This window comes from Balaenoptera musculus, chromosome 2, assembly GCF_009873245.2.
Source record: "Balaenoptera musculus isolate JJ_BM4_2016_0621 chromosome 2, mBalMus1.pri.v3, whole genome shotgun sequence".
Taxonomy (NCBI): domain Eukaryota; kingdom Metazoa; phylum Chordata; class Mammalia; order Artiodactyla; family Balaenopteridae; genus Balaenoptera; species Balaenoptera musculus.
The window spans coordinates 7,308,536-7,556,302 of NC_045786.1; the positions used below are offsets into that span (position 1 = coordinate 7,308,536).

Below are 247,767 nucleotides of genomic sequence, written 5' to 3' on the forward strand. Positions count from 1 at the left end.
CCACTGACAGCATCAAGGAAGGAAGAGCGTGAAATCGCCGGGGATGGATGCTTCCGAAGGGGGGTTGGCTGCCGAGTGACTCTCAGGGAGGGTGGCCTGGCCATCTCCTAATCTTCTATTTGGGGACAGCCACTAAAAGTCCTTCTCTTCAGGCAAGGAAACAGTCACCTACTATGGAGGTGATCAGAATCCCTGGAAAATTTTCTTTCCCGCTTTGAACTTTGCAATGTTTCGCTGCAGGTCATGTCCAGGTGGAAGGCAAGGCTGGCTGAAAGACTGAAATCTCCATCTGGAAGGATGCATCCATTCCCGTGCTCAGCTCTGCTTGCTTGTTTTGGGAACACAAGGGAGACTGCTCCCTTCGATCAGCCCAGCGCAGCTGATACCCCTTCCACCGTCTTTGTTCAGCCCAAGGCCAAAGCGGGCCGACACCCAAGTCACCCACGAAGGGAAGAAGGAACTCCAGAGAAAAGGCGAGATTCCGGCACCCATTCAGAGAGAAATGGCAGTGCGAACCGGAATTCAAGTAACCACAGTGCTGTCCAGCCCGCGGAGACCCCTGAGGAGGATCTGCCCAGGTCTCTAGATGGGGCATCGGACTGTGAAGCAGTTACTTTTCAGACTTCTATTCCCAGACCATCAATTATTGAAACGCCAGCGGTGAGTGTTCCCAGTGTTACTGTAGAAGGAGTGGTGTTGGGGGAGAGTCCTGTGTTTGGTGAATGCCTTCAGGAAACAAGCTTGTTTAGCGTTATGAGTGAGACATTGGGGGAGCTCTTACTAGTGACAGGAAGTGTGTAAAGCCTTTTAAATTCTCATAAGGTTCTCAAAGGATGCGGAGGGAGGCCATGACAATAAGCACCAGGGCCTTGGCAATGGCCAACATTGACCTTTACCTGCCCATGGTGCTCCAGAGCCAGCAGTGTCTCAACACAAGATGAGGAGAAATAGAGACTGGAAAAGCATTTAAAAATTTTTACTGGTTTGTGAATTTATCTATATGAAGATCCACAATACGAAAGGTTTGATTATAGAATTTAAGAAGTTGCCTCTACTTAAAATGAATCACATGATATTTGGGAAAATTTGGAAAGGACGATCACTGTACGCATAGCAGTAAAGAAAGGAACTGGCCTATAAACCTATTCATAATGGGGATGTTTCTGTGATCGTTTTCTGAGACTTAAAGGCAGGAGAGGGAGTTATTTATATATCTACTTTCCTGTTTCTGGAATTACTGAATTTTAACTGTTTTTTTTTGGTTTGTTTGTTTGTTTTAACATCTTTATTGGAGCATAATTGCTTTACAATGGTGTGTTAGTTTCTGCTTTATAACAAAGTGAATCAGTTGTACATATACATATGTCCCCATATCTCTTCCCTCTTGTGTCTCCCTCCCTCCCACCCTCCCTATCCCACCCCTCTAGGTGGTCACAAAGCACCGAGCTGATCTCCCTGTGCTATGCGGCTGCTTCCCACTAGCTATCTATTTTATGTTTGGTAGTGTATATATGCCCATGCCACTCTCTCACTTTGTCCCAGCTTACCCTTCCCCCTCTCCGTATCCTCAAGTCGAATATTCTGATTGGATTGAGCTACAAAATCATTTCAAAGTTCCTGGTAATCTCAATTTGGGAGGCAGTGTAGAGGCGGGGTTTCTTGAATGATGTTTTCCAAAGACACCCCTTGAGCATTCTGGGGTTGTATTCCTGGCCATGTAGCTTAGGACCAGATTGAAGAAACCGAGAAGGCTTTGGGGATCCATTACTAAGATATTCTGATTTTTTAAGATTATTTTTTCTATCTAGTTTAACAAATCGCTTTTCGTCTGACTTGCTGATTTGAATGCAAGAAGTCTCATTAAGCAATGAAAACTGCCAAACAGTGAAGATAGCATTAAAACAGGATTTTTAAAATAGTTTCACTTGACATTCTACAGGCTTATATTAAATGATTGAAGCTCAGCCCTACTGTCTACATCCTTCTATTCTGAGACTGGACCGAGGATTTCACCAAGCCCTCTGTTATAGCAAGAACTGTAATTTTTTTTTCTAAATCAAAATCCAAAACAAACAGAACCCCAAATATTTCTTGTTCAATTTTCAGTTTATACCCACATCCAGAATAAGACATTTTTAGTAGTACCGTAGTTAGCTTAGTGGATGGCATGGCTAAGATTATATCTGCTGCATTAGTTAAAGGAACAAATGATGCACTATTTTAATGGGCTGGAAGAGTTTCTTTTGGGTAGAGATTCCAGCAACCCAGGACCCACCCTATGTTGCTAAACATAGCAGCAAGTACAAGGGTTGATTTGATTTTATCCTTCTGTGTTAGTGGCATATGTGACACAGGGGTTCAAGGTAAATAAGTGTATTCAAATATAACCAATTAAACGCAGCAGGGAAACATCCATATCTGTTGTCCACTTGGTATGAACAAAGCCAAGGATAGACCACAGAGGTGAGGCAGGCCTTAGGATGGAACCAGTCCTAATGCAAATCTGAATATAAGTGTCTCAAAGAGAAATACACATAAGACGTTTCAAAGGAGGTTGGAAGGTCTAGAAAGGAACATTGCAGGGGAGGTGGAATTTGAGGTTGGTCTAGAAGGAGGGTTAGGATTTTTATAGGCAGAGATGAAGGGGAGGACCTTGCAATAAAAGGAAACTGTATGAACAAAAGCTTGAATGTAGGGGAATGCAGCATAGGGATAGGCAGGTACGTCTGATTGGCTAAGTTGGAGCGACATCTGGAAAGGTAAGTTGAGGCCAAAAGTGGTTTGAAAGCTGTGGTGAGAAGGCAGTGGGGAAGCTTTGAGAATTCTGAGCAGAGGAATGTCACGCTTGGGATTTCATTGTGGGAAGATAAATAGGTGGAGCCACGTAGGATGGATTTGGTTTGGGAAGACTGGAGCTGAGAGGCCATTGTAATCATCCCAGCCTGAGGATGGTCACAGAAGGAACAGCAGGAAGGTGGGGTGGGGGGAGGCAAAGAAGAGAGGACCCCACGGGGTAGCAAACGCAGCAGTGGACTCTGGGTCCCAAACTGAGCAGGGAAGAGAACGAGACCAAACTGGGAGTGATGAAATGGAAACACTGCAAAATTAAGTGCCAGGGTGTGCAGTCCTGTGGGCGTAGTAAATGGGCATCTGTTTTGGTTCAGATTTGAGGAGCTGATATTCACGGAGCACTTGCTGTATGCCAGCCATTCTCCTGAGCGCTTTACATAGAGTATCCTATTGTTACATGGTTACAGTGAGGTGCCTATTCTTACAAGTCCCATTGTACAGATGAGGACACTGACCCTCAGAGAGGGTAAGACACTTGCCCAAGGTCACAGAGGGAGGAAGTAGTAGACCCAGGATTGGAGCCCAGTTCTGTTTGATGCCAAAGTCTATCCTCTGAAGTACAACATGCTTCTACTGCTTATTATTATTATTTGTATGATGTTTGAGGATTTACAGTCAAGTATTCATACCTGAATTCATACCTTTTATTTATTTATTTTTTAAATTTTATTTATTTATTTATTTATTTATTTATTTATTTATGGCTGTGTTGGGTCTTCGTTTCTACGCGAGGGCTTTCTCTAGTTGCGGCAAGTGGGGGCCACTGTTCATTGCGGTGCGCGGGCCTCTCACTATCGTGGCCTCTCTTGTTGCAGAGCACAAGCTCCAGACGCGCAGGCTCAGTAGTTGTGGCTCATGGGCCTAGTTGCTCCGCGGCATGTGGGATCCTCCCAGACCAGGGCTCGAACCCGTGTCCCCTGCATTGGCAGGCAGATTCTCAACCACTGCGCCACCAGGGAAGCCCCATACCTTTTATTTTTATTAATTTGCTTAACATTGTTTTATCTTAGTTTCATGGTGTATAACACTACGGAAAGAGACGCTTTCTACTTTGCCTCTTGCTGATGACAAGTCTTTGTGAATGACAGTGTGGGATTGCTGTGAGATCTTCCTATTAAAAGAGCCATAGGACTGCCCAGATTTTTCATTACCTGGTAATTTTGTCGTGATATGTTTCCTCTCAGAAGATGATGAATGAGCTTCTTTATTACAATCTTGCCTGGAGGCAAAATATTTTTCTTTTGGATGCACTGATCCTCATGGTTTAAGCTGTCTTAGAAGAGGCAACAAATAATACTTTTTTTTTTAAGAGCTCAGCCTCGGCACATAATCGTAGCTGAGAAATGAGTCCCTCTATCTGTCTTTAGTTTCCTGGGGTTCAGACAGGAGGGTGAGTCATTTAAATGTGAAACAACATCTGGTCTGAGCAGGAAAGCTCAAGATAGGGAGGCCAAGTGAACTAATTAAAGAGGAAAGGTTTTCGTTTGTGTAAATAGACGTGCGCACATCTGTGTTTCTGAAGTGATGCCAATTAGTCTTCAACCTTTTTGTGGTCGTCTCTTCCCTGATCCAGGACTAAAATCAAAGTGATAACAACCCTAAAAGTGGAATGTGTCTTATAATTGCTGCTATCTTCTGATTATAATTATTTTCTTTCTTAGTGGTCTTACAATGGAAAAGTCTTATAATGGGTGGGATTGTGGAGTCAATGAAATACAGCAGTAGGCTGTTTACTCTTTTTTTTTCAGCCAAGAAGTACTGTGTTCTTAATCTGTTCCAGGACTGCGCTAGTCCTGGAGAAACAAAGATAGTTTAAGACAGAGTCTGTGAAGCTGCTTACGTTCTGGTAGGAGATACGGTTGGGTAACTGGGCAGTGTCAGTGCAGTACGAGAAGGCTTATGGGTCAGCCCTGGACACCATAGGAGCACATGGAAGAGACTCCCATCTTAGCCTTGGGAAGACAAGGGGGGCTGAATATATGGAGAAGGATTTCTACTTTATTCTTTTACCATTGCACGTCAGACCCAACACTGCCTTCTTCTTAGCTGAATGGTGCCATTTTTCTCCTCTCTCCCTCTCCCTTGACAAATCTGGCAGTGTAAGAAAGGCACAGCTCCCACAAGAAGCAACTAAGGGCTTCAGAGTCAGTTTGGAAGTTTCAGAAAGTCTTTCTATAGCAGTGGTAAGTTTTCATCTAATTCTTTTTTTTTTTTTTAATATTTATTTATTTATTTATTTTTGGCTGTGCCGGGTCTTAGCTGCAGCAGGCGGGATCTTCACTGCAGCGTGAGGGCTTCTCTCTCTCTAGTTGAGGCGCGCGGGCTTAGCTGTGCCGCGGCATGTGGGATCTTCAGGGACGGAACCCGCGTCCCCGGCGTTGGCAGGCGATGCTTTGCCACTGGACCACCGGGGCAGTCCCTTCATCTAGTTCTTATGCCAACAAAGTAGCCAGCCTAACACAGGAAGAGAAAGTAACTGTGGTTCGGGAAATCATTCCTGGGTATTTTAACTAAAAGTCTACTTTACAAAAAGGAAGGGAAACAGAGCCCGTAGTGCAGTTGCTAACTGCACTGCTTTTTGTAACAGGCTGGCTTTGCTACTAGACAGAGAAGTGGTAACCAAGACATCCCCAGAACGCAAATCGTGGTCTGGACCCAGCATCACAGGCTCAGGTGTTCACTCCTTTCACACTGTTGTGCAATCATCATTACCATCCATCTCCAGAACCTTTTTCACCTTTTCCAGCTCAAACTCTGTATCCGTAAAACACTGACTCCCCATTGGCCCCTCTTCCCACTCCCTGGCAACTACCATTCTACCTCCTGTCCCTATGAATTTAACTACTCTAAGTACCTCACATAAGTGGAATCACACAGGTTCATCAAGGTTCATCCATGTTGAAATGTGTCAGAATGTCCTTCCTTTTTAAGGCAGAATAATATTCCATTGTGTTTTTATACCACATTTTGTTTACATATTCATCCACCAATGAACACTTGGGTCGTTTCCACCTTCTGGCAATTGAGGTTATTGCTTTTATGAACATGGGTATACAAATAACTCTTCAAAACCTTGTCTTCAATTCTTTTGAGTATATACCCAGAAGGAGAATTGCTGAATCATATGGTAATTCTATCTTTGCTTTTTTGAGGAGCTGACATACTGTTTTCTACAGTGCTTGTACCACTTTATATTCCCACCAACAATGCAAGAGTGTTCCAATTTCTCCACATCCATGCCGCCACTTGTTGCTTTTTGAAGTTTTGTTTGTTTTGATAATAGCCATTCTATTGGGTATGCAGTGGTGTCTCACTGTGGTTTTGATCTGCATTTCCCTAATGATTAGTGATATTGAGCATCTTTTCATGTGCATATTGGCCATTTGTTATATTCTTTGGAAAAATGTCTATTCAAGGCCTTTGCCCATTTTAAAATTGAGTTGCTTATTTTATGTTGTTGAATTATAGGAGTTCCTTATATATTCTGGTTATTAATCCCTTGTCAGATAAATGATTTGTAAATGTTTCCTCCCATTCTGCGGGTTGCCTTTTCATTCTGTTCATAGTGTCCTTTGATGTACAAAAATTTTAATTTTGATGAAGTCTAATTTATCTATTTATTCTTTTGTTGCCTGTGCTTTTTGTGTCATATTTAAGAAATCATTGCCAAATCTAATATCATGAAGTTTTCTCTATGTATTCTTCTTAGACTTTTATAGTCTTAGCTCTTACATTTAGGTCTTTTGAGTTAATTTTTGTATCTGGTATAAGTTAAGGATCCAAATGCATTCTTTTGCACGTGGATATCCAATTTTCCCAACACTGTATGTTGAAAAGACTATCCTTTCCCCGTTGAATGCTCATGGCATCCCTGTGAAAAATCATTTGACCATGTATATGAGGGTTTATTTCTGGGTCCTTTATTCTATTCCACTGGTCTATATGTCTGTCTTTATGCTAGTACCACACTGTTTTGATTACTGTAGTTTGTAGTAAGTTTTGAAGTCAGGACATGTGAGACCTCCAACTTTGTTCTTTTTCAAGACTGTTTTGGCTATTTGAGGTCCCTTGAGATTCCATATGAATTTTAGGATGGAGTTTTCTATTTCTTCAAAAAAATTATTGGGATTTTGATAAGGATTGCATTGAATCTATAGATCGCTTGGATAGTATTGACATCTTAAAAACATTAGGTCTTCTAATCCGTGAATATAGTTTGTCTTTCCATTTATTTGTGCCTTTTAAAATTTCTTTCAGCAATGTTTTGTAGTTTTCAGTATACAAGTCTTTTGTCTCCTAGGTTATGTTTATCCCTAGGTATTTTATTCTTTTTGATGCTATTGAAAATGAAATTGTTTTCTTAATTTCCTTTTCTGATCCTTCGTTGTTGGTGTGTAGAAATGCAATTGGTTTTTTTGTACATAGGTTTTTCATCCTGTGATTTTGCTGAATACATTTATTAGTTTGAATAGTTGTGTGTGTGTATATCTGTGGAATTTTTATATTTTATATATATGAGATCATTATAATCTGTGAACAGAGATAATTTTACTTCTTCCTTTCCAATTTGGATGCCTTTTATTTCTTTTTCTTGTCTAAATGATCTGACTGGAACTTTCAATACTATTCAGCAATACTGTGTTCAACAGAAGTGGCAAAAGCGAACATCCTTGTCTTGTTCCTGATCTTAGAGGATAAGCTTTCAGTCTTTCACCATTTAGTATGATCCTACCATTGAGTACAATGTGGGTTTTTCATATATGTCCTTTATTATATGAAGTAATTTCCTTCTATTCCTAGTTTGTTGAGTATTTTTATCATGAAAGGGTATTAAATTTTCTCAGTGCTTTTTCTGCATCAATTGATATGATCATATTTTCCCCCTTCATACTGTTAATATGTTGTTGTATTGATTGATTTTTTTTATATGTTGAACCATCTTTGTATTCCAGGATTAAATGGTATAATCCCACTTGGTCATGGTATAATCCTTTTAATATGTTATGGAATTATGTTTGCTAGTATTTTGTTGAGGATTGTTGCATCAATAGTTATAAGGGATATTGATCTCTAGTTTTCTTTTCTTGTAGTGTCTTTGTCTGACTTGGACATCAGGGTAATGCTTGCCTCATAGAATGAGTTAGGAAGTGTTCCGCTCTCTTCAATTTTTTGGAAGCTTTTGAGAAGGGTTGGTGTTAATTCTTTTTTGTTTTTTTGGTGTTAATTCTTCACATGTTTGGTAAAATTCACCAGTGAATCTGGCCCAAGGCTTTTCTTTGTTAGGAGGTTTTTGGTTTCTGATTCAATCTCCTTACTAGTAATAGGTCTGTTCAGATTTTCTATTTCTTCATGATTCAGTCTTGGTGAAGAGGAGCCACTTTGATAGCACCACTTAAGTATGTTAATCACAATCCTGATTACCACTTGTTGAGCACTATTAATAGTTTAGGCGTGGTGCTAAATGCTTTACATGGATTAGCTCATTTGATCCTTCTAATCCTTCTACAATGTTAGGTCCTGATAATCCCAATCAATTCTCAGCTCAAAACCCTCCAACGGCTCTCTCATTCACTCAGCATAAAAATCAAATCTTCACAGTAGCCCATAGGTTCTTTACAAAGTTTGTCCCATTACCTCTCTGAACTCACCTCCTACTGATGGGGAAATTAAGACTCAGTAGAGTTAGGCATCTGATCCATTTCCACTCTAAGGGTAACCTTTGCAGCAGGCTGGGAAACTCAGTTCAACCAGTCAAAGCATGACTTTCTTGGGCTGTACAGAACTCATGTTGTCAATAACTGAATAGCTGTTAATTCTGTTCTCCTTGTCTAGGCTCCACGCCCATCCTTCCTCTTCTCTTGGCACAGTCTCTGTTAAGACCTAGGATAGTTAATTAAGTGGGTTTCAGCTTCCTTGGTTAGAATCAGATTCTAGCTATGCTCTCTTGGCCACGTTAATTGGAATTTGGTGTTGGAGAGGCTCCTGGATACCTATTAACAGAAAAACTCTTGGAGATATTCACCTCCATAGGCAACTGATCTCATTCAACAAATTAATTTTATTTTCAATGTCTTAAAGTTGCCTTGAAGTCAAGCCTTGGGAATACCATCTGTAGAGGGCAGTGCTGCTTAGAAGCATATTGTAAACTTGTATGTAAACATCTATCACTCCCTCATCCCACCCTAACTCTGCATCCCCTTTATTTAGGCATCATTAGGGGCAACTGTGCTAGGCTGCATTTCTACTTTCTAGTACAAACTAGTGTTCCTGCATTTCTTTAGAATGAAATCTTCCCTTCTTTTCCCTATGGACCCTAATAGAAGAGAACAGAATTCTAGGCTACTTATTAAAAAAAATACCCTATTAAGAAAGCTTTCTGCTAGATAGATGATTTGACATAAAAGCAATTCTAATAGAAAGCAACTTACAGACCCATGCAATCAAATGTTAGTTTTCTAGTTCCTTTTCATACTCTTAGCAAAATCACAAACTGCCCCCCTCGACACACACACACCAACACCAACAAGGAGGGTATCTTAACAAGCTGGTGGGAATACCATACCATTCATTTTAAGCCCTGATAATTTCTTACACTAGGTTTCTACTTTCAAAAGATGTTAAACATAGTGGCATGATAGTGCATGATATACCCAGTGTACTCAGACAGGAATTTTCCAATCCAGATATTCAGTTGCATCCCAACTGGAAAAGAGAGAGACAGCTTCTTGGATTCTCTTAGAATGAAATAAAATAAATAGTCCTCATAAAACCATGCAAATTTTACATCAAACCACTTTGACTATTGGAGACCCTCCATAAAAGACAACATGATGGCAAAAATGCAAAATTTTCAGACAATTTAGAGCTGAGGGGCATATATGTTCCAAGATAAGAAATAAAAGTTGAGTGCATAATTTTAGCAAATTTTAAACCATTGTTCTCAAGTGAGGTTACTCCTGAGTTCACAATTCAGAGAAGAATTATATATATTTTCTAAGGTGGTGGTGATATGTTGGAGGGAGAGGTACAAAAGGAAGAGGTCAGCCCATTTCTGAGCCGCACCTATTTCTAGCTCATCAGAGAGAACCTGGCAATCTGCCCATGACCTAGTTGATCCTTTGCCCTCCTTTTCACCGGTGGTTAATAAAAGAGCAGGGTTTACTTTGTTCATAGGCAATGGCCTGGGAGTGTCTAACCAAAGAGTCACCAAGGAGATTCCAAGACCCATTTTCCCAAAATAACTGCTTCTGTAGAGTTGGGATTTCCATCCTTTTGATTATATAATATGTAGTTGTCCTTTAGTCAAAAAAATCTGCTATTTCACTTGCTGAGTATACTGGAAACTTTAAAATTTCAGATGCTCCAGAAACCATAGAGACTAGTTGAATGAATGTGCTATATCAATCATGGGAAGTTAAAGGCTTTTTTCTAGCCAAGGACATGTGTTAGCCTGATCTGAGCTGCCTTTAGTTTTGCACTCACAGTTCCTCCTTTCCAGAGAAAATAGATCTCATCACGTTAACACTTTTTCCAATATGAGGTTGACACACTCGCTTTTGTAATTCTGCACCAGCGGAGGTGAGAGTTTGGAAATTTGAGGCAATTAGAGGAAGAGGGAGTCTCCACAATGGGCACAGGACCTGCTATGGGAAGTGTTTATGATTTTGTTGTGGGAAGCTGGTTTGTGGGTATCCCACGTTCAGTTAAATGGAAAATGACAGCCCTGGCAACTGTTATATTTTTATATAAAACAACATAGTCTTATAAAAAGTTCAAATGTGATATATGTATACCTATAATTGGAGCCAATTTAAAGTTATCTCTTTTAAAAAATCACTTATATATGGCCAAGTAATCTTCACCAAAGCCACCAAGGATACACAATGGGGAAAAGACAGTCTCTCCAATAAATGGTGCTGGAAAAACTGGATATCTACATGCAAAAGAATGAAATTGGACCCTTATCTTACACCAAACACAAAGATCAACCCCAAATGAATTAAAGACTTAAATGTAAGACCTGATACCTTAAATCTCCTAGAAGAAAACAGGGGAAAAAACACTTGACATGGGCCTTGGCAATGAGTTTTTGGATTTGACGTCAAAAGCACAGGCAACAAAAGCAAAAGTAAACAATTGGGGCTATATCAAACCAAAAAGCATATGCACAGCAAAGGAAACAATCAACAAAATTAAAAGGCAGCCTACAGATTGGGAGAAAATATTTGCAAATCATATATATGGTAAGGGGCTAATAAAATATATAAGGAACTCATACAATTCAATAGCAAAAATACCCCAAATAACCCAATTAAAAGATGGATAAAGGCCCTGTATAGACACTTCAACAAAGAAGACACACAAATGTCCAATACGTACATGAAAGGAGGTTTAATATCACTAATAATCAAGGAAATGCAAACCACAATGAGATATCACTTCATACCTGTTAGGATGGCTATTATCAAGAAGCCAAAAGATAAATATTGGCAAGGATGTGGAGAAAAGAGAACCCTTATGCACTGTTGATGGGAGTGTAAATTGGTAAGCCATTATGGAAAAGAGTATGGTGGTTCCTCAAAAAATTAAAAATAGAACTACCATATGATTCAGCAATTCCACTTCTGGGTATATATCCAAAGGAAATAAAATCACTACCTTGAAGAGATATCTGCACACCCATGATCACAGTGGGGTTATTCACAGTAGCCAAGACATGGAAACAACCCAAGTAACTGTCAACGAATGAATGGTTAAAGATAATGTGATACACACACACACACACACACACACACACACACACACACACACAGGAATATTATTCAGCCTTAAAAAAATGGAAACCCTGTCGTCTGTGACAACATGGATAAACCTAAAGAACATTATGCTAAGTGAAATAAGCCAGACACAGAAAGACAAATACTGCATGATCTCACTTATGTGTGGAGTTCAACTAAAAAAGTTGAACTCATAGTAACAGAGTGATTGTTGCCAGGGGTTGTGGGTAGTGGGGGAAAGGGGAGATGTTGATCAAAGGTACAAACTCTCAGTTTTAAGATGAGTAAGTTCTGGAGACCTAATGGACAGCATGGTGACCATGGTTAATAATAACATATTATATCCTTGAAATTCACTAGGAGAGTAGATCTCAAGTGTTCTTACCACACACACAAAAAGAGGTAACTATGTGAGATGATGCCTATGTTAGCTAATTGTGGTAATCATTTCGCAATGTATACAGATACCAACACATTACGTTGTATACCTGAAATACATACAATTTTTGTTTGTCAATCATTCTTCAGTAAAGCTGGAAAAAATCACTCTCCCTCATCTACCTTCTGATGTACTGACTCAAGGGGGAAGGAAGGAGGCACTAGACCTGGGGAGTTGCTGGTCATCAGGAAGTGCTGGCCACCCCCTGCTTGTGAAAGATGGTTGTGAGAAAAATCATGTATGTAGAGGCCGAATAAATGGTGAGATCTTGGGACTTCCCTGGTGGTGCAGTGGTTAAGAATCCACCTGCCAACACAGGGAACACGGGTTCGATCCCTGGTCCAGGAAGATCCCACGTGCTGCAGAGCAACTAAGCCCGTGCACCACAACTACTGAGCCTGAGCTCTAGAGCCCATGAGCCACAACTACTGAAGCCGGCACGCCTGGAGCCTGTGTTCTGCAAAAAGAGAAGCGACCGCAATGAGAAGCCCGCACATGGCAACGAAGAGAAGCCCGCACTCGCCGCAACTAGAGAAAGCCCGCACACAGCAACGAAGACCCAACGCAGCCAAAAATAAATAAATTAAATATAAATAAATTTTTTTTAAAAAGGGTGAGATCTTGTGTAAGGAAGCTCTTGAACAGGAACATCAAGGCACATGCCCTTAACCAGTAATATCTGCTTTCTTATCCTCTTTGACTGAGCTGGATGTTTTAGGAGACACACACACAGGAAGCAGGAAGGAAGGAAGAAAAGCAACTGAATAGACTTTGCTACATAGTCAGGTGATGGCTCTCCTAGCTGGCTCTCCATCCCAGGGCTTTTCGTAGGATTCCAGGAAGCCTGTCTCTGGATTGAGTCTCTGCCAGGACCCACCTAACCTGGATGTATAATACTTGAGTCTCTGAAGGGAGAGGTATCTTGGTGTAGTGGTGTTGCAAGTTGACCTGAGTTATTTTGACCATTCAGAATTGTCCAGTAAACAGTGGTAGCCTCCAACAAGTAGAGGCGCCTGGGGGCTCCATGTCTACCCGCCCACAACTTGCTCCCCAGTGGTGTGCTTCACTAAAGAAAGCCTCACGTGAGTCCTGCCACGGGTACAAACATCTGTTGGCGAGAGGGCACAAAAAGAAGCATCTTCCCTGACCCTGAATGCTGGAAGATGTTCCCTAGCTCTTGTCCTTTTACGTAGTAGCCCTTGGCATGAATAGAATGATACATAGGAAGGTGACAGTATTCTAAAGGCAAAACCAGCAAGCCACGCGAGTCAAATGCGGTGAAGAGCCCTCTGTTGGATGTGGGTCCAGGACCAACTGGAGTTTAAGATCCAGGATGCGATAAAGGAGTTGGACTTCTGAACTGGCCACCTTCTCATACTTCATTTTACAAAGGCAAAAACTCTGGTCAGTCAAGGACCTTGAATACCATTCATTTCACAAGGGGAAAATAATTTCCAAAATCTCTTAGGCTAATAACAAACCCTCTAGTTGAGATTTAGCTAGCCTCATGTGGAACATTTGCTGTGGTCATCTCTGGATGTAGATACCTGAATAGGGTGCTTCAAATACTAACTAAGCACCTCTGAGTGTAGCCTCCAAAACTTTCTTTGCTCTCAAGAAGGAACACAAGGAAAAATGTTCTGGCCTTTGGCCTTTGGACGTTGTTGGGTGAGGATGGGATGCTTGGCGCTGCTGTAGCCATCCTGTAAGTGGGAGAGGACGCACGTGTAGATAAAAGCAAATGACCTTGAGATGGTGGAGTAGGAAGAAAGAACCTGGGTTCCCGAAGATGCCACGGAAGCACTTCAAGTGCAACTCACTGCCCAGGGGATACAGATACTCAAAAGTGTTTACGCCGAAGTATTAAAAAATAATTACAGATGTTTTAACAAGGGTGATCCAGACTGACTCACCTATCCCCGGGAATTTCCAGGTGGTCTCACGGTCATCTCGAATTCAATGTGTGCAGAAATGAACTACCCTTCCCCCTAAACCTCCTCTTCCATGGATCACTTAGGATGCTTTTAGCTGTAAGAAACAGAAAAACTTAAATTTAGACACTATGTAAATGTATTATGTCGCTTAAAAACAAGCCCCAAGGGCGGGTGGCTTTGGAATGGGTTGATTCAGCAGTTCAATGAAGCCATGGAGCATCTAGCATCTTCCATCTTTCTGCTTAGCCATCCATGGCCTTGGCTTCACCAACGTGTGTTTCCCTTGGTGGTGATGAAATGGCTCCCAGTAGCAGCTGGGTCACGTGACTTTTCCCTCCCCCTCTAACCTCCCACACACTTTGGACAATCCCTCCTCATAATGTTATTGTTCTGTCCCCTTCTCTGTCACCATCCCCAGTACCTAGTTCCAGGTTGGTGCCTTCTCCGGGGCTGGCCAAGTACTTGGTGTTTACCTCAATTAAAGCACTTATTAACCTGCACCATATTTCTTCATATGTCTGGCTGTCCTACTACACTAGGCTGTGAGGCGCTTGAGGGCAGGGGCTGTATCTTTTTTCCTTTTTACCTATGATGGGCAGTGCCTAGAACAATGCTGGACATGTAGAAGATACTTAACAAATATTTATTGAATAAATTAAAGGATGAATCAGCAAAAATCAAAATCAGGGGAGAGGTTTATTGTACATGAGCCTTCACAGAGCCTTATCATTTCACCTTTGTTTAGTGTTGCCAATATCTTTGTGATCCATTCCTTGTTTTAGAAATGGATGGAAATAATTTAAGACCACACCAGACAATAGGGGTCAAGATATTTTCCCTTTGAAGGATGAACTGTTTATTACTCAGGTTTAATACAAATGAGCCAGAAAAACTTATTTTCAAGTGAACTCAGCTAGAGGAAGCAGTTTTCTTTCAACTGTCCTTCTAGACTATTTTCTGGAGCCCTCAGTGAATTTCCCACATGGCAAAGAACTAACCTCTTTATGCTTCTGTTTACCTATTTGCAAAATGAGAATAATGAGAGTTTTTATTATTCTAGTGCCGTATTGGAAAAAATGACTATTTATACAGAAATTTAAGAAATACAGGAGAAAATAGAGAATATTAATAACACAAATGATGACACCATTAAAACGGGAGCTGAAGAAAACAAAGAGATGCATTCACCTCATTACTCTCTGTGACTTTAATAGCATGTGGAGAAGTATATAGATAATCTTGTTCACATTATTAAGACCCTGAGCTGTATTAAAGACACTGCAATAATGGCTTAAACTTTTTTTCACAATTCTGACTTTACAACGTTTTTGGCTGAAAGAAAAAAAATTTTTTTCTGATTTGCAAAGAACTCAGTATCTAAAAGATATTTTTAGTTAATCTGATTAAAGCATAAAGCATATGATTTTGCACTTAATGGGTTACTTTCTAAACCTGAGATAAAAGTCAATGATGTACATATTACTGTCAAGTTAGAGGGTGTTAATGGAGAAAAAAAGTAATTTGATGGAACAAGGAACAAATCATTTCATTCAGCAGGTTATTTCTTCTGTGCTTTCAGTAGTTGGTGTGAAGTCTAACTTGGGAGCTTTAAAGTTTTCAGTCATTCCTTGGTTCAACAAACGTTAATGGGGGCCTAACTCATGCTGGGGTAGCTGCTGAGTTTGCCACAAAGAACCAAGCACTCATTTTGCCTTGGAGCTGCTTCCCATTAGTTAGGACAGGAGTCAGGCAAAGAAAACAACAAAAAACAAAAAACAAAGAAAAGCAGCTGCAAAATGAGGTCATCAATGCCAAAATGGCATTAACATTGATCTCATTTCTACGCCTTATTGTTCAAAGCATTATACAGTTATACACACTCTTTTCTTTCCCATCCAATGAAACTGCCATAAACCCAAATGATCACATATCAGTTTCTCATAATTACAGTCTCAAACTTTTCCCATTTTGCTGTCTCCTGTCTCCCCATTTCCATTGTGTCCTTTATCGTTCTTGTCTCCTTTCCTCCTGACTCATGCTTCGGCATTTCTGCTGTCACAGGGGGTCTCTATCTCTAAGATCATTGATTCACTTAGTCATTGATTCATTCATTCATTGATTCATTCACCTTTCAATTGTGAAAGGGACTCTGTCAGTTCTGGAAAAACAAAAGGAAGAAGACATACTTCTTTCTCTTAAGGAGCTTACCGTCTGAACGACAGAGACAGAAACTTCAGTAACAACGTTGGTGCCATGGTAGATGTGTGGGGTACTAAGCAGGTGGGCAGTGAATCAACGCTGCACGAGAGCAGGGTCTCAAAGCTAGAAGGTGTTCACCAGGTAAGCAAGGCAGAGAAAGGCAGTAGGTGGCCAAGAACCTGACTCCAATTGGCTTAAACAGGAAGGACATTTCTTATCTCACATAACAGATGTCCAGAGGTTGGCTGCCTTTGGAGTTGCCGAAAGAAGCAAAGGGACGGAATCGTGAAAAGACAGCGTCCTCTGGTGGTACTTTCAGGCTCTGGGGCAGACCCTCTCATGTCACAAGCCCATTTAGCCCCCTGGGGGGGTACTCATCTATCTCAAAGTGGATGACTAGATTTTTTCAATGAAACTTTTATTAAGAAGTTAAGGAAATGGAACAAATATAGAGTGGGTTGAAATGAATGTTTACAGAGCACAGAGATTCTCTTTTTAAATCCACTTGCAGGCCGTCTGTGTTCTGCTTTTCTTTCAACTAACCTGGGAATGCATGTCAGCAGTCCCAGCAGCCCAGCCCAGACTTTGAACTTCAGGTGAAAGTTTTGCATTCCTCTGCTTCTCAGGGACCAGCTTGTTGGCACCTCCTGCAGACGGGAACCCCAGGCTGGGCATCTAGGGCATCCCTCCCCTCCTACCCCCTGCAGACATGCTCTGCTCTCTTGGAAGAAGACACGTTCCCTGCTGGCCCGTAAGGTATTTTCCTGGGCATGGAAGCACGAGCTCAGGCCTGTCTCCTAAATACCTCTTTGACTTCAGGTCTTTGAAACGATATTCTTATCCCAGGCTAGTTTTAAAATCCATGTTTGCTTCAGGTATTCACTAGCCAATTGTTACGGCCAATTCTTCACTTTAGATTTTCTGTACTTCCCGTGCTTGCGTGTGGCACCATCTTTCCTGAGTGACCATTTGGATTATAATTCATTGTCCCCAGAGGCCATAAGCGAAACCCCTCTTTGAGTTCCAAAGGCTCACTGTTGAATGACCTACTGGATTGTTTATTCCTGTCTGAGGGAGCTGCCAATGAGTGGCTCATTTGCAGGACACAAATGACAAGTCCCCAGCCAAGGTTGACCAGCTCTCCCATTGTCTTTTTGGATCATGGTGGAGTTCAGTGAGGAGCAATCCTTCAGAAACTAATTGCTAAGTTTTACAGCAGCAGAATTGCTTCACAAGGACAGTATCGAAATCAGACTGGATTCCCATGGATTCATTCCTTTATCCAACAAGTATTTAGCAAGAACATGAAATGTGACCAGGCACCGTTCTAGGAACTAGATAGCCAACCGGTTGTGAAGAAAACAGCCCTTGTGGAGACGCCAGCCTACCGAGGGAGGCACACAATAAATAAGATAAATTTATATAAGTTATATAATATGTTACAGATAGTAATAACTGCAGGAGAGAAATGAAGCAAGGGAAAGGATGTAAAATGTTGGGGGTGAGTGGGTGCAGAAATTCTGGAGAGGGTGGCCAGAAAGGATCTTGTTCTTATTTTGGGTTGATGCCTTAGTCTGTTGGGGTTACTATAACAAAAGACTACAGACTACATGGTTTATAAACAACAGAAATTTATTTCTCCTAGTTCCAGATACTGGAGTTCTGAGAGCAGGGTGCCAGTATGGTCAGGTGAGGGCCCTCTTCCCAGTTAAGACTTCTTGCTGTGTCCTCACATGGCGGAAGGGGCAAGGGAACTCTCTGGGGTCTCTTTTATAAGGGCATTAATCCCTTTCATGAGGGCTCCACCCTCATGACCTAATCACCTCCCAAAGGCACCACCCCCTAATACCATCAGCTTGGGCATTAGGTTTTCAAATATGAATCTGGGGGTGGGGACACAAACATTCAATACACATTGTTCACGCTGCTGTTTAACTGATGAACTGTTGCATCCTATTCTTTTTTTTTTTTTTTTTTAAACTTTGGGTTTATTTATTTATTTATTTATTTTATTTATGGCTGTGTTGGGTCTTCGTTTCTGTGCGAGGGCTTTCTCCAGTTGTGGCAAGTGGGGGCCACTCCTCATCGCGGTGCGCGGGCCTCTCACCATCGTGGCCTCTCCCGTTGCGGAGCATAAGCTCCAGACACGCAGGCTCAGTAGTTGTGGCTCACGGGCCCAGCCGCTCCGCGGCATGTGGGATCCTCCCAGACCAGGGCCCGAACCCGTGTCCCCTGCATTGGCAGGCAGACTCTCAACCACTGCGCCACCAGGGAAGCCCTCCATCCCATTCTTTATCCCAGTTGTTCTCAACCCTGGCTGCATCTAGAATCATTCGGGGGAGTTTTTTTTTTTTTTTTAATTGCTAATACTAATACTGACTAATAATTCTAGCACTCTCAGAATTTGTATTTAATGCATCAGAGCTGGGACTATTGCATCAGTATTTTAAAAGCTTTCCCCAGAGAGATGCAACATGTAACAGCTTCTTTATTGTTCTTTTACCCTCACATTTTTTGAGATCCTTAAGGAAAACAATGCCCAGTACCAGATGTGAAGGATTCCTGATAATTCCTTTGTAAAGTGAATGGTGAAGCACAGTAAGAAGGGAAAAGGAAGTTTCTGTGATTTAGTTTGTTTTTTAAGTGACTATTTCCTACTCAGTAAGTCATGCCTTTTCAAATCTCCTTTGAAGCTTAAAACAAAAATCGCCCTGCCTATCAGCACTATATGTAGATGTATTTTCCCTCCTACCATGCAAATAGAATCAATGGCATCCTTCAAATATTAGGCTCAAAAGCATAGTTATATACTTGGCAACGAACTGGCAATCTTTCAAAATTCACCTTCAAGTTCCATGACTTGCCTCTCTAAGAAAGAAGGACCTAGATGGCTTTATAAAGAGAATAAGAACGAGAATGGCTTTATCCTTCCTTCTTTGGAACCAGTTCCAACCAAATTATTTCCACCCTAACTGAGAGCTTGTTGTTTTTCCTTTACTATGACATTATCGGGAGAAGACTCTGCCTGCTTTAAGAAACCCTCAGTGCTACCACCCTTTCTTCGGCTGCTGGAGATTCTTTCCCCATAGTTTCCACTACATGACATAGCAGTTTTGAGGTCTTAGTCACACATTGCCATCTCCCTGCCGAAATCATTAGGCAGTTGTTTCTTACATCCTGAGGAGCTCCCTCTTAATCTCTTGATCTTCATCAGGGGAATTTTGGATTTGCCTTATCTGGTTCATTGAATAGTGTATCTGTCAGAGTTCTCAAGAAAAACAGAACCAATATGGTCTGTGTGTATCAATATCTACCTGTTAACATCTATCTATCTATCCATGTATTGAGAGAGATTTTAAGGAATTGGCTCATGAAATTAAAGGGACCTACAAGCCCTAAATCCACAGGACAGGACAGCAGGCTGGAAGTTCAGGCAGGACTTGATGCTGCAGTCTTGAGGTAGAATTCCTTTTTCTTCAGGAAACCTCAGTCTTTACTCTTAAGGCCTCTAATTGATTGGATGAGGCCCACTCATGTTATTGAGGGTCAGCTCCTTTCCTTAAAGTCATCTGTAGATGTTGACCACATCTACAAAATACCTTCCAGCAACACCTACATTCGTGTTTGATTAAATGCCTGGGTACCATAGCCTTGCCAGGTTGACAAGTAAAACGACCACAAGGAGTTTGATGAAGAGAAAAGCATCATGGAATTTGGAGTCAGAAAACCTGGGATCTAGTCCCAACTCTCCATTCAACTTGCTAAATGGATCTTGAGCTTGATTTTGCTCTTCTGGAAATTTGGGGATGGGGCATCGACAAGAATTTTCTAATGCAGTGAAATCCCATTTGGCTCTAGAATTCTCAGAGCCTTTCAAGATCATTCACTATCTGGAATGTTTCCCCTCCTTATCTTAAAGTAGGTCTGCTCCTGGGTTATGGATTTTACCACAAGGGATTTGCAGTGAGTGAAAAGGTGTTCTCTGAGGAAGAGTGGATGAAAAAGAAATGGATGGAATGATTCCTGGAGAGACCGGTTATGACGGAATTGATTGGAAGGATTTAAACTGAGTATGATGCTGCAGCATTGTGACTACAGAGTCTTTGCTTTGGGGACCTCTGAGTTCCTTTCGATTCTATGGGGGGTAGCATTACTCTCCTGGACTCAACCCTGGCCTGATACCAAGTGTGACTTGTTCTTGCTCAAGAGAGATTTCTCTCGGACGACTGAATCATTTTAGGCTTATTTTAGACCATGGTTGGTATTAAATACTCCATGCAAGGGCTTCCCTGGTGGCGCAGTGGTTGAGAATCTGCCTGCCAACGCAGGGGACATGGGTTCGGGCCCTGGTCTGGGAAGATCCCACATGCCGCAGAGCAACTAGGCCCGTGAGCCACAACTACTGAGCCTGCGCGTCTGGAACCTGTGCTGTGCAACAAGAGAGGCCGCGATAGTGAGAGGCCCGCGCACCGCGATGAAGAGTGGCCCCCGCTTGCCGCAACTAGAGAAAGCCCTCGCACAGAAACGAGGACCCAACACAGCCAAAAAGAAAAAAATAAAATAAATACTCCATGCAAGTGTCAAGTCACAAAATCTATAGAGATGCCCCCCCCTTATCTATGGGGGGTACATTCCAAGGCCCCCAGTGGATGCCTAAAGCCGGAGATAGTACCGAACCCTTTATATACCATGCTTTTTCCTATACTAATGGGTGGGTAGCATATACAGTGTGCATACTCTGAACACAGGAATGATTTTGCATCCCAGGCAGGATGGAGAGGGCTGGCGGGAGAGTTCATCATGCTACTCATAATGGTGCACAATTTAAAACTTAGGAATTGTTTATTTCTGGAATTTTCCATTTAATACTTTTGGACCTCAGTGGACCGTGGGTAACTGAAACCGAGGAAAGCGAAACCGTGGATGAGAGGGGACTACTGTACATTTGTTGACTTGGTGCAAATGGTCAGTTCCCAAGCTTCTCTTCCTCTAAAATATGCTTTCCCCCAACAGTGAAAATGTTGGCAGATAAATTCATTTAACTGTCACTAAGAGAGCTCTTAACTCCAGCCCTGGCCTTGGACAGCAGCAGTGACCTCAGCCCTGTTTACTCACTACATCCTGTTGCTGGGAATCAAACCCGAGCTTTGGTGTTAAGAAGCATTTTTCATTTTTTCCCAGATCTGTATTTCATCTGTGACTGAATCACTTTAAAAGGAAAGAAGTTCATAATTTTCAACATATTACAGATTTCCATAAAAAAATGAAATTATCCATGTGGCTGCAGACACACAGACGTGCTGTACCAGGCAAGGGGCCTGTGTGTCTTAGGGGAAGAAACCCCAATTCAGACGACTGAGGCAAGTACAGCTTTTATACGGAAAAGTCCAGAGTCGGGCAGGCTTTGCAGTGCCTGCTACAGTGACTCAGAGATGGGACCAGAGACCAGCTCTTTCCACGTGGCCTCACTGCTTTTTCAGTGTCACTTTGTTTTTTTTAAGGTTGCCTCTGCTCATGGTCACCTCAGGCTACCAGTAGTAGTTCTTAGGGCTTCGGGAGTTCACATCCTCCTTCAGCTGCAGAGTTGTTCTTTTCCAACCATAGACCGAGTCTTGGACTTTCTTTTCTTGTGCTGATGTCCAAGGAGATGGAAGTTGTCTGCTAGACAAGTCAGATCCTACCTCTGGCGCTGGGCTCGAGGTCAGCCTACCCGTCTCGTGCGGCTGTTCATCAGAGGAGGGCACAGTGGATTCAGGAGAGGCTCGGTGACAAGTACAAATACATTTCAGAAATGACTTGGAGTCATTCTTCCTTTAAACATTTTGATGTGAAAATTTTTTAGTTGAATTCCAGGTAATTTTTGTTTTCAGTCATCATACATTACATTTTATATGTGGGAGGACAATGCTGATGATTTGGAAAACCACTCACAAAAGACTTTCTTTGGTTGTCAAAATGGAAAAGTTGAGCGTACTTTTCTTCTTTCTTTGAAAAGCAGTAAAAGTTCTCTGTGTCACTGAAGAGCAGATGTGAAGTAAAAAATCTGAATAACAAAAAGTCAGTCCTATAAATATTCATGCTCACCATTTCGTTGGGCTCTATTGCTCTCATTTCCCTTCCACCAGTCACACACAGTAAAGATAACATGGATGTGAGGAGAATGCTAGTTTACTATTAGTTTGAGTAGGTATTAAATAATCACAATAGGCCTCGACAGTAAATCTAGAAGTTCCTTCTAGACTTTGTGAATCTTGACCAAGCATCATTGACCAGGCTGAGGAAGACCTGCCCACGATTGTATAATGGGGCTTCATACTCCCATTCCTAACCTCTACTTTCTGTTGCCATCCTGACTGAGAGCAAATAGTAGAGCTTGGTTTGTCAGGAACAGCGTAGCCATAAAAACTTTGTATACGTGTGTCACTGTGGCGCTTGTGTGTGTATGTGCACGCGCACGTGTGCTCTAAAATCTATTACCACTCTTTTTATTACTATCCTTTTGATAATATCATAAATAGCTTTTGAACTAGAAACTTTGTGCTTCGGGAGCACTTACACGTTATTAAAATTATACTTGGGTTGATAAAAATTGCCCATTCTTACATTTTCTTTTATATGATATGCTGTTTGAATGGCTAAGTTTGCGTGAGCCTTATCCGCCCCATCTTAAGATCAGAGACTGTCACACACACAGAGGTCCCCAGACACAGGATAGGCTTACACACCATGGCACACGTTTAGCTCCATTGGCACTGGCTGTTCATATCCTATACCAAAGGGTTACTAGAAGCCACATGCCTTTGCACCTGGATTGGGCCTGGAGGGGAAGTAGAACTCTTATCTGAACATTTTGCAAGTGAAATGGGAAAGGGAAACCTTTGAGTGTGAAGCTGGGTCCCTTCCAGACACTCTGTCCCTTCCAGAGTGTTCTCTTTGCGGAGATGAGTGAGGAGCAAAAGGGAAGAGACTCTGACGTCATGAAGATTTGATGGGCCATAGGTTGAGTCCCTTTTTCCAGGCATCACTTTCCAGGCTGCAGTAAAATGGCCTGAGCAAATGGGTCAGAGTCTCTGCAGAAGTCAGCTGCACCAGCAGACGGGGTATTGGGAAACCTGCAGGCTGGGAATGACATCAGCCTGAGATGGAAAAATGCGCCCTGGCCCAGTAAATATGAAAACAGGGAGACGGGTATTTCAAAAACCATTTGCAACCCAGAGCAAGAGAGGCTGTGGATTACACCTCTTTTCTGATTCCTTTCCTTCTTTCTGCAACCTCCTTGTCTTCACAGCCACTGGGGAAGGCTTTCTGGTCCTGTTCACAACCTACACCTTCTTTGGAGGGGGAGGTGGGAGCTCGGGCAGGTAGACTGCAGTCTAGATACGTTACAACCTCTTCTCAAGAACCTGACACTTCCTTGCCTGCCTGTCCCTGCAGCTCTCAGAGCCACAGACCAGCGAGAGGGACACCCAGGGACAACTCTGGGGGCATCTGGGGGAACTACAGACATCCCAGGACTTTCCACACTTTTTCAAAGGATTAGCATATCAGGTCACTCTACTCAACCTGCCTCCCTCAGGGCTCTGCTCAATGCTTGTCATCCCAGACTCATTCAGACGCCCCACTTTGGTGGCCGTCCCCCAGCCTGAACTGGTAAGCTCAAAAACAGTTGCAGAGGACCAGCTGTGCTATCAAACATGCTCGGCCCCTTGCAGGACAAGGACCATGTATGGGAAATTATATAAAAACCAAATGGTTTCCCAAAACATCCTCTAGTTTTCATGGCAAAGAGAGTTTCTTTAAAAGCCCACATGTGTGGGTTTGCTTTGGAACATTCTCTTGCTTGGGAAGGCTGGGGGTTGGGTCTCTGTGCTTGGATTCAACTTCTCTCTAGGGATCATAGTAAGGAAGGAAGGGAGCAGATGTGCACACCCCATTTGCCCAGCTGGGGCCCACTGTCCTCCTCCTCCTCATGACCTAGCAGATGTCCACTAGCATATGGGGCCAGCCCCTTAACAGATGAGCTAACACAGAAATGTGTTAGGCAGACCTGCTTCTAACATTTGCAGGATTGGAGCCAGAGTAAAAAAGTCTGAGGTCAAGCTCCCTTTTTTGTGCCATCCCTGGTTCCTTCTTGTACCTTGACGGAGCCTCTAGCACATGCCTCTGGACCCCTCTGCCTGCAGATTCCAGTGCTATCCCATCCCTCCCCAAAGAGCCACCCTTTGAACCCTCTTTCTCAGCAGAGGTGCACAAACTTGCCATGTGGTCCCTCGGGAGTCCAGACCTGAGAAAGAAGGCTCCACCTGGGTGTAATTCCTGGGTCCAGAGTCCCAATGGTCTACAAGGGGGAATGGGTGCTGGGTGGGCACATCATCTGGCCCAGAACTCCTTGAGTGGAATTCTCTAGAGCAAAGTGCTGCAGGCAGAGGCACTGCCTGTCTGGGTCCAAGGGCTTGATTCTGTGTCCTGAAGTTTCATGACATCCCTGGGACAATATCAGTAAAAGTTGTGTGCTGTGTTTGTACTTTTCATAGACTGGAATGTTCTCATCTTTGATAGCTTTACAGTGCTTTAAAAATGCTTTTCCAAAAAGAACAAAGCAGGAGGCATAACCCTCCCAGACTTCAGACAATACTACAAAGCTACAGTAATCAAAACAACGTGGTATTGGCACAAAAACAGACATATGGATCAATGGAACAAAATAGAGAGCCCAGAAATAAACCCACACGCCTCTGGACTATTCGTCGACAAAGGAGGCAAGAATATACACTGGGAAAAAGATAGTCTCTTCAGCAAATGGTGTTAGAAAAGTTGGACAGCCACATGTAAATCAGTGAAGTAAGAACACTCCCTCACACCATACACAAAAATAAACTCAAAATGGCTTAAAGACTTAAATACAAGACATGACACCATAAAACTCCTAGAAGAGAACATAGGCAAAACATTCTCTAACATAAATAGTACCAATGTTTCCTTAGGTCTGTCTCCCAAAGCAATAGAAATGAAAGCAAAAATAAACAAATAGGACCTAATCAAACTTACAAGCTTTTGCACAGCAAAGGAAACCATAAATGAAAGGACAATCTGCAGACTAGGAGAAAAATATTTGCAAATGATGCGACCGACAAGGGCTTACTTTCCAAAATACACAAACAGCTCATACAACTCAATAACAAAAAACAAACAACCCAATCAAAAAATGGGCAGAAGACCCAAATAGATATTTCTCCAAAGAAGACATACAGATAGTCAATAGGCACATGAAAAGATACTCATCATCGCTAATTATTAGAGAAATGCAAATCAAAACTACAATGAGGTACCACCTCACACTGGTCAGAATGGCCATCATTAAAAAGTCTACAAATAATAAATGCTGGAGAGGGTGTCAAGAAAAGGGAGCCTCCTTACACTGCTGGGGGAATGTAAATTGGTGCAGCCATTATGGAAAACAGTATGAAGGTTCCTCAAAAAACTAAAAATAGAGTTGCCATATGATCCAGCAATTCCAGTCCTGGGCATATACCCAGACAAAATTATAATTTGAAAAGATACATGTATCCCTATGTTTATAGCAGTAATATTTACAATAGCCAAGACATGAAAGCAACCTAAGTGTCCTTAACAGATGAATGGCTAAAGAAGATGTGGTATAGATATACACTAGAATATTATTCAATAATAAAAAAGAATGAAATAATGTCATTTGCAGCAATGTGGATGGACCTAGAGATTATTACACTAAGTGAAGTAAGACAAAGACAAAGACAAATATCATATGATATCACATATATGTGGAAGCTAAAATACGCCACAAATGAACGTATCTTTGAAACAGAAACAGACTCACAGACTTAGAGAACAGACTTGCAGTTGCCAAGGGGGAGGGGAGGGAAGGATTGGGAGTTTGGGATTAGCAGATGCAAACTAGTATATATAGAATGGATAAACAATGAGGTCCTACTGTATAGCACAGGGAACTATATTCAATATCCTGTGATAAAGCATAATGGAAAAGAATATGAAAAAGAATATATATATGTATGTATAACTGAAGTCACTTTGCTGTACAGCAGAAATTAACATTGTAAATCAACTATACCTCAGTAAAATTTTTAAAAAATGCTTTTCCAGGGAATTGGTGTTGGTCTTTCCATTATGATACAGCTCCCTTGGTTTCCACTGATGTCCTAAGTCCCAAGAGACAGGCCACAGGTGACAGTCAGTAGTTATCCCAGGGAGGATGCATTTAGAAGACTTTCATGAATGAGTGCAATTTGTCTCCATAAGAAAGGTCTTGGAGATGGTACCAATGGATTTTCATACTAGCCTTGCCTCCAATTGTTCTCCTGGCTCCAGGTGGTCTTTTCCTAGGTGTTCCCCTTATATGAGCTGTTTACTTGCATCTTTCCATGTTCCCAAGTGCCCTGGCTCTTCAGGACAACCACCAAGGTGCCTCATCCATGACTGGCTTCCATGATGGGGTTAGACCTTTCTTTTCTTCCCTCTTTCCTATCTGAGGTTTCATTCCCTCAAGGTCTACTGTTTGTGGATGTGTTAGTGGCCGTTAAGAATAATCCCTCCCATAACACATTTGCATTGTCATATGTGGTTCTGGAACGATGCCTTATCACAAAGACATTACTGCTGGTGATTCTAGGCACCCCAGTAGGGAGGATGTTGTTGGGAGGGGGCAGGCTCTTGGTGCCTCTGCTCCCTGGGATAGAAGAAGCCAATGGTGAGAAATCATCCAGCGAGAATGATGCTGGCAGAGAGCAACTGCTGTCCTTCTGACTCATTTCACATCGCTGGGAAGACCTCACTATGACTGGGACATGAACTGTGGTCATGCCTCAATTCTGAGAAGGCCACTACATTATTTATTTGGCCAGAGAGGAAGAGTGCTGGCACCAGGGGAAACCATTATATGATGAAGTGTTTTTTACTTAACAGATGAACTCATAGTCTAGCCTTGATCTACAGAGTAGATATTGATGAGGGACTAGTATCTCAGAAGCCAGGTTGATTGAGAGGGGAAGGGGCTGTCAGGGCAATGCCAAAAGGCAAGGATCTCACTGAGGGCTGCTAAGCCAACAGCGCATGGGATCACGTGAGCCGGGGAAGACTTCTTGCTCACCAGCCACCCCTTGGAGTGTCACTCAGGTTCCAAGGCCTCAGCCAAGCTGGCTTCCAAGAGGCTGGCAGATCACATGGTCTGGGCTTTTGTTTCCCCTTAATGGCATTGTTCCCTGGCTTACAAACACAGCCATTCCACCTCCGTGACTCCTTCCCAGAGAGGCTGGCTGGAACCAAACCCCAGCTCCCTCGCGAACTTTAATAGGTCTCATCTGGTGCTAAACTCTAAGCACACTGCAGAACAGGAAGGATTTGCCTTCAAGACAAGCACTCGGATTTTTTTTTCTTTTTTTTTTTAAAGGCAAGTTACTCTGGATCCCAATGGTATAATCAGATCTATTCTTACCCCTTGATTTGAAGAAGGACGGGGTAAAATCCAGGCCAGCTGGCACTTGAGCAAGTAGCTCACACAGGGCCGCTTGGGACTGCTGAGGCTTTGATGCCCCTGCAGTTTCACCTAGTTTCCTTTGTGCTGCATCTCCGTTAGATGCTGTACCTTTGAAACCTCTGGGTACCAGTCAGAGTTTGTAGTTGCAAGCGACAGAAATTAACTCTGGTCGACTGAAACAAAATTGATCAAAGGATAGCTGGGTAGCTTATAGAGGAGCTGGAATTAGGCTCTGGCCTACACAGCCTGGAACGACACTCCAAACTGGGCCGTAGAACTGGTCCTGTGAAGACCACCACTAGATAGATGTTGTGGCCACCGCTAGCATAGGTGCTGCAGCCTGTTCCTCTGGTTCTGCTGGCTCTGGACACCGCCTGCTGCTTCTAGCACCACTGCTGTTGCTGGCAAGGGATGCAAATTTGCCTGATGGCCCCTCTTTCCAGTTCCATCTGTCTTAAGCTGCTAGCTTCCCATTCAAAGTCTTTGGGGAGGGGGCGGGCATATGATTGCAGGAAGTCAGGGTAGAGTCTCTGCCATAGCTACAGGTAAGACTGGGATAATGAGCTACTGCATCAACAGCGGCAGACAGACTCTACTCCCACTGAGACTCAAAGTGAGGAAGACCCTAGATGTGGGAGGAAGGTTCAGATACTGGGTGGCCAGAAAGAATGACAGACGTCCGCTACCCTCTGTTGGATCTACCCTTGACCCTCACGTACTCACTCCCAGCTTAAAGACATTCATTCACTTAACGTACATTTGCTGAACACTTGTTAAGAGCCAGGCATTGGGATAACTTTGTGTGTTGGGGGGGTGGATTATAGAGATAATAGAGAATGACCTTCTTCTCAATAGCCACCGATCTAGTTGGAAAGGTAGACAAAACAGAATAAGAAAGGTGTAGTAGGTGCTTTGACAGAGTAAGCACTGGGGCACCTAATCAGAGGAGATAACACAGAAATTAAATCTTGAGGAATAAGTGGGAATTGCCAGGGCACAGGCAGGTGAGGGTGCTTCAGGAAGAGGAACTTCATTGCAGCTGTGGATGGTTGCAGGGAGGGGCCAGGTTGGGACTGAGGGTGGAATGACAGACAGATCATAAAAGCTTTGCACGCCTCACTGAGGAGTTTGGATCTTACATTGAAGATTGTGGGGAATCACTGGGGAATTTTAAGGAAAATCAATTTAGAAACACCACTTTATCATGGCAATTGCAGGGAACAAGACTAAAGGTAAAGACTTTCACTTTAGGAAGTTACAGGAATCTAGGGACGAAATAGCGACAGAGAGATCCAAGAATAAAATAATTTAGGAAATGTTTCGGAGGTAGGATTGACAGGATTTGGTAACTGATTAAATGTGGGATTTATTGATATAAGAGGAAGAGAAGTTACAGATGACTTCCAGCTTAATGGGCTGGGCAATTATGGGGAAAGTGATGTCATAAATTTGGAGGAGAGAGGATGTGTTTGATTTTGGAAATGTTGAGATCGAGGTGCCTATAAGGCATCGGAGTAGAAAGACCTGGGAGGCAGAGGAGCATGCAGATCTGAATTTCAGGAAAGAGGGCTAAGCTGGAGATGGAGGTTGGAGACTGTCACCATCGTGGTCATTGTCAAAGTCATAGCGATACTGGTATCACTCAGGGAGAATCGAGAGTGAGCAGAGGCGGGAAGGAGGTCCAAGGATACTATGTGGGTGTGGATCATCAGCGATTCAAGAAGACAGTAAAGAGAGTCTGTGAAGCAACAGAGAAGGGTCAAACTGACAGAGGCAGGAAGAAGACCTGAAGAGTGTGAAAGCCGAAGGAAGAAAGATTTTTAAGGAGGAGGAAGTAGAAAAGGTCAAGAGACACAAGGACTAAAATGTGCATGTGGTTTTGGTGGGAAGACACCGTTGGTGACCTTTTTGAGAACTGTTTCGACGGGTGGCAGCTGTCAGTATTATCGTGAGTCTAGGAGGGAAGGAAGGTGAGACCGTGGAGATGAGGAGTACAGAGTATTTTCCTGGAAGTTTGGTTATGGAAGAGGAGGGATGAGACAGGGCAGGAGCTAAGGGGTAATATAGGATCCAGGGAGGAATTGCTAAACTCTGGCCATTACTCCCTTTCCAGCATTTTATTACCAGGCCAGATACTGATCTTTGAATGTATGCAATCTACTGTCCCTCCTCCCTTTCCCTCCCATCAAGAGTGAACAGAGAACTCACCCAGTATTTAATAAATACTTAGTGAACACCTCTCACAGTCCAAGTACCGCTTTAGGTTCACTGGTAAACAAAATAGACAGTGATTGCTGCCCCTCATTAAGCCCAGATTTCCCCAGGGAGAGCATAATAAAGAAATAAATTATACAGTCTGTAAGTGATAAAATGCTAGGGAATAAGAGAAAAAGTAGGCAAGGTAAGGGGGAATGGGAGTGCCTCCTGGGTGACATGCAACTGACACGTTCAGTGGTCTGGTCAGAGAAGGCATCACTGCTCTTGATGCCTGGCTTGTGCCTTGCTCCCCGGGCATGACTGTCCTGACAATCTGTTCAGTACTTCAGCTCCCACCTGGCTCTTGCCATTCCCCATCCGCTAGTCTGGAGTCCTGCCCCTGAGCCCTCACCCGGTGCCCCGATTGTGGCTGGCATACTCCCCACCACTGCTCCAATCACCAGAGCCGCGGCAGCTCCACCCTGGTGCCACCTGCCCATTGGAAACCCCTAACATCCCTTGCTGATGGCTGTCGGGCCTCAGCCGGGTCCTGTCATCATCTTGCATGTCGTTTCTTGACCGCCAAGCTGGATTTCCACCCAAAACGTATCAGGACTTTTTATGATTACAAGTGACAGAAAATGAACCCAAGCTTGCTCAGGCTGAAAAGAGAATGTATTGACTTGTGGCTGTAGAGTCGAGGGGCTAGGGTAATTTGGGGCATAGCTATATGTCATCAAGACTCTCTCTAGCTTTAAAAATAGACCTTCTTTTTTGGAGCAATTTTAGGTTTATAAGAAATTGAGCGAAAGTACAGAGTCTCCACATACCCCCTCTTCCCACCCTTCCGCCCCCACTCCCCTCCACCTCAGCTTCCCCTATTATTAACATCTTACATTAGCATGGTACATTGGTAACAACTGATGGACCAATATTGATATATTATTATTTTAAAATTATTATTTTTTTTGATGTGGACCATTTTTAAAGTCTTTATTGAATTTGTTACAATATTGCTTCTGTTTTATGTTTTGGTTTTTTGGCCACAAGACATGTGGGATCTTAGCTCTCCGACCAGGGATCGAACCCGCACCCCCTGCATTGGAAGGCGAAGTCTTAACCACTGGACACCAGGGAAGTCCCTGATATATTATTATTAACTAAGTCTATTGTTTCATTAAGGTTTACTCTTTGTTTTGTACATTCTATGGGTTTTGAAACATGTATAATGATATGTATCCACCAGTATAATATCACATAGACTAGTTTCACTGCCCTAAAAATGCCCTGCGCTCCACCTATTCATCCCTCCTGCCCTCCTTCTACCTGAAGCCCTCTATAGTCTTGCCTTTTCCAGAAAGTCATATAGTTGGAATTCCGTCATACGTAGCCTTTAGCCTTTTCATACTGGTTTCTTTCACTTGGCAATAAGCATTTAAGTCTCCTCCAAGTCTTATTGTACCTTGATAGCTCATTTCTTTTCATACCCGAGTAGTAGAGTCCATTGTATGCACATACCTCAGTTTCTTTTTTCATTCACCTATTGAAGGAAATCTTGGTTGTTTCTAATTCAGGGCAATTGAGAATAAAGCTGCCAAAGACATTCGTGTGCAGGTTTTTGTGTGAACATAAGTTTCTAACTCACTAGGGGCACAACTGTTGGAGCACATTGTAAGAGTATGTTTAGCTGTGTAAGAAACTACCAAGCTGTATGCCAAAGTGGCTGTAATTTTGCAGTCCCACCAGTAATGAATGAGTTCTTATGCCTCCGCATCCTTGCCAGCATTTGGTGGTGTCGGTGTTTGGGTTTTAGGCATTTAGCTGAATAGTCCAGGGGATGGACTAACTTTCGGCACAGCTGGATGTCGAATTAGGTCATCAAGACTCTGACTTGCTCTTTCATCTCCGCTTTCCTTTCCCCCAGGGCAGCTCCATTCTCTTGCAGGGATCTACCTTGTGGTAACTCTCGATGGCTCTAGGATTAATGCCCATACTCGAGTCCGGTATAAGGAGGATACCTCTTTCCCAGTCATTCGAGAACTTGAATCACATATCTAGCCTTGAAACAATTCTTGGGGCCAAACAACTGACATCTTTTCCTTTCATTCATTCATCCTGAGCAGCTCCTACGTGCCAGGCACATTCTAGGCACTGAGGATCACTGGTTGGTCCCAAGCCACATGTTCCAGGGGTAAAGTCTATCCTCTACCTGAACCACATGAACTGAGAGCTGAGGATGTAAGGTGCCCCCAGGGTGCTGCTGCCAGAAGACAGCTGGTGGGATCGTGGACGCTGGGCTGGAAAAACCACTGCTGATTGTGCCCCCGGAGCTTGCCCGACCCAGCGGGTGGCGGCAGTTCTGTGGCCTGCGTCATTCCAGTCTCTCCAAATCCACCAAATGCCTGGGCCCTTTCTGGCCAGACCCTGAGGCAGGACATGTGGCAGTGTGATGTTCCCGCCACGGAGAGGTAGAGGCTGTTCGCCCCCACCCCTCTGAAACCGGACCGCTCTGTGACTGCTTTGACTAACAGCAGGATGGAAGGGGCACTCTTCTTCTTCTGGGAGGACCGGCAGCTTTTGTCTTGGTCTTTGGAAGCCACTCACCATGTTAGAAGGATGAAGACCCTGAGACCACCATGCTGGGAGAATTCTAAGCCACGAGAAGGGGCCCAGGTGGATGAGAAGCCACTTGGAGAGGGGCTCCCAATGTGTGGGTGAGGAAGCCACCTGGGAAGGGGGTCCTCCAGCCCCAGCTACCCCAGCTGATGCATGTGGATCAGAGCTCAACAGCCCAGCTGAGTCCTTTCCAAACTCCTGACCCACAAAATTGTGAGCGCAATAAAATAGTTGCTTTAAGCCACTAGTTTTGGGGTTGTTTGTTACGTAGCGATAATACCCAGGACAGACAGCAACTAGTATAACATGGTAATCAACTGAAACTGAGCACACCAACCCACTCGGCCCAGGTCATTTGCCAGCCTTCATGTCTGGACACCTCGCCTTTACTAGCCCTGCGGGCAGCCCTGCAGGTGCTGTCGACCTCATTCTGTATTGACTCACCTAACCTCCTTTCTCAGGAGGTATGTGACACGCTTCAGGCTACCCAGAAACAGGCTACGGCTGGGAATCTGAAGGGAATGTTTTGGAGCTAAAAGGGCCCTGGGAGACCATCTCATTTTACAGAGGAGATTTAAAGAGACCTATAAAAAAGTTAGGGGTATGGCTGTGGTCAGGAAGAAGAGCCTGGCTTGGAGCCCAAGATGATAGCCAGTTACACCCCTTTCCAGTCAACACTCACTTATCTGTACAAATAGTGGGCTCAGTTGGTGGTGTGGATAATTCCAACTTTGCTCTGAAACACACTTTATCTCTTCCCTAACTCCCATCCCCAACAAGCTCACTAATCTGATTGCTCTATCTCATCTAATTTAAGATTATTTTAAGACAACCCAGGCTCTGGAGTTGACTGTGGATTCAGGTCCCAATTCAGACATTTATTACCTTTGTAATAAGATACTTAGATTTCCTGTGTTTCAGCTTCCTTAGCTGTAGAATGGGGAAATCTTCTTCCCTGGGTTTTTGTACATTTGTAGGTATAGCTATTGCGAAGTTCCAGTGAGGGCCTGCACGTAGACTGTTTCTCCCAATGCCGGCACAGGGTAAATGCTCCACATGGAGGTACCAGCTACTGCCGAGTGTCATGGGAATCAAATGCCTAGAAACAGAGCTTTTGCCTGTGAACAGGTTCAGTCCCAAGGTGGTCAGCATGTCTGACGACATCGCCATCGGTCAGTGGGGTAAATGGCATTTTCCGATGAGGAAAAAAGATGAACTGAGGCATGGGGCTGGTGCCTGGTCCCAGTAAAGCCAACGGGCTGGTTGGGGAAAGAGCGGTGCCCCATGGGGATGGGCTGGCCCATGGGCCTGGGGAGCATTTTCAGAGGGGCCTCTTGGTTGGGGAAGATAAATTTATCTTAGACCATTTCCCTGTGGAAATAAAATGCTTCTCCTGACGAAAGGAAGTGCTTTTCTTCATTCTTCTCCCCTCTCTTCTCCTAGTTCCTTTTTCTCCCCATGGCATCCCAACCCCAATTCTGTGATAGATGAATAAACGAGAAACCATATGAGCAAAACAAAAGGGCCTCCTGTCAAGCAGAGATGAACGGCCCGTCTCGGCTGCTTCCTCACAGCCCTGACAAGATTTCTGGCTCCCTTGTGCTCTGGGGTTTACTCTGGCTCACTTGCTTCTTTGCCTGCTTTATGACTCCCTCCCTTATGCCTTGTCCTTCTGCGGGTTCACAGAACTTCCCACTCCTCACGCTTTCTCAGGCAGGGAGGTCTTTCCCCAGGCTGTCCACACAGCCACCTGGTGCTGGCTTCCGAATGGAGCGCCCGGGGTCACATCATCAAGACGCCAGTGGATCCCTCTGCAGCTTTAAGCCACCACATTCACTCCCTATTTTACTGGCAATGTTTCCCATGGTATTCATTTAAAATCTATTTTTAGCTGACCCTTTCAGAATTACAGCATTGACTGTCCTGAAATAATGCTGCATGCTTGTGTGGGGCCATAAATCCCAGTAATAGTAAACCCTGGCCAAAGTTAAAATAAAGTGTCGGAGGTGAATAGTTACTGATTTATGATGTTTGTACTTAGTAAAGGATTTTAGTGTTTCTTGGACTTAGAAAAGAGTACTGACTGATAGAGCCAGTGAGGAGAACTGAGTGATAATGGGGTTTGAGTTTCTTAGTAGCAGACTTACTGTGCTTATATAAAGTATTGTTCAATTTAGCACAACAGGATGTTGAAGGATATACAAATGGATAGAGATTTAATTGTGGGTCCGTAAGAAAGCTGTCCCAAACAGTTTGGGTTGTCCCTTAGACAGGGGGTGGGAGGTGGGAGCGGAGCAAAGGAGAGACGGATTACTCTTCATCAGAGACCTGCTGAAAGTAGGTTGACGAATTTACATCAAGATACCATTTCTTTTAACCTCCAGCAGCAACATAGTGGAGCACGAGTTTGGGAGTCATCATCTGTTTATTTAGTTATTACTATCTCTTTGTTGTTTTCTTCATTCTTCCATTAATTTGTCTACTCACTCATTCAACAGATATTTACAGACTAGTGCCAAGCACTGAGCTATATAAAATACAGGCAGACCTCATTTTATCGTACTTCCCTTTATTGTGCTTCACAGATACTGTGTTTTTTACAGGCTTCTGGTAACTCTAAGCAGGCCTATCAGAGCCATTTTTCCAACAGCATTAGCTAGCTCACTTCATGTCTCTGTGTCACATTTTGGTAATTCTTGCAATATTCCAAACCTTTTCACTATTATTATATTTCTTATGATGATCTGTGATCAGTGATCTTTGATGCTATTATTGTAATTGTTTGGGCATCATGAACCGTGTGCATATAAGACAACAAACTTAACCGATGAAAGTTGTGTGTGTTCTGACAGCTCCACCAACTGGGTGTCCCCCCATCTCTCTCCCTCTCCTCAGGCCTCCCTATTCCCTGAGACACAGCAATATTGAAATTAATCCAGTTAATAACCCTACAATGGCCTCTAAGTGTTCAAGCGAAAAGAAGAGTTACACATCTCTCACTTTAAGTCAAAGGCTAGGACTGCTTAAGCTTAGTGAGGAAGGCAGGCCAAAAGTTGAGATAGGCCAAAAGCTAGGCCTCCTGCCCTGGTTAGCCAAGTTCTGAATGTAAAGTAAAAGTTCATGAAGGGAATTAAAAGTGCTACTCCAGTGAATATGCATGAATGGTAAGAAAGCAAAATAGCCTTATTGCTGATGTGGAGAAAGTCTCAGTGGTCTGGATAGAAGATTAAACCAGCCACAACATTCCCTTAAGCCAAAGCCTAATCCAGAGCTAGGCCCTCACTCTTCAACTCTATGAAGGCTGACAGAGGTCAGGAAGCTGCAGAAGAAATGTTTGAAGCTAGCAGAGGTTGGTTCATGAAGGAAAGAAGCCGTCTCCATAACATAAAAGAGCAAAGTGAAGCAGCAAGTGCTGACGTAGAGGCGAGTTATCCAGAAGATCTAGCTAAGATAATTAATGAAGGGAACTTCATTAGAGTAGAGTGGCTACTCTAAACAACAGATTTTCAGTGTAGATGAAACAGCCTTATATTAGAAGAAGATGACATCTTCATCTAGGTCTTTCATAGCTAGAGAGGAGAAGTCAGTGCCTGGCTTCAAAGCTTCAAAGGATAGGCTGACTCTCTTGTTGGGGTCTAACGCAGCTGGTGACCTTAACTTGAAGCCAATGCTCATTTACTATTCTGAAAATCCCAGGGCCCTTAAGAATTATGCTAAGTCTACTCTGCCTGTGCTCTGTAAATGGAACAACAAAGCCTGGATGACAGCACACCTGTTTACAACATGGTTTACTGAACATGTTAAGCCCACTGTTGAGAACAACAGCTCAGAAAAAAAGATTCCTTTCAAAATATTAGTGCTCACCTGGTCACCCAAGAGCTCTGATGGAGGTGTACAAAGAGACCAATGTTGCTTTCATGTCTGCTAACACAGCATCCATTCTGCAGCCCATGGATCAAGGAGAAATCTTGACTTTCAGGTTTTGTTATTTAAGAAGCACTTGTCAGAAGGTCATAGACAGTGATCTCCTCTGACGGATCTGGGCAAAGTCAATCGAAAACCTTCTGGGAAGGATTCGTCATTTTAGATGCCATTAAGAACATTCTTGATTCATGGGAAGAGGTCAAAATAACAACATGAACAGGGGTTTGAAAGAAGTTGATTCCAACCCTCATGGATGACGTTGAGGGGTTCAAGATTTCAGTGGAGGAAGTAACTGCAGAAGTGGTGGAAACAGCAAGAGAACTAGATTTAGAAGTGGAGCCTGAAGATGACTGAATTGCTGCCATCTCATCATAAAACTTCAGTGGATGAGGAGTTGCTTCTTATGGATGAGCAAAGAAAGAGGTTTCTTGAGATGGAATCTACTCCTGGTGAAGGTGCTGTGGAGGTTGTTGAAATGACAACAAAGGATTTAGAATATGACGTAAACTTAGTTGATAAAGCATCGCCAGGGTTTGAGAGGACTGACTCCAATTTTGAAAGAAGTTCTACTCTGGGTAAAATGCTGTCAAGCAGCTTTCTATGCTACAGAGAAATCGTTCATGAAAGGAAGAGTCAATCAATGCGGCAAACTTCACTGTTGTCTTATTTTAAGATATTGCCAGGAATTCCCTGGCGGTCCAGTGCTTAGGACTCCGTGCTCTCACTGCTGAGGGCGCGGGTTCGATCCCTGGTCGGGGGACTAAAATCTCACAAGCCACACAGCATGCCACCCCGCCAAAAAACAAACAAACAAAAAAGAAATTGCCACCCTGATCAACCAGCAGCCACCAACACTGAGGCAAGACCTTCCACCACCAAAAAGGTTACAACTGGCTAAAGGCTCAGATGATGGTTAGTAGTGTTAGCAATAAAGGATTTCTTAATTAAGGTGTGTATATTGGTTTTTTTTTAGACATAATGCTATTGCACACTTAATAGACTACAGTAGAGTATAAACGTAACTTTTATATGCACCGGGAAACCAAAAAAATTGTGTGACTCTCTTTATTGAGATATTCCCTTTATCACAGTGGTCTGGAACCAAACCTGCAATACCTCTGAGGTGATACAGGAAGATTCAATCACACCTGCTGAACCACTGGCAGAGCAACTGTTAAGTCCAAATAACTCTTCAGTTATTCTGGCCTCACTCTCTAGGTTGTCAACATAATCTTCTGGATATAAATGTTCTTCCACGGTGTCAAGACCGCTAGTCTCCTCCCCAACCATATTTTCTCCCCACATAGCTTCTTCCCTTTGCTATCCAGGGTGTATCACTTCTAGTGTTCTTTTGCCAATGCCTTCAACATCCTTGCCTCCTGAACAAAGTCCACAGCAGCAGCTGGCAGACCCATAAGTTGGATTCTTCCAGCCATCCACTTTCTCCAGTTCTGCCTGTGAGTATCTGAGAATTGCTGGGGGAAGTTACAATCAACCATGGCTGTCACTAAAGCCATCCAGCCACATGTTGTGTGTGCCAGGCACAGTTTAAGCACTGGTGTAGCAGTTGGCAAGACAGCTGAGTTCCTGTGCCCGTGGAGCTTATGTTCTTGTGGGGAGACAAACGAGAAAGAAGGAATCAATAAAAATGTGATAGTCATCATTTCCCTGCAGAGAATTAAACTACCTTGTTGTGAAAGCCAATGACCAAATGGCCATCCTAAATTATGTATCCTACGTGTCCTAAGTTAGGTGTTGAGAGAAGGCCTGTCAGATGTGGTGACTTTCGGGGTGAGATCTGAGTGAACAGGAGGAGCTGGGCATGCAAAGATCAGGGGAACAAGCTTCCCAGTGAGGAACAGGGCTGGCAGCAGTGCCCTGGGAACGAGCTGGGTAGACCCAAGAAGGAGGCCCAGAGGCAGCCAGAGCTCTGTGCACAAGAGAGGAAGTTCAGAGGCAGGCAGTGACCAGATAAGAGACAGGGCTTTGTGATACGCGCACCCCAGCGTTCGGAGCTTGCATTACTTGCAACTGCGAAGATATGCGAGCAACCTAAGTGCCCATCAGCAGACGAATGGATAAAGAAGATGTGGTGCACATATACAATGAACTACTACTCAGCCATAGAAGAGGACGAAATTTTGCCATTTGCAGCAACATGGATGGACCTGGAGGGCGTTATGCTAAGTGAAATAAGTCAGACAGAGAAAGACAAATACTGTATGATATCACTTATATATGGAATCTAAAAAATACAACAAACTAGTGAATATGACAAAAAAGAAGCAGACGCACAGATATAGAGAACAAACTAGTGGTTACCAGTGGGGAGAGGGAAGCGGGGAGGGGCAAGATAGGGGTAGGGGATTAAGAGATACAAACTACTATGTATAAAATAAGCCACAGGATACATTGGATACATTGTACAACACAAGGAATATAGCCAATATTTTACAATAACTATAAGTGTAGTATAACCTTTAAAAATTGTGAATCACTATACTGTACACCTGTAACTTATATAATATTGTAAAGCAACTATACTTCAATAAAAACAGAAACAAACAAAAAAAAACCCCAGGGTTTTATAAGCCAGAAAAGGAGTTTGGACTTGAATGGAAATTTGAAGGAAGTTTTAAGCAAGCAGATGATATGGTCTGATTTTCACTTCTAAAACTTTGGCTGCAATGTAGAGAAAGAATTGAGGAGGACAAAAGTGGAGGCAAGGAGACATTTAGGTCATGTCAGTAGCCCTGAGATAGGGTGATATGACTTAAAGAAGAAGCTAATAGGGGGACTCCGGAGAAGTGGACAGATTCAGATTAGATTTTGGAATCAAAAGGACTCACAGAGGGGCTTCCCTGGTGGCGCAGTGGTTAAGAATCTGCCTGCCAATGCAGGGGACATGGGTTCGAGCCCTGGTCTGGGAAGATCCCACATGCCTTGGAGCAGCTGCGCCCGTGAGCCACAACTACTGAGCCTGCGCGTCTGGAGCCTGTGCTCCGCAACAAGAGAGGCCGCGATAGCGAGAGGCCCGCGCACCGCGATGAAGAGTGGCCCCCACTTGCCACAACTAGAGAAAGCCCTCGCACAGAAACGAAGACCCAATACAGCCATAAATAAATAAATAAAAATTAAAAAAGAAAAAAAAAGGACTCACAGACGAGTGAGTGGTGAGGGGGTAGAAGGTGAGATAACACTTAGATGTGGAGATTGAACAATTAGGTGGGTGGTGGTGGTATTTACGTATGTGGGGAAATTCAAGGAAGATAAGGTTGGAAGGAAATACCAAGGATCTCCCAATTCTACTTCTAAGAATATACTCAATAGGAATGAGTGCTTATAGCCACCAAAAGACATGTGTGGGAATGTTCACAGCAGCTTTCTTCATAATAACCCAAACTGTAAGTAACCTAAATGCCCATCAACAGGGGAATGGATAAATACATTGTGATATATTCACACACAGCAATGAGAAAGATCAAACAATGGATACACACAATGACCTGAAAGAATCTCACATCCTCTTGAGTGAGAGAAGCCAGACTCAATTTATATGAAGTTCAAGAACAGGCAAAACTAATCAACAGTGTTAGAAATCAGAAGAGTGATTCCTTCTGGAGGGGCAAAGCATTGACTGGAAAAGGCATGAGGGAATTTTCTGGTCTGGTGGAAACATCTGAATCTAGGTGGTGCTTCTACAGGGGTGTAATTCATGGAGCTATTGATTAGTGTTAACTATGTAAATTATGCCTCAACTTAAAACATATACTTTTTTTTTTTTGCCATATTAAGTTTAAGATACTTATTAGACCTCCAAAGATGTCAAGTAATCAATTGGATGTAGAAGTCTGCAGTTCCAGTAAGACGTCAGATTGGAAAAAGATTTTTTTTTCAAGTTAACTATATTGAGGTATAATTTATATATCATAAGATTTATCCATTTTAAGTGGACAATCAATGATTTTTAGTAAGTAACCTGAGTTGCATAACCACAATCCAGTTTTAGAACATTTTTAGCACCACAATCAGATCCCTCATGCCCACTTACACTTAATCTCTGTTCCCACTCTCAGCCCTTGGCAACCACTAATCTTTCTGTATTCATAGATTTGTCTTTTCTGGACATTTCATATAAATAAAATCATATAATATTTGATCTTTTGTGCCTGGTTTCTTTCACTTAGCATAATGTTTTTGAAGTTCATCTGTGTTTTAACATATATCAGTACTTCATTCTTTTTTTATTGCTGAATAATATTTTACTGCATTGTAATGCCACATTTGGTGTATCCATTCACCAGTTCATAGACATTTGAGTTGTTTCTACTTTGGGGCTGTTATAAGTAATGTTGTTATGAACATTCACATGCAAGTCTTCGTATGAATGTATGTTTTCATTTCTTTTGGGTTGATACCTAGGAGTCGAATTGCTGGGTCATATAAACTTACATATAACGTTGTAAGAAACTGCCAAACTGTTTTCAAAATGGCTGCAACATTTTTCATCCACACCAGCAATGCCCGAGCACTCTGATTTTTCCACATGCTCACTAACACTTGTTATTGTATGTCTTCTTGATTATAGCCATCCTTCGTGTGAAGGGTGTGAAGTGTCATCTCATTATGGTTTTAATTTGCACCGCCGTAGTGACCAATGATATTGAGCGCGTCTTCACAGGAAATAAAGATCAGAAGATCATGGGCATAGAATTATTATTAAATATAAAAAGTATTTAAATATTGGACTTCCCCGGCAGTCCAGTGGCTAAGACTCCGCGCTTCCAATGCAGGGGGCATGGGTTCGATTCCCGGTCGGGGAACTAAGATCCCACATGCTGCGTGGCATGGCTCCCCCCACAAAAAAAGATCTATATATCTATATATTTAAATATGATTAAAAATCATAGGGCTGGATGAGATCACCTAGGTAGCGTGTTGCTAGAGAAGAGAAAGTGGCCAAGGGCAGAGCAATGAATTCTCCAACATGTCAAGGTCAGATGGAGGAGGAGCTGGCAGAAGTCGCTGGAAAGGAGTGGCCAAAGCATCAGGAGGACGATTCCCTTAGCCCTCCAGGAGATCCGTCCTTCAGCGCATTCTCCCCACACCACCATGTTATTCCTTGTGAAATATAAATCTGACCATTTCAGTCCCTCTTTAAAATTCAACATCAAATCTCTTGGTGTGGCCCTAGAGGGTTTTCCACTATCTGGTCCCACTTACATCTGCAGCCCTATCTCTTGCTACCCTTACGTAAACATTCTACACAACACTAACACTAAACCACACTCGAGAGTGTTTTGCTCCTTTATATTTCTGTAGTTTTGCACATATACTTCCCTCTGGTGGGACCTGTCTTGTTCATCGTCATCTTGTCCGATCCCTCACATCTAACACAGTTGTTGGCAAATGCTTTGCGCTCAGGGATATTTACTGACTAGCTGAATAATTTAATCAATGAATAAAAATAGTGAATGTAGGTGTGTGATTTGCCTTCTAACTTAAAAAGCTCCTTGGCTTTTTAAAAAATTTTACTATCAGTCAGTCTTACAATTGGTTGCCATTTTTTCTACTTATTTGTTCTTTCAAACTAGTACTTAAAAGTTAAAATGCTGGGGCTTCCCTGGTGGCGCAGTGGTTGAGAATCTGCCTGCCAATGCAGGGGACACAGGTTCGAGCCCTGGTCTGGGAAGACCCCACATGCCGCGGAGCAACTGGGCCCGTGATCCACAACTACTGAGCCTGCGCGTCTGGAGCCTGTGCTCCGCAACGAGAGGCCGCGACAGTGAGAGGCCCGCGCACTGCGATGAAGAGTGGCCCCCGCTTGCTGCAAATAGAGAAAGCCCTCGCACAGAAACGAAGACCCAACACAGCCATAAATAAATAAATAAATTAATTAAAAAAAAAAAAAAGTTAAAATGCTCTTTACTGTGCTTTTCATGTAGGCAGTAAGTTAAAATTATTTCTTGATCACTTACAATCAGTTTTCAACCCAGGTTTCCGGTAAGGATGAGGTACGATACTGAAAGGCGTGAGAACGGTAAGGGAGACACCAGGGACAAATGTAAACAGCACAGGGTTGGGTGTTAAGAGACCTGTGTTTTTGTTCAGTTCTGTCTCTCTCCCGACCTGTGAACTCGGCCTGATCACTTCCTTTCTGTGGGCCCATTTCTTCACTGGAAAGCTAGAGAATACACTTGATCTCTGAGGTCCCTTTCAGCATGTCCATTTTGAGGCTGGCTATCTGAGTATATTCTAGAGGCACGCACTAATGCTTTGCCAGAGAGAGGAATTTTTTTTTTTGAGACTCTCCATCTTTGCTCTCTGTTCCCTCTACCCACGGCTCACCCTCTGGGCACCATAACTAAAACCCACTGTAGCATTTTATCGCATTTAACCTATAATCACACCCTACCTTCCTCATAGGTTTCCTGTAACAATGAAATATAATAATATATGTAATAGCACTTTGGAAAATGACAGAGTAATATGCAAATATTAAATGCTAACATTACTACATTTCCCAGGAAGGAAGGGACTCCAGAATTCTAGTACAGCCAGACAATTATAGGCCCCTAGAAGCTGACTATGGACGGCATTCCAGTCTATGCCCTGGTTCAGAGAAGCTTGGCAATGTATCAGCTACCCTTTTGCTTTAAACGCTTTGGAAAGGAGTCTACCTGGTCTCCCTGAATGCACACCAATGTCTGATCCCCTGGCAGTTGGGGAATTCTTCCTAGAATCATTCTGAAGCAGGCTGTCTTTTGCCCCCAGTTTTCTTGCTCATCGTTTAATGATACATTTCCTCCAAATGGATCTGGAATTCAAGCTCTTTTTCCTTTACTGAGGTGTCATCTAACCAGCTGTCACCCTGCTTTTCATCAAGGCCACCCTTAAATAGCTCCAATAGATGTATATCTTTCCCATCACAAAAGGCCATCGGATTGGGGGGGCAGTGGATAAATTCCACTTATTTTTCCCAGTGGCATGCACAGGACTACAGAATGACTGAACCCTGAAATACAACCCAATTTTGCAGTACAAGCCTCAAGACAGCAGGTGGGTGACATCTTGCAGGACGCCAGTCTGCAGCCAACACTGGCTGGCTCAGGACTGAGCTGACTTGGCAGGTTGGGGCCGGGACAGATGGGCTTCCATGTGCCACGGGGGAGGTGGGGGGGATGACGTCTATTAATTTGTTTTCTTTAAGGGATTCGTAAAACTGTACCCACTGTATTTCACTACCAAAGTACCAGACAGATGAACTATTTAAGAGCACAGAGCTGTAGGGAAACGCCAAGACCAGTGCTAAATCTCTAGACCCAAGTTGTCACTCCATTTGAGCAATGAAGATGTGTCCTGACCTTTGGGGCACAGGTCCTACTAATTCCTGACGATCACTTTTACAATCATTTAGAAGATGCTTCTAATTCCCTATCCATCCGGAGAGGCCAATGTAAGAAAAGTATAATTGGGCTCTACCTTGTGTCTGACAATGTTGGTGTCTACGAGCTCCATTCATTACTATTCACTCTCCCCCCATGGCTTACTAATCAATGATACAAAGGATCTTTAATTCTATATGTGGCAGGACATTTATTCTCCTTATCTTAACATTTTAATCTTATTATAAATTGATTAGTGTTATTTTCAGTGAAGAAGACTCCACTGAAGTAAGATTAAGTGTGTGTATGTGAACAAATCTAGTCTCCAATTTATGTAGGCGTGGCTGTCAGTCCATTTATGTAATTCAGTGGCTCAAGTGATTGGGTTGACACCAATTGTCCTTGCCAAATCCTCTATGTATACCAGGTGACCAGAACCTCTTTTCAGGGACTGTGGTAGTTAATTTTATGTGTCCACTTGACTGGATCAGAGGATGCCCGGATATCTGGTTAAACATTATCTCTGAGTACGTCTATGAGGGTGTTTCTGGATGAGATTAGCATTGGAATCATAGACTTCATAAGTAGATCACCCTCCCCAGGGTGGGTGGGCATCATCTAATCTGTTCAGGGCTTGACTAGAACAAAAAGGCAGAGGAAGCAGGACTGTGCTCCTCTTTTCTGCCTCATGGCTTGAGCTGGGATATCTCATCTCATCTCCTCTGCCCTCAGGCTGGGATTTAAATCATCACCGCCCTTGGTTCTCAGGCCTTTGGACTCAGACCGAATTACACCACTGGCTTTCCTGTGTCTCCAGCTTGCAGACAGCAGACTGTGGGACTCGGCCTCTGTAACTGAGTGAACCAATCCTTCGTAATAAGTCTTCTTTTATATCCTGTTGATTCTGTTTCTCCGGAGAACCCTGACTAATGTGCAGACACTCACTGAAATTAATTCCAAAGCGTCTGTGCAGTTACTGTACCAAATTAGACGTCTACTGGAGAAGAAAATGTGGTTTTCTGGAAAGAACACAAACTCTGGAGTCAGATGGACTTGAAGTTGAATCCAGCCGTTTGATCTTGGGCAAGTTGCATAGCCTCTCTGAGCCACAGTTTTCTAATTATCCAATGAGGATTATAAAATCCGCCTCTCAGGGTTGTGAGATAAATAAGTTAGATTATCGGAGCTGAATTAACCCCAGTTTACTTTATCACTGTCATGGACAACCTCCCTCCACTGCTGAGTGTATCCACTGCAATACTTCAAGAGCCCCATGAGCTACCTGTCACCAGTGTAATTTCCTGGTGGTGACAGGCACACATGCTGTCACTATACCCTGCGTCTAGGAACTCCTTTGTCATCATAAGTAAAACAATACCATTTTGGTGGCTATCATTTTTGCTTAACGTGTAAACTTAGTCAGGTTTGTGTGCAACTTGATGGCATTTTTTTATTTTATTTTATTTTTTTTTTATTTTATTTTATTTTTTTTAAAAATTAATTAATTTATTTATTTATGGCTGTGTTGGGTCTTCGTTTCTGTGCGAGGGCTTTCTCTAGTTGCGGCGAGCGGGGGCCACTCTTCATTGCGGTGCGCGGGCCTCTCACTATCGCGGCCTCTCTTGTTGGGAGCACAGGCTCCAGACGCGCAGGCTCAGTAGTTGTGGCTCACGGGCCCAGCTGCTCCGTGGCATGTGGGATCTTCCCAGACCAGGGCTCGAACCCGTGTCCCCTGCATTGGCAGGCAGATTCTCAACCACTGAGCCACCAGGGAAGCCCAATGGCATTTTTTTAAACAAAAAACCCTAGCGATCTCTGCATGGGGCTGACAAAGTTCAAGGAAAATATTATGTCCGTTGACAAAACTGAATCAGATACATTAGAGTGACTCCGGGATTGATTCTGGAAAGTTGGGTGAGGTTGTCTGCAGGTACTATAGCTTATATTCTTTCTGTGACAGAATTGGTATGGTTTCTGTGAACAGTTAAAATGTTGTATGTGACTTGAATAATTTACTCTGTTTCTGAATATCTAACACTTTTATATATTGTATAAAGTATATTAAATAGTATATATATTTTAATATATATACTATTTAATATTATCAAATAATATTTTTAATAATAAAATAATATTATTATACAAGCCTTCAAAATACTTGTACTTTATACACAGACATTAGATGTTTCTGTCAGTAAGAATCATATTTTGGATTAAATACGTCAATTAAAATATCAAGTATATTCTACTTTCATATTTAGAATACCTTGTATTTACATAGCGCTTTACAGTTTAGAAATACTTTCACCTACATTTGCTTCTCAAAACAACCTTCTGGTGACTCCTGGTGGTCTAGTGGCTAGGATTCGGCGCTTTCAAAAAAAGGTCATGAAGAACCTAGTGGCAAGACGGGAATAAAGACACAGACCTACTAGAGAATGGACTTGAGCATAGGAGGAGGGGGAAGGGTAAGCTGTGACAAAGTGAGAGAGTGGCATGGACATATATACACTACCAAACGTAAAATAGATAGCTAGTGGGAAGCAGCTGCATAGCACAGGGAGATCAGCTCGGTGCTCTGTGACCACCTAGAGGGGTGGGATAGGGAGGTTGGGAGGGAGACGCAAGAGGGAGGAGATATGGGGATATATGTATATGTCTAGCTGATTCACTTTGTTATACAGCAGAAACTAACACACCATTGTAAAGCAATTATACTCCAATAAAGATGTAAAAAAAAAACCAAAACAGCCCTCTAAAGTAGTGCAGGCAGGAATTATTATCCCCATTTGAAGAGTAAGGCCACTTATCAGGGCTCCAGCAGGTGACATGACGTCGAGTAAACGGCAAAGCCCTCGTAAGAAACAGCTCTTCGGGTTCCTGGTCCAGTCAATATTTTCCCACGACCCGGCACTGCCTCCCTGACTGGTTTAGAGAGTGGGGAGTAGATTTGCCTCGTTTCCTCGCTCTTGCTCGTTTCAGAGTATTCAGAATGTAGTCAATATCTGCTGAACGGTGATGGCTGTGCAAGAGCCAGCGGTTGTAAGAAAATGAGCGCAGAAAGCCAGGAGTGTGACTGCGGTGGCGTAGACGGTAGGTGCAGTCAGGTCATCACACAGTTTACCGTAGAAACTGGGGCACTTCTGAGAGTGGAAGGTGCCCTTATTACTAATTACACTGGGACAGCAGGGGTAAACTGGTGCCATCCCAGGGAAACCAGATTTGGTCACCTTAGATATAACAGTATTACAGGGGAGCAATATGGTGGAAACAGAGTAGTATGTGCTGAGAAATAAATTTTTGGGGGGTAAAATTATTGATTTAGTTCCTCTCTCCCACTGGACCGAGAGCTCCATAAGGGCAGGCATCCTCTGTCTTATTTTTTCAGTGCCCAGCACCTAGTAGGTGCTCAATAAATCAATCAACGAATTTACTAATACTTGGATTTTCTCTTGGGTACCTGAAAGTGAGCATGTTCAGAACAAAGCAGGGGGTGAATATAAGTAGCAGTGTTATATGATAACTGGACATTTAAGAAGCATCATGTCCTCCTGGGAATTCCCTGGCCGTCCCGTGGTTAAGACTCCACACTTTCAATGCAGGGGGCACAGGCTCGATCCCTGGCTGGGGGACTAAGATCCCACATGCTACGCGGCATGGCCAAAAAGAAAAAAAGAAGAAAAGAAAAGAAAGAAGAAGCATTGTGTCCTCCTTAGCTGATTGCTTTGCAAGCCTGTCGGTGATTCAGAGTTTCGTAAATAAACCAGCATGCAGTGAGAGGGAAGCGTGGCCTTCCAACCCAATATTCTATATATTGGGGCAGGGAAGCTGTTAACAAAGAGACGAAGGAATGTATCTCCTGAGGCCCTCAGTGATAAACAGCCCACGTAAATTACCCCTGCCGGCCCAGCTGGGCTTCTGCACCACTTGGCATCAACACCCTGGGGGTGGTTCTCCTCTGCTTTCCCCTTCATTTCTATTTAGTGTGTCTGCCTTTATATTCCTCACGGGTTATTAATTTCAAGTTTGACTTCTGCCACTGGCGACTGAACAGAAAACACACACATACAGGCAAACCCTAAAAATCATACCGCAAATGAAATCAATAACCAAAAAGAAAGATAATTGTCGACTGTTCTTCAAGGAAGTTGTTTGATCAATGGAAAGCAGTGTAAATGCAACTGATCTTAAAGATTCAAATAATGACCCAAGCCATGGCTTTAAGCCCAGATCTCAGACCACCCACTAGCTCACAAATGTTGTGTTGGCTGGACAGTCCCTTTTACTTTTTGGGTCATTCAGTGGACTTCTTTACTCCATAACTATATGAGGGTGGGTGTGACAGTGAATGAGAGAATGAGAGAGAAAGGATAGAGGTTGCCTGAGACCGGCATGCTTAGCCCAGTCCTCTTTCCTTTGTTTGGAATTTAAAAGTTTGCTAGAGGGTATTTCATCTTCTTACATCTGATTAGAGCTTTTATATTTACCTTAAACATACTGAAATTGCTTTCTAAGCTTCTTACTCAAAATTATCAAATGAGATGGGCTGCTAAAGCATAGAGATTTAGCTAAGCACTTTAGTTGCCCCAGAAGCCCCAGGAAGAGAGTGGGGAAGTGATTCAAGGAAAGGAAGCCTGCTATTAAGTTGGCCACCACAGTGGACAACCAGAGCTTAATACTATGGGGAAACTCTGGGAAGTGATCCCTCACACTGAGGGTTGAGGGAGCTGGGGTATTTGTACACCAATTCCCAAGAGTTGTCAGTTGAGTGCTGCTACTGGCAGGTGTTAAGTGCCTGGTACTTCGGGCTTGCTGAGTCCCAGGCTACAGTCTTCCTTAGTTCCAGAAGAAGCCCTATGGCACAGAGATGCAGCCACTGAGAGCTGGAAGTCCAGGCTGGAACACACTGTCACAGTTAAGATCTGAGAGAGAGGGCTTGGGCATTATGACCAAAGTCCAAAGCATGACGGTGCTATTTCTAGAACAGTATATATCTGGTTTTGATAATCAGAGAATGGTCAGAGTTTAAAGGACCCCTCTGTGGGGGAAGGCACAAGAGAGGAGCTGATAATTTGGGAAGCAGGGAAGGGTCATTCAATCTGCCCTGGTCCTTTTGGGTAGTACCTCCTATGTAGGGTCAAGCCATTTGCAGAAAGTTGGCTATAGAGACTTCTAGCTGCAATATGGGCAGACCTGGTTTCTAGGGGAAGCATGACTTTATTGTTCTTAATTGTGGAGCATTACCAAAAAATTGACCCCAGAGATCCAAACACACGGCTGACTGTCTTCCCAGGTTGGTTCCACGTTGTTCTGTGCTATGGCTTCAGTCCTTTCTTCCTTCAAGCCTGGTGCAGACGTCCAATCCTGCTGTATCTTCCTGCTCAGCTCCGAGGCAGGTACACAAACCAAACCACTATACCTGGTTTGTAATGGGAGATGCCTCCCACTGAGCATTTTCCTGTGTTCACTTCCCCCCAGATTTGACGGGGAGTTGTTATGGACTGAATGTTTTGTGTCCCCTGAAAGTTCATGTGTTGAAATCTTAACTTCCAATGATGGTATTAGGAGGTGGGGCCTTTGGAAGGTAATTAGGTCATAAGAGTGGAGTCCTCATGATGGGATTAGTGCCCTTACAAGAAGAGACGTGAGGGGAGAGCTCGCTCTTCCTCTCCCCCTGCCCACCCCCATCCGCCACCCCCCCCCCACCTTGCTTCTCTCTTTGCCACATGAGGATATGCTGAGAAATGGCCGTCTGCAAACCAGGAAGCAGGTCCTCCAGGATCTGTGGGCACCTTGATCTTGGACTTCCCAGCCAAGATCAAGAAGCACATGTGTGAAGTAAATGTCTGTTGTTTAAGCCACCCAGTCTACGCCATATTTGTTATGGTAGCCCAAACTAAGACAGGAGCATTGATTGAACATAAAATCCAGAGTAAAAGATAATCTGTGGTTCATAAGTCTGGCCTTTTGAGGAGTAAATCTCATTTTTTTTCTCCTTCTTCCTCTCTCTCTCTTCCTCTTCTTTGAGAGACCCTAAGCACCTCTAATTTCAAGTAGATTCTGGCCTCTAGAAAACCCAGCCAAGCTTCATCACCCAGCCCAATCAGCTGGTTCCCAGTTCTCCGCAGGGAGCTAGGATGCTGCTGAGGGTCTGAGAGTCGCAATTCTCCTGCAAGGCTTGTGGGTTTACACACACAAAGGCCCACCCAAAGGCACATGGCCCTCAGGTGCCGCCTCTCTTCCCCCTGTAGGGCTGGGTTTATTTTCACAGAAATCTAAATCATATGTTTCCGTTTCACTGACACCAAATTCATTAGCAATGTTGTTTCCTTGCAACCATTTGAAGTTATGAGAGCCTAATGGATGGATCCCACAAATGTTTATTTTTGTGCTTTCATTCTCAAACATGCTTCATTTTCTCACAGCCATGACGTTGGGGCGGAAGAGACGGGGATCTGTGTGTGTTTAAGGCCTGGGGCTCCTCTGCCCTTCAGATGTGGATGAGCTTCCGTTGTCTTGTCTCCTCCCTAAAACTTTCTTCCTGCTCCTGGTCCTCATTGTGACTGGGCTCCTGAGAATTTGTACGAAGACGGTGTGAGGGCTGATTTTTCCTTCTGGGAAGGTCCTGGTCTAAACTTCATTCTCCTCCTGAAAATGAAATGTGAGCACACACTCCAGGTAATTTCTAGAGCTGATCCAAACAATTCACAGTGGAGCTGGTGTTCCAAGTCACGCTAGTAGATAAACTATCTGAATATATGGGGTATCTGCAAAGCTAGGCCAGCACCTCTCTAAGAGCCCACGAAGCCAGGGACCAGATCTTATTAACCTTTATGCTCTACTAGGTCCAGGCAGTGCCTGGCATATTATGGCACTTGATGTTTAAAGAATAAGCAGATGATTGCTCAGTAGTTAAGAGAGATCCATATAAACATATATGACTATAAATACATATTCATGTGTTTATACATGTTAATCTCTCAAATTAACATGGCCTGATAAGCCCACGTTCTAAAATGAATCAAGGTGGATTTTTTTTTTCATTATTTAGGAAAATAAAAGGACTTTCTCCCCCTGTAATGCAGCTATGGTCTGAATGTTTGTGTTCCCCCTAAGTTCATATGTTGAAAACCTAACCTCCAAGGTGATGGTATTAGGAGGTGGGGCCTTTGGGGGTGATTACCTCGTGGGAGTAGAGCCCCCATGAATGGATTAGTGCCCTTATAAAAGAGACGCCAGAGAATTAGCTTGCCCCTTCCTCCACGTGAGGACACAACATGAAATCTGCAACCGGAAGATGGCCCTCCCCTGACCCTGACCATGCTGGCACCCTGATCTCAGACTTCAAGCCTCCAGACTGTGAGAAATAAATTTCTGTTGTTTATAAGCCATCCAATCTGCTGTATTTTGTTACAGCAGCCCAAACAGACTAAGCAAAATGCTTAGCATAAAAACAACCTTAATTATCTAAGTATGCAGGGTTTGTCAAAGTGAGAAAAGCTGAACGAGTTAGAGCGATGCTATCCCGGAAACAAACACGAAACTTTCAGAAGTTTAACACAGTTGCATTTTGTTTCTCACTCACATAACAGTCCAGGCAGGCGAAGAGGTCAGCCGGGTAGCTTCCTGCCTACAACCGTTCAGGAACCCAGGTGATGGAGGTTTTGCCATCTTTGACTCCCTGGGGGTTACCTATATTCCAGCCGAGAAGGAAAAAAGAGCATGGAGGAGCCCCACAAGGTTTTCTGAGCAGCCCAGGAAGTGGCGTCACTTTTGTGGAGGCTCCAGTAGTGAGCTTGGTCACATGGTGGCATCCAGATGCAAGAGTATTGTCCCTGGCTGAGTTGTCACTTGCCAGTGACAGCTCTACTTAGGGAAAGGGAGTGCGAATCTGGGGGGACAACTATCTCTCTCTGACACAAAAGCCAAGAAAAGTTCAGCCCAAACTCCCCAAAGGGATGGCGGGGCAGGTCCACACATCTAGTGTTAGGAACTCATGAGAGACAAGGGCTTGGGAATGGATTGTCGCCAGAGACAGACCTCCCTCCCCTCAGGAACCCCAGCCTCACAAACACTGTGAAGCAACAGGGAGCCCAGGAATCCATCTTTGGGGGAGGGGGGGTGTACGTGTGTGGGAGAAACTGTTCCCTCTGGGTTATGAAGTGTCTCTTCCATTAAATGTTTCTATTTCATAACATGGAGAAGCACTATCCATGGGGTATTTCTTTTTCTTTTATTTCTAGGAAATGTTTGTTTTGTTTTGTTTTTGAAGCTAGTGAAAATGCAGAGGATAAAGTAAAACTGCTATAGGCCTGAATTTTCAAAATGACTTTCAATGATTCTCCCTGTATCTAAATTGATCTTTAAACCCACAGACTCAGATCTGGTTGATTATTTGATAGAAAGTGGAAACCGGTGGTGGTGGTTGCCATGGTGGGTATTCGACTACAACAAACTCCCTAAGTGGGTTATTCTGCTCCCTAAGTGGGTTAATCTTCTTCATACCCAAATGTCAAATAACCTGTGGAAGATGCAGTAGAGACACAGAGCTCATATGCGGCTAAGTCTGTTAATAATAATGATGATGATTCAAATAGTGATAGGAGCTGACTTTTACTGTGTATTTGCCAAGCATCAGACACTAACTTAAGTACTTTACAGAGACGGACTATTTGTATCTTCCTAAGTTAAGTACTCAAGATCACTTTACAGATGGGGAAATTAAGGTACAGAGAGATTAAGTGATTTGCTCCAGGTTACACAGCTAAAACAGCATGACCCCATTTCTCATCCACTACCCACAAATGATTGAGAAAGGCACACTAATGCCCATTGCTGTGGGATAACAGGAAGAAAAGGCTCAAGCAATAACAGACATCTGGCAGTAATAAAATATAGATTTTGTTCTAACACATTACATTTTTCTCTGCTTGCTTTTAAAATTTTGCTACCATGTATGCTTTATATATTATAGAACATCCTAAATGCCTTTAGAAGCAACTTAACTGCTTTTTTTGTGTGTCTTTGTTTTTTTTTTTTATCAATTTGAGGGAATGAGATAGTGGGAATAGATCAAGTGGTAGCTGTTTGCTGTCATTTTCATGGAAATAAAAGAAGAAATTCATTTAGAGCAATAGGAACTAAATGGTTAGGGTGGGGCACAAGAGTATATTCCTTTAATGATTAAAAACACTTAACGAATTAGGAATAGAAGGCAACTTTATCAACCCAATAAAGAGCACTATGAAAAACTCACAGCTAACATCATACTTAATGGTGAGTGATTGAGAGCTTTTGCCCTAAGATCAAGAATAAGACAAGGATGTCTGCTCTTGCCACTTCTATTAAACACTGTACTGGTGGTTTAGTCAAGACAACTAGGCCAGAAAAAGAAATAAAAGCCATCTAGATTGGAAAGAAAAGTAAAACTATCTCTATTTGCAGATGACATGATATTGTATATAGAAAAACCTAAGGAATCCATTGAAAAACTGTTGATACTAATGAACAAGTTCAGCAAGGTTTCAGGATACAAGACAAATATGTAAAAATAATTGTATTTGTATAAACTAGCAATCAACACTCAAAAATGAAAGTAAGAAAACAATTCCATTTACAATAGCATCAAAAAGAATAAAATATTTGGGAATAAATTTAACAAAAGAGGTGCAAACTTGTACACTGAAAATGATAACATATCATTGAAAGAAATTTAAAAAGACCTAAATAAATGGAAGCACATCCCAGGTTCATGGATTGGAAGATTTAATATTGTTAAGATGGCAATACTTCCCACACTGGTCTACGGATTCAATTCAATGTTTATCAAAATCCCAGCCACCTTTTTTGCAGTTTAAGACAAACTAATCTTATAATTTACATGGAAATGAAAGGGACCCAGAACAACCAAAACAATCTTAAAAAAAAAAAAAAAACGGTTGAATGACTCACACTTCCTGATTTCAAAACTTACCATAAGTCTACAGTAATCAAGACAGGGCAGTACTGGCATAAGATAGATATATACATCTACAAAGTTGAAGTGAGAGTTAGAAACAAATCCTTACATTTATAGCCAATTGATTTTTTTTAATGTTTTTATTGGAGTATAATTGCTTTACAATTGTGTGTTAGTTTCTGCTTTATAACAAAGTGAATCAGCTATACATATACATATATCCCCATAGCTCCTCCCTCTTGTGTCTCCCTCCCACCCTCCCTATCCCACCCCTCTAGGTGGTCACAAAGCACTGAGCTGATCTCCCTGTGCTATGCAGCTGCTTCCCACTAGCTATCTATCTTACATTCGGTAGTATATATTAGTCCATGCCACTCTCTCACTTCATCCCAGCTTACCCTTCCCCCTCCCCATGTCCTCAAGTCCATTCTCTACATCTGCGCCATTATTCCTGTCCTGCCCCTAGGTTCTTCATAACCATTTTTTTTTTAAGATTCCATACATATGTGTTAGCATACGATATTTATTTTTCTCTTTCTGACTTACTTCACTCTGTATGACAGACTCTAGGTCCATCCACCTCACTACAAATAACTCAATTTCATTTCTTTTTATGGCTGAGTAATATTCCATTGTATATATGTGCCACACCTTCTTTATCCATTCATCTGTCAATGGACACTTAGGTTGCTTCCATGTCCTGTAGCCAATTGATTTTTGACAAAGATTCCACAAAAATTCAATGGAGAAGAATAGTTGTTTCAACAAATGGTGCTGGGACAACTAGATAGTCACATGCAAAAGGATGAAGTTGGACCCCTACCTCACACCATATACAAAAACTAATCCAAAATGGATCAACAACCTAAATGTAAGAGCTAAGATTATAAAACTCTTAGAAGAAAGCAAAAGAGTAAATCTTCATGGCCTTGAATAAAGCAATGGCTTCTTAGATAGAACACCAAAAATACAAGCAATAAAAAAATAAATTGGACATTATCCAAATTAAAAACTTTTATGGTTCAAAAGCCTCCATGAAGAGATTGAAAAAACAACCCACAGAATGGAAGAAAATATAATATTTGCAAACTATATATCTGATAAGGAACTTGCATCCAGAAGATATAAAGAACTCTTGCAGCATATACCCAGAGAAAACCATAATTCCAAAAGATACATGCACCTCAGTGTTCACTGAAGCACTATTTACAATAGTCAGGACATGGAAGCAACCTAAATGTCCATCAACAGAGGAATGGATAAAGAAGATGTGGTACATACATACAATGGAATATTATTCATCCATAAGAGGGAACGAAATTGTGCCATATGCAGAGACATGGATGGACCTAGAGACTGTTATACAGAGTGAAGTAAGTCAGAAAGAGAAAAACAGATATCATATATTAATGCATATATGTGGAACCTAGAAAAATGGTACAGATGAACCTATTTGCAAAGCAGAAATAGAGACAGACGTAGAGAACAAAAGTATGGACACCAAGGGGGGGAAAAGGGAGGTGGGATGAATTGGCAGATTGGGATTGACATATATACACTACTATGTATAAAATAGATAACTAATGAGGACGTACTGTATAGCACAGGGAACCCTACTCAATGCTCTGTGGTGACCTAAATGGGGAGGAAATCCAAAAAGGAGGGGATATATATATACATATAGCTGATTCATTTTGCTGTGCAGCAGAAACTAACACAACATTGTAGAGCAGCTATACTTCAATTAAAAAATAATAAAAAAAGAACCCTTGCAACTTAAAAACACAAAGACAAATAAACCAATTTTAAAACGGGCCAAGGATTTGACTAAATATTTCTCCAAAGAAGACGTATGAATGTCCAAGAAGCAAATGAAAGATGCTTAATATATTAGTCAGTAGGAAGTGCAAATCAAAACCACAATACCACTTCACAACCATTAGGATGGCTGTAACTAAAAAGACAGACAATAACAAATATGAATGCAGATGTGGAGAAACTGGGACCCCCATGGTTGATGGTGAGAATGTTAAACAGTTGCAGCTCCTTTGAAAACAGGCTGGTAGTTCCTCAAAATGTTAAACATAGATTTACCATATGACTTGGAAATTCTGCTCCTAGATATGTCTGTACAGAAGTTGTACATGAATGTTTGTAGCAGCATTATTCATAACAGCCCGAGAGTGGAAACAATCCAAATGTCCACCTGATGAGTAGATAAACAATATGTGGTATATCCATATGATGGTATATTATTTGGCAATAAAAAGGAATGAAGTACTGATACATGCTACAACATGGATGGGCTTTGAAAACCTTATGCCAAGTAAAAGAAGCTGGTCACAAAGAAATGTGTAAAAGAGGCAAATCAACAAAGACAGAAAGTAGATTAGTGTTTGCCGGGAGTTGGAGGGAGGGAGGAATGGGGAGTGAGTGCTAATGGGCATGGGGTTTCTTTTTGGGGTGATGAAAATGTTCTGGAATTAGCAGTGATGTTTGCACAACGTTGTGAATACACTGAAGACCACTGATTGTACACTTAAAAAATAAAATTAAAAAAGTATTTCCTTTGAAACTATTAGATATTCCACAGGGGAGGAAAAAAGGGGGTGCAAACAGCATTTGCTAATGAATTCTATGTCCTTTGGATTATTCTGTTCCTTAAAATACTTGCCTGAGGACTTCTCAGATTTCTTTAAGACAAGACAACGGTGTCTGGTAGCATTCTGAGGGAATCATTTCATTTGCTATTATTTTCCCCTACTTCCCAAGTGGCCCTTCAGGTGATTGATGAATTGGACCTGATGGGGCCCAACAACTTTTAAAGTTTACTTGAAAAAAACCCCCATCTTTTTCCTGGGAACAGGAGTCCCAGTTGGAGGGTGTTCTGGCACAGACAGGGGATCACCCACCTACTAGGTAAATCATAGCTACGAAATTGACAGCAACTGAATCACCTAGACTGGTTATTTCATTTTGCAGAAAAGGAAACCAAAGTCCAGAGAGGCTGTGACTTGCCCAGCTCTCCTTCTCCCAGGTGAAGGCATTCCCCGTACCCCACTCTCTCTGTAGAGAGGGACAAAACACTGGGGACCCAGTGAGGAAAACAACCCACACCATGATTTCAGCAGATAGAATTTAACACAGAGGACTGGTGACAAAGGTATAAGAAGAGCTGAAAAGCCCACAGGGCAGGGCAGGGCAAGGCGACCCAGAGATGAGCAATGGCTGGAAGCAGCTACCACCCTTGGGGCCACACGGACAGAGGAGAGAGGTGGGAGCCAGGGCCACCAGCAGGCAGTGAGCCTGGGGAGGAGGCGGCGGCGCTTGCTCGTGGGGAACGGGAACCACAGGGGAGATGCGGCCCCTGCTGGGAACGCTGCCGGAAGCAGAGGGGAAGGGGGAAGAGGTCCTCTGGCCTCTCCCTTCCTCCCCACCTCTCACCCCCTCTGGTGACTCCCACTGACCTTGTCCAGCAGGAAGCCAGTGAGCCAAGAGGCCTGGGAAACGTAGCGCATGGGGGACGAGAAGAGAACAGATCTGAGAGCAAATACGCAATGACGTGTATGGGTTTCTCGGAGGAAATTACTAACATTTTAAAATCTTTCATTCTCCACAAAATATCTACATTAATTAAAACAACAGGAATGAATTTCCTTTAGATTCTCAAGAGGGGGGAAAAGCATCACAGAAGGCAAAGTATTATTATGCTGTATTAGGACATTTACAAACACATTTTAATTTAGTCTAAAAATCTTGATCTCTTCCCTGAGGACAGGCTAATGAAGTAGGTCAGGATTCTTACTTTAGAGGCAAGAAAAATAGGGCCAAGGGAGAAGGTGTCTCTGGCTGAACTCTGAGGCCCAAGGCCCAGGCCTGAGTGTGTCACGGGGGCAGGCTTTGTCCGGTGAGCCCCAAATCAGAGGGCCACGGAGCCTGCCCTGACACCGTCATCTGACTGCGAAGCCTCATCCCCTCCTACCACCAGCTGGTAAGGTGATGGGAACAGCCCTGGACCCCGAGAAGATCTGAACTCTGATCTTAGTTCTGCACAAACAAGTACTATGGCTGGAAGCCGCTTCATCTTTTTCAGTCTCTGTTTCCTTATCTGTAGAACTGGGAACAAACGTTTTGACTCTTCCCACCTCTTAAGGTAGTTGAGGATCAAAACCATACTGGCTGTGGGAAGAGGGGAGGCGTCTATAACCTAAGTCAGCACTACCAACACCGTGCTTTATCTATCAGGATAACAGGAACCAACATCACCACCAAAAGCTGTCCTGCTTTTCTGTGTCCCTTGTTGCGCATTTCACAAAAGCCAGGTAGGTTATAAATTGAGATGCACTTTGTATTGGGTTGGCCAAAAAGTGCATTTGGTTTTTAAGTAAAAATAAAAGACACATTTTTCATCTTCACCAAGAACTTTATTGAACAACATATTCACCCTTTTGTTCCACTACCTTCTGCCATTTTCCAGGCAACTTCATAATTCCATCTTTCCAAAACCTTTTATCTTTTTGAGCAAAGAACTGTTCCAGGTGCCTTTTACAGTCTTCCAGGGAATTGAAATTTTTTTCCATTAAGAGAATTTTGTAAATACCTAAATAAATGCAAATCTGAAGGTGCAATGTCGGGTGAATATGGCCGATGAATTAGAACTGCCCAGCCAAGCTGTAACAGTTTTTCCAGGTCATGAAAGAAACATGTGGTCTTGAGTTATCCTAATGGAAGATTATGCATTTTCTGTTGACTAATTCTGGACGCTTTTCGTCCAGTGCTGCTTTCAGTTGGTCTAACTGGGAACAGTGCTTGTTGGAATTAATCGTTTCGCTTTCTGGAAGGAACTCATAATAGAGGATTCCCTTCCAATCCCACCATATACACAACATCACCTTCTTTAGATGAAGACTGGCCTTTGGTGTGGTTGTTGGTGGTTCATTTCGCTTGCCCCACGATCCCTTCCATTCCACATTATTGTACAGTATCCACTTTTCATCGCCCGTCACAATATGTTTTAAAAAAAGAACGTTTTCATTACGTTTAAGTAGAGAATCACATGTGGAAATATGGTCAAGAAGGTTTTTTTCACTTAACTTACGTGGAACCCAAACATCAAAGCAATTCACATAACCAGCTGGTGCAAGTGATTTTCAACGCTTGATCTGGATATGTTGAGTATGTCGGCTATCTCCAGCGTGGTATAACGTTGATTGTTCTCAGTTAATGTCTCGATTTGATCGCTATCAACTTCAACTGGTCTAGCCAACTATGGAGCATTGTCCAACGAGAAATCTCCAGCATGAAACCATTTTTGATGTGTTCAATCAGTCACAGCACCTTCTCCATACACTGCACAAATCTTTTTTTGCGTTTCGGTGGCATTTTTACCTTTCTTGAAATAATAAAGCATAATATGCTGAAAATGTTGTTTTTTCTTCCACCTTCAATATTAAAATGGCTACACAAAAAATCACCAATTTTGATAAGTCTTTTTTTAAATGCACGCTGATATGACAGCTGTCACATACAATCTAACAAAGTTGTTTCGAATGAAATTAAAGACAACTAAGTGCTACTACAGCCATCGTACGGAAACAACCGAACGAACCTTTTGGCCAACCCAATATATTGAGGGGCAGATGGAGAACAAATCGGGTCTGCGTTTACCCAATAAGAAGCTAGTCTTATTGGGGGAGTTCTGACTTAAGGATGGTTGAGGCTTTCTTCTTGCCACTCACTAAATCATGCCGTTACAAAACCTGTGAGGTTGCAGAGTCAAACATACTTCTCCTAGATTTGGGCAAAGACCTCCCCAAAACTAAAAACCAAGAACGACCTTTCAATAGCTTAAAAGTTTCCTCCAAATCCATAAAACTCACATGCTAAAAGATGTCTCTGGGGTTTAAGCAGAATACCCATGATTATTCAGAAATAACAGAGTAATGCATTCCAATTGTTTAGCTGTCCATTACTGAGGGTGTCCAGGGGGGATTTTGCTGTTTTTCTGAGTTCTGCTTTGGGACTTAGCCAGGATTTCACTGCAGATCACATCCTTTCTATTTTACCCAAAGACATTTCAATACTAATAATAACAACTGTGATTTATTTGGCACCTACCATATACAAGTCACTTTTAACAATTTATTCTCAACTTAAAAAAACCCTGCATAGTGGCAATATCACACCCATTTTACAGGACAGGAGACTGAGGAGAGGCATACAATTTGCTTGAGAAGGAGCCAAGATTCAAGCCCAGGACCCCCTGACATCAGAATCTGTGTTCTTTCCACCCCACCCACTACTGCCCAGCACCACTGTGAGTCATCTCACTGCTGTTAACCCTTTCTAAGAGCTCCTTCTCCCTGAGCCTGATTTAGTGACCACTTCTAGCAAATAGAATGTGAGGGAACAGTCAGTATATTACTTCTGAAAAGCACTGCAACTTCCTCCTTGCTCCCTCTCAGATCACTTGCTCTGAGGGGAGCAGGCTGCCATGTTGTGAGGATACTCAAGCAGCCCTATGCAGAGTCCACATGACAAGGGACAGCCAGCAAGGAACTGCCCCGTGAGGGAGCCATCTTGGAAGTGACTCTGCAGCCCAGTCAAGCCCAAGGTGACCACAGTCCCGGCCAACATCTTGACCACAACCTGGGACAGACCCCACACCAGAACCATTCAGCTAAGTGCTGGGTGACCTGCAAACACTGTGTGAGATGATAAATGCTATTGTTGTTTTAAGGCACTAAACTCTGGGGGTAATTTGTTACACAGCGATAGATAACTAATACAATCTCCTAAACCAATCTTCTAATTTTCTCATATTTTTCTATCCTACTGAACTTTCCCTGGCTTTTTATTTCCTGAGAGATTTCCTTGATTGTATCTCCAGCCTCTTTTAATTTCAGCTGTCATATTTGTAATTTCTGAAAGTCTTTCTTGAGCTCTGATTGTTTCTTTTTTGCACATAATCTGTTGCTGTTTTAAGGGTCTTCTCTTTTCTCTCTGAAGATGTTAGTGACTTTTTTGATATTCTCCCCCACTCTTTGTATTGTCTCTGATTCTCCTGAGTCTCTTTTTTTCTCCTGTTCCTCTCTCGTGTTGGAAGTTGTCCTCAAACGTCTGCTGAGCCTTGTTTTTTTTTTTTAAATTTCTTTATTTGGCTGCATTGGGTCTTAGTTGCAGCGCATGGGCTTAGTTGTCCCATGGCATGTGGGATCTTAGCTCCCCGACCAGAGATCGAACCCACATCCCCTGCATTGGAAGGCGGATTCTTAACCACTGGACCACCGGGGAAGTCCCAGCCTTGCTTGTTGTTTGTATTCAGGAAAGAGGCAGTAGAAAGGGTGCTGGAAACTCTAGGAACTCTCTTTGTGAGGTCTGGAGTTTGCCAATTAGAGACTTCACTACGAGACAACGGCTGGACCACAGCTTTTTATTGTAAACACCCTGACATCAATATTTAATGCTCTTCCTCTGGTTTAGGTCTTTGAAGACAGGTCCTCCAACCCGCCTTGAAGGTAACCTGGCTGTATGGTAAAGGCAGTGGTTTGAATATTTAACCCAGCACTACTCAGAGAGCCAAGAAACATAGTTCATTTCCCATCAGATCCAATCCTGCATCTCTGGCCTCCAACACTATTGTAGGAAGAAAATGAAAATTCTCTGGGTTTTTTCCCAGGTTTCAGGTCAGTATCTTTGGAGAAATGTTCCAGTTTTCAGGCCTCCTCCCCCAGCGCCTTCCTGAGAGTCTGGATTTCTTGGAGGAGGGCAGGGGGTGTTGGTTAAAGGCTCTGGATCCACAAGCTGCCGTCCGTGCCCTCACTGTCCCCTAATGAAGACCGGCAGGTCTGGATTTGTCCTGGGCCTGCTGTCTCTGCTGAGGTGCCACAGTCTCTTATGGCCTTTTGAGCCATTCTGGGGCTCCAACTACTGGGTTTCATGGCCCAGCCATTTGCATCTTGGCTTAAGATCCCGGCACACTGTCACCAGCGTGACCTGAGCCAAGGCCATCAGCCCACCAAGTCTCTGAGGCACACAGAAACCTGTAGAGTCCCGGAGCTAACAGACTGCGGGGATCCAGGAACATGGCCTTGGGGACACCCAACAGTCCCCTCCTACCACCAGGTCTGAGCTAGCGGCACTCCAGCCCCACGTGGGGCATAGCTGAATAAGAACCTTCTCCCCGATGCCTGCAGGAGCTCCCAGGCTGGGCAACCATGAACCCTGATGTTCTGCTCTTTCCATTCAATCCATTTAACGTGCCCTGTTCCAGAATTTCCGTGCAGAGTAGCGAAAACAGGACACAAGCCCCTGCCTAGTCCCCCATCTCAGTTCCCCACTCTCTTCCCCTCTCCCCCAGAAATGGCAAGAGATCTGCATTAATTTCTTGCAACTCAAAGACTCTCCCCGACTCCCAGATTCCTCCAGCCCTCAGTGGCATCCCTCTCCCCTCTCCTTGGGGCCGAAATGGTGAACGATTACAGGGAGCTTTTTGAACAACAGTCCCCTGTCAAACATTTATGTTTTCCGGGTAACACTGCCCATGCTGTGAAGTGAACATCCTTAGAGATAAAGCTGTGCTGACATGTATGGAATTGCAGGGCCAAGGGCCGCGAACGATACAGAGGCTTTGGGTGCATACTGTCAACTGGTGAGAGGGAGTTAACATAATAAGCCGTTATCATCCATTACAACAGTGTGGTTACCTTAATCTGATCAGCCAGAAGTGGGCACAGATTTGAGTGAGACTCTAAAGCTGTCTGCAGAGGAGGACGTGCAGGGGAAGGGAGAGGAGAGAGGGGAGGAGCTCGGCCCCCCGAGACTCAGCAGCCGAGACCTGGGCTGCAGCGGAAACCCAGAGTTTAGGAAGAAAAGTCCGAGGACGCCGGAAGCCCTAAAGTGAAAGGTGGGCACAATTTTAGTCTCAGTCGCCACTAAGGAAATTGCCAGAAACTACAGTCCAAAGTGAATACGAATTCTGAACTCATGTCCTGAAACAAAGCTCTTCTTGGTTACTTCAGAGAAAAAGAAATTTAAGGGAAACAAAACAAAACAAAACAAAACCCAAAACCTTCTTGTCTGAAGCTCTGCTCATTTTGTTCCTTTGTTCCCAGCAATGATTTTGGAAATGGTTAAGGCTTAGGGTCACCATAAGAGTGGTCTTGGCTTCCAGCCAGTCACCCCTGCTTCTGCAACTTCTTAAAGTATCAAAGAATCTGTGCGCTTTTCTTTTCTTTTTTTTTTAATATCTTTATTGGAGTAGAATTGCTTTATAATGGTGTGTTAGTTTCTGCTTGTGCGCTTTTCTTAAGTGATGCTGATGGGCTAGGGTCTTGACTTGGTAAACTTGGGGGATTTTTTGCTCTTTGATAAGAAACTGTGACTTTAAGCCCAAGACTACTTTGGGGAAACCTACAGGCACCACTGGAAACAAATCAAATCAGAATCTCTGGAGTGGGACCTAGGCATTGGTATTTTTTAAATGCTCCATGTGTATGTATGTGTGTGTGTGTGTGTGTGTGTGCATGTATATTTTGTTTGTTTGTGTGAATAGACTTTTTTTTTAAAGCAGTTGTAGGTTTACAGAAAAATTGAATGGAAAGTACAGTGAGTTCCCATATACCTCCTTTCTTCTCCCCCCAGTTTCTCCTATTATTAACATCTTGCATTAGTGAGGGATATTTGTAACAATTGATGAGCCAATACTGATACATTATATTAATTAAAGTTCATAGTTTACATTAGGGGTCACTCTTTGTGGTATACATTCTATGTGTTTTGACAAATATAAAATGACAAGTATCTGTCAATACAGCATCACACAGAATAGTTTCACTGCCCTAAAAATGCCCTGTGCTCTCTACCTCTTCCTCTCTCTCTCCCTCCATCCCCCTGAACCCCTCCACAGTCTTGCCTTTTCCAGAATGTCATATAGTTGGAATCATACAGTATAAATATTTTTATATTTTATATATTTATACAGTATAAATACAGATATTTTCACATTGGCTTCTTTCCCTTAGCAACATGTATTTAAGGTTCCTCCATCCCTTTTCATGGCTTGATAGCTCATTTCTTTTCATACCTGAGTAACAGTCCATCTTATGTACTTGAATAATATTTTGGTGCGTGGATGTACCACAGTTTATCCATTCGGCTACTGAAGCACATCTTGGTTGCTTCCAAGTTTTAGTAATTATGAATAAAGCTACCATAAACATTCACAAGTAGCTTTCTGTGTAGATGTAAATTTTCAACTCATTTGGGTAAATGTCAAGGGGCGCAATTGCTGGATAGCATGCAAGAGTACGTTCAGTTTTATAAGAAACAGCCAAACTGCCTTCCAAAGTGGCTGTACCATTTTGCATTCCCACTAACAATGAATGAGAGTTCCTGTTGCTCCACATCCTCACCAGCATTTGGTGTTGTCAGTGTTTTGGATTTTGGCCATTCTGATAGGTGTCTGGTGGTATCTCATTGTTGTTTAATTTGCATTTCCTGATGACACACGGTGCTAAGCATCTTTTCATATGCTATTTTGGCATCTGTGTATCTTCTTTAGTGAGATTTCTTCTCAGATCTTTTGCCCACTTTTAAATTAGGTTGTTTCCTTCCTGTTGAGTTTTAGAAGTTCTTTGTATATTCTGGATCCTAGTCCTTTATCAGATACATGTTTTGCAAATATTTTCTCCCAGGCTAGTGCCTGTCTTTGCATTCTCTTAATAGTGTCTTTTGCAGATCAGATATTTTTAATTTCAATAAAGTCCAACTTACCAATTTTTTCCTTCAGACATCCTGCCAGGGTTGAGATCCAGTGCCCAAAGAAAAGAGTAAATATGGCCTGGCTGCATATTTATTTTACCACTGGTCTCAAAGGCTGTTACCCGGGGAAATTCAGCTCCATGGATCATGAAATAAGTGGAAAACATCCTATCGTATCCGCACCACAGATCTCTGTCTGAAACGCACACCAAGTCATGAGAAAGGGAAATGGCCAGTCGGGGTTCAGTCCTCCTAAGGTGGAGAGACTGGGCAGTCATACGAAGTGACAGCAAGATGGGAGACGGAAGGGAGACTGTGAACAGAGCACCTGGGCTGGAACGTTTGTCAGTAACGCTGGGGGCTGAGGGCTCTGCCATTTACAGCCATTAACGTGCTCTGTGTCCTCCAAAGCCTGGTTGGAATTTGTATCCTTTTTTTCTCATAAGCTTGCTGTCTCTTCCACAAGCTGGGATTCACCAAGAGACTCATGACTTCTTTTTTTTTTGCCACACCACGTGGCATGCGGGATCTTAGTTCCCCGACCAAGGATCGAACCCATGTCCCCTGCAGTGGAAGCACAGAGTCTTAACCACTGGACCGCCAGGGAAGTCCCCATGCTTCTTTTAAAACTACTTTTAAAAAAATTCCAATATGTATGAATATTTCACTATTATGATCGAGTGGGGGTAGGGAGCCACGTCTATGGATGTCAAAAGTAAAATGACTTTAACAGAACGAAGAATGAAAAAGAAAAGGCGAATAAATACTTGGGCCCTCCTACTTACGGCCCTGACGTGGGTCCCTCACCTATGCCAGCTGCCACGGCTCATGGAGGGAAGGGGAGTATTTGTGAGGCCAGGGTGACCTGAGTTACAATAGTGGCCCATGCAGAGCACAGTCCTGGGAGCAGAGCTTTGTCCTCTGCAGGAATGCATTCACCTCTCTTCCATCTTGGTGACACCCTGCTGGTGACCATCATTCCTTTGGTCCTGGTGACTTGGTGCTGAGTAGAAATCTCTGGAAGGTACCTGGAAGCACAAGCTCTCCGAGCTGCCAAGTGTGATGATCACCTGGCCCAGAGGACCAGTCTGTCTCTGTGTCCTTGAAGAGAATCTCATTGTGGGATAAACTGGGGGGAAGCAGATGAAAGGTGGTTGTGACAGCTTATGAACTCGCTTAAGAGGTGGCTGTGATAGCGCCAGGGCCAGACCATTTCCAATCATCTTTACTCTCTCTCTTTTTAAATTTTTCTTAAATTGAAGTGTAGTCGTTTTACAGTGTTGCGAATCTTTCCTCTCTTTTAGTGTGTTTAAATAAAGTAACATAAAATTTACCATTTAAACCATTCTCATGTGTACAGTGCAGTAAGTACATTCACATTGTTCTGCACCCTTAAGCGCCATCCATCTCCAGAACTTTTGCTTCATCCTACACTGAAACTCTATACCCATTAAACACCAACTCCCCATTTCCCCCCAAAACCCAACCACCTGGAAACCACCGTTCTACTTTGTCTCTATGAATTTGACTACGCTAGGTACTTCATATAAATAGAATCATACACTGTTTGCCCTTTTGTGTCTGGCTTATTGCACTCAGCATAACGTCTTCAAGGTTCATCCGTGTTGCAGCATCCATCAGAATTTCATTCCTTTTAAAGGCTGAATAATATTCCATTGTATGGATATATCACAGTTTGTTTATCCGTTCATCCGCTACTGGACATTTAGCGATTGTGAATAATGCTGCTATGAAAATGGGTATACAAATACCTATTCAAGTCCCTGCTTTCAGCTCTTCTGGGTGTGTACCTAGGAGTGGAATTGCTGGGTCATACAGTTATTCTACACTTAGCTTTTTGAGGAACCACCATGTTTTCCACAGCAGCTGCACCATTTTACATGAGCACCAGCAATGCACAAGGGTTCCAATTCTTTACATCCAATGCCAACACTTGTTTTTCTGTTTGCTTTTTGATAATACCCACCCCAATGGTATGAACTGGTATCTCATTTTGGTTTGATTTGCATTTCCCTAATGATTAACAATGTTGAGCATCTTTTCATGTGCTGATTGGCCGTCTGTATATCTATCTAGAGAAATGTCTATTCAAGTTCTTTGCCCGTTTTTGAATTGGGTTGCTAGTTTTTGTTGTTGTCATTGAGTTGCAGGAGTTCTTCATATATTCTGGATATTAATCTCTCAGATATATAGGATTTGTAAATATTTTCTCCCATTCTGTGGGTTGTACTCTGTTTTGATCCCGTCTCAGATATGTCCAGTTTAATTTTTAACCACCCAACTGAACCAGGTGCCCCTCTATTTTATTCCTGATTTTGTCAGGGACCTGTGTCTGGGTAGACCCACCTTTCTGAGGCTGGGCTATAACCTCTCAACATTTTTAGAGTAAACAGTAGAAAATCATTTGCTAGTGGATGTTGCTATGACTTCGAGCACCTTGTTAGCTCTCAGTTCCAACCTGTTCCTTTTTGTTTGGATGATTCATTTATCGTATTTATTTTACACAGCAATTTACCCAAAACTTTACTATTAGCCTCTTAGGACAGTTAGAAATTTAGGACAAAATAAAGTGATTGGATTTCTCCTCGTAAGCCTTAAAATCTCTATGACTTGATGCAGGGATGTCATTCAATTATTTAACATTCTGTGAGGATGTACATGCAGGCCACGTGGATGTGTGCTCTCTGAGCAGAGAAAGGGGGCTCCTACTGTCTATAAAATGGGAATCATGATCGCTGCTTTTCTCAAAACTACACAAAAATGCCAGGGGTTTACTTAGCACCAGCTGGGAAAAGAACCCAGATTCCTGCCCAAGCATTTTAGCATTTTCTCTCTCTTTTCCTCTCCCCCTTTAAAAAACTTTTTTTAAAACCATCATGATTGGTTCTCTGCTCAACCATTTCTGTTGCTACTACCCCTGGAAACAAACCAGAAATTGTAGTCTACCATGCTCCCCTGACCATAAATGGCTACCTTAAAAAAAAAAAAAAAAAAAAAAATCGAGGCAGCGTTTCTGGAAAAAGCAGACTTTAAGACCAAACTTGACATCAAGCCCTAGTGTGAGTGTGAAAACTGGAACCATTTCCTTACTGATTGCTAAAGCAGGGTCGGCAACTACATTTCATTATAACTTAAGGAAGACTTAGAAATGGGTCAAAGTGTCGTTTTTAAAAGGCGAATTTTTGTTTTGTGGTTTGTTCAAACTCAGAAAGATCCAAACCTGACTCTGCTATGGGAGAGCTGGCCTTCCCCAGCTGGAAGACCACCAAATGCATGGCTTTTTGCAGGGTTTTTTAAAAGATAACAAATTCGATTATTAAGTTAAAGCCTTTATGAAAAGAAGCAACACCATTACAACCGAGAGTTAATTCAATCACATCTAGCCTAGGAAAAATGCTGAGCACAAGACAGATGTTTAGATATACACATACATACTACATTGTGTATATACATATAATATTGTGTATATACACAAATAAATCATGTATTTCTCTTTGTTCCTTAAGAATATTTCATTAAATGCACTTGTTTGTGGAACAAATTATCATAATTCCTGCATTTCCTTTTCAGTGTATTTCCAATTCTTCTGTTGAAAAGAATACACAGAATTTTTATTTCTGCGGTATTTTTTACTGGTGGGCTGCTATTGCCAACAGCAGGAAACCAGGCCTCTAGAAATTTGCTTTAAAGCATTGCCAATGTTGTGACAATTGTTTTAATTATATTCTGTTTGCTAAGAAGTACCTCAGAAAGGAGCTGCTACATTGCTCGACTCAAAAGGCCACCAGAGGGATACGTTTGCAATGGGCTCGCTTCTCGAAGGTCACCACTATGACACCACACAAATACCTCTTCCCTTGTCCTTTCGGTTGGGGGGGAAAAAAAAAAAAAATCCTTGCCTGGGGCCAGCCGTGCCTTCTGCCTGGTTTCCCTTTCCTGATGTGTAATCCGAGCGGATGCCCTGGATGCCTTCTTTCCGTTCCCACGTGGGATGATTCTGTCTGTGAGAGACAGGAAACTATGATTGGAGCTGTTGTGACCATTTAAACGGGAGGGCTTGGCCCGGCACTGACCTTTTAAAAAGTAAGTTTGTTACAGAGCCTTTCGTGAGATCAGCATGATGTCAGGGAACATGAGGTTAAATTAGCACATTAAAGAATAACAGAAGGGGCTGACAATCAGATGAACTCAAGGCTTACTTCCATAAGAAATCAACAGGAGACAGGAGTTTTCCAAGGCAAACTTGACTGGGTTTCTCTGCTGGGTCTTGTCTGGCACCAACGTGAAGCTCTCGATGGTTTAGAGCAGCGGTCCCCAACCTTTCTGGCACCAGAGACCGGTTTCTGGAAGACAATGTTGCCACAGAGGGGGAAGGGGAGGGGGGGTTGCTTCAGGCTGCAATGCCAGCGCTGGGGAGCTGGGGGGCGGCAGATGAAGCTTCGCTCCCCGCCGCTCACCTCCAGCTGCGCAGCCCGGGTCCCTACAGAATGCGGACCGCTGGCGGTCCTCTGGCCGTGGGGCCGGGAACCCCTGGTTCAGAGCACTCAAGTGGCCACGCCTGGGGCGAGGTAGGACGGGGATGCGTGCGTGCGTGCGTGCGCGTGCGCGTGCATGCGTGAGTGCGTGCATCCGTGCGCGTGCGCCCCACGTGTCAGCCACAGTCCTGGTGCTTCCCTGTAACCAGATGAAGGTTATTAGCGATCACAGCTTAAACTGTGTTCACCCCGGAGTCATTTCTCCCCTCTTGCTTGCAGCATCCAAGTGAGCCGCTCGGCCTTGAGTCCCTCCCGGGCTGGTGCGATTTCAAATAATTTGGGCTGTCAGAGCTGCCAGTGGAAAGCGGAGGTTATTTAGTCTGTTTCAGCATTTGGGAAGAAGGGTGTCATTGTTTACGGCGGAAAATGGATGCCCCAGGCACGGCACACGATTATGCATCATGGATCCTAATCAGGAAGCAGAGATAAACCCAGGCTGGATTTCTCAGCTTCTACTCCCATCCCTGTTTTTATTGGCATTTCAGAATCAGGACATTCATCTTTTTATGGTATCTCGTCTGATGTCGGCGCTAATTACTCTCCCTACATTAAATTCCCTGCAAACACTGAAATGCCCCCAAGGCTTGCATATGGAAGAAAGCCATCCACTCCATTTTCCTTGAGTTCTGAAAGTTACAAGTCGGGGAGCCAGGGGCTCCCCCTCATCTCCCAAGGTGCGTTAGAAGATGCCAGGCTTAATGGCCATTTATTGTGACAGTGCTTGCCTCCTGCTTCATAAATCGCCCCAAGAAATGGCTCACCTTCAAAGAATAGTCTTTCCACTGGAGATTATTTGTCAACCCTTTGTTGATGTTCTCCTGGATTTTGCTTGACGTCATTTAGTGAGCTACTCTCTGTGCATCACAATCGTTATTACTGCGTTTGTTGCTGTTGTTCCAAAGGACTCCTCACCGTGCTCCCTACTCACAGGCTCTCCACACGCCCATCCAGTCTGCACCGTTTCCGGACTAATCTTCCCGATGGGCAATCTTTTTGCTCCAATACAGGCTTCCCACAGCCTTGCGAATTAAGTAAAAAGCCTTAGCCTTACGATGACACTCAAACACCGTACCATGTGGTTCAGCCTACTTCCCCCTCCCCTACAGATGCCCTCTCTATGACCAGACCTGTGTCTTATCATTCTCATCGCACACATATTTTCCCTGCCTTTCCTCATATTGTCTCTTTAGTCTGGAACTACGAACGCCTTCCTCCCATCTCTTCCTGCTCACAGTATGCCCAGTTTCCACGCTCCCAATCAAACCTATTTCTGTCCTCAAGATTTTCGTAGTCCCTCAAAGAGATGTGGTTGTATCCTTCTCAGAACCTCCACAGCATGTGCTCCTGCCACTTTCATGGTCATCAGATCTACTGGGACCACTGGAGAGTTTGTTATGGTAAACACAGGCAGACACAGACTGATGGATACTTTGAATTCCAGTTGATAAAAGGCTTAAGACATCAATCAGCTCCCTGTGATGTAACTTACCACAGCTGGGTTGAGTTGCTAGATTTCTCCAAAACAACAGAGGCCCTCGGGGAAGACTGGCTGCCTCAAGGTGAGTTTTGTATAGTTCTTCATAACCCCGCTGTGTGTTGAATGGTTTCTAGCTCTAAGACCTATAACTCTATGAAAAACTTCTATTTGTTACTGCTCATAAAAGTCACGGGCCAATATTTTATCTTCACCTGGCACATAAAGGATGAGCGAGGTTAATTGAATAACCTAGGCTCACGCAGCAAGGCAACACTCGTTCTCAAACCAGACTTGAGGTATTTGAAGCTCAGAGTCTCACTGCCTCACCTTCTTTTGTTGATCAGTTACATACAGCAGAGGTGAGATGATAATTTATCATCTAAATCGACACTTTTGTGTGTGAAAGGGGACACTGTTAATAATCATTCTGGAACGACAGGCATAAACCATGATATATGGGTACTTTAGGCGTAGGGGAAAAGTAAGGTAGTTTGTTTTTTTTTAATGAGGTCATCAACAGACTTTAAACTTGAATTCTTCAAAATTTATGGGGTACTCTAAATTTACAAGCATTTGTATTGCTTGCCACTCATAAAAACCCTCCTGTGTGGTTAGGTTGGCTGCCTTTCTGCCCTTGTAGCCAAAGGAAGCATATGGCGAAGCTGCCCAGCCCAGCCCCAGTGTGGTTAATCATGAGTGGGACAGTTTTTTGTTTCGTTTTTTGGCTACGCTGCGAGGCTTGTGGGACCTTGGTTCCCCAACCAGGGATGGAACCGGGTCCCCTGCAGTGAAAGCTCAGAGTCCTAACCACTGGACCACCAGGAAATTCCCTGGAACAGTCTTAAATTTCAAATTTCACCCCTCCCATTAACACTCCAATCTCTACTACCTTCTCAAACCGATAATTATTAGGTTGTTCAAAGGGAGCCAGAAGTCTACGGAAGCAGACCTTTGGAGTGCCCTGGGTATATCTTATTTTGCTTGCCCTTCCCACTTCTTTCTAATCTCTGAGCAAACTGTTAGCTGATGTCTGATGCCACCACACAGAACCAAAAGAGGACTCCTGTAAGGTTGGTGCCCCAGCCGATTTCTCACTCTGTGGATATAATAACAGAGAGTACGCCGAAATTGCAGGACGGCCCTTTGCCTCCAAACCTGTAATTGTCTCTCATTTACCAAGCAGCGCTCTGGTCCTGGCCGTGAATTGTCTATTCCTAGAAAAGGTGATGCCGTGGAATAAAGAGCAGTGGGTGTTGGATATAGACTTGGGTTTGAATCCAGTGCGAACTACTACCACTAGCTGCAAAATGAGGAAAACCATGCCTGATTCACAGAGGTTTTCATGAAGTGTAAATTCAATAGTACATGTAAAGCTTTCAGCTCTCATCTTGGGCTCATAGCGAGCCTTGGTTATCACTGTTGAAGCCTTTGACCCCAAAGCAGCAGACTCACCACTCAGCGTGGGTCAGCGGGTGAGGGAACTGTACCCACAGCGTAACCTGGGGGATGCAGACCTGGTACTTGATCTTGCCTTGGGCTTTCTCCACTCGGTTTTGTTTTGTTTTTTTTTTTTAGAGACATGGAGTTTGGAGGAATAAGCTAGAATAGAATATAAACTCAGAGTACCCATCTTCCCTTTGCTCTTAGCTATTGAGATTATATTTTATAAATCCCCCAAATAAAATATATAGTCTGACCATACAAAAAAGGTTGTAACTGACACTGTCTCATAAGATCCAGAAAGGGTGGTTTCCTTACTCATTGTGCTTTTCATGTAGCAAGCGATGAAAATAAATGAGTGTGTGGGATAATAAATAAATAAATAAATAAGTCTGTGGAATAAATGAGTGAATGAATGAGATACCATCACTACCATCACTGCTGTGGACATATTTATACATTTATATGTACAATTATATGTATTTATATTTATAGAAATATAAATATTTTTATATGTTACATAAATTTATAAAAATATAAATATACACTTGCGTAGTTTTTAGATACACGTACATAATTTTTGCATCCTGCTCTCCCTGATATATTTGCTATTTGCTCTATCAGTCAAGGTCCCAACAGGAAACAGATGGCCCTTGAATTAGAATAATTCAAGAAGAGCTTACTAAGGCGACTGTTTATGAAAGTGTGCGTGGGCTGGAGAGGAACCATAAAGGACACTAGTGACAGTGGAAGGGCTGTTACTAGTCCTAGGCCTTAAGGGGTGAGGGCGGGAGGAAGCTGCCACAGGAACCTGGATAAAAGAGCATTTCCCGAGAAGGCTGCCTTGATAGGAGGTCAGTGGGGTGAGCGCCTGGACCGCACTGTCCTCCCTCCCTTTGATCTCCTGCACGTGGACCGAGCCCAGTGGGAAGTCAGAGCACCGGGGAACCCATGATATAGTTATCAAGGAGGGAAGGAAGGGGGAGGCGGAGGAGAGGAGGCGGCACGTGGGAGACACTGGGTTCGCGCTATGTCTGAGATCCGAGGTACATTTTTTAAAGAGGAAATTAAAAGCGAAAACTGTTACTAGAGTCTTGGTTTCTTGCAGTGGTTCCCTGCCTGGAATTCCGCCACCTCCCCCTCTGGCACTTGGGTGTCATCTCCCCTAAGTCTTCTTCCTTCCACTGGCCCCTCATCACCTGCAGGCGCCTGAGCGCCTTCCTCTTTGCTCTCCCCTGGCACTTCTGACGTTCTAATGACTGGTTTCCTTCTCCAGGGGACTGGGGTTTGGTCCTCCTCGTCTCTCCCACACCCAGCCTAGCGGCAGGTGCACAGTAGATGCTCCGTCACTGTTGGTTTGGATGACTAAGTTTCCCACGAAAAGGAAGCAAGCTTGCCATTCAGCTACTGCACCTGGTTCCCTTGGTTTTCTAGATTAAAGCCTAGAACCGCCGCCTTCCCTGTAAGCGCGTCTCTTCTTCCTTAGAAGGGCAGGCAAGTGAAGACCGCCGAGAGAAAGGGGTGAAGCCGAGCATCTGGAGGTCGGCAGCGCCCGGAGCCTGGGACCAGCAGGAAGATGGGTGGAGAGGGGCGCTCAGACCCGCAGCCACGTCTGGAGAAAGGAAGCTCCGGTTATTAATTCCTGGTAAAGGAACTTGGGGCATCGCTTAAACTAACACTCGAATTCCCAGTAACCCCCTTCTCCTTCTGGAAGCCCTGACACAAGAGACACTGAAGAGAACAGCAGATCTCCTGATACGAAGGTCAGAGGGGCCAGCAGGACGCCGGGGAGGCTGAGCTGCCGAAGCATCTCTTCCCCAGCTTTACTCTCTTCTGTTGCTTAGTTCGCTTTTGGTCGGTGGTGTGTGGTGTGTATGTGTGTTTGCTTGTGTACGTACATGCATGTGTGTGTGCTCGTGTGTGCATAGGTATTTGTGAATATGTGCGTATCCCTGTGTGTGTTTGTACGTGTTTATGTGTATATGTGGGTGCTTGTGTGTATGTGTTTGCACGTGTGTGTCTGATTATGTATTGTGCGTCTGTGTGTGTGTTTGTGTATATGTGTATGTGTGTTCGTGTGCATTTGTGTATGTGTGTACATGTGTTCTTGTGCTTTTGTGTGTATATGTGTTTGAGTGTGTTTGTCTGTGTGTGTGTATGTGTTTGTGTATGTGTGCCTGTTTATGTGTGTGTGTGTATATGTCTGGGTGCGTATGTGTGTGTGTTTATATATGTGTGTATCTGTGTTTATATGTGTTTGTATATTTGTATATGTGTGTGTATACGTGTGTGTTTATATGTGTTCATCTGTGTTTATGAGTGTTTGTATATGTGTTTGTATATTTGTATACGTGTGAGTATATGTGTGTGTTTATATGTGTGCATCTGTGTTTATGAGTGTATATTTGTATATGTGTGTGTATACGTGTGTGTTTATGTGTGCATCTGTGTTTATGAGTGTTTGTATATTTGTATACGTGTGTGTATACGTGTGTGTTTATATGTGTGCATCTGTGTTTATGAGTGTTTGTATATGTGTTTGTATATTTGTATACGTGTGTGTATATGTGTGTGTTTATATGTGTGCATCTGTGTTTATGAGTGTTTGTATATTTGTATATGTGTGTGTATACGTGTGTGTTTATATGTGTGCATCTGTGTTTATGAGTGTATATGTGTTTGTATATTTGTATACGTGTGTGTATATGTGTGTGTTTATGTGTGCATCTGTTTTATGAGTGTTTGTATATTTGTATATGTGTGTGTATACGTGTGTGTTTATATGTGTGCATCTGTGTTTATGAGTGTTTGTATATGTGTTTGTATATTTGTATATGCGTGTGTGTGTTTACGTGTATGCCTAAGTCTGTGTCTGTGTGTGTGTATATATGTTTGTGTGTACGTGTGTGTATGTATGCATTTTTGTGGATGTGTTTATGCGTGTTTGTGTGTGCACGTGTGTGTGTATAAGTTACTGGACCCTTATGCTCCAGGAGTAGCTCTAGCCCACTCTCTGCAGGAGCTAAAATTGGGCAGAGAAGCATTTCTAGGCAGAAAGAGAAGGCAAATGAGAGAGAAGGGCTCTGGGCAGCACTTTCATTAGAACCTGCCCCTCCCCTGCCACACCTGTGAATTTGCTGAATTTTCCCGTGTGCTCCAGGCAGACTTGAAATCGTCTGGTGAGGTTAGCCCACAAACCGTAAATATTTGCTGAGCGATCACTGTGTGCTGGTGACAGGATTCTCTTGGTTGTGTTGGGTTTGTATTTGCACAGAACTGCCTGGGTTCTGTTGAGGCGAAAAGATAGATACTGACCTTTGTCATTATCTCTCTCCAAACAACAACAGCGTTAACCCTTCTGTCATTGGAAGGAGCTTGGAATGCTTTCCCTGCGCCTCCCTCGTTTGATCTGGAAGCACGGCGGGCTGTGAGGTGCTGAAGGGCTGCTCCTTGTTAAGGAGAAAATAAAGCCCATAGAAGTATGGACTTGGTCAGGTTCACATAATTATGTGGGATTGGGAGGTGGCTCTTCGGACTCTTTTCCGTCAGATGTCATTGCCTTTCTAAAATGATGTTGACAAGGATTCGTGGAAGGACATTTTTAAAAAATCCTTTTACGGGTAACGCAGCCTGAATGATGAGAACTATATGCCGACCCAGGGAAATCCTTAATCCTCTCTAGTAAGCTTTGCCAGGCTTTTCTGAGCATAAAGCTTCTGTGAGGGAAATTCCTGAAAAATAATGAGTTCCACGGCACTACTGTAATTAGAAGAGCTTCCACAATTAATATTCAAAAATGATGTTGCTTTAAGAGATGTGCTTAGTCAGGACCCTTTATGTTGAGGAGCCCAGGAGAGGGCTGGACAGCTGGTGGCTGGCTTCCTTCCACCCCCCTCCCATTCTCTAGGTGGCATTAAGTAACTTCAGTTTAGCACTTTTTCCCCAGGATGAATTGACACAATATTTTAAGTTCATTTGAGCAATTTATAAGTAGTACTCTATGTCAAGTCAAATTTCAGGAAAAGAGGTTGAGTTTCCGACCTTGACTCTAAACTTCCTTACTGCAGTTTCAGCTTCAGCTAGGACTAGAAAAATTTAGGTTTACCAAAAAAAAGAAAAAAGAAAAGAAAAAAAATCCACCTTCAAATTTCCATTTATTCTGGAAGGTTCTACAGGAAACCAAAAGAGCTGTTGGGTGTCACCGCTGAGGGGTGTAATTTCTTACAGACATAATTCCAGCTTCCACAAATGTCGTGGCTTAGAATAAGTTCTGGAAGTGAGATTGGTCAGGATATGGGACCCAGAACTCAGAAGTCACCTCCAGAATTCTTATGGAAGCCCCAAGACAGTGTTTGTGCTGGTGCAACTTGGGTATCTGGCCAAAGCTCTCCCTGCTTTTTGATCCCTGACCAAAGACCACCTATTTTCTGATCCCTCTGCCTGAACTCTGAGGGATGGATGGCGCAAAGTGGGAAGTGTTCCTTTAATGACTAGTGAACAGAGGGTCTGGCCTTGCACTTCTTTACGGCTGTGTGACTGTGGTGTTTATATTCTTCATGTGGGAAATGAGGGGTGAAATAAGAAGAAAGAAATATATATGTATATCCATCTCTGTCCCTGGTTCCTGACACAGAGCTCCTAAGATCCTTGTAAACAGGGATCCGGGGAGAATCTTAGTTGATCTTTGACCTGGGTGCTTCACACAGAGCTCCTAAAGCCTTGTAATTCCTAAGTGATAAGATAATCGGACAGAGTTCCTAAATCCTTTGGAATTTCCTGGGTGATAGGAGTGTCTTTTGTTCTAATGAGGTGACTCTTTGTGAGCTCCTGGATGGGGGCTGGTCACCAGAAAGACCAAGGCATGATCAGAAGCTTGACACATTCAGGCCCACCCTCCGTTCTTCAGAGAGGGGAGAGGGGCTGGAAATGGAGTTAATAATCATGCCTATGTGAGGAAGCCTCCATAAACGTGCCAAAGTGGGGGTTTTGGAAAGCTTTTGGGTTAGAGAACACATCTCCACATCTACACACCGTAACCATGGGAACAGAAGCTCCTGCACCCAGGACGCTTCCAGACCTCACCCTATGTACATCTTCATCTGGTCGGGTGTACCCTCTCATATATCCTTTGTAACATGTCAGCAGTAGTAAGTGGACAGTTTTCCTGGTTTCTGGGAGACACTAACAAATTAGTGAATCCAAGGAGGGGGTTGTGGGAACCTCTGATTTGTAGCCACGTTGCACAGCAGTCATGGGGAAACTTGGGACGCACTGCTTGCGGCTGGTGTCTGAAGTGGGAGGCGGTCCTGTGGGGCTGAGCCTTTAACCTGAGGGGTCAGTGCTAACTCTGGTTAATATCAGAATTGAATTGAATTGTGGACACCCAGCTGGCATTGGAGAATTGTTCAGTGCGGGGAAAAAGTCGAGTGTCAGAAGCATGGTGAGGGTGAGTAGAGGAAAGTAGTGCATTTTTCCAGGACACGGGGATACCAGCTTTGCCCACCATACACAATTATTGAGGGAGTCATGTGAAATCACATAAGACAGCACTTTACAAATGGAGACGTACTAGACAGAGATGAGGTATTACTAATTTTGTGAACCAATATGGAACCCAGATAAAAAACTGGTGCCCCAGTTTCCAGCAAAATCTCTTCTTCTCTTGTTCACCAGGTATGGATGAAATCCTTTCGGCACAGTCTCTCTCCCACTTGCATTGTCTTCCAGGGACATCTGGCAGTGTGCCCTGCAGGGCTTCAGCCGTGTCTGGCCTCCTGGAGCATTGGTTTTATGCAAATAAAGAGTTGGGCAGAAACATTCATTTTTTTTAAGATCATAAATGCATTTAATTTGACTCCCAGGAAGAAAACAGAGTTGGGAAACGTATATGAAGTGATATTTGCTATGCCTTTTTTTGAAGTATAGTTGATTTATAATGTTGTGTTAGTTTCAGGTATACAGCAAAGTGATTCTGTTATACACATAATATATATATTATATATATACATATATTCCTTTTCAGATTCTTTTCCCTTATAGATTATTATACAGTATTGAGTATAGGTCCCCGTGCTATACAGTAGGTCTTTGTTGGTTATCTATTTTATATATAGTAGTACACATATGTTAATCCCAAACTTCTAATTTATCCCTCCTCCCGCTTTCCCCTTGATAACCATAAATTTGTTTTCTATGTCTGTGAGTCTATTTCTGGTTGGAAATATTCTTCTTTAAATAACATTATTCATTCATTCATTCATTCAACCCATGTTTATAGAGTGCATATGGAGTAGAATTAGATATAAAAGTAGCTGAAGAGTCGTGATTCTCTCTCACCACTTATTCACGATCTGTAACACAAATCTATGTGCAGGATATATAATAATCCTCAGCTGATCAGGATCTTAGTCTGTTCAGGCTGCTGTAACAAACTACCATAGACTTGAGGGCTTAAACAACAACCATTTATTTCTCACAGTTCTGGAGGCTGGGAAGTCCAAGATCAAGGTGCTAACCGATTCAGTGTCTGGTGAGAGCCCACTTCCTTGTTCATCAATGACCATCTTCTCACTGTGTCCTCACATGGAGAAGGAGCTAGAGAGCTCTCTGGGGTCTCTTTTATAAGGACACTAATCCCATTCATGAGGGTTCCACCCTCATGACCCTAATCACCCCCAAAGACCCCACCTCTTATACCATCACATTGGGAATTAGGATTTCGACGTATGAATTTGGAGGGGTGGGGGCAGGGAGATATAAACATTCAGTCCACAGCAATCAGTATAGGCAACTAATCTTACCCCTTCCATTCCCCAGTAGTTTGGCAGTTTATTTTAATTCAAATACTTTTGCAGTCATTATGTAACTTGAAAGTTTGGACCAGCATGTTGAATTACAGCCATAAAGATTGTGTCAGACTTTTCTATGCTGCTGGTTCTGAAATTTCCACCATGTGATAAATGTTTTGTTCTGTGGTTTTCTTGACCTCAGACTCTCTAAACCTTGAAGCACACAATGGTGTGTCTTTGAAATGTTCTTCCCTAGCTAAGAGTAATAATCACTCATTCCTTTGTAAAACCATACTATGTCTTCTTTACCCAAAGTTCTCTTCTGTTAGTCCCATCACTAAGGATAGCTATTCAATAACTAGCTGTTCTTTCCACTTACACTTAAATTTAAAAAAAAATAACATCAGCAAGGAGCAAACTTGAAGGAAGGCATCATAGTATTGCTGAGAGAGCTGGGGTTCTGACCCAGGAAGATGGTGTGACTCTTGCCCCACCTAAAAGCATGCACCTTTAGTCAAAATCTTCAACCCTCCAGGGACCTTTCTGCATAATGGGGACACAAGTATCAACATTGCGGTTTCCCTGACAGTGCTTTTCAACCTTGTCTACAGGGTACCTCTATGTCAGGGTCCCCGCTTCCAAACTTCCTTGACATTCCGTGTTCATCCTAAACATTTAGGTCTGTTCTACTTACCCTTCCGCAATGTAATCAGATTTGTTTTAATGTGCAAATAGTGTTTTTCCTCCCAAATCTTTGCGTGAAACTGATGCTCCAGAGAGAGGCTTTACATACCTCTAGCATATTACAGCATACCTCTGGGAGGTACCTATACTTTAGAAGTGTGGTTGTTAAGATGATATTCGGGGCTGAAAATATTCAGCAGGTATGCATCAGTAAGAACAATATTGGCTGTTAAAAATGCTGGAGAGGGTGTGGAGAAAAGGGAACCCTCCTGCACAGCTGGTTGGAATGTAAGTTAGTGCAGCCACTGTGGAAAACAGTATGGAGGATCCTCAGAAAACTAAAAATAGACCACATGATCTTGCAATCCCACTCCTGGGCATATACCTGGACAAAACTATAATTCAGAAAGATACATGCACCCCTATGTTCATAGCAGCACTATTCACAATAGCCAAGACATGGAAACAACCTAAATGTCCATCAACGGATGAATGGATAAAGAAGATGTGGTACACATATACAATGGAATACTACTCAGCCATAAAAAAGGGCAAAATAATGCCATTTGCAGCAACATGGATGCAACTAGAGGTTTTCATACGAATGAACTAAGTCAGAAAGAGAAAGACAAATACCATATGATATCATTTATATGTCGAATCTAAAATATGACACAAATGAACCTATCTACAAAACAGAAACAGACTCACAGACATAGAGAACAGACTGGTGGTTGCCAAGGATTGGGGGGGAGGGAGAGGGATGGACTGAGAATTTGGGGTTGGTCGACGCACACCATTACATTTAGAATGGATAAACAACGAGGTCCTACTGTATAGCACAGGGAATATATCCAATCTCCTGGGATAAACCATAATGGAAAAGAATATTTTAAAAAAAGAATGTATATATGTGTAAAATTGAGTCACTTTGCTGTCCAGCAGAGATTGGTATAACACTGTAAATCAACTATACTTCAATAAAAATAAATAAATAAATATTGGCTGTTAAAATATTAAAAACACCTTTGTTTCAACTGGTAAATAACTGCTCCCCAAGCCCTTGAGTGGCATCCATTTCCCACATCACTCCTCTTCCCCACCCCTGAACTCTGCGTGGTCCAGGAAGTAAAGAGTACTCCCTGTGCTCCAGGGACCTCTGGGAGCCTCCACAATCTGATTAGTTGGTGGCCTGTACCATACAGGCTGTTAACTATTTTGAATATCATGCCACGTTACATGTAACATACATGAAGCTGCAGGCACAGGCTAGCCACTAAATAAGCGGTAGGTATTTTTAGTCCTGTGGCTTTGGAGAATTGTCCACTTGGAGTCTATATTTTGAACAGCAGCATAGCCGGCATCCTTCCTTCCCTTGGGGAACTGCACCTTCCCCATTCTCTGAGGTTCTGGTGAGGCTTCCAACTGCAGCACCCCGTCCCTCCGGTGGCTCACGGGTTGGGCAGTGATGTAGGTCTGGAAGATCAGGGTCCCCATTCCCTGACAGGCATGTGCACATGACCCAAGATAGAGCAATAGGAAGCTCCCCCTAGAACTCTACACAGTCGTCCCTCAGTATCCACGGGGGGATTGGTTCCAGGACCCCCCTGATCCCCACAGATGCTCAAGTCTCTTATATTAAAAGGTTTCTGAAATTCGATCTGCAGTTGGTTGAATCCACTGATACGGAGGGCTGACTGCATTATGAATGCAGGGCCTGAAACGCTCCTTGTCCCCCTTTGAAACATGAGCTGAAAGGATGTGGCCCCAGAGCTCCTGTCTGTGCAATGAAGGAGGAGCCTGGGAAGTGACACACAGACAGAAACAGACAAACGGAGAGACTGAGAGAAAGAGAGGACCCTGGTGATACTGTCTAAGTACCAGACCAAATTTTCATCCTTTACAACAGTGATTCTCAAGCTTGAGTGTGTATCAGCATCATTGGGAGCGCTAATAAAGAATCCAGAGGCCCAGGGATGTTGAAGTGGGAAGGGGCTGGACCCTCTGTATTTGTGCCACACTCTCCAGGTGATTGCATACACATCAAAGTTCGAGAACTACAGCTGTACAAAAGCATGCGATCCAATACACCTCCTCTTTCGCTGTAGCTACTTAGGTTTCCAACAAGCAGACTGGGAAAAGCACCTAGGACTTTCTGGCACCACGTAGACAGGGAATAAAGCAAATTTCTGGTCAAGGTCCCAGTATCCCTGATCTTGGGTAGCTTAGTGAATTGTAGGTTTTACTCATGAGGAATATTCTCCATGGACCCAGTGGTGGCGGGAGCGAGATGTTGAAGTGGTTAAGATGGCTCCTCCCGTCTCTCTGGGCTCCTCTGCATCTACAGTTATCTGAAGGGCATTTCCTGAGCTGGAAGAAGTTAGGGGGCAACCTAAGCTATCAGGCAGTTGGCAGAGGAATGGGGAAATAAACAATAAACAACAACTGAGTAAAGACAAGTTGCAGGACTCTGGGACACATGGTATCAGAGCCCTTTCTCTTCCTTTTGCCTTTGCATCTCACCGCATGCTGAGTTCATTCTCTTTTTATTTAATTTAATTAATTAATTTATCTATTTATTTTTGGCTGTGTTGGGTCTTCGTTTCTGTGCGAGGGCTTTCTCTAGTTGTGGCAAGCGGGGGCCACTCTTCATCGCAGTGCGCGGGCCTCTCACTATCGCACAGGCTCAGTAGTTGTGGCTCACGGGCCCAGTTGCTCCGCGGCATGTGGGATCTTCCCAGATGAGGGCTCGAACCTGTGTCCCCTGCACTGGCAGGCAGACTCTCAACCACTGCGCCACCAGGGAAGCCTGGGTTCATTCTCTTGAGCTATCTCATGTGATGTGACTATCACTAGCTCTGGGGCTCCATCCTGAGGGCTTCAAGACTGTAGGACATCCACCAACCAAGCTGAGATGTCCCAGCCTCCTCACTCTAACTAGCCTGAATTAGGCCTGAATTAGGTTATATCCTCTTGCCTGGGTAAACCCTTGTGGCCAGGGGATGGCAGCTTTTACCAGAAGGGGGTGGGTGGCTGTTGGGTGGGTAGACAAGAGCCACCCCATCTCATATTAATAGTGAGTCATGTGGTATTCTTATATCCATCACCTCATTTGATCTTCACAGCAACCCCACAAAAACATAAACTATTACATTTATTAGCGTTGATGAGGAAACTGAGGCTCACAGAGTTCCTACATGGCAGAGCAGGATTTGAACCCTGGCTGTATTTTTTCTTTTTCTTTTTTTTTTTTGCACCATGCAGCATGTGGGATCTTAGTTCTCAAACCAGGGATCAAACTCATGCCCCCTGCCCTGGAAGCACAGATTCTTAACCACTGGACCACCAGGGAAGTCCTGGCTGTATTTTTAAAAAGAAAAAGAAATATAATTGCTCACTTAGGCCAAAAAGTCCATGGTTAAGCTTGCTTCAGGCATGGCTGGATCAGGGGCTCTAATGATATCATCAGGACTCAGTATCAGTCCATCTCTTGGCTCTGCCTTCCTTTGTGTGGGCTTCTGTCCCAGCTGCATGTGACAGCAGCAGCCCAACCCTCACTTCACAGTTGTCTCAGGATTTGGGACCAGTGGGTAAGAATAGAAGCCGTATTCCTGGAAGTGCAGAGAAAATCTCTCATTAGCCCAGATTGGGTCACATGACCACTTTGCACCAATCACAGGGAAATGCAGCAGACTGATCGGCGCAGCCCCAGGTCACATGACCACACCTGGAGCGGTGAGGAGGGAGAGGTGTGTGTGTGTGTGTGTGTGGACTGAGGTGGTTTCATAGGAACCACAATTCATTAGGAGGGGGAAAGGATGAATTTAAAGAGGAAATCAGGACACACTTATTAGAAAGTGTGAGTGAATGCCAGGCAGCAACATCAACAGATGTCTACTACAGTTGGACTGTTGTCATTTTATTCTAGCTTTGCTGGGGAAAAGCCAGTAAGAACAAATTCAGCAAATCACAGACTTGCACTGAAGAGAAGAAACTCAAGAATCTACGGAGCTCAGCCTTTTTTCTCTAAATAGAACATAGTTTATACTATTGAAGACAGATGCTTGTTTATTCTATGCTGAGAGCTCTCTGGCCAGACGGATTCCAAATATCCTTCCATCTGCAGATCCTTCCAGGGCTTTGCAATTTTTACTAATTAATGAGAAGACTGGGGGAGGGGAAACTTAAAATGAAGTAATAAATATGCTTGGAAGAAAGTTAAAGGGCTGAGTTATTTCACAGTTCTGGAATTCAGAGCAATGAAAAAAGTAAACAGTCCTATTGGCTCAAAGGAGAATCCTTTCATCCATGAAACAACTTTATTTAGATTATTTTGGCGTGTTGAGAGACTTTCCCTGTGGCTATATTATAAAATAGTTCATGTTTTTATTCTATACTGTTCTATTGGGCCTTGTGAAACAAGAAATTATTTGCTGTGTTTAGTTGCTGTGTAATGGGGCTTTTCTATCATTTACATGTCCTTGGTATCTATTAATTCACATCCTTTTTAAGAAATGTAATTGTGGAAGCAATTGTCATTAAAATTTCTTGTATAAAATCTAGATAATGGGACCGAAAGCCTGTTTGACCAAATTGCCTGTGTCAATACAATTTCATGGGTTTTAAAAGTAGGAAAAAATTTTGAAACTGGTCCCTGGTGGTAAACATTTGAAGATGATTTTTGATCTCTGAAAAAAAATTTGTTCCCCAAAACACAGGTGAAATCAATTCCTTTCTGAGTTGATACTGATGGTGATTTAATGAAATTAATCTTTATGAATTAAAAAGGATATTTATTTATCTTACTAACCAAGCTTGAGAGTCTGGTGGCTTCTCAGCCAGATGAGATATTACCTAGGAGCTGCACACTTAGAACAAATTGGGCATGGCTCCTATGATAAATAATACCAGTTTTTGAGTTCCATTGTTCTACTCTGGTTAGAGAGTCATTATCATTTATGGAACCCTACACCCATATACTTTATTTTGGTCCAGAACATCTTCCATTGCGCTAAATTCTTAGGAAGAACAAAGTATATGCAGAAAGGGTGCCAGCCTAGGGAGGAAGCTGAGTAGGGAGCTACCCACAGTATAATTCATTCATGAGATGTTAGAAGGAATCTTTCCTAAAGATTAAGGTCCCACAGATTTAGTTCATACAGGAACTCAACAAATATTTGTTCAAAGAAGGAAAAAAATAAGTAAAGGTATCAGCATAAAATCACCTTGCAGACAAAATTAGAAAAGCCCCATGTAGACGTTCCTCTTAATTTACACCTCCCCACCCCCCCTCCCAGCTGGACCTACTTTGACCAATGCTATAGGAGTCAACATTGTCATTAAAGAATGTCATACCAGAACTCAGAGAAGAATGCGTTTGCTCACCTTCCCAGAGATAAAAATAACTGTGAGCCGGGATAGAATTTTCTAAGGCACACGAAATCAGCTTTTTCAATTGTGAAAAAGAAAACATAATTCTCTTCGTTGCATCATATGCACTTGCAGAAATTTTCTCTCACAGAGAAACCCACCACCACTGTGTTTAAGTAACTGATGTCCCCAAATGTATTAGTCACAGAGAACACCTGGGTTGTACAATTCCAGGGGCAACAGTCAGACGCTTCCACGTGAATGGCACCGTGGAGTTTGTAACCCAGCACCCACATAATTATTCTGCTCAGTAGCTATTGTTGAATTTGTTGCTTCTCTGAAGCCTCAGTTCATAAGGGCGTGGTCTAGTTTTTTCAGAGCTTCATCTCATATTAATTAGTTGGTTTGCAAAAAGTGTTGCTGTAAATTAATGCATTGTTTTTCTTTTCTCCCTGTTTTTCTGGTCTGTGGGACTGGAATTCAGGAAGAAGAGGGATCCCCGAAAGAACCACAATGCCTCGGGTTGGAACGGAAGATGGCAGCAGGTAGAGTCCATTCAGGGCAGCGCCTCCTTTTCTGGGCTGCTATTGTTGACAGCAAGGCTCGCAGAATCTGAAAGCTCTGCAGATTGCAAAGGAAAATCTGTATGTTCCCAGTGATTGGAAACATGACTAGAAATGTCACTTGTGATGTATTCCAGGCACGACATCTGGACAATCTGGTCATGATGCAGAAAATAGCTTCTTTTCTTTTTCTTCTTCTTTCTTTTACTGATTTCAGTTCTTGCTGAACACATACTTGGCAATGAAGTAGATGATGATGATGAAGAAATTTCAAATTCAGTAATACTAAAATAAGTAGTGTAGTTTTTTACTGGAGTATTTATAATTACCTTGGAAAATGCTATCTGGATGCATTTGCTGGTTTTTTTATGTTAGTGTATAGTTAAATATGCAGCTTTGCTAAAGCTATTTACCCCATAATAGGACTTCGATTAAGATAATATGGAAAGAAACAAATCATGAGTTTATAACTTGGCTTCTGCCTATGATCGGTAATGATAATGAGATGTAATGGTCATAAAGATAAACATTAGTTGAACGAACCTCATAATAATGAAAGCTAAATCTTAATACTCTCAGCTTCTATTTTCCGATGGCTTTAATTTGGTGTTTTATATGATAAGGGGTTAGAAGAGGGCTCCAGGTGTGTTTGCTGCTCAAAGAGGGTCATGTTCTTGTAATTTAATGAAAATCAGGGAGCAGAATCAAGAAAATAAAAATGGTAACAAAAAGAATATGCACAGTGAGGGGGGGAAGTTGGCACCCTGCTCTGATTTACATGGAGGAGAGACAATTAGCAATTAACCAGCTCTAGCATCTCCCTCTACAGCCCTCCCAAGTGTCTACCCCCACCAGTAACAGACATTGCTTTAGTTTCAGGCCTCTTCTGATTCTCTCCCCTTGCAGATCTTTGCATGACTGGCTCCTTCTCTTCAAGTAGCTCTCAGCTGAAATGTACAGTCCCAGATGCTACCTTGTCATTCCTTGAAATCACTCTTCATCCCATTGCCGGTTTTTTTTTTTTTTTTCCATAACACTTATTAGGATCCCAAATCATCTTTCTGTTGATTGGTTTCTTTACTTATTGTCCTCTCAAGAGACTGTGGCGTAGGAGTTGGGTCTGGAAGGATAGATATGAAATCCATTTGTGAAGAGAGACACATTAGCTGGTGTGTGTATAAAGTGAAAACCAAATACTGTAAGTTGAATCCAAAGTGATATCTATTTGGAGTTCTGCCCATTTTTTGGCTGATGACCTGATCCTTTGGCATCTGTCACCTTATCCTGAGGTCTATAATTTATATTTGCAGGGGCCACCCAGGGGACAATGACGGGTTAATTGGGAGTGTATTGAAATTTTACCACCATCGTTACCTGTCCTTTGAGCTCTAATAATTCAGCATCTATGTACGTTTGAGGTTTTGTTTAATGTGACCTGCTGGTAATAGACAGAACCCTAATGCCTACTCAGAATCAGGTAGCATCCCCCCTTGACTTTATGGGTAATGTAGCTGAGCAGATAGAGTAGCCCATTTGTAACAAGTCCCTTTTAATGTGATACAGCATGGGTTGCTGTCAGCTGGTGCTCCGTTTCAGCAAGACCAGCGCTGGGAAGTTTCATTAGATGGATGAGGCTTACCTTTACCTCCAGCCTGCCCTGCTGGTGTCCTGCACCTGCTCAGTGGGGTTCCTCCTCACCACCTCATCCCCCAGTTTCTCTACCTTCAGAAGGACCTGCAGTCAGGCTCATACACCTCGGTGCATGTTAATTCACATCATTGTGTTGCTTCTTGTTCAACCTGTTGGTATTTTAACCCACAAATCTACCTGTGGAATGAAAAATATGTGGTGGCTGTTAAAGGGATTTTAAACACCAGCAAACAATTAAAGAAGAGGGGCATTTCTGGCTACAACCGCAATGCCTGGTTAGACACTTTCTCAGCCTGAGCATTGGATGGCCCTGAGATATGGGGCCACGTGACGAAGATTCCATCAGACTGTGTGTTCCTTCGGAGCAGGGATTATGTCTGTTTACAAGTGAGGCTAGATCCTTTATCGAAAGGCGCCATTTTAAAGAATTATTATATCCTTCTGATACAACATTCAAGGCAAAAGTAAAGAAGAGGATGGGAAACTAAACTGGGGTTAAGCTTATCACTCTGCACAGAGGCAAGGAAGAATGAAGTAATGGACCCATGAAAAATGGTGATGAGATGGAGGTATTATGGTGAAGAAGTTTCCATATACTTAGGAGATCCTTTGATGCGGCCATGATGTTCCTCATATAATAGAGAAAAAAAAACAGAGATGCTTTACTGATAGTGACAAGGAGGAGGCTATAATTCCAACTCTACGTCAGCAAGAAGGCACAGTTAGAAGCCTGACAATGTGACCCAATAAGCCAGCTATTGCCAGGTGCTGAGGACAGGGTAAGAACTAGTCTACACGTTCTCACCTGGGTGTATGCCTTGTTTCTAAGCAGCTACTGTATCAGAGTTGTCAGATTTTTGGTCTGCGTGGCTCAGGCCCCCCTCTCTCTCAGGTCCTTCTTTCCCTGGATAATTGCTCTTTCCGTTTTGCTTCTCCATGGAATGTGCTCCTTTCCCAGAGCCGCCTGTAATTGCTCTGACTTTTTATCGTAGGGGAGAAATTATATGATCAGCCTTCATTTAATCTCTTTTTATTCCACTGAAAAGCCCTTGGATCAAGGCAAGAATCACACATACATACAACAGCTTATAAAAGGCATCGATATTGAATAAGATTAAAACTAAACATTACTTTTCTTAGTACAGAGACTCAGGTTTATAGCTGACAGAAAAAAACAACAGATCTTGCTTAGGCTAATCTTATTTGTAGCCAAAGGAATAGATATTACGTAGTACCAGTTTTCTAGAAAGAGGGAGATGAGCAACTTTTCAGAGGTGGCCCATCATATCTTAATTTATTCATTCATTTATTCCCTTGTGGGCAATGAGACCAATCAATGGGACAGCTATGCTTTCTTGAGAGAATATTTTTTAAAAATTAATTGCATCCCTTCTGATGGCTATGTTTCCCCCCACCCCCCAAAAAAGTAATATGTGTTTAAAAAATGTTGGCTCTATCTTGCCACGTCTCTTGCCATGCATTGCTTTAGAAGCAAGCCAAGTACTTTTGAATGCTGAAACAATTTTAAATGTGTTTAAAATCCAGGAAGACTTTGTGGAATCCTTATTATCTTTTAGTTTGCTTTCACCCTGTGCTGTTAGGGCCCCAAGATTGCAACACTTCGTTCATAAGAGGCGAGAAACCGTTTTATGACTGTCAAAGAATTTCATCTGAATGTTCTCCTTTTGCTAAAGGTCACTGAGGGCCGAGTGGGCCCAGCACATTTTCAGAGGTGGCTGTCTGTGTCACCTGCACTTAGTCAAATTTTCATTTCCTGTGGTTTGTAGGTTATTCAAGTGTAAAGTAACGAACCCCAAACGGTTAAAGTTCTTTAACTAAAAATGGATGCGATGAAGGAAAAATATATGTATTTTTGTAACCCTGCTGGGGAAGTGAGACCAGGGTTCCACTCTGCAGCTTCTTAAGCGACGTGATGTTACTGTGTGTGTGAGGCTGGGCCCCCAAGGAGACTCAGAAGTCAGGCTTTCCGGCTGAGAGCCCTGGGAGGTGACGAAAATGAGACCGAGTCTCTGATAATTCAGACAAAATGTCTGCTTTTACTTTCACGTCACAGTAGAACAGTCCAAATGAGGCTTCTGCCCCAGCCAACTGTATTGCAGTCAAACTCCATTCTGATGGCGCCAAAAAGTTATCTTCCTTACTGATCTTTCTGAGGCTCCAGCCAATGACTAGAAAATTGTTCAGGTAGGGAAGTTAGAAAACAGGAGGGTGGTGCACCTCCTTTATCCTGAATTTCCTTTCTTTCCATTCCCTGAAACTTGGAACAGATCATCTGAGGATTCCTGGGAGGCCTTTTGTTAGAGAAAATGCTACTGGGGGTTGTAGATGACTTTCAGCAAAGTCCTGATCATTAAACTCCCTTATGGGACTTTGCTACCGTACTTTTATCTTAGTCTAAGGAATCCCGCTATAACTGTGTCTACTTCAAATAATGGTGATTAGATGTTCACTATCACATACATTCTTCTGAAGCAATGGTGGCAGCGACCTGCTTGCTGCTGGAGGCCCACCAAAGGAACCAAGTCCTCTGAGGGTGACACATTCCCTATTCCGAGAACTAAAACACCACTGGACAGGAGGCCACGGGCTCTAACATGTATTCGCAGAGAGGAAGATGTTTCTAGAATTTACTTACAGATTCTGCATTATCAGGGTCAGTAGGAAAAAGTCTTTTTTTTTTTTTGCCTGGATTTTCTTCACCTGTGAAGTCAGTTGGACTTGCCCTAGAATCCGAGGAGATGTTTCTCTGGTGACTGGGATGGGAGGATGGGGCCAGGGGTATTGTTTGCCTCTGGCAGGAGAGGGTGGCCAGCCAGGGAAGGCTTCATGTCTGCGGTGATGGGAGACTTCCTGGCCTGCCTATTAAAATATGTCAGTTGGCTCCCAGCTCACTACCTTTCGCATGGAGAAGGTGTCAGATGGAGGAAATCGGGTTTCCAAGTTCTCAGCGCTCTCCTGGGCAAAAGTCTCTTAAGTGATGGTACCACCCACGGCTCTGAAACCACAGCATCCGTCCTCCTCAGCTTCACCCAGAGAGCGCTCTTGGCTTTTTCTCCTCTCCCCATGGGCAGAGAGCTAATCGTTTCCAGATCTTTTATTTAGGAAATTCAACAGACTGCTTATTGTATGTAAATGGGAAAATACAAGTTTAAAGAAAATGAGGGTTTGCTTTAGTCCTCTGTGTTCAAGGTACACCTGATGCGTTGTTGATTGATGGGCACCTGTGCCTTGAGGAGAAGCAGAAATGCACCTGCACAGCTGATGGTTGGTTTTGACGCTGTGCGCATGTGCGCGGTGAGACACCTCGCCAGCTTTGTCTTGTACTACTCTCCACCGGATCCTATGTCCCCTTAGCACAGTGGACATGCAGGCAGAGAGCTTTCCAGAAGTTCATCCAGGTCATAACATCAATCAGTTACCAGGAATGAAATCTTCAGTGTGGTAATACTTGGAGCAGAATTGCCTAATGTGTGTGTGTGTGTGTGTGTGTGTGTCACAAGACGTGTTTCTACCCTATTTCACTTTCTTTTATTATTTTGTTGTTTGGTTGAAATGTGTTATTGGGTCTTCGTAAGAACCCCTTAGAGGACAAAGAATTGGGAAGGTGACATTAATATACAAAAGCAGCAATGATTAAAGTAGCACGTGCATTAAATAAATCAAACTGTACAGCGATGATCTTTAAAGGTTTCCATCCTGGGGGAATCTCTCTACCCCCTTCCCACTTCTCACTTCCTTTCCCCGCACATGAATAAGAAGATGGCACTTGTGTTGCATGCAATGTATTTGGATGCCCACCCAGCTCTCTCCTGGGAGTGTACCTTCCCTCCTGTTCTCAGGATATGCAGAGTGGAAAAATCACCATCTAGAAATTCCAGCTGATTGTTGTCACAAAGGCTCTGAGGAGAGAAAACGTGAAGTTTTTACATCTCACAGATTGTTGTTGTCGTTGTTTTTGTTGCTGTTTACCCATGTTTCTCTGCAAACATTTCAGTGAAGTGGCATTTTTGGTCCTGGGGGCCCTGAAGTCAGCTGCTTTATTTCCTTGCTCTCCCTACGCTCCAGTTCAACTTGGCTTCATGGCAGCCGTACTTTGCTACACGCTTCAGTGATTCCTGGTGGATCGGCCACTGTTCCCGAATTTGTATACTGAAGGGGGCACAGGGTCAAGCAACATGGTTGAAAAGACAGTAAGGGACTTGTCCTACAGCTGCTTTTGTGCAGCACTTTATGTAATACTGGGAAAATGTGATTGTCCGTATCAAATACCGGGGAGGCGGGATGGATGAAGTTGGGGGTGCGCCCTGTCTCCCACCTTCCACTTCAGCGCGCACCTGCCCCACTTCCGGCACCTGCAGGTCTCTGCCTGAGGCTTTCTCTTCCAGAACCTGCTCTAAGACCCCTCAGGAGTAGCCCTCGAGCAATCACTGATGGGTCTTGATGAACCGATACCTCTGCTCTCTGGCCCCTTGGGGAGCACAGCTGGGGAGCACGGACCACGCCGGCTCCCGGGGTTGCCCCACGGAGTCAAGCCCCCGTCACCCCCGGAAGTCGCTGGCTGGATAAAGCCCCGTGCCGGCTGCCCCCCTCCCATCTCTGCACCCCGCTCCCCTCCTGGTGTGTCCTCCACCTCCCACGTAAACCGGGGGAATCCGAACTAAGAGAGGGTCCCTTGACAGTCCCAGCACTGAACTCATCATAACATATTTAAAAGCATCCATCAGCCTGGTTGAAATCTCAAAAAAGAAAACCTTTCAAAAAAATTTTTTTTTAATACCTGAATGCAAAATAGCTGCTTTGATTACTGCCTTATTAACTGGTCAAAATGGTGGCATAGCCAAGCTTCTTAAAATTCTCTTTTTCTTACTGCAGCCCTCCATCCTTCCCTGTCCACTGGGGAATGGTTAAGGATTAGTAAGAAGGAATGAGAATTTTCCATCTTTTTTTTTTTTTTCTTTTAATTTTATAGCTACTTTATTTATTTATTTATTTATTTATTTTTGTCTGTGTTGGGTCTTCGGTTCGTGCGAGGGCTTTCTCTAGTTACGGCAAGTGGGGGCCACTCTTCATCGCGGTGCGGGGACCGCTCTTCATCGCGGTGCGTGGGCCTTTCACTATCGCGGCCCCTCTCGTTGCGGGGCACAGGCTCCAGACGCGCAGGCTCAGTAGTTGTGGCTCACGGGCCCAGCTGCTCCGTGGCATGTGGGATCTTCCCAGACCAGGGCTCGAACCCGTGTCCCCTGCATTAGCAGGCAGATTCTCAACCACTGCGCCACCAGGGAAGCCCAGAATTTTCCATCTTGAAGTTGACTGTCACCAAGCATATTTGCTTAGGTACTGCCATAGTTTGATTCATTTTGAACATGCTTGATTTGAGTCTCAGAGTGGATTTGAATCATTTATTTCTGAGCCCCAAACAGGGGCCCTCACGTTCAGCTTAGTTACTGATTGGATCCATGTGAACAAGTATAATCATCTACCCTGTTTTGAACCTGGTTAAAAACAAACAGCTTAGGAAAGAACACCTCTGGTTCCTTCTCCTTCATCACGGAGAGATGATGGGAGAAGGAGACAATCAAACATGATAGTAAAATGTCAATGAACAACTTTCTCAAACGAATTATAGCCGAGAGCTGATATTCAGTCTACGAGCTACACAGATATTCAGAAACAGTGAGTAATTCCAAACTCCTGCAAGTTGATTTTAACTGCTTATGGCTGATGTTACAAACAGGGCCAACTCAGCTTATAGATGTGTTTTGTTTGGCCCACAGTCTTTAAAAAATTTTTTCAATCAGTTGTCAGTGTTTAAAAAGTGGAAAATTTCATGTAAAAATCTAGGTTCTGATTTCTCTCGAGAAATTTGGCCAGAAACTGGCCAAACCAGGCCTGCATCCTTAAGTGATAAAAAACAATCAGCTGGGGTTGCATCCTCTAGATGTTCCCTCCCCATCCTGCCTGTGGTTTGAGGAGCAGGTAAGATGATGCAGGGGCTGTTGCTATGGAAATAGGAGGGCAAGCTGACAAGCACCTACCTCGGCCAGTGATCTTTACGCAGTTCTCTGAAGTTCCCCCCAGTGATGGTTTCTTCTTTGTAAGAGGCTAACACTATACTCTTCAGAGACTTCTCATGATTTCAGGAATGGAGGATTACAAACATTTGGCAGCTATGCAGGGTACCACCAGGAGAAGGAACCACGTAACGGATGGGTGCGGCTGAGCCGCTAGAAGTGTATTCCAGCTCACACCTTGATGACACGTGACGCTGGAGGACTCGGGGTCACCTAAGGGGCCACAGTCTTCTCCTCTGGGTCACCCTTTTGTGGGAACTGAGGAGCCACAATGTTCTCACTGAGAGGGTTGCAGCCAAAGACTTCTGTTTCTGCCTCTGCTCAGCAAGCCTGCTGTAAGGTCCCCTTTGTGAGCATTTGCCCATCTGGCTGTGTGCCTGACACCTTGTACATGGATTTTTGATCAAGCATGACTCCTGTGTGTATAGTAATCATGGAAATTTTCAGCTTTCCTATCCAAGGAGAAGTTGACAAAAGGGACAAATTGCCCTTGGCTTTTTTCAAGCTATAGAAGCGGAACAGATCAAGGGCTCAAAAAAGTCAGGGTTTCGCAAAGACCCAGTTCTAGTATCCGGCCGTCACTGTGAACACCGGGGCATCTGTGCATTTGGTCACATAGTTCATCTGTCTGTGTGTTCAGCAAGGGTGTATGGAACCTGCTGCTATGCTGGGTACTGAGATAGGGCCTGAAGTCTTGCCTTCTTGCTTTTTTGTTCACCTGGAACCAGTTACTACCCTCAACCTTAATAGCCATGTTTCCAGAAGTTCATGCTTTGCCATTTTTTTCTGTGCCTGGACTCTTCTCATAGCTGCCCTGCTCTAAGGGGTTCAGAGTATGTAGTTCCTTCCGACAATTTGAAAAGGCTTCAGGAAAATGGATAATTGTATCACTTCCTTCAGGTGACTACAACTTTCTCTGTTCTTCACCTCTTACAACCGACTGATTTTATCCTTAGTTAATCTGGTCCAGCTGCCATGTTTGATTTTTCGCATATTCATGATCACATCATCTGAATTGTTCTTTTCTAACAATTGAATATAAAACATCTGGTAACCATGCCGACCTGGTACTTAACAATAACACCAGCTAACATTTATTACGTACTTGCAATTCATTAGGGACCTTGCTAAGTGCTTTACATGGATTTCTTATTTGATCCTCTTAACAGCGCTATGGAATTGGTACTATATTATTCCCACTATGCAGATAAGAGAACTCAAGTTTAAAGAGTTCATTTATCCCAACACAAGTCTGGTTGAGTCCAAAGTCCTACCCTCTTAGCCATTTCAGCAACTCTGCAAATACCAAATGTCTTCTGGACAGAGTTAAGAATTTCTGAGCAGTACCATATGAGAGGGTTGATTTTATATCCTTCTGATTTGAGCAAGTTTATCAGCAGGGATCTTAGCTCGGGTGCCCTTTAGAAAGGTTAACCTTCCCGGTTTCTTGTAAGGAGGGAGAGCGGGGTAGGACGAGTTCTTGGAATTTGCCCTGGGCATATAAAGTCATGCTTTGATGGAGATGAAGTAAAGAAATGAGAGTCTTTACTTTTTTTTTTTAAAGTTTGGTGAAGTTGAGAATCTATGTTCTATTTTTTAAATTAATTAATTAATTTTATTTATTTATTTTTGGCTGCGTTAGGTCTCCGTTGCTGCATGCGGGCTTTCTCTAGTTGGGGCGAGCGGGGGCTCCTCTTCGTTGTGGTGCGCGGGCTTCTCATCTCAGTGGCTTCTCTTGTTGCGGAGCACAGGCTCTAGGCACGGGGGCTTCAGTAGTTGTGGTGCGTGGGCTTCAGTAGTTGTGGCGTGCGGGCTTCAGTAGTTGTGGCTCGCGGGCTCTAGAGCGCAGGCTCAGTAGTTGTGGCGCACGAGCTTAGTTGCTCTGCGGCATGTGGGATCTTCCCGGACCAGGGCTCGAACCCGTGTCCCCTGCACTGGCAGGTGGATTCTTATCCACTGCACCACCAGGGAAGTCCCGAGTATCTGTGTTTTAAATCTACTTCACTCTATCGGGACATTATATTTAAATCTGGTAGAATCAAAACTAATAATAAATTTCCCTAAAACTTGGTTCTTGTATCCAATTGTATGATTTCTGTTTATGGTGTCACTGTCCACCTTGGTTTCAAGCTTCAAGGCCATGTTTGACTCCTTCTTTCTACGTAACCTCTGTAACATTCTTGTTGAGTTCCTTTGCCACGTTTCTCATATCTATTCCAACTTTTTCAGTCTTGCTGTTACACTCCATTTTGGGTCATTATTCCCTCATGTCCAAACTATTTTAATAGTTTCCTAACAGGTCTTTGTGCATCCAGATTTCACCTGCTGTTATACATCCTACACACCACTGACAGAGTATCTATTCATCTATGAAAATCACACCTAGGCTTGAAGGTCCAAGTTCAATTATATAGTCTTGATGGAATAATGGAGGACATACCGAGAAGTAATCTCACCAAGACCTCCCTTATGGCCCATGATTTACAATCATGTGTGGACATGTCTTACCCCTGCCAGTTGTTTATACAATACTTATATTCACCTTATGCACAATTGCTCAATCCTATGGTAAGAGTGTATTTTGTTTCGTAAAAAAAACGACGAACTGTCTTCCAAGCTGTACCATTTTGTATTCCCACCAGCAATGAATGAAATTGCATGTTGGTCCACATCCTTGCCAGAATTTAGTGTTGTCAGTGTTTTGGATTTTGGCCACTCTAGTAGGTGTGTAGAGGTATCTTGTTGGTTTTTGACTGGGTTGTTTTTATTTTTCAAATAACATTTAAATTTTCACTATGAGTATATATTATTAAATTATTAAAAATTTAGTCATGTAGTAAAATGGGAAAAAGCTAATGATTTAATGTGAAGTGAAAAACGGAGGATATAAAATTATTTACCATAATTACAACTACAAAACACAAAAACCGATGCATAGCTTACAGAGCTTTACAAAATGGAGGGAAAGGAAACAGAATGCTCACAGTAGTTGTTTACCTTTATAGTCCTAGCTTCTAACACCATAAGTATGCAATAAAAATTTTCATGGTTCTTAAATACATATTGGAATTAGGGATGAATTAATTTATTTTCCAAATTTGCCATAATGAGATGCTACAAGTTTTGTAATGAAAAAAAGTAACTGTATACAAATAAGACTGATTTCACAACCCCCAAAACAATAACATAAGGGAAGGGGCTTTAATGTTGTTCATAAAAAGATTTCAAGTGTAGCATCTACTACCACGGGGCTTCCGGAAATCTCCCTCAAGAGAGCACACCCTTCCTTCTTCCTGTTTGGAACAGTGATGGGTAATCATGGTGGCCATCTTGGACCACGTGGCAACTTTGAGGATGAAGCCACATGTTAAGGATAGTGGGGATAAAACACAGGAGAGGCCTTGGTCTCTGGGGCTCAATACCAACTCTGGACCCTTCTTTTATGTGTGAGAACCAGAAAATAAAACCTTCTATCTCATATACACCACTGTTATTTTTGTTACTGTCCTTTGTAGCCAAACCTAATTGTCACTCGTGTTACTCTTACAAGACCAGGAAGCTTCTTGAGGGGAGGATGGTATCTGTGCATCTTTGTCTCCATCCTAGCACTCGGCACAGTGTGTGTAGAACCAAATCCTCAGTAACTCTTTGTGAAATGAAGGAATAGAATTCAAGGAACTTGGAGAACTGAGTGCAAAGCGCTGTGTGGGAGAATGCGGGTATCTGAAAATGAGTGAAACGTGCTCTCTGCTCTCAAGGAACTGATACTAAAATCGTGCGTGCACGTCTGTGTGTGTGTGTGTGTGTGTGTGGTCACTGTTTGCATCTGACACATCGGGGTAGATAAACGTGAGAAGGGGGTCAGCCCTCTGTCCCTTTGAATAAAAACAAGATGTCCATTCACTTCTTGTTCTCTCCTGGCACCCTTGGCTCTTCAGCGCCTGCTGGAAAAGCCAGGCCTTGCCTGGTGTTACTGTGACGTCTGAGCTTGGAGAGCTGTTTCCTTTCCTTCGAAGCCTGAGAAGGATTATTCTAGTGATATGTGAATAGCTGTGTGTGAGCGCACAGGAAGTGGTTCCCTAGCAACAGGAACCTCCGACTGCCTCTCGGCCGCAGCGCTTTCCCTGCCTTTTGTTTTCTCTCCTCCGTCTCGCCTGTCAGCAAAAGGCCAGAGTGACTGCACCTGCTCTGAATTAGGGGGGCCGTTCAACCCCAGCCGTTCGTTTTCTAAGTCAAAGGGCCCTGTTCCTCTTTTGGTGGAGCTTCCTCATGAGGTCTGGGGCCTGTTTTGCTCCTGGTCAGACCATAATTACCTCAGATCTCACTTCCTCTTTTGTCTTTCAGATGTTGACCAGAAATGGAAAATTCTGAGGTGCCCGAGGAAAAATTTGAGTTTTTATGAAAAAAAAAAAAATACTAGTTTTTGCACATTATTTCAAATGACCTAAATTTCTTAAGGAAAAATTTAGTAGACATTTTTTCCCCTGAAGAGTTCATTCTCACCCCATTCTTAACTTTGTTTTTCCACAGAAGCCAAATTCTTCATTCCGTATATAGGTCAGCATGTCAATAGCAGGTTGAATGCACAAGATGGCTGGGGAAATAATAAAGTATCTTCTTACAACACTGCCTCAGTCTAGCAAAATGCTAAGTTCTGGAAAGAGTCATCCTTACTGGGGGCATTGATCCTCTTCCTGTTGGGGCCCCAGAGCCCTATTTTAGAAAGTGTAAATCTGTACAGACCGTAGCACATAGCCGGAGCATGGCTTCAGAATTAGCTGACTGGAAATGCCTTGCTTCATCTTTGAATAGTAACCTGTGTGAGAACAGCAGTCTTAGAGAAGATGGTCATACATCTTCACCTACCAATTGGCTGGTATCAATTGGTTACATTGACTATCTGGCTCAAACTGCTGGCAACAGGCAGCTAATTATAATTAAGCCTAACAGCCCCTAGAATGCTTGTCATCTATAGCTTTTAAAATATTTTCATTCACTTATTCGTTTAACCAACAGATATTTCTAATTGAGGGTCTCCTATATGTGTCTACAGACCGTGGTGTGTCTTGTGGGAAAAACATGTCTATAAACTTGGGGGGTGTTGTCGATTTGACAGAGGAAGTAAGACACGTACCCAAGTAACTATCAAGCGAGATCATAGCCTAAACAGAGATAAAACCATACAATTATAGACGTTCTCTGACTCTTTCCATGAGAGAGCAGTGGTGGAGACAAGGCGAACCCACCTTTCTGGGTGATCAAGTAGAATGATTATGAGTGAAGAGAGCTGAGAAGTTGCATCTGTTCTGTAGACAAACAGAGGACTTAGTCTCCAAGACGATTCATCTAGCTCTTTTGATTAAACTTACGTTTATTAAAACAACAAAATGAAACAGCAAAACCCCACTGTGTTATGATATTCTGTTTCCATCCAAATGGTCTATTTTTAATCAGTGTTAAGAGCCTGACATATGTCCTCCAGAGTGGCATAAAACAGAAACCAGGAAGAGAATTTATCTGGGATCTGGGAAAAGTAAAACATAAACCCTAGCTTAGGGGAAATTTGAAAGGCCACTGTTTATCTTATTTTCCTCCCAGGCAGTATTTTCCACTAATAAATGAGAGAGAAAGAAAAATGCATCTCAGTAGCCAAACCCTCTGGGAGCCAGGCTTTCTCGTTAATAGCCATATCCCCTAGGAGCTGAGTCTATCCAGGGTAGACTGTGTGCATGGTCACGGCCATGGTCATGGTTAACCAGGAAAAACGAGTTATAAATCACTGGAGATGTGGGAAAGGAAACACCACCCAAAGGCAGACAGCCACAGTGTGTTCTTTCTTGGGCTGGCTGAGAATAAAGGGGAGCAGACATCTAAAAGCCATTCTTAATATAGCCAGGTGACAAGCCATTGGGGATCATTTCTGACTTTTAAAGAAAGAGCCACTGCCTTCTGTGGAACTGACACTTGTTAAAGACGTATAAAGTGGAGAAGGCGAGACAGACCATAAGGGAGCCTTTTGTAGCCAAAAAAGTGCTTTGCACCCTAGGGCAGAAAGGACAAAAAGCTCCCAGTCGTGGGAAGTACAGAATTCCCCAAGGACGTGTCCTGAGTCCCAAGGCTGGGGCTCTGCTGTAACTAAGTGATTCCTAAGGCAGAGTTCTCTCTCCCTACCACACTCAGGATCTTCAATTTTGAACCTAATTGCTTATAAGAAGATCTTGGCTGATTATTATTTTTAGGATGTTGTAAACAGATTCCCCATGACTTTTTTTTTTAAATTAATTAATTAATTAATTAATTAATTTCTGGCTGTGTTGGGTCTTCGTTTCTGTGCGAGGGCTTTCTCTAGTTGCGGCGAGCGGGGCCCACTCTTCATCGCGGTGCGCGAGCCTCTCACTGTCGCGGCCTCTCTTGTTGCGGAGCACAGGCTCCAGACGCGCAGGCTCAGCAGTCATGGCTCACGGGCCCAGTTGCTCCGCGGCATGTGGGATCTTCCCAGACCAGGGCTCGAACCCGTGTCCCCTACATTGGCAGGCAGATTCTCAACCACTGTGCCACCAGGGAAGCCCCCCCCCCCACCATGACTTTTGATGAGTAAATACCAGGCTGTATTAGTCAGGATTCTCCAGAGAAACAGAATCAATAGGATGTGTATATACATTTAAGATTCTTTTAATCTTAAAATTTTTATTTATTTATTATTTTTTAAAAGTTGAAGTATAGTTGATTTACAATGCTTCAGGGGTACAGCAGGGTGATTCAGTTATACATATATATATTTTCATATAAAATATATGAAAATAATTTTTAGATACATACGGGGAGGAGAGACACAGAGAGAGGGGTTTATGATAAGGAACTGGCTTGTGTAACTTTGGAGGTGGTCAAGACCCAGGATCTGAAGATCTGCAGGTATGGGAGAGGCCAGTCCAAAGGCCAGCAGCCTCGAGACCCAGGAAGAGCTGATGTTTCAGTTTGAGTCCAAAGGCAGGAAAAATTCTCTCTTACTCTGGGGAGGATCAGTCTTTTTGTTCTATTTATGGCTTCAGCTGATTAGACAAGGCCCACCCACATTCAAGAGGGCAATCTGCTTTACTCATCCTACTGATTTAAATGTGAATCTCATCTAAAAACCCTCACAGAGACACCCAGAATAGAGTTTGGCCAAATATCTGGGCAACCCATGGCTCGGTCAAGTTGATATATAATTAATCTCTGACAGGCTTTGCCTCCTATGCCCATTCAAACAAAGTGAGGAAATTAATATTTATTGAGCTCCTACTAGACCAGACACTCTATGTTTATCTCTTTTTATAAATAAGGGGTAGGGGACTTCCCTGGCAGTCCAGTGGTTAAGCCTTCGCCTTCCAATGCAGGGGGTGTGGGTTTGATCTCTGGTCAGGGAGCTAAGATCCCACATGCCTTGTGGCCAAAAAACCAAAATATAAAACAGTAATAAGCAATAATGTGACAAATTCAATAAAGACTTAAAAAAAAATTAAATAAATAAATAAATAAGGGGTAATTTATTGCCCACTTTATGTAGCTGGGCATGAAGATGACAAGACAGAGGATGTATATAAGAAAGACCTCTCCTGTCTGTCAAATAAGAAGCAACATTTCTTCAAAACACAAACTTATAGTTCAAAAAACAAACTTAAAGAAAAGAGATCAGATTTGCAGTTACCTGAGGCGAGGGGTAGGGGCAGGGGGAATTGAATAAAGATGGTGAAAAAGTACAAACTTCCAGTTGTAAGATACTTAAGTACTAGGACTGTTGTGTACACTGTGATTAATATAATGAACACTGCTATACATTATATATGAAAGCTGTCATGAGAGTAAACCCTTAGCATTCTCGTCACAAGGAAAATATTTTTTCTTTTCTTTTCTGTCTATATGGGATGATGCATGGTCACTAAACTTCTTGGGATCATCATATCATGATGTATGTCAGTCAAATCATTATGCTGTACCCCTTAAAGATGTACAGTGCTAGGGCTTCCTTGGTGGCACAGTGGTTAAGAATCTGCCTGCCAATGCAGGGGACATGGGTTTGAGCCCTGGTCCGGGAAGATCCCACATGCCGCAGAGCAACTAAGCCCATGCACCACAGCTACTGAGCCTGTGCTCTAGAGCCCACAAGCCACAACTACTGAAGCCCGTGTGCCTAGAGCCTGTGCTCCACAACAATAGAAACGACTGCAATGAGAAGCCCATGCACCGCAACCAAGAGTAGCCCCTGCTCGCCACAACTAGAGAAAGCCCACACTCAGCAACGAAGACCCAGCACAACCAGAAAAAAAAAAAAAAAAATGATGTACAGTGCTAGATGTCAATTACATCTCAATAAAACTGGGAAGAAGGAGGAGAAAGAGGAGGAGAAATTTTCTGCATTTTGTAGTAAATACAACATACCAAAGCCTACATATGTTCAACATTCTTCATAATACTTTCACAATCATTTATTGAATTTGCCATTAAAATTCCTTGCAATAAAGTGGGACAGATATAATTTTCACTTTTCAGGTAAAGAAACTGAGTCACAGAGAAAATAAGCAACTTGCTTACGGTCACATGGAAAATTGGAAGCAAAACTAAGATGCAATGCTCACATTTTCTGATTTCCAATGTAGAGGAAAACCTCCACCATACTTGCAATATTTATGTCTGCTAATGCATATGGTGCTGATGGGCCTTCACAGTGGCAGGTGTCATAAGTGGGAAAGATCGTGAGCTTCCAAGTCAGACAAGCTGGATGTGGATCCCATGTCAACCTTGGGTTGTTTCACTTCGGGAAAATTCCTTGGCTGTAAAATAGGAGAACGACACTGACCTCATCACCTAGGTGTGAGGGTAACACGACGTAATATATATGGAATGCACAAGGCCAGGTACACGGTACAGGATTAAGTAGAGAATTAAATAAGAAGAGTGTCTAGACCATAGTAAGCATCCGATAAGTGTTAGCCCTCATCGTGACTACCGTTGTGCTGTTGTTGCTGGCTCCCAATGTGTACTGGCCTCTCCCTTCCCAGCTCTGCCACCTTACGACACTAACAAGATTAGGTAGATAAAGAGAGAGAATAAGACAGAGGGAGATGGAATATCCTACCTTCTTATGCTTGATCTGTCTTCCTCATTACTGGCACCATTAGGTCATTTCTAAATAAGTCATATGACAACAGCTTTAAAAAATCTTACACTGGACTGCTGTTTTCTTGTGTCTTTACCCAAAGTGACTTTGTTTAAATTTTCCCTTGGAATTATTTGCTGGCTGCCTGCAACGGCTGCTGAGGTCCTATACCTGAGGGTCAGTCCTCTGAAACTGGCCTAACTTGGCTTTGCATCTCTCTGTCTAACCCAGGTACAGTGCACAATACAGCAACTTGTATTTGTCCAAACCAGTTTTGGCTGAAATTATTCAGAAGTCTTACGTGTCAAAGGATCCCAACTCTCCAAATGCATTTTATCTATTTACCTTTCAAAATTGGAAGTTATTATACAGCTTAGTAATTTGAGCCATTAGGAATGGAAAGTACCAACTTGGTTATTCATCCATCTGAGAAGAAATAATTGGATCATAACTCCTTTAAGCTCCAAGTTTTCTATTAAAAAAAAAAAGAAAGAGAGAGAGAAAATGGGAAAATTATGGATCTGGGCATTTCCCTTGGAGGAAAAGGATGTACCAATAGATTTTGGAGTATTTTGTCTCCTCTGGCCTCCAGCCTGGGAATCACTCACTAGCTGTGTGGCTTTGGGCAGTTTGACTACTTTGCTGATCTGAGCCTCAGTCTGCTTGTCATTAAATTAAGGGATTGGGATGCATCACCTATAAGATATCTTCCAGCTCGAAAATTCCATCATGCTAGCTAGGATTTATGCAAGGTGCTATCCTAGGAAATCCAACAAGCAAAAAGAAAACTCATTGGTTTTATTTCACTTGGAGGTCATCACCTCTTTATTATCTAGTATCTGCCACCCAGTCATGTCATACTGGGCTCCTATGAGAGCTCTACTGGTTCAAATTTGGTCAGATCCCTGCTTTATTTCCAGGAGAACTTAAAGCAGATGAGAATTTCCCTTAAGAGACGTGGATCCAAAGAGGGTTCACCTAGGATGTGGTAATGTGAGCAGTGAAGGCAAATAAAAAAGGGCAATCAAGTACCTCCTATAATTCTGGAGAAATCATTCACTCTTTTGACCAACACTTACTGAGAGGCAGTATGGTATTGAGACAGGCTGGGACCTGGGACCCTTTGCTGCAATGCTTGCACCTGGACAAACATCTCCTTAAGCAACAAAATGCAAAGAAACTATAAGGGACTAAAAATAACTGCATGTATGTGCAGTTGGGGCAAATTACGGACAAAAGATACAAAAAGACAAAAACAACCCAACTGCCACTTCTGAAGAGCCAGGAGCAAAAGGTACTTACTGCGCATGACCCCTGCACACAACACCACCAAAGGGGTGGGCAAAACACCTAAGCCAGCCCTCCAGCCCGATCCCTGGGCACACCCCTTACCCTCACCCCATATAAGGAACCAACTCCCCCGAGCCTCTATTAACTACCATTCTACTTTTTTTTTCAAGAAACTACAATTATTTTTATTGAAAAATGTGAAAGTGAAATATTATATTTATTGCATTTTTTTAACATCTTTATTGGAGTATAATTGCTTTACATTGTTGTGTTAGTTGCTGCTGTACAACAAAGTGAATCAGCTATATGTGCACATATATCCCCATATCCCCTCCCTCTTGCATCTCCCTCCCACCCTCCCTATCCCACCCTTCTATGTGGTCACAAAGCACCGAGCTGATCTCCCTGTGCTATGCAGCTGCTTCCCACTAGCTATCGATTTTACGTTTGGTAGTGTATATATGTCAGTGCTACTCTCTCACTTTGTCCCAGCTTACCCTTCCCCTCCATGTGTCCTCAAGTCCATTCCCATTCTACTTTTTATCTCTATAAAATTTTTTATTGAAGTATAGTTGATTTACAATGTGTTAGTTTGAGGTGTACAGCACAGTGATTCAGTTATATATACATTCTTTTTCAGATTCTTTTCCCTTATAGGTTATTACGGAATATTGAGTAGAGTTCCCTGTGCTATACAGTAGGTCCTTGTTGATTATCTATTTTGTATGTAGTGGTGTATATATGTTAATCCCAAACTCCTTATTTATCCCTACCCTCCCTTTCCCCTTTGATAACCATAAGTTATTTGACTACCCTAGTCACCTCATATAAATGGAATCATACAATATTTGTCCTTTTGTGTCTGGCTTATTTCACTTAGCATACGGTCCTCAAAGTTGATCTACATTGTAGCATGTGTCAGAGTTTCATTCCTTTTAAAGGCTGAATAATATCTTATTGTATGTATCTACTACATTTTGTTTATCCATTCGTCTGTCAATGGACACTTGGGTTGTTCCCAACTTTTGACTACTGTGAATAACCCTGCTATGAACATGGGTGTACAAATATCTGTCAGGTCCCTGCTTTCATCTCCAGAAGTGGAATTGCTGGATCACACATTAAATCTACGTCTAATTTTTAGGAACCACTCATTTTCTGTTTTTAAAATTTTCTTGTTGTGCTGTGAGGCATGTGGGATCTTAGTCCCTGACCAGGGATCGAACCCACGTCCCCTGCAGTGGAAGCGTGGAGCCTTAACCACTGGACCACCAGGGAAGTCCCTGGGAACCACTAATTTTCCACAGCAGCTGCACCATTTTACATTCTCAGTTAGCAGTGTACAAGGTTTCCATTTTCTCTACAACCTCACCAACACTTGTTCTTTTCCATTTTCCTGATAATAGCCATCCTAATGGGTATAAAGCAGAAACTCATGTTTTGAGTAAAACAGTATTTTGCTGTGTAGGGCTGTCTTGTCCATCGTAGGAGGTAATATCCCTGTTACTCCAACTCACCCACTGGGGGACCACTGGTGGAGAATACTGATTTTTTTGTTTTTATAAATTATGAGCAACAGCTAAACTCTCTGTTGAGTTCTTTTAGCCTCAGCGGGACTGCTTGAAGTCTAGCTGTGCAGGGAGAGTTTAAAGGTCAGCCCAGAGATGTGCGCAAAGTTTATGCCGAAAATTTGAGGCTCCCCTCTCTCCTGTTCTCCTTTCCCAGATTTCTCCCCCTCATTTTCTAGCTGACGTGGTTTCCCTGCCTCTGTCCTAGGGTTCTTTAGCCCAGAAAGACTGCCGGTTTCTATTCAAGGTTTTGCCACTCTTCCCTCCCCACCCCAAAGGAACCATCTGACTTTAGGCTAAAGGCTATACAAGTACGAAACTCAGCTGGTGCCACTTCTGTCCCAAATGTGGACACCCTTCTCCAGGTTTGACCTGCTTTTTGGTCACTCACCAAGCCTTCAGTAGTTGTTTTAGGATTTTATTTGAAGTTGACAGTTGTTTTCTGTGGAAGAGTTGATTCCACCATTACTGGAAGCAGAACCTTATCCCCTTTTTCAGGATCCACTCTCATCCTCTCCAAAAGCTGGTGCTGCCGTGTGAATAAACCCAGGCTTGTCTGCCTATTTTCCAAATTTTGGACACTGAGCATATCTTTTGAAATCTTAAGAGCTAGTTTATATGATTTTTTAAAAATCGATAATAATGTCTTAAAATTATAACTCAATTATAGAAGAAAAATCACAGCTCCCTTCACAGTGTTAAGGGGAAACTCTGCAAAGCCTTCACATTCCTTTGCTTCCAGGCACGTGAGTTGAGGTTTAGCCATTACAACTCATTTAATCTCTTCCCTAAATTGTATTTACGCTCCACAAAGTGGCACTACGATTAACCGTAAATGTTCTAAATTTCTCGCTATGTGGGACATAGGAGAAATACGAGGTTAATCCTGAGAAACAAATGTCTATTGGATCAATATTTTCTCTGGCTGCCTTGTGACGAAAAGTTGTCAGGTTTCAGACTGGAAAATTATAATTCTGAGATCTGGGGGTTAATAAGAGATTTGTCTGCCTTTCTCCATGTATTCATTTGCTTAACAAATATGTGTTAGATCCCCATCGCCTGTTAATTAATTTGTTTAATGAAAACTAATTTAATCATTTGTGGATTAGTGATTAGCTAGTGTGGTCATACATTTTTAAATTAAAAAAATTTTTTAATACAGCAGGTTCTTATTAGTTATCCATTTTATACATATTAGTGTATACATGTCAATCCCAATCTCCCAATTCATCACACCACCACTCCCCCCCACCACTTTCCCCCCTTGGTGTCCGTACATTTGTTCTCTACATCTGTGTCTCTGTTTCTGTCCTCCAAACCGGTTCATCTGTACCATTTTTCTAGATTCCACATATATGCGTTAATATACGATATTTGTTTTTCTCTTTCTGACTTACTTCACTCTGTATGACAATCTCTAGGTCCATCCATGTCTCTACAAATGACCCAGTTTTGTTCCTTTTTATGGCTGAGTAATATCCCATTGTATATATGTACCACATCTTCTTTAACCATTTGTCTGTTGATGGGCATTTAGGTTGCTTCCATGACCTGGCTATTGTAAATAGTGCTGCAGTGAACATTGGGGTGCATGTGTCTTTTTGAATTATGGTTTTCTCTGGGTATATGCCCAGTAGTGGGATTGCTGGGTCATATGGTAATTCTAATTTTAGTTTTCTAAGGAACTTCCATACTGTTCTCCATAGTGGCTGCAATTAGTTTGTTCAATGAAAATTAATTTAATCGTTTGTGGATTAGTGATTAGCTAGTGTGGTCATACTTTTATTCATCAATAAATTTATTTCATGAATTTAATTTAGTTAGTTTATGAATGAATCAATGCAATAATTTAATTCAGCAATAAATTCCTAATCCTTATTCCAAGGCACTGCAAGATCCTGAAATGCCTTCTGAAGTATCAAGTTGATTAATTTTGTTCAGGATAGTTTTAGCATCAATTATACCTTCTTGCATTATTATTGGAAAACCAGGAGTCCATGCTTAGTACATGTATCAATTTTCTCAAGGGTTATGTAAAGGTTCCCTTTTCTGTTCGTCAGTTTCACAATCAAAGACCTATGTAAATTTCCCATGATGTCTTGAAAGAGGGCTTCATTCAATGAGGTGCTTTTGACTAGCTCTATGATTTCAAATTGGTTGATTATTCTGGCATACGACCCTCCAGCTCATCTTGGAACCCCTCCCCGCTCTGGCACTTCTTGCCATGTACCTCCTGGTCTCTGTCCTAAGCTGGTCAGCCTCTCAATCCCTGGGGAATGTCCCGAGTCTCTCCTTCTTTATGTCATACCCCACCTATCTTCCATCCCCCACCTTTCTTCATCCCCATCATTTCCCTAAGAAAAAAGTTACTTTTGGATTTCCTTTACGTAATAATTTTTATATGCAAATTTTTGAATTCTATTGGAGGGGATTCTGATGGTGAAGAATCTGTACTTTTCTTCATGGACATACAACCCACATAGTCCTACAGCGACCTGAACTTAGAAGAGCCTTGCACTTGGCTTAATGCTCTGCTGTCACCATCTCAAAATACTTAAATCATTTTTTTTAACAAGGTGCATTTTAAACATTTTATTTTGTGCTGGCCCCCATAAGCTACGTAGCCAGTCCTGCGTTAGGGAGAAGTGCTCAGTGGGTCAGGAGTTTGCAATTCACTGGGTAGGAAAAGGAGCAACCAGGGCTATTTATGACATCACTGGCAGGGACACGACCAGGAAGTTAGAAAAGGAGGATACATAGGATCACCTTTCAGCAGTGCTCTCTTTTACCCTGGGAATCTCCTTAAATCGCAGGGCCAGGTTTGGAAGACATGGTGGTCGTCCTCTTGTAGATCAATTAAGGAACTGTTCAAATGATCATAGTCAATTCTGATCTACTCTTGAGGAATCCCTGCCAAATTCTACAAAAGGAATCTATCTCTAAAAACAGATTGATTTTAAAAGGGCTGCCATGGAATTTACACACTGGCTCATCTCTTTCATGGAATAGGTAAACGAATATAAAAGATAGACAAGTTTATCCCAGCAAAGCCAGGAGCAAAATCTTGTCCTGTAGAAATAAAAAGTGGCAATAAGGTACTTTCCAGGCGTTGACTGTAAGGAGATGTTACATTGGTTCAGGAAAGATATTCTGGGAGAGTAAATTAGGAAGAGGATTGTGATGCAGACATTTTGAAGTGCTAGGATGCTATCAAGGCAGAACCCGAGGAAACACAGTGAGATGCATATGTGAGAAGAAAACAAAGGAAAACACGTGAGATAATTTCATACTGTCCCGGAAAAAAAAATTATCTACATTAATCTAAATAGAAAGACCTTTGTGTTGATCTGGACAACAGAAAGAGACAGAGGTGAGATTGCAAATTAGTACCTTTCTGTTTGCTTTGTGCTCATCCTTTTGTTGGCTCTCAATAAGTGTAAAATAGTCATGAAAGTCCATGGGGTAAACCATTTCAAACAGACTAGATCCCATTAGAATTCAAGGACTTTCAAACAATAGCATTTGAAGGCTCTTGCTGAAGTTCTTTCTTTTAATAATTGACTGCTCTTGAGGAGAGTTCATTTCAGAACATGGTTTTGGAAATGGGAGCTGAGTAAAACATACATACGTAAAATTCAGCTCTGCCGAGGTACACTGTTTTATTTCTTATTTGTTGGGATTCTTTGGGAGCAGCGGGCATTTGTAGGCAATCCTTTTGCTAATGGCTACTATGGTCAATCTAGCAAGTCAACTATTTTTCTGCAAGTCTATTTCCACTGTGCCTTTTAACACGGAAGGAGAAGGGATGCCGCGTTGAACTCAACAACCAAGTTTGAACATTGCGTTCAGGGCACTAAGTGCTTCCTTTAATACGAACTGCTGAAGTGAGCAAGGGAAGTACATTTTGGTGTTTTCTTGAAAGCTTTGACTATTGAAATGAGCCTGAAGGATGGAGAAAAGGAAATTCTGCAGCCAAGAAAGCCCTATCTGTCCACAGCACCCTGCGGAAGAAGATAAAACTCCATCTGAGTTTTACCATGCTACAGAGTGTTCACTGACTGTGAAACCTCAAAGAACATATATATTATATATATATACACATATATATACGTCTATATATGTGTATATATATATACACATATTTTTTTCATGTATCTTAGGTGAAAAGATTGTTCGTACTTCCGTGACTTATGTGTTTTTTAATATTAATACTTGATTTTTAAAAGTAAATTGAAAAGTCATGATTTTTCCTTAAGTTTATAAATCTTGTTTTGCTTTAAATAAGATGCCAATAAATTTCTAAAAATCACTTTAAAGGCTCTTCAATTCATCTTTGGGTCCCATTTAAAAGCTAAACTCCGGGCTTCCCTGGTGGCGCAGTGGTTGAGAATCTGCCTGCCAATTCAGGGGACAGGGATTCGAGCCCTGGTCTGGGAAGATCCCACATGCCGCGGAGCAACTAGGCCTGTGAGCCACAATTACTGAGCCTGTGCGTCTGGAGCCTGTGCTCCGCAACAAGAGAGGCCACGATAGTGAGAGGCCTGCGCACCGCGATGAAGAGTGACCCCTGCTTGCGGCAACTGGAGAAAGCCCTCGCACAGAAACGAAGACCCAACACAGCCAAAAATAAATAAATAAATAATAAAAATAAAGGAATTCCTTTGGAAAAAAAAAAAAAAGCACCGTATCCCTGCTGGAACTCTAAAACCAAAAAAAAAAAAAAAAAAAACCCTAAACTCCTTTAAACATTTAAAATTACATCTATATTTATTCAGTTTATATAGCTTTATTTCTAAGTCCTTCAGTTGTCTCTGTAACACCAAAATTTCCCAAAACTTACTTAAGTAATATAAATCTAATATATATAATAACATCTACATTATACATAGTATCTACTTCTATATAATGTTAAGTTCTCCAAAACGGTTCAATACCGTTTACAAATTAGGTTTTACCTTGTCAACTTAAAAATCATGAGTCTGAATCAGGTATCCATGCCAATTATTCTTTTAGACAATACAAACATTTCAAATGCAAGGTACACAAAATTTTACAGGCAATATAACACACAAAAAATGTAAATACTATGAATTGCATTTACTCAATTATCTTTAATAGCTCAGCCCAGATGGATTCAAGCGAGAAGGATTCTGGGAGACCAGTGACAATAAAGATGTAATTTCTTTTCCATTCAACTTCATGGAACCCGTGAATTCTATCTAAAAGAGCCCAGGAGAGCCGAAGCAAGAAGAATTATCTTTAGACTTCATTCTAAGCTGGCCTGGTATTAAACATACCCACCAAGGAACCAATTATACTTTCCCACATTAATTTCATTTTTCTATCCAAGTATTTTTTGGCAATAGTATTCCAAGGAAGTGGGATTTCCATTCCAAGTGCATTGGGGTGACCTCAGAGATTGAGCAGCATATAAATTAGAGAGACTGGCCTGAGTACAAAATGAAGATCTAGAGACATCCAGCATAAATTTTTTCACCAATAGACTGTCATACTGAGCCTTCTTTTAAAAAAAAATTGAGGTGAAATTCATGTTACATAAAATTAACAATTTTAAAATAAAAAATTCATCAGCATTCACAACGTGTGAAACCACCCCTTTTTTTAATTGTAAGACATTTCCGTCACTCCAAAATAAAGCCCTGTTCCCACTAAGCAGTTAGTCCCTATTACTCACTACCCCTGGCCCCAGGGAACCACGAATCTGCCTTTAATTTCTATGGTTTTACCTATTCTGGGTGTTTCATATAAATGGAAGCACACAACATGTGAATTTTTGTGCCTGGCTTCTTCCACTTAGCTTGCTTTTGAGATTCACCCATGTTGTAGTATGTATCACTACTTTATTCATTTCTGTGGCTGAATAATATTCCATTTTATGGATACACCACAATTTGTGTATTCATTTATCCATTGATGGACATTTGGGTTGTTTCCACCTTTGGCCTCTTGTGAATAATCCTGCTATGAATGAGCCTGTACATGAATTTGTGTGAACACCTGTTTTCAATTCTCTCGGGTATATACCTAGGAGTGGAATTGCTGGGTCGTGTGTGTGATAATTCTGTTTTGATTTTTGAGCCAAACTGTTTTCCACAGCAGCTGAACTGTTTTATATCCTCACTAGCAATGTGTGAGGGTTCCAATTTCTCGATCCTACCCAACACTTGTTACTTTCCATTAAAAAAAGTTATAGCCATCTTCGTGGGTGTGAAGTGGTATCTTATTACGGTTTTGATTTGCATTTCCTTAATGACTAATGATGTCTGAGACTTTTTTATTAATGGTTTCTGCCAAGGGGGGACTCCAAGTCAATGTCCTACACTGTAGGTCCTCTGAATTCATGCTCATTCTTTTGTAATTACTCTTAATTGTGTCCTAGATTATGGCAAATTATATGTGATCTTCCCTCCAAACTCCAATTCCATTCCCCTTCTTTGCTCCACAGCCTAATCGGATTCAACCAATCTGTTTAATGCTTGTTTCTACTCTAAATTCTTTTTACGTTCTTTCTATCTGGCAGAGCTGCTACTTTAAACAGCTATCTGTACGACATCCTTTAGCTTCTGCACGTCTCTCCCGTCTGTTTAGCTGCATGGTCAATTTCTAAAGTCATTCTGATGATAACATTGTAAGTATAATATTAAACATATTGGGAGGTAGGAAATTTCAGACTGTGATAAAAGTATGTTTTGGCAGAATCAGATTGCAGTACTTTAAGAATTAATAACCATTCATTTAGGAAATTTTCCTTTTGAATCAAATGACCATGACTGAGACCACAGTGTTCAAGAAATGGCAATTTACCTAAATTGCCTGGGTGGTCAGTTGAGGCCCGGGAGGAACTAGGCCCACTGGTGCCTGCCTTGTAAATGTCCTTTCTGAAGTCACCTTCGGGCCACGGTCATATCTAATTAGGAGCATCCTGGGAGGGGAGAGATGTCGACGAGAACAGAGAGCATAGCCAATTGGTGCAGAGGAAAATCAGGATTATAGATGAGGATTTATAGTGTGACGTTCAAGAGATGGAGCGAGGCAAAAACAGCTCATATGGAGACAGATCAGAAACGAATTCAGAGGTCACCGATCATGTCCTCAGTAGTACTTTTTATGCGTGGCCCAAAGAGCTTCCCTGAGGTACACGGAGACTGATAAGACCCCTAAAGCTATAAAATGATCCATCTCAAATCCACAGTCTGTTTCCATGAAAGTCAGGTCCTGCAGTAACTAGGACCTCAGATGAGAAACCAAATAGCAGAAGCATTGGGGGAGACCGTACTCTTTTGCATCTACATCCCAAGATCTCTAGCTCTTGGACAACCGTCTGGTACAATTGAAAACTCTAAATTGCCACTCAGATATAAAACGGCATTGTTCTTATTGTTCCCCTAATGAATTGTATCTTGAAGACAGAGGAGAGTGGAGGGGTCTGAGTTAATTCAAGCTATAAAAAGGGTCTTGGGTAAATCCAGGGCCACCCAGGGACTGGCAGTGACCAGTAGTGGTCAGCCCTCAAAAAACTAAATAAAACCATCACCGTAACAGGAGACGGCTTTTTCTCTTCTCTTCTGCTTGGCCAGCGGCAAAATAACCACCGTCTTAAACGAATCCAAAGAGTCCCAAGTGTACTTCTGGGGGACCCAGTGTCCCCAGCCTCCTGTTGGCTCTAACGAAGGAGGAGGATGTGATTTGCTTTGATGTACAGCTGTAGGTTTTTTAATGAGGTAGGCAAGAGATCGGATTCCATTAGGGCATCTCCTTTTAAGCCTAGATTATTCAGCAGCCCTGTTGAAATTAGCTGTTCATTTATCTACGAGCAGCTGCATGCAGGGTTGGACGGTTTTGTTTGCAGTGTCAAACGGAGTGGGGCTGGGCTAAGGCACTCCTGAATATTTATTGAATTCAGTTATTCCTCTGTGCCACTTTTTTTTCTGCTTCTAAGCAATAGTACTAGATTTTGAAATCGCTAGACTTTCACCATAAAAACGACCAAGAAACTTGATCTGGATTGTAAACCTCAGCTCGGTTCTAACCGGAGACAAATCCTCTCGGCCCCACCTGCCTGTTCCTCTTCCACGCGACATTAATGCCATTTTGGCACATCGTGTCCCAGCTGCAAAGCAGGGCTGGTCCCTCCTGTTTGCCTGTTCTGATGAGCTCTCTGCAAGGCTGCCAGAATGGTCACATTCATGACTGTCAGGAACTGGCTGGAAATGCACAGTCAGCATTTCAGAGCAGGGGCCAAGCTGCTCACTGGCCGGGGAAGGTGTGTGTGGTTAGATGAGGCTTTGTCAGGCATCAAAGAAGAAGGAATGAAGGATGACCCTGGCATGGGGCAGAGATTTGGTGCCAGGCTGGAAAACTGGCAAGGCTAGGAGGGGATTCTCATACACACACACACACACACACACAGAAGTGACATTCTGATCAACAGAATTATTGTCATGCATTTAGTACCATGGGCCACCAGGAGCACAAGTGTTTCTCACTCTTGAATATTTACTGATCAAGTTAAACTTTGTTCTGTATGTGCTTTAGGTTTACAAGACCTCTGCATTGTTATTTTTTAATATCTTATTTTATTTTATTTGTTTTAAGAAATTAAGTACAAGTTTTAAAGGTCACTTTACAATGATTACAAAATATTGGCTGTCTTCCTCGTATTGCACCACACATCCTTGAGCCTGTCTCACACCCAACAGGTTGTCCCTCCCCCTCCCCACCCCAATAGTGGCCCTCCTCCCTCCCTACTAAGACATCTGCATTATTTAAAAAAAATTTTTTTCCATATCTGTTCTTTCTTTTTTATCGTTTTTTTATACAGCAGGTTCTTATTAGTTATCTTTTTATACATATTAGTGTATATATAAGACATCTGCATTACTGATTTAACAGTTTCACTTTTCTCCCTGCATGTGTCAGCTGCTTGAACTGTTCTACCACATTTGTCATAAACACAGCTTCTGTGTCCAAATATGGAGTTCTATGCAGGGACGTTCAAGCTCCTTGGGAGCTGACCCCCAAGTTCTTTTTACTTTGAGGTGAAATGGGCTAAACAAGTCCTGGGCCCAGCGGAAACTGGCTCCATCATTTCTTCTCCAATGTTTTCAGCCAACGTTGGAATATATTCCACCCGTCTCCTGATGGGTTTCATGGCTTTATTTACTGTTCTCATTATCCCTAGGTTATCTGCGTTGTTCATGGGTCTCTTTCAGCATTTCCAGTGGTTATTTAATGGTCCTCCACGTGTTTTCTAAACTGGGCACCAGCCTCAGCTGCCTCTACTTTGTTTCCCGTTTGCTAGGAACCATTTGGGGACAAATACCACAGTAGCGGATGACACAGGCAACTGACATTTTACAATCTTCCATTACGCAAAAGAATGCTTTGTAACTGATGTTGGCAAGTTCATTAAAAAGTGAAAAAACTTTTTACTCTTAAAAAAGTAAAGTTTAAAAAACTTTAAAACTTCTTTTTAAAAAGTAAGTTTAAAAATCTAGGATTAAAAAGTATTTTATTTATATGCAAAAGCAGCAATCTATCTAAAACCAATCGCCATTTTCTTAATAGAAACTACATTAGATGGCTCCATACATTAAAATCTAGAACAGACAAAGGATGTTCCCAATCCTCACTAACATAAAATATGTAGAAATAGCCTTTTTCAGCACATGTACAAGAATCATGAGTGTCTTTTCTGGGTTATTCATATGAACAACTTGGATATATGATGAAATATGCCATGTTCATGGATTAGGAAATAGAACGTTATTAAAATATTAGTTCTTTTAAAATTAATTTATAAATTTGCAATAATTACATCAAAATTTCAAGAGGAGCTTTTGAAACTAGACAAAATTTTTTAGATTTCATATGAAAGAATAAATGACAAAAGGAGTTCAGAAAATTTTGAAAAAGAAGAGTAATGGGTAAAGGAAGTTTAACCCTATCAAATATTAAAACATGTTATAAAGTTCTCATAATGTAAAGAACATGGTACTATCAAATATGTAAGAATCAAATATGTAATAAATAAGTCATTCCAAATGAATAAGGAGAAGGGGAAGATCTGTTTGATAAATAGTTCTGAAACAATTCCAGAATTATGAAAGTGTAAAATTTTTTAATAACAATAATAAATTACATCATAAAAAATAATAAAAGTTAAGTAAGCAAATTTACCAGTCATGGGAGGGGGGAAAAATAGCACCTCAACTTAAAAACAAAGGAGCAGATTGCTAGATTTAAGGACCTAAAATTTTCAAAATTCTGTCAAAAAAAAAAAAAACCCATAAACTTTAATAGTAAGAAGTATCTGGGTAAAATATTTGCAAGATAAATCATCATGCTCTTGCATGAACTAAGCACTGACAAAACTGGAGATACACATGGCTAACACTTAAAAATAAACGTCTTCCTTACCAATAATCAAAGAAGTAAAAACAAATTTAAACAAAATAACGAGTTTTTAATTCTTCAAAATAGTAGAAATTTTAAGCAATAAAAATAGCCAATACTGCAAAAAAAAAAAAAATGGTGTCCTCAGCATAGAGAACAGACTTGTGGTTGCCAAGGGGGAGGGGGGTTGGGGGAGGGATGGTGTGGGAGTTTGGGGTTAGTAGATGTAAGCTTTTACATATAGAATGGATAAACAACAAGGTCCTACTGTATCGCACAGGGGACTACATCCAATCTCCTGGGATAAACCATAATGGAAAGCTATGTAATAAAGAATGTATATATATGTATAACTGAGTCACTTTGCTGTACAGCAGAAATTAACACAACATTGTAAATCAGCTATACTTCAATAAAAAAATATTGATAAAATTTGGAAACTGGAAAGGACCTCTGATATCACCTTGGTGAAATGTATGAATGACAGTGGGGTAAGAATCTAGCCTTAGTTCCTTTGAAAAAACGTTGACTCCAGTGATCATAGGGCTTTTGGGATTTCCCAGCTATAGGGGTCCACTGACTGAGCATAAGATATTTAGCAAATACTCATTATTTAGCTATGAGCCAGATAAAATTTCATAATTAAAACTAAAGTGTGTAAAATTATAAATTTATTTTTCTAAAAAAAAAAAACACAAAATATTATCTCATGCTCTAACCTGCTAGGCCTAGTAACATAGTATAATCATTAGAAATAATGTCAATGAATGGAATAATTTTTCAACCCTATGCTGTTTTATCATAAAAAATAAAGGCTTCTATCTATTTTCCACATTAAAAAAAAGTAGTATCCTCAGCAATGTTGAGTATTACTGTTGGGAAAGATGAGTTTGACACTTTTGTTAAACAGTGGAAAAATTAAGGGAAAATGGACAGTTTTGTATGCCTTTAGAACACAAAGCCCAACTGTGGAGTATTTAGCTTGAAGTCTCAACTCATCAGATCTTCCGTATATATTTGTGATGATTTTGTGCCCGTCCCCGTACCTCTGTGCTGCTCACTCTCCTTGGAATATTTGTGTCTTGTCTATCTTTGATGTCCTTTAAACAGGTCTCCACTTAGCCACCTGCTGGATGAATGGTCACTCTAAATTCTCTCGGTAGGATGTATACGGTGAGTCCCGTGGCATCCTAGACTCTTGCAGCTGATAGGCTCTTCTCCACACACTTCTGCATCTACTGCTTGAATTGTTTTTTTTCCTGAGAAAAAGATGTGTTTGCTTCAAACTTGTTTACACCTGTTGTTATTGTAATACCGTAATATAATTAGAGAAATAAGTCAACAAAATGCGAGTGCCAAAAGAAAGGGGGTGGTTATTATGAAGATAAAATCAGCTGCTTGGAAAATAAGGAAGGTGAGCTGCAGAAGACAAATTGTTGTCAGATTAGGTGTGGGCAAGAGAATTATACAAGGCGAGGGAAGTAGTAAACATCAAGAAGGACTCTGTACTCAGATTGCTTTGCAATTCTCTCCCCATTCTTGCTCCCATTAAAAAAAAACAAACTGGAAATTGTGTCGTTAATGCATTATGGGTGTGATCTGTTCAGGAAAGAAGGCAAGGAAACTCCAATTAGAAGGCTTATGCTTAATAGAAAACCTTGACCCTACAACAAAGTAAACTGGTGAATAAACGCCCCATATGAGTTTATGTGGAATTAAGTGTTCAAGGCATAGATTATTTTTATGTAACTGCCTGCTCTGATTAACTGCCCATCTACCTGCACTTAGAGCTGCTGAAAGGATGTCCAGGGTGCAAGTCCTTTATCAGACATCTTGGGTGCAGTCTCCTCCAGGAAGCTTTCTCCGGCTTTCCTCTCCAGCCTGGGTGAAGCCTCCCACATCCTGGCTCCCAGCTGTTCGTCCATCACAGCATTTTATTACATTGTAACTATTTGCTTAGTTGTCCGTCTCCTTCACTGGGCTGTGAGCTTGCTGAGAGCAATGAACTCATTTTTAATTTCCAAATTCTTAGGTCTTGAAACACTGCCTGGCCCCAGTGTAGATGCACGAATGCTTATAAATTGAAGGTTGAAAAACAGACTTCATTAAAGGTGTTGATGGAATAACCAAGATTAAAAAAATAAAAACCAGGTGTATCACTTTATGGAAAGATTGTGGAAAAACTTTGTTGGTATAAGGGAGTCTTTTCTCTGGATTTAGACGTGTTCTGTAAAGAGCTTAAAGACCAAGTACCTGGGAGTCACAGATTAACGTGAATAGATTTTATTGTTAGTGTGTGTTGTCCGGACATATCTTCCCTTAACTGCAAGATATTTTTATATGTCTTTTTGCCTTGCAGAATTTTTGCCCCCTTTCCTTTTTGCCTTCCACGTGCTGTTTTCTGTTTCCAGCAGCTAACAAGGAAACTGTGGAACGGGGCTGGTGCCACCCCACATCAACTGGGACAGCCTCAAAGAATCGGAATCCTTCCATTACAAATCTTGCTTATTCTCTTTCCTCTCTTCCCTAACCTCAAATCAACATATGCATCTAGTCTGGGAGTCTAAGGGAGTTCTCAAGGCCATGTATCCTGTTTCCTTTAATAGACTTGCAGCCTAAGCTAAGAATTATCTTTTCTTCCCCCGTCCTTTACATTCTTTAGTTCCTTGGTCTTAACTCTTTAATCAAATGTCTTGCTTTAATATTCCCCTTCCCTGTGGCATTTGGCTTATGTCTAGCCACAAAATGTTCCATTTCGCATAAATTTTAAAAAGTGGCCTGCAAGAGGAAATATTTCATCCAAAGTAAATTGTATAGTTTGAACACTTAAGGGCTTAGAACCAAAGAGTCCGCAGTAGGAAGTCAATCACAGAACACAAATGACACAGGCACAGTTTAAGAGAAAAGTTTTTTAATGAATTCATTCAGTATGAGCAGCAGTTTAATGGGTGCTTTGCAAACATATAAATATGGAAGCGAATATCATTCTTCTCATTTGCTGCAGGCATGCCACTTCCCCTGGAGTCCCCTGAAAGGATTATCAAATTTGAAAAACAGAGACTCTAAAAAATAAACTTTTTATTGCAAATGAATGATTATCTACATTAAAAATCCCAAAGGTATCTCAAAAAAAATGCCAAAAAACTCCTAGAAGTAGTATGAGAGTTTATCAAGTTCATAGGATACAAGGTCAATATACGCAAATCAATTGTATTTCTATATAGTAGCAATAAATAATTAGAAGTTGACATTTTTAAAATGTATCATTTAGAATAGCATCAAAACCATGAAATATGTAGGGATAACTTAAACAAAATATGTGCAAGGTCTGTATGCTGAAAAGTACAAAACAGTAATGGGAGAAATCTAAAAAGCCCTAACTAAATGGAAAGATATACCATGTTTATAGATTAGAAGACTAAATATTAAGATGTTAGTTCTCCCCAAATCGAGCTACAGATTTAATATCATCTCAATTAAAATTCCAGGAAGTTTTTTGAAAAAAAATTGACATTTTTGTTTGTTTGTTTTAAAATTTTATTTATTTATATATTTTTGGCTGTGTTGGGTCTTCGTTTCTGTGCGAGGGCTTTCTCTAGTTGCGGCAAGCGGGGGCCACTCTTCATCGCGGTGCACGGGCCTCTCACTATCGCGGCCTGTCTTGTTGCACAGCACAGGCTCCAGACACGCAGGCTCAGTAATTGTGGCTCACGGGCCCAGTTGCTCCGCGGCATGTGGGATCTTCCCAGACCAGGGCTCGAACCCGTGTCCCCTGCATTGGCAGGCAGATTCTCAACCACTGCGCCACCAGGGAAGCCCTGACATGTTGATTCTAAGGTATATATGGAAAAACGAAGGACCTAGCATAACCAAAGTAACTTTGAAGAAAACTAAAGTTGGATGACTCACACTGCTTGATTTTAATACTTATTTTAAAGCAAGACAAATAATGCTGTGTGGTATTGACAGAAGGAGAGATCTAGAGATGCATGCAACAGAATGGAAAGTCCAAAAATACACCCACATTTATATAGTCCGTTGATTTCCAACAAAGCTACCAAGGTAATTTGATATATAAAAAATGATCTTTTTAACAAATGGGACTGGAGCAATTGTACATCCATATACAAAAAAAAAAAAGTGAAACTCACCCTTACCTAGCATCCTGTGCAAAAATTAATAGAAATATTAACTGAAATAGATCGTAGACCAAAATGTAAAGCAAAAATCTATAAAACTTCTAGAAGAAAACATAAGAGAAAATATTTTTGACCTTGGCTTGGGCAAAGGGTTTTTTAGCTATGACACAAAAACACAAACCATAAAAGAAAAAATGGATAAGTAAGACATCATTAAATTTAGTTTTTTCTTCTTCAAAAGACATTGTTAAGAAAATAAAAAGAGAAGTCACAGGAAGGGATAAAACACCCGCAAAACATACACCTGATAACAGGTAAAAGAGCGCTTAAGACTCAGTCACTAAGAGAACACACAACCAATAACAGCTGGATAAAAGACCTAAACAGATATTTCACTAGAGAAGATATATGGATGGCAAGTAAGCACATGAAAAGATGCTCAACATCATAAACCATTAGGGATATGAAAATTAAAACCACAAGGAGATATCACTGCATACTTATTAGAAGGGGTAAAATAAAAAACAGGACAACACCAAGTGCTGACAGGTGGTAGAACAACTGGACCTCTCATGCGTCACTGATGGGAATATAAACACAGGCAGTGTGGAAAATGGTCTGGCAGCTCCTATCTGGCAAAATATACACTTCCCATGTGTATTATTTTCTAGGATTGTTGTATAAAGTATCACAAACGAGGTGGCTTAAAACAACAGATATCTATCATCTCACACTTCTGGTGGCTAGAAGTGTGAAATCAAGTTGTCCCCTCTTATAAGGATACCAATTAGATTAAGGGCCCACCCTACTCCAGTAGGACCTCATCTTAATTAATTACATCTGCAATGATTTATTTCCAAATAAGATCATGTTCTGGGGTACTGGGGGTTAGGACTTCAACATATCTTTTTGGGGGGACACAATTCCACTCATAACACCATACAACCCAACGATCCTACTCCTAGGCATTTACTTAAGAGAAATGAAAACGTATGTCCTCACAAAGACCTGTATGAAATGTTTACAGCAGCTTTATTCATAGTCACCCAACAATGGAAATGACGGAAACTTTCAACTATAAATGGATAAATTGTGGTACATCCATACAGTGGAATACCACTTGGCAATAAAAGAACCAAACTACTATTACATCCAAGAACACGGATGAATCTCAAAACTTCATGTTAAGTGAAAGAAGCCATACAGGAAAGACTGCAAACTGTATAATACCATTCATCCAACATTCCAGAAAAGGCAAAAACTATGAGGCAAAAATCAGAGGAGTAACTGCAAGAACTAAAGGTGGGAGGAGAGTATTGATCACAAAGGGGCCTGAAACAACCTTTTCAGGTGATGAAAATATTCTCTATTGTAACTGTGGTGGTGGTTAGACAATCATATATATTTGTCAAAATTCATAGAGCTGTACATTAAAAAGAGTAAATTTTACCGTGTGTAAATTATACCTCAAGAAAACTTTCACAAAAATTCTTACATACTGCAGTTTGAAAATCAAAAGTACTTACAAAAATAAGACCCAAGATTCTGTGAGCTCTCGCTGTAGGCAGTCTGCATATAAACTATTCAGATTTGAGGAATTAAAGTTTCTAACAAAGATTGTTAGACATATTAGGATTAACTGGAATTAGTGAAGGTCAGTATAGCTTCCCTTGGCTGGGAATCAGGAAAGGAAATCTCCAACAGTCAAGGTTTGTACTTTTGGGGAATGGCCCTCTGATAATTCTAGGGAGCAATCCTCAAGACAACCTGAGATTTAGCAAATCTAAATGTTGAGCAGTAACGAGGCTCCAGCCTGGCCCTTGTGTGAGCCTGGGGCTATTTCTTTGACATCTACCTGAATGTTCACTACCTGTTATTTCTAGTCTCCCAACAGCCCTTCCTGACATGGGCTGCGCTCTGCCTTTCCTACCAGGACAACTACTCTTGCTATTCATTGGTCTTGGGTCTGAACTTATCGTTCAATTGTTGTCTGAACTCAAACATAGACAGTTACTTCTATGTTTCTTCAATTCAAAGAAGTCATCAATTGTGAAATTATGATACAGGTACACCTCAGAAATATTGCAGGTTCTCTTTCAGACCACAGCAATAAAGTGAATGTTGCAATAAGGTGAGTCACACAAATTTTTTGGTTTCCCAGTGCATGTAAAAGTTCTGTTTATGCTCTCCTGTAGTCTATTAAGTGTGCAATAGCATTGTGTCTAAAAAAACAATGTGCATTCCTTAATTTAAAAAAATACGTTATTGCTAAAAAATGCTAACCATCATCTGAGACTTTAGCAAGTCATCAAAGGTCACTGATCACCATTAACAAATATAATCGTCATAAGAAAGTTGAACATATTGTGAGAATTCCAAAATGTGACACAGAAACACAAAGTCAGCAAATGCTGTTGGAAGAATGGCACCGATAGACTTGCTCAATGCAGGGTTGACACAAACCGTCAATTTGTAAAAAAAAAAAGAAAGAGAGAAAGGAAGAAAAGCACATGAAGTCCAATGAAACAAGGTCTGCCATTTCCCCACTATCCGAAAGTGGAGCCTGTGAAACCTTTTGTAAGCTGAAGTGGTGTAAAGTGAAGAGGGAATTATACCTTATCCGTCTTGCTAATGGTTGCACAAAATAAACTGAGATAAAGCAGAGATGCTTACAGACACTGTTCAAAGCTATAGAGACTTGACGCTGAGATGCTGAATGCAGTTCCCAGGGAAGGAGATGGCGGGGCTCCTCTCCCGGCCTGGGTGCTCCCTGCCTTTATAGCAACCTGTTGCGAAACAGACGCTGAACACTAGTTTTGCTTTTTGCCTTTTTTTCATAAAAGCAAAAATCTGCTTCGGAGGATTTCTTTTGGTTAGCGAAAACAGGTACTAGTGTAAGTCTTTCATAAAAGCAAAGTGGTGTAAAGCAAACTTTCAAGGATACTTGTCTGAAGTTTCAATGACAGAATGTACAAGTTTATGTTAAATCGTATTCGATGCATGCCAGTTCTGTTTTTTAGACTGTGTCTCCTGCATGGCTTGACTCCTTCTTGAGCAAGACCAGGGCTCTCTCTCACTTGGCCGTTTCAAGTTTAAGAGACATCTGTCTTCCCCAGGGAAAGGGCCCCAGTCTTCAGGTGCACCCCCCCACCCCTTCTCTTTGTAGATCCTCTTAACACACAACAACCACTTATAAGGTGCCTAGCAAGACTCTCACACCTGCCTCAACAGGAAGGTTTGTTTCCTGAGTCTTGAATTCACAGTGAAAACCAAGGCACGACCTACAAAAAAAAAAAAAAATCTTAAAATATCCTGTGTCTTTCTCCCTGTTAATTTCCTGTTCTTTCCAGCCTCTTTATTTCCTCTGCTCCTCTCCCACCCCACTCCTATCCCCCGTAAGTCCTTCCCGGCCCCTCTCCCTCTGACCGTTCCCTCTCCCCTTCCTTCTCTTCCTCCTTATGCTCTTATCTGCTCCCCTGCCCTTCTGATTCTTATTTTATTTTTGTGCTTTTGCTACTCTCTCTTTAACTGACTATTATAAGGGATTCAAGTGTATCTTTTTTTAATCTGTTTTTTATTGAAGTATAGTTGAATGACAATGCCATGTTAATTACTGCTGTACAGCAAAGTGACTCAGGTATGCATATATACACAGTCTTTTTGATATTCTTTTCCATTATGGTTCATCACAGAAGATTGAATATAGTTCCCTGCACTCTATGGGAGGACCTTGCTGTTTATCCATTCTATATATAACAGTTTGCATCTGCTACAGGATTGCTGTTCTTATTCAATCAAGTCTTGTGTTCTCAGAAGCCTAGAAGAAAATCTGCCACAAACTTGCCAACTCTGTACTCCCCAAGTGCCTCCACTTTTTTATACCAGGCGACCCAGGCGAAGGACAATACCCTTTATCAGCCTCTGGGCGTGATTCAAGCTCATGCATATTCATGTTTCTACCTCATTAGTAGTCCCCTGGGCTGACTCTGTGTCATCGGGAGAGCATTGAGAATTGTGGAAATCTCAGTTAAACAATGTCCCTTGTCTTTGCATTTGTTTTGATCTATTTTGAAGCACAGGTTTCCAATCGCTCTGTAGAACCGCTAATCAGATTCTTTTCCTATACAGAAAACTGTCTTAAAAACAGCCATTCCAGCAAATGGGCAATGTACCTTTATCAAAATTCCCAATAAAGACTCAGCTCTCCCTGCCACAGGCAGATCAGAATCATTTTTTGAAATAACGTCTCTAAGAACCTTTCTGTGACACAGCAGGGAAATATCTAACATCTTTTGGAAGGATTTAAAATAATTGTTATAAAAATGTTTGAAGGAATAAACTGATAAGCTGAGTTTTTGGTGATTATTTCTATAATTGGGAAGTAATGATCCTTTAAATAATTCCATCATACTGATTTTTAATATAATTCAACCAGTATCTATCTAGTTTCTCTCATGGCTCTCTCACTGTGCTAAAAACACCAACAGCATGAAAATATTGATTCCTCTCTGCCTTCAAGATTTTCAAGGTAATTAGGGAAAAAAAAGATAGGCACAAAAAAATCGTAATATGTGACAGATAACAAGTTTGTTGCCTTCTAGAGTGTAGATATCGTGCTTATTTATTTATTTATTTATTTATTTATTTATTTATTTATTTATTTATTTATGGTTGCGTTGGGTCTTCGTTGCTGCACGCGGGCTTTCTCTAGTTGCGACGAGCGGGGGCTACTCTTGGTTGCTGTGCGCAGGCTTCTCATTGCGGTGGCTTCTCTTGTTGTGGAGCATGGGCTCTAGGCGTTTGGGCTTCAGTAGTTGTGGCGCTTGGGCTCAGTAGTTATGGCTCGTGCGCTCCAGAAGGTAGGCTCAGTAGTTGTGGCTCACGGGCCCAGTTGCTCCGCGGCATGTGGGATCTTCCCAGACCAGGGCTCGAACCCGTGTCCCCTGCATCGGCAGGCAGAGTCTTAACCACTGCGCCACCAGGGGAGTCCCTGTGCTTTTTAGTTAACGTGTTCTTGTCCCAAATCTAGCTCATTCCTTTGCACACAAAGACACTCAATGAGTGTTTGGAAAATACTGGGTGTTATACAGAAAATAAAAGAAGCAACGAATCCAGATTACAAAAGTTAGAGACTGCCTTGTGGGGAAAGTAGGGCTTGAGTTGAAACTCAATGCACGGGTGGGTAGAATTTGGATCTGTTAAAAGGGGGAGGAATGGCATTCCTGCCCCAGGGAACAGCATGAACAGGGTTCAGAGGTGGGAGCAAGTGTGTTCACGCCAACGGAAGGGAAACTGCCTGGAGCAGAATCTCCCCTTTAGTGAGGTCAGGGTTTCATATTCAAAAGACCAATAAGGATAATCATTAATTCTCTCCATACGGGATCACTCCCATCAGCTTACAAAGAAAGTAACAAGAATTACACCCAGGCCTCAACATGCCATCAATTCCTTCGAATTTAAAAACAAAACAAACAATAAATAGAATCTCTATATTTCCCTCCACCTACCTCCCTAGAAAAAGCTGCCTCTACCAGCTTCCTCCAGTTCCTCCCCTCCCATTCTTTCTTTTTTTGTTTAATTGAAATATAGTTGATTTATAATATTGTGTTAGTTTCAGGTATAGAACAAAGTGATTCAGATATATATATATATATATATATATATATATACATATATATACTTTATATTATTTTCCATTCTAGGTAATTTCAACATATTGAGTATATTCCCTGTGCTATACAGTAAATCCTTGTTGCTTACCTATTTTATATCTAGTAGTGTGTATCTGTGAATCCCAAACTCCTAATTTATCCCCCCTTTCCCCTTTGGTAACCATAAGTTTGTTTTCTATGTCTGTGAGTCTGTTTCTGTTTGGTAAATAGATTCATTTGTATTATTTTTTAGATTTCACATATAAGTGGTGCCATACAATATTTGTTTTTCTCTGTCTGACTTACTTCACTTAGTATGAGAATCTCTAGGTCCATCCATGTTGCTGCAAATGGCAAAATTCCCTTCTTTTTTAGGGCTGAGTCATATTCCATTGCATATATGTGCCACATCTTTATCCACTCCTCTGTGGATGGACACTTAGGTTGCTTCTGTGACTCGGCTTCTGTAAATAGTGCTGCAGTGAACATTGCCTCCCATTCTTGGCTACTGTAAATAGTGCTGCAGTGAACATTGCCTCCCATTCTTTCCTGAGCTGCCCCATCCAGGTCTCCACCCCTGCTGTACCACCAGTGACATGGAGTGTGTAAATCCAATGGTCAGTTCTCAACGCCCATCTTGCTGGGCTTCCAGCAGTGTTTGAGATAGCTGACCACTCTAGCCTTCTTGAGACCCTGGTCTCACCTGGCCTCCGGAACCCTAATCTCTTGGTTTTCATTCTCTTTCACTGGCTATGCATTCTCAGTCTCTTTTACTACTTTCCAATTACCTCCCTGATCTTTAAATGCCAGGTGGTCTGGGGTGCAGACCTAAGTCATTTTCTTGGTGATATATGCAGTCTTCTGGCTTTCAGTGTCATACACCCACAGATGACTCCTAAATGTATAGCTACAGCCTGGACCTCTCCTCTTAATTCTAAACCCATATCCAAGTACAGTTGACCCTTGCACAACGTGGGTTTTAGGGGCACAGACCCTTCTTGGAGTCGAAAATCTGAGTATAATTGGCAGTCGGCCCTCCATATCCGCGGCTCCTCATGGGCGGATTCAGCCAGCCAAGACTATGTAGTGCGCATTTAGGGAAAGAATCCCAGTATAAGTGGGCCTGTGCAGTCCAAACCCATGTGGTTCCAGGGTCAGCTCTATTTACTTGATCTTTTCATTTGGATCACTGAGGGTGTGTCAGACTCAATGTACCCAAAGCTGAACTTCTGATATTCTCACCTAGGGCGGTTCCTCTCATAGGCTCCCCCTTCTCAGAAAAAGGAAACACTATCCTTCCAAGTCCTCAGGCCCCAAACTTTGGAGTCACCCTTGACTCTTTTTTTCCTCCCTCCCATTCACCATCTCATAATCCATCAGCAAATCCAGCTGGTTCTACCTTCACAATATCATCATGTGACCGTTTCTCATCGCTCTGATTCCAACCACCACATTCTCTCTCCCAGATGAATGCACAGCCTTCCAAGTGTTCTTTCTGCTTCCACCTTTGGTCCCCTGAGTCTATCTTCACCCCGGCAACTGGGTGATCCCTTGAAAACATATGTCAAACAGGTCTCTCCTCTGCTCAAAACCCTGCCGTGGCTTCCCAGCGCATTCGGAGTGAAAGCCAGCTGCCCTTCAGCAGCTGACAGGGCCTTCCATGCTCTGACCTCATTATCCATGATCTCTCATGGACCCTGCCCTTCGGCTTTGCCACCTTCCTGCTGTTCCTTGAATTTACCGTGTGTGTCAGCCTCACGCCCTCTGCACTCTTCTTCCAGCTACATACAAAACTTTGCCTGCACAAGGAACACCTTCATAGCCTTCAGGTGTTTGCTCAAATGTCACTTTCTCAGAGAAACCTTCTCTTGCCACCCTATTTAAAGTTGCACATTCCCACCACCACTTTCTATCCCCTTCCCAGCTTAATTTATTTTATTTTATTTATTTTTTATTTTTATTGGGGTATAGTTGATTTACAATGTTCTGTTAGTTTCAGGTGTATAGCAAAGTGCATCTGTTATACATATACATATATCCACTCCTTTTTAGATTCTTTTCCCATATAGGTCATTACAGAGTAATGAGTAGAGTTCCCTGTGCTATACTGTAGGTCCTTATTAGTTATCTATCCAGCTTAATTTTTTTTTCTATAGCGTAGCCATAACGAATGCTATCAAACATACTATAGGCCTTTCTATTGTTCTTCTCTTCTCTTCTCTTCTCTTTCCTTCCTTCCTTTCCTGTTTGACTCCTTGGTCTAGAATATGCATCGGATAAAGGCAGGGATTTTTCTCTGTTGTGTTCACTGTTGTATTCTCAGGAACTAGAATAGAACAGGGCCTGGAACAAAGAATGTACTTGAGAAATATTGTTAAGTGAATAAATCTCCATTTTACTGATGGGAAAAACTGAGCCTTAGAGGAGATGAATAATTTGGCCAAGGTTATGCAGCTGCTAAGCAGGGAATATAGAACACAAACTCCCATCATTTGGTCTGGGGACCTGATCACTGTAATATTTGGTCCTCTGGTAGGCAAAGCAAGCATTCTTTGTCTTACACAGGGCATGGAACTGTTCTCCAGGCATTTTTTATTATATTATTTTATAACTTCCATATGTGAAAAAATTTGATTTTTCCCCATTGTTGGGAGTTACAACTTGCTCAAAAATAAATGACAATGAAAGAACATATTAATTCTAAATCCACATGTCACTTTGTAGATTACAAAAAAAAAAGTTTTATTTGGGAATTCAGTTCTATTTTGAGAAGATAAGAAAAGTCAGGAATTGAATTAAATTTATTATCCAAAGTAGTACAATAGATCAGAAAAATTTCATGAAAGAAGAAATATTCAGAGTTGTTCATGACTTGGCTTACCTATTTTCATCCTAATCATACAAAGAACATAGCTAATTAGGAAAAAATTATCTAGACATATGTTTTGATAGCTGTTCATAACCAATAATATTTAAGACCCAGGTCTTTCTAAAACCTTAAGAAGGTAAATACTATTTCTGAAGATGTGTACAGTTCTTCTTTTCAAGTAATAACTCTGATCAGTAACTATAATTCATGAGAAAATGCATTATTCTATAAAAGTAAACTTCCCCTGCCTCTATATATTTTCTTAATTTTCAGCTCAGCTGAATTCACTAAATTGGCTCCTTATGACAACTGTTTGAGGGAAAAGAAAGCCATTTGAAAAATAAAAATTGTATATATTTACAGTATGTAACATGCTGATTTGATACACACATACATAGTGAAATGATTACTACAGTCAAGCTAATTAACATAATCTCACATAGTTGCCATTTTGTCTGTGTGTGTGTGTGTGTGATGAGAGCACTTGAAATCTATTCTCTTAGGAAATTTCCAATACACAATACAATATTGTTAACTATAGTCACCATGCTGTATATTTTATCTCTAGGCTTATTCTTCCTACATAACTGCATCTTAGTACTCCTTGACCAGCATTTCTCCATTTCCCCTGCCTTCCTGCCCCTAGTAATGGCCATTCTGTTCTCTGCTTCTGTGTATTTGACTCTCTTAGATTCCACGTATAAGTGCGATCATGCAGTTCTGTTCTTTCTGTCTGACTTATTTCATATTTTCATAATGTCCTCCAGGTTCATCCACATTGTTGCAAACGGCAGGTTTTGTTTTATTTCTTTGGCCGCGATATGCAACATGTGGGATCTTAGTTCCCCGACCAGAGATGGAACCCGTGCCCCCAGCAGTGGGAGCGTGGAGTCTTAACCACTGGACTGCCAGGGAAGTCCCTCTTTTACTTTTTAAGGCTGAGTAATATTCCATTGTATATACACATCACAATTTCTTTACTCATGGACAGACATTTAGGCTGTTTTCTTGATACACAATCTTGGCAATTGTGAATAATTCTGCAGTGAACATGGGGGTGCAGATATTGTATCTCTTCAAAGTACTGATTTCATTTCCTTTGTGTATACACCCAGAAGAGGGATTGCTGGATCATACGGTAGTTCTATTTTTAAGAAAACAATTTCTTAAAGAAAGACGTAACTTTGAATTTTAATCAAGGAAAAACCGGAGGTCTGGGTCTGAGGGAGGAAGCCTTACATAACTTGTTATATTGGATGGGGCCTGCTGGTGCTATGGCTTGGGCTATAGTGTTTGCTATGTGGGGCATATGGGAGGTGAGTAGTCCATAGATGTCCATTCAATGAAGATTAAGTATCTGTGGTCCAGGCCGAATTTGCTAGAGATGGAGAGGAACATGTGGATATGAGAGGAATATAGTGAAAGCAATGGATTGGTTTTGTGACCCAAGTGGATGTAGGGCCCGAGAGAAAATGAAGATTACCTAAAGTGGTAGGAATGAGAGTGTCAGGGGTCCTCTTGATAAGGGGGTGGTGAGTAGGGAAGTTGAGAGTAAAAAGGGAAGTTCTGCTTTTAATTGGTCACGTTGATAAACTGTCTTTCAGAAAGATTAAGCATATCTCTAAGCCATGAATATCATTAATCATTCTGAAAATCGATTTCCATAGTACTGGGTTCCTCCTATTCCGTGAGAAAATTTTAATTGCTGATCCGATTCATCAGTAGCATGTGGGACTCTCCCAGTCTCCTATTTCATTCTGAGTTGGTTGTAGCAAGTTGAATTTTTCTGGGAATTTTTCCATTTCACTTAAATTTTCACATAAAGTTGTTCCTAGTGTTTCTGTATTCTCTTTTGAGTATCTTTGAGTATCAATAGTTATGCCTCCATTTTCATTCCTAATATTTTTTTTACTTTGTCTCTCTTTCTGTCTCTCATCATTCTGGACAAAGTTTTGTCCATTTTATTGGTCTTTTAAAGAAAAAGATAGTTTCATTCTACCTTTGCGTTTCTTTCATTTATCCTTTTAAGTAGTTGTTTATGCACTCACGTAGATGAGAGCAGGTGGCCTAAGCAGTTGTTGAGAGGAACGATCTGGGAAAAGCAGGTGCATGTCAAAGTACAGTTTCTTGCAATGTGTCTCAGCTGGTGACTTGCAGAAGGGCGGTCATCAGGTCAAGCTGGAATCAGAACAAGGCAGGTTGTTTCGGTGACTGAGAAGCGCCTGGGGAGGATTACAAAACAACTCCAGAAACGAGCCTTCAGCTACCCCAGAAGGACTCTGCACTTTTATCAGTCATTCTTTCTCTCTTTCTTTATCAAGTTTAACTCCTTATTAATTTAACATTATCCAGCTACAGTTAATATTAGGTAGCATTTGGTGGAACCCATAAAAGAATGTTATTGCTCGAAGAGCATTTTTTAAAGCCCAGGAATCATTAGCACTTCAAACGTATGGCAATGCTCTAGGCAGAGTTAATAAGCAAGCTTTCTCTGGCAAGATTTAACATTAACTGCATTTTGGACTTTAGGTGCAAGCCCAGAGTGGACTGAGCAATCCTCCCTTTGCAGCCAAGATGGGACAGCAGCAGAAAAACCATTAATGCTGTAATTTTTAGATATAGCATATATGTATACACACACCTCTCTCTATATACATGTATATATGTGTGTGTGTGTGTGTGTGTGTGTGTGTAATAATGCTGTAATTTTTACATGGAACATGCATTTATCTAGATTTATGTTGCAATAAAATCATTAACCACTAAATCCAGAGGAAATAGCCTGCAGTGAGTTAAATATCTTGTCCAAAATCACAAAGCTAGTTGGTAGCAGAGCCATGATTTAGATCCCTTCTGCCCTAGCCTAGTCTTTTTTCTATAATTCCATGGACTTACTTTATTGCATTGCTTAAAAGGCAGGTAAGTATATATAAATGGCATTCAACTAGTTATTACCAGTTCAAGCATTTTAAGGGATACTTCCTGCTAATAGAAATGTATCTGGAATGTAGAGCAAGAAGAAAAAAAAGTTGAAGCAAAATGTAGAGTGTTCTCAGTGAATTGGCCACTTGTTTTCTGTGTTAGTTATTCGAATCAGGAAGCATATAGGAATTATCTTTATTTTGCTTACATGCAGAGATTGTTTGTTTACTCATTAATATTTACTATTAAGACATCTTAATATTTTTGACATGATGAACGTCTGAGTGTTTTTTCCCCTCCCTTTGCTTTTAGAGATTTTAGTTTTAATGTACAGGAAGACAGTCAGGAAATCCTCTTTTTCTGGTTTTGGATTTATGTAAAGAAAAAGACGTAAAACTCAGATCTTTGCATCATGCCCTAGTTGTTTATATGACTAACAGCTGTTCCTTTTGACTCTCAGGCGATATTTAGTTGCAGATATTAATCACCACTATATTATAGAGTCCCTTTGATTTTAAAATGATGAATAACAAAGAGCAGGTGTTTTGTAAAAAAGGAAATCAAACATTTGAGGCAACACATATATTAAAGGTTTTGAAATGACAACTCTCCTGAATTTTAAACTGTCTAGAAATGGCAAAGTGTTCAGTTACATCATGAAGCACGGCTCTGGTGTGGAGTTTGCCAAATGCTTTGTAGCAGATAACTCACTATTAAAGGGGAGAGTGTTCATTTTTCTTAGTGGTGCTATTAGCATATTTAATGAAGTGATTCCATTCCTGTGCTCACAAATGCTCGTGCAAAGAGGCTATTTTAAAGTAACAGCTCATGATCTTGCTTATAGCACATGCTTTTTGATTTGGGTCTGTCATTTTGATCCTTTCTAAGTACTACTAATTTTAAAAGGTACATATACGCTGTATTTGCTTGGCAAGCCATACATCTTTTCACAAAACACTTCCACAAATGAGTTCTATAAGTCTCTTCATTGAAAAGCATTATCTTCATGGTTATAGAATATTGCATTAGTGTGATGCAACAGTGGTGCAATGCAGTTAAGCAAAATAAAGGAAACACTATTATATGCATATTATTATGCTGTTTAAGTGATAAAATTAGTGTTCCGTATTCTTGACTTTGTTTTTCTTTTCTTAGTTTTTCAGTAATCAGGTCATCACAGTTTAATGAAGACTTACTACCCCTTGAGTTGTGTGGGAGCTAGGTTATTAAACTAACTGGAATTCCTTCTTAGGCCTGGCTTCTTCTGGTTTACCTAAGTAGCTGATGAGCTTGTATGTGATACCTCCCCAAGGCCTCCATCTTCTGCCCGCCCTCACATCTGTAAGTTTTATACTAAAGAACATCTGTCCATCTGCATATCAGTCCATCTATTTATATTCTGGATTGTATGGGCAGAATTCTGTCCCCTGGTGTACACACACATTCTCCCAGTTACTCAGTTATACACCAATCTAGGTACTGCTGGGAAGGGATTTTGCAAATCAAAGGAAGGTCTCAAATCAGTTGACCTTAAGATTGGGAGATGATCTGGGTGGGCCTGACCTAATCACATGAGCACTCTAAATCTGAGTCTAGAGGCAGAGGTGGATGTGGGTGGAGATGAAGGGGGGCAGAGATTAGAAGCACCAAAGGGTTTGATGGGTGCTTGCTCACTAGATGATGGAAAAGGCCTCACAGTAAGGTATGTGGGCAGCTTTTAAGAGCTGAGAGTGCCTCCCAGTTCAGCCAAAGGAAAATGGGAACCTCAGTCCTACAACCACAAGGAACTGAATTCTGCCAACAGGACCTTGAGCTCCAGATGAAGTGAGCCATGAGTCCTGCCAAGATCTTGATTTCTGCTTTGTGGGACCTTGGGTAGAGAATCCATCCAGGCCGTGCCTGACTAAAGCAGTGATGAGCTAATATATGTGGGCTAATTCTGTGGTAATTAGTTATGCAGCAACAGATAACTAATACACTGATTTAGAACCTGGTCAACCTTAGCTTCTTTAGCATCCTAAAGCCTTTGTCCTTTTTCCCCCGCCTCTCATTCTTATTTGAAACCAGAAGCAAAAAAGCAGAAATCACATACGTACTTTGATCTCTCAGTTCAGGACGTGAGACCAGTAGCAACTTATTGAATCTGTTGTTGGTTTTATGTTTAATTGCAAAGGGTTTTGGCTTGTTTATAATCAGGGTTTCCCTTGAGACGACTGCTATCACCTGTCGCAGCTACCCTCCATGCTGGAGTTCCTTACCTCTGATGCAGGGGAAGATTATTTGCAAACACGGCTACAACAACTCCTCCAATCGTACATAGCATCCTTGTACTCAGGTCCCTTTGAAATATGACCACCGCTTTACCATCAAGGGGTGGAGCCCCCAAACCTTGGATTTGGGCTAGATCTGTGATATTTTCGAACGACAGAATGTAGCAAGATGACCTTGAGGTTAGACCTCGGGAGGCCTGATGGCTTCCTCTTTCACCCTCTTGGACCAGCTGCCCCGGGAGGAAGTCACCATGAGCCTGCACCTGAGGGACCCAAGCAGACAGCTCCAGTCAACATCTGGACTTCGAGGCCACCCAGGACAAGCTGGTCCCTAGCCAACCTCCCAGTGACAGATGCATGGTAGAGCCAAACAGAGCAGAAACCAGAGCAGAAACAAGGTATCCCAGCTGAGCCTCATTCAAATTGCCAACCCACAGCACTGTGAGCAAATCATTCATTCTTATGTTAAGCCACTACGTTTTGATGGGATGTGTTATGCATTAATAGATAGCTGACACAGATATTAAAGAACATGACATTTAAAATATGAATTGAAAATTAAGGTTTTATTTCTTTTTGAATGGATTATTATCCATTCAAATGGTCACGGACACAGTGCAAAATTTAAGATACAGAACAGTATACATATAAAAATAAATGTCCCTCCTCTAGGGCACTGTTAAGCCTTTCTCATCTGTTTGGAGTTCTGCAGGATGATGGTTCGGGCATAAAGCAACTATTTCAAGATTGTGTATAAGGAAAATGACCAAGTGGAAGATAAAGGACAACATATGTCATTCCAAATTGATTTGCTTTGTTCCGCTTTATGTCCCCACATGTTCATCTCTGCTTTCCTCAGTTTTCCTTAGGAATGAATTTAAAAGGCCCCCTATGTCAAAGCAAGAGGCTGAGGTTAAAGTTGAGTGTATGCGTGGTCTTGCGGGTGAGTGTTATAAGATGGAAAATTATTATGTATGCTTTGCAGTAGAGTACGATTAGAGAATCTATCACCAGTGATTGGTTAAAGGACTCAAAAGCCACTCAGGGGAGCATTTTCTTTGTTTTGTATGTGGAGAAAGTGAGCAAAGGGCCTCTATATACCTGGTGAAGTGTGTCAGCCCAATGGTAGAAACCCAAGGAGGTGCTACCGGCTCACCTGACCTTCCTGGGATTCTGTCCACATCCAGAATATGGAATCTACAGGACATCAGGTTCAGGCTGAGAGTTACGTGTCACCTGACATACTCCTGGGAAGTCTAGCTGTGCCCTGAAAATCCAGGCTTATTTATTGGACAAACATCTATCATGCCTCTACTGTGGTCCAGGCACTGTTGATAGAGGCTGTGGATACAAGTATAAATATCACTCTGGTCCATAATCTTTAAGTTCTTATTTCCGGAGTCCACCCACAGTGACTCCAGGGGCCCCAAGCCAAGTTGGATACTTGATCCTACCTGGATTAAAATCCCCCTAAGATTCTCAGGAATGTGAAATACAAGCCCCAAACAGTAGACTTAATGAATGGGTGTTGGCATCCTATCTTTTAATAAAGCTTTGACTCAAGAAGTTCAAAGTAAATATTTGATGTACTATTTTGTTTTTGGTTTAAAAGAAATAATGGTTCCTGATACAAAGGTAAGGCCAAGGCTGAGATCCTTGGGCATGAATACCTCAGTCTATGGAATAAGCTGTTTCTGTTTCTCACCAGGGCAGGGAAAAGGCTGTGTGGTCACTTATCACGTCTAGACACTCTGTCCACTGCCCTGGCATCATAGTAGTTTGTCCAGGCTGCTTTGAGGCGGGGTACATTATAGGCTCACTGGTGGGTCCGTGCTTTTCCAGTGTTAGAGTCTAGAATCTAATGCATGCTTCTTGTATTCGTCTGCTGAGCTGCCATAACAGTGGCTTAAACAAGTCATTTATTTTCTCACAGTTTTGGAGGCTGGAAGTCCAAGATCAAGGTGTCAGCAGTGTTGGTTTCTGGTGAGGGCTCTTCCTGGCTTGCAGATGACTACCTTCTAGCTGTGTCCTCACATGGCCTCCTTGTGTGCGCAGAGAGACAGATCTCTGGTATCTCTTCCTCTTCTTATAAGGTCACCAGTCCTACTGGATTAGGTCCCCAACCTCATGACCTCATTTAACCTTAATTTCCTCCCTAAAGGCCCCATCTCCAAATACAGTCACATCGGGGGTTAGGGTTTCAACATATGAATTTGGGGAAGACACAATTCAGTCCCTCACATTTCTTATTTGCCAGATACTGGGTTAAGCAGGCGGATGTAAAGATATGTATATCTATCAAGTATAAACTCTGCTCAAGGAGAGCACATATTTATAATACAGTGCACTAATTATAAGGCCATGCTAGGTATGGGAAGGGCAGAAAAGGTCCATTCAGTTTGAGCAGGTCAGGAAGTCTTCTCAGAGCAACTTGGATCTCAGAGAGGAAAGAAGCTCTTGGGGGTTGGGGGTGGGTATGAAGGTGTGCTGGGCAGAGAGGAGGCATGTAGAAAGGCCTACCAGGTGACAAATTCTTTCATCCAGTCCTCATAGTCACAGAACAGGGCCGTTTAGCAAATACAACACTCTGGCTGAGTGGCACCACGGGTGTTTGTTTGGGGGATGCAGCAAGAGCCCAGGGAAGTCGTCAAGGTGATATCAAGAGGTATGCTGCTCTATGGGGTACTGTACGAAGGAGCTTGAACTTGGTCAGGTAGTAGGGATCGGGCACCCCTTAAAGGGTTTTGAGAGCAGATGTGCAAGTGGAATGTTCACTGGGGAAGCAGTTTGGAGGAAAAGCATATGTGAGATTGGGGTCTGGGGACAGCTGGGGGGCTACTGCCACAGTGTGTTGACAGACCCCGAAGGCCAGCTGGGGCAGAGCCAGTGGGATGGGGACCGGGAGGGCTATCAAGCCGTCACATAGAATGTGCAGGACTTGGAATTGTCTCCCATGTGGGGAGTGAGGGGAAAATCTAGGCTGGATCCCAGGTTCTGGTTTAGTGACTGGTGGATCCATTGTCAAGAACAGAACCAACACAACCCAAGAATGGGAGAGAAGTAAGACTTGCGGGAAACACTGTGGAGAAAGTTCACACAGGTCAATTTCTTGGGCTGGGAAGGAGCCCATCTCTCTAAATCCTGTGGCAGGTGACCCCACCTCTCAGTGGGCTTCAAGGCCTAGGGATGACGAGGCCCTTGAAGTGCTGTGACTTTCCAGCATCTTTGGAGTAAGTAATTGGTTTACCAAAATCCATAATTGATATGACTTTTCTGTGTGATCATGACCCAAGCTGTTTCAGTCAGAAAAGCTTCCCAGTAAATAAGCCCTTATTCATCTGTTGCCAAGAAAATTAAAAAGCTTTTGCTCTAAAATCCATTACCTGCTGTCTTTATTGTTTGTTACTCTGAAACATATCTCCCATTTTTTTACCTGCTGTGATTCACGTAGATTGTAATCTAAGAGTCTCGGGGTTGGGCAGAGAAGCGATCTGCTGTAAGGGAGCTGAGAAAAACAAAATCCGAGAGGAAAAAAGAGGTAAAACAAACGCTTTTCTCCTTCGCGTACGTTTAAATCTCCAATTACCCTTTGAAGAGCGACGGGGAGGGGGAGGAGTCTGAGCAAATTCCCAGGTCACTGGGTTTCAGGCTCTGGCTGGACAGTACATCTGATTCCGTGTCCCTCTGAGTTTTCTTCGGTGACCTGTTGGCAGAATTTCAATGGGGACAGTCTCTCTGAATGTCACAGGCGTGGAGTGGCGATGGAGGCCAGACACCCACAAACCAAACAGTCCCGAGTACTTGCGGTCGTGTGTGTGTGTGTGTGAGAGAGAGAGAGAGAGACAGAGACAGAGAGACAGAGAGAACGACAGAGACAGAGATCTTTGATTGTGGGCCTCGCAAACGGGCGCCTGTCACCTTTAATTTCCCATTTCTCTCTCTCTCATCCGGTGACACTCAGTTTTTTTCTTCCAATATTCCCTCTGCTTTGAGAGATTCTGAAGCCAACCAAACTAAAACCACAGAACGAAAACCTCCAGGAATCAAATCGGCAGACTTTTTCCCGGCGCAGTCCCCGCGGGCCGCGGGCCGGAGCGCCGAGCTGCAGCCAGCGCGGCGGGGCGTGTCCGGGGCGTGGCCTCAGCAGCCTAGCTCCGCCCCGCCTCGCCGCTTAATTCGGACGCGCGGGGCCGCGGGGTGTGAAGGAGCCTCTCTGCGCTGGACTGGTCGCGCCGCCGCCGCCGCCGCCGTCGGAGCCGCAGTCGAAGCCGCCGCCCGCGCCGCCTCCGGGCCGCCCTGAGCCGCCGGGCCGCTGGGCGCTGCCGCGGCCGCCCGGAGCGAGCGCCGGGGAGGGAGCCGCGCGCCTTTGTGCGCGCGCCGAGGTGGGTTCGCCTACCGCACTTACTTTGCACACAAAGACTGGGAGCGCGGGGGAGGCGGGGTGCCTGCCGGGGCCACGGCGCGGCCGGCCGGCCGGCCGCCCTGCTCCGACCCCCGGCGCGAGGGTCCCCCGGGCGGGAAGGGCCGCCGGGCTTCCCCTCCCTGCGGCCGGCGCTGGGCGGGGGTCCCTGCGTGCGCTGGAGGACGGCGCGCCGGGCGGTGGGCGTGCGGGGAGCCCGGGCCACCCCGCGCCGTGCCGGGGACGAGCCCGGGGTGCGGGGTCGGGGCGTGGCAGGGGTCGCGCGCGGGGGTACCCGAGTCTCGGGCGTGCAGGGGATGGTGGGGCGCCGCGAGGGAGGCGAGCCTGCGCGGCCGCTCCGCTCGGCTTATTGTTGCTTCCTCGGCCCTGAAAATGGAGAGACCCTGCCTGGAGCGGGGATGCGCTGCCCACCGGGTGCGCCGCGCGCGGCCAGATGCCGAGCCCTGGGCGGCCGGCTCGCCCCCCGCAGCCCCGGCCGCCGCGGAGCCTCCTCCGCCTGGGCAAACAGAGGACGGGCCGCGGGGGCTTTGAGCCGCTGGTTTAAAGGTGACCGGGGCACCGTTTCCGAACAGTCTGCAAGTAACTTTAACATTTTTGCCTCTTCTCCGCTCCCGCTACTCCAGTGAACCCAGTATGTTGGGTGGCGTCTGCCCCCAAGGAGTCCTAAAATTTTGGTTCTCATAACTTCTCCTCAAGTATCTTCAGGTCCCTCGGGGATGGCGTGGATGCGTCTGGCCAAGTTTTGATGTGCTGTGTAGGGGATGGTAACCGTCCCTCTGAAATGCGAAGCGGAATCCCGCAGAGGATAAATGCCGTATCTTTTTCTCTGCAGCAAGATACCATACCCTTCCTTCCTTGGAAAGACTTGACTTAATGACAGTAGAGCAAAGTTATTTAATGAAAATGAGTTTGATATTCAAGATAAATACAGAAAACCGGAATGCGGCCTGTTAGACTTTATATTTTTAACTTGAGGATTTCTTGCTAACACGTACTTAGTTTCTCCTCTGGCCATGTGCCCTCTCCATCACTTTGGAGATTTTAGCTGTCCAAGTTGCTTTAAGTTGAAATAGTATCTGGAGGGCCTGTCTAGAGAAGATTTCTTAGTGCTAGTCGTTTCCAGTTTAAAACTTTGAAGTATAAAATTATATATATTTATTTAAAAATTGAAAAGAAATATAGGGGAAAAAAAAGTCACTCATGTACCAAACCACCCAAACATACCCTGAGGATAACGGCATCTTTGCTTCATTTATGGCTTGGCAGGCATGGTGTGGAAATGTATGTGTGTGAATGAATAAATCAGGGAGTTACTGATTATTAATCTTTACCACTCCCATCAGTCTAAAACACAATCTCTAATAACCGTAGTCTACAGCAGTGTTTTGCCAACAAGTCGTTTGAAGTATATTTCCTTATAGCCTTGCAAATAACCGCCTATACAGAAGGGGGAGGGAAGAAAGAGAAAAAACAATGCAAGTTCCACTTAATAGGGAAGAACGGATTGATAGAAGCGTTTAATGTACTATATTCTTTGGATTTCAGGAGTAGTTTCAGATTGGCTTTTTTTTTTTTTAAATAAAAGGAAACCTTTTGGCTTTTAACATATTCAAAAAAATAAAATTGTGTTCTGAGATCCATGAGAAGTATGTGATGGAAAGGAACTCTTTGTAGAGCAAGGAATAGCCATGGTTTTGTAGCTGGTGACTTGCTTGCTTCTAAAAGACCTTGCGTTGAGAAAGTAAAATAAGAAGGGTTTTCCTATGAGTGGAGAGTAGTTCTGTGTGCCTGGGTTCTGTGAAAAAACAAAAACAAAAAACACATTGTTCCAACCCAGATTTAGCCACTGAATGCTTTTGTCATTACATACTTTTATTTTCCACTTGTAAAATTTTCCGGCATTTAATTTCTCCAATATGCAAAGTTAAAAAGAGGTTTTGGAGACAACTGTTTAGAAGTACTAGATTGATCATTAGGATGATGCAATACTTTTTGAAGTCAGAAGAATTTACAAGAAGGAAGCTGTGGTTATGTACCGTCAGGTGCAATCTTTGTTCCTGTTTCTAACGTGGGCTCCTTAATCTGTGAGCGTGCTTGGACGGGTTATGGTGCAGTACAGTCAGCCCTCCGTATCCCCACGTTTCACATCCCCACATTCAACCAACCAAGGATCGAATCCGCAGATGCCAAACCCGCGGACACAGAGGGCCGACCGTATTCATTGTACTGCACCATTTTATATCAGGGACTTGAGCATCTGCGGATTTAGGTATCCTCAGGGGTCCTGGAACCAATACCCTGTGGATATGGAGGGTCAACGGCAGTGACCTGTGAGTGAGTGTGTAAAGTATGTAATCTGCTGTAATAATGGCACCTTTCTCCAACCAGAAGTCAAAAGAAACTAAAATAGGGGCCATCAGAATCTCTCAATCTCATTTTTCAACCCTCCTGTGACCTTGAACAGTCTGAGCAGCACAGCCAAGCTGGACGTGAGGTCAGAGTTGAGCCGCTTTGCTCTCAAAAGTTCTGCTGCCTCGCAGGGTGGAGAGAAAAGTTTGGGAGTGGTCCAGGGTTACAGACTTGTATGGCTCTTTGTGATGGCCAGACACCTGTCCCTGTTGCCTGGAGATTCCATTCCTGGGATGTTTAGAAGCAGACTTGGTTTGTGCTTGAGAGAAGTGCTGAGAGATCCGGGTCCTGAACTGTATGTGGTAGGACGGATGCTGTCCTCCCTCCCTTCCTCCCTCCCTCTCTCCCTTCCTTCCTATTTTTTTCTTTTTAACATCTTTATTTGAGTATAATTGCTTTACAATGGTGTGTTAGTTTCTGCTGTATCACAAAGTGAATCAGCTATATGCAGACATATATCCCCATATCCTCTCCCTCTTGCGTCTCCCTCCCACCCTCCCTATCCCACCCCTCTAGGTGGACACAAAGCACCGAGCTGATCTCCCTGTGCTATGCGGCTGCTTCCCACTAGCTACTTAATGCCACATGTAAAGGTGGAAAAGACTTTTAATGATTTTTGGGAGGGAGTAGTTAAGGCACGGAAAACTTTTCTCCAAAAAGAGGGGACATAGTAGGTTAGTAATATAGCTTCATATTCTTAATGCTCCATCTGCCCCTTCCCTCCAGAATTCTCTGTGCAAATGTTTGGAGAAAAGGGGCCAGGAGGTTTGGTTGGGTGAGGTCTAGATTTTAGGCATTTTTAGAAGTCCCCGGATATCTTGAGATATTGACTTGTCAGCCTTCTTTAAGTCTGGAGAAAGTAGCTGTGAGCACTGACCCGTTTTTGCCTCTCACTTTGGGCTCACGTCATGTAGGGAAAGCTCTGTGCAGCTAAGGAGTCTGTGTGCGCAGCCCCGGGCCACTTAGTGCTGGGATGACCTGATGATGAGACTTCACTGCAGTTTTTTTGTGTAATTTCCTTGTTTAAGCTTGGCCTTGTTTTGCTTTTCCTTTGTGAAGCAGACCAGTTTCTCCCCTGTTCCTTCTTGTGCAAGAGGTGCTGGGCCCCATCGGTCTGAACTTGAAATTTTTCCTTACACTAAGTACCTAGGGAACTCCGCTGAAAAGGAGTCGATGCTTTTCACCGCATCTGATGCTGCTGATTCCTAGACCCCATCAGTAAAAGAAAGAAAATCATTGGCCAGCTGCCACTTAGTCCTGGTAAATCGTCAAGCGGCTATTTTTGAGGCTGATGGGGGAAGCTTTGTTTTCTATCCATTCCTTCATTGAACAAACATTTCCTTAGTGCTTCCCATGTGCCCGCACTGCCCTCGCATCAGGCATACCGCAGTTGACAAGTCCCATGGGGTCCCTGTCCACATGGCAGGGCAGGCGAGGAAGATATTTAAAGAATTGCATGAATTACACAGACATTGGTTGATGACCGTGATATTAAGAGCTGTGAAGGGAAGGTAGCACTTTGTGAATTAAGGCATCTCAGAAAGAATGATGGAAATCCCACCTAAGGCTGCGGGATTGGGTTTCTGACCCTAAGGTGAAGGGTGGGGGGAGAGGCGTGGAGGGGACCGAGTGTGATTTGCCCAGGGCTGATCAGTTTAAGAGCAAGGTGTAGGGGCTTGGCGGAACAGATTTGGAGGACTGTTCGGTTGTGTCTAGAATTTGGCTGAGGTGTTGGGACACTTTCTAGTGCAGAATTGAGGAGGGACTGGGAAATCGTGGTCTTGTTCCCGTGTTCTCGCTGAAGGTAAACCTGCAGGCCGGTGGCCCTGGGAAGCCAGCTGTGGTGGGGACATGGCGTGCCCACCCCAGGTTCTGTTACAAATGAAAAGATAAGAGGGGCTGTGGGGAAATTGTGGGAAGACTTATTTAAGAATGTTTTCCAGACTCAGGTGAACTGTAGGAAGGAAAATGGAGAGCAACTCAGAAAAAGGAAGGACTGCGGCTTTAACACAAGGTGGACTCTTTAGGAGTTCCATCCTACCAGGGATCGCATTTAAGGTCAAGCAGCTGGTCAGAGCAGTTGTAAAGCAGTAGCTGTAGTCTGTGTTGTGTGTGCCTGGGGAGAGGTGGGAGGGAGGCGTACTTTGTTGACAGTAATGTTCCCTACCCACCGCATAGTCTTAGGGTTTTGCGGTGTGAAGAAAAGCTCCCTCCACCCTTAGAGCTGTGAAACAATGTGATTCTGGGCTGTCCTCAGTGCTATTCCTGGTCATGCTACTGAATTATAAATCCTTAGCAGTTGTTACACGGAGAAGTCTTAAATGGGGAATTGCAGAGCCTAGGCAGAAGATAGAAAAAGTGCAGGTAGACCAGCTGTCCGCATTCTGGTGGGTGGTAGGTGCGCGTTGTCTGGAGGATTTTTCTCGCCTCGTTCTCTGTTCTCCTTTCTGTTGTCAGTGCCAAGTGTATGATAGTGGAGCATCTATGGCCCTGTTCAGTGCCAGCCCTGGGCAGAAGGGGTGGGATTGGGGAACGGGGCGTGTTAACGAATGTGCCACACGGGAACAGTTTGGAGCTTTGAAACCAGATGTGTCTGAGTTGGTACCAGGCCCCGGCTTTGTGACCCCCACAAGTCACGGAGCCCCCGGGAGCTTTAGTGCTCTTGTTTGTGAGATGAACTTTGTAAGATCTACCTCCGAGGGCCTGAAGCCCCAAACGCATGGTCCCTGAGCATGGCCGGCCAAAGGTGTTTAGGCTCTTGCGCTGTCGCCCACAGATTTTTGATAACAGCAGTGATGCCAGGATGCCGATGCGGGACACTGGTGGGGGTGGCAGAGGATGAGGGACTTCTCCCTCCTCTCTTTATCTGACCTTTCAGGACACCTTCATGCCTTCAGGAGTGTTTTAAAGAACCTGGCTTTGCTATCAGAAATGGCATGTTTTATTCTATTCTTGGACACAGGTTCTGGCACCCTTCATAAAGCGACGTAACCAAGTGTCTAGGAGAGAGGCCGTGATCCTGTGGTGTCAGCTTTTCTGTGTCGTTATTAGTATATGTGACAGAGCACACTCCGTGAGCGTTCAGGTTAAAACTCACATATTATCCAGGTTTTTGAGGCATCTGGGCCTGATCCATGCTCATGAGTTTACAAAACCCTGCAGTGCTCTTACAAACTCCCGCTGTATAAATAATCAGAAGTTGTTTCCGGATGTCTAATGGAGAGGTACGAAAATTCCCCTGTGCTGGAGGAAGTTAAGAGTGTCATTGTGAATTTGTATATATAGAAGGACTTTCTTTAGAATGTTCTTTTCCCTTACAACTTAATGTCATTTAAAATAGATAAAGCGGGACTTCCCTGGTGGCACAGTGGTTAAGAATCCACCTGCCAATGCAGGGGACACGGGTTCGAGCCCTGGTCCTGGAAGATCCCACATGCCACGGAGCAACTAAGCCCGTGCGCCACAACTACTGAGCCCGTGTGCCACAACTACTGATGCCCGCGCGCCTAGAGCCTGTGCTCCGCAACAAGAGAAGCTACTGCAATGAGAAGTCCACGCACCACAGCGAAGAGTAGCCCCCGCTCGCTGCAACTAGAGAAAGCCCGCACGCAGCAACGAAGACCCAACACAGCCAAAAGATAAATAAATAAATAAATTTAAAAAGTAAATAAATAAAATAAAATAGATAAGGCTGTGGTCAGGGTTCTTTGTCTTCCTTTCCTTTTTTCATGGATGCCCAGAGTAGTGTATGTAGTGTGTTGGAAAGAGGGAGGCCTAGTGTTCTAAAATGTTCAGAATCCTGGGCCCAGGTTCACCATGAATTAGTATGCATGTGGTTTTCGAGCAGGTCATTTATTTCTCTTTCTCTACTTTCTCATCTATGAAATGCAGATAATCACCCTTGCCTACCTCTTAGAGTGGTCTTAGGGTGAGGTGGAAGCCTGCCTTCGTTTTACCTGGTGGAACGCTTGGGACCATCAGTTGTCGTTCCTGGGACTGCCGTAGGGTTCAGTAGCGTGCTGGCCACCCCTTCTAGGATCAGGTGACTCTTTCAAGGTGAGAGGAGGCAGGGCACAGCATGGTCAGGAGGACTGGCCGCAGTATCCTTTGCGTTCGTGCTGGGGGCGGGCAGGGAGCATCAGTTATTCTGTGCTCGTGGAACGTGCCACCGTGGACGTGTACTAGACTGTCAGACTTAAGAGTGCAACCTGGCTTAGGCAGGTAACCTCGTAGGGCTTCCGTATTCTGATCTGTGAACTGTAATTATAATAAATAAGTATTTTTATTCTTACCAACTAACAGTTCTTGAGCACTTCCTATCTGGCAGGTGTTGTGCTGAGTGCTTTGTTAGAGTTCTTTATTCCTTCAGGAAGTATTTAACGCATTTTCCTCTATGCCAGACCCTGTGCCAGACTCTGGGGCATGTGGGTAAGACAGTGTCAAAATCCTGCTTGCGTGGAGGTTCCCTTCTAGTGGGAAGACAGCGTGTAAAGGAGAACGTAGATGATGTGATTCCAGGCAGTGTCACTGCTGTGAAGGAAATGAGGTCGAGGGGTTGGAGTCCGGCGGGAGCAGAGGTGGGGTTTTTAGTAGGGTGAGGCCCCTCTGAGGAGGAGAACTTGAGCTCTGAGTGAGGGAAGGGGTGAGCCTCACCCCCATCCGTCTGTGCAGAGGCAAGTGCAGATAACGGCCCAGGGACCAGAGGTGCTCATCAGGTGGGGCCTGCAGGCTGTAGGGGACCAGGGGAGGGTTCTGAGCAGGAGGTGGTGGAGGTCAGCCTTGTGTTTGTAAATACCCCCCTGCAGCCATAACTGCAGAGGCCAGAATGGAGGCAGGGGGACCCGTGAGAGGCTTTCGTGAGTCCCCGAGGACTGGGATGGAGCTGGAGAGAAGTGGTTGGATGGATACCTGAAATATTTTGAGGATGGAACCCTCAGGACTCGGTCATGGATTGGGGCAGATATGGGAAAGGAGAGAAGTCATGAGTGATACCTCTGTGTTTAGCCTCAACCCCTGGGTGAAGGGTGGCACCATTTATTGATCTGGGAAACTTGGGGGAGGATTATAAATGTGCTCAAACAGCTCTGAAATGAATACTGTTAGGGTTCCCATTTCACAGATGTGGAAACCGAGGATTAGAGAAGTAACAAGTTTTGCTGTAGGACGAAGCCGGGTCAGGATTAGGATCCAGGTGTGGTCCTTGCCCGAGCCTGGCGTTCTCAGCTGTTTGGCTGTGCTCTGCAGAATATGTGAGTTTGCTGCCAGAATAGATTGGTGAGAAAGGACTTGTGCAAGCACTTTGAAAGCACATCTTTTTTTCCCCCAGTACAGCTTTATTGAGGTATTAGTTATATACCATGCAATTCACCCATTATAAGCATACAGTTCCATAATTTTTAGTAAATTTGTACTGTTGAGTAGCCATCACCCCAGTCCAGTTTTAGACTCTGTAGTCCATTCCTCTTTCCATCCCCAGTTTCAGGCGGACACTGATCTTCTGTCTCTAAGGTTATGCCTTTTCTAGAAATTTCCTACACAGAGAATCATACAATACGTGGCCTTCTGTGTCCAGTGTTGTTCATTTAACAGAGTATTTTTGAGGTCCATTCATTGTGGCACACCATGTCTGCTCTTAAGGAACATTCTTTGCCTTGGTCAGAAAGAGGTACTCTGTGCTGATGAGAATGATTTCCACGGAGATGGGCCTTCAGATGATGATAAACATAATGATGGCTAGCATTTCCTGAGCATTTCCGATTATGCCAGGTGTGGTTTCATTTATTATCTTCTGTGGTCTTCCAAGAAGTTCTGTGAGGGAGGTACCATTAGTGTTAGTATTTTACAAATGAGGAAAGTAAGCATAGAGAGATGAAGAAGTTTGCCCCAGGTTCTAAGAGCTGGGATCAAATTTGGGCCTCCTCTCTGCAGAACTTTGCCTCGGCCAAGACTCCACATTCCCTTAACCCTGCTGATAAAACTTTTGACTTCTTAGCCTCAGAAAGGGCTTGGGATCCCAGTTGGAATAAGGCACTGACCAGGTAAATCTAAAACCGTAGCTTTAAGGAGGATATTTATACTGCATTTTAGTTTTGGCATCATCACATGGAAATGATAATGTCTTAAAGTGATCCGTTTGTGAAGGAGCTTTCTTAGGTATGGTGTGAGCATGGCACCAAATTCAAAACGCATAATTATGTCATTAGGCAGAGCTTGTGTGTTTGAGTTGGTCTTAAATATTATGTTTACCAGAAGTGCCATTTTTTTGGTATGAAGTTTCCCAAGGCTGTTACCTTGTTATTAATGGGTGGAATTAGGCATCATGTATTTTTCAAAGTGTTTTATGTCATTATGTTAGATGCTAATACAATTTTCCCTTCTATGTAACAATCCTGTATTTAAACGGTATTTTTTCCAATTCATGTATAGTCCATATTGGAGGGTTTTGTGTTCCCCGTTGCAGAGGAGTTCTTTGTGTATCACAAATATCTGAACGTTTTGAGAAGATTTTTAAACACTTCATATCTTTCTGTCTGTACACTTGGGTGTTCATCTTGTTTCCTTCTCTCCCATTTCATAGGTACCCTGCTTGCTTCAAATGTTAACTTCTCTGTTCAGAGCATGGATTTTACACTGTTTACCTGAATGGGTTTCCTATGAAGCTCAAGGCTGCTAGAATCCTGTTGGCCGTAACTGTGCTCAAGAACCTGTAAATTTCCTCTCTAGATTGCCCCAGGTACTGCCTCTTTTTCTACCAACCAGCATCTTCTGCATCTTCTTGCTGAGAGTTTCCCCTTCCTGTGCAGAGCTGGGTGTGGCCCAGCCATCCATGGCCCAGTTTCTGCTCACGGGCCCTGCCCTTTCAGTTGGAGAGGGGCTGAATTGCAGTTTCAGAACATCAGAAGGCAAGGGGTGGGGCAGCCCAGGAATACGTAGGACTCCCCATCTTCCCTGCATTGATTTCACCCCTCATTAGCTTAAAAATGTCTTTTTTTTTTTTTTTTTTTTTTTAAAGGAATTCCATCATTTTTATTTATTTTAATTAATTAATTTATTTATTTTTGGCTGTGTTGGGTCTTCATTTCTGTGCGAGGGCCTTCTCCAGCTGTGGCAAGCGGGGGCCACTCTTCATCGCTGTGCGCGGGCCTCTCACTATCGCGGCCTCTCTTGTTGCGGAGCACGGGCTCCAGACGCGCAGGCTCAGCAGTTGTGGCTCACGGGCCTAGCCGCTCCGCGGCATGTGGGATCCTCCCAGACCAGGGCCCGAACCCGTGTCCCCCGCATCCGCAGGCAGACTCTCAACCACTGCGCCACCAGGGAAGCCCTAAAAATGTCTTTTGATAGTTGGTTTCTCACACCAGGGTCCGAACAAAGCTCACACATTGCATTTGATATGCCTCTTGACGTTTTAACTCTAGAACAGCGCTTCTTCCCCCATCCTGTTCTCCCTAAGTTATTGCTTTGTGGAAGAAGCAAGTCAGTTGTCTTGCAGACGGTCCCGCATTCTGGATTTGGCTGAGAGTTTTCTCTTTAAACGTGTTCCACTAACCTCTGTATTTCTGTAACCTGGAAGTTAGAACGAAAGCTTTATTAGATTTGTTGATGTAAAACAACCAGTTATTTTGCCAGCAAAATGGGTTTATTTGAGAACAGCAAAGAATCGCAATTTGGGACCTAAAACTGATGGTGACCCACAGGTAAGTCCAGAGAACAGAGGAGAGGAACAGTCTTTTATAGAGGAGAAGGAGTTGGCCGGGACCGTTATAAACAAAGAGTCCACTGGAGGAAACTGGGAATTCAAAGTACAGTGACTTTTCATTGGCTGACTTGTGACAGCCTCTCATTGGCTGGGCTGTTGCCAGGCAAAGAGAAACCCTTCTTTCCTCCTGCTGAGTAGTAAAGTAATAACCTTCTTCCTGTTGGAAATGCAAAGGTATCTCTTTTCCTTGGGGTCTGCAGTTGACATAGAGTGGTAGGGCATGAGAACTCCCCCTTCTGGCTTCCTGATTCCATTTTAAATGAGGTTTCTGTTTATTATTTTTCATAGATTCACATTCAGGTTTAGGGGGGCAAGATTAGTTTGTTGGCCGTGTTGTACACTTCGTGTCCCATTGTCTCAGGACGGTGTCTGGTTGTCTCCCTTGTAGTGATATGGAGGTTGATCGTTGGGTTCATGTGCTGGGAGTTTGATGCTTTCATTGTGAATCTCCTCATCATCCTTTCTCCCAGGGTCTGTTAGCTTTCATTGAGGACTGTTGCCTGAATTGATCATTTCATTAGAGGTTGTTGATTCTCCTCTCTGAATGAGCATGTTAGTGAGTGTGAGATGAGATTTAAACTGGCCAGGGTGTCTGCTTGGGGACAGCTAAAGAATTAACAGAGAAGCAATGATTGGCTTGGCTTTATCCAAGCATAGCGAATACTTCCCATACTCAGTACTTCATTAGAGCTCAATACTTCATTAGAGCTAACTGCTATTTGCACAATCTTTTATGAATGTTACTGTGCCAGGTTGATTTTATTGTAAGTCTTGTTTAGCAGCAATGTTAAATTCTGTCCGTATTTGCTAACTTGGGTGCTTGGCCATCACCTAAATTAAGAGATTATGACATGGGTTTATGGGTGAGAATGCCAAGTGATGGTGTAGACCATGATAGATTATCTTCTTCAATAATCATTTAAAATTTCCTGACACGTAAGGACACGTATGCCTCATCTTTTCTTGTAAAAGAAGTAAGTCACTGATGAGTTTAAAAATATAGGAGGTGAATGATAAATCTGAAATAGCTGAGTTTCCATTCTGCCTAGATGGAAGAGAAATGGACCTCTGCTGGCAGCTTTCAACTTCATTGTTAAGATCAGAAAGGATGGATTATTGCAATGTGTCCAGCAGGAAGTAATTGAGAGTTTCTTTTAAAGGCCTGTGGTCGTAGTGAATGATTTTAATTTGTGTGTGCTCCATCACTGCCAGGGGCCACTGGGACACGTTACAGTAGCAATCTGATTTGGGGACAGTTGCAACATTTGAAGGCCCCTAGGATGGAAATATATTGACTCCTCCTGTTACAGGCAAGCCTGCCTTTTGCCAGCACGTGTTTCTGGAAACCACAGTGTGAAAACAATCTTCATAAAGCAGGTTCTAGGATCCCCACAGGCACAGTCTCATGATTAGGAGTTGTGCCTGTGACTAGACCCTTGGTATCAAATAAATCGTGGCTATGACCCGTAAATCATAAAGGTGTGACAGCTAGAAACCTAAAAGAATTTGAAATTAGAAACTACCGTGCATTGTCACAGAGGGTTTGAGCTTGGGGAAGCCTTAGAGATCAAGGGATCATCTAATCTAGACTCATTTTTTTTGGTGAATAAACCACCGCTCAGATGTGTCAACTAGCTTGCCCAAGACCACACAGCTCGTTATTGGTTGAGTTGGAACTAAAACTCATCCCAGAATAACAGTCACTGACACGTGGGTGTTTCTTACGCACGTGCTAAATGCTTTACATGCATCATTTTTGTGATCCTCGTCCCATGGCGTAGGACTTTAATTGACTATATTTTACTCAGGAGCACACTGAAGCCTAGAGACTGTCTGTAATTTATCCTATAGATAACACAGAACTCAGGTACGTTGGCCCTCCATACCCATGGGTTCTGCATCCGTGGTTTCAACCAACTTCTGATAAAAAAAAAAAAAAAATTTCTGGAAAGTTCCAAAATGCAAAACTTGAATTTACCATGCCCTAGTAATTATTTACATAACATCTGCATTGTATGTACAACTATTTACATAATATTTACATTGTGTTAGGTATTATAAGTAATCCAGAGATGATTTAAAGTGTACGGGAGGATGTGCTTACGTTATATGCAAATACTTTATGTAAGGAACTTGCGCATCCATGGATTTTGGTATCCACAGGGATCCTGGAACCAGTTCCCTGCCAATACTGAGGGACGACTATATTCACTACAGAAAATGTGGTTTATCCACCCTATGGTACTGTCTTTTACGTTAGCCATTTCTTCTTTCCTTCCTCTCTTTCTCCTCCTCGTCCTCTTATTATCAACGTTATTATTCTTCTAACTTCATTATTCTTATGAAAGGAATTATTCCTAATGGCCCATAAACTTTGCCTTTCCATGGCTTTCCGTTTACTCTAAAGATCTATATTAAACCCACCAGCTCTAATGTATTGTAAATATAGTCAACGGAAAGTGATGCACTAGCTATAATAAAGATGGAAACAATGAGTAACTTTGCTTGAATTCTTAGCATTTAAAAGAGCTTTTGGAACTTAAAAAAATTCCTTTGATCATTTCTTTAAAAAAAGAAGATCACCACCTATCCTTTAAGGACTTGAAAACATCACCAAGATACCTCCTTGCAGCAGGTCTGGAAAGCAAAAGTTGCTTCCGCGAGAGCCTCTGCATCTCTTGCTTCCTCTTCGCTCCCTCCTCTCTCTTCCCTTCCTCCTCCAGTCACATTCCGGGCAGTCCTACGGCAGAGATCTCGGCAGGAGCAGGTCTACTTTTAGGAGCGAGGGTGTGAAGGGTGGTGGGTGGGGAGCAGAGGAGGTGAGAAGTAGCCTCTGGAAATGGGAGAGGGTGTTGGTATTGAGCGTTACGCTCTCGTTTTGAAGCCTGCAGGGCTCACCTTGTTCCCGCCCACGCTGCTCACACAGAGCCCGGCGTGGGTGCCAGGGAGGTGGCGTTTCAACTGGATGATCTGTGTCATCCGAGTACGTAACGGAGCGGGGAAGTGCGGAGACCCTGGTAACGTCCAGAGGAATCTCTACTTGGATGTGGTTTGTACCCTGGTCCAGGGCTGACTTTAAACAATTTGTGATAAAACAAAAAAACAGTTGGCTTGGCAGCTATCCGAATAGGTGCCCAGGTAGAATTTTTTATTTGTTTGTTTTAAATCCTTCTAAATTGCAGTTCTTCATGAGCTTCCTGTGTCAGACATGCAGCTGAATCTGTAATGATGGGCTCTACCAACACTGCTTTTTTCCCCCCTCTCCATGTGTGCTCGAAACAAAGCTGCCTGCAGGTACAGTCTGGAAGATGCTGCATGCATGGGCTTTTCGGTGGACCGTGGCGCAGAGCTGATTCATTTCAAATACTGCCTATTTATAGCCTCTTCAGAATAATGGTAAGACGGTAGATGTTCTCTCTACCACCGCCATGTAGGTTAACATGACTTTTTAAATGGAGATAAATTATGTTTTACTCACAGATGACTCATTTCATAGTCCTCTTTAAATACACACCCTGCCGTTTCTTTGAAGTGTGTCACTTTAATAATCAGCCCGTGCTGGAGCATTCTCAGTAAGGTGTAGGCTTAGAAGGGGGACGAGGCCTTCCAGAACGTGGAGCTCTGTATGGGAAACTGGTGCTCAGGGAAGCTGAGGACCCCAGCATCTTACAAGTCTCCTTAGTGCAGATCTAGGGCCAGAACTCTCTTCCCTTGACGGCTAATTCAGCACGAGGCTTCCCTTTGCTCTGACCTGCCTTGCCTACCCTCACCTACCCTCAGGGACCGGCACTTGCTGCCACAAAAGAACAAAAGCAAAAACAAAAGAGAAAACGTCCTGGTTACCGGCATCCTGGGATGTGGGCGATGATTTTTTTGCAGAAAAAGAATAACGTTTTAAAGAAAAACCTCACGTAGTTCTGTCATCCTAAAAAACTTTCTTTTCTTGATGTGTGCGTTCTTAGTTCTTGTTCGTTGTAATACAAACTCTTAAAAACGTTAAACGTTAAAAATAGTTATTTATACCATAAGCAAAAGCCGAGGTGTTTATTTAAATGTCTGAGAACTCTCTTTGCTGATGTTGTCTGTTGGGCACGTTTTGAGTTTTAGGGCTCAGCTACTTCCTATGTGTGAATACATACATGACGTCTTTCTCTGTAAACAAATATGTGAGACTATATTTCTCTAAATAAGAATAAATGTACGCGTTCTTTCCGTGATTTTGGAAGAGTGCTTCTCACATCACTGTTCCCTGTAAGTCTTCTTTCAAGCGTTTGTTGTCATTGACTGGTTCTGACATTGGCATGCTAGGAAGAGCATGAACCTTATGTCAGGTAGACCTCTGTGAGCCCAAATTTTCTCATCCCTACAATGTGAGTATTAGGCAGCTAATGCAGGTAAATCACCTGGCCGGTGCCTGCACGTACTTGTTGACTAATGTTAGTGTCCCCCCCGTGTCTGCTCTGCTTACACTCGTGTCTGGATGTGATGTCATACCTGATTATTTTCACCCACCCGATAGAACAAGATGATTCAATTCCATCAGGACTCAATTCGAGGTTGCCCCAGGTTTGGAGTGACAGTCTGCTTCACCCATACCGTCCTCATGGGCCTTCTACACCTGAAGCGCTGAGCCAGTTGTATAAGCAGAGGTAGATAGAGAGGTGGGTTAGGAAGCTGGGGATGAATGGCCAAAGCTGGAGCTCTGGAGCCTAATTGGAGAGTGGACGAGGGACCACTGGGCTCAAGGGTGTGGACGTGGCTGTGAGTCAGCTTGGGTGCTTGACTCAGCCCATAGCAGTGGGCTGGGGTGAACAGAGGTTTAGGACCTATAGGCAGGCAGGGTTCTTAGAAACAAAGACGAGTTCTGTAGAGGAGGAAGGTTTTTCAGTGGCCCAGGATGGAAGTGAAGTAGGGAGGATGTGACAGAAGTGAGAGTGAAGCTGTGGGTCAGGCATCTGAGCCACAGAGGAGAGAATCAGGTCAGTAGGTCACCAATAGCCAGGAGTCCACAAGGATGCTGAATAAAGGCTCTCACCCGTTCATTTGTCGGTTCATGGGCTCCTGTAAATGCAGGAGCTGATTGCTGAGTGAGGGCCCTACACCCCCAGACAGGTGGGACCCAGGGTCAGCGGTGCATGGCAGGAGAGCAACCACAGGGCCCCTCCTGGTGTGTTGGCGGAGGAGCTTGGTACGCACACATCTTCTTTGTCCAGTGTAACTATTAGTAGAGCCTCACCCACACCCAGAGTGACCTGGTCTGGTTGATAGATCACGTAGTCATCCTTCATACATGTCCTCAGTTGCAGGTAAGTATCTGCTGTGTGCATGAAAAAATTCCCGATCAGAAGCTTGTCTGACACGAGGTTCTGTGGTGAGCCCGAGGCTTATCACCTGCCTCACTGAGGGAGCTCGGCTACCATCTCTTTGCTCCTTCATTGAACTCTAAAGAACATCCTGCATTACGTTTTCCACGTCCTTTTCTCTCTCCGTTTGTCTTCGATGAGGGTCTGTTTTGGCGGTGATCCGCTAATGCTGTAAACAGTCATCCAGCCGCACCAGCAGCGTCTCTAATTGCACCTCTTTGCCGGGAGCTCCTCAGGAGACCCTGCTGCCTCCCTGGGGCTCCCTGGGGTGCAGTAGCCCCACCTAAGTAACACCTTGGTGTCAGGGCTTGGTGAAGAAAGGAGGAGGAGGAGGGTGCCTTGCCTTCCTTACTGGTCATCTGATGAGAAGAGTTTTGGAAGGTCTTGTTTGAGGGTCTGGGTATTGGGGCGTGGGAGAGGGGAGGTAGGTGGGGTGGGGTAAGCAGGGCCCAGGGTGCCATCATGAGGCCGTTGCTAACGCACCCCAGGTATTTCTTGTTCCCTTTGGCCTGGATTCTCTGTGCCTTCTGGTAGGAGCTTCATTCCCCAGAAAGAGAGTTGACGAGCTCTGTGATACCAGCGTCGCACAGGATTAGCCAGTCAAATAGTCTGATGGTTTTGTTTGTGATGAAATGGGGGGGAAGACTCAGAGGGCGTGCGTGCCCCGGGCTGAGGGAGCCCGCCTCGGCTGCACTTCGCCCCTGTGGAAGGTACTTCTGCACCTTTGGATTTCTCTGTGGTCACTTGCTTGTGGACTGCATTTTTCCGTCTCTGATTGGAAACTCCGAGGGCAGGACCTTGTCATCCTAATCTCGTCCTACCCAGCATCAGGGCTTCTTCCTAAGTAACTGCTGCTGTTCGGGGTCGGGCATGGAGGCTGGATTCAGGCCCTGAGTGTGGCTGTCTGTTGAGTGGTGCTGGGCCGGCTTCATAAAGTTCGTGCAGCACCTGAGGAGGGCTGGGCCTCTGCAGTCAGGCTTTGTTTCAGACTCAGTGTGGGTCAGCATCTGAGATCTGCAGGAGGAGCTCAAAGTTCCCTTTTAAAAGCATCCTTTACTTCTGTTTTTGTATCTTTTTCGTCCCACATTTCCTGAGCTCAAAACTCTCCTTCCTAAGGACTTGCCTTGAAACACACACACACACACACACACACACGACACACACATGCCACCACCGCCAACAACAACACAACAGATCCTTTTAGGGGAAAGTGTTGTCCTGTACTGTATCCCCAGGCCCTGGAGCTCAAGAAGAATTGGCCTTGTGATACACTGCAGAGGGTCCCAGCTGTGTCCAAATACAGAAGACCCTTCTGGCGAGTGGACGATCTTGTGTGTCTGTGTGTTTTCCTTTCCTTTGCTTCTGTTGGTTAATTACTTCCACTGTGAACTTCTCCCCATCCTTGCTGACAGGATGTTGGCAAGTAAATGTGCAGGTTGGTTGGGTGGGACCCTGTCTTCTTCCTGCACCCCACCCACTCTGTCTTTACAATTTGGGTGGGGTGCTGTGTCAGGCCAGGACTTCCCTGACCCCCCTTTTTTTTTTTTTTTAAACATCTTTATTAGAATATAATTGCTTTACAATGGTGTGTCAGTTTCTGCTTTATAACAAAGTGAATCACGTGACCCCTTTTTTAAAAAATAGAACAAACAGAGAGCTGTGCCACCAGCTTGTGACCTCCCCTAGATGAAAGGATATTAAAATGGAAAAGGGCAGTGGGCGGGTGGGTGGTTGCTTGACCAAGAGAGTGAGTTTGCATCCTGTTCTCAGAGTTCTGTGGTCCATACCATGGTTCTGCATTTCGTGTCACTTGTGGTTAATGAATAGCAGATACTTTTCCTGTAGTCTTTTTGGTTCTGGGTTGCATACATTTCCCCAAAGAGTCCTGACTGGATCTTAAATAAGACCCAGACTGTCTTATTAGCTAAGTGGAAAAGGAAATGTCTTCCCTACTCTGCCTGGGTAACTTCCGTCTAATGTGTATTTTTCTCTGTCCAGTTTCTTTAAATAGAGAAGTAGTGTGAATTGGTGGGCTCTGAATCACGCTGCTTGGTTCCACCTTCTGGGCCTGCAGTTTACTAGCTTTATCAGTAAAATGGGGATAATAATAGTACACACTTCATAGAGTTTTACAGGAATACAGCTAGTGCATCAGCAGAGTGCCTGCATATAAGTCGGCACTCAGTTCAATGTTGAAAAATGTGGGTATTGATAATAACATTAAACCTCAGTACTCTGGTGCTGTTTTTGGAACTGTTATCCATCTCCTAGGGGTATGGTCACCGTCTGTTCTTTAATCATGATCAGAGGGAATTGTTTGAGAACTTGTGCATGCATTTCTGAGGTTGACAAGGAAGAATATTTGAAATTGGGAGTGGCCCAGAAAACCCGGATCCCTTGGGTAACTTGCAGCAAACAGGATGCTGGTAATATGCTCTCTGGTTGGAGACCGGGTTTTATTTTAACGTACCTGGAGTTTTATCTGCTGTCACCAAGACCGCGTCAACAGAATGCCCGAGCTGAAACGGTCAACCTCAGCAAGCATCGCATGCAATTTTAAAACAATCTTCCTCAACACCCTTAAGTGTGCCTCCTTATGGTAGTGGCTTTGATTTCAAAACTGCTGCAGGGGTGGACCTCTGCAGATGAGCCCAAGTCAGACCTCCCCTGGGACCTACCGATGGTTTTATCAGGCTGGGCGGGGGACTTCTTTCAGCATCTTTCAGGCCAGTTGATTCCCACAGCGTTTGGTAGTGTGGAACTCTGAGACCTAAATCAGCCGCTGCTACAAGTGAGAGAGTCTGTCAGGAGCTGGTCACGCCCTGTCAGCTCGCAGACCTAGTTTCCAGCCACTTTCGTCTTCCGTGGGCTCCAGCCACGCTGGCCTCTTTTCTGTTTTTCCTCATCACCCTTTACAGAATCAGCCCCCTGACCCTCTTACCCTGCTCACTTGTCCTCCTCCCCCAGGTGCTTGCAGACGCCTTGTCTGCTCACCTGTTTCTCGCCCGTCTTCCCCCTGCCCCCGCCCCATCACCAGAATAGAAAGACTATGAAACCGGGGTTTCCGGCGCCGAGACACTGCTTTGTTCTCACAGGCGGGCCTTTGCTGGACCCCCCAGGTGCCCTTCCGGTAGGTGGGGTGGCTTCTCCTACCTCCAAAGCAGCACCGAGTAAGAGGTCGTTAGGTTTTTTTTTTTTTTTTAATTAATTTATTTAATTTATTTATTTTTGGCTGCATTGGGTCTTCATTGCTGCTCGTGGGCTTCTTTTGTTGCGGAGCATGGGCTCTAGGTGCATGGGCTTCAGTAGTTTTGGCACGTGGGCTCAGTAATTGTGGCTTGCGGGCTCAGTAGTTGTGGGGCACGGGCGTAGTTGCTCTGCGGCATGTGGGATCTTCCTGGACCAGGGATCGAACCCGTGTCCCCTGCATTGGCAGGCGGATTCTTAACCACTGCACCACCAGGGAAGCCCAAGAGGCTGTTAGGTTTTAATCACCGAGGGTAACCGAATCTTCTGTGTTCTCAGTATGCCGGCAGAGGGAAATATTTGGGAAGAACATTCTGCAGAATACTTTATTTTAGGTTCCATCTGGGCATGAAGTCAGGATCTTGGGAGGCTAAACATGAGCATCAGGTTAGCATTACCTTTCAGTGAATTAAAATGAATGAAAGGCCAGTGAATTCAAGGCCAGGCATAATCCTATGCCTTTGGCCTTTAACAGTTTTTTTTGTTTTTAATAGGAAATAGCCATGTGTTCAGTGCACTTTTATTTGTGGGTAAATGAGTATAGGACATTAGCCACAGTGTTGCCCCTTGTTCTTTATATAAAGTCCAAGTGGGGAACTTCTTTGAGACTGTTAACGCTGTGATATTTTTTTCTTTCTCTTGGGAAGGAAGATGAAATGCCAATTTTTTTCTGATGAGAAGTATATAACTTTTTGGGGGGGTGGTTCTGGCCACTAGGAAGCTCAAAACCACCTTTAACACTCATTTCTGGAAATTATATTAGCCCTGGTGTATCCCACTTTGGCTGTTTCTTCTGTAGTGTGGCCTTAATGTTTAAATTCTGTTTATCTAGTTGCATGTATGACTTTTGTTTTGAGGCATCCTGAATATTCTTTGGAAAGAACTAGAGAATGACACAACAGTTTTATCCCCTCATCTCCTAATGAGAGGTATTGAATAGCCCACTTGCCTTTGAAATTCTGTTGCCTTGTGTGTTTTTGCTTGGGTAATGCAACTGACAGAAATTTCTTTATTTGCTTCGGTAGAATTTCCATTTCTTTGGTTGATAAACCCAAGGAAGCCATTTTAGGGTACTTTCCAGCCGGATAGGGAAGTAGGAACTTGTAAATAATCAGAGTACAGTTTTGAGGTGACTTTCTCACTGGTTTTATCTGGTTTATTCCAGTTGCGAGATTTTGGTTACTTTGCAATAGAAGGCTTTAAAATAAATACGCAGTGTTGTAGGGAAACCAGATAACTGACATCTGAATATTAAAATACAATTTCTTAAGCGTTGCTGTTTCCGGAGGATTCGAGTGTTTTCGTTCAGTAACTTAGGCACCTTCCTGTGTTCAAAGATTTACCCTAATTGCTGTGAATGTTTACAAGCGATGCTTGAATAGCTGAACCTACTTTCGAGAAGCTTATATACTAATAAATTAGTTTTCATAATTGGTGTGTCAAATTGGTAACTATTTCATAAGCAATTAAGGAAATATCTTTCCCCTTAGAGGATCAGTTCATTTACTGACTTGAGTTTAACGGGTAATACGACGAGTGGGTCTTTTCCAGGTGTTTGGAACAGGAGGTTTTTCTGAGAGGCAGAAATTAATAGAAAGTGAGTGTGGTTTTTTGCTTTGTTATGATTTTGGGAAAGTCTTAAAATGAAATTTGTGAACAAGGCTCTCATTTTTAGCGTGCATTGAAATGAAAATATTCTGTACTTTGTGGAGAGTCTGATTGGAAAAGGCGCTTAAGATAGTGCTAAATCGCAGATGAATTAAATCACTGCATTCTTACATTTGATTCCACCTGTACAGTGTTTGATATCAGCAGTGATTTGTCGGGCAAGATATACATATTTCTCTTCTGCCTCTTTCTCCCTCATTTTAATCTCTTCTAAGATAGTCATGTTTTTCTTTTACTCAACAGGAATTCCTAAGTAAATACTTCTTTCTGGTGACTGAGCTGGAGTTTGTGTTCTTTTCTTGCCTTGTCAGTGGCCCCTAGTGGCTTTCTATGGGGAACAGATCCTGAATGAAGGATGCTGTATTTATAACGAGGATGAAAAGTGAACAGTTGGCGAGAGCCCATCTCTTGCCAAGTCTGAGATGGACTTTTTTTTCTCCCAGTCAAGACTGGTCATATTTATAAGATGGTGGTCTTATTTCAGAATCTCCAAAGGAAATGGTATCTGTGATAGAGAAGGATCTTGTTTATTCTAGATTTTCCTTCACTAACATTGAGAAAATTACTCAAAGAGGTTTGGAAAAGTGAAGAAAGATGAAAAATGGATTGAGTTGGGAATGTGTTAATTCACCTGATGTTCGTTAAACTCCTAATGTAAGACCCAGCGTCCTGGGCATAGGTAAGGATGCAGGATATTCACCCTCGAGGAGCTTACATCTAGCTAGGGAGGCTGAGCCCATACTTTGAGTTAACAAGTATGTTAGACAAAGTAGTTGCTCATTCTGTTCAAAGTAAAGTTGGTACCACTTTGCTTATTGAACTTTCCTGATTGGAAGAAAGCTTTGTACTTCCATGCACTTGCTCTGAGCCTGAGACTCAGGGCCCATGATGCCCTTTTTATACATAAAATTAAGTGTCAGCTTGAGGACTGAGGTCAGTTGGGAAGCACTGGGAAAAAGAACCATCCTTAGGTGGTATTAGTCATAGAACCTTTACTAAAGCTTGGTTTAACTCATTCTATTTCCCAGCCTGCTGCAGCCCCAGAAATGTTTATTGCTGGACAAGGTTTGTTTGGAGAGAAAATGACTTTCATACTGGAGTTGTATGTGAATAGAAAACTGTGGATTATAAGTAGATAGGTTTATTCATACTTGTGGTAAAAACTTTGGGCCTACTTAACCGGAGTTCCCACTGTGGACGTGTGTTGTCACGGTATAAGTATAGGTTTATAGATCTAAGTTTAAAGAACAGTTAGGGAAACTGGATCTGAGATTAGGGTGAAGGAATAAGGCCCCTCCTACCTTCTTGAGGGCTGAACTCCTCAGATCTCAACTTAAAAAGCCAGGGCAAACACTGTGATATTAATCAATGTACCTTGGAAATGAAAGGAGTTTTTTAAAAAGGAACAATTGTTTGATCAAAAAAAGCCTTGCCTGATTATTTTCATTTTTGACCTACTGCTTGAAATTGGTGTTTTAATTCCTTCAGTTTCCTTGTTTTTAATAGAGGCGACACATTACTGATCTCAGAATACTTTGGGAAGATTTAATCTACTCAAATACCCTTTCTCCATTCAGTGTGCTGATAATTTCTCCTCTATTTAACTGAATTTTCATAGTGTTTTCAACCTTTTTATCAGCACATATTTTTTTTGAGCATTACAACTCTCTCTCATTTTGTAGTAAACATCCTTATTTCTGTTTTATAGTTGGAAAAAAACTAAGGTGCAGTAGTGTAAGTTGAACACACTGTTAGGATTCTAATTGTTTTAGGAGAAAAATGCCCAGTCTTCCCGCCTCTGTCTCTCCTCGACTGTGGCGCAGCTGCCACGCTGAACACCTTCTGACACCAGATGTTTGGGGGTTTTCCGCCACCAAGCAATTCTCTGGGACACCAGCTGGGTGTCCTGCAATGTACTCAATTCTGTTACTATCTACCTGGAACTCGGTCCCAGGAGACCGCCCCCTCCCCTCTTCACACGCCCATCTCAAGTTGTAGGTCCCCAGGTTACCCACAACTTCTGTCTGACTCGGCTACAAATCGGGGGTCCCCATGACCTCCTCCGCCTCCGATTCAGTTATTTGCTAGACCAGCTCACAGAACTCAGGGAAACACATTTACCAGTTTTTTTTTTTTTAAAGGATACGGTTAAGGATCTAGATGAACAGCCAAGATGAAGAGATACAGAGGACGAGATCTGGGAAGGTCCCCGAGCACAGGAGTTTCTGTCCCCGTGGACTTGGGGTGTGTCACCCTCCCAGTATGTGGACATGTCCACCAACCCGGAGGCTCTCTGAACCCCACGCTCTGGGGATTTTTATGGAGACTTCCTCACATAGGCGTGATCAATAATCAACTCTATTTCCGTACCCCTCTCCCTTCACCAGAGGAGTGGGCAGTGAGGCTGAAAATTCCAAGCTTGGAATCATGGCGTGGTCTTTCTGGTGACCAGCCCCCATCCGGGAGCCATCCAGCGTAACCTCATTAGAACAAAGGGTACTCCCACTACTCTTATCACTTAGGAATTTACAAGGATTTCAGGAGCTCTGTGTAAGGGACAGGATCAAAGACCAAGTATTGGAAGAAGAGACGCCCCCAGTTGCTCTTTTTTAGGAGTTCTCTGCCTAGAACTGGGGGCAGGGACCAATATATATGTATTTTCTATTATCTCACACTAATGCTACAGATTACAGATTTCTTCCCAATTGTGCAGATTTCACCAGGATTACATAGTATAGAAAGCCTTCATCTTTTAGGGGAATTTCCCAGTTGTTGACTGCTTTCTCACTCAGGTTTTGTTTTTTTAATTTTTGCTTTTAACTGTGATAAAACATATGTAACATAAAATTTACCATCTTAACCATTTTTAAGTGTACAGTCCAGTGGCATTCAGCACGTTCACGTCGTTGTGCAACCGGCACTATCATCTGTCTGCAGAACTTTTTCATCTTCCCAAATGGAAACTGTACCCGTTAAACACTAACTCCCTATTCTCCCCTCCCCCCCAGCCCCTGGCACCCACCATTCTGCTTTCTATCCCTGTGAAAATGGCTACTCTAGGTATTTCATAGAAGTGGAATCACACAGTATTCGTCTTCTTGTGGCCTGATTTATTTCACTTAACGTAAGGTCTTCACCCATGGTTCATCCATGTTGTAGCAAGTGTCAGAATTTCAGTCCTTTTTAAGGCTAAAGAGTATTCCATTGTATGTATTGGATACATTTTGTTTACATATTCATCTGTTGATGGATCTAACTCTGTGTTTTATACGGTGGGTCACAATCAGCATTTTACAACATACAATACAGTAGGAAATGTTTGCCTGTATTAGGGATCAGTGCTGTTTTGTGAAGTGTGTGTGTGTTGTACTAAGGCCTGTTGATTTTTTACATTTTTTATGGGCAGAGTAGAGTGGAACACTTCGGTATCTCCCGGGTCTTATGCCACTTCTCACGTAGAGAGGTCAGCAGTGTTTCCCGTGTTTTGGGTGGGGTAGACTAGGAAAGAAGGAGCAGGAAGAACAGGTTAACTCTTGGGGCCTGGTTGTTTGTTTTAAGTGTCACGTGTCCACAGTGATACACTTGGAAGGAATTCAAGTGAACCCAATGGCCAGACAGCATTGTTTGTAAACAGTTTTCAGGGTTTTCCGTGAAACCTCTTTCTCCTGTCTTCCTGGGGTGCTTCCCGCCCCCGCCCTGCACCCCACAGGGCACTGAATGATGCAGGGCTGAGTCACCGGGAGAGCCTGCAGCTCCCGTGTGACGGGCTTGGGGCAGGAGCTGGCATGGACTGTGGACCAGAGCTGAAGTCAGTTCACTGAATATTACGTCTCATTCACGCCTCCGCGGTTGTCCTTTCACACTCTTTGCCTAGATCTAGATTTGATATTTCCTACTAATTTCGTACCAACAATCTAAGCCCTCCTTGGTTTAGAGGGGCAGACCCTTCAGCCCAGAGGTCACTCAGGTATTTGGACAGAATTGGGACTAGCGCTCAAGGCCCTTCTTCCCCTGATGCCATTTTTCTCACTGTATTAAACGCTTCCCCCCAAATAGAAGCATGAAAGCATATCTTATGAGTGGACCGTCACGTCATGAATTACGGTCCTCAGGAGCGCAGATTTGCATTGTCTCAGAGCCTGGATGCGATATGCATTGTGGGGTTACAGGCAATGTTAGAACTCCACCTCCGCTCGTTGGGGAGGGGATTTGTCAGTAGTCGGAAAGGTGAATCGAGCGTGATCGAGGTGTGCAAATGTCGGGCTGGAGATGGTGCACATGCAGACCTGGGGAGATCCCAGTGTGTTTGGGGTGTGCGTGTGTGTATGTGTGTGCGTGTGTATGTGTGTGTGGTTACACCACTTAATGAGGGAGCTGATTCTTAGGGGGAAATGTTTGCTTTCCTTGATAGATTTCACTTAGCCTGTATAGAGGGTATTTGCTTGCAAGCAAGCTCTGCTGATGTTTTTTGCACACGTGCTGCCAGAGACAGCGTGTTCCATCTGGAAGGTCGGTAACTGGTACCAGGGTTGGAACAGTTTGTTTTTCATTGTTTGCTCTCCTTTCTGTGCCTGATGAGGTCATGCAGTTGCACACAGAGCTGATGCAAACTTTCCTGCTTTCCGAAGTTGCTACAACATCTCCCTTTGAACTTTAACTCTGACTGTTTTGATTTCCAGTAAGAGAGCTTCTTGGTGGGGTGAGGGGCAGTGGTGGTAAATCCTTGTTCTGGGTGCTTTTCTTTATTGCTAGAAAAAAGTACTGCTGTTGGGAGGTGCGTTCTTACTGTGATCTTTTTATCTGTTGCCTTGAACAAGGAGCCTGCACACATCCAAAGAGATCAGTGTTCATTCTCCATGACGTTTGGTTGCTTTTGCCTTGAGTAGGTGACAAATGTGGGGTGATTTTCTGGGCAACGTTTATCTTACTAAAGGATGATTTTTAAAGCGTTGGATGTTGATGATGAAAGCATAAATACGTGTGTATCTGAGGTCGTAATAAACCTTGAGCTCTTCCCCTGGGCCACTGAAGAATCTAGTCCTTCAAATGTGTGAACTTGAACTTGTGGATTTAACAAAACAGCAGATCTATACAAGACTAAATAAAAAGTCACATCTTGTTATGGTTTTGGATGTCATGTCTTTGCCAGGGGAGAGTTCTGTAAGAGGCTGTCTGTCTTGCAGTCATAAACTATCTTTTTTTTCCCCGACGATTTCTTCCAATGCCCAGCCATCTCTGTCAAACTCTGGATGAGTTGCCCTTTGCTCACCTTTTAAAAATATCTTTTGATGTTGAGTAGGTTTTGTCTCCATTATTTTATCCAGGCTCCATTCAGTGTCTGGGCTCCTGATGATTAAATTGTGCTTTTTCTTTGAAGATCTCCACTTCCGGTACAATGTGACTCTCCAGTGAAAATTACTGATGTGTATTTTGAAGTACTTCATTTTAGCAAAATAGCACTTGCTTTGCAGTTGTTTTGTTCATCATCTCCACTTTCTCCCTGGTGGTTGCGGGTATAAAAAAATGCAAGCTTGTGAAAACAGCAACAAAACACTCTGAGAGGCCTTGGTTTTAATTTGCTGCTTATTCCTTGGTGGGGTGTAGGAAAGATGCTTTCTCGGGTGTCCATTATGGAAACAGTATTTTCAGTCTCCGTTCATACCTGTCTAATGACCAAAGGGATTTAAATGCTCTCCTTCATTGTGGTGTCATAATTTCCACAGTGGCTTTGACTTGAGTTGCTACTACTACTTCACACTCCTGCCTGCCCTAGGTGTGCACATATTTGGTGACAAGGTAATGTTGATAGAGACAAACAGATCTCACACACACACCTTTTTTTTTTTTGCTGGGTGCATTTGCAGTGCCTTTTCGTTTGAGAAAAAAAATATGGGCTACCCTTGCTAATGTAGGGCTCTTACCTACCTTGTGCACAATCATATGGACCTGCCCCTGGACTGCCAGGTTCTGTCAGAGAAAGTCACACAGATGCGGCGATAGAGTCTGGTCGTCAACTTCAACGCTGCCTGGAAATCAACTGATTTCTTCATCAACACTCTCACTCTCCCGCATGACTATTTTCTGTTCTCTCAACAGTTCTTAAATCTCCAATTTCATCGTCAGCCCCGTCCCTCCTGCTGGTCCCTCACTCTCAGCAGGTGTTCTTTCCACGGCTAGTAAAGCAGTTGTGTGAAGTCCCTTTGCTCCTGTTCCCACTGCCCCTCTGCAAATCTGCTTGCTCCTGGATCCTTTTCTCATCTTTCTGTTCACAGTGTAAGAGGTATCCATCTCCCTCACTTTCTAAAAGTCAGTTTCTCCACAGCCATCCCCTCCCTATTTCCACCTCTGTCCTGCTGTTTCTTTCTCATGAGGATTTATGAATGCTCAGGTCTCTCCCATCTTAAAGCAAAAACAAAACAGAACAAACACTGTGAAACCCACGCCTTCCCTGGTGCCCTCCTCTTTCAACTGTCGCTTTCTCTCTCCTCCTCTTTGATTAAACTTTTTGAGAGGATGTTCTACTTTCTGGCCTGTAGGAGTGATCTACTGCTGCCTGACAGAGCATCATATACGACACACAGTTCTCATCTCACAGTTTCTGTGGGTCAGGAATCCAGGCACAGCTTGTACTAGCCTGTACTTCAGGGTCTCACCAGGCTGCAGTCCACGTGGGCACTGGGGCTGTGGTCTCATCAGAGGCTCAGTTGGAGAAGAATCTTCTTCTGAGCTCACTGAGGTTGTTGACAGAATGCCTTTACTTGCATTTGTGGGACCTAGGTCACCCTTGGTTCCTAGAAGTCATTGCTCTTCTATGACACAAGGGATTTCACTTAATTCATGGCACCTTAGGTCCTCACAGATGGCGAGGGAGGGAGAGGGGGAGAGAGAGGGGGAGAGGGAGAGAGTGCGAGCGAGCAAATCCAGCAGGATGGAATTACGGGAGTGATATCCCATCACCTTGGTCTAATTCTGTTGGTTAGAACTGAGTCACAGGTTCTGCCCACACTCAGAGGGAGGGGATTAAACTAGGGGGGAACGATGGGAGATGAGGATCATGGGGACCACCTTAGTCTGTCTGTCCTGTCTCAATTTGCTTATTTCCATTCACTCCTTAAACCACTGTATTCTATTCTATTTTTGTTTTTAATTGCCACCACTTTACTGACACTAATCTCAGAGGCAGAATTGGCTACGTGATGTGCAGGGCTCTGTGCAGAATGACAGTGGGAGGCTCCGTGTTAAAAAATTATTAAGAATTTCAAGATGGCAACAACAAAGCGTTAAACCAAGTGTGGGGCTCATCTGAGCCCAGGGATGCAAAGGTCCACACCTGTGAGGCCAGCCTCCCTGTTGCTAAATCTAGAAGGCACTTGCTTGTGCGCTTTCTTACTTGACCTCTCAGCAGTTTTGCTTGTCCAGTTGCCACTGCTGAGAGCATCTTGCTTTCTGAAACATTTTCATGCCCCTGAGTTTTTGAGACCTTGCGCCCTCCTGGCTTCCCTTCTCTTTCTGGATCTTCCCCTTCAGTCTCCTTTGCAGGGTCCTCTTCTTTATCCTTCCTTTTATATTTGAGGATTTGGAGGGCACCTTTGTCACCCTGTGAGTTTCCTTAGCCTCAGTTGCTTGTGGATTTTGGGCTCCCAGATCTACGTAACCAGCCTGTATCTGACTCCCAAGCTCAAGCACTCGTGTCCAAGCTTCCTGTATTCACTCGTATGCTTTATGGGCATCTAAATGCAGTGTGTCTAAAGGTGATCTCCCTGTTTTCTCTGATCAAGCTTGTTTCTCCTGAGTCATCCATTTTGGCCAATGGCTCCACTGTCTCCCCAGGTGAGTTTGGATTTCTGGTTTTGCTGTGTTCCTGTCTTGAGCCCCCTCTCTCTTCTGATTGATCTTACTTGTATTTAAGGTCTGTGCCTCCACATGGCTGTGAAGGGCTTGCCCTGGGACTCTATTTCATCCGGGTGATCTTCCTGTTCTCCGGACCTCCAGGGCTTTGTTTGTTCAAACCCAGCATACTTCACTGCTCTTCCTCAGTTAAGGGGCTGTTTCCCCGCTTAGAATAGGAGGCTCCTGAGAGCAGAGACTCAGTTTTGTTCACTGCTTTATCCTCAGTATTGGGAAGCTGGGCACCTGCTACACCCTCAATAAATACGTTATTTTTAAATTAATTAATTTATTTATTGGCCACACCTCGGGGCATGTGGGGTCTTAGTTCCCCGACCAGGGATTGAGGGATTGAATCTGTGCTCCCTGCGGTGGAAGCGTGGAGTCTTAACCACTGGACTGCCAGGGAAGTCCCAATAGATATGTCATATTTTAATGAAAGAGTTTTTTATTTTCAACCTGATTTTTTAAAAAGCATGACTGTTTTGTTCCTTTGTAGAAACCATATGTTTTGGAAAAACAGGACAACTGTGTAGAAGAATTCCTGTTCTGGAGATGCTAGGGATACCTAAAATGTTCCAGTAGTTCGGGACCTTTTGATTGGATTGTTGTTGATTAGAAAGTAAAGTTGTAACAGGCACTACGTGGGTGTTTTCTTATTTCCATGGAGTTCTGGGCCTGGTGGTTGGGAGGGAGCTTGTGTCATTGGGTCTGCAGAATTCAAAGAATTGCTTGTGTCATTTGGTAGCAGGAAGTAAAAACATAACTGTGAAGTTAAGTAGGTATCAGGTACCATCATCTGAGTCACTCTGCTCTTACTCCAGATGTTTTGACCTATTTTTATTTTTGTTTTTTTAACCAACAAGTGGAGAGGTAGTTGTGGTCAGAGATCTGCATCTCTGATTTTCCAGGATCCTGTTTTCCTTGCAATATCTGCTTTAGATAGTGTTTGGTAATAGAGTGTCGAAATGCATTTCAGTATTTGGGGGCCTAATTATTTAGAGACTAAACATGGGCCAGAAGAGGACGGATTCCATTCAGCAAAGACACTGCTCATCTATCAAAGATCTTGGAGAAGTCTCATTTTAAGCAGAAGTCTGTTACAAGCAAACAAAATAATACATACACTTATTTGTTAAAGAGACCCTTTATTCTACAGCCTAGTGGCTCTCAAACTTTTTGATATCAGGACCCTCTGTTTATACTGTTAAAGAGTATTTGAAGACCCTCAAAGACCTTTGTCTGTTGTAATATCTATTGATTATTTACTGTGTTAGGAATTAAAACTGAGAAAGTTTAGAAAATTCACTTAAAAATGGCAAAAATAACAATAAGCCCATTATGTATTAGCAGAAGACCATTCGTATTGAAAAGTAACGTTTCCAAAACAGAAAAAAATCGTGAGATGAACGTTATTTTACATTTGTGCACATTTTAAAATAATTTTTTAAATGGAAATAACTATTTTTCAAAATTAAAAAAATTAATGACACTGGTGGCATTGTTTTACATTTTTGCAAATCTATTTCATAGCCAGCTTTAATAGAAAATAACTGGGTTCTCATACCTGCTTCTGCATTCAGTGCGTTGATAGGTTGTTTCGGTTGAAGTATACGTAGAAAATCCAATCTTACACAGATACATAACTGGTAAAGGTGGGAGTACTGAAATAACCTTTTCAGAGAATTATGGATGGTACAGTGTGGATTCTGAAACCACAACAGTGATCTTTTCTCAGTCTGTTACATTAAAATTCATTAAATTATCTTTCATTTTGAATAGGACAGGAGGATAGCTGAGTCAGTTATAATACACCTGTATAATGGCATATTATGCAACCATATTTTAAACGTATTTTATCACAGATGAAATGCTTACAAATGTCATAAATTGTCTACTGAATATGACCCTCATTTTGCTAAAAAAAAGAAGATATGTGTATTTGTACTAACAGAAAGGAAAATATATCAAAATATGGATATGTTTAGTGATGCATTCATGGATGGTATTTTATTTTCTATGTACTTTTCTGATTTCCAAATTTTCTATGATCACATTGCTTGTAAAACCGGCAGGGGGCGGGGGAGAGTTTTTTGTTTTTTTTTTTTTAATAGAGAAATAAGTATGTCTGTTAAACCTTTTCCCTCGTCAACAGGTCACCTTGTACATGAAAACCCCAGTTTTTATAGTTGGAGTGGTAACAAAGATCCCTTTTCCCCCTTCAAGTTTTTGTTTATTTAACAGACTAGTGTAACTTTTCTATGCCTGTTTTCAACCTCAGGACTTTTCCTCTTTATTTGAATAACAATTAATTTATTTATTAGAGAAACTTTATTCAAGACTTAGTCAAGCAAAGTGTTGATTGTGGAACTTTATAGCAGGGGCATAATTTGCTTTTTCTCATTTCTGCTACACCTCAGGCAAGCACTGATTCTTTTTTTTTCTTAATTAATTAATTTATTTATTTATTTTTGGCTGTGTTGGGTCTTCGTTGCTGTGAGGGCTTTCTCTAGTTGCGGGGAGCGGGCGTTCTCTAGTTGCGGTGAGCGGGGGCTACTCTTCGTCGCGGTGCGCGGGCTTCTCATTGTGGTGGCCTCTCCTGTTACGGAGCATGGGCTCTAAGCGCGCAGGCCTCAGCAGCTGCGCCACGAGGGCTCAGTAGTTGTGGCTCGTGGGCTCTAGAGCGCAGGCTCAGTAGTTGTGACGCACGGGCCCAGTTGCTCCGCGGCATGTGAGATATTCCCAGACCAGGGCTCGAACCCGTGTCCCCTGCATTGGCAGGCAGATTTCCAACCACTGCGCCACCAGGGAAGCCCAAGCACTGATTCTTATGTAAGTAAAATGCAGAAGGATCTTGTCCTACAGTGATAGTAGAGCTCCTTGCATAGCTGAGAAATATTCCTGGAAATTAACATGCAATTAACCTCTCAGTTATTGCCTCTGAGTCCTTTTGTCAGTGGTGTGTTGAGTATTTCTCTTTACAATTTTTTTTCAAAGTTTTTTTTGATGTGGATAATTTTTTTTAAAGTCTTTATTGAATTTTTTACAATATTGCTTCTGTTTCATGTTTTGGTTTTTTGGCCAAGAGGCATGTGGGATCTTAGCTCCCGACCAGGGATCGAACCCACACCCCCTGCATTGGAAGGTGAAGTCTTAACCACTGGACTGCCAGGGAAGTCCCTCTCTTTACAGTTTTATGGCTGGAAGTTGAAGTGTCTACCCAGAGATGCAAAGGGCATCTCACATCTGGGGATGAGCTCCCTGCTTACCCCTGGATTTAGAAAGCATGTTTGTTCACTGTTATGTAGCTGATGTGGTATTGTCCTAACATATTGCTGCTTTAAGGCTTTTGTCCTTTGTCTGTGGACAGGAATCCAAATCTGCTGATGGTCTGTTTTCCTGAAAGTGGAGGATTCCATCCTGTTGGTATTTCTTTATGTTCCTTATGATATGATTAAGTGATTACTAAGATGGCTACAAAGCACCCACAAAGCAGGAAATTAGCAGTTTTGCATCCTCTACTTATCATTTTAAAGATATGAACATTGTTACTTTGATATTTCCAGCTGAACATTCAGTTCTGTGGCTTTAGTTAATAAGTGAGTGACTGTTAGCGTTTGCAGTCTCTCCCAAAACTGTTTACTAAGGCACAGCTCACTTTGAAGTATAAACTGTGATGGGTAACTACTTAATTGTTCGTCCTAATACTGTTTTACATTAAAAGACCATTCTATCCTCTGCTTAAAACAATTGAGGATATTCTACTTGGGGGCACCCTTAAAGCATTCATCATTATATTTGGAAATATTCTAATTTAATTTTAGTCAGATTTTATGAGTTGAGCATTTTGGAGGCCTAAGAAATATACTCCAAATAATACCTAGTGGTTTCTTCCTTTTATAATGGAAACCACTCTTTGAATTTAATTATTTCTTGGGTCTGTCATCGTCTTTTATGTAATAGACTGGGCTTGGAAGGTATCACAGATTCTAAGTAAGACACGAGAAGTGTCATTATTATTGCATTACCATAATCATAAACTGCGGGAGCCTTTAGAATATAACCTGAAGAACTTGCCACGATACAGAAGATAGGCTTCATGAGGGCAGGAGCTTTGATTCCTTTCCTCCTAATTGCATACTGTTTAGGACAGTGCCAGGCACTTAATAGATGTGGAATAAATACTTGATGAATTATTGGAAGATTGGACTCACTAGATTCTCTCTGTGGGCTACTGTAAACAATATGCATTTGCTTTCCAGGAGTCATATCTTCTCCGAAAGGGCAGGAGTAGCTTTTTGAAAGTGAAAGGCTTGTTGTGTGTACCTTGACTCAAACCCTACCAGGCACTGTGCCTGACATACAGTTGGTGGTCTGATGTTTAGAAAAAAATTCCAGTGGGACCGCCAGGTAGTTGCTTATTTTTGCTCATGTTTGTCAGTGGCTTCTAGAATCATCATATGCCCAGTAGGTGGATAAAATGGGGCATGAAGATCCCAGGGAGGTTGATGGGAAGTTGTTTTGAATTTCTCATTTGTAAATACTGGGACTTTGGCATACTGGAATGTGTTTTTTTTTTTGATGATAGGCATGGAAATGGTATGAACGACCTGGCTTAAAGTTCTTGTTGAAAATAACTTGGTGTGTCAGACATTTATCAGAGGCTCCATCAGAATTGATGGCAGCTGTTTTATCCAGGTACCTGAAACAGTTTCTGTCATGCCTGCTCCTTCTCGGGGACCTGCCACACCTCTGTCTCACTGACCATGTCACAGGGAAACCACATCTGGTTTCAGAGCCCTGGGTTACCTGCTCCTCTTACTGATTCAGCCGAATCTCCTGTCACTCACCCCTTCAGTCCCCTTGTTTCAGTCAGGCTGGTGTCTCCATTGTTTCTCCCATCGGTGGGCCCTTCCTGCTGCTTAAAATCCCCTGCTTGGTCACTGCTGACTCCGCCTGGTCACACCCTTCTTTTGAGGCTTGCTTCAGTGGAGTTTCACACTCTGACTAATCTGTTTTGCCTACTGTCTACAATTTTGTTCTGAATCAAGATATAGTGTTATGTGATACTCATGTTACTTGTGTAGATTTAGTTTTTACAAAAAGACTAAATACTCTTAAAAGGGATTCTTGTACTTCTTTTATATTCCCTAAGCCTGTGATGGGCGTTTGTTCCAAATGAAAAAGCATAAAAGAAAAAATAGGAAATGCTGATGGGACAGACTTGACTTTGGAACACTCCGCTTACCCATTCCGAGGATGTGGGGAACATAGGGGCCCTGAGCTAATTAATATTGTTTGATTGTCTCGATCTGAAGCCACTGAGTGAAGCCTTGTGTGAAATAGTCCTGACCTGCTGGTTGAAGTGAGACTGTGCAGGCAGGGGTTGTGGATTTGGAAACCTGGAGATGGTGTGAACATTGAATGAACTAGAGTGTTTCAGCTTGGGAAGGAGGGTGTTGAAGTTTCAACGAACACAATTTTCTTCACATTTATAGACAGCTTTTACCAGTTCTTGCAGCACAGCACAACACAACACTTCTCTGATGACCGAATGAGAAGCTGTGGGCTGAAAGGACTTCAGTTCAATAAGACTGATTGAAATTGCTCATGGGAACCTTTTTAGTTGCTTTTTTTTTGAAGAAAAGGGTAACTTCACTTTCCCTGGTGTGGTTTCCCCTAGAATGGAATTCCTGGAGGGCAGGTCCGCCAGTGTTATTTGCCATGTGTCCTGGTACTCAGTGCTGGCGCAAGAGGTGCTCAGTGAAGGTGGGTGGATGGATGGATGGATGGATGGATGGACGGATGGATGGATGCAGGGATGGGTGGTGCAGCTGCTTGGTCTTGGAGACGGAGGGAGAGGAGACTCTTGGAGATGGAGCAGTGGCTCTTGCTGTCCTGACCAGCCTTCCCTCTTTCCCTGGTTGTGTTATGGCCCAGACCCCATGGGAGGTGTGGCTGACCATGATGGGCGCTCCTTTAGTGCTTCTCTACTGGAGCTGGACACACTTTTTTTTTTTTTTTTGAAGTTTCACAGATGATTCTGATGTACCGGGGAGGATTGGAAACCACAGCTGTAGTGTTTGAAGGAAAATGGAAGTTAACTTAAGCCAGTTTGTCCACATGTAAATAAACAAAAGCAGCTTATCCTTTTTGCTGGGGGCGGGGGGAGGGTGTTATTTTGCTGAGATGGACCCACCTAACTCACTAGTTGTTTTTCTTCCCCCTACATCTTCATCTGCTGTTTTGGACTTTTTTTTTTTCACGTTTAGCTCTTGGCAGCCAATAAGAATTCAAGCTCTTTGGGCACATTTTTATACCTGGGAGAACATATTATAAAGGTGTTGAAGTGTTTCTTAAAATCTAGCAGCAAAGTGTAGGTGGTTTCCAGCTCCAGCCGCTAGATTTAGAATCTCCCTGCTCAACTCCCCATCCAGCCCCCGGATTTCCAGTCCTCTCTGCGATCGCCAGCAGCACAGTTACCAGCAGCTTGGTCTGAGTGCAGAATCGCAGGAAGGAAAGCGGTTGGGAAAACCGGGACCAGGTGAGCACTGCCCGTTGACCTCTCTGTTTAGTTATCTTCCTGGACAATTCTTGAAACGTCCATCCAAGTTTAGTCATTTTCTGGCTGTGTAATAATTCAGACGGTACCTTGTGAATCAGTAACCTTTTAATTAATTTATTTACTTTTATTTTTGGCTGTGTTGGGTCTTCGTTTCTGTGCGAGGGCTTTCTCTAGTGGCGGCAAGCGGGGACCACTCTTCATCGCGGTGCGCGGGCCGTTCACTATCGCGGCCTCTCTTGTTGCGGAGCACAGGCTCCGGACGCGCAGGCTCAGCAATTGTGGCTCACGGGCCTAGTTGCTCCGCGGCATGTGGGATCCTCCCAGACCAGGGCTCGAACCCGTGTCCCCTGCATCGGCAGGCAGACTCTCAACCACTGTGCCACCAGGGAAGCCCAGTAACCTTTTATATGTTATGCATTTTGGCACCGCTAGGAAGGTCAAGTAGTTATTTACCTTTTACACCGCAGGGTGAAGTAAATAGGAATTTGGAAAGTTGTTTGTGAGTGCGCGTGCGTGTGCTTCTGCTAAGCAGGCAGGGGAGGAGAGCGGTTAGGGACCCTGTGGTGAATTACAAAGCATAAAGATGCATTGATGGGGGAGGTGAGGGAAGCGTGATGCACTGGGGAAACCCGGAGGGAATTACCTGGACTGAGGGAGCGTGGGTCCGAAGAGGAATTTAGTCTTTTTTTCTAAAAATTAAAAAAAAAAAAATGATTTGCCTGGCTCCAAGACAGGAAGAGGTGGCTCTGCCTCATTTCTGTTTTCTGCTAGTAGTGGACTTCTCTCGCAGGGGATAAAAACACCATCACACAGCAGTAAAGAGCTCAGACGCTGGCGGCAGACCCACTGGGCTGACGAGGCTCTTCCAGCTGCACGACCTTGCACCAGTTGTTAATAACATCCCTGGGCTTCAGCTTCCCCTCTTTCAATAAGGACAGTAATCCCTCCATCATAGGACTGTCTCGGAAGGCAAATGACGTGAAAAACGCAGTGTTCAAGATGGCGCCTGGGACTTCCCTGGCGGTCGAGTGGCTGGGACTCCGCACTTCCACTGCTGGGGGCACGGGTTCGATCCCTGGTCGGGGAACTAGGATCCCGCATGCCGGGCAGCACGGCCAAAAACCAAAACCAAAAAAACCAAAAACGGTGCCTGGAACATAGTAAGCACTGAATCAATGTTAACAGGAAGGAGGGCTAGTATTTCTAAGGATTACCTGGGAACCAAACTGTCATTGATAACAGTTTCTATTACAAATTCCAATGTTTTACAACTCCCATTTAAATCAGGAGATTGCAGGAGTGCACAGACCCACAGGGTGGATATTCAGTGGGGAGAAATAGAAAGAGTAGAAATTAATTTTGCCCAAGACAAGTGAATACTTTTTTTTTATTGGTCCATGACCAATTTAGGACAAAGAAAAATGTTCATGGGCTGCATCTTTTCTAACCCTGCAAAATTTACTGAGACACTGAATTGCTTTAACAAGTGATAATCAAACATTTAGTAATTGTAAGCCCTGGAGATACAGTGGTACACAGAGAGCAATGGCCCTGATGCTCAGGTAGCTTCATATCTAGAGGGAAGATGATCAAAAAACATGTGCCCAGCAGTAAAACAAGCAGTTCCCCAGACTGTGAGGGGTGGGATGCGAGCTTAGGACAGAGACTGATGGTGGAAGGACCCAAGTTAGGTGGGGTGATCTGAGCAGGTGATGTTTGAGTGGAGATTCAAGGGTGAGCCAGTAGGACGGAGAGATTTGGGATGGGATGGGATGGGTTGGAGGGGGTGCTGGCGTGAGCACAGACTAGGTGAAAAATGAAGGGAGGCCGGCAGGGCCGGAGGGCGGGGAGCAAGGTGGCAGGGAGAGACGGAGAGATGCAGGGGACGGGGTGTGAGAAGTAGGCCCGGGTCAGGTCAGGTAGGGAGTGGCGGCCATGGTCAGGGGCTTAGAGAAGCTTCTGGGGAGTGACCTGACCTAAGCTACATTTTAAGGCAATCCCACGGGCAGAAGATCAATTCTTAGTGCAAGCTTCCTGCTTTAACATTTTTCTATTTGACAATGAAGAAAACATCAGGAGAGCGTTTTTAGCCATGGAAATGTTGGTGTCTGGATATATTTGAGAAGCAGTAATGACAACGAGACCTTCTGAGTTTTCAACCTGAAATGACGTTGCAGCTGAACCGTGAGGCCAGGCTGGTGGCCCTGATCACATCCTACAGGCTCCCGGCAAGAAGAGCACACAGGAGGTGGCTGATCTAGCCAGAGGTTGGCACAGCTTTGTGGTGTCAAGTGCAGAGCTGTCATTCGTCTGGGCTGTGACCGGTGAGAATACTGTGACCTGGCCGATGGCTGGCAAGCTGAGTGCTGACCGATGTATTTCCGTTTTCAGTCACAGCATCCAGGCCACGCCAGGAACCATCCAGAAACTCCGTGATCGGCACTTGTAGATCCTCTGTGCTTTTGGGAAGAGTAACATGGACTACTTTAATGTCAATTTCTGATAGCAAATTACGGATGATGAAATCAGTTGTTTCGGATGACAGAGAAGGACCCTTTGCAAGGCCTCTTTAAAGCAATCGTCGTTAATCCAACAGTGCTCCTTTTTATGTGGAGCGCTGAGAGAGGAGCGCTATGCTGTCTTACTGGTCTGCCTCCAAGTATGGGAAGTCCCAACGCACAGGCAGTGAGGGGCTGCATTTCAGAAACAAGCTTTCGTCGGGATTTCTTCTGGTCATGGATCTTCCGAGGAGTCACCCTATTATTTTGTATTATAGTTGCAGATGGGCAAAAAGCAGATTTCTCACGTTTCCCTTTCTGAGAGGGATGGGGTAGTGTGTGCGGCTTCGAAAGGCCTGTCTCTGTTGGAGCCTGACTGTGTTGCCTGGTGCAGTGTGCGTGCGTGTGCACGCGTGCGTGTGTGTGTGCAAGAAAGTCTGCAAGTTTAGATCAGACTGCCCTGATTAGTGAGAACCTCTGGTCCTCTGGTCTGGGGCTCACAGGTGAGGAAACTGACCCCAAGGGGCAGGATCATTTGCTGAGAGCGCAGAGCCTGTCGGCGGCTGAGCTGGGACCGGGACCTGGCCTTTTTGGTGCTGGGACCTGTGCCTTTTGACGAAACACGTTGTTTACATTAATTGTAAAGAAAATGGTTAGTAAGAGATGTAATGAGGAAATAGATGATGTCCAATTATTCCAAGCCAGTGAGTTGAATCTTTTTAAATCTGCAGTGGACCATTTTAAGAGAAAGCAAAATTTGTTTCTTGCTAGTGAGGTAGGAGCAGAACTTATTTTAAAAAATGAGGATGAGGCAAAATAAAACTAGAAAGACAAATAAAAATGTTAGTCTAGGGTACTTTGTATCTTTGTTTTATGATCAGGCTTTAAATTAGAATGTCGGTGGGTATACACACTACTATATATAAAATAGATAACTAATATGAATCCTGTATAGCACAGGGAACTCGACTCTACTCGGTAGTGACCTACATGGGAAAAGAATCTAAAAAAGAGTGGGTATATGTATATGTATACTGAACCATTATACTATACAGCAGAAGCTAACACAACATTCTAAATCAGCTATACTCCAATAAAAATTAAAAAAAAATTAGAATGTCAGTGGGAGTGACATTTAATGATTCTAAATTCATAATGTCATCAGTATTTTATTAAAATAATGGATGTATTAGTGAATCTACTTTTGTTAGATGATATTATTTAATCTGGTAGTTAGTTTCATAATTAATTTTTTTCCTAAGGGTAAAAAGACGCTGTATCTCTTCAGATTATTAAATAGCTGTATAGCAACAATGTCCTGTTTTCTGAACATTCATAAATTCAATGTATGTCCTTTAGACTTACGGGTGCCTTTATCCAAGTCAGGCTCATGGGTTGTATTCCCCTTTGGTTTGCCAAACTAGTTATTTCTTAATACTTGGAAAGTAGTTTATGTAATTAGTGATAGGCGTATAGTGTAAAACAAAGAGCTGAACTGCTAAATACCAATCTGAGCAGGCATTATTGTCCACTGTTGCTATGACAACTAACAATTTAAGTCTAAGTATATAGCTGACTTGTTACACCTTGAGGGCACGTACTCACACAGCTCACCTCTAATTTGCCGTTTTACAAAAAAGGCCCGATTCAGTGATTAGGTGATGGTGTATTATCGACGTGTCTTTCATCAACTGGGTTAAATTGGTTGATGTGCTTTGGTTCTTTCCATGGAACAGCCTGTCGGTGCTTCTGTTTACCCACTTTTTGGGATAAGGAAGTGGAGGGAGGTAGCATTTGCCAACTGATGTGGACAGAAAAGCAAGGGAGAAATGTAGCCCTATTTTGAAACATTCTGTGGACACTTATTAACTACTTGGTCCTGGTACTTCCTCTTTCGAAAACTGATTTAATGCAATCCTGCCCTCCACTGTGAGATTGTTTATTGCCCTCAGCAGAATTCCTGGCATATTTGAGGCCCTGCCCCGATTCCTGCCAGATCCCCAAGCCACAACTGGCTCAGTCGCTCCCCTGCCTTTATTCTGTCCCTGGTCAAGGCCTCGTAGGGTAAATACAGTTTAATCCTAGTGATTGTTCTAGGGCACTCCTGCTGCCCCATCTGAGTCCCAGCCTTTGTGGCTCTCTGCCTGTCATTGTCTTGGCTTTGAATGAAGTCTGACAACTTTGCCCTGCCTTACAAACCTGGGACACCCACCTCCCTTCCCTTAGTAAATAGACTCATGGGAGGTGTTATATACTCTACCTGCAGTGCTGATGAAATTGGACATATTTCCTAAGGTTAGTAATAGGTATTGGTGTGGGAGGTGTGTTTGAAGGGTGGAGCAGTGAGAGGGTAGAAGGAAAAAAGATACGGTTTCTGACTCTGAACGAAAGATAAGAAGTTTCTGACTTTGAACAGGTGAAGCCCGCTTACCTGAGAAATTTGGTGACCTGTGCTGATGGCAGCTGAGATACTGGCTGGGGTGGGGGGTGTGTGTGTGATGAGTCCTTATTAACAGTCAGTCATTAATCCAAACAGCAACCCTGAGAGGGAAAGATAAGGAACGCGGGGCTCAGAAGGCAAACCCCCAACAAAGGTTTTGAAATGAGTTAGCTTATGTTTGAACTCTGGCCTTCCCATGACTAATTGTATGACTTTGGATAAGTGCCTTAGCCCCTCTGGCCCTCAGAATCTACCTCCAGTGTTGTGAAAATTCAATGAGGTGATGGATGTGGACATTTAGGACTGTGCCCAGCCCACAGCTAATATTTATTGAATAATTATTTTAAGTATTTTTCTTGTTGAACCAAGGTCATCCAGCTAGTACGTGGCAGAGCGGGCTCTGACTTTCTCAGACTTGAAAGCTTAGCTCTTTCTACTGTTTCATAACCACCATTACTGTTGCCATGTCTCTTTTCACCAGGAAGAAAAATACATCAATTCTTAGTTGTCTCCCTTACCATTTTCCGCCTGTTTCCCACATGCGTGTGTAAATGGCCTTTGGCGGTTGGGTTGCAGGTACCTGGGACTGGAGAACTTCCTCTTACCCATTGTTAACTCCAATTAAGTGTGTGGAATTTTGTCCTGCTTCTTAAAAAATATGCACCTAGAGTTATTGTTTTGGTATTAAGAATCTGAGTTACACTGTAGTTTTTAACAAAGAAGCAAATGCCATTACAGTTAGCTTTAAATATTGATGTACTATGGCTATCATTTTATCTATGGATAGAGAAACTATTGAAACTGCTTTTAAAAAAACACTTTAAGAAGGGGAGAAAGTACTGCCTCGGTGATCTCTCTTCCCCATGTTCATCATCACAGGGAAAAAGGCTTAGTACTGAACTATGAACAAATATAATTCTCTAAGTAATCTTTACTTTGTATTTCTTTACTCATTCACATATAGCTAGGAGGATTTGAGGTTATTCTTTAATGATTGGAATAAGGATATTTTAAAGATTAGACAGAGGAGATGACTTTTTAGTAGCAGTAATAGAAGCTCAAATAAACTTCTAAAAGGTCATGGTTTTAAGTGCTTCCCATTTGGAAGGGATGGTGACAGTTGGCTGCTCATCCAGTTTATGTTTCTGTTGGAAGTTTTCAGGTGCTTTCCGTGGTACCCGGAGTGCTGCCAGGTGATGGTGGCAAGTTTAAGTAAATGAATTAGGACAGGATTTTCCAAGCTGCATCCATTAGTGGGTCACGAAATCAATTTAGTGGGTCACAAGAAGCATTACAAAAAAAAAGAAACTGAAAAATATCAGAGTGTATATAGCATAAGGCTAGTATTGCTTCTGGAAACTTCTACTTCAGCTGATTTTAGTGTGGTGTGTTATTGGGTCCCTGTGTATAAAGAGGATTACAGACAGAAAAGTTTGAAAGCCATGGACCTGAGGTATTTTAGGAAGTTTATCAGCTTTAGAGCAAGTCTAAATGTTACATAGAAGGGAAGTTCCACTGAGTCCTTCACATTGGTTTCCCTACATGGCTCACAGAATGAAATTTAGGAACACTCAGTGGTAACTCAGATTTTTTTTCCCCAGAGCTAATATATCTTTTATAAATGGAAAATAAGGTTGGGACTTCCCTGGTGGCACAGTGGTTAAGCATCCGCCTGCCAATGCAGGGGACACGGGTTCGAGCCCTGGTCCGGGAAGATCCCACATGCCACGGAGCAACTAAGCCCGTGCGCCACAACTACTGAGCCTGTGCTCTAGAGCCCGCAAGCCACAACTACTGAGGCCATGCGCCACAACTACTGAAGCCTGTGCTCCACAACAAGAGAAGCCACCACAATGAGAAGCCTGCGCACCGCAACGAAGAGTAGCCCCTGCTCGCCGCAACTAGAGAAAGCCCGCACGCAGCATTGAAGACCCAACACAGTCAAAACACACACGCATGCGCGCACACACACACACACACAAAACCTGTTAAAAAAAAAAAAAAAAGAAAGAAAGAAAATAAGGTTTATGACTTCAGCTCCGAAGCTTCATGGATGAAATTACGAAAATAAAGTTGATGGGGTCCTTCCTAATTATCACGTCACATGTACTGTTGTGTTTGTAGATTTTGTACTGTAGGCTGAATTTAAAAATCTTAAATTGGACTCTTAAATACTTGGGTTCTTACTCAGTTTGACATTTGTAAGATTACAAACTAAAGGGTAGAGATTTTTGTTCATTGAATTACCTTGGAAACTTTTTAAAAGAAGCATTTTATTTTTCATGGCCTTTGGCTGCATTTTACTTTTGAATACTTCATTGAAGTAGGTAAAACTATCCTATCTTAAGCTTTTCAGATTCTTTTTTTGTTTGTTTGTTTTGTTTTTTTAAGGCATAAGGGAAGTAGTTAGGTGTCATGATACATCTGTAGTTTCTTGTTAAACTATAACTGTTCTTCCGGAAGCGACTGATGATTTCCTTTATAACCGGATGTAAGTAGAGGACAAATTTTCATTATGGATGTGTTGATATGTCATTTGTCCTTGCCCTTTTCGTTTAATTAACCAGTAGCTTCTATTATGTGTGGAGTTTAAAACAGACACAGTTAAAGTTCTGAACTTTTGGACAAGAGCTGTGAGAGTAGTCAGAAGCTGATGGGAAGTTTCTGGATGCCGAGTTCTTGAGTAAGGAGTCCTGTTGCAACAAAAGAAATGAAAACATTTCCAACTTGGGTAACTTCAGAAAGAGAGAAAAGCCGAGTTCTCCATTTCCTGTGGAACTGGGCTCGGGCAGAGCGTTTACTGGTTACCAGCCTGTCCTGTTCTTTTACTTAATCAGTACTGTTGCTGCAGTTGTGTAAGACTTGGGGAAAACATGTAAAGCAAATAGTATTGTTGGTTAGCAGCAGATTTGATTGCGATGCCAGAGTGAGTAGCCTGGTGGAGGATGTGTTGGTACTCAGGGCACACGTCCTAATCCCTGTTGGCTGAGGACCTGGGGGCTGTAGGCGCAGTGGTAAGTGGTTCGAGTTCTGCGTACTTGGATGCGGGGAGGAAGGGGTGATGGTTAAGGCTTTATTTTAAGAGAGAAGTTCCTTGAGGATGGAAGCTACTAAGTAAATAGGAGAGTCTTGCAGTCATCATAAGTTGTACTTAAAACAATTTATGTTTGAACATAAACACCCTTAAAACATCTTGTTGGAATGAAGATGAATGATATCACTCAACTTCTATAGGATCTGGAACGTGATTGGTGTATCTGTTGCTCATTACTCAAGTAAGTGATTATCTAAGGCCTCTGTTTGTTCTAGGAATAGATAAATTTTTGAAATCTTGACTATTTTCTCATTAACAGTGAGCCCCCTTCCATTACAGCAAGAGGAAAGGCTGTTAGGCTTCTCAGACATCATGGCACCTGGTATCTGCTGGTTTAAATGCAGGCTCCTTGTTTTTAGGCTTTTGTTTTTCTGTGTTCCTTGTTTGCCAAGTAGGTTGCTGTCAATTTTTCCCCATTCTTATTTTGGAAGTTTTCCGCTGCCTATTACTGCATGTAGAGAAAGGGCTCCAGTGGAGGCCCAAGGGAGATTGTATCCAGTTTCCGGGCTGGGTGGGCCTGTGAGATGGGGGTGACTGAAATAACTGTTTAGGGTGCGTAGACAGCCCCACGGGGCTGGGGGTGCCTTGTTTGTGTTTTCCTGTGGCTGAAGGACAGCCTGTGGGAAAATGGTAAGGCCTGGCGTCCTAGAATGACAAGCCTCCTGAGGGAGTTGAATTAATGCGTGGAGTTCAAGCAGAGAAAGTTAAGAGTCAGCGTCGTTTACTCCCTTGTTCCGGAGCCAGCACCCGCTACAAATGTGTTTGCGTTTGAACTTTTGCCCAAATCCCGGTAGTTTAGAAAGGGAGGTTTTGTGTAGAAGGCAAAGCTAAAGGCTGAAAGGGCTCCCAATAAAAGGTCCCCCGTCTTTGTTGCTTACTGCAGCTTTATTACAGATGCTGTGAGGACTAAACACTTCTAAGAAATGATCGTTGCTCTAGTTTCCCTTTCAGCTTTGGAGCTGAGGTGCAGAGTTGCTGCTGACCTTACCCGGAGGGGCCTGATGAACCCCTTGTCAGGAGGCTGGAGTGCCTTTGAAGACAGTTGAATTGGATTTGTGTCCTAGTCAGCTCGGGCTGCCATAACAAAATACCATAGGCTGAGTGGGTTAAGCAACAGATATTTATTTCTCACAGTTCTGGAGGCTGGACGTCCAAGATCAGGGTGCTGGCTTATGCGATTCCTGGTGAGGGCTCTCTTCTTGGCTTACAGACAGCAGCCTTCTTACCATGTCCTTACATGGCAGGGGCAGGGGGAGATGCCAGCTGTGGTGTCTCATCCTCCTATAAGGACACTAGTCCTATCATGGGGGCCCCGCCCTCATGCCCTCCTCTACTCCTAATCACCTCACAAAGGCCCCACCTCCACTTACTGTCACACTGGGGGGTGGGGCTTCAACATATGAATATCGGGGGACACATTCCGCCCATAACCGTCTGTGTGTGGCAGGGTCGGTTGTCTACCTAACAGCCACTGCTGTCCCCTCTTCACTGCTGGAATGCCACGTCCCCATTTTCCCAGCATCCTTTGTTGCTATGGTGATCACAGGAGGCAGCTCTAGCCAGTGAGGTGTCAGAAGGCCCCCGGGGGCTTCTGGGAGTGGCTTCCCTCCAGGATAAAGAGACCCAGGGTGGGGGGGCTTTCCCAGTCTGCCCTTCCTCCTGGAGGTGCCGGGGCTGCTGAGCAGAGCGATGAGAAGACCCCAGAGCCCCTGTGACACCACTGAGCTCGGAAGCAGGCTTGCACAGCCTGACACCACATTCTTAGGAGAGGTGAAAACGAGCCCCTGTGGTTGCAGCTCCTTAGAGGCAGGTGTTGTTACGTGTGGCCCAGAGCATCCTCACTGATGGAGTCACAAGGGGAGAACCTTGCTCCTTTTGGAGCTGGAAGGAGGTACAGTCTTAGGAAGAACTTCTCCCAGAGACCGCCCCGGGCTTCCCACCCTCAACGTGTGTGTATCACACTAGTGATTGTGGGCCTGTCTTCTCCGCTAGCTGTGAGCCCTGGATGGCAGGGACCATGTCTCACTCCTCCCTAGATCTTTAGGGCCTGACCCGAGGCTCATACAAAGGAGGGACACTCATGGCTCTGGCCTTGCTGACAACGGTGGGCTTAATAATCCTTTCTTGGTTTTGGTGTTCTCATAACAAGACTGGCTCTTTGTTGTTCACAGAAAGCCCACGGGGTAACCAGAAGAGGGGTAGGTGGGAAAACAGACTTTAATTAAAAGTACCTGGGCTGTGCCCATAGCTGCTCTCTGAGGTTTAGTTAGTGCCAGATGGTCCTCCCAAGACCCAGACGGAGACGTGCCCCAATCCTCACGCTAATTTTTCACTGTGGAAGCAGAAATCAAATAAGAGTCAACTTATATTTGTATAATTATGAAACATGTTAATTAACCATTCAGAAAAACACATAATTGTAAGCATTGTTTCTCACATGAAGATCTCTTTAAGAGCAAAAAAAGAAGTTTTCCAGACAAACTCTAACTGTGCTGTATTTCAAAAGTGAAAAAGTTACGTTGAGTGAGTGGAAGTCAGAGCACCTTCTTCAATGGAAATAAACCTATTTGACCCACAATATGGCTGAAATACAGCGTATTTGAGATGGAAAGTTGTAAAATATAGGATAACTGGCTGTCTTTTTACCAGCAAGGAAGCAGACCTAGAGAAGGGATAAGTCAGGATTTAGGTTTGTGGACCTTTTATTTGAGGTTCTTTCTACTCTATCTCATGTTACTAGTAATTTAGTAAGACAAATGAGTGTGGAATCCCACCAGCCAGCAACCACCAGGAATGCACGTGTCACTGTAGAGAGGTTCGGTTCATTTAGCTTCTGCAGCGGGGCGCGTGTAGCCCGGAAGAGTGCTGGGATTCTCTGGGGAAGGCAGAGTTGGGTCTCTGCTTATGCTGGTTGCTTTGAAGGTGGGGTTAGAGAAACGGGGCCAGACCCGGGCTGGATGTGGTCGGGAAGCAGGCACATTTCAGTGATTGGGTATCTTAACAATTTTTATATAGGAGGCCGGACATTAAAGTGGGGTTAGAGTTGTCACTTAGTAAAGAATTAGCAGTCACAGGGTAGTGAGAAAGGAGGATGGCCATTCATTTTTGTGGAGGTCAGCGTCTGGGTCCTATGCTGAGCTTTCTTTATGTCCTGATGGCATATTGGGGTCGGTTGTCAGTAAGGCCTGTCTTTACTTCTCCTGTTGTCAGTAGGGCTGATTTTGACTTTTCCAGTAGTTTATTTGATTTGATCCAGTAGTTTATTGATGCTTGAGGAGGGGTAGGTTTTAATAGGAGAAGGATAAGACGGAGAGTCTAAAGAGGGTGTCTGAAGTCACTGTGTCTGAGCAGTCACTGGTTTTTAACATTATGGTTACGCAGTGTCAATATCAGGTTAAAAAAAAAAAAGGCAAATGAGTTGTTTTCTCCTACCCTAAGAGGCATTTTTTTTTTTTTAAATCATCACAGTGCCTTTGTAGTTTTCTGGAATTTGGCAGGATATAGAAGCAGATGGAAGTGTGGATACTTATAACTGAAACATAGTATCATCTTCAAAGATGCCATCCAGTTATTGATCAAGAGGTAATGTTAATGGTGATGTTAGTATCAAAAACACCCCCCCCCCCTAAAATGAGTAGGAAATGTAGAAAATCAATTTAGAAAATTCAGTATAGGAGTCAGAAGTGGGAGAGGTGGTGGGGTCCCGCCAAGTGAGGGCCAGAGGCAGACCCAGGATTCAGTCCAGGCGTGGCCACCTTCTCTGTGAACGTAGCCAAGCTTCCGTCTCTCCGGGCCTCAGTTTCCTCATGTGTGGTGCTGGGGAAGCTGAACAGATGGTCTCTGCTCTTTCTAAATTGAGTCCTTTTGAAGATAGTCTCCGCTTTTGAAAATATTTGTGTGGGTGCCCAGCAGGACCAGGTCATGCGTTTTATGGAATTATTATTCCACTCCTGAAGACAGGAATATTTGAGGGCTTTGAAAGCTATTCCAGCAGGAAGTTTTTTTTTCTGGTCTCTGTGGTTTCCTTCCTCTCAGAAGGGACCAGGCCTGAACCCACCATCTTCCCAGATCACCCATCCCCTTTGTAGTTTCCTGAAATGAATGACTGAGGTGTTTCCGCCTTGGAAAATCACATACAGTAAATGTGCCAAGGTAGGCTCCTTTATTCAGAAATTTGCAGTTTGGGAATAAAGGCTGGTGGCGTTGGTTTGCAAATTTGAATTTTGTGAATATAACATAGCATCATATAAAAATTGAAGTATTACGTTACCTGCAAATTTTGAACGCAGAAACCAAAAAAGTAAAAGAAATTGATCAAAAGTTGCATAATTTCAAAGATGATAGGCCGGGTGGTTTGTCAAGGGTGTTTATGGAATCGCCAGTGACAGCCCCACTCTAGCTGGTGATAGGAAGGCCTTCCGTGTTAAACCCGTATCACGCTCCATGCTGTCACTCAAGGGCGTTAAGGTTTCTGCTAATGTGGGCTGGTATTTAATGTGCACTTAAATCAAACCGTCTTTTTAAAGACTTCAAGCAGGTCTTCGCCACGAGGTTTGTCAATGGTGGTGCCAGTGATAGTGGCAACGCCTCTTTCCCCCATCAATAACTTTGTAACAGAAGTGCTGAAACACTAGGAAGAAGACACAAGGACGGGTGGGATGCATCATGCTGTTGATTTAGGGGAAGAAGCACAGAGCACACTTCCAAATATAAGATTTATCCTAGAGAGGCCCTAGAGCAGAGTGGTGCGGAGTGTGGACTCTGGAGCTAGCTGTGCGAGCTGCCACTTACTGGCTTTGCAGCCTTGGGTAAGTTACCTAGTCTCTCTGGGCCTCAATTTCCCCATCTGCACAATGGGGCAAATTTTAGTATCTACCTCAGAGGTGGTGGGGCACACAGTAAACAAAAAAACAGATCTCTGTGCCCTCCCCCCAGCGATTCTGATCCAATGCCTTTCAGCTAGGGCATTTGCACTGAACAAGCTCCCTGGCGATGCGGATACTGCTGGTCGTTGGATGACACTCCGAATAGCTTTTGTTCATGCAAACGCACAGACTAGAAAATAAAGGACATACTGTTTTGGAACCTGAAATTTTTCTCTCATTTGACACATCGTGAGTATTTCCCCTTTCATTATTTATTCTAACAATATGATTTTATTAAAGCTGCATTGTATCGCATTATTAGACATTTAAGTGGTTTCTTTCCTTTTTCACTATCATAAATCATACATAAAATATTCTTACACATATTCTTATATGTTTTGTGTCCTTGTCTGATTACCTCCTTGGAGTAATTCCTGCAAGGGGAACTACCAGATTCACGGGTATGTACGTGTTCAAGCCTTTTGTCACACACTGCCCACACATTCTTCGGACAGGAAGTAGCAAAAATATATCTTCTTACAAGTAGTCTATGAGAGTAGACGGTGATTTTCTGAATGTAAGGCAATGAGAAAGAACTGTCATTGATTCTCTGAAGCTCCTATGTATTTGGACTTTGGTGGGAGTTGGCAGGAAGAAGGTGGATTTATAGAGTAGACAAAGATATGTCAAGAGAAACTAGAGGAGAAGCAAGAGGGCTGAATTTTTTTTAATTTAATTTATTTTTTATATGACACGTTCTTATTAGTTATCTATTTTATACATATTAGTGTATATATGTCAATCCCAATCTCCCAATTCATCACACCACCACCACCACGTTCCCCCCTTGGTGCCCATATGTTTGTTCTCCACGCCTGTGTCTCTATTTCTGCCTTGCAAACCGGTTCATCTGTACCATTTTTCTAGATTCCACATATATGCATTAATATACGAGATTTGTTTTTCTCTTTCTGACTTACTTCACTCTGTATGACAGTCTCTAGGTCCATCCACGTCTCTACAAATGACCCAGTTTCATTCCTTTTTATGGCTGAGTAATATTCCATTGTATATACGTACCACATCTTCTTTATCCATTTGTCTGTTGATGGGCATTTAAGTTGATTCCATGACCTGGCTATTGTAAATAGAGCTGCAATGAACATTGTGGTACATGACTCTTTTTGAATTATGGTTTTCTCTGGGTATATGCCCAGTAGTGGGATTGCTGGGTCATATGGTAATTCTATTTTTAGTTTTTTAAGGAACCTCCATACTGTTCTCCATAGTGGCTGTATCAGTTTACATTCCCACCAACAGTGTAAGAGGGTTCACTTTTCTCCACACCCTCTCCAGTGTTTGTTGTTTGTAGATATTCTGATGACGGCCATTCTGACTGGTGTGAGGTGATACCTCATTGTAGTTTTGATTTGCATTTCTCTAATAATTAGTGATGTTGAGCAGCTTTTCATGTGCCTCTTGTCCATCTGTATGTCTTCTTTGGAGAAATGTCTATTTAGGTCTTTTGCCCATTTTTTGATTGAGTTGTTTGTTTTTTTAATATTGAGCTACATGAGCTATTTATATATTTTGGAGATTAATCCTTTGTCCGTTGATTCGTTCACAAATATTTTCTCCCATTCTGAGGGTTGTCTTTTCATCTTGTTTATAGTTTCCTCTGGTGTGCAAAAGCTTTTAAGTTTCACTGGGTCCCATTTGTTTATTTTTGTTTTTATTTCCATTATTCTAGGAGGTGGGTCAAAAAGATCTTGTTGTGATTTATGTCAAAGAGTGTTCTTCCTATGTTTTCCTCTAAGAGTTTTATAGTGTCCGGTCTTACACTGAGGTCTTTAATCCATTTTGAGATTATTTTTGTGTATGGTGTTAGGGAGTGTTCTAATTTCATTCTTTTAAATGTAGCTGTCCAATTTTCCCAGCACCACTTATTGAAGAGACTGTCTTTTCCCCATTGTATATTCCCCATTGTATATCCTTGCCTCCTTTGTCATAGATTAGTTGACCATAGGTGTGTGGGTTTACCTCTGGGCTTTCTATCCTCTACCATTGATCTATATTTCTCTTTTTGTGCCAGTACCATATTGTCTTGATTACTGTAGCTTTGAAGTATACTCTGAAAGTCAGGGAGTCTGAGTCCTCCAGCTCCGTTTTTTTCCCTCAAGATTGCTTTGGCTATTCAGGCTTTTGTGTTTCCATACAAATTTTAAGATTTTTGTTCTGGTTCCGTAGAAAATGCTGTTGTTAATTTGATAGGGATTGCATTGAATCTGTAGATTGCTTTGGGTAGTATAGTCATTTTCACAACATTGATTCTTCCAATCCAAGAACATGGTACATCTCTCCATCTGTTTGTGTCATCTCTGATTTCTTTCATCAGTGTCTTATAGTTTTCTGCATACAGGTCTTTTACCTCCTTAGGGAGGTTTACTCCTAGGTATTTTATTCTTTTTGTTGCAATGGTGAACGGGATTGTTGCCTTAATTTCTCTTTCTGATCTTTTGTCGTTAGTGTATAGGAATGCAAGAGACTTCTGTGCATTAATTTTGTATCCTGCAACTTTACCAAATTCATTGATTAGCTCTAGTAGTTTTCTGGTGGCATCTTTAGGATTCTCTATGTATAGTATCATGTCATCTGCAAACAGTGACAGTTTTACTTCTTCTTTTCCAATTTGGATTTCTTTTATTTTTTTTTCTTCTCTGATTGCCATGGCTAGGACTTCCAAAACTATGTTGAATAAGACTGGCGAGAGTGGACATCCTTGTCTTGTTCCTGATCTTAGAGGAAATGCTTTCAGCTTTTCACCATTGAGAATGATGTTTGCTGTGGGTTTTTCGTATATGGCCTTTATTATGTTGAGGTAGGTTCCCTCTATGCCCACTTTCTGGAGAGTTTTTATCATAAATGGCTGTTGAATTTTGTCAAAAGCTTTTTCTGCATCTTTTGAGATGATCATATGGTTTTTATTCTTCAGTTTGTTAATATGGTGTATCACATTGATTGATTTGCGTATATTGAAGAATCTTTGCATCCCTGGGATAAATCCCACTTGATCATGGTGTATGATCCTTTTAATGTGTTGTTGGATTCTGTGTGCTGGTGTTCTGTTGAGGATTTTTGCATCTATATTCATCAGTGATGTTGTTCTGTAATTTTCTTTTTTTGTAGTATCTTTGTTTGGTTTTGGTAACAGGGTGAAGGTGGCCTCATAGAATGAGTTTGGGAGTGTTCCTTCCTCTGCAATTTTTTGGAAGAGTTTGAGAAGGATGGGTGTTAGCTCTTCTCTAAATGTTTGATAGAATTCGCCTGTGAAGCCATCTGGTCCTGGACTTTTGTTTGTTGGAAGATTTTTAATCACAGTTTCCATTTCATTACTTGTGATTGGTCTGTTCATATTTTCTATTTCTTCCTGCTTCAGTCTTGGAAGGTTATACCTTTCTAAGTATTTGTCCATTTCTTCCAGGTTGTCCATTTTATTGGCATAGGAGTTGCTTGTAGTAGTCTCTTAAGATGCTTTGTATTTCTGCGGTGTCTGTTGTAACTTCTCCTTTTTCATTTCTAATTTTACTGATTTGAGTCTTCTCCCTTTTTCTTGTGATGAGGCTGGCTAATGGTTTATCAATTTTGTTTATCTTCTCAAAGAACCAGCTTTTAGTTTTATTGATCTTCGCTATTGTTTTCTTTGTTTCTGTTTCATTTATTTCTGCTCTGATCTTTATGATTTCTTTCCTTCTACTAACTTTGGGTTTTGTTTGTTCTTCTTTCTCTAGGTCCTTTAGGTGTAAGGTTAGATTGTTTATTTGAGATTTTTTTTGTTTCTTGAGGTAGGATTTTATTGCTGTAAACTTCCCTCTTAGAACTGCTTTTGCTGCATCCCATAGGTTTTGGATCATCATGTTTTTGTTGTCATTTTTCTCCAGGTATTTTTTAATTTCCTCTTTGATTTCTTCAGTGATCTCTTTGATATTTAGTAACATATTGTTTAGCTCTCATGTGTTTGTGTTTTTTACGTTTTTTTCCTCTGTAATTGATTTCTAATCTCATAGCGTTGTGGTTGGAAAAGATGCTTAATATGATTTCAATTTTCTTAAATTTACTGAGGCTTGATTTGTGACCCAAGATATGATCTATCCTGGAGAATGTTCCATGTGCACTTGAGAAGAAAGTGTAATCTGCTGTTTTTGGATGGAATGTCCTATAAATATCAATTAAATCTATCTGGTCTATTGTGTCATTTAAAGCTTCTGTTTCCTTATTTATTTTCATTTTGGATGATCTGTCCATTGGTGTAAGTGAGTTGTTAAAGTCCCCCACTATTATTGTGTTACTGTCGATTTTCTCTTTTATAGCTGTTAGCATTTGCCTTATGTATTGAGGTGCTCCTATGTTGGGTGCATATATATTTATAATTGTTATATATTCTTCTTGGATTGATCCCTTGATCATTATGTAGTGTCCTTCCTTGTCTCTTGTAACATTCTTTATTTTAAAGTCTATTTTATCTGATATGAGTATTGCTACTCCAGCTTTCTTTTGATTTCCATTTGCATGGAATATCTTTTTCCATCCCCTCACTTTCAGTCTGAATGTGTCCCTAGGTCTGAAGTGGGTCTCTTGTAGACAGCATATATATGGGTCTTGTTTTTGTATCCATTCAGTGAGCCTTTGTCTTTTGGTTGGAGCATTTAATCCATTCATGTTTAAGGTAATTATTGATATGTGTGTTCCTATTACCATTTTCTTAATTGTTTTGGGTTTGTTTTTGTAGGTCCTTTTCTTCTCTTGTGTTTCCCACTTAGAGAAGTTCCTTTAGTATTTGTTGTGAGCTGGTTTGGTGGTGCTGAATTCTCTTAGCTTTTGCTTATTTGTAAAGCTTTTGATTTCTCCGTCAAATCTGAATGAGATCCTTGCTGGGTAGAGTAATCTTGGTTGTAGGTTCTTCCTTTTCATCACTTTAAATATATCGTGCCACTCCCTTCTGGGTTGTAGAATTTCTGCTGAGAAATCAGCTGTTTACCTTATGGGAGTTCCCTTGTATGTTATCTGTTGTTTTTTCCTTTTTGCTTTTAATAATTTTTCTTTGTCTTTAATTTTTGTCAGTTTGATTACTGTGTGTCTCAGCATGTTTCTCCTTGGGTTTATCCTGCCTAGGACTCTCTGCACTTCCTCCTGTATTTGGGTGGCTATTTCCTTTCCCATGTCAGGGAAGTTTTTGACTATAATCTCTTCAGATATTTTGTCAGATCCTTTCTCTCTCTCTTCTCCTTCTGGGACCCCTATAATGTGAATGTTGGTGCATGTAATGTTATCCCAGAGGTCTCTCATTTCTTTTCATTCTTTTTTCTTTATTCTGTTCTGCTGCAGTGAATTCCACTGTTCTGTCTTCCAGGTCACTTATCCGTTCTTCTGCCTCAGTTATTCCATTATTGATTGCTTCTAGTGTATTTTTCATTTCAGTTATTGTATTGTTCATCTCTGTTTGTTTGTTCTTTAATTCTTCTAGGTCTTTGTTAAACATTTCTTGCATCTTCTCGATCTTTGCCTCCATTCTTTTTTTTTTTATAGTAATCTTTTTTATTTACTTATTTATTTATTTTTATATTTATTTTTGGCTGTGTTGGGTCTTCGTTTCTGCGCGAGGGCTTTCTCTAGTTGCGGCAAGCGGGGGCCACTCCTCATCGTGGTGCGCGGGCCTCTCACTATCATGGCCTCTCCCGTTGCGGAGCACAGGCTCCAGACGCGCAGGCTCAGTAATTGTGGCTCACGGGCCTAGTTGCTCTGCGGCATGTGGGATCCTCCCAGACCAGGGCTCGAACCCATGTCTCCTGCATTAGCAGGCAGACCCTCAACCACTGCGCCACCAGGGAAGCGCCTGCCTCCATTCTTTTTCCAAGGTCCTGGATCATCTTCACTATCATTATTCTGAATTCTTTTTCTGGAATGTTGCCTATCTCCACTTCCTTTAATTGTTTTTGTGGGGTTTTATCTTGTTCCTTCATGTGTTACATAGTCCTCTGCCTTTTCATTCTGTCTATCTTTCTGTGAATGTGGTTTTTGTTCCACAGGCTGCAGGATTGTAGTTCTTCTTGCTTCTGCTATCTGCCCTCTGGTGGATGAGGCTATCTAAGAGGCTTGATGGGAGGGACTGGTGGTGGGTAGAGCTGGCTGTTGCTCTGGTGGGCAGAGCTCAGTAAAACTTTAATCCACTTGACTGTTGATGGGTGGGGCTGGGTTCCCTCCCTGTTAGTTGTTTGGCCTGAGGCCACCCAATGCTGGAGCCTACCTGGGCTCTTTGGTGGGGCCAGTGACAGACTCTGTGAAGGCTCACACCAAGGAGTTCTTCCTAGAACTTCTGCTGCCAGTGTCCTTGTCCTCACGGTGAGACAGAGCCACCCCCCACCTCTGCAGGAGACCCTCCAACACTAGCAGGTAGGTCTGGTTCAGTATCCCCTGGGGTCACTGCTCCTTCCCCTGGGTCCTGATGCGCACACTACTTTGTGTGCGCCCTCCAAGAGTGGAGTCTCTGTTTCCCCCAGTCCTGTCGAAGTCCTGCAATCAAATCCCGCTAGCCTTCAAAGTCTGATTCTCTGGGAATTCCTCCTCCTGTTGCTGGACCCCCAGGTTGGCAAGCCTGACGTGGGGCTCAGAACCTTCACTCCAGTGGGTGGACTTCTGTGGTATAAGTGTTCTCCAGTTTGTAAGTCACCCACCCAGCAGTTACGGGATTTGATTTTATTGTGATTGTGCTCCTCCTACCGTCTCATTGTGGCTTCTCCTTTGTCTTTGGATGTGGGGTATCTTTTCTGGTGAGTTCCAGTGTCTTCCTGTTGATGATTGTCCAGCAGTTAGTTGTGATTCCGGTGCTGTCACAAGAGGGAGTGAGAGCACGTCCTCCTACTCCGCCATCTTGAACCAATCCTAAGAGGGCTGAATTGTGGCTTGATTTCAGGGTAGTTTCAGGAGTCAGACTTGAATTAATTTAATTATAGTGTAATATCTACTTGCTGTAGGTGATTTTATGCGAAGAGGAATAAACAATGCTTTGTTTTTATTGATCGTATATGGTGTATGTGTGATTTTTGACTAGAGTATTGGGAGCCCCCTGAATTGGGAGTTTTGGTTTAATAAAGTCTAGTCTGCGCCCCATCCTATGTGGACAGCTCTAGCCCTGGACCAAGTGTCTGAGACTCTTCCAGAGGGACTCGAGGGAGGGTGGCTGCATCTGGGGAAATGCAGCATCGCGAGCAGAAAGCCTGCTCAGCGTAGACGTGATGCACTGGGAACAGGAATGAGGAGGAGTGGAGACCAAGGTGGGGTGTGCGTGGAACATACTGGGGGCGCCTCCGTGGTTTGTCTGGCCCTGATGGTAGGGCCAGAGTTCCACAGCCTTGGGTCAGAAGCCCCCGTGCTGTGGGGAGTGACAGATCAGCCGAGCTCTTCTGTATTATCAGAATGTTAGAACCAGGAAGGGATCTCAAGGGTTATCTGGTCCAGCCTTCTCTTTTTACCGATAAGGAAGTTAAATAATTTATTGTTTTCAATTAAGCGTCACCTCATAAGCTTCTAAAATCAGATAGTCAACCTTGGAACAGAATTGGCTCGGTTTTTTCTCCTTGTTCTGGGAGAGCCAAGCTTTTGAGAATTGAAGTGGCCGAATGGTGGACGAGAAAGCAGACAGCAGGGGGTGACCCTATTGCTCAACCCTGGGACACTGAATTGATTTCATGTCAAACCTGCACCGTCCCTGAGTCACAGGAACTTCCCTTGTGTATCTCGTCATGTCTGCACACGTCTGTACGGTCCCCAAAGGCTTCAAAGTAACCTTGGACGTAGGGGAGCTGTCTTATGCCAGTCCCGTGTTTTCTAGAATTTACACTAGTTTTCTTAGAGCAATTCCCCAAAAATAGTTTTCTTCTTTTCCTTTTAGTAAAGAAACACATGTGACAAATACTTCTTTTAAAAAACAACAGCTGCTCTGAACACAACTGTGCCTTTTGCCACTGGGTGACACTGTTAGACCACAGAACACTCTTCAACGGGTAGAATCAAGGATCCTTGAACTTCAGATCTCATCATGCTGCTTTACCTAGGAGAGAGAGAAACTCTGAACCATTTAATGGTCATCTATCAAATGTTATTTGATAAGTGTAATTTATCAGCCTATGGCAATTTTAAGGCTAATGAGTTTAAGGTAATCAATTATTTACAAAATCTGTTAATTGGACAGCATTTCAGTTGCTTAGAGGTTTGTGCAGATTGATGGGCTGCATGTTAATGAAGTGCTAATTACTTCACGGGAATATTTATGCAAGCCAGCGCACTCAGATTTATTTCCCAGCAGACAGCAATCTGAGTTATCTTTCTGGGGCAAAAGACTCCTAGCTCGTACACAGCAATTCACCTTATGGACTTTGAGGGTTTCAGGGGGTCATCTTGTGCAAGAGGGAGCATATCATCCTGCTGGGTTAGAGAAATGGGCATTTGGTTCCCTGGACTGGTCTGTATCAGGAGAACCAGGAACTTTTGTGTCTCGCTCATTCTGAGCTTTTTGAAGATCAAGTGAGGACAGAGTCTGTTCAAAGCATGAGATGCCCTCTCTCCCCCTCCCCTGGTTTTGGCCCCTTCTGTAAGCCTGAGCTCTGCACATCACTTGTCAACAGGCCACATTGAGCTCAACAGTACACGGAAGGCTCATAGTGATGTTTCTGGGGATAAGAAATGAGGAAAAGTCAGGCCTTTCCTTTGCAACTTTAATGTGAGGGATAAGCAAACTTGTAGTTTTCATACAAGCAGCCATGAGCGTCCTTAGAGAAGTGTTAACGGCGTCCTGTTGGGACAGAAAGGCGGGAAACTGCGAGAGGAATCAGGAAAAGCTTCCCGGGATGAGCTGCTTCGTTTGGATTCTCTGTTGCTTCAGCATCTGCCCCCTTTATTCAGTGCAGGTCTATTGGGTGCCCACGGGGTGATGCCCAGCCCAGTGCTGGGAACGCAGGAGGGAGTAAAGCCAGAGGTACCGCTGGCCCCCTGGAGCTCAGCCTTAGGCACAGGGCGTGGGGGGATGACTTAAGTCAGTCGGGGGTCTCTTCCTTTCTGAAGGGACGCACATCTGTCCTTCAAGGGGGACCACATGGAGACGCATGAAGAACTGACTCGTGTCAAGTTCACACGGGAAGGGAGCACCGTGTGAAATTGTTCTCAGCGCTGCAGACAAGAGGGAGGTGGCCTGGGGGAGTGGCCGTGGGGAGATTCAGGAGAGGGAAGCATCCCACCGAGAAATGGCTCACAGAGTGGGAGGGCCGAGGGCGTTGGGGACCCAGAGAAGGGTCTAGGCTGGGCCTGATCCTGAGAACTCTTGGCGCCAAGAGATCAGGCTGGAAGAGGGCACCTGGGCCTCTGGTGCAGGGAGGACCAGGAGAGAGGGTTGTCCAAGGGGCTGGCTTTCAGGGCCAGAAGGAGGTGGGCAGCAGCTTTGAATTCCAGGGAGAGGCTGGGGAGAATGTACCCCAGGAAGCCGGGAGCCCCCCATATTCGTAGACTGTGAGGCGAATGGGAAGTTTTCTGCTAGGCATCCAGTGGTGGCTTTTTGTCCCTAGTGCCTTACAGGTCACAGACAGCCCCTGTGGACAGGCCTGGGGGCCAGAGCACAGGACCTTGGATCTGAAAGAACATCTGCGCCCCCAGGTGGCAGTTGGCAAGCAGGAGGTTTGCTAAGGTCCTTCCACGTTGAAATCCCTGTCGATTCGTACTCAGGCCCAGCTGTTTCCTTGGGGAGAAGCCCGAGTGCATTTGCTTGGGTGAGAAGCCGCCCCGTGCTGTTGTCCTGCAGGAAAGTGAGCGACACAGCAGGCCCTGCCGTTCCCTGTGCAGAGGTGGTGGCCCTCCTGCAGCTGTGCTGGGGTCCACCCCCCCACCTCCTGGTGAGGCCCCCGCCGGCTGGCCCTTCTCCTTCTTTCAGCGTGCTCACTGCTTGCAGAATTAGTGCTGTCGTCTACCAGGGAATTCTAGAATCTTCTCTGGAGGCAGAGGGAGGGAATGTAGAGAATCCGTGTCTCATCTGAAATTCTGGGACTTGTTTAGTTATCGGAGTGAAACATCCCCTGGATCAGCCACCTGCCAGGACCGAGGGATGCCGTCGTTGGCTGAGAGCCCTTGAAGGATTTTATTCGCCTCTTTCACCATTTTCCCTTCCTCTCTCCACCAAGCAGCTCAGGGAATTTTTATCAGTTTTATATTAGTTTTGTTCTACCTAGAGACTTTTCTTTTCTTTTTTTTTTTTTTTTTTTTTTGGCTGCACCGCGCGGCGTGCAGAACTTCCCTGACCAGCGATCAAACACGCGCCCCCTGCAGTGGAAGCACGAAGTCTTAACCGCTGGACCGCCAGGGAAGCCATAGAGACTTTTTTTTTCTCACACCCCCAGAGTGGTTTTTGTTTTTGTTTTCATTTTCTCTGTATAGTTTGTCTTCCCACTTTTCCAAGGTAGCTTGAATATCCACCTTTCTAGCAAAACCAGATTATTCAAGAACTGCTTTTGCTTTTTCTATTAACTTTTACTTAGGCTTTGAGCATGACCCCATTAGGCAACATAGCAAACTCCTTTCTCTTTTTTTTCTTTCTTTTTTTATTTTTTTAGCAAAGCATTAGACTCTGGGGAGCTAGAAGGCAGAAGGAATTCAGTCACAGGGTTGATTTGCTGGTTTCCATGGAAAGCAGCCGATACTTGCATCCACTGACCGTCAGCACCACTTTCTTCTGATGAGGCACCGGCAGGATCTTGGGTGCCCAACTTAGGTATAAGCGTTCTCTGAGGTCCTGACATTCCGGGCGTTTACTTTCAGGTTACCCCTTGTATGTGTTTGAGTAATTTTGTGTTAGATTATATTGAAAAATGCACTGTTAACAGTGTAGAAACTTGATTAGCAACGTGCAGGAGCAGTACACTTTACTTATAGGACCAGTGCAATGCAGTGCAGAAGTGTAAAGTATTGTGCTTTGGGGGGACACTTTTGTTGTCTGTCTTCTACCCATTGCTTCTCTCCCCACCCTTTTCCCACAGGGTTTGACTGCACATTATGCAAAACATGCCTCTAAAAAGATCTTGCCTGTTTTCTGTTTTGTCTTTTTTGTAGAGTTGTCTGCCACTGGGTCATGAGTTCAGATTCCATGAGGGCCACGGGAGGTTAAGTAAATTGTGACCACTAATAAGAGTTACTTGATGTTTGAATAGTTAGACTCTTTATATTGGATGAACTTATGTTTTTATAGATCCCTCGTATTTGTATGATTGCTCTGTACGCAGCGTAGTTATTTACAACAGATTACTGAGAAATCAGGGCGACATAGCCATTCAGCTGTAAAGATAAGAAGACTGAAGCCCAGAGAGTGGGAAATGGTCAGGGTTTTCACGGCATCCCAGCCTTGGGCTGCGGGCTCCTCTCTGTGCTTTGGCTGTGCCCGTCAGGGATTTTGTTTTCTCCCCTCCACTTCCTCCCTCCCTGACTCTCTCTCTCTCTCCCTCCCATCTAAGTCCAAATTGGAAAAATGAGCAGAGGCCAAGATGGGGTTCACCATTAAACTTGGTCTAACATAGTATACTTGTAGTGCGTGGTCATCCATTTTTCACTTTGATAGGACATTGATTCATGGAGAGTTAGATTAATGAATTAATTTGTTGGAACGACTTAACTGTCCAGTTTATTGAACATCTGCCACATGGGCTGGTACGATGTATGGTGAATGTTTTCCTTAAGTTTTTTTTAATGCTTGGGACAATTCTGCAAACGTGGGTGTATGAGCCCTGATTTACAGGTGAGGAAATCAAGACACAGGTTAAGTCATTTGTACAAAATCACATAGCTGGTAAGTGGCATAACCAGCCTTCTAATCCAGGATGGGTGGTCTTCAAACCTGGTGGTATTACTTCTCATGGACTGAACAGGGTTTAAAATGGATGAAATAACAAAACTGTAATAATATAGCAACAACTGAATGATCCCTAGACTGTAAGTTTAATAGCTATTTAATATGTACTGTATTTATTGAGGGATAATACACATACAGAGCAAGGCATGAGCCCAAAAAGTGAACTGATTGGTGAATTTTCAAAGTGAATGTGCCTGTGTAACCAGAACCTGTATCAGAAAACAGAACCTTATCAGCACCCCAGAAGCCCCCTTTCTCCCCATCCACTGCCTCTCTGCTCCCAAGGTAACCGTTATCCTGACATCTGACACCAGAGGTTGGGTTTGCCTGTTTTGAAAATCAGATCCATGGAATGATCCAGGATGGACTCTTGTGTGTCTGGCTTCTTTTGCAGACGTTATATTTGTGAGGTTCGGTCATGCTGCTGTTGTCATTCTCATTGCTGTGTATTCTTCCATTATATCGTCACACCACCATCTACTTCTCCATCCGACGGTTAATGGACATTTGGGTTGCTTCCAGTTCGGGGCTGTTATGAATATCGCTACTCTGAGCATCCTTATAAAAACATTTATATGTTTTAAAGAAACTGTGTCCCTCTTGCAACCTTTCCCCACATTAATGTGACTTTCTGCAAGATGTTTTCTGGTTGGGGTTATAAAGCTATGATGTTGTGAAGCTCTAAAAGCTTTTTGAGAGAGAAAGTCATCCTGTTAAAGCGAAACCTGTTGTCTCCTCTCCTGCCTCCCCCTGCCCCACCATTATCACGGCCCAGAAGAGTGGGATGCTTGAGGGCACCCCTGTGGAATCAGACGCTAGTTCAAATCCTGGTCCTGCCCCTTCGTAGCTGTGTAACCTGGGGCAGCAATAACAGGGTTATTTTTACTAGTCGTTATTTGTTGCCGATGACAGCACTCATCACAGGTGACATTTACTGAACGCTTACTATTCCAGGCCCTGCATTGGGTATGCATTTCTCATTTATTCTTCATAACCCTATAAGATAATCTTTCCCCTGCTGCTGCTGCTGCTTCCTTCTCCTCTTCTTCCTCTTTTTCTTCTTTTTAAACTGGTGAGAAAACTTGGCCCAAAGTCACACTTACAGTAAATGAGAGAACTGGAATTTAGACCCAGTTGGTGTGACCTGGAGCCCGTGTCCTTGAAGCTGTCTGAGCCTATAGGGAATTTGGAGACTTCATAGGGAATAAAACCTCCTGCCTCACTGGGCCGTCATAAGGCTGAAACGAAGGGGAGAAGCTTGTGGACCACATCGAGGGAAGATGCATGGTGACTCCACAGTGCATTCCTTTTGTGGCATCTCTCTGATGCTTTTACTAACGATCGTGCTGAGGAGGATCGGGCTGAGGCTGGGTGTCATCCTGGAAATGGACACGTCGTGATTTGTGGAGCCATCGCCACCTACTGGTTGGTCCCGCCTCACCCTGACCAGCTTATCTTTAACATTGACACGTGTTCTGTCTTCCCGAGGTTTTTCTTGACTTCTTTCCCATCTTCTAAATATAAAATATGTGCCTTATTTGTTTTTGTAGAAATACATTTTTGGGGGATGAAAAAACCGGTGAGAATACTAGTTTGGTATTTTCCCAAGCGCGTCACTGTTTGGCACGTGTACAGCATCTTTGTGGCCAGTTTACTGCGGGTCTGAAGTTCTAGCAGCAGTGGGCCGGGTAGAGTTGGAAAAGTCACGTTTCTGAGCTCTTGTGGATGGCTGTGGTTTGGCGTCATTTGTCAGCCTTAGTTTAGGTTTGTGGCCACAGAGGTCATCTGGGCACTTGTCTGATGCCTTTGGGTACCAGATGGTGCCACTGTCTCCTGGCAACGAGACTGAATCCTTAAGTTCACCCCAGGCTTAGGAGTTTGTAAGTGAAGCCCTGGGCTGTTTGGGAGAAATTCACATTTTAACTCACTCTCTGCTTTCTCAAGGCCTTTCTCCTCACAGCCAGCCAGCCTCCCTTCTGGGAACAGTGGCTATTGCAGGAGATTCCCGTGGGTCCAGGGACAGCCGTTCCCCTTCCAGGTTGACCCAGGCCTGGACTTGGCTGGCCTGCGATCTTAAATGACTTGGGTTTTTCAGGGTATCGTGAGAGGGTTGCTAGAAATCTCTTAGAGACAGCCTGGGAAACAAATGCTCTTAAAAACTGCCTTGGAATTACTTTGCATTTTCCAGAAGAAGTCGCAGCAGTTCAGATGTTTAATTGTTTAGCTTCGCTTGGTTCTAGTACAGCTGTAACCTGCATGCACCGACAGGTTTCAGGTATTGTCTTCTTTTTTTTGTCATTGTTTAAAAAAATATTTATTTGTTTATTTATTTATTTGGTTGCACCGGGTCTTAGTTGCGGCACGTAGTCTCCTTAGTTGTGGCATGCGAACTCTTAGTTGCGGCCTGCATGTGGGCTCTAGTTCCCTGATGAGGGATCGAACCCGGGCCCCCTGCATTGGGAGCTTGGAGTCTCAGCTACCGCGCCATCAGGGAAGTCCCAGTATTGTTTTCTAAAGGATTCATTTATTAGTGCTTCTAGGTAGAATTAGATTTTAAATATTAAGGTAAACATGGAATTTAGCATAATCTGTAAATTCTGATTTTTCATCTCAAAGGATTAGGTTTAAAATTGTATCTTTGTGGGAATTCCTGGTGGTCCAGTGGTTAGGACTCTGCGCTGTCACTGTTGAGGGCCCGGGTTCAATCCCTGGTCAGGGAACTAAGATCCCATAAGCCCTGTGGCCAAAATACAAAAAAAAAAAAATATCTTTGTGATGTAACAATATGCAAATGAACTACTGGAGCCAGGAACAGTCTGATGGGAAACTCAGATGCAGTGAAATGTTTGTTTTATTAGTCGAGTTGTGGAATGTTTCTGTGGGGATGGTTATTCGCCTCTGGAAAGCAATCAACACAAGATACCTGGGACAGGCAGAGGCTTGGGCCCAGAGTTAACCTTTGAAAGGGGAAAAAAATGCAAAAGCAAGGGCTCAGGAGGCATCTGTAAGGATGGGATTTCCTTACTCTCTGGGATAGTGGAGTTTAATGATGATTTCCGTTTCTTGATCCTCAGGAATTAAAGACAGAATTTTCATCAGGTCACGTTTTTCAGTGCATAGCATTAGTGTATGTCTAAAATGCAAATCTGTGTTGTTACTCAATGGCTTAAAATCTTGCACTGAATCCCCTCCACTTCAGAACAGCATCAGAGGTCCTCACTACCAGCCTTGTTTCCTTGCTACACACCCTGCACTGTAGCCTGAGCCGTTCAGAACTCCGTGTGTGTGTGACAGACTTTTTACACTTTGCAGAAGGTTCTTAATGTTTGTAGCCTGAGCGGGTCTTAGAACCACTGAATGTTACCAGCGAGAACGTGAAGGGGGCTTCGTGGCCCTTTCCCCATGCTGGTTGTGAAGAAGGGCAGACTGGAGAGAAAGAAGAGGGAAAATGTTTGTGCCTTCATTTCAGTGTCTGTGGGTCACCTAGTTGAACTCTTATGTTTTTGAAGAACTCTTATGCTTTAAAGGCCTTGAGAGGTAGAGCTTAGTATATACAGGGTTTCCCAGACCTCTGAATAAAATATGGAATGTTGTTGGTCACATAGTTTGACTAATAATAGCTTCCATTTATTGAATCTGGCATCATAGACATGCCAGAGATTATACCAAATACTTACATCCGCATTATAGCCTGTTCTTTTTTTTTTTAAGTGTTATTTTTATTTATTTATTTTTTTGGCTGCATTGGGTCTTCGTTGCTGTGCGTGGGCTTTCTCTAGTTGCGGCGAGTGGTGGCTACTCTTCGTTGAGGTGCGCATGCTTCTCACTGCGGTGGCTTCTCTTGTTGTGGAGCACGGGCTCTAGGCGCGCGGGCTTCAGTAGTTGTGGCTCATGGGCTCAGTAGTTGTGGCACACGGGCTCTAAAGCACAGACTCAGTAGTTGTGGCGCACGGGCTCTAGAGCATAGGCTCAGTAGTTGTGACACACGGGCTCTAGAGCGCAGGCTCAGTAGTTGTGGCGCACAGGCTTAGTTGCTCCACGGCATGTGGGATCTTCCCGGACCAGGGCTTGAACCTGTGTCCCTGCATTGGCAGGCGGATTCTTAGCCACTGCGCCACCAGGGAAGTCCCTTCAGCCTGTTCTTACAACACCACTTATTTTAGAAGGTGGGAGAACCGAGGGGCAGCTATCTTAAGCTTTGTCCAAGATCTCAAGCCAGGTTTGCTTCTCCTATACTGAGCTGACCCTCATTTTCCTTCATTGACTTGACAGTTTAAAAAAAATTACTTTATGAATCAGTTACTGGGCCAGGGGCGTGTGTATGACAAGAGTGTCTTCATGTTACTTTCTGGAAGAATGTTTCGTAGCAATAATAATATCCAGTTACAAAGAGCTTTTACTTCCAGACATATTTCTGTCTCCTCTTTCCTTTCAGGCTGTACTTGTTGCTCTGGGCTCCAGACAGCTCAGGGGTTCCCTCTCCTGCTAGTTATCCGTGGGCTCTGTTCCTTCATTTAAGGACTCACTGTTCGTTGACTCAGTCCAAGGGGTCTGAGGAATATGAGCGTAAACCAGATGCGGTCTTTGCAGTGAAGAGATGGTATGATTTATGTACATTTTGCTGCAACACAAGGTGGAGGTTGGTGAGTACTAGGAAAAGGGGGCAAAGAGAACCCCATAGTTGTCTAGAGGCCAGAGAATTGCACCTGGGGAGTTGGGGGGGGGGTGCTTCGTGGAAGATCTGACATTTGTCCGGACCTGAAGGCGTGAGTGAGGTTTGGCTTTGTGGTCCAGGGTTGGGTAGGGAGAGGACCGGCGTCCCTGCCAGAGGGCGCGGTGCAGGCAAAGGATGCTGGTGGGGAAGGCAGGGACTTGTGAACCTAAGGGGAGCAGTGAGTGCCCATTTTCCTTTCGTCGAGGACAGGATCTGTGAGCTGGGAGAGTTCCCTGGTGATCAGAGTTGCGTTTCCCAGCCTTGGGAGCCATGGGGAAGGTAGTTGGCAGAGCGGAGAAAGTCGAACAAGGAGGTCAGTGAGATGGTTGTTGCCATGTCGTGGCTCCAGGGTGGAAAGTTGCTGAAAAGGAACCAGACCCCAGATTGTTCTCCGGCCACCACGACGGCCAGGAGCGCTCAGGGACGCACAGTGTGGCTCCCAGCCAGTTCACCCTCCTTCTCCTCAGTGACCTTTCCCAGACCCCAGTGTGGTCCACTCGCTTGAGGTCTACACACCTGACTCAGGCCGGGGCTCCCTTTCCCGTCTCCACTTAGAAGAAGGGCAAACCAGGGAGAAAGAAGAAGGAAGATGTTTGGGGCTTCATTTACGGCAGATCCCCTCCAGCCGCTGCCCAGTCACCGCGTCACCACTCAGGCGTCCAGCGACGTCGCCCACCCAACACGTCCTAAAGGGAGCTCCTGACCTCACTCCCATCTGCTGTCCTCACGGCCTCCACCACGACCGCTGTGTCCTGTTGCTCAGGCCAGACCCCTTCGAGACATCCTCGGCCCTTCTGTGTCTCACACCTCGTGTGCAGTCCTTCAGGGAGTCCCGAGGACCGGGATGAAACGACATCTGTCTGGTCCAGACCATCTGGGTCCCCTGACAGTCACCTCCCGGCGGCGTCTTTCCTTGGCTGCCTTGGTCTGTCCTACACTCAGCAGCTAGAGTCACTGTCTGGACTCATGAGTTAGAGCTCATCACTTCCCTGCCCAGAGCCCTGAATGGCTCCCGGCTGTCACTCAGGGCAAAGGCCAGAGCCCTGACACTGGCCTTCAAGTTCCCACATCGCTCACCCCACCCTTGCGTCCCCACTGGTCCCTCTCCATCCCCACCCTCGCTGCGACTGTCCTCCCTCAGACCCATCAGGCATGCTCATGACTCCTGTCTCATTCCGGTGTCTGGAATCCTCTTCTTCACCGCCCCCCCCCCCCCCCCTGCTGACACCTGGACCTCAGGAGGGCAGGAATCTGTTTGCATTTGATGTCCGGGAGATTATCCCTGGTTTAAGGCAAAGAAACCAGTCCTTTTATGGAAGCACATCGGCCTTCTTGTCTACTGATTAACTAGGATGAAACTGCTCTTGGCTTTTCAACAAAGTCAAGACTGCCTACAGGTGTGTCTGGTGCATCTGCAGTCTCCACCAAGGAGCACATTCTCTTCGGGGCACGTTCACGGTCAGGCTGCTGGGATGGGGTCACTAACCTACCACTGTCGAGGTTTGTGAGTTTCCATCTGTGGGAGGGCTGCAGGCATGCTTGTTTTTAAAATATCAGTGCAGGTAGCGTTTAAAGAATGTTTGGTGTGATTTGTTAGATATATATATTATTGCTTGTTAATTTTGAGCCTTAATCATGTGTTTAAACCTAAAATATATAAAGAGATGATGCAGCTACAATTTTTCTGTTTTAGTTGGTTTATTTATTCTTTGGGCTTTTGTCCTCTTTATTTTCACATTGATTTTCAAAAGATTTTTCTTTTTTCTTTTTTTTAACTAATTTTATTGGAATATGGTTGCTTTACAGTGTTCCGTTAGCCTCCACTGCACAGCAAAATGAATCAGCCAGACACATAAAGATATCCCCTCCCTTTTGGACTTCCTTCCCATTTAGGTCACCCCAGTGCATTAAGTAGAATTCCCTGTGCTATGCAGTATGTTCCCATCAGTTGTCTATTTTATAAAACAATGCTATAGATGACCTTATTTCCAAAGCAGAAATAGAGACACACACGTACAGAACAAAAGATTTTTCTATATATTTTTATCATCATAATTTATTATTTAGCATCATAATTTGTTATACAGAACGTGTGTTTTAAGATCAGAGGGTGTTCCTTTTTTTTTTTTTTTTTTTTTTAGTTTGAGATTTACACTACTGGTAAAATTAACCTGGGTGAGTTGTTTAACTTTTGTTCCTCCATTTATTGTCTGTGGAGTGGAGATTCTAGTTCTTCTGATTGTAGGGTTGTTGCTGTTATCAGATGTGGTCACATACCTGCCTTATCTAAAGTGCTGGGTAATTGTTGGCTGCCATCTGGGACAGTTCAGAGTTTCAGGAAAACATCACTGATGACTTTGAGAGCAGAAGTCGTGCCTGTAGCTGACGGCCTCTGGACCCATTTTATTTGTTTTAAAATTTTACTTGAAAGCGCATCTTTACTCTTTCCCCATGTACACCCCACACTCCCTCACCCGCATGCCAGTGTCCACGGAATCACACACCCACGTCTCGCCTTCCGTGCACCCCTGCCCCATGTGTAAACACAGACCCTCACTTACGTGTTTGCTTCGGGCGTTGATTCCATGGGCAGAAATAAACATGGATCCTGACTTCTGGCTAGGAGCTTGTTCATGGAAGCTCTTTCCTCTTTCTATTTAGTACAGATCTGATTAAGTTCAACATTTATTCAGCTTCTGCCATGTGCCAGGCACTTGGCTGGACCTGCGGATTTAAAACTGGAGAAAAAGTGGTTCTGGCTCTTGTACAAAATAGACGGACACCTGCGGTTACCGTGTGTGAGGATGCATTTTGTACCGGAAGTACATCTGCATGACGCTGCTGGGGCCCTGAGGGCACGGAGGGCACCAGTCTCTAGACGACGCCTGGAGAGGTGGGGATGGTGGCGGTACTTGGGGTGAGCCCACTCTCGGATGGGACCCTCCCTCCCGCCCTTGCCCTGTTCTCGGATCCCCGTTCCATCTGAGGGCATAGCGCTGGCCAGAGAATTAACAAACGTGTACTCTGGACTTTCCAGGGAAGGCCCGCTGTCAGATGCTCTGCTGTAGTCAGGCCCCGCATCTGACTTCTGCTTTGGAAGATTAAGTCCTCATGCAGGACAGGGAAGCATAAAATGGCGTGTTGGTTATCTTGAAAGATTTGTGTGTGTTGGGGACAGGGGGCAGGGAGGGGGGTCAGTGCCGAGAGACGTGCCCAGGGGTCTGCAGGTGGACCTGCCACGTGGACCGCAGGGGTTTCCAGCCTCCACTCAGGCAGCTGTGTCCCCCCCGCCCCCGCCGTTGCCCCCATGACTTTTCTCTTCCGTCTCATGAAATATGCCGTGTATTCGTGCAATGCCCACTGTGTGTCGCAGCCGCAGGGCAGTAAGGAAGGAGATGTGCGCCCTGCTCTCCAGGGGCCTCTTACACACACGCACCTGAAATTGAACACGGGTGAAGGGACCCAGGGATCATCACGTCACATGTTCTTTTCACTTGCTGATCCAGAGTCCAAGCCCAGAAAGAAATCACATCAGGTGGTTCTGCTCTATTCTCCAGTGAAGCCTCCTCTTCCTTCCAAACAATGAGCTTGGAGAGCCAGGCACGGCTGCCAGGTGCCCAACCCCCCCCCCCCCCATCTCCCTCCCTGGCACTGTTCTAGCAGCTGGGAGGTGGGGTGTGGGCAGATGGAATCCTTGCCCTCAGGAGCAACTGCTCTAGGTGGCCGGTGACAGATCAGTCTGTGGTTTGGACGAAGCAGTAAGTGCTGGGGTGGGATTGCAAGTTTAAGCAGGGCGGTTAGGAGGTCAGGCCTCTCTGAGAAGGTGACATTTTTTTTTTTTTTTTCACACACACACACACACACACTGTATTTTATCTTTACAAGAGGTAAATCAACTGACACCAAGCATTGTAAATGGATGACCACAACAAAAGCAACAATGATTGCAATTACCAACCACAAAACACACTCTTACTATGTCATAATATTGACATTCAGTCCAGTAAATCCTCCACTGTAACAGCTCCTTTACTTTGCAGTGAAAATTGATTTGTATATTTTTTGTCTCTGAGTCCTTGTGGGATTTTTTTTTTAAATTCAAACAGAAAGTCACAAAAATTATAATCATCCTCATCAGTTCACTCAGTCCCATGTAATTAATTTTTTTTTATCTTGATCTTTTGTTAGCACTTTTATGAGTTCATCAGTTTTTCATTAGAGTTCTGAAAATGCTTCTTCATTCAGTTCAGCAGTATAGTCAGTTACCAGAAACCTGTACTTGTCAGAGTCTTTTCCATGAATTCCTTGAAGATGAAACCCTTTTATAGGAACATCTTTGCAAAAGCATCAGAATATACCCAGAACTGTCTGTAAATGACCAAAGACTTAAAAATGACCACGGTTAAAGATTTGATGAAAGTTCATAATAATGAAATTGACAAGGAAATTTAGTTATTTCTGAGATATACATTTTAAAGTAATAACTAGAATTATGACTTATAACATTATACCAGAACATATAAGATTTTTAGACATTTCATGTAATGTCTGAAACATTTATATTAACATATTTCCATGCAAATAACCCAAAGAAAGTTTAGTATTAGTTTTTTGTTTGTTTGTTTATACTGCAGGTTCTTATTAGTCATCAATTTTATACACATCAGTGTATACATGTCAATCCCAATCGCCCAATTCAGCATGAGAAGGTGACATTTGAGGAAAGACGCAAAAGGCTGTGAACAGGATGAAGCCCCGGGGCGCTCATGTGGGTGGGAAGGAGACAGGGACCAATAGCCTGGCAGGATGAGGGAGCTGCTGGCCACTGATGCAGGGTCCGGGATCTGTGTGTTTCTAGAACGTGTTGATTTGGAGGCCGAAGGGAGCGTGAAGGACCTGGGTCTGGTGCCCAGGTGCTCGTCGTGGGGTTCAGCCGGTATTTAGACGTGGTGGTGGGTAGCACCTGCATGACCTGAAGCTCAAGGTGAGCCTGGTGGTGACCCGCCACGCTGTGGGACTCCTTTGCTTTAGTCGTCGGCCGCCCAGAAGCAGCTGGGCTCCTCCTTCTCCTTGCCGCCCCCATCTCTTCGACAGAGCTTCAGAGTTTTCAATGAAGCGGTGAAGGGGCCCCGTGGGGGAGGCGGTGTCAGCTGCTGGACCAGCCCGGCTGTCCTGGGCCTCGGCCTCTGTGCAGACGTCTGAGCAGAGACCACAGTGAATCTCATCTTTCTGTTTCAGACAGCCCGCTGGAGGATTCTGACCTGAAGGACACGTATCTCATCCCGAGAAACATCATGGCCGAGCCAGACTATATAGACGATGACAATCCTGAACTAATTAGGCCTCAGAAACTAGTCAATCCTGTCAAAACATCCCGGAACCATCAAGACCTTCACAGAGAACTTCTTATGAATCAAAAAAGGTAAGATGCTTTCTTGAGCGGAGTTTTCCTTAGGGGACTTTTAAGGTAACTAGATTTAAGTTTAGTTACGTTTACAAAGGCTTTGAAGAGTTGTTTGTTTCTTGACCATATTTAACACTTCCTATTCCTTTCGCATCCTTGAGTCAGGGCATCCATGATGTAAAGCCGTCTGCAGGCTCAGCTGCCGGCCCCAGGGTCTCTCGGAGTTCTGTGGTCCTGGGTCCCCTTCTCAAGTGGATGCATATTTTAGAATTTGTACAGAAAGGGCTGGATTAAGGATAAAAGAGGGTGTCCTACGTCGAAGAGGAATACATTATTGCTTAGATTTGTAAAAATTCTGAATTTTCCCCATATATTTGGGGAAATGTGAGAACAGATACTGCCCACTTCAGCATTTATAGAGTGGCAGGGAGAAGTCTCTAGAACCACATCAGACTTAACAGTAGATAAGGACCCCCTTTCTTGTGTTTTCGTTTGCTTGTTTTTAGGTAGCATTTTAAATGATTACTATCATCATTTTTATTACTATTAATTTTTTTTTGGAGAGGAGCAAAACATTTACCTTCAGTCTTCTTTGTAAACCATTTGTTAGTTCCATCTGTGTCATACGTAATTTTGGGCATTGGGTTCGGTATACTCTGCTTTTTTTAATTTTGAAAATTTATTTTATTGAAGTATAGTTGATTTACAATGTTGCATTAATTTCTGCTGTACAGCAGAGTGATTCAGTTATACATATATATACATTCTTTTTCAGATTCTTTTCCATCATGGTTTATCACAGTGTATTGAATATAGTTCCCTGTGCTATACAGTAGGACCTTGTTGTTCATGCATTCTATATATAATAATTTGAATCTGCTAATCCCAAACTCCCCATCCATCCTTCCCTTACCCACCCGCCTTGGCAACCGCAAGTCCTCTTTATGTCTGTGAGTCTGTTTCGTAGATAAGTTCATTTGTGTCGTATTTTAGATTACACATATGAATGATATCATATGGTATTTGTCTTTCTTTTTCTGATTTTGCTTAGTATGATAATCTCGGAAGTCCATCCATTTTGCAGCAAATGGCGTTATTTCATTCTTTTTTATGGCTGGTACTCTGCGTTTTAAGTGATTATGGGCAGGGCTACTGGACTGGGGGAGCTGAGGATGAAAAGTTGCTTTATTTATTAGGACACAAGGTTACTTCTTCTAAGATCTGTTAAGCTTCATTTAGAACTGTTTTCAGATCTTCATAGTAAAACTGTTTGCTGATCTGAGTTGTGAAAATGTGGGTCACTCATTTGCTCTCTTTGCTAAGCCTTGGTGAAAAGGTAGCTACTGCCCACTGCACTGAAAGATGTGCAGACTAAGCTAAGCATTGGGGTAATGTTTTGGAAGAAAGGCCTAATTAGAAATAGAAATAAAACATTTTAAAAAGGGATGAGGGGGCATTTTTATGGCAGTCCTCCGTCAGAGTGTACCTCTGCCAGAACTCATATCTTCTGTCCCAGGAACTCTTTGTAACTACATTTCTCCCTCTAGATGTGGGAATGTGACTTACTTTCTGTCCCCAGCACACTAGCTTGCTGCCTGAATAACGCTTATTCAGTAGAATGTGAGTTTGATCCTTTTTGAATAAGTCCTTAGCGTCTACCTGTCTTTGTTGCATAAAAACAACAACAAAACTGCCAAGGATTTGGTATCATCACACCCAAAGCAAAACAAGACTGTATACGTTCCTAAACAGGCCAGAGAATTTGGAGGCCGTCCTACCTGGGAAACCATGTCTGCATTTTGGTGGGAAGATGGAAAGTTTAATATCCTCTAAAAGAGAGTAGCCGAATGGTTTTCTAAACCAAATAATTTTCTGATTGTCTTTACCTCTTGGATCTCAGTTCCCTTGCCTGTCAAATAGGAGTAGGAGACTTAGTTAATCTCTAAGGAACATTCTAGTTCAAACTGTTGTTGGGTTTTCATTTTTTCTACTATATCTATGAAAAGGCTCCACGTCAGAATAGAGACAAAGGGAAAGCAAAGTTGGTGGAATAGTTGTTCTTTGAATTAGAGGCTATAGACTACTCTGCAGAAATGTATTTAGTAGCCTGGGTCTGTCTGTGTAAAACATTACATTCAGTTTGTGCAATTGAATCTGTTTCCAGATTTCCTGGAGTAGGCACATTCTGTGAAAATGGACCTCGTTCCTGTTTGCCTTTCTCTCGCCTGTTCTTTCTTTTCCTTGTTTTCACAGCTGACTCCTTAACCAGGTCCAGCTCAGCTAATTTTGGAGAATGCTCGTGTTCACTTGGGCACAGTGGTGTAGAGAGGACCTGGGCTTTGAGGTCAGGGAGAAATGGTATGAATCCTGGTTTGCCATTGAACTTGACCTACCTTTTATGATCTTGGACAGGGTCTTCCTTCCTGAGATCTGTTTCTTCATCTCTAAAGTAGGGAATAAAAGTATCTTTCTTATAAAAAATTAAAGTAAATGAGAGCATGTTTAAATACCTGTTAGAACACCTGGCATATAAGAAGTGCCCATTTAGTCCCATCTTCCCCCTTCCTATGTAGCATCATCTGAAATTTCCTGTTGCTTTTTCCCCTTTTTCTCTGCAAAGTTCTGGTCTGGTTGTAGAAGTACGTTAAAAAAAAAAAAAAAAGAAAATTAAAGGGAGGTTTCAAAATCAAACGAATATATCTTATCCTATGCCTTCAGGTTTTTTCAAGGTAAAATCTTAGTTTGGTAGGATCCTCTTATTAGGAATACAACTGGTTTTAGAGTGAAAACTTCTCAAGCAGTTTCTTCTCTTTTATTCATCTTCTATCATGCATGCTTTTTAGAGACTGTGGGGTTTTTATTTCTGTTTTAGTGCCAAATACTAGAAAGTATCACGTCAATAATATGTATATATTTGCTTAAAGGATAGTCATACTTGCTTACTGGTTTGTACCGTAATGAACCTCTGTTGACTTGTCTGCAGTTTGTAAAGGGCCTTCCCATATTTTATCCAGTGATCTTTCCAGCAACCCAGCGTGTGTTGTCTTGGGGTTGTTCTCATTCGACGTGTGAATGAGAGGAAACTCAGAGTCATTGGCTGAAGAGTCTTTTCAATTTCACATGATAGTTTTATTGGAATAAAAAAAGGGTAGAAATCAACATAGAATTACAGGCAGTTTAAATTAAAGACAGCGATGAATCAAATTTAATAACCATATGAATGAGAAGAAGGGGGAGGGGTAGGAGAGGGAGAGAGAACTGAGATGAACACGGAACAGGCTCTGTGGAGCTTTTGCTCTGCGTGGCCGCAGTTTCACTCAAAGACCTGTCTCAGTCCAAAGAGCTGCCTTGCTTAGGAGAGCATATCCTCATAGGTATTCTAACACCGTATCCTGCACTCTTTCAGGTATATCATTCTGCTCCTCTATTTGCTGTCTTTTGGACCCAGCTAAGTTTCAGGTTAAAAGTCTTTAAAGTTTGATCTGGTCACAGCTTACCCCTAAGTCTGACAATTAAGACCCTGTGTCAGGTTCTCAGAAGCTTTGTTCCCATAAAAAGGCAGATTGCAAGAGGCATTATTTTTGGTAGTTGAAAGATCAGTGTTCAAGAGGTCTTAAAAAATGAGAATATTTCCAATATAATTTAGAGAGAATCTGTCTTCCCTAAAAAGAGTACTTTTGGGGCAAACATAGAATACCCGGCTACTCTACATCCCTCCCATTGGCTCTTTGGCTTGTACATTTCAGTCGACAGTTTCTAGGTCCCTGTGTCTTCAGTCACTCTTCAGTTGGTGTGCTTTGTTAGACAAATAGTTAGATCCTCAGTAAATGCTTATTGCCGTGCAACATGGAAACAAAATATGGGAAGTTGAGGCAGAAATATTTACATTTGAATCCGTGCAGGTAGAAATGGCTCAGTCATAAATGTGGAGCAGGGCAGGCCAAACCAGGAGATTCCAAGATTCAAGGTCAAGGGCTTGAAAGCCAAAGGCAACCCTTCCCCTCCCCGCTACAGAAAAATATTAGGCCAGGAGGTGTTTGGCTGGGTGGGCAGGGGACGGGAGCATGTCGTGTTAGAGTTTGCGCCAGACCTGCCTCTGCCTCGGTGCTGACCTGCATGAGGAGGCGGTCTCCCTTTTACGGGTTTAAGTGTGGCTGGTGTGGAGGTGGAGTGGCGTGAACGTAGACCGGTCCATTCGGCCCCTGAATGTGTTCAGTGGTTTATGTGAAGTGTGAAACGGACCATTAAACGTTGTCTGTACATTTCCATCAGTGGTGGTGGGAGTATAAATTGTTGCGGCCTATTTGGAAAGCAGTTTCACGGTCCACGTCCAAATCCAAAATGTGCAGACGCTTAGCCAGCAATTCTGCTTCTATGAGTGCAGCCAACAGAGGTGCTTGGATAGGAGAAATATAAATGGACAAGGAAGCTCCTCGCCTCCTTGCGTTCAATAGGGAACCACTGGAAACAACCTAAATGTCTCTCATTATGGACATGGCAAAATTCGGGCACTTCTGTCCTCCGATAAGGGTATAGATAGTATGGAGCACACTGTAAACAGTGAGTTATCTGTGGGTGCAGGAATGGGGAGCAGTCCATGGGTGCAGGGCCTCTCCCTTGTACAGTTTTCGGGGCCACCATTCACCTAGATTACAGAGCACGTGATGCACCCCGTAGATGTCTAACAGGGAGGGTCTAGGTGTGCTTTCACTTTTTATCTTGCATGTATGTATATAACACCTAACCTCTCTCTTTTTTTTTTCCCAAAGAGCACATATTAATTTTAAAAATCGGCTTGGTCCGCTGTGATAGTCACGAGAAGCAGTTCCGGAATAACTGTTGGTCTTGGGTGGTACCAAGTAGTTGTGGCACGTGGGCTCAGTAGTTGTGGCTCACGGGCTCTAGAGCGCAGGCTCAGTAGTTGTGGCACGCGGGCTCAGTAGTTGTGGCTCGTGGGCTTCAGTAGTTGTGGCTTACAGGCTCACTAGTTGTGGCACACGGGCTTGGTTGCTCCGCAGGTCTTAAGCAGTTGTCAGTCATAAAGGGATTGAAAGTTCTTGTTAGTTGAATTGATTGAAGAGAATCAACGTTGTCATGCAGAGACTGATACTGTAATTTTTATGAAATTCGGAGCTTATTTCTGTCTTGCTATCTCTGCAGCCGGATCCAGTTTTCGACTCAGAGAATCACATAGGTAGTGCTTGACTTTTTCCATTCAGCATAGAAAGTTAAGTGAGCTGCTTGATAAAATATTAACTAAATTTGTATGACTTCTTGACTATTATAAGTGCAGGACATTTATCATATAAGCACCATTTTCCTGAGTTTTGTGTTACTAAATATTTTATCTTACTGCACCACTGTGTAAAATCTTTGAACAGAAAATGCATACCGTATATTAGTTAAACCCATTCACGTGTTGTGATAGAATGCCAGCTTAACGCGTCATACACCAGAGTTTGTTCAACAGCTTTTGCGTAAGCCAGAAGCACTTAATAACAGTTGAGGTTAATTTCAACAGTGAATTATAGTTTGAAATTTAAATTATGCAGGTAGCTAAATTCCTAATCCTAAAATTTAAATCCCTTAACTCTGTCTGTACTGTCATACTGAGACTTTTTAATAGTCATGAAACTGAGTGGGTCTTTACTCAGATTATTTACAAACATTTTCCGGTGCTCAATGACACTTAAGTCTATTGGAGCAAAGTACCATAAGCAACTTTTCTTATTACACTGAGTAAGATTTAATTTCCAGAACAGTCTGTCTATACTTCTGTCCTCCTCATACAATCTTAATAACTGTGAAATAAGTTGTAAATTGCAAAAATAACCCATCTCTTTTATTTCACTGGAAATATGGCTGAACTTAATATTTCTTTTTTTTTTTTTTAACAAATTTATTTATTTATTTATGGCTGCGTTGGGTCTTCGTTGCTGCGCGAGGGCTTTCTCTAGTTGCAGCGAGCGGGGGCCACTCTCCATTGGGGTGCACGGGCTTCTCATCTCAGTGGCTTCTCTTGTTGCGGAGCATGGGCTCTAGGCACACGGGCTTCAGTAGTTGTGGCACGTGGGCTCAGTAGTTGTGGCTCACGGGCTCTAGAGTGCAGGCTCAGTAGTTGTGGCACGTGGGCTCAGTAGTTGTGGCTCACGGGCTTCAGTAGTTGTGGCTTGCAGGCTCTAGAGCACAGGCTCAGTAGTTGTGGCACACGGGCTTAGTTGCTCCGCGGCATGTGGGATCTTCCCGGACCAGGGCTCGAACCCGTGTCCCCTGCATTGGCAGGCGGATTCTTAGCCACTGCGCCACCAGGGAAGCCCCTCTTTCTGTTTTTTTAAAACCGGAAGTTCTGCTAATGAAAATTGGGAAAGGGAAGACATATATGTTATTTTAACTCTGTGTCTTTTATCTTCAGTGATGGAATCTACTGACATTTACTCAGTAAACAGCAACTTTGCAAAATCATTTATTATGATCTTAAAAAGAGGTAGAGAGGAGAGATGCCAGAATTTTAAAAAATCACCACTAGATAGATGTGGAAGTGTGACACCACGGATTATTTTACAGATGTGTTAGGGTGAACTTGAAAGAGATTGAGGCAAGGGTGGTGTTGAGATTCTTAGAGCCAGAGCACGTTTCGGAAATTCTTTCAGTTAATGGCAACTCACGTGACTCCTAGTTGATCAGTCGCATTAGCTGATTGAAGCAGAGTGGAGAACAGCCACGGAGGTTGGTCGGTCGACGGGCCTGTCCTGCAGACGCCCGGGTGTCCTCAGCAAGGCCAGCAGGCGTGTGGAGAGGCGCACAGGCCACCTCGGTCTGAGGCTGATTCAGCAGCACTGGTTTCCCGCAGCCCAGAAAAGCACCGGTGCCTGTTGGGGCCACGTGTGCATGTGTGGACGCGTGCGATGGCTTTGTCACTCACCCCCTGGGCTGCCTGGCATTGATAGCGTTCTTCCTGTTCTGTGGCTTGTTTCTCTTTTATTGCCAAAGTTAATAACAAGTTGAGATGACTCAGGGGCTAGTGGAGACTGGCTCAAGAGAGAGAGGATGGTGAAGAGGGGGAGCCCGGACTAGAGAAATCCTGAGGAATTGGCCGAGGACATGGAGGCCAGGCAAGTCCCAGCTGACCGTTAACATAGACAGAAATCCCACCTGCGAAGATGCCAGTGAATGTCCTTCTCCTGACCTGCCTCAGAGATTTCAGATGAGGGTTGCTAGGGAATGGCCCGAGTTTGGGTTTTGTTTCGCCCCATTTGAAGAGACAGCAGCCTGATTGATCTCTCCCCAATGTCGAGGTCCCCTGAAGCCTGACTTCTGTGTGTTGTCGGCAGTTGAAATGGTTCCAGAGCACGGGGCTGGGATTCGGGATCCAGGTTCTCCAGGGCCATGCCCCCAGCAATGATGGAAGCTTGGACGTGCCTTTAGATGTGCAAGAATCCTCTCCCAAGTCTGAAACATGAAGGGTTGGAAGAGGTTTCTGGGCCATTTGGTTGTTGAAGTTTCTGTGCTAGCTTCTCTTGAGGCTGCATGTAGTACTTGGGGTCAGGGGCTCGAGCCTGGGAAGCTTCCCCCTGCAACATCGTCCTCTCTATGGTGGGTGACCGTCCCACCCACCAAATGAGCATGCTCTCCCCCACCTTCCCCACCCAAACCTCCTGCACTAACCTCTCTTGCATGACCTAGTGTCTGGCATACAGTAGGCGCTCAGAACAATTTTATCGAGTGATGGGTTTTGCTTACTGTTGGAAGGTGCTCTTGCCCTTTCTTTCATGCTCATGAATTTCTGAGGCCCCCAGTGTTGACTGTTAGCTGGTGGTAGGCGTCACAGTCATGCTAAGTCACTAGACCCCTCTTCTGTGGTTGATGCCTAAAATTTCTATTCATGAAAGTTGCATCCATTAGATTAAAACTTTTAAATGTTGTTAATGCTTTAAATATTTTTTTAATTAAAAAAATTTATTTTTACTAGTTTTAATTTAAAAAAAATTTTTGAAGTATAGTTGATTTACAATGCTGCATTCATTTCAGGTGTACAGCAAAGTGATTTGTTAATGCTTTTTTGCAGGGGACTTGCCCCTCAGAATAAGCCAGAACTGCAGAAAGTGATGGAAAAGAGAAAACGAGATCAAGTAATAAAGCAGAAGGAAGAGGAAGCACAAAAGAAGAAATCTGACTTGGAAATAGAACTATTAAAACGGCAGCAGAAGTTGGAGCAGGTAGGGGTGATTGGGGTGAAAGGTGTTTTTTTTGTTGTTGTTGTTGATTAAGGGGTACAATATATTGATTTGGTACATTTGTATTGCAATATGATTGCCATCGTAGTGCTAACTCACGCCTCTGTCGCATCATATAATTATCATTTCTTCTAGTGGTGGGGACAGTTAAGTTCTAGTCTCTTAGCAACTTTCATGTTTATAATCATTTTGTTGTCGATAATCCCCTTACTGTATATTAGGTCTCCAGGACTTAACTTCTCTGCTAGTTGCGAGTATGTACCCTTAAATAGCATCTTTCCCATTCCCCTAGCTAGTCACCATTTTACCCTCTGCTTTTACGGTTTTACTGTTTTTAGATTCCACATGTGAGAGAGATCATACAGTACTTGTCTTTCTCTGACTTATCTTGTCCTGAGAAATAAAGGGTGCTGGAACAAGCAGAATTTCCCAGACACGTCAGATGTAAATGTTTTTATACCATGAAAGGAAAAGCTGAGACAGGTGTCTGCAGATGGACTAAAATACACTCAAGATAAAGGGAAGGATTCTGTTGAGGACCTAGAAGGGATTCCGGAGGCAAAGCCCAAACCAGGGAATATCACAGAATTCACAGCCCAGTGCTGGGAGCTCAAGCACTTGAGTGAAGTTCAGCTTCACTTAAAACTGTGGAGCAAGTGCGTGTTGCCCTCGGCTCCTGTTTTAAGTCTTGGCCTTAATCTTTAGGCTCTCGTCACCCCTCAGTATTTCAGCAACAACGAGTCAGCTGCTGCTTCTGCGCAGAATTCTTACCCCAGGACCTAGATCCAGCCACATATGTCAAAATATAAATCTATTTCAAGTGGAGACCAGGAGAAACTTCCTTCCATTGGGAAATGAAGTCGTTAGGGACTTTGGAAAGAGGAACAGTGTTTTTGGAAAGCCTCTCCGTTTGTAAATAATTATTTTCCTGTTTCTGAATTCTGTTTAGCTTGAACTTGAGAAGCAGAAATTGCAGGAAGAGCAAGAAAATGCCCCAGAGTTTGTGAAGGTTAAAGGCAATCTCAGAAGAACAGGCCAAGAAGTGGCTCAAGCCCAGGAGTCGTAGGTCCGGGCTGCAGAGACCGCGCACCCAGCCCAGCGCACACAAAAAGTGTGTGCAGGGGTCTCCCCAGTACTTAACCTCAGGGCCAAAGCCCCTGGAGAGAATCCCAGCCAGCAGAGAACTGTTACTTTGAAAAGAGTTTGGTTTTGGTTTTCCTACCATCCGGGTGGATCAGTTACCTGTGACTGTTGCAGTTCCTATTCGCCAAACGAAGGACGTTGCCCAGCACTTAAGTTGGGATAATGGACCTGTGTTCAAAGACTTAAAAAATAACAACAACAAGAAAAAAAGGAAGAGGACACTGGCATAAATTCCTGAGAGTTGCACTACTTGGTTTTTCTTTCAAGCCAAGTTTAGTGGGGCACAGAGCCTTTTTTCTTTTAAAATGTAAAGAAAATGTGTTTCGTTCTTCCTTTAGTTACCCATTCAATAATGTAGATCGTGCAGAAATGCGTTTGATCTATTATATCCACTGTTTGTACATTCTGTTTTCTTGTCTGATTTACACTTTCACCCACGTTAGGCTTAACGCCAGAGAATGTTAGTATTCATGTGGAACGCAGTTCTTACCTTTGTTGGCATTAAGATTCAGAAATAGAGTGAGGAGTTTTAAAAATATGGGAGCAAAGAAATACATAAACAAGACTACGTAAGCGTCTGTCTTGATCTTATTTTCATTCCTGTTGCTTCCCTGATGCTTCACGGTGACCTACTTCAGGGAAGGTCCATCATGTAAATCCATGTATTGCTTTGATAACTGTTAGGGGTTTTGTTTTCTTTTATTTTGTTGTTAAGTTTCTTGCTCAGCGAGGCCTTTTATGTGAAATAACCTCCCAGTCCTTTGAGGAATAAAAACTAGTCCGTATAACCCAACTTCAGTGTCAAAAAGTAGAGGGTCCAAATCTTTTGGTTTCTCCTGAGAGCGGTATGGGGAAAGCTCCCATGTGGAGCTGTGAAGGAAGAGTTCTTTGGGTATTTTAATGTGAGTCAAATGTGGATTGGTTTCAAGGAGGCCCATTTGGAAGATATATAGCATTTATACATTTCTAATATTATTTGAATCCAAGCTTTGAAATTTTCTGGTTAATGATCACCTAGCTCTTTGCCCTTTTTTCTCGTGAAGAAAGGCTATCTCGCCACTACCTTAGTGATGGCGATGCGTTGGTAAGGATGATGTGTTGTGACTACTGTTGATCTCTCAGGAACAGCTGAGGGGAAGGGGACGCTGCCCGGTTTGTGCTCTCCAGCTGGCATGCTATACTCCACACGAACCCTGAGTTACCAACTACAGCCAGATTCTTCACGCGAAATCCCTTTTCTACTGCCGGGATGGGCAGGGCAACATTCTACTTGGGGTGGTCTAGAAGAATTTGTGTGGATTCAGTATGTTCTTTGTAGAAACGATTCAGCCGGTCATTCCTACATTGAAGGCTCGTCTCATAATTTCTTTCAAGAGTCATAGGAAGCTGGATCCCGAGCTTTTGAATCCTTAATAAGCCTAAGTAGAAATTAGCGTTCTATGGGAATTCTGTAGTTTTTTCATGGTTGGTGATTAGGATCCTGTTCATCCCTAATGTGGACAGGACAAAAGCAAATGCATAGATAATACACTGCTAGTCATAGAACATGTCGATTACACCTGAAATGGATGATTTCTCTCATCAGCAAGTATTATTTGAATAAATTATGAGGTGCTTAAGGTACAATGTTGCTCTATCATAATTTACTTTTGAAGGATGGAATGGTAACTATTTTTTTCCATCCTTCTTCCTTTTCAGAGAGGAAAGAGCATTAACCAATCATCTTGAAAGTACGTTTCTGATTGTACGTTGACTAGAGTTCTGCCCCTGTGTATACGGACTAGTGATGCAATTTGTAAAATGAAGATTCAGGAGTAACTCATAGCCTTTAATCCACCCGGATAGGTAAGATCTCTAGATTCTGTATCCTTGAAACAATTCTGCCACTTGAGAAAATTCTCAAGGGCCCTAACAGGCTCCTTTAGAAAGACCAATTCTGTTCCTAGAATTTACCTAGAATGCATTCTTCACTGGGAAAAAATAAATTCCAAGAGCGTTTCCCTCCCAATCTCACTCACAAATCTGCAAAATTATTAGTGGTTAGTAGTCCAAAGTTTGGCCAAAAGAAGACTTGTAAATAGTGTCAAGTGATGTCTCCTCACTAAACAGTGGAATGTACAGATAGAAAAGCTCTTTGAAATTGCCAGATCAGCTCAGCCTATAAGCCTGAGTTTAAAAAGGCGTCATTCTCCCTCCACACTTTAACACTGTACAGTCCAAACCCCTAGGACTCATGGACATCCAAGCAGTTTTGTGCTTTGAGCCAATTTTTGAGAAAAATGGCTCCATTTTTCCACTCTGCGGTTTTCTTAAAATAGCTCAATGTTTTCTAGTCTCCGAGTAGTGTTGCTTTCTAAGCTATCACAGTTGACTTTATTCTTCTACTCTGAAAAATTTTGACTTGTTTGAGTGTATATAATATATATAAAGGGAGCCTTAATGGATTTGTTTTCATAATTTAATATTTTTTGTATTTGCTCTTGTATAATTGTTTTTAATGGAAAGTATTACAGAATTGAGGGTGGAATTCTTAGAACCAAAGTTATTCTTAATAAAAATCACCACACGCTTGGACCATGCATCTGTGTTTGTCTGATGTGTTTAAGACAGATGTCTGGAACTGATGGGGGGTGGGTGCTGTGTTCGATTCAAGGATTAGAAGGTGGTTCGAGGGTTTCCCTCTGATGGCCTTCCCCCCAAATCAGTTATGTCCTCTTGCCTTGTGTCAGTCAAGGCTGGCGATTTATTCTGTCAAGCAAATTCATGCTAAGATATTATGCTACACCTTGCTTAGAATATATGGTATTTTAGCAGCAGCTGTCCGTTCTTCAGATCAAAGTATTCTGAATTTTAGGTAGCTTGGTAGGACAGTGGGAGATATATTTTGGGAAGGGCCGTTTTTTAGTCCTTGCGAGCACATATAACATGTCATAAGTATGACCATGAAATTATTTTGCTTATTCAGCTAAATTAATTTCATCCTCTAAGAAGTCATTTTGGGAAGCTGTACACATGACTGCATTATACTGTTGGTTGAAATAGCTCGGAGAGTGAAGTTTCTATACTTTGTCCTTATTTTCCACCCCCAAATTACTCCTCAGCTTAGTCACCCAACTCCTAATGTCTTTGGACTCTTTTGAAAAATTAAATCTACTCAGAGCAGTGAAGATTTGCTATGTCTAGGGTTATACCATGAACTCCAAAGGCCGTTGAAGAAGGTGGGCTCCAAAAATAATTTGAAGAGTGGCTACATCCTTGGAATAACAAGGCAATTTTCCAAGGTGACAGTTTTGAGGCTGTCAGTCCATTTCACTGGACCACTGTATGTTCCCTACAATAGTAGTCATAGACTTGAAAGAAGACAGAGGTCAATTAATATGTTTGGTAAGACTTAAAATGCTACAGTACAGCTAAAAGAAGTATTAGAATACTACTTCCAGGCTTACATTTACTAGTATAATGAAAAATGAAGTGTTTTATTCTAAGGTTTTAGGGTAAATAAAATCTTTATGAGCTAGCCTCACAGTCTCACAATTATAATTTCTACTTTTTTTTTCCATGTGAGAAAATACAGTCTGATTATCAATTGGGGATGTTTTGGAACATCTTCCCACTTGCCCTTAGATTTCCCAGCAAGATGGTAATGCCAACCAGAGTCTGGTATGCCTTATCAATATCTTATATAATTAGTAGGATCATACTGAGAATTTTTTCTACTAAGAATCATCAAGTGGTGAATTCTTTGAGACATTTGGCTCTGTATTGTCTTGAACATACTGTTGGGTCCTTTTACATTTGTTATTTCTATGCTCATGCCTCCTTTTCTACTTGGTTATTATGTGTGACCACTGCTGATGATTACTCTTCTGTGCTATGGTTTCCAGTGTGAACCAACAAACCCAATTGTCTATCAGCTGGCAAATAGATAAGCAAAATGTGGTATATCCATGCAGTGGAATATCATTCAGCCATGAAAAGGAACATAGTACTTATACATGCTTCAATATGAACAAACCTCAGAAACATTATGCTAAGTGAAAAGAGGCAGACACAAAAGACACATAGTGTACAGTTACATCCATATGCAATGTCCAGAGGAGATAGAACTACAGGGACAGAAAGTGGAATAGTGGTTGCCTAGGGCTGGGGGTGGGTATGTTGAATGACTGCAAATGGGTATGAGGTTTCTTTTGGGGGTGATAGAAATGATTTAAAATAAAATTGTGGTGATAGTCATACAACTCTTTAAATATACTAGTAATCATATAAACATAAATCTACTAATACCTTAAAATGGGTAACTTTTATGGGATGTGAGTTATACCTCAGTCAAGCTTTTAAAAATGCACATATCCTTTGAATGCACAATTAGATTTCTAGGAATTTGGCCTTCAGAAGTATTTATCTGCACGAAGATTGTTGTTCAAAGATATTGCAGCATTTCTCATAATTTCTCAACCCAACTATATTTTAGTAGTTCACTAGATTGAGTATAACACATCTGTATTCCTTATTATGGACTATAATGCATATCTTTTAAAATAATAAGGTATTATTATTTTATTTTACAGAAATATGACTTTGAAGCTATACTATTATATAAAAAAGCAAGCTACAGGGCAATACATGTAATATAATCCCATTTACATGAAAAAATTAAAAGTGTATCCATACATCTATATAAATGCTTATGGATAAGACTGGACGTTTACCTATCATGTAAACAGTGGTCACTTCTGGGGAAGGGAAAGGAATCGGGGTCAGAAATAAAGGGGGAGATTCCTAGTTTAATTTGTGTATTTTTATATTTTTAATAATTTTACACAATTGAAATGTGTTCTTGACCTACCAGTGTTTAAAAGGGCATAAGAAGCAAAGAAAAAGCTTGGGAAAAAAATGTGTGCTTCATACAAAATCATCTCTTAAAAATTAAATGATATTCATGTCATAATTATTTATGTGTTGAGCGCGTGTATGGTGAAAAATTACAACAGAATGATTTCAACATTTCCAAAAAGCAAAGTAGAAGTGAATCCGTTTTAAGAAACTGTCAAGAATCCAATTATTTTAAGTACACAGACCTGTAATTGAAGCAGAGTCAAAGGAAAAGAGGAGCCAGGGAAGGAATAAAGAGAAGCGTAGACTCCAGAATGGCAGTGAGGAACGTATCAATTCTTTGTCGACCCCACAGTGATGAACCAGAGACCTAAGCTGGGGCTCCTTGTAAGAGATCCAGCTGTAGGCTTTACCATGAAAACAACTCTGCCCTTTAAATGTTTCCTCTGCTACTGGAATTTAAGGTAGTGTGGCTACAATATTGGTTTTTCCTACTGTTGTTTTTGTTGGCTGAGGTCAAGGGGACTGGGAACGTGGGGACATGCAGCTCGGTAATGAATTACTGGTACCCTGTGCACACAGTGCCTTGGGGGAGCTTTAGGTTGGCCTATCACAGTCTTCTTGGGATGTATTCTCTCTTGGACGATAGTGAAACTTCTGTCTACCTTCTCCCTTGCTTCCAGGTGGAGCCTTCATCCTATTACTAAGAATACTTTTATTTCTCTTTCTGCTTCTTCTGGATGAAGGAGGGTTAAGATTAAAGCTTAGACTCAGCCATAAAAAAAGAATGAAATCGTGCCATTTGCAGCAACATGGATGGACCTAGATATTTTCATACTAAGTGAAGTAAGTCAGAGAAAGACAAATATTATATAATACATGTAGAATCTAAAAATTAGTACAAATGAATCTATACACAAAACAAACAGTCTCACAGATGTAGAAAACAAACTTCTGGTTACAGAAGTAGAAGGGGGAGAGGGATAAACTGGGACATGGGATTAACAGATGCACAGTATCATATATAAAACAGATAAACGACAAGGATCTATTATTTAGCACAGGGAACTATATTCAATATCTTGCAATAAACTATAATGGAAAAGTATAGAAAAAAAGATATAGATATATACATACATACATGTAACCGAATCACTTTGCTGTGCATCTGAAACTAACACAATATTGTACATCAACTATACTTCAGTAAAAATAAATAAGTAAAATTTTAAAAAATGATTTAAGCTAGCCAAAAAAAAAAAAAGATTTTGGCTAGCCAAAAGAGGAGCTAGCCAAGAACTGGAGAAATGCTGACCTTTTACAAAGGGCTAATAGGCGCTGGGATGGAGGCTGGCTTAGAAATAGAATTTACGTCAGAGAATATAGGTGGCAGCGTCAATTGTCCTGACTTCACTGTTGAAGTGGGAGGTGCGATCATATGGGTACCACCTTGGTCATTTGCCCACAGTTATTTACTCATTCAAGAGGTTTCAGGAAACCATCACACCTGTGTCAGCCAGGTACCAGCGAAGAGGGGGCAACACGACCAAATCATCTGCTGCAAACCAGGGGGGCAAAATCTTACACGATGAACTGAGAACCAGAGTCGGGTTCATGGATAACCTCTTTAGGGCTAGTAGCCAACCTAGGGCCTTCATGAGGAGAAAATGCACTGTGTAAACTCAAATGAGTGAAGGCGATGTTCTGGTCAAAACTTGTGAATTGGCTGTAATTTGATAAGCTGGTTGTCCCCATTTCTCTTTCCTTCCTTAGTGATTTCAATGTTTCTCAAAGATGAACAGCCAGGTCAGTCAGCTGAAAGTACTTAACTGAAGATGTTTACAAGATATCTTGCTAGAAGCTGGTTCCAGCCCTTGGGGTGTTTGTCATCTTGTTCAGAGATAAGACGTTGCGTAGGATGTAACAAATAATAACAAGCATTAAATTAAATAAAACGCCACAAGAACTCCAAGAAGATAAGACCTATAGGAGCAAATTAAGAAAAGAAAGGAAATACACTAAATCATGTGGCTTTACTGCTACGTAGATGCTCTCATAAATGTTCTCTGAGGGGAAGCAGTAGAAAGGAACAGTTCAAATGATGTTTTAAATGAAATGCGCATCTTACTGATACTTGATCTTCCTCTTTGCTTCACAGACCCTTCCAACAATAAGACGGGACAGTTTGAAAACCCAGGTTTTTATGAATATCAGTAATAGGAGAGTGGAGTGTGGCGAGGAGGGCACAGCAAGTAAACCCACAGGCCCTCCATGCACAACAGCTTGTAGGGTTGCCAGGTAACGTCTGACATTGTTTATTTCCAAAGAACTTCCTGAGGTGCTTAAGGTTAGGCTGTGGGTGAGTTTAGATTTGCTTCCTAGCGTGAACCCTGAAGAACTGTGCAGTTTGCGGTGGCATGATTAATACCAAGCAAGTGGCAAGCTGTCCCCACGTGCCTGGAGTGGGTACACAGGAATGAATGGCACTCCGGGGAAGCACACATTTCCTCTCCAGGCTGTTTGTCCGTTTTTATCACAATGCTCAGCGATGGGGCTACAAAATCATGTTCAGTCCCTGTTGTTTTGGGGCTTAAAATCTAATAAGGAGCCAAATATTATTCAAAGAATCGCACAAACAGAATGTGACAACTGTGGTGTGTGCTATGAAGACCCCCAAAGAAGCAGGAGACCAGGCAGTTAGGGTGAATCCACAGGTCAATTTGCACCGACAAATCTAGCCAATTAGAAACTACTAGAAAGACAGATCACGCCAAGTCTGAGTAGAACAAGATTGAACGCCTGTAATTGCTCTTTCTCTTCCACATTTTATTCTTCGGGCAAGGACATTTAACCTATAATCCAAGACTCGGATGATGCCAAATGTAGGCTGTTTATTTACTCGTACTGAGAAGCTATTCATCTTAAAAATAAGTCCCCTCCTCCCTCATTCTCAACACAACTCATTAACTACACCCCCTCCCCCTTCTCACATAGTGAAACAGAAAAGACATTTTAAGGCTGATCAAACATTATCCAGCCAGGTGAGTTCTTTTCTGCAAACCTGCAACCTTGAGGCTCTCATGAATCACCTTGCGGTGTTGGAGGTGATGACTTTCTTTACCGTATTTTCCCAAATGGCCTGCTTCTTACACAAGATCTCAGGGAATCCAGCCCACATGGTATTGATCCAAGCTGCGCTGACTTTTTCTGCAGTGCTGCGTCATTTTCCTCTTGTCTTATTTGACCCGTGGTGGCTTTTGGCTCTGGGTATCCAGTGTTGCACCCCTTCCTGTTCTATGATGGAGGATGGGCATGGGGGCGCAGGGGAAGCCCAGGGAGGGAGCGGGGAGGTGGAGGGGCGGCCAGCCCAGGAATGGAGAGGAGACCCCTTGTTTCCTGAGTCCACCCTCTCCTCCCACAAGGAGTCATTTATTGAGCGCCTGCTGTATGCTAGCCGGCATGAAGGCTGAACGTGAGTAGGATCAAGTCCCCATTCTGGAGCTTATGCCCCTTAGAGGCCCTTCGAGTAAACAAGTGTCCCCACCATGAGAGGAACCTCCCATATGTTGACCTTGACAGACGTGGGTACAGAAAATGTTGTAGGAGCCGCAAAAGAGCAACTTACGGTTTTCTAAGAGAGTATGAGGGAAGGTCAAATCCAGGTGTCACAAGAAAGTACCACGGTCTTGTCTGTGTCACCATAGAGACACACCTGTAGGCTCACACACATGTTTCTATAAGAGCAAAACGCAGTGATCCAAAGCCATGGCCAATTCCCGGGCCTCCGTGCTTCCTTTCCCCAGCTTGAAACTAACTGTTGGACTCATTCTCACTGGCTGACAGCACGAACCAGGAGGTATTTGGAGATCTCTGCCTTCAGTAGAAGGTGTGAGCGTGCGTGTGCGTGTGCGCCTGTGCGTGTGCGTGTGTATGTGAGAGATGAAATTCACATTGGATGTCGCTTTGGCATTTTGGGGAAACTCGAGTGGGCAACAGAGTGCGGTTAGGAGCCCAGGTTCTTGTTTAAATCTCAGCCCCACCACTTTTCTAGCTTTGCAGTCCTGGGAAAACAAGTTCTCTGGCCTCAGTTTCCTCCTCTGAAAAATGGGCATAATGAACATATCTGCCTCACTGAGTTGTTGCATGCGTTACAGGAGTCGACGCGTGTGAAGCCCGTAATAAACATTAGTGGCTGTTACGGTTGCTGCCCTGTTCTTTGTGTCTGTTGTCTCTAGCTTGTATTTATGAGCCCGTGTGGGCTCCGTCAGCGGAGACCTGTGTGGGCCGGAATGGATTCAGGACCGTGGTGCTCACAGAACCAACGCCCAGTGCCCGGGCAATCCTGGTATGAGACCCTCTGCCTCGTGGTGTGATTTAAAGCCACAACACCTACCTGCTCCCGAATTCCTCTTCCAAAAGCCTATAGCATTAATCTTTAAAATCCTGACCACAGCGTACCTCCGTGAAAGTTCCAACGTGCCGTCACCTGGGGAGAGAGAACAGTTACCCTCTACTGCCTGGCACAGACATCTTGATGCACTCTCAAGCACTGGGAACAGCCAGGACGGTCGCCTTGGGCTGGGGAAGAAAGGAGACAGGCCGGGCCTGAGCAGGGAGGCTTGCGGAAGCCCAGCAGGAGCCCTGAGGATCTGGGAGCAGGAGGGCGGCCGTGGTGGATGGTGCTGGGGCAAAGGCGTACGGGGCTTGGGGGTTTGTGTTTGGGGCATATGGCTGGTGCATAATAGGTGCTCAATAAATATTTGCCATTGAAAAATGGGGCCTGGAAAGAGGCAGCTTGGGCACTGGCAAGCGTGGGCTGTCTCCAGTGCGCCCAGGGCTGGCCCAGCTCAGCAGACATCAGGGGGCCAGGAAGGGAGGCGCGTGGGAGGGGTCGCCGGCCCATTCTAAGGCCCAGGGACTCCTCTGTCCCTGCTACCCCTTCTCACCACGGAAGGACCCTGATTCAGAGGCTTCTAGGAAGCGAGGCTTCCCTGGGGGGCATCTTCAGTGACAAGGCAAGGCAGCCACGAGAAACCTCTTCGCAAGAGGAAGGTTGGTGACCTCAGGTTTCTGGATTTGATCCTTTCTGCCAGGCTGTTTTCATCTGCAGAATTAAGTGGTCATGAGGCTTAAATAAAATAATAAAAATCCAGCCCTAGCTTAGGGTGCAGTCTCTGCAGACCCTTCACGGAGGGGGCCGGTTGCCATTGTTACTGCCCTCAAAATGGTGCAAGATGCTGCCATCTAGTGTGCGTCAGGAGAACTTTACATTTTTAATTAGAATTGGAATTAATTAATGAATCTACTATTACTTTTATTACTATTTACTCTGTAGGCCTTAGAATTTTTTTTCAGAATATTCATCTTCTGTTCTTGACCCTAGGTGAACTAATGGAAATCAGACACGTCCGTTTGTTATGCTGGCCTCCTGCACACAGAGTAAACAGCCCTCTCTTCTGGTCCCAGAGCTGCCTCTCCCTGTGGGGCAGTGGACGAGTCCCTGAGCCTCTGGATGTGCAGTGTTCCTCATCCGTAAAATGGGCTAACTGGACTTTTCCTGTCCACAGCTGAGTGTGAGAAGCACAATTTCACCCGTTCATCCATTCATCCGGCCAATCCGGGGCGGAGCCTGCTGAGTACCAGCCCGGGACCCCCCGTGAGTAAGGAGGGTGCAGGGCTGCCCTCCGGGAGCCAGTGTTCCAGGGAGGAAATAGATTCATACACAAAATGAACAAACCATGGAACCCGTGAGTAAGGAGGGTGCAGGGCTGCCCTCCGGGAGCCGGTGTTCCAGGGAGGAAATAGATTCACACACAAAATGAACAAACCATGGAACCGTTTCTCACGCAGACTCTCTTCCTCCATTCTTTGCTTCCACTCTTTTTCCTTTCCTAATGCTAAAATTCTTTCCTGACACACAACTCTGAACATCACTGCCTTGCTCAGAAACCGTCTCCCTTGTCAATATAATAGAGTCCAGTTTCTCTCTCCTGGAAGTCTCTCTATCCTGGCCGCTCCATCAGGCCACTTCCAGTGTTTTGAACTCATAGCAGGTGAATTTTGCCAGGCGTCAGGTGTTCTGCTAAGTGCTTTATCTGTTAATCTTCACCACAACCCAAGAGCTACGTCCTATCATTACCCTCTGCTTATCTATGGGGAAACTGAGGCAGAGAGAGGCCAAGGAACTCACCTGAGGTCACACAGCTAGTAAACAGCAGGTCCCTGGAGCTCAGACCCAGGTTCCCTTGATGGCAGAGCCCGTGCCCTTAGCCTCTGTGTCACGCTGCCCCCTAGCTTCCTGCTTCTGCACCTCTGCTCTCCCCACATCGGGTGTACTGGCCATCTGGTGAAATCTCACCAGTTACTCGTGGTTCAGCTCAAAAATCCTGACCACCAGGCTGCCCCTCACATCCATGGCCCTGCTTGGCTCCCCTGAGCCCTAGAAGGGTCCCTACCTGGGTCAGGCTCTGTCACGCACGATGGAGCTTGTACTCGTTTGCCTCGACACATTACAAGGATCTCATCAACATCTGCAGTGGCCTGAACTAAACACAGTTTTGCTGAACTGCAGTAAATGAACAGCACGGAAGAAAGTGCCCTGTACACTGTAAAACAGCAGAGAAACAGAAGTCAGCAGATGCTTTTAACATTTCTTGATAAAATGTAAACCGATATCGAATATGAAATGTTCATTTGTGCCTGAGCATTTCTTGGTTTTGATTTTAGGCCACTTTCTATTACAATTCAGGATTGCTTCTGCCATTTTAACCAGGGGTCACTACACCGGAAAGTGTTTGCGTTACTGAGAAAGAGACTTGAAACTATCCCTACGCAGACCTTGCACAAAGGCAAGCTTGACCCTCCCGACAGAACTTTAAGTAGCTTCAGGGCAGTGGCTCCGATTAGGGGAAAATCTCACCAGGTAATGGATGGGACCCGGCCTAGGATCAGGCACTTGGTTCTGGCTGGGCCTCTGTCCCTCACTGGCTGTACCTTATTAAACTTCTCAGTGGAAAAAGGGAGCTCCCCCAATAATTTCTGAGGTCTCTTCCAATCCTAGGGTTCTTAGATTCAGATCTTGGCTCTGGAGCCTCATTTCTTGGAGTCATTTAATTGATTTCGAAAAAGCAGTTTCCTTGCCTATAAATTGAAGCTGGCCTAAATTATCAGAAAATTGTGGACATTGCAGAGAAATATGTATGTAAATTGCCCTTGCAATTAAAAATCTAATAAATGGAGGGAAGAAGAAAGGAGCACAGCGTGTTGTCAGAGGTAAGTTTAAAAGGACGGCTCCCTGTGGCGGCCAATTTTCTCTCTTTGGAAGATGAGTTAAGTAAGTGAAACCTGGAATATCTTTTTCTTTGGAGTGACAAGCTGAGATTTACGTAGTCTGTGACATTAGAAACTACGTCCCTGTTCTGTAAGTAAGATTGTCTTCCCCTTTCTCTGGTTGTCACGTTCTCTCATTTCTAGGCAGATCTGTCTGATCTTCCTGAACAATAGTTCCAGACTCAAAAACTAGCAAGCTTAACACCTTTTGTGGCTGCTACTGAAAATTGCTTTATATGAAATAATTTGGAATCAGGGAGAAAAATATAACATTAAAAAAACCAAAATTTTCTTAAATAATATAATATGCTTTAAAGAAATTAAATAGTGATCAAAAAAGATCTTAGGGCTTCCCTGGTGGCGCAGTGGTTGAGAATCTGCCTGCTAATGCAGGGGACACGGGTTCGCGCCCTGGTCTGGGAAGATCCCACATGCCGGGGAATGCCGGGGAGCGACTAGGCCCGTGAGCCACAACTACTGAGCCTGCGCGTCTGGAGCCTGTGCTCCGCAACAAGAGAGGCCGCGATAGTGAGAGGCCCGCGCATCGCGATGAAGAGTGGCCCCCGCTTGCCACAACTAGAGAAAGCCCTCGCACAGAAACGAAGACCCAACACAGCCAAAAATAAATAAATAATTAAAAAAAAAAAAAAAAAAAAAAAAAAAAAAGATCTTAAAGTCCAGGCATAGATAGCCTCAAAGGCAAGTTTTTATCAGATAGTTAATTTTGAACTAAATCAATTTTACACAAACTATTCCTGAGCACAGCAAAAAAGCAAACACTCTCCAACTCAATTTATGAGGTTTCCAAAACTCTTGATAATAAAAACAGGACAAGTAGGAGACAGGAAAATTACTGGCCATAACACTTATGATCATCGATGCAAAAATTCTATACAATATATTGGCCAAACTAAATCCAGCAACATATTAGAAGGATAATACATCATAAACCAATTTTGTTTATTCCAGGAATGCAAGGCTAGTTTGACTACAAACATTAATTAAAGTATTTTCTAAATTATCACATAAAGGAGAGAAAATCATAGCCAAGGAAAAGAGATCAGTCTAGGAAGCTTAGCCTACAGATATCAAGGCATAGTATAATACTCTAATAATTAAGATTGTGTGGTATAGATGTAGAAATAAAAATTAAACAATGGAACAGAATGTGGTTCCAAAACCAGATCTACACAGATATTATCATTGGGTATACAACACAGGTGACATTGCAAATCTGTGAGGGAAGAACTGACATTTTAATAAATGTCACTGAAATGATGATTTATCCAGATGGGGAAAAATGGATTCTACATCATACCATACAAAAAAATTAATTCCAGGTGGATTAAAGAACCTAAATATGAAAGCAATGTATAAAGCATTTATAAAAGAATATTTGAGGACTTTGGAATAATGAAACATTTCTTAAGACAAAATTGTAAGAAAGATATTAGCAAATAATAATTGACAAGGACTCACATCCAGAATATATAGAGAAAACTTATCAGTTAATAAGACAAAGAACCCAATAGAAAATTGGGTTATAAGATGTCAACAATATTGCACAAAAGAAGGAAAACTCAATGGCCAAAAAAGTGTGAAGATGGTCAGCCTCATTAGTAATTATAGAAATGCAAATTAAAACCATAGTGTAATACCAGTACATTCACACCAGATTTAAAATTTTTAAACAACTGACAATTTCATGTGTGGAAAGAATATGGAACAATTAGAACTACTGGGGATGGGATAAATATTGCTGTTGCACTTTGGAAAACACTTGTATGGACATTGCATTAGTTTTCTAACGCTGTGTAACAAAAAATCACTACAAATATAGCAGCTTAAATATCACACACTTATTAGTACACAGCTTGTATAGGCAGAAGTCAGATGGGCTTGACTGGGTCTCTCTGCTTAACTCTCACAAGGCCAAAGTCAAGGTGTCAGAATATATATATTCTTTTTCAGATTCTTTTCCCTTACAGGTTATTACAAAGTATTGAGTACAGTCACCTGTGCTATGCGGTAGGTCCTTGTTGGTTATCTATTTTATATACGCTAGTGTGTATGTGTTAATCCCATACTCCTAATTTATCCCTCCCCCCTCCCACTTTATCCTTTGGTAACCGTAAGTTTGTTTTCTATGTCTGTGGGTCTACTTCTGTTTTGTAAATAAGTTCATTTGTATCATTTTTTTAGATTCCATGTATAAGTGATATCATATGATACTTATCTTTGTCTGGTTTACTTCACTTAGTATGATAATCTCTAGGTCCATCTGTGTTGCTGCAAATGGCATGATTTCATTCTTTTTTGTAGCTCAGTAATATTCCACTGTGTGTATATATACCATGTCTTCTTTACCCATTCATCTTGTAATGGACATTTAGGTTGCTTCCATGTCTTGGCTATTGTAAATAGTGCTGCTGTGTACATTGGGGTGCATGTATCTTTTCGAATTAACCTGGATCACGGTTGCATGAGTATTTGCTTTATAATTATTTACAACACAGACATGTTTTATATACTCATATAGTATGAAATATCTCACAATCCATTTTTTCAATGGCAACATTTTAATTAAGCCTAATGATTGGTGTTGTAAAAAAGCCCTGGTCATCTAGGAAGTGGACCACCAGCATGTCTGGGAAGAAGCAGGAAACAGGGGCTTTCACAATATGAAGGTCTTGAAGAAAGGATCTCTAATTTCATCTCCGAGCAGGCTCCCGCTGCCCTGCAATAATATCTTGCCTATCAACCAGCCTTCCCGTGGTTCTAGCAACTGCCAACATGCAGTGGAGTGAATACAACTTGACTGTTCCGAGAGACAAAGGTGAGATAATTAGGGTGCATTCACATTGCAGCAAAGGGATGTAGATTAGATTTGCTTTACCTGTTAGTTGTTTTAAAGCAATAGCACTGGCAACCATTGTAATAAATCTGTCGAATGTGTATTGGCCTTACCACGTTTGTCAGTGCAAACCCAGACCCTGAGGCCTCATCTTCATCTCTTTCCTGGCCCCTTATCGGGAGGCTGAGTGAGTACAAGCATCTGTTTGCAGAAATTTCATTTGGAATTCTCTTAAAAAAACCAGATCCCTATAAAAACGGAACAAAGGGAGGTTTTAAGGGGAGGAGAGCTCATGCATAATAAATTATCCTTCACTTTTGCTTTGTAATTTCTTTTGGCCCTAAGCTCTATTTTTATGTCTGCGTTAAATGTTGCAGAGATTTGTCTGCCAGTGAGGGCTATGGGGGCACTGGAGCGCGAGGCCCTTGAAAAAGCTGGACTCTCCCCTGTTCTTGGAGGAAGAGGCACTTTGGAATGCTCCTACTAGAAATTTGGAAGGAGGGCCTTCAGTGTACAGTTTGGGGAGGTAAAATCCACACAGCAGTGTCTTAATTCAAGCAGTTTCTTCTATTGATATAAAGGGTTTTACCATTATTTGAATAGGATGGATGTGTTTCTTTGAAAAGAGCACCATGTAAGCGAATGAATAAACACTGAGTAAGTAAAATTTAAATTCATTCTAACAACAGACTTTATCAGCTCTTTCCCTCCAGACACTGGCCATGCCCCATGTTATTCTGTAGCCCCAGTGCCTGGTGTGGTGCCTGGAGCTGCTGGTTGGCACTCACTGCATCACAGTGAATGAATGAATGAGGTGAACGTTGGGTCCAGCATCCAGGCTTTTTTTTTTTTTTAATAATTTTAATTTTATTTATTTATTGATTGATTGATTTTTGGCTGTGTTGGGTCTTCGTTTCTGTGCGAGGGCTTTCTCTAGTTGCAGAAAGCGGGGGCCACTCTTCATCGCGGTGCACGGGCCTCTCACTATCGCGGCCTCTCTTGTTGCGGAGCACAGGCTCCAGACGCGCAGGCTCAGTAGTTGTGGCTCACGGGCCTAGTTGCTCCACGGCATGTGGGATCTTCCCAGACCAGGGCTTGAACCCGTGTCCCCTGCATTGGCAGGCAGATTCTCAACCACTGCGCCACCACGGAAGCCCCAGCATCCAGGCTTTGATTAGTACTCTTCCCTGACCACACTTTCAGGATCCCTGTATCAAGAGACTTTTCCCCCAGCTTGTTATTCTCTGAATTTTGAATGGAAAAGCAGTAACAGTTTTCTACTGCACCAATCACTAAAGTCATCAGTAACCTGAGGCTGAGTTTGTGGTATTAAGATCTTAAAGACTCGAGACTCTGTCTGTATTTCATTTCATATCTGAAATGAAAAGTTAAGTTGTGCTAATTCGTGTAGAATAGCACATCACATATCTTTTCCCGTAAAATGAGATTATCGAATGAAATGTAAACATAACGGAGGAGCTTAGATGGCCTATCAAGGTAATTAAAAGAGATATCCTGTACTATTAGGCTCCAAAGCCTTGGATCCCTTCCTTGATGGTTGTCAAAGCCAATTCCTATGTCCTGAGAATAAAAGAAAAGAAGCATCTGTCCACGGAGGTCACTCATCATGTTTCCCAGCCATAAATTTCTGTGATATAGAACCATAAGAGTAGGCATTTAAGCCAATGTGTAGTTAGTGAGAAATATTTTTTCTTTTTGTTGGGCTGTATATGAAGTTGAGTGATTCTGAAACTGGTCTGCCAGCACTGCAGGCACACAGGTCTGGAGGTCGAGCACAGATGCCCTCCTCAGAAGCACAGAACAAGGGCCTGCTCAGCGTTGTCGCTCTTCTTGGGTTGCCCGAGAACCTCCCTGGCCTCTCAAACATCAAAGTGCCCAGGAATCAATACCTGTGCTCCTCCCATCAGACCAGGAGCCAAGAGCATCAGTGAGTAAACTTCCTAGAGTGTATAGGAGATGGTCTCTTCTTCCTCCCTCCCTCCCTTCCTTCCCCTTCCTTCCCCTTCCTTCCCTTCTTTCTTCCTTTCTTCCTTTCTTTCTTTCCTTCCTTCCTTTCTCTTTCTTTCCTTCCTTCCTTTTCTTTCTTCCTTCCTTCCTTCCTCTCTCTCTCTCTCTTTCTTTCTTTTCTCTCTTTCCTTCTCATGCTCTTCTTTTGATTTATAACAAGAGCATTGTGGCTGAATTTTCACACTTGATTCTACAAGCATTTGATAAAAACCCCACCACCGTCTAGAACATCAACACTCATCTTCTGGATGACATGTGCCAGTCAACTGTTCCCCTTTTTACCAGAAAAGAGGCTTCTAGCTCCCGGAGGGGCAGGAACACACAGAGTGAACATGACCGTGAAAGTGCGTTCCAAGCCCGAGTGAAGGGCTCCAGAGTGTGGGCTGGGGGAATTTAGGGTTTTCTAGGTAAGCGGACATAGAGTCAAATCCTGCTTCATTTACGCAATTCCTCAGCAAATATTTGAACGCGTCCTGTTGGCCAGGTTCTCTTCTAGGCATCCACCGTATATCAGTAGACAGACGAATTCCCCATTTTCATGGAGCTTGCAGACTCGCAGAGGGTGCATGTAACAGACAATGCAACTAAATTACCATATTTTGTTGATTTGGGGAAGTACAGCGTTGCACATTAGCTGCTCTGAAGTTGGGAGGCCTTCTACAATCACTGGCATCTCACAGTTGCTCTCGGCCAGGAAGCGGCCTCTAAGCATTTGTCCTCGCCCGTGAATGGGCAAACCTGACCACAGCTGTGTAATAGGGGTGGGGCCGGGGGCGCAGTTGCCTCTCGCGGAGACCCAGAGCGCGGCGGTCGGAGGTCCCGCCCCGCCATAAGGCCGCCTGGCAGCCATGGGGCCTTGCGGCGGAGAGTATGGGGAGAGGCGGGTCCGCAGCGTTCTCCCCGGGGCCCTCCAGGCCCTCACGCCTCGGGCCAGCGGGTGAGCTGCGGGACCCGGGGACAGGCTGGGGACTGTCCCGCCGAGCTCCAGAGCCCTCGCCACGGCCGCTCCCAGGCCTTGAAGCAGCAGCGAGCCTCTCCTCCAGCCCCACCTCTGCGACCTGATGGCGGCGGCGGCAGCGGCGGTCTCCACGGGTGGCGGTCCACGGAGGCCTCAGCAGCTGGAGTATATGGACACTGCCAGTAAGGTAACAGCTTCAACCAGCTTCAGTCTCCATTCAAGTTTCAGAAATTGGTCCAGCTTAGATAAGTCGTCTACCCCTAGGGGGTGGCCAGGCGTCAGGGTTAAGTTGCAAGGACGTTACATGTCATGACCTCAGGTTCACCTCTGTGTTTGGGGCTCTTCTCAAAGAAGGACAATTGTCATGAGCTGGGGATTAACCTGATTGGGATTCTCTCCAGTTTATTTATTTATTTTTTTATTTTTTCCTGTGTTGGGTCTTCGTTTCGTGCGAGGGCTTTCTCTAGTTGCGGCGAGCGTGGGCCACTCTTCATCGCGGTGCGCGGGCCTCTCACTATCGCGGCCTCTCTTGTTGCGGAGCACAGGCTCCAGACGCGCAGGCTCAGTAGTTGTGGCTCACGGACCTAGTTGCTCCGCGGCATGGGGGATCTTCCAGACCAGGTTCCAGACCAGGGCTCGAACCCGTGTCTCCTGCATTGGCAGGCAGACTCTCAACCACTGCGCCACCAGGGAAGCCCCGATTCTCTCCACTTTAAATGAAAAGCTTGACGGCCAGCTGGGTCCTGGGTGTCTGGCTCCCTCAGCGATGATGGCTGCGCAGGGTCTGGGGACCTGGCCCTGAGGGTGCCGCCAGCTGAGAGCTGCCTCTTCAGCCGGCCTGGGCTCTGGAGGGAAGACCCAGGCAGGGTGCTGGACGAGCGCTCCGGGGCAGGGTCCCCGGCCCGACCTGAGACCCTCTCCTCTTAGCCAGGACCTGGACCTCAGAGGGGGAAAGTTGAGCCGTGGGACCTTGCCCTTTCTTGTCAGAACGGAGAATAACATTTGTTTTGGTGGAGGGTTACAGAAACATCGTGACCTGACCATAACCTGACCTCAAGAACAAAGGCTCTGAAACCAAGAAGTTAGCAACAACTCACCACGCCCTTCCCTCACCTTTCCTATAAAAGGGCTTTGCTGAAAGCTTTCGGGGAGTTGGAGGTTTTTAAGGCATGAGGCATTTGTCTCCTTGCACGGCCCTGCATTAAACCTTTCTCTGCTCCAAACTCCGACAGTTTGGTATTGTTTGGCCTCCCGGTGCGTGGGGCATATGGACTTGTGTTTGATAACAGCTGTTCTTAATATTGTTGCTACTTCAATCTGGTCATGCACATTGTTGGTACTCTATGCATAGGATTTTATTTGCTACTTAAAATGTCTTTAGAAAGATTCTATGGTGATTCGACATTGAAACAAAAAGTTATGTACACAAAAAGTCATGGGAACCAAGAAGCAAATATTCATTCTTGGAAGAATGACCACAATTCCGTATTTTCTTATAAACAACCAGCAGTGTTTTGACACCTTAAGAAAGGAAGATACCTCGAAGTAGATGTAGCCACATCATGTTTTATTAGCGAGCTGTACTTGCAGATGGATTGCCTATCACATGCCAAGGATTTTGACCAGAGGCTGAAGACATCGCTTAAAACTTCTGAATTACACAAAGACACCTGAGCGGTGTGGCCTAAAATTAAGGCCTTGACTTGGCTGGCAAGTCTTCTCATTTAGTGACACACTACCTAATGGTGTGTCTTAAAATTCTTGCTGCCTTCGATGAAATGTGATGTTTTGAGCGTAAGAAGTGTTGTGCAGGAGAATAACACAGGAAGGTGCCATTGTAAATGGCATGGATTCGGAAGTGCTCGCTGAGAAGGTGACATTGGAGCCAAGACCTGGAGGAGGTCAAGGAAAAGCCATGCTTCCTTTCAGGGGAAGAGTGTTTGGAGAAGAATGACTAAAAAAATAAAGACTTAAGGGCATACTCCAGCCAAACACAAAATAACTTAAAGCTCTCGCTGGGGGATGTACGTTCCAGGAAGACAGAGACTGTGAGCTTGTGGCTGTTCGATCTCCCTGCAGGTCAATATTTGTGGATTAAGTGAATGAACTCAAAAAAGGGAAAGGAATGCTATAGTGAGTGATGAAACATTAGCACTTAAAGTTACACTTAAATAATTGCTGTTAATGTAGTCATGAAGTTTAATACTGTTATGGTCTGAATGTTTGTGTTCCCCCCAAATTCATATGTTGGAATCCTAACCCCCAAGGTGATGGTATTAGGAGGTGGGGTCTTTGGGGGTGATTAGGTCATGAGGGTGGAGCCTTCATGAATGGGATTAGTGGCCTTATAAAAGAGACCCCACAGAGCTCTCTAGCTTCTTCTGCCATGTGAGGATAAAAGAAGTCCGTGACCCAGAAGAGGGCCTTCATCTGCTCATGCTGGCTCCCTGATCCTGGACTTTCAGCTTCCAGAACTGTGAGAAATAAATTTCTGTTGTTTATTTCTGTTGCCACCCAGTCTGTGGCATCTTGTTACAGCAGACCCAACAGACTAAGACAAACACATTTTTAAAGGATTTAAAAAACTAAACAGTGTATGTCCCCAGAGAACTGAAAATTAAAACAACAACTAGATACCATTATACCCCATTAGAATGGCAAAAATGCCAGATACTGAGGATACCACATGCTGATGATAATGTGGAGCAGAAGAAACTCTCATCCATTGCTGGTTGGAATGCAAAATGGTACAGCCACTTTGCAAGTTTGGCAGTTTCTTACAAAACTAAACATAATCTTACCATGCAATCTAGCAATTGCACTCCTTGGTATTTATCCAAATGAATTGAAATTTTATGTTCACACATCCTCAGAAAAACCTGCACATGGATGTTTATGGCAGCTTTATTTATAATTGCCAAAACTTGGAAGTAACCAGGATGACCTTCAGTAGGTGAATGGATAATAAACTGTGGTACATCCAGACAATGGAATATTATTTAGCACTAAAAAAAAGAACGATATGGAGGAAGCTTAGATGCATATTACTAAGTGAAGGAAGCCAATATGAACAAAGCTACATACTGTATAATTCTAACTATGTGACATCCTGGAAAAGACGAAACTATGGAGACAGGAAAGGATCAGTGGCTGCAGGGATTGGGGAAGAGAGGGTTGAATAACGGGAGCCCAGAGGATTTTTAAGGCAGTGAAACTACCCTGTGTGACATAATGGTGGATACATGTCATTATATGTTTGTGAAAACCCACAGAATGTACCACACCAACACCAAGAGTGAACCTTAATGTAAACTATGATTTGGGATGATAATGATGTGTCAGGTTCATTGATTGTATCAAATGTACTGCTCTGGTGCGGGGTTTTATAGTGGGAGAGACTGTGTGTGCATGGAGGTGGGAGCAAAGGATATATGGGAACTCTACTTTCTGCTCCAAAGTACGGAAAGTGAACCTAAAAGTGCTCTAAAAAAATGAAGTCTATTAGAAGTAAAAAAAAAAAGAAAAAAAGAAAGCCCTCACGCTAATAATTACAATCTTGGAACTAAAATTCAACGTTATTTCAACAAAGCTTAAGGGGAAGGGGTCATTAAGAAGAGGGGATACAGGAAGTTGTCAACATATCATCTTGTTTGACTTGGAGGAGAGGGAGGTTAAAATACTATTTAATTATTGATGTTGCTAGAAAATGTGGTTCAATTGAGTTAGCTAAAAATGGAAGCAAAACTCTAGTGGACTAGAAATAGAATGTAGAGCTTCAAAGAGTGCAGAAAAGGACAAAGAAAGTTTAATTAAGCTACTATATGATAGGAAAGGAAAAGAAAAAACATTGAGATAATATAAATAGAAAATATAAATGGAATGGGCAAGAATAACATCTTCACCTCCCAGGCGAAGCACAAACCCCCCTGTTAAGGGACAGACTGGTGCTGAGTATGGGCAGGGGGGAGAAGGGGCGACAGGGGACTTCCCTTAGGGCTCCCTCCAGCGAGGTGGGTGCTGGCAGGGGATGCTCGGGTGGCAAGCCTCCTTCTCCTAAGGGAGCCTGGGGCCAGTAGAGAAGGGAGTTTGCAAATCCTGGTTCATCCCATCCCAACCACCCATCTGCTTGTGAGATCTTCTGGGTGTTTCTACTGGTGGGAATCGGGCAGGAGTTAACCCAGAAAGCAAAGCCATTGTCAGTGACCTCTCTCTCTCCTTGAAGCTGGGGCACACGCAGGTTACTCTGGTCCACATTCTCTTGCTCTCTGGTCCCCCATGGACATGAGGTGACAGTCAGGCACATCCTCCCGTGACCTGGTGAGTAGTCCCCGCTGCGTGAGGCTGAGGGTGTGGACCAGCCCCCATGCAGTTACGGTGGTTTTTGTCTTTATCCCTTGTTATGCATCCCTTTGGGACATTCTTGTCTAAGGCAGCTCTGAGCTCGAGAATTTTGCCAGAGTCTGCGGGGCAAGTGCAGCCACGTCTCCCTTTGCAGGTGCTGAATCACAGGCCAGTCAGCCCTGATCCATTTAGCCGTCCATCCCGCCCCATCTGCATCACGCTGTCCACAAAGTTCCCAGCATTTCACTTTGCTATTTCTCAGCACTCTTTTCTTGGCTACTTTTTATGTGCTTTGGTTAGTTCCCTGGAGGTTTGAGAGGCAGGGGATGTAGATGACAATCTGAAGATGCAAGTTGCAATTCCAAAAGGATACCTTGTTATAATAAGCAGAGCTCTGCTTACTTTGAGGGTGAAACACTCATGTGGGTGTACCGAGTCAGTTACAGTATGTTTGCTAAGAAACAAAGCCCATCCTAATGAGCACACCAAGCACATTTATTTCCCCAGGGCCTTTGTACTCTCCCCGCTGCTGTGCTGGCCCTTCCCCCAGATGCTCATGTAGTTTATCCATCTTCACTCAGTTCTCTGCTCCGATGTCCCCTCCTCAAGGTACCCTCACCCTCTCTTCTTTCCTTGCTTTGTTTTTATTTTTTAGCACGTATCACTCCTTGACGTGTATTATGTATTTGTGGAACAGTGGCACACAGGAGCATCTGGCCGTATTTGTGAACGTGAGGGTGTGTGACAGGGGAGAAGCGTGCCTAGTCCAGCTGGGGTAGCTGAACCACAGTCCTCACTGTTTTTCCGTGATGTCAGATTCGCAATACAACTAACCTTATAGCTGTAGGTTCTTTTCAGAAGAATTTTGCTCTAGGTAAAAAATATGTATATATCTTGCATTTCATTGCATGGTAATATGTTGACATTCTGGTTAACAAATCCGCCTCTGTGATATTGAGGTACAAAGCCTGGAGATGTAACCAGGTCAGAGGTCTAAACCTGCTGCCCGTCGTCTTGGCGGCTGGGGTGTCCCTCTGAGTATGACCTTTGGTTTGAGAGCACGTAACTTGGATCTGCCAGGCTGGACAATCCTTCAGAAATAATAAGGCAGTTCAACAGTTCCCAGTGGCTGTGTCTGGTTGCTTCTGTCCTCAGCTGACATCGTTTTATTGATACCAGCAATCACTCCCCACCTTTCTGTTATTTTGCAGTGTGATTAATGGTAAGCTTCTGGTTGAAAGGAACTTTACAACAGTAAACAATGATTTAAGTCGTGCTTTGATTACCTCCAGCTGCCTATTCAAGTAGAAACTAACTGTTCAAGGTGGAAAGTCATTGCTAGATGTAGAATTTAAGTACCAAGAGGGGTTAGAGTGGGCCAGAAGGTTCTGAGGAGGACTAAGTTTACCTCACACTGAGGGCTGACCTTCCGAAACAACGTTTGGGCAAAGGCAAGGTTTAGTCATCTTGTTAGCAAAGTTCAGGTGCTACTGGTACTAAACGTCCTCCAGAAGAGACACATGAGCCAGGAAAAATAGAAGTTACCAGGAAGGAAGGAGGGAACAGAGGAGGCAGAGACGAGGGGGAAAAACGAAATTGTTTTTGTTGGGAAGCAATAGAATATCATGGTGGTAGAATTTGCTGTCTGATGTCAGTTTAAGGTCTTCTATCCGAAACAGTTATTAATAGGGCAAGAATTGGTTCTCACTTTTCCACGGAATTCTGGAGATCATAATACAGAAGTCAACGGAAGTGCTTTGATGTTGCCAAAATTGCTTTGGACACCATAAGCTCTGGAAGCAGCATTTCAGGGCACGGATGTTATCCAGTTGTAAAGTGAAGCTGGTACCAATGGACAGATGGAATGAACATCCTGATTGCTGCTCCCAGAATTCCTCCTTTTTTAAATTAGTAATTCAGGGCCTTGAGTTACTGTCAGGAAGCCAGAGTCTGCCCTTGCCCCCAGAACGACTCTCAGGGTGTTTGACTGACCTCATGACACCACATGGGAGCAGAATGTGGATGTGGATTCAGACTGGCTCGAAGGGTACGTTTTGGTGACAGCTCTGTTACAGGAAGACCCCTTCTCTCTTTGGAACATTCCATAATTCCCTCTTGGTTTACTGCCCCCTGTGGCACCAAACCCAGATGTGATGTTAAGTGATGGGATATATCAGGGAGGATGGGAAGAATCCCCAGTACAAGTTTTGCCTCCAGTTCAGCCTTAAAGGTGCCTTATGTTCTGGTTCATGCTCATCATATTCAGACAGGTAACATTCTACCATTATCCCAGGAAACTTTTCAGACTTCACTTAACATGTTGGCAAAAGAGATATCCCTTGAATCCTACCCCCCGGGTCCAGGGGCAATATCTCAGGCAAATAACACAACTGCATAAATTCTAACAAGAGACTAGGTCATCAGCAAGGGGCCTTGATTCATGGTAAAAACATGAAGAAGGCATAGCGTTAAAAATATGGGCTTGGGAATCTGAAAAATCCAAGATCCCCTCATTGGTAGTGAATGAACTTCAGCTAATTACCTAGCTTCTGGGAGCCTCAATTTCTCCATCTGTGAGATGGGGAGCCTCTCTCATATGGCTTCTTAGTACCTGGCCATGCATATTCTAAATGCACAGTAAACTATTGCCATTGCACAATTACTACTATTATCATTAATTCTAGAGAATAATGGGAAGAAATTTCAGCCAAGACAAAACTAACTCCAGATCTTCTCTGGCCAATCGAATTCCCCAAAATCAGTTCCAGGACGTGGAAGCAACCTAGATGTCCATGGACAGATGAATGGATAAAGAAGACGTGGCACATATATACAATGGAATATTACTCAGCCATAAAAAGAAATGAAACTGAGTTATTTGTAGTGAGGTGGATGGACCTAGAGTCTGTCATACAGAGTGAAGTAAGTCAGAAAGAGAAAAACAAATACCGTATGCTAACACATATATATTGAATCTAAAAAAAAAAAAAAAAAGAAAAAAGGTCCTGATGAACCTAGTTGCAGGGCAGGAATAAAGAGGTAGACATAGAGAATGGACTTGAGGGCATGGGGTGGGAGGGCAAAGCTGGGGTGAAGTGAGAGTAGCATCGACATATATACACTACCGAATGTAAAATAGTTGGCTGGTGGGAAGCAGCCGCATAGCACAGGGAGGTCAGCTCGGTGCTGTGTGACCACCTAGAGGGGTGGGCTAGGGAGGGTGGGAGGGAGGCTCAAGAGGGAGGGGATATGGGGATATATGTATGCATATGGCTGATTTACTTTGTTGTACAGCAGAAACTAAGATAGTATTGTGAAGCAATTATACTCCAATAAAGATCTATTAAAAAAAAAAAGGATCCCTCAACAGTGTGTAATTGCCATCAATACCAACTGGACTGTCGTGTCCCTCCAATCCATCTTTTGTGTAATCTCCAGTTACTATTTAAAAAGTGAAAATCTTAACGTGTTACTTCCTGCCCCCTCCTCCAGAATCCTGAGAAAAGGCCTCTATAATCTCCTCATTGAGGCCCCTGAGGACAGCCTGCCTTGATCCCCCGGTAATTCCATGGGGGGGATTATGAATTATGATTATGTACGGACTCTCCCTGGATTCTGATGAGATGGAACCATTTGTAGTAGTACCTGCAGATGCTAGGCTTCCCCACCGTGTCCACCTCTTCCTCTTTTCCTCCTCTTGTCAATTTGGGCACTGCTACTCATGCTTAAGACTCAACCCGAATCGGTCTCCTCTGTGAATCCTGGGCATAAATCCAGCTGGTCACCCCCTCCATTGTGCTGGACCCTGGCCATAGATAGCTCTCTGGTTGCACGTGTGCCATGGGGTCGTGGGTGGTGGTTTACCTGCCTCCTTCCCCCACTGGCCTGTGAGCTTCTGAGGGGTTCAGACCTTGTCTTGGTGGCCTCTGTGCAGGACCCAGGGCCTGATAGTGGAAGGTGCTCAGCAAATTAGTTAAATGAATCATTGAATGACAATCAATGTCATTGATTGTCATAGGAGACAATCCTTCCCGTCATGCCCTGTAGGAAACCTAACTTCAGCAAGACCTGGGCATGCCCTGTGCTTTCCAGACCCAGGTCTTTGGGCCTATCATATCCCTAGGTCTGGAGTATGCTTCCCAGTGTCCCCCCCCCCGCCCCGTCCAACTCCTATCCTTCTTTGAAGTCCTACCTAGAGGATCTGCATTTTCAAATATTGTTTGGTCCCAGTTATAATGTGTCTGCTTCCCTTGATTATCTAAGTCCCTGAGGACAGGGACTACATCTTTCATCTTTGTAGTTTGGTGCGTAGTCATGTGCTTGGAACATGGGATTTATGCCGTAAATGTTGAGTCTATAAATGGAAGATATACACTTAATATCCTCACTGTCATTCGGGACTTATTCAATACTGGTATTTTAGTCACCTTTTCATATTATAGAATTCTTGAAATTACTTTTAGTACTTATCCCAGGCCTGAAGATTTAATGGGCCCCTAATAAATATTTTTTGGTAACTTAAGGCTTTCCTTAATATTGTATGCTACAGCTTATATTTTGCCATTCTCTTAAAGTTATCCTAGAGGTGAGAGACAAATACTTTAAACACTCAAATCAAGGTTTTCGCAGAGAAACAGTATTGTAATAACCGTAGATGAACACGTACGTGAATGGATGGTGCTGCTGTGTGGTGGGAAAGTAGCCCAACACTAGAGGTCCCTCTCTCCGTAGGCTCTACTGGCTCTGCCCAGGATCCTTGCCAGCTTCAGTGGCTTCTGACTTGGAACAAAAATTGAGGAGCAAAGGAAATTTGAACCAGTGAATTCTTTGTGGCATCGCAAATTAGATCTTATATATCAGTCCTGCATTGCTGAGGTGCTGGAAGAGCCACAAGAAAAATGCTATTTTCTCCCCCCAAATCCTAGCCCCAGTTTAATTTTATTCTATTTATATCTGGCTCTTGAATTAGCCATGTGCCTTTATTCAAATCTTTCTATCTCAGCCCCATCTGGGAAGCAATCTGGGTTCGGTTGCTAGTTTTTCACTGAAATAACACTGTGAAACATAAGCAAGGACTGGGGTCCCCCTGTCCCTCACAGGGGCGTGTCAAATGACAGAACTTAAAAGGTGGAGTAAGCAGTTTGATGGCCTTTATTTGAGGGCAACAGTCCATGGGTTGGGGGAGCACGGCGCCTCCCAAGCCGTGGAGCCCTCGTCCCGAGGGGTCTTACAGAGGGTTAGAAGAGGGTTAGAAGAGGGTTAGAAGAGGGTTAGAAGAGGGTTAGAAGAGGGTTAGAAGAGAGAAGAGGGCTAGAAGAGGGCTAGAAGAGGGTCAGAAGAGGGTCAGAAGAGGGTCAGAAGAGCGTCAGAAGAGCGTCAGAAGAGGGTCAGAAGAGGGTCAGAAGAGGGTCAGAAGAGGGCTAGAAGAGGGTCAGAAGAGCGTCAGAAGAGGGTCAGAAGAGGGTCAGAAGAGGGTCAGAAGAGGGCTAGAAGAGGGTCAGAAGAGGGCCAGAAGAGGGCCAGAAGAGGGTCAGAAGAGGGTCAGAAGAGGGTCAGAAGAGGGCCAGAAGAGGGTCAGAAGAGGGTCAGAAGAGGGTCAGAAGAGCGTCAGAAGAGGGTCAGAAGAGGGTCAGAAGAGGGCTAGAAGAGGGTCAGAAGAGGGCCAGAAGAGGGCCAGAAGAGGGTCAGAAGAGGGTCAGAAGAGGGCCAGAAGAGGGTCAGAAGAGCGTCAGAAGAGGGTCAGAAGAGGGTCAGAAGAGGGCTAGAAGAGGGTCAGAAGAGGGCCAGAAGAGGGCCAGAAGAGGGTCAGAAGAGGGTCAGAAGAGGGCCAGAAGAGGGTCAGAAGAGGGTCAGAAGAGGGTCAGAAGAGGGTCAGAAGAGGCAGATGGAAACAGGGCATGCTTGCTAGGAGGCCAGGGGGTTCCTTTGAAGGCCAGCAGGTCCTGTTTTCCAGGGTAAGGGGAGCGCGCTAAAGCTGAGTTGGGACGATTGTGATTGGCGTGTGTTAGGTTTACTCAACAGGTGCTTCTGTAAGTGCAGGCCGACTTGGGTTTAGATGTGTGATGTGGGCCGGACCACCGGGGTGGCCTCCATTTAGTGAGTCCCAGTATACGAATTAGTCTTGTCAGTTACCCCCTTTTGTACAACTGAGAGTATCGATCGAAGCTTAAGGTGTTAGCGAACCAGAAACAGACTCACCAACAGAGCGAACAGACTGGTGGTTGCCCAGGGGGAGGGGTCTGGGGGAGGGATGGAGTGGGAGGCTGGGGTCAGCAGATGTAAGCTAGTATATATTGGATGGATAAACAACAAGGTCCTACTGTATAGCACAGGGAACTGTATTCAGTATCCTATGATAAACCATAGGGAAAATAATATAAAAAAAAGAATATATATGTATAACGGAGTCAGTTTACTGTACAGCAGAAATGAACACAACGTTGTAAATCAACTCTACTTCAATAAAAAACAACTTAAGGTTTTAGCGCCACTCCGAGTCCCTGCTTCTTGTTGATGTTGGAATCAGTTGGGTCTCTAGCTGGGCTCATAGGTTAGGGTGTGGAGGTCTTGGTTCCTTAGTCGGCTGTTTTCTTCAATGCCACAATAGAAGAGAAATACACAAATTCACCCAAGCAAACATAAAGAGAAAAAAGGGGATAAAGAGCAGAAGTCTCACGGAATATTTTGTCTCTCATTTTTGTTTGAAAAATGGAAGGAGGGAAATTTTAAGGAGCTATAATGAAATGGGTTAACCTACAAAGTAGGAAACAAACAAAAAATAAGCAGTATTTTGACTGCAACCCACTCAGACCAGCAGGGCCAGAAAGCCTTTGTTGCTACAAGACAGCCAGTACCTGAATATACAAACCCTTTAAAAAACTGTTATTGAGGTATAATCGATGTATAACATTATATTACTTTCATGTGTACAGCATAATGATTCAAGATCTGTATATATTGTGAAACTCTTTTCAAACTAGTGTTTTCATTTTCTTCAGATAAATACTCAGAAGTGGAATTACTGGATCATATGGTAGTCTTATTTTTTGAGTAACTTCTATCCTGTTTTCCAAAGTGGTTGCACTAATTTACATTCCCACCAATAGTGTACAGAAGTTCCTTTTTCTCCACATCCCTGCAACCCTTGTTATTTCTTGTCTTTTGGATAATAGCCATTCTAACAGGTGTGAAGTGATTACTCATTGTGGTTTTGATTTGAATTTCCCTGATGGTTAATGATGTTGAGCACCTTTTCATGTACCTGTTGGCCATTTGTATGTCTTCTTTGAAAAATGTCTATTCAGATCCTCTGCCTATTTTTAAATCAGATTGTTTGGGGTTTTTTGCTATTGCATTGTATGAGTTCTTTATATATTCTGGATATTAACCCCTTATCAGATCTATGAGTTGCAAATATTTTCTCTCATCCAGTAGGTTGGGAACCCTTACTTTCATATGCACTTCTTGAATGAACAATTTTGTCTAATTGCAATGTCCCCCATAATGGCCATTGTAATTCTGGGTTGTACTAGTAAGATTTTGCCATTTTTGTGGATATCTACAGCTTCTGGGACCACAGTTCTTAGACACAGAATGAGCAGCTGTGCGGACAGGTGATGTGCTCAGTTCTTTGAAACTTGAGGATCTTGTTTTTCTAGCTAAGCCTTGGGTCTCTTGGAGCCAAATTAATACCCAGGAAGGATGTGCTGCCAGGTTGGGATTTTGTGGTGTTTTAAAGTGTACCTTGTTGCGGGGAAGTTTTCTTGAGATTGACAGGTGATCTAGTGTCAGTCTACCCTGTTCTATGATCAACTTGTCCTAACACGGCCAGGGCTTTAAGAGCTTTTACATGCTCAACTCGCGCCCACTGATTTTTTGGATTTGGTTTCCAAGACTCCCATTAGCAATAGATCTATAATTCCTTTCATGAGAAGATGTCTGTATTATGGCTGATGCCCTAATGGCTTTTAATAGGCTGACTTGTGCCTACGTAGATTTCGATATGCTGTTGGTCAAAAAAGTTCGAATTTCTCGGCTTAGTTTATTTCCCCAAGTCCCCCAGTGGTTTATGCTGTACTTTGAGGCTTTGTGAGTTCCCCAGTGGCTGCATCTTGCTTTCTCAGATTGAGGAGTACCCATTTTTTTCCCTTGTTGATACAATCCTCCCTAATTCAACCAGACTCACTGGTCCTGGCTGTCTGTGCACAGTTCCTGGGACCTGTCAGGACCTCCTAGAGGTACTTACCTTGTAGGTGAGGTCGGTCATACACCCAGATGTTGTAGCCCACTAAGTCTCACCTGGAAAAAACTATAGTCTCTCACACCTC

At 43.3% G+C, this 247,767-nt stretch overlaps 1 protein-coding gene across 4 annotated transcripts; it reads left to right on the forward strand.

Annotated features, from left to right (window-relative positions):
* Positions 1-243: 243 nt before the first annotated feature.
* Positions 244-218,896, forward strand: FAM107B (family with sequence similarity 107 member B). Of its 4 annotated transcripts, XM_036841422.1 has the most exons (5): positions 244-657; positions 85,369-85,429; positions 207,552-207,735; positions 215,783-215,933; positions 216,901-218,896. In XM_036841422.1, the coding sequence occupies exons 1-5, from the start codon at positions 244-246 to the stop codon at positions 217,015-217,017; spliced, it is 927 nt and encodes a 308-aa protein (XP_036697317.1). In that variant the 3' UTR covers positions 217,018-218,896. The 4 variants fall into 4 exon arrangements, with proteins under 4 accessions (XP_036697317.1, XP_036697319.1, XP_036697320.1 ...); XM_036841424.1 differs by lacking the exons at positions 244-657; positions 85,369-85,429 and adding an exon at positions 137,737-137,832; XM_036841425.1 differs by lacking the exons at positions 244-657; positions 85,369-85,429 and adding an exon at positions 180,485-180,716.
* The last annotated feature ends 28,871 nt before the right edge of the window (positions 218,897-247,767 follow it).

What these genes read in the sequence shown, in the direction of transcription:
- FAM107B (XM_036841422.1), top strand. Translation starts at nt 244, where the DNA reads ATGTCCAGGTGGAAGGCAAGGCTGGCTGAAAGACTGAAATCTCCATCT. An exon ending in CATCAATTATTGAAACGCCA is followed by an intron (nt 658 to 85,368) that starts GCGGTGAGTGTT and finishes ACTGGAATTCAG; the next exon opens with GAAGAAGAGGGATCCCCGAA. An exon ending in GGCAGCAGAAGTTGGAGCAG is followed by an intron (nt 215,934 to 216,900) that starts GTAGGGGTGATT and finishes AATTCTGTTTAG; the next exon opens with CTTGAACTTGAGAAGCAGAA.